Raw genomic sequence first — 241,080 nt, forward strand, 5'->3', positions numbered from 1 at the left:
GCACTCTACATGCCGGCATTGTAGAAAATATGAACTATGTGATATGAAAGAGCTTCGTCATCTTAGAAATTAAAATTACATGACTCTTGAGGTCTCCACTAAATATAGGAGTCTAAATGTTAGGTTCTCACTTTATCAGTAATGTATTTTGAGACAATTTAATTGCAATGAAGTTAATACAGGTTGTTGATGAACTCATCTATATTACATGGATAATGTATTAGAGGTTACCACAATTACATGGATAATGTATTAGAGGTTACCACACCTTATGTATATCATTCAGTTATCTCCCTTACACAAGTCATAACATTTCAAGGAAATAAAATCTCACATTTTCAGTGACTGGTTAAGAAAATAAAGAGAAGATTTGTGAAGTATTATATTAGCCCTCAATCTTGATGCAAATGTAAGTAGAAGCAATTTAATAATTTCTCACAGTAAAGTTTACAAGCTTAAAAACTGATAAGGTATGTTCTGCTTGGATCTGAGATAAGTTTCTCTCTATCTTATGCCAGTTATTTTTAAATTCTTATGTAGAAGAAATATACTTTATATGTATCTATATTATCTAAATTATTCACCCTTTTATATTAGATGGAAATGAACACAGCTTACTTGAAATTTGGGTACCTGTAAGGGATGTTATAGCACAGTTGCCTTTGGGCTGTCCTTGGACCTGTTGGGCCCTGCCCCATATATTTGTCCAAGGTAAGGTCATCAAACTTTCACTTCTCATTTTTCGCATTGCTGATTTTGCCTCCTTTAATTCCTTTATCATAAGCTACCTCTCCCTTTTAGATAAACACTTTCCTCCTGTTTTTAACTCCATTTGATGTGCTATACTTAGTGTTTATATTTGGCATTTTTCTGTATTTTATTCCCCTAATTTCACCCCCAATCCAACATAACCACTTAGAAGCTGTGATTTACTATATTTGGTGACTGATTGGCTTATTGAAACAATTTTATTCACATTACAAAGGAGGAAAGCTTACTATCTGTGTTACAAAGAGGATGGGTAGGTGGACTTTTGTGTGAGGACTGGTGGTTAGTGACCTCTTGTATCTGCAGATAGTGTAAAGTGGTCAAAGCTTATACTTTATAATAAGATTGGGTCATGTCCACCTGTCTCTGATGTTAAGTTCTGCACCTACCAAACAAATATAAATTCCTTTCTTTTAGGTCAATTGTACATACTATTTGGTACATTGACCTTTGACCTAGTTATTACATAATATGACATAATGTGATTTATCCCATATCACCTATGTGAAGTTCAATAAGTGCTGATATGAATAAGATACAACTCATAGTTGAAAGAATTCATTTTATTTCAAAAGATGATTTTGATAATGAAGCAAAAGTATGAAAACAATAGTTCAAACAGCTCAATGAGATTTCTATACACATTCATATAACACATAGCTTAGTACCTCATCAAATTGATTTTCACAAGTGAGACTAAGTATATTTGTTACTTATACAGTCCCGAACTATTTCACAGATTATTGGAAAAATTAAGGTTTGCTATAGGTATAACAGTACCAATTGCGCAAGTCCAGGTAGGCGGAGCTTAAGGTGTATGGAACATTGTATTCAGAATTAAAGAACAACACTAGCTGTGATTGGTGCATTATGTAAGAGTTGTACTTTCTGTTTGGCTTAAAAAAAAGTTGAGCCTCTTGGCAACATGTGAGTTTGTGTTAATTTCTATCTAGATCATATTTTGTATTTTTTATGATTTTTTTAAAATATGGTACACATGGCTGAAAATGTGCTTGTTGTGACTAGATAACTCTTACCCCTGTCTAGTTCCAGTAGAGTTATCTCTCTTAAATGCAATGGAGTACCTGGTTATGTCATTGTCAGATTGACAATCTAGCATTGTTCTATAGGACAGTGTGTGACATGCATGCCCAAGTAGGACAGAAAGTATATGTATTTCACAAAACATTAGCATTGAGGTATATGGAAAAACAATTGGTACCGTGATACCATATAGCAGTGACATTGGCATTATTCACATATAGCAGTGTCAGTATCATTACAGTGCCATTCACATATATAAGCCGCAGTGTCATTACATAGCCATTCACATATGGCAGTGATAGTGGTATCATTTACACACTGCAGTGACATTCACAAATCTCAATGGCAATGGCAGCCTAGTGACATTCACAGATAGCAGTGGCAGTGGCATCTTAGTGCCATTCACAAATATCAATGGCAGTGGAATCTAAGCAACATTCACAGATGGCAGTGGCAGTGGCATCTTAGTGCCATTCACAAATATCAGTGGCAGTGGCATCTTAGCAACATTCACAGATAGCAGTTGCAGTGGCATCTTAGTAACATTCACAAATAGCAATGGCAGTGGAATCTAAGCAACATTCACAGATGGTGGTGGCAGTGGCATATTAGTGCCATTCACTAATATTAGTGGCAGTGGCATCTTAGCAACATTCACAGATAGCAGTGGTAGTGGCATCTTAGTGCCATTCACAAATATCAATGGCAGTGGAATCTAAGCAACATTCACAGATAGCAGTGGCAGTGGCATCTTAGTGCCATTCACAAATAGCAATGGCAGTGGAATCTAAGCAACATTCACAGATGGCAGTGGCAGTGGCATCTTAGTAACATTCACAAATAGCAATGGCAGTGGAATCTAAGCAACATTCACAGATGGCAGTGACAGTGGCATCTTAGTGCCATTCACAAATATCTGTGTCAGTAGCATCTTAGCAACATTCACAGACAGCAGTGGCAGTGGCATTTTAGTGCCATTCACAAATAGCAATGGCAGTGGAATCTAAGCAACATTCACAGATGGCAGTGGCAGTGGCATCTTAGTGCCATTCACAAATATCAGTGGCAGTGGCATCTAAGCAACATTCACAAACAGCAGTGGCAGTGGCAATGGCTCCAAATGAAAATACACTCAGACATGTTTCCAGACAGTAATTTAATTAGAAGTAGATAACAAATATTTAATAAATTACTACTTAAACACAAGCAGTTAAAAAATTAGTTTCTAAAACATCATCTGAAAATTAAAAAGTCTACAACATTTGAAAACATTTTTTTAACACAAATGCTATAAATATACATGAAGCACATGATTCCCACCATGACCTTGATATTTAGTTTTTCAAGCCACAGAGGTCACCGATGTAGCAGATGAGTATCCTCAACTTTAGAACTAAATTATATGGGGTTAACTTGAAAGGAAATAATTATCTTTTGAACTTAAGCTGCAACAAAATCAATAAACAAATTGCTTGTTCTTAGTGGCAGTCAATTAACATTTATACCTATTTATAATTGCTACATTGTAACCTAGGCACTCATATTGACTAAACCTAATTACAGTGTAAAGTTTCTGCTGTGTTCATATGAAGTCATCAGGATAAAATGCAGAGTATAATGTTCAAGAAGAGCACATAAAGCTCAAACTTTGTTTCAAAAATAAAGTAAACATAACGTGTGCTGTGTTGATTACAGATGCAATGAATAAAGTTAATTTATTTTTGTCTTTCTGAGTGTCTTGGTAAATGTATTGATTCTAAATGGAATTATGCTACTTAAATAAATTAATATAAAATCTCTTCCTTGATTCTTCTAGCTGCACTCAAAAATAAAGAGTGGCAAGGTAAAGCAATTGAGCATTGTTATAGTTGTAACATCACAAACACAGTTATCAACATTCTCAAATTTTTCATTCTGTAACTATAATTTTAAATATTTCACAATGACTAAGAATTAGCAATCAGAAGACATATATTGGTAAACCAACACAATGCATAATATTATGAATTATTGCAAGGAAGTCTTGTCATTGGGACTCCAATTTTTAGGACTGGGAAACTTTTTCAAAGGAGTCCTAGAATGCAAATTTCAAAGTCATATGGAGAACCCAGAGTTGTAGTGGCATTATATATTGCTATACAAAGGAAAGAAAGATCTCTGTGAAACCTTTGTGTTCCTTCTGAGTAAATGCAGAAATATTTCCTGATAAAAGTAACTTTCATCAATGGCTATTATATCATAATCTGTGTTATTATTAATAGCATGGTTAGACAAAGCTCGTATGTGAACCTCCTGCATGGGAGGGTTTTTCTCGAGTTTGGGGATGTTTCCTGTCATTCTCTGAAGGCTCCTGATTATGCCAAATTATTGAGAAGAAAAAAAAATTTCCATTTTTTTTTTCACATTTTGGAAGCAATATTATTTATGGTAATATTGCCAATTATTAGGTGACTGTGAACTGGCTTAAGGATGGCTTGACAAAGTAATTACTTTGATTCTGTTGGTGTGGTCAGCTGGCTTCATGGTTTTGAAGTTTGTCAAGATGGATTATACTATGCATGAGCAGAAGTAATTCCAAAAGTATTAAAGGCATTACAGTTGGGTTAGTAAAAAGTTCAGCCGAAATAAATCACGTTTCTTTGAATCTCTTCACAAGGTATGTTCTGCATCAGTGATTAAAGTTGTTGAGATGGATTAGTGTCTATACTGTGTAGGATCAAATGTAAACTGGAATGGATTAAAGATGAAAGTTGATTATAGTTGCATTGCTCAAGTGGTATAAAACTAGATCAGTTTGACTTTGGTCCTTAAAGGTTGTTGAGATGTCTAAGTGTGCCAATGACAAAACACCAGAATGGAAGGAACCTAAATATCACACAAAATTCAAGGATGGTTGGAAATAGGAACTTCACTGATTGTGATCAAAACAGACATGAATATGCAATATTTTTCCTGTAAAGCTGATTTCTAAGTCCATAATTGTTGCAAGAATGACATCATGCAGAAAACCCATTTCATAAAAACATATTGACAGCAACAAATATACCATCACTGAAATCCATATTCATAGAATCTGCATCAGATTTTAAAAGAGTTACACAAAAAGAGACACCATTTTCCAACTTTATAGCCAAACGTTTTCTAGCAGCAAATCAATTTTTCAGTTTAATCAAAATAATGTTCCCTGACTAAAAAAATGAACAAAAAATTGTCATGCAAATGCACCAAAACTATTACATAGTGACTATTTTATTGTTCCTAAGAAATCATAATCATAATTCTATAATAATAATAATAATAATAATAATAATAATAATGATAATAATTTCTTATATAAACTAAATGCCATGAGTAATCGGCAGAATGTGACCACAATTTTTGGGCAAAATATGTGTTTAACTACTGTGAATGACCACACTGCCAAAACTAATATAAAATCACAGACCTTGATTTAATCATGAGTACACATAAATGTATACCTGACTAAAGCACATGTCACTAACTGATAATGCCTGTGATGAATGGGATCTTTGTCATCTTCTATAATACTAGAAAGTGATAATAATTTTCCCAGTGTGATCATCTTTGTTAAAAAGCAGTGATAGTGATGATAATCTGATAGGTATCCAGAATTTTATTATTTGCTATTTCAAATTATTGCAAATTTTAGAAAATTTGAGGGTCTCATAATTCAGTTTTATTATGAAAAGGTATTTAATGACATGGAACCACTATAAGTTTTGTCAGGCTCAACAAACAGTCACTCTGACAAGTATTTTTGTCTGTATGTTCGTCTGTCCACACCAGTATTCATCTCAATGTTAATGTTTATTTTGGGGTTATTTTAAGGCTTAATGATTGGTGGACTCCACAGAAAGAGGTATATGTGGTTCTTAAGAATAAAGTTGGTCTCTTGTTTTTCTTAACTATAAAGAACAATAACAAAACTGAAATAATGTAAGTAACAACTAAATAAAGTGAACATATTTAACGGGTGACATGACCATGATTTTGTAATCTTGGTTTTCAAGAAAAGGAGGGAGGGGGCAGCAGTATCTCAAGCATTTTTATAATGAGGGAACAATATATGCTCTTAGTATTTGCTTTGAAACTTTAAGTTATAGATCTTAACAAAATTTATTCACATAAATTTTAAATCGAATTAAACATCATATATACTTTCCACACAATAACTAAAATACTCCACCTCTTCAGTTACCAAAACTTTGTGGTAAAATATCAAGGTCACTGAGTGGAAGAAGATGTTTCCTGCACAGTAACTCCAGTTCTTTCTACAATTACCAAACTTTTGCACTTTGGGAGTCAATGGTCAAGGTCAATGACTGACAGAAGAAAAATGGTTTCTGGAAAATAAATTGAGTTATCCATTATCTACTGTGACCAAACTTTGTGGATGGCTTGTACTTGGGCAGGGGAAGAAGACTGCAGATTTTATAGTAAAAAATGAAGGTCATAGATACTGAAGGAGGACATATTGTTTTTGCACAATAGCATTATTTCTTCATCACAGACCTTGATCAAACTACATGGACAATATGCACTTGGGGTAAGGAAGAAGCCTATCAAATATGGGGGTTGTTACATTTCTATGGTCTTAAACTATGTTAACAGAAAAAGTGAAAACAAACAAAAAATTGTGAAATTTCAGCAAATAATTTATTTCCTTAAAATACAAAGTGAAAATTTAATAAGAACTTACATTACTGTGAATTAAATCACAAATAGTCCTAAAAGTTTTATTACAAGTCTAAATGTATAAAGTTCCAACTGAATTCCAGTGGTATTCCAAATATATTCCAATATTGAATGTGTTCGCATGCCTGCAGTCTCAAATATATAAATGTACCAGTAGTCTGGATTGTGGCAATGTGCTAAGATTCTTTTGATGTATCACAATAAAATAACCCCAAAATATTCTTTTCTGAATTCACTATAATTCCAGATTAACATTTCTGCCCAAGTATTTTATTGATGGGTGCTCTATATTTCCAGTCAATAATAATTTGAATAAATGTGTGTGTGTACATGTGATCTGGACATTAACATGGCTTCAACAGTTTGAGTCATATTGCTATGATGTCTGCAATGTGGCAATTTATAGTGATATCTAGCACTGTGGCATCATGCTGCAGACATGTGGCATAATGTCTGACCCAGTCACATTATAATGACACCAGGCCAATGAGTCCTAACACTGCTCTTAATGCTGAGCACCAATCATGGCAGCTGCCAGCACCATTTTTTTAAGTCTTCGGTATTACTCAGTCGGGTTCAAACCCATGACCTTCCACATTAAAGGGGAACACTCTAACCACTGCCACAGGAGCGGTATAATTTGAATAAATAATTCCACCCAAATGCAATAATGAACACAACAATCAGATGGATTCTGATAAAGATGTTAATGCAAGAACGAGTAATTTCTATGCCTATTGATTTTGCAATCACACGGTCAAATGTCATGGTTATTGTGGTTCAAAGAAGAATTTGCTTTGCAAAATAACATTTGTTCTAGAGTAAGTTCCTTGACCATACTTTGGATCTGTCTTGCATGTAGGGTAATGAAAAAAATTTAGATTCTGGGAGGCCAGAGTTATCGCAATTCAGACAAGAATGGTTTCTGCTAACTTAAGTTTAGCTCAAGACTAGATGCCTTGACCAGAGATTGAGGTCATTGAGACTTGTAGGCCAATATCTTTTGAATCAACCATGCCTTAGTGTTGCCTACAAAGGGATATTAAACACAGGGCAGGTGAATAATATGCTGGTCATGGTACTCTTGTTGACTCTTCAATATGAGCTCAAGAGTTAAAACCAATTTTGTAAGAATATCTAAACAAAAGTGCAATATTTTACTGATATTTAATTTTTTTGCTGTAGTTTTTATTCATTTCAGAAGTAAAAATATATTTAATGTACATATTCAAAATTGTGGGGTACTTTGATGAAACGTGACTTGTACAGTACAAACACAATTCATATGTTTGTAAGTCTTGAATTACTACATGTATCTGCATATGTTTTTATACAGGTTTGTTAACCAATCTGTTTGTGGGTTTTATGTGTTTCATATGGGTTTTTTTCTCTTGAATACTACAAGTTTTACACATTGTTATCCAATTCTACCATTTTTGTTTTACAATAGTTGGTTATCTGTCGTGTTCTTTGCCATTCTGCCAAGCCATCTTTCATTGTCAAAGAGGAGGTCACATGACATCTTATTAATCTTAATTTTTAATGAAAATGCATTCCATATTTTGGGACATTTTATATCATTAATTTTATTTTGCATTTTATCATCCTATATCATGATGCATATCACATAAGTAAATATTGCAAGTCACCAATGCATTGATATTATTAAACCATATCAAGATATATGTATTGTTAAACCATTTTATCACTTATTCTGGAATTATTACAATTCCTGAATTTACTGAGAGAATTAGAGAGGTGCAAGTATTGCTGCTTGAGAAAGCACTGTGTTAAGATTTAAAGTGTAACATCCATTCCATTGTTGGATGAGATGTATGCCAGTGATGAAATGCAGAGGACAGACAAGATGCTTCTTCTGCCTTTTGTTTGGTAACCATTTTTGTCAGACCCATATTAGTGGGAAAGGGACACATAGCAATGACTTAAACTACATCACCAGCAGCAGAAGGGGTGGGATGGTGTTATTGCATGGGTGATAATTCTTTCAAAATGCTTATCTGTGAACTATCAAAGCATATGACAGAAATTTAAATACCTTAGAAAATAAGTGAGACCCTAATTAAAAATCCAAATTTAGAGAAAGTTGAATTTTAAGGTCAGTCGAGGGACAGCAGACAGACTAGACAAGAATTCACCAAAACGGTGAAGTTCTCTAAGTTCTCTTATTGTATGTTTGCTTCTTTGACTAAATGTCCAATTTGAATAATGCATGTATTCACTGCAATTACAGATCTGTTGAAATACTCTTCAACAAGTTTCAAAAATTTCTTTCACTAAGTTACCTCTTCTATATTTATCCTATAAAAAATAAGTCTACCCTAAAATATAGCTTTCAGACTGTGAACGTTCCAATTTGTGTTATTCTTCTTAAAAGCTCTTTCCTCCCTGAAAAACTGACAGCAGTGTTGTTAATTTTTGCATTTTAACACAGTTGTGTTGATATTCATTTGTTTCTTATCTAGTATGAAAATCAAAACTCACAATGTTGACTTTTCAAATGTATTCTAATTTCAAAGTGCATATTTTTGCTTATTGAACTAATCTGTATGTTTAAATATCTTTTCCAGAAATAAAATTGTCATTATTAAAAATGTTTTTCTTGTGTTATTTAAAACTCTATCCCATTTCTCTTTGCTGCCAGCATTATTATGCAGTAAAACAAGGACATCACTCTTCTGATGGCCTTTCTGGTTGCTTTTCATTATGGGCCTGTCTATACATTGGCATCCATCTGCTATTTGGTTTCCACAAATAATTTTACAATGATAAAAGAATTTCAAGCAAACTTAATACATGTATGCTGTTTTATATTGATGAGACCAAAGACAACTTAATTTGTCGTCTATGAGTGCATGTCCTCCTAGCTTTGGTTTCCAATGTAAAACATTACCATCGGTTCTGAGGTTGTCCTCCTTGCTTTATTTCCAATGATTCTTTCATTTTAACCAAAGATAATATGCAGCTTATATTAATAACACATCAAAGATTTTGATTTCCGGCTGTCTATTTATTATTTGGATGTATTTTGGTATGCAACTTTAAGGTCATGAATCTTTGGATGATTTTTATTTTTAGTTCTATGTCATCATTTAGCGGGCTACAGGATATTTATGCCCACTATATCAACTTTGATCAATGGGCCCACAAATGTGAGACATTTCAGTACACCATATTTTAAGGTAGACAGTATTTAAAAAGTGCAGGTAGATTCAGTAATATTGATAAGTCCATTTGTAACTTATTATACAAGTAGGATGTTTTTGTAGCTATGGTTTATGCTAGGTTAATTTCTAACATTTAAATAAATGTTCTACATGACAGTTAGATTTTACTGTGTGTGTAATTTTTTTAAAATATATATATATATATATATATATATATATATATATATATATATATATATATATATATATATATATATATATATATATATATATATATATATATATATATATACAGAATGTGTGCATTTAAAGAAAAGAGAATGTTTAATGTGTCTTGATTTTTAGTTGGTAGATATATATTTTTAACATTACAATGATTAGTAATTTCCATGTTGTTGCATAAACATTACCCCCCAAAAATAACTATTGTATATAATATACTTGTTGCAGTTCTTTAGATCTTGGTGATGAGAAGTGAGTATTTATTTATAAAAGTTTAATTCCATAATATTTTAAAAGGTTTTCTCCTATTATTGTGATGAAGGGAGGAACAGGAATTATATTAAAATCATCCTCTTTGATCTACACATGCAACATTGGTTATCTGTTTTAGAAAAATCATCCAAAGGACATTTTACAATTTATGAATATGAATCCAATTTTTAAAGAATATTTAATCCAAATGTGTATTTATCTTCAAATTTAGGACATGAAACTTAAATTACCTGTTGAAACTGGTCGATGGAATAAAATTCTGTATGTAGAAAACATGTGCCAAATGTCAGATTTGGGGTGACAATTTCCACTTCTGGAATAATCTATGTGTTTTGTTTTTAGTTTTTCCCTCTCCCTCCCTAACTGTACATGCATCTTCTTTGTGATCTATTTTTCAATGCAGTTTCTAACTGAATACTTCTGCCATTTTAGTGCCCTGCATTTACATTTGAAATGTCGGTATAAGTGATGGGACAATATATGTGTACTTTTCTTGATTGTACACAGAAATATAACCCTTTGCACCAAGAGATCTTGAATAAGTTCTTAAGGTATTCTTGCTACCATTTAGGCCTGTGATATCTTCCTTGTCAATTTCAAAACATTTCTAATGGTTGCATTTTTTTTTCTACACAGATGTAGTTCTAAATAGTGTATATCTATAAAAGTCATTCACTACAATGTTGTTACATCTAATTTTGTGACCATTAATTTCCCCTATAACAAAGAGTCTAAGACAATTTAGTCAAACTATTCAAAATACTCTGAGGAATTCCAGTTAAGAGCACCATTCTCTCTTGAAATAACCCTCTAACTGTCAAGGACATTTTCCTTAGAAAACATTACAGTTGTTTCATGTTCATTTGGAGGAGACATGTGCTGGATGGAATAAAATCCATTAAACCTTTCAGACTGTATGAATAAACAAATTTAGAAGATACAACTTTGTAAAAATATTTTTTAATGAAACTTGACTGTCAAGAATTTACAACTTCCTTTAAATACCACCTGACACAGTGCCAAGAGAGTTATGCATAATTCTTGATAGTCCTGACTCTCCATTTGCACAGTCTTTATTATTAAACATAAATAAATAAAGGCAATTAAATATCTCATGGAAACTTTCTCTCTCTCTCTCTCTCTCTCACTCACACACACACACACACACAGGTCATACTAGGGTATTTGTTGGCTTGGGAACTTACATAGAGATTTTCACCCACAATAGTAGATACATGTTTTGCTGTTTTAACTCTACAAGCTGTTAACCTTTGAAAAGGGTTCACATTTAATATTTTGCAATCAGAATGATGAAGTTAATTCTAAATTGATTAGATCACCAAACTTGTCATTTCGAAGAAAGATATAACTTCTGAAAATCATAATATTTTGGTATTTAATTCATAATTCATTCAATAAAGGAGTTTAAAGCTCTACAATAAATGCAAAATAATGAAATAATTATTCACTGCTTTTGACCCCTTATCATGTATAATTTCTGAAATTTATGTTTGTCAGTAATTAATTTGTTACAATATTTATGTGCATCAATTTAAACTAAAAGATATTTATTCCAGTTTTTATCACTTATCTGGCACCTTAATTGTCCTGGCCAAACCTTGTGTTTTCCATCATGTTTATTTGTTTTATTGTTTTCCAAATCTTTATGTACAAATATTAAATTATTCTTGCTTCCTTTGTTGATAAAATGTTTAATCGTTTGTTTCCGATGACCAGACATTTGTTAAATAATTGAGAAATACTCATGTAATTCTTAGTATGAGACTATTGGTGTATTGCTCCAAAGTTTAATAACGTTCCTTGAATATCAGAGAGGTGTTTGCTGCATGCTATTCAATTTGACCACCATATTTTATAGGGATAAAGTCATTAACATCAACAAAATTTAGAACATCCTGTAACAATTATTTTTCTGCTAATGTTGTTTATACATTCACTAATGTCTGTTAACTTTGCCTGCCCTAATTTTAATATCTAGAAGCCTTAAAATTTTCCCAAACTGATCTTGAAATACTGAATAAAAGCATGAACATGACCCACATCTTTGCAGCCATGTGTATCTCTTTTACCCTTTCTGTATAACTAACCCAAATAAATTTAAGAAATATATTTTGTTCAATTCAATATATGGTCTTAAACTAAGCAATAGAAAGAAGCAAAAGCAGCAAATTTTAACAAAGAATTTATTTCTCTAAGTTACAAACTAAACATTGAAATGGAACTAACAATATTATGAAATAAAATCCCAATTTATCCTAAATGTTTTATCAAAAGTCCAAAAGTATTGAGTGTTCCAAATGAATTCCATGACTGAATGTGCTGACGTACCAATAGTATTAACTAGGTTAATGTACCAACAGCCTTGATGTATCACTTTGATATAATCCAGAATTTATTTCAATGAATTCACAATAATTCCAAACTAGCATTTTAAAAATGTCAATGAGCACTATGTAAGTCCAATGAATATTTGGAATGATGAACAAATAATTCCTACTCACATTAGATGTGAACACAGCAGTAATTAATCACACACTTAAAGGAGGAATGAATATTTTTGTGTACCTCATTCATATATACAAATTTCACATGACCATAGACACAAGAAAATGCCCAGGATGTAGGTAACAAGATTGCTTCCAGAACATTCTAACATTCTAAATAAGACTAGACCTTGAGAGTTCAAATATCAGTTAACAACTTACATATAATTTACAAACATGACAAAAATCAGGTAAACACAAAATGATATCCCCAATCATGGACCTAAATAAAGCAAGTGATATAAATTTAAAAAACCCAATATAAAATAGACGATTATATAATGCTAAGAATAAATGAGTAAAATTTGGCAACAAAAATTATTACTTTTCAAATAAAGGAAGGATTTCTCCTCACCCAAACACCCAGAAGGTTTTGTGTTCTTTAAACTTCTTTGCATGATTTAACTCTAATTTATGATCCAAGTTCAAAGAAAACTCTATTCCTAGTAACTGAAAGGAAGAAGTACACCACTATATTTCAATATGTGCATATATTTTTTCTTTTGAAAGAGTTGTATTTCCTACTCAGATAGCTTTGAATTTTGATGCATTATAAGGTAAACTGGTAGTTGATGCAAAATCTCTTAGAGTTCTGATGGTACATCTAAAAGACTGGACAGTCAGCCAGTAGTATAAAAGCATTGTCACCATACTGACCCAGTTTAATTTGTGTCATGATAGAAACCACCAGTAATACATCTTCTCTTATTGATCTAAATGGATTAAAGCTCTGTTTATGTTATAAAAAAGTATGGAGTTAATGTGTTGCCTTGACATCTTCCTTATAGATGGAAGAATTCTGAAAACTGCTGTTGATGAAGCTGATTGTAGATTTGTAAGAAATGTTCCTAACCACTGATATATAGAATTACCAAAATTAAAAGATTTCAGAGTATTTTTCAAAAGTCTCCATGTGATGGAGAGAAATGTTCTCTCAGAATCATTCAATAAGATCAAGGCAGACTGATTTGTTTCACCGTAGTAGTTCATAAAATCATACAAAATTCTAGTTTTTCATCAATAAGTTGTTTTTGGGGATCACTTATAATATAGAGAAGTAATTTCTGATCAAAGCAAGTGTAACTGAAGACATAAATCTCACAAATGTCATTTGTAGTTGTAATTTAAATTACACAAAAAATTAATCATACAATCACTACTTGAGACATGAATTTGTAAAATGCTACAAACGCAGAACAAAAAATTGAGAGAGAATATAAAAACAAAAAATACCCAGAGATGTAAAAGCTTAAGTACAATTAACAAGCACAGATTGGTGTAAATGTGGAGGAAATGTAAAAATACATGCAAAATGTGGAGAAACCAAAAAACAAATCTCTATGTATTTGCGGTAGAAACATCCATTGCATATATAAAGTATAGGTAAAGAATGTTCAACACATTAAAATTTAATATATGTAGTAGGTAATGTTGGATAATGGAGTACATTTTCAACTGATGAAATGAATTCTATGACAAAGCTGAAACTATTGGCTGAACTCATTTGTTTCTGCAAGACAGTGCTTCAACAACAAAGTTATGCAATCTGCAGCTTAGGAGCACAAGTTGGAAACAAATCATCTGTTTCACAGCTTGTTTTCTACTGTTCATGACTCTGCTAAATAAATAATTATGGAACTATCACAATTTTGCATGAATTTTGACTATGATGCTGTTAGTGATGGAAAATTTTGTTATTGAGTGACACTGTTATGAAATGAGTACTGCTTTTGGATATGACAATATTGTAAAGAAATCATAAGATTCATTTAAACTAGGTAAAAATCATTCTATAAATCTCCATACATCAATTTTTGGTGGTGCTCCATAGTTTCATAAGCACTCTGTAACAAAAATAGCAGAGTGTACTGCAAAGAGCATACAAAGCAGGGAACCAAAATAACCACATCTCAAGGGAGATAATCAGCAACATACCAGTCAGTACAAATTTAAATAACTTCACACCTGATTCTCACGGAATCAGTTTAAAAGGTAACTTGATGCTATGCAAACCAATGGAAAAGGTGAAACAAATATGTCATAGTAAGAGAAATGACATCTTATATCTATTAGACATCAAAAATGGAGATTTTTAATTTATTACATCACTATTAGTTCCGTGAGTTTTCTAATAAAAAAAACTCGCAATGGGGATTGGCTATTCAAAGATGAGAAGGTGATTCTTAATATATCATGAAGATAAATTAGATATTTGATTAAATATACTATTTGTGTAAAAGGGTACAAATACTTTGCTTAAAATCGGTGAATGTGGCAATCTTGTTGATGTAAAAGAAAAATTGTAGAAAAAGAAAGAAACTAACATAACAACGTTAGCTTTTAGTGTTAGACATTTTCAAATTGCAGCCTGAGTGATCATGCAAAAGTACAACTGTAATGAAAGCTTTCATTTCTTCTACATCAAAGACGAAACATCCTGGAAACTTCAATGAAAATGATCTCATCACAGATGAGGTAGAAAGACAAATTATACGTACTCTGAAAAAAAATGTCTTCACTTTTATCAGTTTTGACAAAAAAGGTTGTGTCTTTAACCAGCAAAGATCTCTAATTGGAATGCATTGGAAATAATCCTTAAGAAACCCAACAAAATATGAGATACAAAATATGTTATTCTATAGAGTCTCTAGTGTCAGAAAACTTGATGTCATTTGTTGTGTCACTGTAGAAGTTTCGTATCTTGATATCGATCACAATCAATCAATATCAGTTATTAACTGTCTCGCTCTATCACCATATTTGTTTTTCATGGTTGTAAAATTCATTCCTAAGCAGCTTTGATACCCCTAACACTCTAGATCAACAGTAAATTGGCTTTATTAATTTCGTTCCTTGGTTTTCAGTACTAAGCTATGAACAATGTTTTCATGCTTAATGATAGGTCTTTCTAATATACAACCAAATTAGCATTCATCGCTACAGATTTTTTATTTTTTATTAAGGTACATAATAAATGACCACGACCCGAGTGACCGCACAATGTGACCATAACATTTGGACTTTGTGTCTCAATCTTTGTTCAAGTAGTATTCGTAGTTTCCTTCAGCACATCTATGCAGCATCATGCTAATTCCACCTCGTTGGCCACTCTCAATCATTTGGGGCATATTATAGTATATTAAACATTACAATTCTACACATATCTTTAAATTCGCCACATAAGCTAGTCCTTGTTCATTATTATAGTGAGCAGGATCAAGTTGCAATGACATAATCGTGAAGTAGATCTCTAAATGTCAGAAAGGTAAAAATGTTCCTTGACTGTATGTTCATATTGGTAGTCGTCATTTAATATATCTGAATACTCCTAGATACTTTTCCATTAAATGTATGAATTTATTTAACATACGTGTGAAATTCTGACTGAATTTATTGGGCTGTTTTGATTATCCAAGAGATTTCATCATCATATGTTTTACACCCATGTGGTACCTCATCTTCAGTGACCAGGTGTTCAGAAGGAACATAGTCTATGTTTTAACATCTTTGTGCTTTTAGTTAGTTTTATTAACGCCTTGAGTTTCTTTGTTCTTCCTCGGCATACACTGCCTACATTGTAACATAGTCTCTAGTGTTCAGATTACTTTTCTGGTGTATAAATCTTGTATGTATATAAACTATACAAGACTTATTGCTTATATATATATATATATATATATATATATATATATATATATATATATATATATATATATATATATATATATATATATATACATGTATATCAATCGCACGTTTGCTCAGCCCCAGATCATAAGTTGTGTATAAACTAAAGTATTATTATTACAAGCCATGTTTGATGTCTGAATATTGCCGCAAGCTAGAGTTAATATCTTATGCAAGATACTGTAACCAGAGAGATGACCTGGCATCTTGAAACAGGTGTTAGATCGAGCAACTTCCCACCTATGTGTTACAAGCTTTGTCCTAAGATCAGAGGAACCACAAGGGAATAGGGTGTTTTCTAAATCTGTCTCCATGGGGACAGACAGCAAGAAGTTTGATTGGATCAGGTCAAAGCTAAATCCAATTGTACTGAGACAGAGAGTGTGACAACAATTTCGATCTGAATTATAACTTCTTCCTAGCAAGCGAAAATTTAGTCTCGCTTAGGAAGATTGCTAAGCAATATAGGGTAACTCTGAGAGAGCTACTCATAATTTGGCGGTAAAACTTAGAGAGGGGATTCTAAGGAAAGACAAAGCTTCGTAAAGGTCAGTAAGTTATTTGCTTGATTTTTGCAGAATATTATGGCATTGTAATTATGTGTAGTGTGTATACTTAATTACTAGGATCGTTTAGTACATAGAATTACTTTTGTAGTGTTTAATTTACATGCGTATTTGAGAAATGAGTTTGAGTATTATGTAGAGAATTATGTATATTGTTAGCTTGTGGTCAGAATTAATTTGTCATTTGCTAATAGGTTACTTCGTAGTAAACTAGTGTGCTTATTCATGGGATATGTTAGAATTTACACATGCTTGATTTGTGAATTTGGAAAATGGTTAAGTGTGTAAGATTAGTTAATAAGGATGCATGGATATTTGAATATTTGTGTACTTGTATGAGTTGTAATGTAAAGAAATGTGTCTGATTGCTGTGATATATTGTTTAGTATAATGGGATTAGGAATATATACTGATGGGACACAATTTACTGATGTATGTGGGCGAGGTAATTGATACCGTGCTTTTATTACAATGTTGTTTTACCATACAAGAATGTGGCGTGACGGGGTATTATGTCGTCTCTGTGGTAGGTGTGGGTGGGGAACTCCAATATTTATTTCAATTATTATAGAAGTCCTACCCAGGCTTATATTAGTGAAAGATATATGTAAAGCTCCGAGCCCTAAGCCAGCAATGCCGACGGTTAAATGATTGAATATACACACAAAAAAGTGAAATCGGGATTTTATTCCCCCAAAATTGCTCCAATGCAAATGTGCGTTACTACACGCAATAAAAGAAACAAAATCATAACGACGCTACAAGCTAAGTACGCACACGATTTTCACACAAAACATATGGTTATCTACAGAGCGATATATGTCATTAAGCGCTCTTGCTCATGAAATCGGCGCCTATGTTATCGGTTTCTTTCACGTATCTGATCTGCACCTGGTATTGCTGTAAGAACAGCGACCATCACCTCAAGAATCCATTTGATAATATCGCCTGCGTAAGATAGGTGAGGGTTTGGTGGTCGGTCTCCAATATGAATTTCCGTCCGTATAAATATCGCTCTAACCGTGATATCCCGAACATGATTCCGAGGAATTCACTCTCTTTACGAAATAGTTCTTCTCAGCAGCAGACAGCTTCCGACTGCCGTACGCGACACGACAACCTCCGGATAGCGTGCAGCGTAATCTACGACCATTTAAATATACCGATTTCTTTGTGCCGACCTGGGTTTTATCGGTCAGATCCTTCGCGACGCGTCGAAATGGTTCATCGATAAGGGGTGTACTCCCCAATGGGTTGGGTCGATGACTGATCCATTTTCGGTGCCATTCTCTGACACTTGTCACAGGAGAGCTTAACATCTCCATGTACCCCTGGCTAGTTGAATTCCTTGACAAGACCATCACGAGTCTTGGTAATTACCATGTGTCCTCCCATGAGACCTTCGTGCGCAAGTTTCAACACGAAGTCTTGCTTGAAGTGTTCGTGTCCTTTCCTGGCGTGGCGATACAAGATCCCTGTCTTGTATACGAAATCCACTGCGTCATTCGGAGTTTCTTTCTCCGTTCCATCTTCAGCGCATTTATGCAACTGCATCACGCGTCTTGGTAATTACCATGTGTCCTCCCATGAGACTTTCATGCACAAGTTTCAACACGAAGACTTGCTTGAAGTGTTCGTGTCCTTTCCTGGCGTGGCGATACAAGATCCCTTTCTTGTATACGAAATCCACTGCGTCATTCGGAGTTTCTTTTTCCGTTCCATCTTCAGCGCATTTATGCAACTGCACCAGAGTTGCGTCTTCCTGCTGAAGCATTTCTCAATTCGGCCAGATGTATGTTACTAACCAATGTCGACATAACTTCTATCGGCGTCAGTTTCGTCTGTCGACTCCTGGACCTGGTTTGCACAGCACTCACCGGCGTTGACGTGCAGGTTTCGGGGTTAGATTTTGCCACTGGCTCGCACTCCTTCCTAGCGACACCATTCACCTGGGCCTGCTTGCCCTTGGGACAGTCCGTTGCAAAATTTCACGGGTGCTTGCAGTTGTAGCACGTATGCGGTCCTCGCCGTCCTGTCAGGACCGTTTTCGTGGGTGAGGCCTGTCTTTGTCTATGGGTGTCATACTTACCTGTAGATCCCCTCGACATTTTCGTCGCCCTGACGGTTACGGAGAGCCAGCTCTCCCTCAACCACACGGCGCAACTCAGTGAGTCGGGGTGGGTCCGTACCCCCGAAACCTCCAGTCTTCCAGTGTTCCTGCTCGTATCTCTCCGCCATGCTGACGATCTCTTCGAGAGTCCGGTACTCTCTCTCCGCTAGGAATACTGTCAACTCGAGACGGCAAGTACTCAAGACATGCTAACTGAGTATAACCTCGCGAAACCCGTAGTACGATCGTTCGACTTCTGCCACCTTTATCCACTTCTCAAATAACCATCGAATTCGGGTGAGGAATTGAGAGTGGGTTTCCGTTGCTTTTTCGTCGAGTCCCAAAAAAGGTCGGCGGTACGTTTCGGGGGTCAGCCGATAATGGAAAAGAAGGGCCTTCTTGAGCGCGTTCTATACGTCAGCTTCTTTTGCAGCTAAGTTATGGCAAACTTCGCGATCTGCACCTTGCATAAAGGCTGAGACGTTAATAGCCCAATGTTGCTCGGGAATTTTATGAACGCACGCGAGTTTCTCAAATTGCACTAGTAAATCGTCAATGGACTCTTCTTTGTCATTGAATCGCGGAATATGTATCTGTACCATTCGGTGGTCGATACTCGGTCGTACGCTTCCTCCATAACTCGTACTGGAGTCGTCCCTATCGGTGGTCCTAGCTTCTACCCTTAATTTCTGCATTTCGAGCGTATGAGCGAGCTCTCTTTCTTTTGCGGTCGCTGATTTCTTGGTCCACTCCAGATCCCTCTGTGTCTGTCTGCTGCCGCCAGCTCCTTCTGTGTCTTTCAATCCACTGGTATCTTGGCCAGCTCCAGCTCTTTCTTGGTCTCTCTTTCGGTTGCTTTTTCAGCCATCTTGGCCAGTTCCTTCTGAGCCTGTCTTTCGGCTGATTTATCGGCCCTCCATTCTTTGATTCTCTCCTCTATGAACGCTGCTAGGCGATCTCCCTCGTACCCTAGATCTTCCGAACCCATGGCGCTATACTCTTTAATCATCTGTCTCTCTGTAGCCATTTGATGATGATACTAACAGTAAGTGATCTTTGTCTCGACTTACTAAACAATTAACAGACGTTACCCGTTCCTAACCCAATACTTACCTGTTGACAACTAACTTCGCTCAGGTACGATATTTTGCCCTATATTTGCTTCACAATTACTGCAAGTAACTAAAATCGATCAAGCATGCAAATATCAAAATATAACATACACAAGTTGAAAAATCATAAAAAATTCAAAATACACAGGATGGAAAATATCTCACAACTGTTCACTAATACTTACTAATAAATAATAATTTAGGTCGTAAAGATAATATTTATGTCTAATTCAGATCCCTGACCAAGCGCCCACGATGGCGTGACGTGGTTGTTATGCCGTCACTGTGGTAGGTGAGGGGTGGGGGGCTTTCAATATTTATTTCAATTATTATATATAAGTCCCACCCAGGCTCGATTTTAGTTGGAAGTTAAATTAGAGAAAGATATATGTAAAGCTCCGAGCCCCCAGTCATCAATGCCGACGATTAAATGTATATACAAAAAAGTTAAATTCAACTAATAACAATTTAATGACAATTCAGTAATCAAATGATTAAAATTCCACAAGTACTCTCCTTCCGCTCGACCTTGTGATAGCCTATTGCATCATTTGATTTGTAGTGTGAGATAGTTTTCCACATGTCCTTGTATTCTACTCATCTGTGTATTCTTCTCTCCTATTCCTCCTATTCCTTCTTCTCTTCCTCCCGAGTTTCTCCAAATTCCTTTTCTATAATCTTCCTCCGTTTCCACTTTCTACTCCTTTCCCTCCTCCTCCTCCTCGACCATATACCGACTAGACTTGTCGACTCCGATTGCTCTGCTAGTCTTACTTCCGTCTCCCCTCTTGGGACTCACTGAACTGGAAGTTCTGTTCCCCCAAAAGCTTCCTTTACGAAGCTTTGTCTTTCCTTAGAATCTCCTCTCTAAGTTTCCCGCCAAATTACGAGTGGCTTTCTCGCAGTAACCCTATTTGCTCAGCAATCTTCCAAGGAGAACTAGATTTTCACTTGCTACTTAGAAGTTATAATTCGGATCGAAATTATTACCACACCCTCCGTCTCAGTTCCGATTGGATGTCTCTTTGATATGATCCAATCAAACTTAGCGGAAAATGTCCTTTTCGCTGTCTATCCACGTGGGGACGGATTTAGAACACGTTCCAGTCCTCGCGGATTCCTCTGATCTTTGTAACACAGGGGTGAAAGTCGCTCGATCTAACGCCTATGCCGATTCAAGATGCCGGGTCATCTCTCTGGTCACGGTAGCCTTGCGTAAGAGATTAACTCTAGCCTGCGGCAATGTTCAGACATCAAACATGGCTTGTAATAATAATGCCTTAGTTTACACAAGACTTACGAACTGGCGCTGAGTAAACGTGACAATGAATTTTTGTTGATAATTTTCCGCACAAGGGAAACTGTTATCAGCAACCTGGATTCATCCGCAGGACCAGAGAAACATTGGTTCACATACATGGTGACACACAAATACCTTTATATTTTGACTCGTACTGGCTTGCACCACCACATGAAGTTGCTAATTATTTAACACGAGTTGGTGAATGACAACACATGTTTTATTCAGTGCTGTCGTTGCAAAATCGGCTGGACGGCCTAACTTGGGGATAACTTGTTGCTAAACCGTAGCGTGCACTCGCCCCTTCACCAACCCAACAAACGCTTATTGATTTTACCTGTGTAATCAGAAAGTACTAAATAGTGTACTTTATGCCTATTTACATTTGCGGACGCTCAAACGCGCGACAACGCTGCCATGATGAGGATCAAACCACCAAAACGGATTTGATCAAGTTTACCTGGTTGTTACTGACGTAGACCCCAATGAACTTGTGATTTTCCAAAATTAAAGTGGTAAGCTAAAAAAAAGTGTCAAACGCGGACATTAAAGATTTCGTTAAAAGCTGCGATGCGCTATTGCAAAGAACCTAGCCAAAATCAATAAAATCTGGGAATCAGAGACGCTGGTGTATCGGTTGCCTCTATCAAAGACTACATTGATACAAACACGGTATCGAAAGTTAAAAAGTCAGGCGATAAAATGAGTGGAGACCTTTTCATCAATGGAAACCGAAATTTCACCTGATGCTTGATCCCAATGATGACGACGATGATGATGATGTGACAAAACAACATTCGGTGACATCAAGATGGGAACGCTAAATTGGTGCATAAATACACATAGTTTCCTTTTGGAGGAAGCTTTGAGATATTTACTATAGCAGATGTAAATACTGACGAGTTGCAGCCCAGTGGTGAAATTACACTTGTTGTTGATAGATCCGGATATTATTTCTTTATTGTATACACTTATACTGCCACATGGGGGGGGGGGGGGGCTCTTAATATTCAGTTACTAGAACAAAGGCACTCGTCGGAAACTCCTAATGATGTAGCTACAATCTTAGAATATAGAAGTTCTCCCTCTGTGTCAGATTCAGGGCCGTGCAGAGGCCGAGACACCCGAGCAATTTGCTCGGGGCCCCGCCCCCCCCCCCCCCGAGGGCCCCCATACGCAGTCAAACATGTCAAATTCTGCCGGCCGAAAGCTTGCGGTTTTTTTTTTTTTTTTTTTTTTTTTAAGAGAACCAGTTATAACATGTACTACAGAACGAAGTAACTAATGACAATGTGAGACAGGAAGAGAATAAAAGGAAGTGGGATGACGGGTTGAATCATCCAACTATATAGTTTCTACCGGTAATGCGACTCACTTGACTGACGTGAGTTTTATATGACTTCGTCAGTTCGTCACTTTCTCTTAGTCTGAAACGTCAGTCGTCAGGTATATATTTTGCATGAAAAGGATATGTGAGCGGTGATCTGCCGATGTCTTCCAAATTGAAAACAATTCACGTGTACCGTATTTAAAAACGGAAATATGGAAATACTACTGAGAAATGAGTGCTTTGGTTGAGGATTCAGCAGTACTACAGTAGTACTCAGTAAGTACTGCATTTCAGTACGTTACTTTTCTAGTCGGAAGATATACCCCTGAAGTCGTCAAAGCATTCATAGTACGTGGAAAAAATTGAAATGAAACGCACATATCCATCAGGTGCGTCAGAGCTAAAAAAATCAGCAAAGCAAAGAAACCTTATTTGATGTTGGAATTACGACGACTCCCAGACCTCAGATGCCCCTTCCAGTAGTTCATCAATTCAGAAAGAAGATGACCCTGATATCCAATCTTTTGTTTCAGCAGCTATAGAAAGTTTAGAAGCTGATACCACTGGTCATGACTTAGGAAGTTCAGCAAAAAGCCAAAGTGCATGTGCATCTGTTACTGGTAACAGTGCTGACAGTGACAGTACAAGTGCACCAGCCAGTTTTGAGGACAGTCAAATCACTGAAATATGTGAGTGATAATATTTCTGCAAGGCTAACTGGAGCAGTTTTGTTGCAGCCATTTGATATTGGGGAATTTAAAACTGAAACATTCTTACCCACTCAGCTGGAAAATTTTGTCAAGGCTGTTCACATTTCCTTTCCACTGGAGCTGCCAAAAGATATTGGAAATCACATATTTCCAATGTCTGTTTTGAAAGGTAAATTGCCAAATGGGGAACGATTTTCGCGAGACTGGCTTGTATTTAGCCGAGCAAAGATGGCACGGCACTATTGTGTTTGCCATGTCGATTAATTTCACCTGAAAGTCAGGTTCAACACTTGACTTCATCACTTGCAATTACGTAAGGATAGGGACCTGGAAAGAAATGGAAGAATCTTATCAGTAGTATTCCTGAGCATGAGCAATCAAAGCCCATAAACAGTGCTACATTCAGTGGCGTGAATTAGAAGTTCGAGTGAAGAATGATCTGTCAATTGAATATTTTCTGGATCGCCAAATCCTCACCGAAGCAGCTACATGGAGAAAAATTCTAGAACGAATCTTGGATGTGGTTCTGTTTCTTGGTGAACGTGGATTGGCTTTTCGTGGAAAGTCCGACATTATTGGAGATCCTCATAATGGAAATTTCTTAGGATTGCTAGAACTGATTTCGTATTATGATCAAATTCTCAAGGAACATGTGATGAAAGTTAAACGGTCACAGGAAAAGGGTCAAAGGCTTCAAGTGCATTATCTCTCAAATCGTTCTCAAAATGAATTCATTGGACTTTGTGCTGCTGAAGTTCGGAGACGAATCGTAGAAGAGTGAATCTGCACAGTATTTTTCAATTAAGGTTGATGCCACCCCTGATGTGAGTCATACTGAACAAACTACTTTTGTCATACGATACGTATATGAAGAACTTGGAAAATTTTCCATCAGGTTTTTGATCTTTGTAGATTGTGCAAAAAGACTGGATCTTATATTGCAAGATTAGTCCTGGAGATTTTGAAAACTTTGAAAATTCGCTTTGAGGACTGCCGTGGCCAAGGCTATGACAATGGGGCCAACATGTCATGAAAATACAAAGGTGTTCAAGCAATTTTCCTAAAGAAGAACCCACTTTCTATAATCTCACCATGTGGCTGTCATTCGTTGAATGTGTGTGGACTGAATGAGGCCTCAAGCTGCACAGATGCTGAGACCTTCTTTGGAATTGTTCAAACTGTGTATACCATCTTCTCTGCTAGTCCACAACGCTGGGAAATATTACAAAAGAAGCTGCATGGTGTGTCTCTGTATGGGCAATCTGGGACGCGATGGACTGAGAGACTTGGTAGCATTCGCTCCTTCTCTAATCACTTGTGTGGAATCATTGCCTCTTTGGAAGAAGTTCAGAGCTTGAATCTGACTGCAAAAACACGAACTGATGTGAAAGGTGCCATAAAATATATGAACTCCTTCAAATGTGTTCTCATGGCAGACATTTGGATGAAGGTCCTCACATTAATTGATCGCTGCAACCAGGTCATTCAGGCAAGAAAGGCAACTATTGATGTTGAGGTGAAAAATATTAAGGCATTGATCAGTCACCTAAAATCTGTTCGGGATGACTGGCCAACAATTTTGAAAGAAGCCAAAACAGTGTCAGTGTCTGCAAAAATCAGTTCTGAATTTCCAATCCATCGGAAAGTGAAGCGTAAACATTTTTCTGGAGAACAAGTTGAAGGCGATGAACATATCAAAGATTCAACGGAAATGGATTCAGAAGAAGAGGCAACTTATCGGAGAACTGTTTTTTTTATCATGTTATTGATTCAGTTATTAGTGGATTTACAGTTCGTTTCACAGCCATTCAGAAAATTTTGGCTATATTCTCTGACTTTACTGTACTGGGTATTCTCAAAGAAAAAATGTTTTTTAAAATATAATAATGAACGCGCACAACTCGTGAAAACTCCGGCCAAGAAGTAGATCAATTCTAATAATTTCTTCAAACCGGTTTCAGTGTCTGATTCTCTCTCTCTCTCTCTCTCTTAAAATAGGATAGGTAGTCTGTTGATATAGGTACATGTTAGTGTTTGATATACTGATGCACGATTAATTAGAACATAAATTAACGGTGATCAAGCCAATACAGTTAATTATAGATCTTTACATCATAAACGAAGATGGGCCGTTAGACTTGAAGAATGCATCCAAACGGGCGGGACATTCCGATTACCATAACACACAAGTTAGCATTACCCATCCACCGCCTGTCGGAAAAGTGATACATAAAGTGTAAGCATCGTTGGATCTGCGTTGTAGCAATCGCGCTGCATGAGCGTTGTAGCTGTATCGTTGCACGACGACTTGCACAAAGCACAGTCACAAAGCAATAAATAAAAGTATCCTGTCTGGAAAATTGCTTCGATTCGATTATGTTGAACTTACTGTTCTTTAATGGTAACGATGCAAAATGGCTATGGATCTCGAAATTATTGACGAAAAATGAAAATCCTTTTTAAAGTGGCCAAGTGTACTGAGTGGCTTTTAAACTGAAACCAATTTGTATTGCCAAATTTCATTATTATGAAAAGTAAGGTTCAAAATAGTTCATATTTTTGGCATTCCGTGTAACAATAACCAGGCGTAGCATATTTGTCTTTAAATGAATTGAAGGAACCCTTCCTTAGGCCCATTATTATACTATCTCTAGCTACGATGTCGTAGCCTCAACATGATTTGTTGTGGTTGAGGCTACGAACTGATCCTCATATCATGTAATGGAGCTACACACAAAAAATCACTAAAGTCAGAAAAACGCATAGTGTAGAAATCTACTACACAAGTATAATCATACTGTGAAAGAAGTTTGGCTTAATTTTAATTGTTTAAGCCTTACACGATAAAATAAATTAGCATGGTTACACTAACCTTACAGTATCCGCAATGACAGATAACGTGAGACTCTCGCTGTGACCCCTTTTCTATATAAGGCTTGCCAGACCATATTTGGATATTCTACGCTATGTTATTATCAATCATGTGGCGATTAATAACTTTTGGGTGGAATTTCAAAGTTGCCGATAAACAGTATTTACCTTTAATGCGCAGAATTTCTGACTCAAACCGCGCCATATTTTTACTACGATTTGTTTACGTTTCCAAATAAGGCCCCAATGTCATTATATGGCACACAAAGAAACGAGGCTGAGAACGGAAATAATCATTATTTGAACTAATATGGCGGACGATCTAAACGAAAATATCGGATAAGATAGGTAAACAAGACTTTACAACTATTCCTACAATGATTTGCGATACTTCCGGTATTAAATAAGAGGACTACTCGATTTATTTCATTATATGCAAGGAATATGTTCAAATTATTGATATTAGTCTAAAGAGCGCCGGGTGTGAATCAAGAAGAGTAGTTTTTCGCAGAACTGAAGTCATTGTGAGGAACCTAATATGCTGTATTATTGTCGAGCGCGTTTAGCCACTATGTCTTTGAAATATATTTCTCTTTTCGTTTCTTTTATGGACTTAATAAAATTTCTTATGATATATTCTACTTTCACTCAATACGGTTGAAATATTAATGTCCATCATGAATCCGATTATCAATGAAGTTGAGTAAAACAAGTATTCTAAATTGCTCACAATTTTATTTCTTATAGTAATGTTAAGCGAGAATGTGAATCATGTTCAATTAGAGTATAAAATAAAGATAAAGTTGTACGTGCTATTTCAGGTGGGCACGAGTTGTTCTGGCGTAGCCCTCTTGCGTCTGACGCGGGTCACACGACGAAACAAGTCGTCCACCGGTCATATCACACAGCACGAAAACGGCAACATGAATGTATAACTTAACCCGAGAACAAATCTAATACTTCATATTATTTATATAGCAAATTGAAGTTTGTTCCAGTCATTTAGATACAATTAATCTCTCAAGACTCAATACCGTGGACAAGAATATTCACAAAAATATTAACAATTAGAGATAAAACCTCTTTTCTTAAATAAAAAGGGAATGGAAGTGGTGTTAAAGTTCAACGGTTTATTGGATCTCTGGTCGGTGATTTGGGAAACTGAGAGTGCTTTTGGTAAGAGGAGAAACATTTTTCACCAAGTTGTAAAACCAATTACTCTTTGATTTATACTTTTTTTTCATTACCATTTAAAGTCAGTTTCTCTAATCTGGCTTTTAGTCAGCGGCATAAAAAGTACACGTTTTATTTTCTTCTTAATAAAACACACTGCTGAGTTCGCCTGCATAAATGCATTTACTAAAATTAGTAAAAATTCAATATATAATCTTATACTAATAACAAATATCTAACTTACAGGATACCCCCATCTTTTACATATAAATTTTGGCTAGAAAATAATAACATTAAGAGAGCAGAAGACTTACAAATAAGAGACCTACAACTTCCAGAAATGAAGTTAGTTTGTCTGCTTATTAGTGTACGTCAAGGAATAAGCCAAGGTAGACAATGTTAAACTTTCTACACTGTACAGCAGTAATTGCACACAATCGAAACAGCCGCACACAGTTGTTGCACACAATCGGAACATGCTCACACACCTTTCAACCACATTCGGAATCAGGTCACAATTAATAGTTCCGATTCTATTTTTAGAGCATTTTTCTTGTCTCCTTTTGGTGGTGATACAAGAGTTAGATTTAGGCATTCTTGGTATGGATTTAAAGGCAATTGTTCATTCTTTAGAATATGAGCTTATGGTGTGGTTGTCTGTGTGTGTTTCAGCGACAGCATACATTGTGTAACAAGGTCTTGGCGATGATCCAGTACTGAAATATATGTTCCACTGCACGCTTGCTTGTTTACAGTCCAGCCTTTAAAAAAAAAAAATCCAGGTGAACCTTTGACAAGAACTTTACCGTGATGTCATCTTTGAAGGTATTTTTGATTAACATATGATTTGTATTGCTTGTCACACAGTGGAAAGTTCAGTACTGAGAAACAAATGTAGAGAATATATAGCAAAATTAATTGTGTTCTATGTCCATTCGCAACTTCGAGGTCAGTCCTGTGGATCATACACGAAGCAAGTTGTTTCTCCCAGAAATAACCGAAGTGATCCGAATATAATTTCAGCCATCGGTTCTGCTCTACAGTTTAGTACATTGCATACTTTTTAAAGAAAATATATATTCTTAAAATAACTTTTAATTTCGTTTAAGTGAAAATTGGGTTACACAGAATATAGCTTGGCCTTACTTCAGATGTACATCTCTCTCTCTCTCTCTCTCAAACAAACAAACAAACAAAACAGCCCTGCTAGCTTTATTTGGTCATTTTCACTTCCTGAGCCTAAATGGTAAATTGAAAAAAGAACAAGCCGATAACTATTTTTTACTTAATGTATATTTTATAAATCATTCATTGCAAATTCAGAAGCTAAGCTGGTTTTGTCAATATGACTGAAAAAATTGTTAAAGCTACGTTAAAAATCCGAAACATACCCCCACACACTCTACTATGGAAAAATTAATTTTCCCTATTGAAATAGTTGCTAAAGTTGGTATATTTGGTACTGTAGTCAGGTTCATTTTATCAGCCGTCTGCTCTAGATAGTTTCTGTAATTACCACGGGTAAAAAAAAAGTCAGTGCATAATGTATGCCAACATTCTTTTCGTTGTGCATGTTGCCATTGTAAACAACTTCACCCTATACCTGTGCTTATTTCAGAAGTACATAATAATGAAACAACACATCGGATAGTTCATTTGCCACCGTTGAAGCACGAATGTCTCCTTGTGTGTGTGTATGTGTGTGTGTGTGTCTGTGTGTGTGATGAATATACAGTAAAAGTAATACATTTTGAAATTTTTAATGTTGGTTTATTAAGAAAAAATTTAATACCCGCTCTTGACAGTAATGTATCTACCAAAGATCTTTTTAGCACTGTAGGACTCACGGTACCATAATATACTAATGATAATTGAAGAATGGCTACTAAATTTAAAAGTCCAGTGGTTATGCCTAATTGGTTTGGTTAGACTGTGTTAGGCAATTAAAGTAAAGTGCCTTGCCTAAGGGCACATCACAACTTTCAGTTTGCGAATGGAGACCGATACTACCGTATTGGTGTCTAGCACACCAAGCACTGAGCAACCGCTTTTCTTCTTCTTCTTCTTTTTTTTTTTTTGTTTCTTCTGGATTTGAAATGGTTTGTATAAAAAAAAGTATCGATACAATGATCAGCTTAATAGTTTAAAACTGAAAAAAATTAACAATATTATCTCACTCCTTGAATTTTGTAAATAATAAATGTTTGCACGTTTGGTGCAAAACTACATGTAAATACAGATGTAAAATTTGTTTTAAGTTTTCAAACACATTTATCTTGCTTGTTTTTAATTATCTGAATTTTTTCCCATCCTGTAACATTTTGGTATGAAATGGAGCTAATACGTACCATGTACCATGATTTATCATGTAACATGTATTTTTATGACGAGATCAATCAGAACATCCTAAATCGTTATCGTAAACATTTTGAGAGCAACCTGTTCTAAAGTACGATAGATATTTCCCGTTTATAACAAGAGTAACTAAGGGCAATAACTCTTGAAGTAAATATATAAGGATCTTGTTATGAACATAATAATAATAATAATAATAATAATATGGGGGCGGGTGGGATCGTTAGTCTCATTCCGTCTGAAAAAAATGAGATATATCAGTAGCCCAGATCACCCCATCCTCATATTAAAGTTATGCCACGAATCCCCCTAATCCATTTGTGCTTGTGTATGTATCTCTCTCTCTCTCTCTCTCTATACACACACACACACTCACACTGACAACGAACAGTGCAAAACTAGTATCAAACTATTCTGAGCGCTTTCCACTTTTAATGAGTCTTTTCAAAGGCAAATACAAAACAGAGACAAGACAAACAAATAAAGCAGAAAAACCGTTGTGTTTGCAAAACTTCACATGACTATTTCGACAGGAATGAAACTTTTAAATTTATTATGTTTCAACTTATTTACTTAAGCTTGTTGCGGATGCTGGAAAATATTTATATTGACCTAGAAATCGATGAGCCTAAGCGACATCTCTTTTTTTTTAAAATGTAGATTTATGTAAGCGCAAATTATATCCCGGTTATTTAATTGTTATTATAGTCTAATGGGTTACTAAAAAAATAAATTTAGAGAATTATTTTTTAAAAAATGTGTCAGCTGCAAAAAGGATAATTTGATTTGCACATGGCTGTCTTTTTCTAGTCTTCTTGGTTTAAACCGCTTGGTTTCAATGTTCTAAAGCGGCGTATCCAGTGAAATTCCTTTCCTTTCTTGGTTTCGGAGCTCCAGTGAGCAATTGCAATAAGTGTTATGACATTGAAAGTGTGGCCACTGTAGGAAAAGCATTCTGCATCTGGGCTTCTGAACAGCTTCTTTGTCATCCAATCAGATCTATGAAGAGTCGAAAACGCTCAGGCTCGTTAGATACTAGTTTTGCACTGTTCGTTGTCAGTTTATTGCATTTATCATAATCAATCCCTGACACGCGTGATCCCTTGCTGGACCCAGTGCATATGCAAGAACTGTTATTCGCCATATGATTTGTATAGTAAAATTGTGTATATCCATCCATCAATACTAATACAGGCTTCGGGGCTGATTTATCTGACTGGATGTCATATTTTCCAGCAGGTTTCTGGAAGGAACTGGCCTATATAGTCCAGAAACTTATCTAACTTTTATGTTTTCTTATGTTACAATATAACGTTTCACATTATCCTTAATTCAACACTATTATTCCTGTGTTTAAACTGTCAGGTAAATGTGAACTTCGCACTTGAAATTTTTTGCTAAGCCATTATCGTACAAGCCATTATTGTATCCAACAAGAATTGTGATTGGTTTGATTATTTTATATTTGCTAGATAAAAGCAGACAACGTAAAGTAAACAACTGTTACGTGTTCTACAGCGAGCTCCCGTTTCCAGGGCCGGCGCCAGGCCCGGCCAGACTATCTGGCGCCCTAGGCAAGGTTAGATTCTGGCCCCCCCCCCCCCGAAAATATCAATTTCAATATTTATAAACAATAATTTTTTTTTAAAAAAATGCGCCCAACGAAATCAGCGCCCTAGGCGGCTGCCTAGTTTGCCTATATGGTAGCGACGGCCTTGCCCGTTTCTTCCACTGACTAATTCAACCTTAGTCATTCAGTGTGTCAAGTTCAAGATGAAAGATACCGCTGCCACATGTAGGCGTGTTAATAATAGCCAAGCATTTTCCAGGCTTGTTTCATAAGAGTTCAACCCTTAAGGCTAGTAGTGTAAACTGACTACCTCCTGACCGATGTCGATTAGCATGGCAGTGACCCAACTCTCAAGTACTACAGTTATGGCCAGCCCGACTACAATGGCGGAGTAGGGTGCGGGACTTGAATGGGGCCAAATTATACTGAGTAAATTTGTCGGGGGTGGGGTGTAATCAAAATTATAGTTCGCCTTGAGCTCCCCAGAAACGTGGACCGGCCCTTCCTCCTCTCAATACATATATGGAGTTCTTATATTATTAGATTCAATCATACATTATGGTATTGTTATCTAACTGGAAACCCTTTCTCCCCATAATCTGTGTTTCTGTGTTGTATGTCGCGAAAGCGAGTCTAACTTGTTTGCCTTTCATTTTGCTTTCTGCTTACACATCAGGAATTGTTTCGTAAGTGCAGAGAAGAAACAAAAATCGCTTTCAGAGTTCTATCGTCGGCCAGTTTCGGTATAAAAGAAAATAACTGAGCTAACAAAAACCCAAACAAAGTGTGCAGGCCCTAACTTTAAAAACGAGGCATCTGGCTGGTACCCCCAGTCACCTTCCCCGGTGGAGAGCTTCCAGTTTGATAAACTTAGAACTACTTGTTGCGATGGAATTTATTTAAAATTAAGCCTTCGTTTTTATTTTGAAACGTTATATGCATTATACATGTATAAGAAATTCATATAAATTTTTCAGATTACACAACCCAAAACAAACAAATATGCGTACATCGCTCTCTGGTGTGGTATAGCAGTCACGTGACCTCTGAGTAATCGGCATTCTTCATTTTTTGTCCGCATCATGTTCGATGTAGAAAAGGAATTCACTACACATCAGATCCAGTTTTGCCGCCAAGCATCTTTAATGAAGATAACTTTGCTTTTCGTTGTCAGTATTTGCTTTGTAAGTACATGTATTGAAGTGTAGCCGTAACTGGTAAAGTCTTTGTTGTCAGAAAAACGAAGTATCGGGATATGTAGACCCAGCGGCTGATCGAGTTCATTATGCAAGATCTTGCTGGCGTCACAGGTCCCGGCTTGGCTGACAACCCAGACATCTCTATTTATAACAAGTCCTCAGTGCATTATCATAAATACGAAAAGAAAAAAAGAAAGTGTATAAAGAAAACTTGTATTATATGTTATGTTAACATTTGCGTTTAACCATGAAGATCCGTCATTCGAGTTTAATCTTCGATTGAATGTTTGCTCTGTGCATTGTAAGTCTGTTAGTACACGGTAGGCCATATTTGGTGAAGGAATATGGGATAAACCACAAACCCATGGGAAGCTACTGGCGATCGTTCTTACTCTAGTTGGCCGAGCTGAAACTTAAACTCAGCAGACTGAGATGAAATATACGTGATCTAGAATCGCCAGCGCCTTAGACCACTGGGTCACCAGGGGCTCCCGATTTTCGTTTGAAATAAAAGATTTAAGTACAAATGTAGTATATTTCAGCACATTAAATTTTAAGAAAATGCAGATGAGACAAAATTTGTTTCAAGAGCTAACGCAAATTGTGATTTGGTCTTTGTCCCTGTTAGAACTGGTATCCATGTATTTAGTTTCAGGAATACCTTTATAGAATACTCCTGAAATGTGAACATGTGTACTCATTAATTCGGTAACGAATCAGTCACAAGAAACTATAGTATCCGCAGCTTGTATTGACGTTGAAGATATTTTTGTAAACTTGGGGGAATATCTGACTCTTAATCCATGTGTTATGGGTTTGATACCTGCCCAAGCCAGCCAGGGTCAGCTGCCTATGTGCTCATAGGAATGTTGTTGTGGGGTTTTACACCATTTTTCAGCGCATGATAGGCTGTGCATGGCGGCCAGTATTAATGGTGGAAGAAGAACCACCAACCCTGAGAAGCTACTGCCAAGCTTTCTCACATACCCACATTGGCAGAATCCTAGACTCAAACCCACACAGACAGAGGTGAGATGACAGTGATCTGTAACGGAGAGCCTCTACGGAATGTCATTTGGAACCCATTTCCTGGGCATGATTTTGCCAATGAGATGCTCCAAGGACATTGAAAACAACATTGAGTGCTTTAAATCAAAATGTTTGAGCAATGCGTAAGTTTGTTATGGAAGTATGAATAATTTTTGGGCACAGTTTGGGTTTTTACTCAGTAAAGATGGAAAACAAGACAGATAGGTATAAATTGGTGAATAAGTTCAATATGGTATTTTGCTTTAAATTAATACAGAAATTGGTTCACTGTCACAGTTGATTTTGAACTTTTGTTCTTCAGTCTCCGTTACTGCATGACAATAAGTTTCATTCATGTCTGTTGTTATGTACTCATTAGATTTCACATTTAAATAATACTTTTGAAGCCAGTCTACAAAATTTAAAATAAAAACTTTAATTTTATGTTGTATATTTACATAAAAATTAGTCGTAAACGGCTAAAATCCAAGACCAACAAATTAATAAAAAGTTTCAGGCTGTATGTTGTTTTGCTGGTTGAATGAACTGATGACCTTTTGATTCACCAATCAAATGACAGCATTTAGATTGTGAAAGTGAACAAATGTTATTTGGGACATATTACTGCTGATAAATTACCCAAACACAAAATGTGGTGGCGCTTATCAGTTAGACTTAGAAATGGAAGGTAAATTTTATGACATTAGCTTTTATGGATATCTTTCAGATCTCTGTGAAGTTGAGATCTAGATTTGTTTAGATTCAAGCACATTTGTGCACACATTTTGATGAATGGGCCTCAGTGTGTCACAAATTGAAAAAATAATTGTAGTGAATTTTTAATATTGGTATAATGTTTTTTGATTTAAATCTGTTCATTCCTGCTACTATCCATAAAGAACAATATTAAGTACTTGGAATGTTACCAGATTGGTATCAGTCACATGATAATAATGTGAACTGAAAGATGACCAATCTTACCATGCTCTTGATTATGATATGAACCAAACTTTGAAAAGGAATCGGACCGGAATGAATCATTTCTTTTGTCCAGCCTAAATCATCTGAAAGTAACCTTACTTGTAACTGTATATATCTTTCTGCTCTGAGAGTTGCAGTTTAATTCAACTTTTATTGAATGCATGTTATTGTAGATAGTTGCTCAAAATGTTTGTACATAATGTAATATTGCATGAAGACGTGCATTCCTGTGACAGACATGGACTATTTTCCCAGCATTAGTGACCATTCGATCATCTTGAGCTGGCAACAACCATTTAATTTTGTAAGAAGTGGGGCTAAGATTTGTTGAAAATAATATCTTGTTTTCAAATAGCTTGATAAAAGAATCTAGCTCAGACAGAGAAATGAGTCCAAAGAAATGATTATTTTTTATGTATGAATTGTTACATTTTAGGCTCTTTAAAACAGTATCACGAAAAGAGTGAAGACAACAAGCTTTGTAAAATTTAACAAATAATTTATTTCCCTAGAAAAAAACAAGGTAAAAATAACAAAAAGATCTTAAGGTTCTATGAATAAAATCCACGAATAATCCAAGACTTAAAAAAAAGAGACGTCCCTTAATAAAAAAACCTAATGAAACTGAGTTCGAATCCTGATGAAATCCAAAATGGAAGGCGATGGCGTAAAATTTAACTCAAAATGGTCACAACAAAACACTTTTAAGTGTCAATTGTTTAAAGCCCAACTGAATAAATTCTCCATAGAAAATAGTTATGCACTAATTTAAGACGCAAAATAGATCCCCATATGAGGGTCACATGATCGTGTTTCTAGAATAACAGAAGCTTTTTACATGCCCAACATCATATACTCCCAGTAAGGCCTTGATTAAAACCAATGATTTTACTCTGTGGAAGAATTTTTAAAAAGTTGTTTACTTCAACTCTTACTGATTCTGAATCAAGGTCAGGAAGTAGGTCAGCATTAGATACAAAGTTTCTATTATTAGGTGCTTACGAAAAACTCAGGTGAAACTGAATTTTCTGGAAAATGTAAAGTCTAGTAAACAAAGTTACAGTACAATAGCGTGTAATGGAATATATAAAAAAAATTTTAAAACTAATAAACAATTAAATCATATATAAATCAGATCAGATGGACATAACAGAATCATTAATAAATCAGTACAAAATAGATATACATAGCATTTTATGTTACATGAAAAGCTGAATTGACAATATTTTTTAATTAAGGATGAAAAACTATATCAGTACAGTATTACAAAGTAAGGTTTGACAAATTATATGCAAATCAGCTTTCCCCAAGTTAAGCTGATTGGAAATTTGAACTTGTTCATGCGAGAATTAATCTTGCTCCAAAAATAATATAATATTCCAAAGAAAACAACCAAATAAGTCAGGTATGGTAAAAAATGGGATTGTATTGAACATTTAGATTGTTCAAATAACAGCTTATTTTGCTTTTTTTTAAAAAGAATATTTTTTTATTGGACATTAAAAACTTGTGAATATAATTTAATTAAAATGATATATTTAATAGTACTATAGACAGAAATGTAGATGAGGAACAAGAAGGAAGGGTTTGTTATGACAGCTGATGCATGAAATGCATAGTTAGCAATGAGAGAATGACTTGACCTTAGACTACATCAACAATAATGAAACCTTGACTTGGAAATACGGTGGTTTTTTAAAGATTTATTTTCTCGCACATGAGAACAATTTTAGACGTTAGGTATATATATATCTGTCTGCTGTAATTCCTGTGTAAACAATAGATACATGCTGTTTGTGGATAGATATTTTGGTACATTGATCCCACTTTTAGAGAAATGCACATGGCTGATAATTAGTTGAGTGTTTTTTTTTCCAAGCACATGGAACAGAAATCTTGTGAGTTGCATCATTAACAATATTAACCTAGTCACATTAAAATTGTAGACATGCATCATCACAGTCTTTGAGAAGCTGATTTTTTGGAATTGTCCAGCTTGGCACATTCATTGGAGCAGGAAGTTGGCCATCATAATGATTAGGGAGGTACTTACTGTCTCTGGCTAGTTCAGGACTTGCACATCTGTAGATTGTGTATACTTATAAATATTATGATGATTGAAATGTAACTGATAATTTTGAAATAGAAATATGTATTCCTTTTTTGTATAAACTTTCTTTAAATAATAAGCAATAACATTATCATGTCTGTTTGAGAAAGTGCAAGACTGACCTTAACTGTAGGAAGGTTATAAAGTGTAATGTATAATAAAGAATCAACAGATAAATGAAATTGAGGGCATTTATGCAACAGAAACATGTACATATACATATTGTGACAAGCTTGCAGCGTAGAAAACTTACAGAACATAAAGCATCATGAACTTTATGCAACCTCGTGCTAAGTTTGTTTTTGGTGTTCCCTATGGGCAAGCACCTTGTAGATTTTAGTTTGCCTGAGCAAAATTTGAGGTTGTCTTTTGATTGGGCAAGTGGATTTATTCAGTCCTACAAATTGAAATGAATTTTTGCATGATATATACTAGCTCATGAAAATATATTAAAGGGCCATTGGTCTTATCTCTTTTTTTTTTGATGATTCCAATATTCAAATTAGTTTTGGAAATTGGTAACATCTAAGCTTATCATTCCTAATCACCTACGCCTCATGACTTTTATTCTTGTTGCCATTTATTTTCAGATGTACGTTTATAGTAGATTATAATAAGATTATAAACAAAAATATTACTGGTAGTTATCTAATTTTGTTCTTATTTTGAGAAGTTGCCTTTTTTAAATATTGAAAGTTGATGTTGTTTTGGTATTACATTTTTTGACATTTTATAACAAGTCTTTAATATGAAACATTGGTTTATTCATCCAACGTAGTGTAAATTGGATATGCATGATCAGTTAATTAAAATCGTAATTGGAATAAAGTGCCCTATTAGTTATTTTCACAATGAATTAAAGTTCAGTGCTTTTATGAATAGGAATCTATACCAAGCAGATACACGTCAATAAACTAGAATAATGAACAGTGATAAGAACTATATTCTATTTTCAGTAATGAAAAGGATGAAAGAGAATGTCACAAAAAGCATGATTTGGTTCATTCAGAGTGAAGTAGTCAAAAGGTCATTATTCTTTCTAGATCAAGCATACCTGAGCAAATGAATCTAATGACCAGCTCTTGAATATCAGCAATTCAAGGCACACAATGTGTTTACCATTGCCACTATATACAGTCAATTATCCCAACAGCTGTCGTCTGCCTTCATACCCCACCTCCTATCTTGAAACTTTTTACATGGCACAGTTGCAATCAAGATTATTTAAACAATTTATACCATTTAAATTTAATGCCAATCATTAATATCTTGGCACAAAATTGTACTGTGGGAAAAACTCATTAGCAGCAAGTGCAGTGTTAAAGAAATGCTATTTTTAGGAGATGGCAGAGCCTAGCATACATTGTAAAGTGCATTGGTTGTGATGCAGATGCTTGCACAGGTAACAAAATAAAAGTTGGTAATCTAAACTGTATACACCTTTTAAGGTAAAAATAAAATAAAGGGTATGAAACTAATTTCAAATTTATCTGATTTATAAAAATGCAATATAAGTATACCAGCTTTGTCATTTTTTTAAATAAAAGAAAACATTCTACACTTTCCAGAATAATAGTCTGAATAAAATGTGGCGTTACATTTTTTAAAATTTATGTCTACATGTGTGAGCATCTGCATTTCAACCATACACTTCATTTAGTCCAATGGTTCCCAAAACCTCATGGTCTTATTGAAACACCCCCAAAAATATCACTTGTCATTTTCCTTGAGTTGATTGTATTATATGCTAATTTAATGTCTGATGTGGAGGAAAGTGAAGGGTGATACATTTTGGATAGTTTGTAAAAGCAGTTGGAGAAATGACCCAGATTGTAAACACTGATTTTGGCTTAAGTGGCAACTTGTTAAAGAGCAAGGAGATCATCTTGTCAATATCATGCATGTAATGTTCAGAGAAATGACACTGAACTCTGTGGCTGCCTTATGATGCTACAATTATGTTTCGACAAACTTTTCACGAGGGTATTCGCTCCATCCTATGACAGACTGCAAAAAACCTCAAAATTGCTGTTGGTTTAAAGTTTATATATGCAGTCTTTCCCATTTCATATTACTGTTTGTACGTATTTTGCTTATTTAATTGCAAATAAAATTTTATGCTGTGATAATGAAATGTTGGGCATGCGGTTAATAGGCACACAAGACACTGGTGCTGGTGTTAGATTTTTTTTGTACATTTTACTGTATTTATGTATGCTCTTCTGTATTCAGAATGAAATGAATAGTATTTTTCTGTATTTATTCATTTCTGTTGTGATGTTCAATATGAAAAGAACAATTTAAGATTTCATAATAAAAGTTTGAAAACTTTGATTATTTGTTATGTTTAGTTAGCATGTTATATTGTTTACAATGCACTCACAACCGAAGAAAATTTAGTCATATAATTTACACTATGTGACAATGCTTAATTGAGCTTGTTTTGGATACAGCTTTTACACTCGTGTATACCTTTGTTTTCATTTTTGTTTACCCTGTCACAGATTGGTGCAAGCAGGATACTGTACATTGTTTAGTTTACCCTGTCATGGATTGGGGCAAGCAGGATACTGTACATTGTTTAGTTTACCCTGTCACAGATTGGGCCAAGCAGGATACTGTACATTGTTTAGTTTACCCTGTCATGGATTGGGGCAAGCAGGATACTGTACATTGCTTAGTTTAACCTGTCATGGATTGGGACATGCACAGTACCTTGTATTCTTTACTCTAACATAGATTGGGGCAAGTAAAATACATTGTTTGGCAGTGGATTTGCATATGTTAGATACCTGTTAATCAAGTATTAATTGGGGAGTTGTTATATCAAACTTTAGATGACCTTGATCTTGATTTTGAAGCTATTAGTTTGAATTATCTTGTGTGCAGATTTAGGAACAGATACTTTGCTTTATATATCTGAAGTACTTTGATAAATTCATTTGATGCTTTTTAGGAAGTTACTGTTGCCACAAGACACCTGATTTTTTTTATACTTGTGACCTTTGCATTGTCAGGGTCATATAAAAAGATTGCATGTTCCTTTATTTATTTACTTTTTTTGTTTATCTTAACCTGTGAATAAGGTATTTGTGGAAGCAGCTTTTTTTTTAGAATTTCTCACACTTGGATGAAATTTTGTTTTTACCTGCTTGTATTTAAGGTCAGTATATAACAGTTGTAGTTCCTTATATCAATTTTATATTACCAAGTACACATTTTGTGACACTGTTTGACCAAAATTCAGATTTTCACCAACTTGTCTGAAGTGTGTTCAGGAGTATGTTATAGCCCACCATAAAATGGAGCATATTATGTTCTGTCCATCCATCTTCCTGTTCCCAGTGTCATTTCCATGCAGTAATTCATATATAGTAACCAGACTTTGTGAATGACTTGCACTTGGGGGGAAGGAAGAATCCCTGTGGTTATAAGGGTCATGGTTATGGACTTAATAAAAAGAAAATGATTTTAGAACAAGAGCTTATGTTCTCCTCTATCAGCAGTTTCCAGACATTGTTTATAGCATGAACATGGGCCAAAGACGAAGTATGTTGATTTTGGGGGTGTAAAGGTCAAGGTCACTGTGACTGGAAGAAGACATGGTTTCCTCACAATAGCATTTGTTCTGTGTCACATACCAAGACAAAACATTGTGGTTGGCTTTCATTTGGGGTAATGAATTAAGAAGAAGCAGGTACTGTTTGGGGTCAAAAAGTCAAGACCATGGTCACTGTAACAAAGAATGAAAATGACTTTTGCACAAACATTTAGGATGACTTCCTCATTTTGTAACTTAGAAGCCATTTGATTTTGGTTTGTAAGTTTAAAGGGTAGATTCCCTTTGAAAAAAGAAAAACTTTTTTTATACGTTTATTTTTTTGCATAATAATTTTAGCACCTTGACCAGTTTGGAGGGCTTTTGCTTTAAGTGTGGAAAAAGCCAATTGATTTGAGTCACTGAAGCTAGAAGAAAAATTAGATCCATAGAATAGCTTTTATTCTAGAGTACAAGTTTCTTGGCCAAACTCTGTAGATGGCTTGCACAAAAGCAGTAATTAAATGATAGACTATGATTTGCAATGTCTGATAAGAAAATAATGGTTTCTGCAGCTTGGGTTTATTTCAAGACTGCATACCTTGGCTGAAGGATGATGTCATGGACACCCCATGGTGAGTAATCTTCCAGGTCAAACTATACCATGCTGGTGTTATTATTAGGATTATTAAACACGGAGTGGATGCATCACGTTTAAAGTCCTTCAGTTTAGTGACCTTGCAAGACATTTTAATGATTATTATTATGCAGGGTCAAAGCAGTTTTTACCCATAACAGCATATATCTCTAAATCTTGGCCTGCAGCTCTTTAATAAAGATCCAATACCATTTTCATATCAATTTACAGTTAGGAGGTTCATTTATATGAGATACACCACATACAGAACATAACCATTTGTTGTGTTGTATTTCAAAATGAAAAAAATGAGATCATGCCTGGTATTCTTGAAGATCCATAATTTGAGTGAAATATCATACTCTGATATTGATCTGATAAATAAAAAATTTCTTTCTATTAATCGTCTTTATTACTTTTCTATTTAAACAAGGAAACAGTTTTATGCAAGTAAATATTTTAGAGTTATACAGAAATTTGAGTGCTTGTATTAGGGTTTGAGTATTTTTTAAAGTGCTATACAGAATAGAATAACAGAATTTAGAAAAAAAGTAGATTTGATGGCCAGCAGTATAGGTTCATGTTTTGGAATTCATTGTCCACATGTTTTAGTAATCTATTGGAAGAGGTATTGCATTTGAAATAACATGTTTCAACTGAAATTTTTTGCACTTTAATAAATGTGAAAGCTGTAATTTGATGGGTAAATCAAAAGGTCAACAGAACATGATCTCACATCAGTGTGCATTAGATCTCTATTTTGTCAGAGATTTTTATTTGAATCCAGTTGCCCAGGATTGAAAGTCCATAGTCCAAAACAAAGACATAGATGACAAATCTTTTAAAATTAATATAATAGTATTTGATTTGGGGAAGGACAATTATAGTTCTTATTCTGTGAATAAAAATTATAAACAAATTCTAGCTAACTGAGGTGTATTCTTTTGTTAAATGTACCTGCGGATCAATGCTCAATGTCTATGTTTGTGTGTTATTTGGATTTTTAATGTAGCTTTAACAAAATTCAGTCATATCGCTACAGTGTCTGCAGTTGCCTAATTTATAGCGATGTCCAGCACTGGAGCATCATGCTGCAGATAATATGTAGCATCATGTCCCATCAACATTATCCTGACACCAGACTGGCCAGTCCTAACAGTTACTCTTAAGGATGAGTGCTTAGCAAGGCAGTTGTTAGTACCAGTTTTATAAGTCTTTGGTATGACTCAGCAGGGTTCAAACCTGCAACCTTCCACATCCGAGGTGGGTGATCAGCATTCATTAGAATTGATCTCTTGAGGTAGGGCATTTAGTGTAATTTTTAGTTATTGAAAATGAAAGAAAAAGGGCATTGATCTGGCAGTTTTTATATGAATAAGCATATAACCAGAAGTAAGAGAACACTTATGTTTTATATTATTCAGTAAGTTACTGACAGGTGATCACACAAACAAGAACACAGTTGTCAAGTCTTTAAGGCCCAGGTACACAAAGATAATATTCCTAAACTTTGTCATGAATACATGTATACTATAGTTCTTTAAATATACAGACTGAAATTTAAAAGTTGCATCCGTTTATCCAAGAGAAATAGAGTATTAATAAATCATTATGTTTGTACTAAAAAGATAAACATTACAAAATAAAAAGGTAGGTGAATGACTAATTAATACTTAAAGGTTTACTAGTGTGCTCACACAACTTTTGTTTATATGATAATATTTAATCTTCTAGATGTGATTTTTAAAGGTATTGCGTCAAATACATCATCATTAATGAAAATAATGATCATAAAACCGATTTTTAGCACACAAGGAAAAACGCTTCTAGCCGATTTCGCGCTCGATAATTTCCGTAAGACAAGACAGAAGTGACGTGCTGTAGGGAACTGAATTTCTACTTCTGTTGTTAGTTCAGTAGGTGGTACCATGTGTTAGCCGACCAGTGACATGCGAAATAGTCAGCAATGACCATTTGAAAGACGACAATTTCGATACCGTCTATAAAATGAAAGAGTCAGTTGGTATTACGGCCATCTAATGACCCCTTTCAAATGCTGTACCATGCGTGTTTTCTCACCCGATGACTCAGTCCGTGAACACCAGATCAACGAAAGCCAAGGGTTACGGCAGGACTAACAACCTGTAGACCGTGAGAAGGTTGTACAGAAGCGAGAGCTAGCCAGGGTAAAATATTTATACATCTTTATCTTGCTATAGTATTGGTTGCCAGCCCCACCTTACCACAAATATACTTAGCAAAAGAAAGATAACGGGAGAGAGCGATTTTAGTGGGAGGGTGTTTGCAAACCATAATAGCCCCACCCCTACGCCCAAAATGAATACTGCTTTACCATGACGAGCGTGTGTGTGTGTGTGTGTGTCCCTTGAATTTTAGTTTTATCCACTCCCTCATTATTACCCCCTCCCCGGAAAAAAATAATTTGCATGCCCATGCTAATTTCATGCCTGTTGAGCAAAAATATTAATGACAAAACAAGTTTCTGCTAAAGCCAGAATGTTGTGAATACTTGATGTATTGATTGTGTTTAATTGTAAAGGCTAATTATCCCCCTCCCCTTCGTGTTGAGGCCCTGGGAGTAAATTACCTTGTTTGCCAGAATATATATATATATATATATATATATATATATATATATATATATATATATATACACACACACACAACTGTCAGTAGATGATGGTCTAGGTCAGAGTCAAACCCACAATCCAATGCTTGTGAGTGTGAATACTAATGTCTGTTCAATGTGGAGAGTATAGTATTAATATTCACAATATGTACAGAATCATAGTTGAATTTCTTAATATACTTGAATGCCGATGGTGTAAAGATTTTACCTTATAATGCTATTCTGATTATAAATATATATCTTTATTTAGGTATTGAATGAGAATTTTGAGAACCAGCACCCAGAAGATAATGCACTAGAGAGAACCGAAGACAGTAGATGGTGTGACATATCCTGTGGTGCATTTTGATGTCACAGTGAACTTCCCATTCCATTCCTTCCCTGTTTGCATGGTTTGTATGGCTTCTCAGTTGATATGGATTCCTAAGGCCTCACAAATTGTATCAACATACGAGTCAATAATTAAGTTATGTAATTTTTTATTGCGGAAAAACTACAGTTTATTGGTAATATGTTCAATCCTTAGTTGTGAAAGTAAGCAAAAGGGTTTGGTGCATTTGTCAGCCATTGTTCAGACATGCAAAAGACTTCATGTATGCCTACTGTATCTACTGCAAAGGCAAGAAACACATTTTTCATACTCTTATTATAGGGACTAGATACACCATCATGCAGTATTTCTGTTCAATGTCAGACTGATAGGATACTTTAGAAAAAACAAGCAAACAAAACATAACATTGTATTAACTAAGCTCAGTATTGTTATGTAAGTGTTTGACTCGGTAGACCAAACACTTGTGAACTTGTTATTTAGCAATGATACACTTTAAATCAGAGGTGGGCAAACTTTCCAGTGCAAGTGCCACATACACAAATTTACACCTTGTCGTGGGCTGCATAGTTCATTAAGTGAAATAATTAATATTTGAAATAGCAGGAACAAAAAGTTTTTCTAAATAACATCTAATTAATTTTCAGTTGTTAATATGTTGTTAATATTTGAAAACTTAAACTTCAAAAGAAGCACATTTATTTGATAAACAGAGTAACATAAACAGAGTCAGTGCGAATGATGACTTGTTCCTAGGCCGCATGAAAATCCTTGGCAGGCCGCATGCGGCCCACGGGCTGTAGTTTGCCCACCCCTGCTTTAAATGATACACACATTCATCATCTGTGTGAAAACTATGATGGTCAGAATACATGTCTAAAATTTCACCTACTATACAGATTGTGAAGCAAATGTCCAGCAAGTAAAGAGACGAAGCAAAGGCATTGCAAACTTGCATGTACTTGTCAGCATTCATACATGACACTCGTACAAGAAAATGAGCTTACTTTTTCAATGTTACTTATGCATAAGTCCATTTTTTAAATGTTGGTAAACACATTTAAGCTATGTACAGATTTTGCTCAACACATTTTTTTCCCCTCTTTTCTTCAGAGCAATGAAGTGAAGAGTAGTTATGACATGGAGAAAGCAGGACTTTCTAGAGCCATACCAAACTTCAGTTATGACATGGAGAAAGCAGGACTTTCTAGAGCCATACCAAACTTCAGTTATGAAATGGAGAAAGTAGGATTTTCTAGAGCCATACCAAACTTCAGAACCACAGTATGGAGGAGGACACTACTATTACAGACAGGCATGTGCAGAACAGAAATGGATCAGAGAGAATATGAGAGCCACACACTATTATGTGTGACATAAAGCCAAGTGTATGTAGATATTGAAGTTTTTACTACACTAAATGATACCATTTGATAAAACTCGTCTACAAGCACATATAGTAATATAACAGTTCTTTGTTTAAAGTTATATTAATGTTGGAGTGAACATATCACTAGGAATACAGCCAGCCCCCTCCACCCTGGTTCGGTACACACACACACACACAGAAGGGAGAAACTAACTAAAGAAAAGCAACTCGAACTTGAAAGATTTCAATCAAAAGAAAACTTTTTTTTAGCACAGATTCAGAATCATATATCGCAAAAAAAAATTGTTATTATTATTATCATTATCATTCATTCATTAAACTATGATTTAGATGTATGTTAAATTGAATTCTAATCAAGTCTTGTTTCCAGTTCCATTAATTCTCTTTGGTAAATTGTCAGTATGAATATAGGCAGTGGAAACATTTTTCAGTTTCTTAAATTACTGGGGTGACAATTTCTTTTCTTCAGACGATGTTGAAGATTTGACGGTAGTGCTGAAGGAAATGGTCAGGAAGCCGTGGTCAGTTGATAGACAGCTATTGCCACCTCTATGCAGCCATGTATCTATTATGACTAAAGGAAGTGGTCAGGAAGCCGTAGTCAGTTGATAGACAGCTATTGCCACCTCTATGCATATATGTATCTTTTGTGACTGAAAATAGGATATACAGCAAATTTTTAAACTTGAATAAAGTTATGTTATTTCATGTACCCCAGTTTTCTGTTACTTATTTCATGTTTTCAGAGTCAGTGCCTTTGGCATAAAATTATTTTTTACTACAACCAGTGTTAGAAGCTAATGAACCAAGTGTGAACATGAGCTGACAGCAATATATTTTTAATGTCATAGTATCGAATCTGTTCAAGAAATGAAATTACAGAAGCTTAAAATAATTTTCCTGAGAATGTCCAAGATAATGGATGAATGAGTTTAGCATGATTTATTATCAGAATGAAAGGTTTGGGTAAAAATTCCACACAAGTAAAGTGATAGTACTGATACATTTTGTTAGTAAAGGAAGGATTTAATGAAAAGGAATTTTAAACACAATTTTCACATGTATATGAAGCAATCACTTGTCCCAAAATTGACCGTGATAGTGGTACCATAACTGCTGTAAGAATATTTTGCCTACAAGTTTTCATGTAATCAGACAGGATTTCCTTGCAATTTCCATATTGCTGCTTCCAGGACATATTCACCCAAGCAAACTGTGAAATTTTGGATGATCAATGATACAATCCACTCTGACCTCCTCAGTCTTATTCAAAATCATAATGTTTACAGCATTAACACTTCTTGACTATTTATTTACTACTGCAATTTCCAGTTACATCAATTAATAAGAAGTTTTGCATGTTAAAATTTGATATATATGTATATGTGATGCATGGTTAGACTTGTGTTCTTTCTTTTGTACCACAATAACATAATAATAATCAGCAATGTATTATTATTATTATTTACAAGATTTGTTTCCCCATAAATATGTATACTTCCTTTGTCACTAGTATTATACACCTAGACCAACAGAGAAAATACATGCTTGCTAAACATCTGGATACACCAGTTATATGATTACTTTTTCTCTTTTAATAAAATTCTGAAATGTTAATGTCTGGAGGGTAGTAAACAATCACACCAAAGTACATTTGTGGTCTGCATTTCATGATGGTTTAAAAGAACAAACCTGTCATAAAGTTAATAAAGTATTTATTTCTACACCTCTCACAGTCTGAGTCTTGTGTGTTTAACTTTAAACACCACTTGTTACTGATGAACCACGCCCACATGACAGTCTGCTCTGAAGACATCCAAGTTTTTGCCCAGATTCGTGCCCTTCTCTTTTCATTATGAAATTGAAATAACATTAACAAAAAAATAATAATAATAATTTCCAGAATGATAATAGTAATTACCAGAATGATAACAGTAATTACCAGAATGAACAGCCCAAGTGCTACTTGGCCTCATTATGCCCCATGTTCTCTTTAGGGTCCTTGTCCACATTCTTGTCTCGTTTGGGCTTAAGTTGGTACTGTCTAACCTCAGCAAGCAGAATTTTCTTAAGTTTCATTATATTCTAGGAGTTCACCTTCCTCACACAATGAATATGAGCGTGACAAATTTGACATAAATTCACTTGAATCATCTCTAAATTCAGCCATCACCACATGCGCTAAACTTGAGAGATTTCCTAACAGTATGTCACTTTTGGAAGTCCTATTATCACCAAAGAATACAAATATTTCCAGAGCATTTTCCATAAAACATCAATAAATGCATACATTATCTTTATTTTCTCTGTGAGTTAAAATCATTTTTAATGCACATTTCGGAGTTGTTTAGCGAAAAATGAACATTTTGATACATAATGTGTGGTACACTCTAGTAGACCTTTAAAGTTGAATACTTAACAGCATTTAATTATTAGCTCACCTGGCCTTATCAAATTATATTATGATCTTTTGTCAACTGTTGTTCATCCATCAGTAATGGCTTATTACCACAGTATCCTGTTTTGATCAGATTCAGTATATAGTCTTATGTCGTGAAGATCTATGATGAATTTGATGATGAGTGAGTTCCTTGTGTTAATGAGGTGATTTTGCACCTGAATGTGGTTATTACTTTCAGGACCATATTTCTGATCTGATGTTGTTTAAACTAAATTTGGGGTTATACTGTAAAGAAATTGAGCAAGGTTGATAAAGAGCAATATTCACCATATTAATGAGGTGATCTTGCATTGGCTGGGTCTGTTATCACACTGGAAGGCATATTTCTGACCAGATTTTAATCAAACTTGCAATGTGTGCTTATAATTTAATCTGAGAAGAGCTTGGTTGTTAGATTGGTGCATATTACTTATTTGTTGCATCTGTTTGCCTGAACATTGTTGTCGCTTTGTCACTCTGTACACCATATTTCTGATTCAATTTTTATCAAACTTGGAATGTGGGCTTATGATCTAGGTATCACATGAGTTTAATTATGAGTGAGATACCTGAATTGCATCTGATGGGCTGTGTTTTTTAGCACCATAGAGACTATTTCTTATCTGGTTTTTATCGAACTTGATAAATATATTTAAATTGTTAAGATAAACAATTACAAGCAAGATCAATGTATATTAATATGGTGATCTTACATCCGAGTGATTGATCTTGTGAACACGTAAGGGTATCAGTTTCTGATGATTTTCATTGTATATGGTATGTTAAACTGGAGATTTTGAATCTGATTGCCTGAACTTGTTAGCATTCTTGAAAAGCTGATTTTGATTGAACTTTGTAATATATTTATGTCAAAATAATCATTTGAGCAAGTTCTACACATTTATAGAGATGATCTTGCATCTGATGGACTGTATTATGACTTGGGAGGCTATATTTCTCATTCAATTTTGATTAAACTTGGAATATGGGCTCAACATCTTGGGCTTGATCAGTGAAGAGTGAGATTAATATTGGTTATGATCTTATATTATCAAGATCTCAGATAAGGTTGATAATGAGTGAGATCCAGACATTTTAATAGGCAGTCATGCATCTGATTGGAAACAGTCTGGAGACCCTCTTTTTGATCTAATTTTTATCAAACTTGGAATTTAGTTTTATATGCCCAAGATATCACATGAGTTTGATATTGAGCAACATAAATGTCAGGAGAACTTGCATCAAATTGGGGTAGTATTTTGCACAGTTTGCAAAAAAGCAAAGAAGGTAAAATAGGATCATAAAATCTGTCAATGATCCATTCTGGTTGACCATCAAAACTGTTATAGCCATTTATGTACAGTTAGTATCATTATTCAGCAGTAAATAATGGTTGCTCTGGTGGAAAATTTGGAGATCAAGATGAACTGCTTTCGAACAGGTAAGAAGATTGTACCATTGCCAGCTCAGGAATTGCAGATACTAAAGTTTCCTAGTTTTAGGAAGCTGTTGACAAATTGTGGATGCTGATTCCCTTGAAAAAGAAGAGACCCATTCTCATCAAGACAGAGTAGAATAAACTGGAATGGCCATTGCCAAAGATACTCTGGAAGAAATTGAAAGATCCTGTCTAGGTGTAATCATTGATGAAACATTGAATGTGACAACAGACACAAAAATAAACTGTCCATGTGTGATTCGAAATTGAAAGCCTATAACTCTGTTTATTGGAAACTTAAGTCTTTTATGGAAAAGCAGAAACAATTATAAAGTCTGTGAGTTATATGCATACAGACATATTCCATTGGTAAAAGTTGTCAGACTCTTGTCATATGGCGCAAGTGTTATGACTGGGCGACATACATGCATGGGGGTATGTTTGTATGAAGACAACTCTTTCCACGTTCATGGTGCTGCTCATTGTTTAACACTTGCATCTCAAGATGCATCTAAAACTGTAAACAAAATTGCACTTTACAAGAAAAAACCCAAGTTTACAAGTTTTATCAATATTCGGCAACAAGAAACCAGTGCATAAAGGAACTGCATAATATTTTGAGAGATGAAGACTTGTTAAGCCTTAAGCAGCCTTCTGTGATATGGCTGTCTCTTGTAAGAGCTGTTGAATCTCGGAAAGAAACATGGCCAGTATTTGTTATCAGGCATGAAGAAGAAGCATAGTGACTGAACAATATCATTGCCAAAGGACTTGTGCGAAAAGAACAGATGTTTTCCTTCAGTGCCATCACAAACACGCCAGCTGACATTTGGGGATTATAAACCGACTGAATCAAGTTTTTAAAAAGGAGTCTATCAGTTTGAGTATCATACAACCAATGGTCATTTTGAGTTGTTGAACTGGGCAGCTTGCACAGTATATGTTTCCATCAGATGGTCAATTTGGTGTTGGACTGACAACTGATGGAAAATATAAGGACTTCAAAATGACCTAGTACACCCAAATCAATATCTTTGCTCATGAATAAATGAGAACAGAATTCATTCAGTGTGACTGTGATGGCATTTTAACATGTTTCCCAGAAGGCATCATAGGTATCATTGCAAACATCCATGCTGTGTTGAATATTTCACATTACCCAGATGGAGTAGCTGCATTGTGTGATTACAGCAATGACAACCTTACAGAAGTTACAAATTATTTTTGACAGCAGAGGGTATTGGCAGAGAGGTAGATTCAGCCAGTCAATCTTAATTGAATATTGAATTCAGCAGATGGCAACGACCTTCAAGGGACATGGCCAACTCAGCTTGGATTATTAATGAGAGACATTAGTCAGATACTTTTCTGACAGCTTTCATCAGTTTTCAAAACTTTCAGTTATAGGATTATCAATTCCAGTAAGTTACCTACTGAGCATGTTTTTGGTATTAGCAAAAGAAACTCCTGATACTGTCCAATTGTTCCTTTAATTGCATGTGTGAGCATCGACAGTGAAACATTTACTCACAGATTTGAAAACCCTCATTGATATTCTCTGCCTTAGTTGTGACATAAATGCTTGAATATCAAGATATTTATTTATTTTGGAGTTATTTCATTTTTTTACTATTTGTGCTTTTATTTCTTCTTTTTGAAAGCAAATTATTAACTACCTGTTCTTTTCCTGCTAGACCAACCAGTTTGGATTTTTCAGCACCAGTTGCCCAAATGCTTCCTTCAGATTGTCAGGTCTTGAGCCTTGGGTAATGTCACTAAGACAGAAATTAGGAACTGGAAAAGAATAACTTGAAGATTTCATTGATGTTGTTGAGGATCATGAAAGGATAGTGGACAGGGCTAGATGAATTAAATGGCAATGATTCATGTACGGGATAGCGCACATCGAGAACAAAGTGTAAAGCAACTGTCCAACAGCAGTGTAATGCAAAGGACATGATCAAGCTTTGCTCTCATTTATTTTAGTGTATTAAACTTGAAATGATTCATTTTGTTCATTCAGTTAAATTGTACTTTTCCTCTTTTTTCTTCTGTTCTCAATTTACAGACTTGTTAGAAAATTTACATATACATATATATATATATATATATATATATATATATATATATATATATATATATATATATATATATATAATGTATGTCATTATGGCTCATCGATTTCAAGGTCAATAAAAATATTTTCCAGCATCCGCAACAATTTGAAATAAACCAGTTGAAACATAAATTTAAAGGTTTAATTCCTGTAGAAACAGCCATGTAAAGACTGTAAACACGTTTTTTGTGTTTTATTTGATTGTCTTGTCAGTGTTTTATATTTGCATTTGAAAAAACTTATTAAGAGTCAAAAGTGCTCAGGCTAGTTAGATACTAGTTTGCACTGTTCGTTGTCAGTTTATTGCATATATATATATATATATGTATGTATATATGTATGTATATATATATGTATGTATATACATGCATTTCAGTTAATGGCTTCTTATAATGTCTAGTTGGTACATGTACTAAATAAAAATGGTGTTGATCTGACATTTGATATTGTTACTATAGTCATCTTAAAAATCTTGCTATCTCCTGAATGGATGGTCATATCAAGACAGAGTTTTCACTAAAAGACTTCTTATGATGTCTGGTTGGTCTGAACTAAACTTGGTGCAGATCTAAGTCCAGTTTGGCCATCATGGCAGCCAACTTAAAACTGTTATCACAACTCCACTTGAACAGAAAGTCATATTGAAGTCATATTGAGGTGGGTTTTCACCTGAAGACTTCTTATGATGTCCAGTTGGTCTAAATGATAATGTTGCTGATTTGACTTCCATTATATATGCCACAACAGCCATTTTGAAAATCTTGCTATTGTAATTCCTTCAGAAGTAGAAATATTGTTGTCTCTTATCTGCTTCAAATGGATGGCTATATCAGCATGGATTTTTCTCCAATAGACAAATGACACCTAACTGTTCCTAAATGAAAATAGTGCCAGTTATATGGCTCCCATGACAACTGTCTTAAAAATCTTGTTTTCACTGCTCCCTTTTAATAGATGATTTTTTATATATACAAAGTCCTAAATGAAAATGGTGCCAGTTGTACATCCAAAATATGGCTGCCACAATGAATGTCCTAAAAGTGTCACTACTCCTTCTTAATGGATGATCATTAGAACATGGGAGTTTCACCAAAAGATTTATGATGATGTCTACTTTGTCATAAATGATAATTATGCCAAACTGATGTCTAGCATGACTACCACAACAGCTGATTTGAAAATCACTGAAGAATGTTGGAGATTGTTTCAATACATGACATTTGAAAGGAAGAAGTGGTCTTCTCTTGAACTCTTGGAAATTCTTTTCATACAGTGGAGTGTCAGACCCTTCAATGGACTCTTGTTGGCAGTTGGGAAACAAATCTTGATAATCTAATTGTATTGCTGTGCTCTATAACACCAAACCAAATTAAATGTGCATGAGAAACTGACCCTTGGTAATACATTTAACCAAAGTCAATTAGTGTTTAATTTAGGTTGCATTGCCATGTGTTATGACTCTAATGCCTCACAATGCCAACAAACTTAGGGCACCTGGTGGCTGAATGGTCTAAGGTGCTTGTGTTTACTGATCACTGCCATATCACCTTTGTTCTTGTGGATTCTAGTCTCAGGCTTGACCAATGTGGGGATGTGAGAAAGATTGTAGTAGATTTATGTGGGTTGGTGGTTATTCCCAGGATTTTCCAGGGTTCATCCTCAACCAGATACACTGGCCACCATTTATAGCCCATAATGTGCAGAAAATGGCATTAAGTCCACAAACCATAAAAACTTGCCTTATTCCAGAACTTGACCCCAATCACTAAAACATAATGTTTAGGTCCCTGTAACCTATTTGTGATACATATTTGCATAAGATGCATCGAGATACATACCTGCATGAAATTGTATTTAGCAATGCCAGAGAAACTGACCAAAATGTAAATAACCAAAGTTAAATTTATTTAATTAACATTGACTAGCTTTTGATACATTAAAATTTAGTTAACATTCACCTACCATTGGTACATTATTATTATACTATATACCATTTCAGACACATACACAAACACACACTGACCAACACTATGGACAGTGAAGTGTGGAATTGATGTCATATGACTTGTTTTGAGACAGTGGTGTTTAGCCACCATGATGCATCTACATAGAAAGTTGCATTAGCTGGTGGCTAACACTGCTTGGGAACTGATCTATATGTAAAACTTGAATATATGACAGATGGACATAGGGCACAACAAAACACATTAAAACATGCATAGATTATATGGAAAGGTGAACTTGAAAAATCCTTCTGAACTGTGAGATAGTACTGTACCAATTTGTTATGGCTGTGAGATAAAGAAATGCAAATGATACATTTTGTGAGGAAAAAACAAAAGGATATCATAAGTAATTTGTACACAAAGGTCATATGACTTAACCTAGAAAGTAGTAAATAAAGGAAGTTTTTTTAAACAATTAGAATCGGGAACTATCTATTGGTTGCAGATATTTCTTTTGGCATAATTATTAATTTGAACTGTTCATGTATCTTTTTTTTTTTGCGTGTAGACAAAGTGATAGAAAATTACATACCTTTCAATGCATCTTAACATTTTTTGAACTTGATGGGCAATTACTTGGTTGGGTCATGACCTGCAGCAATGTTCTAGTGTTAAAATTTAACAACCTTTAGTCCTAAGGCTGAATTTTAATGATGGTAGTTGCTCCTGGTGTAATCGAAAAAGAAATAAACTAAACCATGTATAATTGAAAATAAAATTCGCATTTGACTGACAGGGGTCAGAACCATGTACATGGATATTGTTACCTGGAAGAGATGTAGTGAAATTTGGGTGCAGATTGCACAAACTTTGACATAATTCCTGAATCCAATTTTAGTTAGAAAAAAATTACTTTTACTGTTGGAGTAGAACACAGTTTGGTAATTTTATCCAATACTAGACTAATTAGACTTGAGATATTGTACGAATTAAAAACTACTAAATCAATCAGTCAAAATGAAGTAATCTACCGTTCAATTGAATTTGTGTTGCTGGAACAATAAAAGTTAATTTCTTTATTAAAATGTTTTAAGAACCCAGTCATTCTATACATCTGCATACCAGTGTGGTTCATTTTTCCAGGTTGCGTGTGCTGCATACTGGTTCATTCCTTTTGGACCTGTATACAATGCATACCACTGTAGTTCATTTCTCAAGGCTGCATGTTCTGCAAATTGGACTGGTTCATGTTTCTTGGAACTGTAATTACTACAAACCAGTGTCATCGTGGTTAATGTCTCCAGGCTGTATGTGCTGCATACTGGACTAGTTCATTTCTCTTTTACCAGTATATACTGCATACCAGCTAACTGGTCAGGTTCATTCTTTCATAAATGTTCTTCCATAGCTAATACACATGCATCTATATTATAATGTGCCTTCAAGCAGCCATTGTTTGTATATTCATCTGGTTATACATGGGGAGTAATATACTTTCTATTTTACTGTATGCAGACAAAAGCCTGTTACTTGTAAATTATGAAAATTATCCAAGAATCCATTTTTCCATCTTGTTCATGTGGGAATATAAACCATGTCATATATACACTTGCACATAAGTTGGACTCACAGCATAGACCCAGATTTGTTGTTGCATAGTGAACCCTGAACTACTGGTGCATTATGCAGTGTCAGAGAAGGGTCTGTGCTGCTTCCAGTAGAATCTGAATCATATTATGCAGATTTCAGTCATATATCCAGCACTCACTAGTGATTTGGCTGGAGAAAAAAAGTTGTACCAAAGATTAGATGACAAAAGAAATAATACAGTTTTAGTGTGGGTTAATGGTGAATGAAAAATTGAAGGGTAAAAAATATTACAGACAGTACAGTACAAGAAAGAGACAGTTTGCAATATGTCAGAATGCAAAATTGCTTCCTTCACAGAAGAGTACGAGATTTATTGTGGTGCAAGGCTGTTGATCTTTAGCTGTACAGTATAGTACCTCACTATAATGCTACTCATAATGAAATGTGATCTAACCCCACCACATAAAAAAGTATCACATTTTAGCGAGACAACTTCTGGTGAGGGAATACTGTACTAGTTGCAACACTGAATAGGCAATAAATTATTTAGTTGCATGAATCAGTGTTTCCTGATTTATAACACACATTACACTGAATATAGCATAGACCCAGACCTGCTGTAGCATAATGTGCAGGCAGGTTAGGTTTTATGCTCTTCATTCTGCTCAAGATTTTAAGAAAATTGTGTTAACCCTGCTTTGCTTGATTATCATTAAATGGTGGCTCTGGGTGCTTAATAAATGGGGAAGAAAATATATAGTACTCCTTAAATGTAAGGCACCTTAGTATAAGGTTGTCCCATTGATAAGAGTTGGTATCATCAAGAGACCCTTTTCATTGTTTAATACAATTATGTACTAGATACCTCAGTATAAAGTGATCTTACCTACAAGGTGATTCACTTTTATGGCTTCTGTAAGTGGCATTATAAGGGGCCGTTGTGTAAGAAGATAGCATTTTGTTTTGTAGCTTTGAAGCTTTGAAGTATTTGGAACAATGTATGATATTGATCTTTACTGATTTTAGGATAAAGACCGAGTTTTCACTACACCCAAATGAAAATCTGATCATCTCATATATCTCTGTTTGAATAGTCCTTTAAAGTGGTGATAGTCTCTTGGCAGCTCTGTTCCCATTTTCATTAGTGATGTCCTTTAAATATTTCAGATACAGAGGCTGTCACCTATACTGGACATAAACCAGAATGAGGACCTGAAAACATGAGTGAGACGAACACTGCAGTTGGAAAAAATTTTAACATTCCCAAGATAAAAAGACAGGGGAGTAAAGGTTAGCTTGCATGCAGAGCCATAGGATGCTGCTGAATGTGGTTGGATAGTTGAAATTATTTTTATCAGAATTAAAACCAATGTTATTTAATTTCCCACAGGCAAATTTCCTATATTAAACTTGTGTGTGTGTGTGTGTATATATATATATATATATATATATATATATATATATATATATATATATATATATATATATAATGGCAGTCTGCTTTGCAAGGTTGGCAGCCAAGTGCTTTCTGATCAGATAATGGTCTCTCCCAGCTCTAAGCTCTCTCAGCTCTCAACATGCAAATTAAACTTTGATTAGGAAGGTATTGATTACATAATGGAATAACATATGAATTGATTTGCAAACCATTCTCATTTGTAATTTCCCTTCTTGGGTCACACTGTCATCCTCCTCCTCATCATCATTCCTTTTTATTCCCAGTGGAACATAATAGCCTTCACTGCTTTTGTCATGGTCTTGGGCTGTCTGTTTTGCTTCCCTCCAGGACATGCGGATGGTCTTGGGCTGTCTGTTTTGCTTCCCTCCAGGACATGCGGATGGTCTTCAGTTCATAGTCCAGGGTTCTTCTCCAAGTTTTGACTGGTTGTCATCTTCTGTATTTACCTTAAGGGTTCCAGTCCTGACAATATTCTCTGGGATACCATAGTAACTTTGTATTTTCCAGATGTGCTTCTATCCACCATGTCAAATGCTTTCCTGAAGTCTACAAAATTTATGTACAGGGGTGAACGCCATTATGGGGTGTTTTACAGATATTGCATACTTCTGAAAGAGTGAAAGGTGTAAGGTGAAGTTGTTTGCATTTGCAACATGTAAAACATGTAAAAATTGTACATGATCTAAGGAGACAGCTAACCAGAATGGCAGCTGCCATGTGTAAGAAAATAAATCAGCCTGAATGTCTAAATTACATCACCTTTACCAGTTATTAAAATAGGGAAAGTAAATTTTTTTCAGAGAAGGCAATACCAGCTTTTGAAAGTACATTGAATCAGCTCATTTTGTTCTCCTACAATTTGCCTTTGAAAACCAGTAAGTGGAAATGACCAAGTGAAGATAGCAGTTTTTTTATTATATAGGTGTACATCTCAAGTAAGGCCATACTGTATAATCCAAAATTACCCCCATCAATCATACACCAAAATAATGGGAATTTAAAGTTCTTTTAATAATACCTAAGATATACAATTTTTTATTTTTAAAAATAGCCAGGATAACCAGTGAGGAAAACCTGTAAAATTTGTTTTCTGGAAAATTCATACCTTAGGCAAAATATGAAACTGTAGAGCACCACCTATAGGGCCAGTTCTGTGATAATATGGAGTGTTGCTTTCTGGTTTGTACATGACCTACAACCTTAATCCTGCTTGTTATTCGTTAAGTCTGGAAGCTATTGCAGACTTGGTCCTCTCCAAACACATCAGTGTGAGACTCTTGCTCAGTAGGGATAGGAGCTGAATACTCTCCGGTTCTGGCAGTCTCTGAGGTCTACTTTCATGGGAATTCTGACAGTGTAGTCATACCTCCACTCTTGCAGCACCCCTTTTTTGTCCCACATTTCATGTAGAATGTCAACCGAGGTCTCCACTATAAATGCATGATCTGCTTATAAGGTTTCTGGTGTGATGTTGTCCAATTCAGGGGCTTTACCGCTCATGTTGATGCCCAGATCCTCTGTCTCTTTTACGATGGCTGCTTCACAGGTGTGCCCATAAGCAGCTACTGAAATGTTCCTTCCACCTGTCACGGTGTTCTGCTGGTTTGCCCAGAATATTCCTTATCCTTTCTATGCACAGGATTGCTGTATTGGTTTTCCTTCACAACAGTGCTGTTTGATATCATAGAGGGTCCTCATGTCATTTATTTTCACAGCTTTCTCTGAATCTTTAGCAAGTTTCCCCTTACCTTCCCTTGTGCTGCTCTTCTTACTTCCTTATTTTTTGTCTTTTATTCCACCTGAAGACGCTGTATCTTTGTGCTGGGTTTTGTCTGTACAGGTATCTGGTTGATTTCTCATCTGTCTTAAGTCTTCTTGATTGTATCTTCTGAGAGTTAGCTCACCAGCTTCTGTCATCAGAATCCCAGCATCTCCTAGGTTGATTTGGAAGTGCCTCTAACTTGTCCCCGCTTCTTTTTCATGGAGCCATCATCAGGGTCAGTGAGAGCTTAGAATCTTTTGGAGAGGGAAATGTTGAACTCCTGTTGCTTCTTAACAGTCATGAGCTGGTAGGTGTCACAGGCCTACTGACCCTTATGATTTTGCCATAAGTCTCACAGAAATGACCCTTAAGATATTACGTACAGAATAAAAGCACAAATTAAGGAAATATGATTGTTTGTGGTAAAATCAGGATACTGGCTAGTCTGTGTTTGTTTCAGATCCAGGTTTCATATTTGATTTAGTGGAGTTGGTCAGGGAACCAAACTGACTTTATGGGAGTACCTCAGACACTTTAAACAGTACATATTTTGTGATGCAAAATGTCTGCATGATCAAGCAGTGCTTGGCATCCAGCAATCAAAATGTAAGGATGAAAGGGATGATAAACCTCTTAAAAACCTTTGATGGTACAGAAGAATTAAAAAGGAGATATTCAGGTTTTGGGGGTAAAAGTCAAGGAGGGCAAAAGTTGTGTTTAGTGGACACCATGTGTTGATTTGAGTTTGTCACATGGTAGAAAAAATTATTGCTGAAGACATAGCCTACGTGAATTTTTATTTTTTAAGGATTACATCAAGTCAAGAAATATAAAGAATCCATTGAATTCCATAGGGATTTGGATTCCAGTTTGTGAAACTGTACTGGAGGAGATTAAGGTTCATGTAAACAGGACAAACTCTCACGCTGAACACAATGTTTACTGTCGCTGCATCAGTCTTGAATCACACTTCTGAACTTTTAAATGCATGTTTTCTAGCTTGACAGTAGCAGTACATGATAGTTTCTTACACCTTACTGAAAACTGGTCCAACTTGCGGAAGAAAATCAACTGCCTTACTGTCTTGTTAGGGTTGGCAGACCTGGTATCATCATTGGTGGTCCAGTCTTCTTTATGCTGCTGATTCTTATTCCATCACCAGCACATGGTCTAAACCAACATTTACTCCTCCACATTCTCTCACATCCACTATAGTCCTCCTCCATCTGTAGGAGATAGCAAAATAACTGATTTGATATTCTGTCTATGAATCCAGGGATTCCCATGTTACCTTGTGTATCCTATGAATGGGAAATCCACTTGCAGACTGGCTACCACTCCCATCAGATTTCTTTTTGCTTTCTTACTCAATATCAGTTCCACTCCATTTCTGTGGTCATCATTCTCATTGGGAAGTCCTGAGTAGTGGAGATGTCCTGATGCCAGGGTGATTTGGCCTGATGTTGTCCATCAGACCTCACTCAGTCCTAGGATCTCCAACCTATATCTGTCCATGTCTTAGGTACCTTGTGCTGTTCCTCCTGTCTCATACAGTGTTTTCACATTCCACGTCCCACTCCTTGTAACAGTCTTGGTGAGGATAAGATTTGTCGGCACATTACCTTCCTCTTTGATTTGGCTGGTCTGCTTCATGCACTCTCTCATTTCTTTTGATCCAATGAACTTTCTGCTGTGTTTTTTGTAGAATTGCTTCTTTTATGTGATGGGGTATATATCCGCATGCTCACAAACACACACACACACACACACAGTATTGAACAAATTAGAAAATTCTTGATTAATTTCAGGGAGATTAGCAGTTTTTATCCCTTTTTCATTTTGCCAGATTTAAAAATTCCTAGCAGAAATTTGCTCTGATGATCTCGGGGGCATTACATGCATGTACATTGTGTTCAAAACATACTACATGTTTTATGAATTGAAGGAGTGAAAAGAACTTTATTTTTCAGATCATTAATACCATCATTTGTAATTGTTCTGAATAACATTAAAAGGATATTAATGTAGGTAACAGAGCACTGTTTTGTTTCAAAATCTACACAGGTTTGTTAAATTCTTGTGTATGATTAGAGAAAGAAAAAAAATGTAAAATTACCCAGGGCCAGGCTAGCCACATGTTGAGGTCTGTCGCAGAGTGTAGTGATTTTGTTTCTGATAACAACATTTCTTCCATGCTGTTGTTGTAAGGTTTAATGCTATTTTTCAGCACAAGATTGGCTATACATGGCAGCCAGTATAAATGGTGGAGGAAGAACCTGGGAAAACCCTGGAAAGAACCACTGACCCACAAGATGCTACTGGCAAGCTTTCTCACATACCCACATTGGCCAAACCCAAGACTCGAACCCACGCAGACAGAGGTGAGATGGCAATGATCCATAATGGTGAGCACTTCAGACCACTCGCCCACTTGGGGCCCCTCTTCTATGCTGTAAAGTAAGAATGCAAAGAAATTAAATTCTTTTCTGAACAATAAACATACATGCCAGCCATTATGCTTTTGGCGTAATCATTGCACTATTTGTCACTAAATTAGCCTTACATGTAAATGAATTCAGATTACGCGTTCTTGGTATATTCCCCTCCAAAAAGATTAATAATTTGTTTTCTCATTTTTATTAACATCCCATTAATCCCACAGACTCTATTCTAGAAAAGACAGCTTCTATGTAACTACATCATAAGAGTACACTTATCCTTAGACTTACATGCACTTTCCTAACAGTATTATGTTTTATTTATAGCAGCTGTCCTGTTTCCAACATACATGCTGGTTTCTACTTTCAACTTTTGACCTTGGTTTCTATTTATAGCAGCTGTATGGCTTAGGTGTGTGTGTGTGTAACTTTAACAATTTTTCATTTGTATCGCTATGATGTCAGCAGTGACAGTTTATAGCGATGTCTAGCACTGGGGCATCATGCCGCAGACATGTAGCATGATGACCCACCCAGTCACATTATCCTGACACAAGGCAGAACAGTCCTAACATTAACCTCTTAATGCTGAGCGCCAAGTGAGGCAGCTGTTAGTACCATTTTTATAAGTCTTTGATATGACTCGGGTGGGGATTGAACCCACAACCTCCTGCATCCAAGATGGATGCTCTAACCACTAGGCCACTGGAGTGGTTAGCTTAATTAGAAGAGAACAGACTGGTTTTCTTACTTTTAATCTTTGCTAGCAGACTCTTTGTTCTAATTCATATCTGGTACAGAACCATTCTCTAGGTATTTGGCACTAAAAGTCAAGTCAGATTTATTCTAGTTGATGCATGTGTTAGAGCAAAAATATTTTTTAAATAATTTCACTGATGGATTAGGAAAAGAAGAAAAACTGATTCAGAGATGAATACATGAATTTCACAATACAGCGTTCCATTCTAGGGCAGCTTCACACCCCATGCAGGCTGTGTGGAAAGGATTTTTATATTGGTCATGGTGGTAAAACAATGAAACCTTGAATTAGCTGGTTTTACTAACTCCAGTACTAAGGTAACTTTTTTTTTTACAGCAGAACTAAATTGTGGACATGAATTTTATAAATGCAAAGGCTTTATCTACTGAGTTCTTAATAGAATACTGTTTACCCCTTGCGCTAGAAGACTACATTGGTCCTTTGTTCAAATGGATGTTTCCCCAATTCCAAAATTGCAGAAAATATGCATGTGCAAAAACAAAATCTTCTAATATTGTTAGGTGTTTAGCAGAAGATACTTCACTTAAAAGTGCAGAAGCCGTAAAAAATTGGGCTGTTTAGTATTGCAACAGACAGGAGTAGTGATTATGATGACAAAAAGTTGTACCCAGTCTATGTAAGAGAATTTGACAATGAAAAGGGCAAAGTCAGAGTGCACTTCTTTCATTACCAGAATTAACAATAGGTTCTGCTGGAGAAACATTTTTTTATTTGCTTGATCATGCTTTGAATAAATGTAAGTTGGCAGAACTATATAGTTTTTTTTAGCAGATACTGCTTCAGTGAGGACTGGAATTCATAAAGGAGTTGCATTCTATATTCTGAAAAATGTCTCCATCATTGTACATATCAGGTTGTTTCTGTCATATGATGCACCATGCTGCAGGAAAGGTTGCTGATAAATTAGAAGGAGAACTCCTGAAGTATCAAGTTGGCACTCTACCTGACAATGTACTTCATGTGGACAGAGTTGATTTTTTTTCATCTTATTTCCCAACAAAGAGACCCAGTAACTGGAAGATATAAATTTCCTCTTCTTTGTCAGATTATGAAAGGAATATTGGTTCTTTACCATTCTAATGCTGACTGTGAGAGATTGTTCAGTATTATTAACAAAAATAAAACTGAATTTAGATCCAGGCTCTGTAACCCAGCACTTAGTGCCCTACTGGTGTGCAAAACAAGCATAGTCTCAGCTGGTACAAAGTCTTTTGAAACGCAATATTAGTCTGTTGCTTTTTAAAGCTCATAGTGTTATATATGAAAACTGGAAGCAGTAATTGATGTTAAAAGTCCAGAGGGATAAATAAATCCTTTTGTACATATGCTCATTGAATTTTTATCATGTTATATGTGGATTACTCATTTTCTGCTCAGATTACTCTTTTTGTCCACTTGGATTACACCTTTTCTTCGCCAGGGGTTGGCATGTATGAATAAATGGAAAACTTCCTTTCCTCAGGACTAGGTGGAAATCGTTGCTGTCTTTTGGTTTACTTAGGAGCGAGTGGGATGGAGTGTATTTGAAACTTCATGGTGAAGTTTTGGATTTTTTTAATATCCTATTTTTAATTCTGTTGGTCATTTGGAGGATTGCCATGAAACTCTGCAAACACATTCATCCCAAGGTTTAGTCAGTTCTTAATGAAAATGGTGTTGTTTGGACAGCCATTATATCAGTATTACTTCTAAATGGCAGGTCATATTGACATGAGGCATTAATCTTGATTGAAAATGGTGGCAATCTACTATCCAGTATCAGTGCTTTAGTGTGTCAATCTACTATCCAATATCACTGCTTTAGTGTGTCAATCTACTATCCAGTATCACTGCTTTAGTGTGTCAATGTACTATCCAGTATCACTGCTTTAGTGTGTCAATGTACTATCCAATATCACTGCCTTAGTGTGTCAATCTACTATCCAGTATCACTGCTTTATTGTGTCAATGTACTATCCAATATCACTGTTTTAGTGTGTCAATCTACTATCCAATATCACTGCTTTAGTGTGTCAATCTACTATCCAATATCACTGCTTTAGTGTGTCAATCTACTATCCAATATCACTGCTTTAGTGTGTCAATCTACTATCCAATATCACTGCTTTAGTGTGTCAATCTACTATCCAATATCACTGCTTTAGTGTGTCAATCTACTATCCAGTATCACTGCTTTAGTGTGTCAATCACTATCCAATATCACTGCTTTAGTGCCAACTTAAAATTTCCTCCTCTGATAAATGTATGGTGGTACAGTGTATTGACACGGGGTTTTCAGCAAAAGATTTCTGATCAAGTCGTGTTGGTTTTAAATCAAAATGGTGTTCATCTGACATCCAGTATGGCCATGTTGAAAATACTATTCCTTGTAAATTAACATGGGCTTTTGACTAGAAGACTTGTTTTGATGCCTTGTTGGTCCTAAATGAAACTGCTGTCTCTCAGACATCCAACATGGTCATGATGGCTTCCAGTTTGAGAATCACTACTTCGAATAGATAGTCATATTAATATTGCGGTTTGAGTTAAAGACTTGATATCTAGTTTGGTCATAAATGAAAGTGTTACTGATCTGATATCCAGTATGACTGCCTTGATGTCATTTTGAAAATCTTGTCACTGATTCCTTTAAAAAATTGATTATAGTGGCAAGACTTCCAATTATGCATAGTTGGTTGTAAATAAAATTTTGCAGTTGTAAGACTTCTTATTATGTCAAGATGGTTCCAAATGAAAATGATTCTCTCATTAAAAGATGAATGTGTGTGGTTTTGGAACATAAAGGTAAGTGTGAATGTACTGTTATAAAACCTTGTTTATGGAGTATCTGATGTTCATAATGTGGGAACCTCATACGTTTCTATGTTGTGATCAAGGGGATGAGTTTTGTGGATACAGAAATACCCAGGGACATCACCTAGGGCCCCGGTAAAGTTAACATTGGGTCACTGATCGCATGTGGACTCAGATCACAAAAATATTTTTTCTATATAATCTCTACATTTGTTTCTCAATATTGAATTTCCCACTGTTTCCAGATCCTAATAAATCAGATGTTACTCTAAAATACCTTCAATGATGAACCCACAGTGAAATTCCTGTCTTAGGTTATCCATCCTTTTTTTGAGAGGCTGGACTGTATAAGCAAAACAGCATCCAATGGGTCACAGATTTCACTTCCAAGTCATCAGTGAAAGAAAATGTTGGGGAATGGATTATTTGTTCTAAATACATAAATTGATGAGTCACCAGAACTGAGTTGGGGGCCATCCATTTAGTATGTATGCATGGAGGGGGAAGGAGGGTCTACTGATAATGTATGTACACATAGGAACCGGGGAATGTGAAACCTTGATAATAATTTGTCTAATACGTAACCTGTTCGACTGGGTTCAGTCGGCGTTTGAATTTTAGGGGACACTTGACAAACATTTTAAATTTACCCAGCTTATTTCTTTGATGCAGCTAGGCATTCAACGTCAGTGGACTATCTGTGTTATTAAACACGTTAATATTATTAATCTTTGATTGTTTCTGCATGGATTAAATATAGGCCATTCTATAGAATTTGGGTGTGTGTGTGTCAAGCATATGTACACAGGTGGGGTGTGTAAAAAGTATGCATGTATAGATGGGAGAGGGGTCAAGCTTTGCCAGATTTTTGCATATGATCTAAATGGATGGCCCCTTAATGACAGCTACTCATTAGCATGTAGAATTGATTTAAATTTTAGCACTTTATTGCAGACTACTTTTCAGTTGATATATTGAAATTTGCATGCAAATTCTGTTAAAATTATTGAAGCCAGTTTAGATTGGATTTGTGTAAATTGTCTAGTTGCCTAACCATTGGGACAGCACACATACTCGTGGACAATATATGTAGAATGGATGGAATGATGTATTGTTTCACATGCAGCGTGGAATAACATTGGCTAGCAGCCCCATGGCTTTTCAGATAAACATTTTACGTACTGCTAGTGCTACATAGGTAGAGCTTTGGGATGCATGAATTCAGTATTGGGAGATTTATTTGAAACTTGAAACACTGTACAACAGTAAATCCTATCATATTATTGATATGCTGATCTTGTTTCAAATTATATCCCTGTCATTTTCCAGATAATCTTCGAACTGTGACCCCTGATAGTAGAGATGCAAAAGAAGTGGTCAGTGTTGTAGAACATTCATACCTAGATACTGGCTACAGAGGAACATGGCAGTTGAAGTCGATGCAACTGGTTGAGAACAAAGACTTAGAGGAAAATTACAGGTAAAATAAATTACTACTTTATTTAGTACACACATGCCTTTATATGCCATTTGCATTTGCTTATAAGTCGAGTCCAAATATCTGGGTCTGTGCAGTTTGTTAGGAGTGATCAGTAGAACAAACAGCATAGACCTTAGTCTGCAGGTGCATTATGCTATGGCAGATCAGGATCTTTTTTTATGCTTTTGGATTCAACGTTTAAGTGATTACATAAGGTATGCATAATCCTCTTTTTTTGACTAAAATACCCATTAATAAGTCTTGATCCCAGCATGACTCTTGAGAGGGAAGCGGATGCCAAAATGTGCCTAGAACATCACCATTTTCATGGAATACTCCATTGTGCTTACCGGTTGACTCATTACTATTTTGTGGGTTAAAGTAGTCTAAATAAATTTATCATATTTATGTGTGTTTACTTGATTTGACCATATTCAAAGAGAGAATCAACCTCCAAAGTGAAGAGCTCATAATATAGAGTAAGAGTGTCGACTCTTCTGGTATATGCATACATGGAATGGGGACATGTTGCTTTCATATACGATTACCCATTACCCATTGTTTGTCATCCATCCTTAATCTGTCACTAGAGCTTCACTGATCAAAAAGCTGACAGGGTTCCTGTGCCCTCCTGATTTTTAAGGAAAACTATCCTGGAAATTTCCTTGGAAAGTACTATTTTCATAAAATGTCCTGGAATTTGATATTAAACAGCTACACTAAAAGTTTAGTTAGAGAAAATACATTATTTTACCACTGTACTTTGCAGTGAACGATTTTGCAATGATCGTCATCTTACACTGGCTGCCATGGTTTGGTCTGGTAACTAAGTGATTTTTTGCACACGTGCCTTCAACTGCAGTATTGTGTCTTGAATCAGATTAAAGTATCAGACTTCAAGAAATGACTCCCTAAAGTTGCCATTTTCTCCTTAAAATCTCCTAGAAAATAAAAATCATTTTGGCGCAGGAACCCTGACCTGAACAGTCTATGGAATGACCTGTTGCCTCTCTTCTGTTCTCTATCATCCAAGTTTGTTATTGCTGCTCCTCCTAAACTACTTGGAGGATTGCACTGAAATATTACATTCATATTCATCCCAAAGACATCCAGTATGGTCACCACAATGGACATAATGAAAATTTTATAATTATTGCACCTTCTGAATGGATGGTCATATCAGTAAGTTTTTTTATACTAAAACACTGTTGATGCTTACATGGTTTTAAAGAAAAATTACGTTGATCTGCCATTCAGTATGGCCACCTTGGCATCCATTTTGAAAATCATATCATTATTCCTCCTAAGTAAGAATTATTTATCCAGAAACCTGACGTCTTGTTGGTCCTGAATGAAGATAGTGTCACTTGATCATCTTGAAACTTTTGTTATTGCCAGTTCTGAATGGATTGACATATTAACATGGGGTTTTCACTAAAAGGCTTATGATATATAGAGGTCCTAAATGAATATAGTTCCACTCTGACATCCAACATGGCCACCACAGCGGCCTCTTGAAAATCATGCTAACATTACTCCTGCTTGAAAATAATATTGACATAGGGTTTTTACCAGAAGATCTGGGGGCCCCGAGTGGTCTAAAATGCTCACCATTCCAGATCACTGCCATCTCACCTCTATCTGTGTGGGTTCAAGTCTCAGGCTTGGCTGATATGGTTACATGAGAAAGCTTTTCAGTAGCTTCTTGTAGGTTGGTGGTTCTTCCTAAGGTTTCCCAGGGTTTTTCTCCACCAGTTATACTGGCTGCCATGTATAGCCTATCTTGTGCTGGAAAATGACGTTAAACCCCACAATAACAACAACCAGAAGACCTCTTATGATGTCTAGTTGCTTCCTACATGATTAAACTTGTTGATCCACTAAAGCTGGAACAGTGGCCATCTTGAAAATCTTGTTATTGCTACCCAGCCTGAATGGAGGGCTGTATCAGCACGTGGTTTTCACTAAAAGATTTCTTATTGTGTCTGCTTAGTTCTAAATGAACACAGCACTGATATGACGTCCATTATGGCTGGCATGGCAGCCTTGATATTGAGTTGGTCCTAAATGAAAATGGTACCAATCTGACCTCAAATATGGCCATCATAGCAACCCTCTTGAAAATATAGTTATCACTACTTTAACTAATTGGAAAATAATGATAATAATAATAATAATAATAATAATAATAATAATAATAATAATGATAGTAATAATAAAGACTTCATTGAACAAGGGTAATGCTTTTAAGTACAAAATAGAACTAATTTACCTTGAGGCCATCTACATATATGTCATCCTTTACACTTATGGCGTGTTCATTATGCTGTTTTCCACCCATGATGTCTTGTGCTTGTCTGTATATGGATTGCACATTTTTGTTAATTAAAAATTCAAAATAAAGCAATAAAATATTATGTTTGTCATTTAACTGTCATCTAACATCATATAAATTTAAGAATATTCAAAACAAGAAGACTACTGCATAATAATAGTGTAAGAATACATTTGTCCATTGTGTGAACATATGTACTTTCCTCATTTCATATTTGTAGCAGCTGTGTATGACACATTTCCAAGAAAACAGATGGATTTCTTCAATTTACAGTTTGTCTCACAGATTCATTATATTCTGATGGTATATTTAGGTTAGGGAAAGATTATTATTCAGCTGGGAGATAGTATAAGTAGGTGTGATTATGTATTTATATATAGCATTTATATAATGGGTATGATTAGATCCAGAGATCAGAAGTCAAGTTGTTCACAGTGTGAAATGTTACTAGATAAACATATCATGTGTCACTAGCAGTACATTTGTATACTTACAGTATTTTACATGTCTGGCCTTAAGTAAAAATATTTAACACCTGTATATTTACCTGTATTATTATGAAGTGATTAAGTTTTATGACACTTGCTATAAAAAAAATACAACAGTAAAAAATAAGTTGTATGGTTGATACCAGGTTAGATTTTCCATCAAATTATCAACATGATTTGATTATGATGTACCATAAATTTTAAAATAAATCCATTAAAAATGAACACATAATTCGTCAACAGGAAGAAGAAGCAAGATCTGAAAGATGAAGGTAGGCACTCAAGGGACTTGGTTGACCACTATGCCTTCCTACTGTTCCGTGATACCAACATCATCACCAAGGTTGCTAAGAATGGTCTGCTGGTCAGACCCTTGCCGTTCAATGCGTTGGGTGAGTATTAGATATGTCTCAAAAACAATCAGGACACTTGTATACAGATGAGGAAGTAAAGGGAGACAACTAGTATCAATATTTTCCATATATGCAATTCAATATTACATAATAATTACTTAGAGTATTAACAGGATGACATGGTTCATTACACCAAGAAGATCATGAAAGTGTAAATAAATGATATCAATATAAATGTAACTGCATATTTACAGAAAACCTGCTTGATCATTGTTTTCCTTTCATTTTCAAAAGTTTTAGTGTGTGAATCAGAATTTTGTTTCCAGTACTTCGGTGAAAACATTTGGTTTACTCCGACCTTATCCTAAGTTCCCAGCTAGAGCTTATAATCCTAGTTATTTGATTCTAAATAAATTTAGCTTAGAAAATCTATGGAATGTTATGCTTTGAAGTGATACAAATGTCTTGCAAAATGAAGCAGTGCAGGTATACTGTCAGAGTTAAGGGAGTAATGGGACAGATGTAGAGTCAGTCACCTGAGAAAAAAGGTGACTTCTGATTTGTTATTACCTGGGATGCTGTCACCTGATCTAGTGAACAAAAGGTGACATCTGATTGGTTAACATCTAAAGATTTCACCTAACCTGATGTACAAAAGTGACCTCTGATTGGTTAATACCTAATGAAAAGTCCATAAAATGTTGATGATGGATTATTTTAGGGGTGTCAAATTCATTTGCCACGGAGGGCCAGATTTGATGTAAATGTACTTCACTAGGGAAATATGTAACATAAATAAGATAAGCATACAAATTTGACACAAAGAAGAGACCCAGTATGTTTGACACCCCTGGATTATTTCTTTCACTGTTTTCAATTTTTTTGACATCCCCAAAATGCAACAGAACTGAATGAATGCTACTTAGAAATTAAAACTGCCAAGGTTTTCAAATGGGTGGGTGGGATGCTGTGGGGAGGGCCCAGTAATCCTTTAGCTTTCATCTTTTTTTCTTCCCTAGGCATAAACTGTTCAGTTAAGTTCCTGCATTGGCATCTAAGCACATACAAACCCCTAATTAGTTTTAATTTTGATATTGTTCAGATGTATTAACAATTTAATTCAGCTTTAAAAATGTATTTGTATTATAGACAGGGCAATACAAATTTGGTAGCCCATTGCCCAGGACATGCTGATACTAAATCGGACAAGCACCTCAAAGCAATAATTTAATCTTTGGCAGAGTGCAGTTAAAAAATATTTAAAATCCCAATTTCATTTGCCAAGATTTTCTCATCACCTTTTATTTTTTTATAGTACTGTCCTCTTCCAGATTAGCATTTTCCTTTTTTGCCATGTTATTATTAACATGGAGTCTGGAATTCACTCCTATTATGTGCCTATAAGGTATGAGGAAATGTGATTTTCCAAAACACTGGCAAAGGACATATTGGCAGACAAAGAATGACTTTATTATTGAGTTTGGAATAAAATGTTTCACCAAACCATTTAAGTCTGCCAGTGATCAGTGATGTGTGTTTGGGGACAGCTTTCTTCTAAACTGCACATTAGGTAGATTTAGTACATTAGACTGGTAATCAGTTGGTTTGTCCCAGGAAAAAGACAATGATGCTCAATCACCAAAAACATGCAAAAGCATTAAAAACCTGAATAAAAAAGATGTAGCTACATTACATTGTTGTACATTATCTAGTACCTAACAGTAAATAATACAAGTAATTTATACTCATAATTACAAGTGCTGTACTTAGACAGTATTAGAAACATTAGGTGCAAGAAAAATTATGGAAGGTATGGAGTCCAAAAATGGGAAAAGTAAAAGATTGGTAAGGCTGAGTCATGTTTTCCAAAGTCACTTGGCTTGGACAAGCAGTTGAGATAACTTTTTTACAGCCTGAACATAAATAAATCCTGTTTACTGTGCAAATATTTGCCTGTACACAAGGGAGAGTTAGATCCAAAGAGTTGGCATTCATTCCCAAGTGCTGCAACAAACATTTGCACACAGCAGACCACATTTAGTCATCATTCTTGCATAGTCTGTTACAGTTGAATATATCAATATGAATGAAATCTACAAAAATGCAGTTATTTTTTTACACATTTAATCATGTATTCAAGCATATTGTGAAATTCTTTTCTGAGTACAGCTGATATCACAAAAGCAAACACATATACCAGCTTAAACTGGAATAATAATAATGGAAAATGAGGTAATTAACGGTAGAATGATTAATCCTTATATTGATGTATCAATACTTTTTTCATATCGACACATATCAACATAATGGAGAAATTCCAGACTTGTTTCTTACATATGATATAAATACTTTACTTACCGTTTAATAACCTTTTTCACGAGGTGTCTCTATTGCTTCCTGTCATGACTATTTGGATCGAATTTGAAGGCTATGCTTCCGTTGTCATGCTGTGAAATATGATACATTCATTTCTGATTGGTTATAATTGTTTATGTCAAGGGTAAAATTAATCTGCCTATTTTGTAATTTAATGCATTGTTGAATCATTATAATAGTCACATGAGATATTCAGGATGTGATAAATCTACAGACACCTGAGTCACATGACCATAACAGCCTTTTCGAATGTGTAAAGTCACATTTAACTAGTTTCTCAATATTTATGAAACATCCAATTATCCACTGGCTTTTGAAATATCGACAGGGAATAGGGTTGTTTCATTCCATGTGGATTTACAAGCTGTAAACATGGGATTTGATCTATCTTGAAACATGCTGTACATATTGCCAAAAGTCCTTACAGCCATAATTTAGAAAAGGTAACAGTAAAGTTAGTCTAAAACATTTTACAACACACACCAGTGCCACTGGAGGAGTGCCTATCATCATTAATAATAATCTACTCACAGCTAAAATCAATCTGAAAATTGCATCATGGGTAATAATCCTATGTGCGTCCATACAAATAACTATTACACTTTGCACAAAATATCTTTCACCAAACACCCCCCTCAGCATAACACAAAATATCTTTCACTGAACACCCCACTAAAAAATACCAGACCATGGCCAAATCCTGGAGCAGTTATCATTACCTTTTCTTTTACGTAGTGATTTTAAGGGACACAGTTCACTTTAAGGCTGCATAGATGTTAGTGAGAGAAGAAAATTTAGGACTTCATGGAAAAACACAGTCTTTGCCGATTTGGCAAAGAAGTCATATACCTACCTACTTTTGTTATTGCTACTCCATCGAAAGAGTTCTTCTGGTGTCTAGTTGGTTCTAAATGACAATGATGCAAATTGACCTTCAATATGACAACAGTTGTGGTCATCTTGAAATTATTTTATCTATGGTCTATCCCAATTGATGGTTATATCAACACGTTTTCATCAATAGACTTCTTATGGTACCTAGTCAGTCCTAAATGAAAATTGTACATTCAGTATATCCACCATAACAACTGTAATTAAAAACCATTGTCACATCTCTCCCTAAATGAATGGCATGGGGTTTTCATCAAAAGACTTCTAATGATACCCACTTGGTACTAAATAAATGTGGTGCCAATCTGACATCCAGTAAGTTTACCACAGCAGCTGATTTGAAAATCTTGTTATTGCTGAGAAATATCAGATATGGTTTCAACACTCAGCAGTTACAAGAAAGAAAAAAGCTCTTATCTTGAATTCTACGAAGTTCTTTTAACCCAATAGAGTATTAGTCCCTTTGAGAAATGTTTGATATACTTTACCAGATAATGAAAGTATGTCATGGCAATTGAAATATTTGCCTCTTCTTTGCCTTTTACTAAAAAGCATTAACCAGATTATAAATGTCATGTAGTCCTAGGGTTGCTGCAAGGAAAATTCACACATTCTTTCAGTAGAATAAGAAAAGCATTGGTAGAATTTGATTGTGAATGTCTTGAATTAAGAGTCTTTAGAAACAAAAAGGCCCTTAAATTTATTTTGATTTAAACTAAAAAGACATTTGCTTTATTATATAACAGTTTATTTTAACAACTAAAATCATACAATGATGACTAGATGCAATAAGAATCAGCCTTCATGAGGACATGCCATATTACATGTATCAATGACCGTATCACTTAACGATTTAACTTGAAAATTCCATGTCTTATACATGAAATCTTCAGTAAATATTTGAACTTTTTTAGTGTATTTTTAAGAGTGTTGATTAACAATTATAAAGTCGAATGAGTCATTGGAATGTGACATCAGCTGATGCTATAATACTGCACTCTGTTGAAGTACTAAACTGAAGTATGTTACCATACATATCCATATTCATGATGTAAATAACATTTTGGGATATTTTAAGTGCACACAGCCAGACATGTGCCATACAGATCCACTATAGGTACAGTGTAACATTTAGGGATATTTTAAGTGCACACAGCCAGACATGTGCCCATACAGATCCACTATAGGTACAGTGTAACATTTAGGGATATTTTAAGTGCACACAGCCAGACATGTGCCATACAGATCCACTATAGGTACAGTGTAACATTTAGGGATATTTTAAGTGCACACAGCCAGACATGTGCCATACAGATCCACTATAGGTACAGTGACATCTTGTATGATGTGTTGAATGTGAACTTCTGATTCCAAACAGTCTAAAATATAGGGATGTTTACACATGTAACCATGTTAGGATCAATTGTACAAAGTTAAATTCAAATAATCTGTTTGAAATTTTCTGGTGTAATCTTTCGAGTGCCAGTTTACAATTATTATTAGTAATTAATAGACTGGTTTATTAGAATTCCTATAATATCAGCTTAGGCCTCATTGCCATACTACATCAGTCAATATCTGTACAATAAAATGGAATGCATTTTGTGTTCACCTTACATCATTTTGCTGTTTTCTTCTTCCAAGGGTACATATACCTGGGGAAAGTATAATTTATCCCTCTGACCTGTATGTCAAAATCTGACAGTTTAAAATGATTTTGTAGAAAACTTGAGTAGGTTCTGCTATAAAGTATTCATATCTGTCCTCTCATTAGTATTCATATCTGTCCTTTCATTAGTATTCATATCTGTACCCTCATTAGGTTCCATATAACTATGTTTATAAACAATTACTGACATCAATTCAAGTTACTTAGGAAATCACCCCATCATAAACACATAAATGAGCTGCATGCACCCATAATATATAGTGTGAATGACTCCAAAACTACAATTTCATTTAGAAATCTGTTTTCATGTATTTTAAATAAAGGTCTCATTTTGACATTCAAAGATTTTTTTCTGATTAAATTTGACAAGTATCCATCATTGCAGCTTGTATATGGTGTAGGAATGTATGCATGCTGATACTATTTAATATCATTCCCACTAAAAATTATATATGTGCAGTTTTGGAAGAAAAAATGTAAATTTAATTTTTAATTTCATTATTTTTTAAGGACAATATACACAACATATTAAAATTTAATGTGTCTATCATTATAATAATAAACATTTGATGCCAATTTAAACTTTAATCAATACTGCACTGACAGGACCCAGAACACACTTAATTTTTACTATATATTCTCTATATTTGTTTATCAGTACTGAACCTTCCACTGTGTGACAATTGATATAAATCATATTAATCTAAAATATCTTCAGAGATGACTTCATGGCAAAGTTCTTGTCATAAGTTCACTGACATTTCTTTGAGTTAGTGGACTGTAAACAAAGCAATGTGCAATGGAACACATATTTCACTTCTGGATCAATACCAAGGCCTTGTTAGTAACTGTGCACTGATGCCAAAACACAGAAACAACCACACCATACGCTCATAAAGCTCATATTCTAAAGAATAAACAATTACCTTTAAATCTGTGCCAAGAATGCCTAAATCTAACTCATGTATCACTACTAAGAGGAGACAGAAAACAAATGCTCTATAAATAGACTCAGACTACATTCATGGGTACTGAACTGGAACTAATAATTGTGATCTGATTCCACACACACACTCCCCCACCCACCTACCCCACATCTCACCCCCCTCACACATAGTGCAATCGATCCTGTGTGAGAAGAGTTGTCTGAAGCACACAACTTTATTGATTACTGCCATCCCTTGGTTTCAAGTCTTGGGTTCAGCCAGTGTTGGTTTGTGAGAAAGCTTGCCAGTGGCATCCCATGGTTTGGTGGTGTTTACTAGGGTTTTTCAGGGTTCTTCCTCCACCAGTTATATTGGCCATATTATATTAGCCTTTCTTGTGCTGAAAAATGGCATTGAACTCCAATAAAACGAAAATCAAGTGCAACCAAATGAGCAAGATACTAAAAAATTAACTTGTGCTTGTTCATTGTTTTGACTTATAAGAATGTAACAGATGTAATCATTCAATGAGTTTTAAAAAAATGGAAGCAATCACCGATACCTTTATTTGTTATATTTGCTTTCACCCATCAATCTGGCTGCATCCAGGATCTAAAACCTTTACTGTTATATACCCATCCTCTTGAAATATTTTACCAAGTATGATAACCCTCTCTAAATCGATGTAGATGTAGTTCAACTTACAAGAAGGAATCACATTACATATGAGTGTGGCCTTTGACCCCTAGCCCATCTACTCCTGTTGGGTGCATTCAGGGTCTGTAACTTTTCATTTTCACACATCCTTCAACAACTTTGTACTAAATATGATCAATATCTCTAAATAGATGAAGATGAGAGTTCAGATTGTCAGGATTAAGGATAATGTGAATAACAGAAGGATGAACACATGCAGACACCAAATTATTTGTGGATAGATGTGATCTATCACAATATATACATACAAGTACTGATACAAAGTAAAACTTCCCACATAAGACTACCAGTTAGACTGGGGTAAACATGGTCTTAAGACAACCAGTTAGACTGGGGTAAACATGGTCTTAAGACAACCAGTTAGACTGGGGTAAACATGGTCTTAAGACAACCAGTTAGGCTGGGGTAAAGATGATCTTCGGACCAATAGTTACACTGAGGTAAAGGTGGTCTTCCAACAACCAGTTAGACTGGGGTTTAATATGGTCTTCAGACAACCAATTAAATGGGTTAACATGGTCTTTGATAGGAGTTAGTCTGATTCCTTCAGAGGAAATGAGTTTGCTTTAGTAAACGGAGATGACCAAACATACTGTAAAATATCGATAATAAATGTAGACACTTAGTTTTGAAATTAGTTGTCATAATTACATTTACTTTGTTTTCATATGCACTTATTGTCAGTGAAATTATGATTCAGTTTGTTGAAATGTTTGATTACTTTGCTTAGGTGGCGCTCTACAGTTTCGTATTTTGCATAGGGTTGGGATTTTAAAGAAAAAGAATTTCCCCAGCTTTCCTCACTGGTTATAATGGCTATTTAAAAAAGACCTTGTATAGCTTAGGTGCAATTCAAAGAACCTTTAATTCCCTTTATTTTGGTGTATGATTGATTGGTGTAATATGGGTTATAGAGTATACAGTTTGGCCTTACTCCAGGTGTGCACCTTTAAAAAATGTGCTAGCTCCACTTGGTCATTTTCACTTCCTGAACTTCAGAGGTAAATTGTATAAAAAAGAGTGGATAACCTTTTATACATTTTATATATTTGGTAATTCATTCATTGCACTTTAGAAGCTGGTATTGTCTAGTCTGGCAAAATTCATTTTCCCTATTTTAATAGCTTCTATGGATAGTGTACTTTAGACTAATTCAGGCTGAGTTTTTTTAGTACAAGGGAGCAGTCATTTTAGTTACCAGTGTGCTTAGATCATGTACAATTTTCAAAAGTAACAATATTCAAAGAAATATGCACATTACATTAATTTGGCATAGAGGTATGCCAACATTCTCTCCATTGTGCATGTTTTAAATGCAAACAACTTCACCAGATGACTGTTAGCCATATGGTTGTATTGGTGGATGAATGTTAGCCAGATGGATGTATGGGTGGATGAATGTTAGCCAGATGGATGTATGGGTGGATGAATGTTAGCCAGATGGATGTATGGGTGGAGGAATATTAGTCAGATGGATGTTTGGGTGGATGAATGTTAGCCAGATGGATGTTTGGGTGGATGAATATTAGCCTTATGGATGTTTGGGTGGATGAATGTTAGCCAGATGGATGTATGGGTGGATGAATATTAGTCAGATGGATGTATGGGTGGATGAATATTAGCCATATGGATGTTTGGGTGGATGAATATTAGCCATATGGATGTATGGGTGGATGAATGTTAGCCAGATGGATGTTTGGGTGGATGAATATTAGCCATATGGATGTTTGGGTGGATGAATATTAGCCATATGGATGTATGGGTGGATGAATGTTAGCCAGATGGATGTATGGGTGGAGGAATATTAGTCAGATGGATGTTTGGGTGGATGAATGTTAGCCAGATGGATGTTTGGGTGGATGAATATTAGCCATATGGATGTTTGGGTGGATGAGTATTAGCCATATGGATGTATGGGTGGATGAATATTAGCAAGATGGATGGGTGGATGAATATTAGCCATATGGATGTATGGATGGATGATTATTATCCAGATGGATGTATGGGTGGATGAATGTTAGCCATATGGATGTATGGGTGGATGAATGTTAGCCATATGGATGTATGGGTGGATGAATGTTAGCCATATGGATGTATGGGTGGATGAATGTTAGCCATATGGATGTATGGGTGGATGAATATTAGCCATATGGATGTATGGGTGGATGAATGTTAGCCAGATGGATGTATGGGTGGAGGAATATTAGTCAGATGGATGTTTGGGTGGATGAATGTTAGCCAGATGGATGTTTGGGTGGATGAATATTAGCCATATGGATGTTTGGGTGGATGAATATTAGCCATATGAATGTATGCATGGATGAATGTTAGCCATATGGATGTATGGGTGGATGAATGTTAGCCATATGGATGTATGGGTGGATGAATGTTAGCCAGATGGATGTATGGGTGGATGAATGTTAGCCAGATGGATGTATGGGTGGATGAATGTTAGCCATATGGATGTATGGGTGTATGAATGTTAGCCAGATGGATGTATGGGTGGATGAATGTTAGCCAGATGGATGTTTGGGTGGATGAATATTAGCCATATGGATGTATGGGTGGATGAATATTAGCCAGATGGATGTTTGGGTGGATGAATGTTAGCCATATGGATGTATGGGTGGATGAATGTTAGCCATATGGATGTATGGGTGGATGAATATTAGCCAGATGGATGTATGGGTGGATGAATGTTGGCCAGATGGATGTATGGGTGGATGAATGTTAGCCAGATGGATGTATGGGTGGATGAATGTTAGCCAGATGGTTGTATGGGTGGATGAATGTTAGCCAGATGGATGTATGGGTGGATGAATATTAGCCAGATGGATGTATGGGTGGATGAATGTTAGCCAGATGGATGTATGGGTGGATGAATACTAGCCAGATGGATGTATGGGTGGATGAATGTTAGCCAGATGGATGTATGGGTGGATGAATACTAGCCAGATGGATGTTTTGGTGGATGAATGTTAGCCAGATGGATGTATGGGTGGATGAATGTTAGCCATATGTATGTATGGGTGGATGAATATTAGCCAGATGGATATTTGGGTGGATGAATATTAGCCACATGGACAGATATCTTACTCATCACTTTGTTGTTAGCACACAATTTGTTTGGATTGACTTATGGTCCAATACTATTTGCTTCATTCTCCTCCTTGAATGTAAGGAGCATATAGTGCTACCCTTGACCTTCTGTCTTTCTGCTTGTTGTGCATTTATGTCCATTTTCTGGCACAGTTGTGGATAATTTGTGTGCCATTAACATATTTGAAGTTTTAGGTTGATTATTCATAAAATGTTGAACTCCTTAGCATAATTATAAATTTCATAATAATTTGTATGTAATAACACCTTACATTGAAAAGAAATATTAAAAATCTTTGTAGTAAAGAAAATGGGCACAGTTGCGTCTTGATGAATTTCATTCAGGAAGTGTAGCAGAACTGCTGTATACATTATGACACAATTTGACCCATTTAATATGAACTTTGTTAAAATTTTAATGTTGACATGTTTTAACAAGTTTATTACTGTACATTTAGTAAAAAATTTATTGGAGAGATTCTCTATTTACTCATACTATTTTTATTCAAGAAAATAATGTTTTCTATTTTTTTCCAAGCAGAGTATCTTGAAAAATAAACAACACCTGTTAATCAAATTGCCCATGATACTATGAAATAATTTTCTGTGTCTCCTGAATTACATGTCATCCGGGTTTGGCATTTATTTGCATTTGTTATCCTGACTCATTTGGAGTACTGTCTGGCAACTCAGTATACATCATATTAATGATGACTCTTCTGTCAGACACATTTTCATCCATCGTTTCCCTTTCATAGTAGTTTGAAAATGGTTGCCATGTTATGTTGGATTCAACAGTTGGAATAGATCTTTCCTGGTGGACTGGTTCCTTAGGAATACAACACTCACAGACACAGCAATCACAGGTTGGACACACTTTGTCAAGACCCTTATCACAGCAAGGAATGCAGAAGGTGTATTCCAAGCATCTTTCACAGGCAGACTTGTCGTCTGGTTTGTTTGTACGTGTCTCACAACAGTCATGAGGGCAAGAGCTGCAAAGTATGGGGCAACATGCTGCCCCAAACAGTTCACAAAAACATCTACAGATGCAGTCAAAGAGTTCCATCTGAACTTTTGTTGCTTAAAGATTCATAAAAGTTTATTTACCTTCTGTTGCAGTCTGTTTGCATTGAAGACTTCTTGTTTCCCATCTCAGCTATTATGTTTTTCAGGCTATATTTTCGCAACCCCATGAAGCACACTACATGATTAATTTTAGTTGTGAAATACTGTTGAAAATTTGTCCAGCAATTTAGTTCAACTTTTACATGCTGTTTTATTTTTTTACATTTTCAAAGAGCAGATAAAACATCTCATTTTCCATATCAAAACAACATTGCAGAATTTTCTTGTATGTGAGATGCACTTGCAATTCTGTCTAAATTGATTTCTCTATCTCCTAATGCAAACTTGGTTTCTTCATCTTTTCTTACCAACTCTTAATGTTTCTTCATTTCATTGATCTTTCTACTATCTAAATATTCCTTATTGGTATTTCAACCTTTCCATCTGGAGATTCAAACTTTCAAATGTATATATTTTTTATAACTATGGCATTTATTTGATCTTCCATTTGCCACATGTTTAAATAGAGATTTTATCATTTCTTCTTCACTAAACTTCTCTGTGGTCTGTGGATGTTTGAGACACAATGCCTCACATTATCATTGCTTCTGTTGGACCAGTTTATCTGCACTTTGCCTCACCAAAAACAGAAGCTACATCTATGAGAGGTCGATTCAAATCCCGACTTGATTCAGCACTAAACACAGAAGTTAGATGTAGGAAAGGTATTTTTGGATATGGACTTGATTTATATAATACTATCCTCTTTGTACCTTGGCTTATAATCTCACATTACCTTTCAAAATTCAACTGATATATCACATAGATTCAAATGCTATCTCGTAAATTCAGATCTCTTAAATTCGGATGTTATCTCACATAAATTTTAAATGTTATTTCACATAATTGTTATTTCACATAAATGTTATTTCACATAAGCCTCTGCATAACAATATATCATTGGGAATCTCATCATATCTGTATTAATCTTCCCTCCAGATATAAACAATCTTTCCTCAGTCCTGAAATCTAGATTAGATTACATTCTGTATTTCTTCAAATGTATCTGTCTCCATCTTGGTTTGTTTTGACTATTTTATAACTAATTCTTAACTGTTCTTCTCTGTCAGTTAATTTTGATGAAAGTTGCTGTCAGTCCACAGCAAACACTTACTGTTAATATTCTTGATCTCCAAAATGCATCACGTGTCAAACCCTTGGTTGTAAACTACAGTTAAAGTTTTTTATATCCCAGTTCAGTCTCTTTATCAGCACTTCACTGTCTTAACGGTATCGATCTCTAGTGAATATCCATGTTTTGGTATTGTCCAGCTTTTAGGCAGAGCTGGCATTGAGTCTGTCTCACATAAGTTTACATAAGCTATATATATATATATATATACTCTTAAAATGAAATCCAAGTGAACAGTTATATTGATGAAACTGCTCCATAGCAGGATATTCTGTCACTGAAACCTTTTGTCGTTATCATTAGAAATCAGTGAAACAATCTGAAGTGTTTTGTTATTGACCTTATATACTGTATGTACTCATTTCTAAGTCAAGTCCAATTGCAAACAACATAGACTTTTGTTCTGCCATTGCATAAGGTGCCAAAAGATCAGGATCTGTGTTATTTGTTAAAACTGATTATTCCCAACAGACTGCTTAGACCCAGATCTGCTAGCACTTTATGCAATGGCAGATCTTGATTTATGCAGTTTGCTTTGGTCTTGTAAGTGGGTATATACGATAAACAATGTCCTGTACAAATATGCTGTGCCTCTAAATCTTGAAGTGGTTTGCATCATTCGGAAAGGCAAAGGGTATACTGATATCAGCTAGCACTTTAATGGACACTGTTCATTCTCATTTGGATTGCCTTGCCTGCGAAGCATAGGGAACATGTATTTTTTTAAATAGTGATGTTGATGCTATTGTTGTTGTTAGGATTAGTTGTCATCATTAATTTTTTTGTATAGCTCCTTTTCCATGGCATTGTTGCATGTTAAGTTATGAAACTTGATGGATCCATTTATTTTAACTACTGGTAAAAGTAGGTTACATTAACCCTAATTTATTGTTCTAGTTTCTGAAGTATGCAACGGTGGAGCAGGTGAAACATAACCAATATGGAATTCTTGTACACAGTTCATATTGATTCCAATTGTTTCTCAGTATAGCATTAGCATTTAAAGTTAACAATATTTTTTATTATTTTTTTGGCCAGAATTGAAAAATCCCCAACCACTTTTATCTATGGTGTTCCATATTTGCTTGTGAACGTAACAAACTTGGAAAGACCATGGTAGCCAATCCAAGCTGGAAATCAAACCCTTCAGGTCAAATGGTGTCAGTCTAACATCCAGTCTTAAAAATATTGCTATTAATACTACAGTTCATGAATGGATGATCATTTTAACCTGAGTTTTTACTAAACAAATTCTTACGATGTCTAGGTAGTCCAGTGGCCATCTTGAAATTCATAACGCTACTTCTAGATGGCTGGTCATATCAACATATTCACCAAAGACTTCTTTTGATGTCTGTTGGTACTAAATAAAAGTGGTGTCAATCTAATATCAAAATAAGGCCACCATGATATCCATCTTGAAAATCTTGTTACTGCTACTCCCCCAAAACAGAAAGTTGTATCATCCTAAGGTTTCCACCAGAAGACTTTTTATGATGTCTTATTGGACCTAAAATAAAAAAGGTGTCAAACTGATATCTAAATATGTCCCTTATCAATTATCAGATGTGAAAATCTTGATAAAATATCAAAGATGGTTTAAAAACTCTGCAGTTAAAAGGAAGAAATTATCTTGAATTCTTTTAAATCAGTAGAGCATCACTTTCTTTATGGGACTCATGTTGATGGATAGCCTTGAAATTTGGTAAATGTTATGGTCATCATCTGAAGATGCACAAATTGCCAAATCACTCTTTTATTGCCGTTTTTGTTAGAGTTATTTCCCTTTTTGATTTACTGCTGAATGCAGTATATTATAGAATCTTGTGTGCATAATTAGTCTTGCAGATATCAGTGGATTGCAATGACATTTGGGAGGTGTAATGACCATTATCTGAAGGAGCACATTTGAATACATTTCTAAACTTGTGCAATTTTTGTGAGACTTAACTGCTTATTTCTTTGTGGAGCTTTCCATAGTGTTTAACAGTTTTGCGTTGGTTTGGTGATTTATGGCAAGTAGGTTATGTAGTGCCAAGACAGTTGGAGTAAGGATCCATGGTAGCAAACTTAGGCAGATCTAATGGTAGGATTTGAACCAGTAGGGTATTGGATCTGTCATAAAGTTGAGCCATGTAATACCTAACAAGAGTTGGTGAGTGGTGGACAGAGACCCAGTTAAAGTGAAAGAGACCCGGCTGCTTGTCCTTGAAAAGGGAAGCCAGCATTGTCTGATGGAGGCTCATTCATAAGGTCATTGTCACTTGATCAGTTACCAGTCTTCAAGTACCAGTCACTAATTAGTAGAGTACCATCAGTAGTGAGGAAATGTGGATCGTGGATCAGGTTGATGGCCTACCTGCATCATTCTGTTCTCTCATTTCCATTGAGGATAGGGAATCCGTGTATACCCATCTAACTAAACAAGGGAATTTGATCGGCAATGCCCCCTTCCTTTCTTCCATTTCAATTTATATGGGATGTGGTAACGTCCTTCCAAGGAAGCGAATCTTCCTTCCCATTAATGGCATATTGGATGCCAATTCCTTCTCCTTGGAGCAGTTTAGATGTGGCAGGTCACAGGCCTACATCTTCTGCTCATGTTGAACCAAACATGATAAAAAGGGGTTGCTGGGTTTTAATCAAACAGGAACTGGCTGAGATAATCACTCCTTCCATCTTCAGATCTCCTTCCTCCCACCTGTTGGTGTAGGAAGAGATCTTTCGATAAAGCAGTAAATAAAGTTTACCATCTTCTCCCCTCTTTCTCCCCTCCACAAGGTTTGTGTCCCATGTCTTTGAATATAAAGGACAAGGATTTCCTCACTGGTGTGGACAGAGCCTTTTGGCTACTTCACAGTCATGGAGAGAGTTCACTCTCCTGCTTGGCCCCTTAAGACCCACGCCCCCATTAGGATGCTGGAGTGTCACAAGTGTGTGTTATGATGGGGACCTGGGGTCACCTTATAGTCAAGATACTGTAGGCACTGGAGCTTTAAGCTCATACAATAGTAACCATAGTAACCATAGCCTTACATGGGGAATACTCATTTTGGTAGCCTCCGTCAGAGAAATCTTGTCCCCAGCTGCAGTGCAGCATTTTTGGGAGATGATTGCCAAAACTATGAAGCTTACTTTGTAAATACCCATGGTACTATCAGTGGATCTAATCCACCTCTGCAGAGACATTGCACTGGATGGGTCCTGCAAAGTAAAAATCTTCTTAGAGCTGCTTCATTAGAGATTGAGACAATTTTCAGAGATCTCATTTCATCTATAGCATCTCAGAACCAGAGGGACCAGCAGCAACTGGTCCCTTGCAGCCACCCCTGGAGGTAATGGTCTGGCTTAATGTTAGATTTGGGTCCTTTTGATACAAAACTTTAAAAGGAAATATACCAGCTTTGATTCCAGTAGCATCCTCCTCTTGCAAGGACCCACATTCTTTTCCACCCATCAAAACAGGTTCAATTATGGAAAGAGATGCACAGAAAGGCACAGAAAAGAAGGGTCAAATGACCATTCTCCAGCTTTCTACTTCCAGATTTTAATGGTTTTCAAAAAAGGCATAAAGTTTCAGTTCATCATTGATCTTTCTATCCAAGCAGATTTCTTGAGGAGTATCCATTCAATACTAGTGTCTCAGTCAGGAAGTGCCATAAGGTCCCAACTAGGCAACCTCCATTGACCTTCAGGATACATAGCTGCACATCCTGACATTTCCGACTCACAGGATATACCTCTGGTTTTGCCGGGACCAGGAGGTTTTCCAATTTTGAATTCTGCTATTTGGCCTTGCCTCCATTCCTTGAGCTTTTACTAGGATGATGTTAGTAGTTTCCTCCCATCTTAGGGCTCCTGGGGATCCCCATCCTCCAGTATTGTGATAACTGGTTGATGCACAATGGCACCAGAGACCTCCTCTTGCAATGTCTGTCCCTCTGCTGGTCCACAGTGACCAAGCTAGGATTCATTCCGAACCTTGAGAAATCAGAGCTAATCCCTTCTCAGGATTTTGGTTTGAAATAACTACCCAGAGAAGCAGTGCTTTTCTAATACTTGGAAACTATTTGCTAACTATCATAGTCACTGTTTACTAATACAGAAAAACCTTGTTAACAGTCTCTTTAAAAAAAAAACCCAAAAAACATTCATCAAAATTTAATAACATTTGACAGAAGATCTAGCTTTGATTATGTTACTTTTGTATATACCATGGTGTTTTTGAACATACCACAATACGTACCATAATTTACCACAATTAAAAACAAATCAGTGCTCCCCCTGTTGAAAATCAAATGGTCATTTCATTATAATAGCTGAATTTGCATATATTCAGTGTTGTTTAAGTTGTAATCTAAAAACTGTAACTAAAGTGGGATGATGTATGCTTACACTATAGCTGACATCCTGTGAAATACATTGCTCTGATCTTATGATAAAAATAGGAAGTGTTGATACTGAAACCTACAGTTTACTAGCTACATTATCAATATACATGTAGTTGGAAAGGAAATTTTGATTGGTTGTTGTTGTTGTTGTTGTAGGGTTTAACCCCATTTTTTCAGCACATGATAGCTATACATGGCAGCCAGTATTAATGGTATAGGAAGAACCACCAACCCTCGAGAAGCAACTGGCAAGCTTTCTCACATACCCACATTGGCCGAATCTGAGACTCGAACTTTGATTGGGATGCCAACACCATGGCCAGATATTAATTTGAGATGGTCAGTAAACATAAAGTATGCTTACTCAACAAATGAGAAAATATTTAATGGACTTGAGACATTATGTAAACTTCAAACAAGAACTGTTCTCCTGAAAATCTTAATTTGACATTATTACAAAGGAATACATATAATTAACACATTATTATACTCTAGTGAATGATACATTTTATTTGCTTTTTGAATCCAAATTTTTCCCAAAATTTGGATTTGGCTCAAATATGTTTGTTCAGCATGTTGAAATATACATATACCGGTAATTGTATTTGTAATATTCAAATTAATTTGTGGCAAATAAATCTGTTTCCCCCCCCCCCCAGTTTGTTTACAATTATTTTGTCATGCAAAGTGAAAACATGATATTCGTATCATTAATTTCATAAAAGATTAATCAAGGATTTCTGTATATTTCTTACTGATGGAAACTACTGAAGTACCAGTACTGTAAAGTTTGACATATGACCAGCAGAAAATAATACTGCATTAACCTGGTATACTGGTAATACCACACACCTCCACTATTCATTAAATGAATTCTTCACATAAAACTATCAACAGATTTAACCAGTCCTGACAGAGGGTATTAATGCATTAAGGTCTCGAGACTATACAAATGATGACAAAGTCATAAAAATCTATTTCCTCCCAATCTGAAGCACCCCCACCACCGCAGCCCCACAGTAATAATAATCAAAGGTCATTATAAGGTCATGTCATCAAATGTAAGACTGAATTTTGGGTATATTGATCTAATGTAGAAGAATGTTTCCTTTCACCCTTAGTTCAGAAGCAAGTTTTATTTTTTATATTATCTGTTACAGGAGATAGCAAGCTTGGTCTGTACGTTTGTCGTAATGCAGATGTACAATTCCGCCTTGCAGACAGCTGGAATATACCATTCTGTGTCCTTATTGTGTTCAAGGTGAGAATTTATATTTATGTTTTTAAGAACAGGTCTGAAAATTGGTCTATTTCTCCATGAGTCCATATTTTGTTGACCTGTAGGATTATGTTAGAATTTAAAGTTTTGAATGTTTGCAAGTGACTATTGAGGATTTTGGTTGTCCAGAATGTAAAACACCCGAGTTAATTTGACAAGACAGAACCATGTACTCTGCTGCACATAAGAGAGATAACTCTGCTGGATCTAGACACTCAGGGATAAGTGGAATTCATTCACAACAGATGCCTATCCAATGATATGTGTATCACATTTTAAAAATAATCACAAAAAATATTAATCATTTTCTAGATATGAATAAGCTTAATCTAACATGTCGCCAAGAGACTCAATTTTTTTTTAGCCTGACAAAAACCACATTCAATATAATGTACTTGTTACATTTGGTTTTGTTGTTTATTTCTGAATATAATGTTCCCAGCACATTAATCTCACCCACCAGGCTTGCACAGTTGGTACTGTTTATACCTGCACTGTGCAGGTTAACCACACCCCAAGTCCCCCTAAAATAGTACTGAACATTTCTCAGCTTGCACATGGAGTAAGGAAGAAGCCTATGGATTTGGGGTTTGAAAAATTAAAGTTAAAAATCCAGGTCACTTTGACTGAAAGAAGAAAAATAGTTTCTGCATAGTAGCAATAATTGTACATGACAGACCTAGACCAAACATTGTGAATGGCTTATTGTTCATTTGGTGGTCAAAAGATCCGAGGTCAAAGGTGAGAAAAAATTGAACAATTTAGATTCATGTGACTTGCTAAAGGACAGCAGGCATGAAAAGATTCTAACTTGATGCCTCCTCATCTTTTAAAGTAGCAAAAGATAGACCCTTTGCCTCTCTGTAGTTAATCAGTTTGAAAAAAGTGCAAAATAAGCCCTTGTTCTTCTCCTCAGAATTTCTGTATTTTTGTATTTGAGGGATTTTAATCTCCTCAGTGTCTTTGGTACAGTATCCATTCTCTTGTACCAAATATACCTATGTATTACTGTTAATAGTAACATAGTTATTAACAAAATATAGATTCATTGGTCTCTTGGATCAGTTCTATATGTCATGGGAGGCATTTGTTTTTATTTAACTGATTAGATATTTTAGTGGTTATTTCTCCCTTGGGTATTATTCCACTGATGGTAATAATTGAAACAGTATATCTGTATGTACTTGCATTTTATGGCACATCAGCACATTAGTGGCTATGCAATGCCAATTAAAGGTTAAATTTGAAAAATGTTAAAATTAATTGCACAATTTTTTTTTGAAGATAAACCCTTCCAAATGTAAACATAAGGAACAACTAAATAAAATATAAACATGTAAAGATGTTAAAATTCTGTGAAATAAAAGACAAAGGAAACACATATAGTCTTGAAATAGCAATAGAATATGCTTTTAAAGTAAAACCAGAATAATTCTTCAGATAATTTTTCAAATGTTAATACAAATTCTGTAATTACATGTTTCACTGAATCCATATAAGACATTTCAGTGGAGCCATAAAAGTTTACAATGTTATTAGTGGGTTTACCTTTTACAGAGATATGCTGTGATACATTCTGTGTCATAATGAGCCATGTTTACATCAGAAACTTTTATTTAATGTTGTATGATTCAGCTGATATTTATAATTCTCAGAGTATGAATGAAATAAATACAGGGAATGAGAACTAAAATGGAATGAGAAATAAAGTAATGTAGTATCACTAATTTTAGTAGGGTACCAATTTTAATTGATTTCATTGTTGCCTGGAACCGCAAATGTAAAGACCCAACAATTTTCTTTTTAGCCACATGTGAAAAAGAAGCCCCTCCCTTTTCTTTTCTTTCCTAGAGATCAACAATGCTATTTGATAAGACATCATTATTTATGTAACCTGGTTAGCAGTATTAGCTTTAACTGTTGTCTGTTTCATTTTAGCAGTTAAAGAAAAAAGATTTATAATGCATTTTATATTATTTCATGGCAGATATATCTAAATGGTATGTGTATCTTACATCTGTAACGGCCACTCACTGCCTTAATTCAGTATTTTGTAATATAAAGAAAAAGGAGAAAAAACAGTTAAGATGCCCAAACATTGTTACTTCTGAAAATGATGGGAAAATAGGAATTTATACTTTAACTCTTTAACTACTGGTGCCAGTGTATAGCTTGCTAATGTGCCCGGCTATACCTAGCTGCTGGGGTAACTACTGCAGCCTACTGTATCTGATTTGTGGGCTGACTACCAGAGTCTAATGCTGCTGCAGCCAAATGAGAACTTTTTAGCTGATGATGTGGGGATATGGGCTAATTGTTTCAGTTATTTTCTGTATAATAAACTGATTTATTGACTAAAACCAAGCATAAAAAAATGCTATAATTACCTTATGTCTGTTTGATTCCTGTATCCTTCTAACATCCACAATATTGATATAAAATCCATGAATATACAACACAAAAGTTTGTAAACCCTAAAATTTATATGTCAGTCTTTTATAGGAAGTTATTGGTCAAATATATATATGTAATTACAAAAATGTTTAACTAATCACTATGTTCTACTGTTTCCCAAGTATTTCCTTATGGTATGTAATGAAACAGTTGTGTTTTATGTCAAATTCATCTTCAGAAAACCCTGAAAATTCGGAACCTGAATCACTCTCGTAAGCAGATGCCATTGTTGCCACTGTAAACTTCAAAAACATGTATTAACAAAATAGCGCTTTAACATTGCAAAAAATCCCCAGATTTAGTAAGAACCAATCATTTTTTAACTCTATTTTGATTGGTTGAATGTTATTTTCCCTCCAAATATTGACCAGTAAGACTGATTGTAACATGAATATACAGTGCAGACCTATATGTCATGGGGGTACAGAATGCAAATCAACGCCTGCGTACGTACCAGTCACGAGGACCAGTACTGGATTTCTTAAGCAGCTGATGAATCAGTCACTCTCGAGGCAACTCATATTTATGTGGTAGATATATCTGGCATCAGTAGTTAAAGAGTTAAATGAAAATTGGATTGATTACTTATTCAGATTCATTCTCATGCTGACTGCTTCGATGGCCTAGTTGTTAGAGCATCCGCCTCGGATGCAGGAGGTCACATGGGTATGAACCCCGGCTGAGTCATACCAAAGACTTATAAAATTTAAAATTGAAGTGATTCTTATTTGTTTTCTTAGTTGTTTTGTTCTTTTGTATTCTTTATGAGATATTTGTTGAGGTCAATACATGAAATTCACTAACTAGAAATACGACAAACAAAACCACAAATTTAAGTGCCAGTGAAAATTTTTTCTATCTTTATCAAAACTGCACAAAAGAGAGTGATTCTACGATAGTTTTCATTCCAGTAAATGGGATTTGTAACTCAACTGCATTATATAAAGGTAGTTTTATTCATTGGAGCTCAATGCCAAGAGTACTTTTTCTGTAATAATGGGAATAAAAAGGTTCCATTTCGGACACAAAATTTGCTTTTCCATGGAAGAAATGTACATCACTCCCTCAGTAAAGGCCCCTTCAATATAAGTTTCTTTCCTGGTTATAGTAATTTATTTCACTATAAAGCAGTTTGACGATAATATGGTATCCATGGATAGTGTTGTAATGAGAGTGTACCATATTTACACACACACACACACACACACACACACATGCATGCATGTGCACACACACACACTGTATTGTAGGAGTGATTTTCATTGGGATACACATCAATTAAAGTATTCAATTCAGTGAAACTGTATGGTGCATTCAGATGAACTTGAATGAAAAATACCATAGCAGGTTTTCTGAACAAACAATAAAAAAAATTTGTAATAATTGTGTTTTGATTTATTATTTCAGAAGTATTTCCATATTGTGTTACCTTTTTCTGTGAATGTGATTTTCCTTGTATTTCTATCAGGTTATTCTGGGAAGGTGCAAGTCTTTGTTGCTTCATCCTTTTACAGAGAATTGTGAAATTGTTGAGCCAACCCCAAACTTTGACTGCCATGTCTCCCAAGTCATTGCAAAACCAAATGATCCAATCAGCATCCAGTTGGCAAGGTCACAGGTAAGTTTTTTTGTAAAGCCTGCATTGGCTCAGGATGTTACATGGGTACAATTATACCAATAAAATGTAAAGGCTGGAAGTTGCATTGTATTAGTCTTCCTTGTAATATTGTTCAAAAATTTTTAAGCTGTCCTCTTATGGCTAGAGATGAATAAAATCCTTCATATGAATTGGTGTAGAAAAGAAATATTTCACCTGAGGGTCAGAATTTTGCATCAGACATGAGGCCATGCAAAGCATAGGATGCAAAATCCTGTTGAACACCACTGTATAATGAATAATTATTATCTTTCTTACATTCCTGGTTGCAAAGCATATGTTATAAACAAAATGGTACCCAGTCGTTATAGTTGAGCCGACAAAAACAAAATGGGATCAGGCAGTATACATAAAATAGACAGGGAAAAATATATGTTAAAAAGTTTACATTGTTAGAGCATGGAATGTTTGGTTTGCATCAGAAATTTGGTCTTAGTTTAGAAAAATTGTTCAAGTACAGATCAGATAAGTACTGAAATTAAAGTAAAAGAATAATAGCAGACAGTCATAGCATCATGTATATAATGATGTCATACCAATTAAAAGTCATTGTATCATGTATATGACAATGTCATACCAATTAAAAGTCATAGCACCATGTATATGACAATGTCATACCAATTAAAAGTCATAGCACCATGTATATGACAATGTCATACCAATTAAAAGTCATAGCATCATGTACATGACGATGTCATACCAATTAAAAGTCATTGCATCATGTATATGATGATGTCATACCAATTAAAAGTCATTGCATCATGTATATGATGATGTCATACCAATTGAAAGTCATTGCATCATGTATATGACAATGTCATACCAATTAAAAGTCATAGCACCATGTATATGACAATGTCATACCAATTAAAAGTCATAGCACCATGTATATGACAATGTCATGCCATTGAAAGTCATAGCATCATGTATATGATGATGTCATACCAATTAAAAGTCATTGCATCATGTATATGAGGATGTCATACCAATTAAAAGTCATTGCATCATGTATATGATGATGTCATACCAATTAAAAGTCATAGCATCATGTATATGATAATGTCATACAAATTAAAAGTAGATGTGGTAAACATGCAGTTGAAATTAATGTTTATATGTCATGTGATCTAAAATGACAGTCATGTGATGAAAATATTGAGACATTTTTTACTAGTATTAAACAGTAGAAAACAAAATTGTTAATATATTGGAATTTTGAGAAATGATGCATAGTATCTTACTAAATCAGCACAGTATATTCGATGTGACACTAATGCATCCAACACAGTTGATTCAATGTGACACTAATGCATCCAACACAGTCGATTCAATGTGACACTAATGCATCCAACACAGTCGATTCGATGTGACACTAATGCATCCAACACAGTCGATTCAGTGTGACACTAATACATCCAACACAGTCGATTCGATGTGACACTAATGCATCCAACAGTCTATTTGATGTGACATTAATGCATCCAACACAGTTAATTCAGTGACACTAATGCATCCAACACAGTCGATTCGATGTGACACTACTGCATCCAACATAGTTGATTCGATGTTACACTAATGCATCCAACACAGTCGATTGAGTATGACACTATTGCATCCAACACAGTTCAGTGTGACACTAATGCATCCAACAGTCGATTCGATGTGACACTAATGCATCCAACACAGTCGATTCAGTGTGACACTAATGCATCAAACACAGTCGATTCAGTATGACACTAATGCATCTAACACAGTCGATTCAGTATGACACTAATGCATCCAACACAGTTGATTCAGTATGACACTAATGCATCTAACACAGTCAATTCAGTATGACACTAATGCATCTAACACAGTCGATTCAGTGTGACACTAATGCATCTAACACAGTTGATTCGATGTGACACTAATGCATCCAACACAGTCAATTCAGTGTGACACTATTGCATCCAACACAGTCGATTCAGTATGACACTAATGCATCTAACACAGTATATTTGATGTGATACTAATGCATCCAACACAGTCGATTCAGTGTGACACTAATGCATCCAACACAGTCGATTCAGTATGACACTAATGCATCCAACACAGTCAATTCAGTATGACACTAATGCATCCAACACAGTCGATTCGATGTGACACTAATGCATCCAACACAGTCGATTCAGTGTGACACTAATGCATCCAACACAGTCGATTCAGTGTGACACTAATGCATCCAACACAGTCGATTCAGTGTGACACTAATGCATCAAACACAGTCGATTCATTATGACACTAATGCATCTAACACAGTATATTTGATGTGATACTAATGCATCCAACACAGTCGATTCAATGTGACACTAATGCATCTAACACAGTCGATTCAGTGTGACACTAATGCATCCAACACAGTCGATTCAGTGTGACACTAATGCATCCAACACAGTCGATTCAGTATGACACTAATGCATCTAACACAGTATATTTGATGTGATACTAATGAATCTAACACAGTCGATTCATTGTGACACTAATGCATCCAACACAGTCGATTCAGTGTGACACTAATGCATCCAACACAGTCGATTCATTATGACACTAATGCATCTAACGCAGTATATTCGATGTGACCCTAATGCATCCATCACAGTCAATTCATTGTGACACTAATGCATCCAACACAGTTGATTCGATGTGACACTAATGCATCCAAGACAGTCGATTCAATGTGACACTAATGCATCCAACACAGTATATTCGATGTGAGACTAATGCATCCAACACAGTCGATTCAGTGTGACACTAATGCATCCAATACAGTCGATTCAGTATGACACTAATGCATCTAACACAGTATATTTGATGTGATACTAATGCATCCAACACAGTCGATTCAGTATGACACTAATGCATCCAACACAGTTGATTCAGTGTGACACTAATGCATCCAACACAGTCGATTCAGTGTGACACTAATGCATCCAACACAGTCGATTCAGTATGACACTAATGCATCTAACACAGTATATTTGATGTAATACTAATGCATCCAACACAGTTGATTCGATGTGACACTAATGCATCCAACACAGTTGATTCGATGTGACACTAATGCATCCAAGACAGTCGATTCAGTGTGACACTAATGCATCCAACACAGTCGATTCAGTGTGACACTAATGCATCCAACACAGTCGATTCAGTATGACACTAATGCATCTAACACAGTATATTTGATGTAATACTAATGCATCCAACACAGTTGATTCGATGTGACACTAATGCATCCAAGACAGTCGATTCAATGTGACACTAATGCATCCAACACAGTCGATTTGATGTGACAATAATGCATCCAACATAACCAGTACAAAACACTTATGTGCTTTATGTTTGCATACAAATGAAATTATGTGTCCCCATAATGTCTTTGTCCATTGTCCTGGAAGTGTTTCTGTTTAAACTTGGGGGAGGGGAAGGAGTTTGTTTTATATGACTTGAGATTACAAGCATTTCTATAATGTTCCATCTGCTACATCGTTCAGTACTGCTGTTGATGGAATGAAGAAATTAATAATATCTTTATTTTGTGGTTTGCACAAAGACCATGAATATCCATTGAAGGGGTTACATTATTTGTCTCCCACAGAGTCATACAGGAGACAAATAATGTAACCCATTGACTGGGATTTTCTTGTCTCAGTGCAAACCCAAACATGGGTTATTTTTCTGTCTCAATTTCTTTCTTTCAGATAAAACATCCCTTTATTTTTGCAGTATAGTTTAGCGCAATCAATACAAAGTGTTAATCAGTACTATCATTTCATAACCTTTTTCTATAGGTCATTTTGTCTTAAAATGTTTTACAAATATCTGCATAATTATATTAGTAGAATCATGCTGTAACTGCCACTTTTTCAAAAAATGTACACTTTAGCATAAATTTTCATGTTGAGTATGTTGGACCAAGAATATTGCAAGTCACATGTTGTTTTGTAAACACAGTGCATTAATATATGTTAATAAAGGTAGTTCCTTAACCAGTCAATTCAGTGTACACAAGTTCTATGAAAATAACAGCAAAAAACATTTTAAAATAGGTATAGAAAATTTACTTTCTTTATGAGGATAACTTGTAAAGTGGTTTACAATGATGACTTTCAACTTTTTAAAAATTAGTTCCCAAAATTGGCTGTGTAATGACATGAACACTGAGATAACTGGGCTAAGACAACCCAATTGAGATAAGGAAAGTTAGCAGTCAGATAGATTTTTATGTTGCATGCATGAGAATCATCGAGCCACACTTAGTATAATACTATGTGTGGCAAAAGGTATCTTAAGATTAATGGAGCCACACCTACCATATATACTTGCTTATAAGTTGGCCTTTTTTACTTAAAAAATTATTAATGCATATACCCCATCTTATAAGGAAGATAAAAAAATTTAAAAGTCAGACCTTACTCCCTTTGCTTGTAAAGGGAAACTTGAGTTGTTTTCTCAATTCACAATGTTTTGATAGAGATGTTAATTTGATAATTACGACCTTAATCCGTTAGCATGTAAAAACAGCACTGCTTTGTTTCCCCAGTGGACAATTTGCAGCACTATTGTTGGATTTCTCTGCTCATGATGGGAGAAATGATTGCTGCAGCCATATGAAGTTTTAAAACAAGAAAAGAGATTATGCTTAGTTGAGAAATCTATCCAGGAGCCATTGACAAGCATGGGATTTGGAGCTACAGTTTTAGTTGCCTTTGCTGCATATGAGTACACTTTTGAACTTTTAAAATGCACGTTTTCCAAGTCAACTGTTGCAGTTTATAGTACCTCATTACATCTTAATGAACTTTGGCCTAACTGGAATATATTGACAGCCTTACTAGGAGGTCTGGTTAGGGTTTGAAAGTGTGCCGTCAACTTAAGGTTGGAAATTGGTGTTAGAGGTTTAGGTATTTTGGTAGGCTGAGTTTTGCACAAAGTATCTGGCAGCAGGTGGATTTCTTTCAACTAGAACAACAGTTTGTGGCTATTCCTTATTGTCAGGCTTTTAATTTTTCTAAAATGGCTGTTGGTTTTGGTTTGTGGTGCAAAAAAAACAAAACTAATAGAGAGAGGGGAAATATGCCATGAGCCAAGCATGGAATGAGCAGACGGCAATAAACTGTCAATTTTTAAAGTGGACAAGTCATTATTTAAAAAAAGAATTTTTTATTATCTACAGTACTGACCTAAGACCCAGAAACTAGGTATAGTAAACTAAATTCAGAAATTAAAGATACATCTGTTTTGTTCTTTTCAGATCTATCTGTATGAATACAATGAAGACTGTGTGCCCACTAAGAGCCCCAGACAATGTCTACCCTATGCTATATTGACATACGAGAAGAAAGAGGGAACTGAAACCTCAGTTGAAGGACAGTCCTATCTCAGAGTCAATCCCTCTTTAAAACCAGGTTATACAGGCTCTAGAACTGTAAGAACTGCCTTTCCTAGTGAGGCCCCAGAAAGGGGAATGACCAGGTCCGGTCCTGTCAGAAACCTTTCTTCTGGAATACCACCTCCATCACCAGAGGGTCCGTATCCACAAAGGGGACTATACTCTACACAGGAGGGATCACCCATGATGCAGCCAATAACAAAATTGAATGAGGTAACAATAATGATAATAATCCAGAATGACAGTGACAAGGAAAGAAATTTTATCATTTGCATGCACAGCTGGGAAAACCTCAATAGCTTCAACAAATTGATAATAAAGAAAACATTTGAGTAATTATGGAACATCCAGACTTTATCTTCATGTAGCCTTTTATTTACAGAGTTGTCAAGAATGCATGATTTTATCTTGTATGTGCAAGGGAACACTTCAGTGCAGAAACACTTTTGTGCTAGTTGGGCTTGGGACAAAGTTTTTGTGGTTCTAGTTTTTCTCATCTTTGGATATTTTTATTACAAATGATTTTGTGGGAAATTGATCAATTAATTGGTTCACTTTAGGCTTCATTAAAGCATTAAAGTCATCTCTGGGACTCATATATATATATATATATATATATATATATATATATATATATATATATATATATATATATATATATATATATATATATATATATATATATAGCTGTGGAAAAGGCAAAACTGTCCTTTGTTCCCAGGTAACATCTATACACAGGTTCACATTTTAAAATGGGTTTTCAACAAATTGTATACACCAGATATCATTATCATTATCTCCAGATTGTTTTATGTGCACTATTCAAGAAAATCATAAAATATGCATATCAGATGTTCTGCCCAAAATGTGTGGTAAACATAAAATTACTGTTTTCTGCTGACTTTAATCCATCCTATAAATTAAATCATCAATGATTTAAGATAATCACCTATCTAAGATTGTTTTGTACACCATGACAGGACGCTAAAACAGAGAACTGACTATTTGGTTAGCCTGCCTGTACAAGTTGAACAGGTGCTTGACTAGTCAGGGTCAAAAGTCAGTTGGCTTATGTGGAAAACCTGTGATGACTAGGAAATCAAAAGAAGCTGTTTATATTGTTCTTTATGATCCATGAACCAAAATGTCACAGACAACGTTTAGATATTGAATGACCCCTAACCCTAATATAAAGGGATGTAACTCATATCTCTTCTCCAAGACATATATTTTTCTTCCAAGAAAGCTTTAATTCTTAGGTATATAGATGAATACATACAACTATACTTGTTAAACTGGAGCATGAGGCAACTTTCGTTACTGGTGTGATAACATTCCCACCATCCAGCAAACAAATTGCTTCCACCCCTACCCAAATGATAAAAACTGCTTTGCTTTCAGATATTACATTGACACATTTGAGTTACACTGTCAACATGTTTGGAGTACTATGAGTATAAGTGAGATAAGAAATGTATGCACATCAGTCCACATTGCTATTTTTTTATATGAACAAATTCTTCCTCTTGAACCAAACATTAGTTTGCATAGACTGAGTGGTCACTGCAGGTACATGTCAATGACACTTACAGCATGGAGAAATACCTGGTCTTCTGTGGAAGGTAGATGACTGTTACATCTAGAATATTTATATAGGAAATTTATTTAGGGGCAATTAGAATGGCTGTTGTGAACAGGTGACCGTGATATATGTATGATTATAATTGTTCATTGTTTGGTTGAGCAAACCAATAAAATAATAAGTTGTGAAACTCCATAATTAATTGTGTGTAAAGGGAGACAACTTCTTTTTAGCTGCATGCAAAACACAAAAGTTTGTAAAACTCCTGTCTAAATGGTAAGCTAAATAGCACTTCCAATCCACTAAAGTTGATCTGAATTATTTATTCCCTTCATAACTTACAAATATAAAACCATACCATATTTCATAGGTGCAAACTTTCATAATTAGGAACATATAGTCATGATGACGTGATTAAGCTTTAAAATTGTTGAGTAAATTTATTTAAACAAATTTTGATATTTTGTTTCAGTTTAAATATAAAATCCTTTGTAGTATTTGTAAATAATGACAAGAAAACCATGTCCTTTTATACTTTAAATTATAGACACATATGAATGAAAGGGGGATTGCAACAGTATTTCAGTTACATTAGATTTATAAGCCATAAAATGTTGCTTTCATTTAACAAAGTTATAGAACAAAAATAACACAACACAGTTTTTTAAAAATGCAATATTTTTATCAAGTTAAAGTATACATGTCATTAAAAGAGGTTACTTATGTACATTTGTTAGCATTTTGAACTCTTGAGCAAAGATATAACTGTAAAACAAACAAAAGTAAAAGTTGCTCTTCGTAGCCAATTTGGTGAAAGTGGAACTGATTATCAGTTATGAAATTCTGACCGATTCCCATCACTAGTGACTATCCTAAACTCTAACTGCAGGTGAAAACTGTTTACTACTACCTTAATGTTCCAATCAAAATTTAAAAAAATATTTTAAAACTCTCTTGTTTTTATATATATTAACAGTTGTCATTAGAGCTATATGTGATTGAATAGTTTTCATTTGATAGTGTATAAACATCTGTAGGTAACAGCAGAATCCACTCATTGGTGGACAGTACTTTACAGGATGAACAATATTTTGGGTAAAATGCATTTCTTTAACATGTACAAGATGAGAAATTCAGTTTTAGATAAGATTTTAAATGCAGTTTGAGTTTTAATGTATGAAAATCTTTAAAGAGGTATAAATAGTGTTGCATGTAGGATCCCAAGGGCAGGGGACACCGTGTCTCAGAATCTCCAAATTTAGTTAATATATGACATTTTAAAGGAACAAAGGAAAACAGTAGTACATACTGTGCTAAAGTTGTACCAAAAAAATTAGTCAATCTAATTTGCTAACTATGAACTGTACTTTCTGATTTCCTTGGACACTTACATTGTAGCAGTAAACATTGTATCATGTGCCCAAATATCTCGGGGAAAACATTAGCTTGTTCATTTATATGGCTCACCTGAAATGAGCTGTACCATGGAATTTTGATGATGTTCAGTCAGTATCTAACAACATTTATTGTAATTTTAAAACTAATTTTATTTTCAAAAATTATAAACCATGAATTAAATGACAAATTGTGTATTTGCATCAATTTTGTCACATTTGTTATTAATTCAGCCTCAAAATAACTTGAATCTTTCTTGCCATCAGTTTGACTTTAACCTCGAAAACATGTTACGCTAGCAGCGCCAAATATTGGCCAACTACCACAAAGTTTGAATGTTTTCATTGCCAGATGCATTGTCTTGTTTGCCATCTTAAAGTTTTTATCCTCTTTAGGGACCTTGGCCATAGCTAGTGCCAAGAAAGACAACTTAGTGTTATCATCTTTGTAAACCATTGCCATTACTAGTGCCAAGAAAGACATCGTAGTTTTTATCATCTTTATGGACCATGGCCATAGCTTGTGCCAAGAAAGGCATTTTATTTTTTTTATCATCTTTAGGGACCATGGCCATTGCTTGTTCCAAGAAAGACATCTTAGTTTTTATCATCTTTATGGACCATGGCCATAGCTTGTGCCAAGAAAGGCATTTTTTATTTTATCATCTTTAGGGACTATGGCCATTGCTTGTGCCAAGAAAGACATCTTATTTCTTATCCTCTTTATGGACCATGGCCATTGCTTTGTGCCAAGAAAGACATCTTATTTTTTATCCTCTTTAGGGACCATGGCCATTGCTTTGTGCCAAGAAAGACATCTTATTTTTTATCCTCTTTAGGGACCATGGCCATTGCTTTGTGCCAAGAAAGACATCTTTTTTTTTGTCATTTTTTATGGACCATGGCCATTGCTTTGTGCCAAGAAAGACATATTATTTTTTGTCATTTTAGGGACCATGGCCATTGCTTTGTGCCAAGAAAGACATCTTATTTTTTGTCATTTTTAGGGACCATGGCCATTGCTTTGTGCCAAGAAAGACATCTTATTTTTTGTCATTTTTAGGGACCATGGCCATTGCTTTGTGCCAAGAAAGATATCTTATTTTTTGTCATTTTTAGGGACCACATTGCTTTGTGTCAAGAAAGACATCTTATTTTTTGTCATTTTTAGGGACCATGGCCATTGCTTTGTGCCAAGAAAGACATCTTATTTTTATCCTCTTTAGGGACCATGGCCATTGCTTAGTGCCAAGAAAGACATCTTATTTTTTATCATTTTTAGGATCCCTGGCCATTGCTTGTGCCAAGAAAGACATCATATTTGTTATCCTCTTCAGGGACCATGGCCATTGCTTTGTGCCAAGAAAGACATCTTAGTTTTTATCCTCTTTATGGACAATGGCCATTGCTTGTGCCAAGAAAGGCATCTTACAGTTTTAATCATCTTTAGGGACCTTAGTATTTGCTCATGCCAAGAGTGACATATATGAACATCCACTAAAGAAAGGTTGTAGGTGTATTTTTTTATTTCTTTTCCTGCCAAAAATGCATGACTAGGCGGGCACAGTGTAAATAGAAAACATAGTTGAGAAAACTGCAGGAAACACATGATGCAGCACACATTAAAGTTTATTAATCTTTTTGTAGAAATAAAATTTGGGAATCATTTCATAGGAATAAAGTTTGGAGATCTCATAGGAATAAAGTTTGGAGATCTCATAGGAATAAAGTTTGAGAATTTTTTTCATAGGAATAGAATTTTGGACTTTTCTTATAGGAAATAAGTTTGGGAATACTTTCATAGGAATAAAGTTTGGGAATCTTCTCAGGCATAAAGTTTAGGAATCTTCTTGGAATAAAATTTGGTAATCTTTTTGTAGGAATAAAGTTTGGAAATCTCATAGGAATAAAGTTTGAGAATTTTTCTCATAGGAAAAATATTTGTGACTTTTTCATAGTAATAAAGTTTGGGAATACATTCATAGGAATAAAGTTTGGCAATCTTCTCAGGCATAAAGTTTTGGGAATCTTGTAGGAATAAAATTTTGGGAATCTTTTTTATAGGAATAAAGTTTGGAAATCTTCTCATAGGAATAAAGTTTGAGAATTTTTCTCATAGGAAAATTTTTTTGACTTTTCTCATAGGAATAAAGTTTGGGAATCCTCTCAGGAGTAAAGTTTGAGAAATTTCTCATATGGATAAAGTTTGAGAACTTTCTCATATGGATAAAGTTTGAGAATCTTCCCAGGAATAAAGTTTGAGAATCTTCTGTTAGGAATAAATTTTGGGAATCCTTTCATAGAAACAAAGTTTGGGTATCTTCTCATAGGAATAAAGTTTGGAAATTCTTTCAAATGAAGAAAGTTTGGGAATGTACTCCAGAATAAAGTTTGAGAATTTTCTTTAAAGAATAACAATGAGAATATTCTTGTAGCAATACAATTTCAGAATCATATGGAAATAAAGCTTGAGAATCTTCTCATAGGAATAAAGTTTCAGAATCTCATTGAGTACTGTTTTCTGTAATTCAGGCATGGTAACTTGCAAAGCAACGGAGAAGGTTTTTGTTTCAGTTTCAACTTTGCATTTTATGTGCATCACTTTCAAAACAGTACAGAAAAAAAGCCTTTAAATTACATTTTTTGTTAATCTGCCTTTTATGCTTATTTGAAAAATGAATTTGAAATTCATTTTTAATAGCTACAAAAGTTTCAGTTCAAAAATGTTTTCTTGTTTTTGATCTAAACCTAGAAGACCTTGGCCTTTGTATTAAAAATGAAAAATAGTTGTTGCAAGTGAGTGTAATTGAAGGAATAAGAATATATATTTCTGTTAACTTCCTGAATAAAATTTGACCAAACCTGACACAGGTATCCCAGCATGAATTCCTTTAAGGACTTGAGGTACTAATTCAGTTCCATAGTACACCTATGCAGATGCCATGATATTGAAAATTCAGTAACTTTAAATTTCTGAGTGCTAACGATTAAACCTATATTTATCTGTATAGATGAAACCTGGATGTCGGCTTCTGTGTAGAAAATGGATATGAGCCATGAATTTTCCGGACCTGCATGTACATGTGCTTTCATTTCTGCACCAAAGAGTCAGGTGCTAATTTCAGTAATGGGTGTTCCAAACTCAGTACTGTTAAAGGACTGAAATTCCATCAGTAAATCATTGTCTCTAGTTTTTCATTTACAACTTGGATAAGCTCTCAAAAGGTTCTTTTCCGTACAAAAAAAAAAGTATCAACCAATCCTGGCCAGCCAAACCTATAAATATTTGATATTATGTTCACCCATGTGCACGCTGGTTCCCATTTTTCCATCGAATGAGTACTGTGTTTCCTTAATATTTGTACAGTAATGCTGATGGTCAGTTTTAGTAAAACTGAAAAAATCTCAGAAACATTTCTTCTCCAAAACTACTGAATAGAATTTGACCAAGCTTGACAGAAAGCATTGAATAGAATTTCTGCAAAATTTTACAAAGATTTCCATTTAGAGGACTTATATATTTATAAAAAATTGTACAGCTGTTGCTGATCCAGTGTCAAATATGACCATTACTAAAACTAGAAGAACCTTTAAATGACTTAATCACAAAAACCTATCAACCAAAATTGACTGAAATTGAAACAAACTATCCTTATATAGAATGCTTTTAGTTTTATATAAATGATGCTGATCCACCACCAAATATGGCCACTTCTGTTAAACATACACATTTTAAAACAACTTATTCAGAAATATTACTTTTCAGAATTTGAGCAAACTTTACAGAAAGTATTATGGTGTAATGTGCTTTCTCACATTTTTACAAATGATGACAATCTATTGTGCAGTTACTGTAAATTTAAAAAAAAAAAACTGTAAGCAGCTATTTTATGAAAACTTCTTAGCAGTAAATAATCCAGTTTTGAAAGAAAATAATCCAGTTTTGAAAGAAAATAATCCAGTTTTGACAGAAGATATTCAGGTAATAAGGGTTTTGTACAAATGATACTGTTTTTTCAAATATGGCTGCCATTACTAAAAAATGGAAGAGCCTTTAAACAGGTTTAATACTACACAACAGAAGTTGACCAGGTTTTGCAAAAAGCTTATGAAAAAAACTGGCTGTTGAATTTGTACAGATGATGCCAATCTGCCATCAAATGACTGCATTTACTAAAAATACTAAAATCTTTAATAGCTTTTTTTTAAAAACTTAATAGACTTTGATCAAATTTGACAAAATTTGTGTCCTAGCTTAAATGTCTTTCAGATTTATATAAATAAAGCTATTCTGCTTTCAGATATGGCTGCCATTGCTAAAGTAGAAAACATGTAGCATACTGGCATATGGACCTTTCAGTATTGGAAAAATAATATTGGAACTTAAGAAACCTTGAAATAATTGTTTTCATAAAATATTGTTAGGGGCCTCAAGTGGCCGAGTGGTCTAAAGCACTCTCCATTACTGATCACTGCCATCTCACCTCTGTCTGCACCGGTTTGAGTCTGGGATTCAGCCAGTGTGGGTGTGTGAGAAAGCTTGCCAGTAGCTTCTTGTGGGTCGGTGGTTCTTTCCAGGGTTTACCCGGGTTCTTCCTCCACTATTAACACTGGCCGCCATGTATAGCCTATCGTGTGCTGAAAAATGTCATTAATCCCCACAACAACAACAAAATATTGTTAATTTATTTATTTTCTGGGGATCAGTTTTTGTGGTTTTGTGAAAAATTACATTGTTGCAGTACTTAATTGGTTGTTTCTGCAGAAGAATCATTCTTCATTGTGTTTATATTTTAATTTGTGGTTGGTAGCAACCATGAAATTCATGCAGATTGGTACTCTAGGAAAATTGTGAATTTACAGTATGCATGCAACAGCAATAGAAGAAATTTGAACAGAATATTTGGCTAATTGCTGCTGCATGTGGCTGTTACGCAGATATCAGCAATGTTAATGATCCCAGGCCCACATGGGCCTAATATTTAGATTAAGCTCAGTGTTATAAAGCTTATAACTTTAACCTAAATCAAAGGTGGGCTCAATAAAAAGGAATCTTGATATGGTTAATTTCTCCAGGCATTGTGTCTGAAAGGTCAAATTTAAAACATAATTTATACATGTATACAAAACTTAATTGTGAGTGGATTGTTATCAGTTGGAAGTACATGTACTTTGAAATTTATGTTATTCATGCAGTTTCTTGATGACGTTCTAAATGTTTATAACACACAAAAATGTTTCAGGTTTCTGTTAGAATTTTCCACTGAAGTATGATAGTTCATTGTTGCAGAGCAGTCTCAGTTTTTCTGTGATCATCAATAGACTAAACAATTTGCATGCATAAATTAAATAATGCATTTTATTTAGAAGAAAATTTAAACTGAATGTTCAGTTAAATGCTGTGTTAATAGTATCTGAGTATACCATCAGGTTAAAAAAACATTGAGAATTATCAGGCCTAAATAAAATGCATTGGGAATTGGAGGCATAAATAAAATCATTTGGAATTTGAGACCTACAGAAAATTGCATTGGGAATTTGAGGCCTACAGAAAATTGCATTGGAATTTGAGGCTTAAATAAAATGCATTGGGAATTTGAGGCCTACAGAAAATGCATTGTGGATTTGAGGCCTGAATAAAATGTATTGAGAATTTGCGACCTGAATAAAATGCATTGGGAATTTGAGGCCTTGTAAGAAATAATCCCTCTAAGTAACATTTTACAATCCATTAACTCAGTATACTTACCTTTTGTAGATCCCAGTATCACCAGTGGATCCTCGGCTGGAACCAAGGTGGCCATCAGGTGAAAAGTATCCATTTGGACATCCACCATTTATACATTCCCCATTCCAACATGATCCATTACAGAGTCCATTCCAGCTGCAGCCTCCTCCTCCTCATCCACCAGAAACCACTGGAGCAAACAGAGATCCACGTCTGAACAAGGATCCAAGAGTTAGAGCAAGGGAGATGAACAATCTAGATTGTAGCTTTACTCCTTCCTCAGGATATGATGTTAATAAGTCAGGTCCACTTAAAGCAAGTGACTACTTCTCCTCAGTTCCAAATTCAGAGCCATTTTTGAGTCCTGGGTTGGGTTATGATACTCTTATACATGGTGGATTTCCACATGCTGGAGGTGAGGCATATGGTTCACACACATATATGCATCCGATGATCACAGGACCACCGACTAGTCATGCACCATATCAATATCAGCAAAATTATAATCCAACAGTAATGGCTACTGGTCCACCAGGCAGTGTCAATGTTTTTTCTGTTTCAGTGGAGGGCAATAAAATCTCATCAGATTCATATCCTATCATGGGTTTTGGAGTGGAAACTAAGTCGTCAGTCATAGATATGAAAGAAGACAAGACTCAGACAAAGCGGAGGATTTCTTTAAAAGAATATAAAGCAGTATCACGGAAGAGGTCGGATGGGTCCAAAGAGGACATGGATCAAATTAAAGAAGTGTCTTTAAATCAAAGCTTTCAGGAGTCAGCTGACAGAGTGAAGAGCCCTTCATGTAAACCTTCTCCAACAGTACTGAAGACAATACAAAGTACAAACACAGAAGTTAAAATTGACGCTACCTCACCAACAAGATACTTGCAGACCATGGAAGAACTCAACAAGACCCCAAGTAAAAGAGATGGCATTGTTGAAGTTACTTCACCAACAACAACATACCTGCAGAATCTGGAGGAGATAAGTAAAAAAATTCGTGACCTGGAAAATTCACTTGGCACAGGCTTTGAGGATTTGGATCCTCAGTCGTCACAAGACATGTCCCTCATTCTCAATAGTGATCTGATGGAGTCTGTTGCGGAAGAAAGCACTTTGATTGAATCCCCAACGAAGGTTGATGTTCTAGAGTTTCCTGTTAAGCCAGATAGTTCCACCACACATTCGCTCTTAAAAGTCAGTGGGGTCACTCAGGGTGTGGCACCAATCAATGTTTCATCTCTGCCACATGTAGATAATACAGTCGTATGTGACATGGATATCTCTCAGAGTGAAGATGAGACAGAGTGTCCTCAGAAAGTTGATTCTCTTCATTTGGAACAAAGAACAACTCATGTAGACTATTTAGCTGATAGCCAATGTCATTGGAGGCATGCAAATATAGAATCAAATGCTGAGTCTGAGAACAAACCTTGTGCTAGTGAAGAAAACTATTATGAGACATTTTCAACTCACACTAGCATTGAAAAGAAACAGTCACAAGTTGCTATCACTACTGCACAACAATCAACCCTGGGCAGAAGTGTTGAATACTCAATGTCTTCTCGAACAAAAATCAGTACAGCAGGTTCTTTATCAAATGGAACAAAAACGGACTTGATAACGTTGCAGAATTCCATGTTCAGTGACAAGAGGCAAAGAAAGACAGATAACAGCTCTTCATGTGCATTTGGTGCAGAATCAAAGTTTTCAGTTTCAGAAAATGATGGTGAGAGAAGAACAAGTGAAAAGCCTCTGGATCCATCTCTTCTTAACAAAATTGCTAATTCTTACAAAATCTCAAGCACTGTAGTAACCAATTCTGCTGTTGCAGATCTTAGTGAACAGTCAGATTATTTTCCTAGAAAATCTCATTCTTATACTTTGGCAGATTATGATGTTATGAACTCTCTCACTTCAAAAGGTGAAGAAAGCAAGTCAGACACACAACTTTTTGATGCCTATAACATGCATATTAGAGAAAAATCTGCAGAGAAAGAAATGGAACCAGCATCATCTCAGCTCAGAGACCCAAAGATCACAAGTGGACATGTGGAGGATACGGACTTGAGAAAGTCTTCTGCATCATTTGGAAGTAGAAATATATTTGGAGACATTGATTCAAGGTGCAAAAATGAACTTGGTGATATCGATTTCAGACAGTTGCAAAGACCTCCAAAGCAAGGTATGGCATATAGTAGTTCTGGTACCCCAAGCAGACAACAAAACTACTGGCCTGCAGGTCAGACTGAATCACATTATGGAAGAACAGGGCAAGGTCATCCTAATGATACAGGAAATTATGAAACTTTTAAAAAAAACTCAAGATATGAACTATATAACAAGAACCAATCAGAATATAATTTGTATCTTCAGGACCAGCCAGCTTCCATGACAGCTAAATATAATTCTGATACTGGGTCAGAATACAAGCATAAGGCAGAGTTAGACATTGAAAATGCCAGTCATAAACTGGAAAGCTACAATCTTTCAAAAAATAGTGAAATACCAGGACCAAGCTCTACAAATGAGGAAACAAAATTTGAAACTGAAGGAAACCAGGAAAGTAATCCTGCAACTAGTCTCACTAATGTTCATCAGATTTTAAAGACTGTCAAGTTTGACCTGCCCAATTTAAAAGAGATTCTTGCTAATGTTCAAATGCTTCCAACAGAATCAGAGAATTCTGACACAAATGAGGAGCAAAATAAAATTGAGGATTCCAAATTAACTGCCTGTCCAGAGAAAAATATTGCTTTCAATGAAAATGGTACAAAAGACATTGAGAAAGGACCAAGCGATGATCATGTAGCATTTAGTGGTGCCAGCATTTTATCAGATGATACAAACGGGAGACAGATAATTCCACTAAAGAAAGATATACATGAAGATTTGAAGAAGGAGAAACTAGAAACAGATATAGACATGAAACCAGTCACTGGCATATGTATGAAGGAGGAAGATAACCAAGAACCATCAGCAAACTCTACAATCATACAAAGTTTTTCTGAGCATCCAGAATTTTATGTTCAAAAGGCAACTGTACACATGCCTACTACATTGGGACTAACTGATGTAGTTTCAGATATCATTATACCCAAGTCAGAACCAAAGCAATCCAAGGTACAGAAATATCGGCAGGAGGAAAATGGGAGCCCCATTCCACCAGAATGGAAGGAAGATTCAGTAATGCAAAACAAGGTATTGGAACAGGATTCAGAACTGGGCATAAGTTACATTTCCTGTGAAGGCTCATTAGTATATGATACAGACACTTTTTTGGATGAAGAATCGCCACTCAAGCAGGTGGTGCCTGGACTTGACCTGCTGTTCAAGAGTAGACAAGATGCTTTGAAAGAAAATGAGAATAAGGTTTGTGCCCAAGTTTTGTTATTGCTCACTGATATTTTTGGAGCCAACAGGTGAAAGGTCATGATGATGAAGTTAGATAAATTGTATTATTTTGAGATATTATTAGATTTTAGTCATAGAATATGTCAGGCCTTGAACAGTTTTCAAATTGCTGCTTATTCCTCAAGACAGGAAGAGAGTGTTTTTGGAAGAAGAAAAAATCGCATGTTTGTCAACTCACTACTCATTAGGTCAGTGAAATTTTTTTATTTTTTTTAGCCCTTTATGTTTGTTTCAGGATTTTTGCCACATATTTCATAAATGCCAACTAAGTTGTTCCTTTGCTTTTTATGTGCCATATATGTGGAGGGGACATGGAGCATTTTCCAGGTAAGTCCATCATGTCATATCCAGTAACATGTCAGTCATCATGTCATATCAATTAACAAGTCAAATCTTGTATTTACCCATGTTAGTCCATACCATAATGTTATGTCAAGCAAATTGTCATTCATCATGTCAAATCAAGTGACATTTCACATCTTGTATTTACCCATGTTAGTCTGAACAGTAATGTTGAGTAACATTGATCACCTCTAATATTAACCCATGTTAGCCTGTCCCATCATGTCATGCCATGTAACATCTATTACATCTAGTGTTTTCCCAACTCATTCCCTCCCTTTGTGTCATGCCATGTAACATCTATCACATCTAGTGTTTTCCCAACTCATTCCCTCCCTTTGTGTCATGCCATGTAACATCTATTACATCTAGTGTTTTCCCAACTCATTCCCTCTCTTTGTGTCGTGCAGTGTAACATCTATTACATTTAGTTTTTTCTCAACTCATTCCCTCCCTTTGTGTCATGCAATGTAGCATCTATCACATCTAGTGTTTTCCCAGCTCATTCCCTCCCTTTGTGTCATGTCAAGTAATATCTATTGCATCTAGTGTTTTCCCAACTCATTCCCTCCCTTTGTGTCATGCCATGTAACATCTATTACATCTAGTGTTTTCCCAACTCATTTCCTCTCTTTGTATCGTGCAATGTAACATCTATTACATCTAGTGTTTTCCCAACTCATTCCCTCCCTTTGTGTCATGCAATGTAGCATCTATCACATCTAGTGTTTTCCCAACTCATTCCCTCCCTTTGTGTCATGTCAAGTAACATCTATTGTATCTAGTGTTTTCCCAACTCATTCCCTCCCATTGTGTCATGCAGTGTAACATCTATTGCATCTAGTGTTTTCCCAACTCATTCCCTTCCTTTGTGTCATGCCATGTAACATCTGTCACATCTAGTGTTTTCCCAGCTCATTCCCTCTCTTTGTGTCATGCCATGTAACATCTGTCACATCTAGTGTTTTCCCAACTCATTCCCTCCCTTTGTGTCATGCCATGTAACATCTGTCACATCTAGTGTTTTCCCAACTCATTCCCTCTCTTTGTGTCATGCCATGTAACATTTGTCACATCTAGTGTTTTCCCAACTCATTCCCTCCCTTTGTGTCATGCAATGTAACATCTATTGCATCTAGTGTTTTCCCAGCTCATTCCCTCCCGTTGTGTCATGTCAAGTAACATCTGTCACATCTAGTATTTTCCAAAGTCATTTATTTTATCTGATTGGAACAGGCATCATTGTTGTATAAATAAATATCTAGTAATATATTTTAACTTGCATTGACAATTGCTAGTTATGGATATATTTATATAGGACAGTAATTACTGTCAAAGATCTCGGAAACAATTACGCGTATTTGGACACAATTTTTTTATCTGGGATGCAGAAAATCACTGATGCGGGAGTCCTCCGTACACATGTAAAAGGTGTGCGTAAAAATTCAAAGACTTGCCAGTCCTGCCTCAGCCTCCTGCTTTGTGGGAAAATGTGTTAATCATTTACAATGACAGAAATCAGTGACTGAAAGATCCCTTGATACATACATGTTGCCATTTTATAAGAGTACATAAAAAAGAACATGATGCAATAGCTGAGCAGCAAGTTCAAAGGCTTTGACTGGCGGCCGGGTGGGAAAATGTACTGATATTTACAGTGATTGAATTCGGAGGCAGAAAGACCCAGAGATGTTCATGTGGTCATTTATAGAAGTACATCAAATAAACAACTTTAACTTTCATTATTGTGTTCAGTTCCGAATGTAGCGGAATAAGCAGTGCACGTGACCTCAGAATCAAGACATGTTGAGACTTAGACAAAATGCCATTCGTAAGTGGGTGACAAGTTGCCTAAAAATGTAAACTTCGCCATCTTCTGTTAGGAAAGTGAAAATGACTTCTCCCTGTGATTATTTAAGAGGTACATTGACTGACCATACCATATTTTGTTTAAATGCCCCTTGCCGTAGCCCGGTTAGTTCAGGTGTTGTAGCGAAATGTATTTATCAAGGCATCAGTAGCTAGGCCTAGTTTTTATATCAATTAAGTTGACAAACAAACTCTTGCCCATTCACAAGCATTATGTTTTGATAGCTGATCATTAACCCTTTTCCGAGTAAAGTAGCAACTATCAATTTCCTGCATGCTATCCTTTAATGATGAAACATACAAACTTGTGTTTTAAGATCAGAATTGGTGATCTGGATATATATTAACTGCCTCTTACACACTATTTCGTCATAAAATTAGTTTGAAACTGTAAGTGAACCAGTAGGCCTAACGAGAAATAATGGCGGACTTTGCTAAGTCTGGGATGTACCAGATTATTAGATTGTCTGTTTTCTTAAATCATCGGGCAAATATATTCAGAAAAAATATACAAATCATTGAAACCAAAACCTATGTATTATTTTATTAAAGATTTAACTTTAAAATGCAAATTATGTAGGTCAGAAACGTATGGGACAATGCTATGTTGTGGAATACGCGAGATGCACTTTAAGGTCTAAGCTGTTTTCTGACTTAACACATTTCTGTGAAACTACGGGGGAAAAGAGCAACTCAGATACTATTTATCTGCCTAAAATTGCTACAAGTACGTATACAGATAAATAAACCATAAATTTGTGATCCTGTCAATGGACTGTTGTAACGAAGCTATGTTATAGTGAGTGATTACATTACGAAAACCTCTCCATCTAAAAATAGATGCACTCACGTCTTAGTTGATTCTGTAGGAAAGAAGGGACTGCAACTTTTGATGGTGGGACTCCTATTTTTACCAAAATGGGAGTCTTGGACTCCTAGTTTTAAAATCCTAGCGAGACCTCTGACTATGCAAATAAGATAATATTATGGATGTAATTATAGAGGATAGTAATTACAATGCAAATAAGATAATAATAATAATAATAGTGAGGACTTTGTATAGCGCCTAATCTTTAGAAGCTCTGAGTGCTTTACAACATTAGACAAAACCTATAACATAAAAAAACATATGATGATATGATTAAAAAAAACAAATACCATGAAATTAGAAAACATAAAAGACATGCTGAAAATATTTAAGGTAGGAAACATTATTAGGTCTTTATGTTTGTTCTTGCAGTCGAAATAAGTGAGTTTTAAGAGATCTCTTGAATGGGATCACTATGTCTTTGTGTCTCAGTTCGGTGGGCAATTCATTCCAGGTTGCTGGGTCCAGGTATGCAAAAGAACGTCCATATGACTTCATTTTCATAGTGTGAATAATGAGTATATGATTGTCAGAAGAGGAGTGTAGGTATCTTGCTGGTGTGTACACATGGGTGAGATCGGATAGGTATGTTGGACTGGAGTCCGTCAGTGAAACATAGCACAGGGAACAAATTTTGTGTTTGATTCTGGATTGAATGGATAGCCAGTATAGGGTACAGAGCAGCGGGGAGGTGTGCTCTGATCGTGGTACTCTAAGTATGATCCAAGCAGCTGTGTTTTGAACTTTTTGAAGTTTCTGGAGTAGATATTGAGATGAACCAGACAGAATTGAGTTACAATAGTCCAGTCTTGAAAGAACTAATGAACACACAAGTGTTTTAGTGGCATAAACTGAAAGATATTTGCGAATGGAGCTGATGTGTCTCAGCTCAAGATATGCAGCCTTGCATATGTTCATGATATGTTGGTGCAGTCTGGGAGTACTGTCCAGAGTAACACCTAGGTTTTGTACTGATTGTGTGAATTTAATGTTGGTGCTGCTGATATTTATTGTTTGAGGTAAAGTATGTGAATAAGAAAGTCTTTGTGTTGTGATCAGAATGGCCTCAGTTTTAACATCATTCATCTGCAGTATGTTACATGTCATCCATGATTTCACATCAGAAATGCACCTCTACACCTTGGATGGTAGCATCAACTTCAGTTGGGTGGCTAGATTTGTATAATTGCATGTCATCAGTGTACTATTGGTGAGACACTGGATGATGATCTATGACACTTGAGAGCAGCTGAGTGTATAGAATGAAGAGAACAGGTCCAAGAACAGACAGGCTGGAGTGTATTCCATTTGCAGATACAATTTGTGTCCTGTTGACCAAGTAGGACTTGAACCACAGTAAGGCTGTATCATGAATGCCAAACACATGCTGGAGACGGCGAAGTAGTATGTCATGGTCTGTTGTGTCAAATGCTGCAGACAAATCAAGAAGGGTGAGGACTGGAATCTTTCTGCTATCCAAAGCAAAGAGAATGTCATTAACTACTTTTAGAAGAGTAGTTTATGGATGTAATTATAGAGAACAGTAATTACGATGCAAATAAGATAATATTATGCAATTCATTTCTGCCAAAAAATGTGTAGCTGTTTCCCATTTAGAAATAAATGCATGATATTTTTATCCCTTACCAGAAAGGCAGTGGGATATCAAAATAGAATGTGACAGTATATCAGTCCTTCCATCCCTCTGTCCATCTTGATGTCCTTTAATCCATCTGTTCATCTTGAGTGTGCAACTAATTTCAGTTTTTGACAGATTGATTGGATGCTTGTTGCTATCATGAGTATGTCAAAGTCATTTGTTATGCTGTTGCTATCATGAACATGTCAGAGTCATTTTTTATGCTGTTGCTTACACATCATGTCAAAGTTATTCAATCTTGGAGTTTTAGAGTGGATGCTGTGACGATGTTTTTATAAATTTTGTGATTTTCATTGTTGTGAATGCACAAGGCAGATTGAAGTTCATTGGAGGTGGGGAACAAAATGGAACAAATTTGCTCGATGTTAGCAATTATGTTATTGCCTATTTAAATAGTCACTATATATTAACTGTTCATATAAGCTATTGTCTATATAATCATTATATTGTCCTCAGACAACTTTTGTTGCATTTTAACTCACTAAGCCCTGGAGATTTTTTGTCATTTTTGCCTGAAATACAAGTAGAAAGCACATTTTTGGGGCTGCTTCTAAATACATCTCCAAAAAGTGATTTCCGCTTGGCCTGGTGCATAGTTGTGTTAGAAATGTTGTTTTTCATTGGCTGTTTTGCTCGTACATGTGCAGAAAGGTACAAGTTGGAGTTCTTTTTTTTTTTTTTTGCTTAATGACCCATAAATTTTGTGTCCTGGCCACCTTTTACTTGAAATCCCCAACTTAGCCTACTTTTTGCAAAGGTTCACCTGTCTGTGTGCAGTTCAGACTGGTCTGCCTTAGAACTGTGGCCAAAAAGTCTAAAATCCAGACACAAACTCCAATTCCAATAACAGGCAAATTTTTTGTGTAAAAAAAATTGGGTCTCACAAAAAAAATTTTTCACCACTGTATTTTGTAATGTGACTAGAAAGTCCAGATTATTTGGTGTCTTTGTAGAGCTACATATGTCTACTTTTCTGTAATACCACCCATTCACCCATTATGGTGTGGCTTAAATGATTTTGATGCTTCAGAGCTTGGAAGTAGGGTACTATCTCCTGACACACAAACGTGGCACCAGGGGTTAATGAATTTTTGGGAAATAAGGCTATCATCTCTTTCTTCAATATGGAAATATGTTATGAACTTGTAAAGTCGTGAGGAAGAAACTATGTATTCTACAATGCTTGCACATTCATTAGCTATGCATGTTAAATCGCCATCAAGATCATCTTGCAGCCTGCCATTTAAAGTGTGTATTCCAAATGTACAACACATTTGTACAAATGATTAACTGAACTTCTTATATCTCTCAGTCTTTGCTTTTTCTTGATAGTGAAATGAATCACTTTCATGCAGTACATTAGCAAAATCAAATTCTAAGTTATCATCAGCAATGAAGTTTAAGAAATCCTTAATTCTTGCATTCAGATTGCCTGCCAAAAGCAATAGCGCATCTGGAAAAAATGATCTTCCTCTCACTATGTATGATTCAAACAACTGAATACCATCTTTCTCTTAACTTTGATCATATACAGGAGCTCCTGAAGAAATGTACTCAGAACATAGAATTTTATCTTTAACAGTATGGCAGACACTGCAGTCAAAATGTATAATCACACAGGTATCTAATTCATTAAATATGCTTCTCACATCACCCGATATCAGTAACTTAACTTTAACAAAAACAGAGACACCACCACTGTTTCTACCCTGAGCAGAATGCTTTGTTCTTATACTAGCAAAATGTTTATTCATTCAAAATTTTATCAAATTCATCCTTACAACAGATTCTCTCCCATGTTTCACACAAGCCCAAAATGTTGTATTTAGAACAGTAATGAAGAAAACTAAATTACTGCTGATATTTCACAAGACCTTCAGTGTTCAATTATAAAAGATTGATGTTTGCTACAGTCAGCATCCTATCAATATTTATCCCTCTCAAAAGAATTAACCTGTGAATGGAGATGTTGCATGTATGTTATTGTGAGTGAACTGGTTGACCACTGAGACCTGTTCCATGCCCCCTGGCCTCACACTTGCCCTCTGCCAGGTGCAAGAAAGTCAATATGATGTCCAGTATGGTTACAGAAGTAGTCATCTTGAAAATATTGTTATTTCTATTAACAACTACTTCTGAATGGATGGTCATATCATTATGGGATTTTTACTAAACAATTTTTTATGATGTCTGGTTGGTCCTAATGGTTCCATTCAGATAGTCATTATGTCTGCTGCAGTGGCCATCTTGAAAATCTCATGACTGAACATGGGGGTTCAACTGAAAGAATTTTGATGATGTCTAGATGGTTGTAAATGAAAATGGTGCCAATACAACTTATAATATGACTGCCTCCCGCATCCTGAAAATCTTAACACTGCTTATAGATGGCTGGTCATGTCGACTGGTCTTTGACCAGAAAGATGTCTTTGATGTCTTATGACTCTAGTTGGAACTGAAACTAAATGATGCCAGTCTGATATCAGATATGGCCACAAAGGCATCCATCTTGAAAATCTTGTTATTGTTGCTTCTCTGAAATGGAAAGTCATATCAGCAGTGGGTTTCCACCAAGAGACTTCTTATGATGCCTTGTTGGTCCGAAATGAAGATGGTATGAAGTTCACATCAAATATGTTACCACAGCAGCTAGTTTGAAAATCTTTTTATTGCTGAAGAATATGAAAAATGGTGTTGACACTCCACATTTGAAAGAGAAAAATGATCTACTCTTCAATTCCTGGAAATTCTTTTCACCAAGTAGAAGCAGGGGAGGGGGGAGTCCAACTATTCTTAATTATGTAATACTTAATCTGCTATTATTGCAGAGATTCCCTTCTTCTGTAGTTTCTATCCAAGTCGGAAGAGGAAGACATTCTGTATGTTGGCTGTATCTATGGAATCAGACTGGGATCAGGCTCTTTACAACTTGTGACCTACAATTATCAAAAGAAGATCTCTAACTTAACCACTAACCTCTTAATGCAGAGCACCAAGTGAGGCAGCTGCTTGTACCATTTTTATAGTCCTAGGTATGACTCAGCTGGGGTTTGAACCCATGACCTCCTTCATCCAAGGCGGATGCTCAAACCACTTAGGCCACCGAAACAGTCCTGAGAGAATAACAAGTTTTTGTACAGTAACATTGATTCTTCATCACAGACCCAAAGTAAACTCTATTGATGACCATCAGTTAGTGTAAGAAAGAAACCAATTGATTTTGATGTCACAAGGTTAAGAGGCCAAGGTCACAGTAACCTAAGAAAAATGGTTTCAGCTCGCAATTTTCAGTTCTTATCCATATACCTTCACCAAAGTTTGTGGATGACTTACGTGTTGGGTAAGAAATAAACCTATTAATTTTCAGTTCAGATGGTCAAAGGTCAAGGTCACTGACTGAAAATTGCTTTTGCATAATAACTTTACTTCTAGACCACATGCTTTAACTAAAATTTGTGAAGGGTTTGCACTTAAGGTATGGAAGAGGTCTAATTTGGTTCAAATGGTCAGAGGTTGGATCATTTTGCCACAAAGGAAAAAGTGATTTTGCACAGTAATTTTAACCAAATGTGGTCAGTGGCATGCACTTAAGCTAGTAAAGAAGCCTGTAGATTCTGAGGTTTAAAGTTCAGAGATTATGGTCATTATAAGTTTAATAAGAAAATAATGTTTTCTGCACCATAAGATTTGTTTGAGAACACATAAGTTAGTTCTGTTGGTCACAAAACACCATAGTCAGTCATACCCTTCAACTGCCAAGCTAGGTGACTGTTGATCATGGAGTGGGTGTGCCATTCATTGTAATCTTGTTCTGTTCTATCGTTTTTCTTGTTACTTCAGCACAATAACCAATAATGTGTTACATGTGCCATTAAAAAGAAGGAAATCAAAGAATTTTATCAGTCTGTTTGCACTCCATCATCAAAATAATCTTAATTTCACATTGTGTATTGCAAATTTATGTTTGAGTTACTATGCAGCAATGTCATTACATCTATCCAAACAGCTCATGGCTTGCTTAGAAAATTGAATGTTGTCTCATTTTCATGGAGGGTGATAAGGCTTTCCTCTTGGCACTGAGTTTATCTGCATTCGCTTGGTTGGCTTCATTTTTAGCTGGCAGTAATAATTTTGTTTGTTCAACATTTTATTCCAGATAATCAGTAAGAAGTTTGGAAGCATGAAAGAACATATGGAGCAGACAAATGACACTCCCAAGATGAACACGAATTTGATGAGTTCTCAAGGCAGCTCCGAGTGTAAACCATCCACAGCTGTTGATTGTAGAATTATAGCTGATGCATCTGTTACTGACTCTCAGCTGCTGTCTTCACTTGGGGATGAAATTTTGAAACATGACAAAAAGACCCCTAAAAAACCGAAAAAGATAAACAAAGATATGATGGGATACCGCACACGAAAAAGACGTCGAAAGAAAAGAGCACCGTATGGCACAGACGTCAAATCAGAGACCAGCAGTATTGTCAGCAGCCTTGGTGATGAGGATTTTGGAGAAGATTCTGACATGGAAGATGAGTCTGTGAGTAAATTTTCTGATAAAATTCTCAAGAAAGTGACCCCACAAGGCACCATATCCTATAGTAAAGGGTTGACATTGAAGGATCTTGGTGTGCAGAATTGGTCAGAGTGTCTGTTGGATCCGAAGTTCCAGCCCAAAGTTGTTCTCAGATCAACCCGTTTAAAAGATATGACTGGTCCGTCCACACGAGTCCCATCATCTGAGGTATAAAGATGTAGACATTCGTAATGTAGTCAGGGCAGGTTCTCAGCAGACGAAATCGTTTCAGTTGATTTTGTTGGTTTATTTTTAGGTTTTATTTAGGTTTGAGAAAGACAAAGAAGGTAATAGAACTAAAATATCTAAATTTCATAAAAGATATTAAATGGTATAGGAAATGGAGGTTTAACAGTCCCGCTTTTTTAGGCATAGCAAACCATAATTTTAATAAATCTACAAATATAATGAGATTTCCAGCTGTAAATTGATCATATACAGTTGGAGACATTGGAGTTGTGATGTTATTACTACTCCTTTGAAAGTGACACTCGTCTTATAAGCGAGTATGTACAGTACTTGGCAGGTATACTGAAGTTTTTATAGGTTTTAACTCCAATTAATACTTTGAAAATGCTGGTAAAATAAGTATTTAAGAAAACATCTGACCAGACAACCATGTTACGTGCCAAAATCTATAAATGTGTTATATAAATGACATTCAACTCTGATGGTGTTACCATGGTATCTTGGATTCATACTGCCAGGGTCTGTTCTAAAACTGAAAATAGGAAGAAGGGATTCACCCCTCAGTTTGAAATAAAAGGGGAATATTTTCTGAATTTTTAAGGAGTTGAAGAAATAAAGGTTGGGCTTGAAAATATGCTTGATTTTAGTGCATTTTGTTGATTTTTGGGTGAAATTTTTAAAATAGAAATTAACACGCATGTTGCAATCATGCCTCCTTTTAATGCCTTTGAAAATTTCATTTTTAAAAAATCTTTTAGTGTTCCATTAATTTATTCCTGGTTTGTGATATAGTCACACCATAGCATCCACGTTTTTCAGATTCAAGTTACCTTTGCAAGCATCACTTAATTAAATATAAATCTGTATTATGGCTACACTGGTTTACTGACCAGCTAATAAGAAAGGTGAAAAAATATTAATTTACTATTTTTGTGTCAGTGCATGTGTGTGTGTGTTTAATTCTGTTTTGTGTACCTTGTAATTCAAAATAAATATCAGTTAATATTTATAATTCTCTTAAAAGATTGAAATAATTACAGGTATTTGTACTAGGTTGTAGACCCCCTTAAAGTCAGATTGTTTTCATCTTTCAAGCATGCCTTCATTATAATATATTAGAAGAACACTGATTTGATTTTAAAAATAAAGTCGGAAGCTTGTAGGTGCGATATTTATGCTAATTTTATGATAAATATTGCAGAATACTTTATTAAAGTGTTATGACACTTTCTTTACAACCTAAAATGTAGAATGGATGGTAGGGGGCTGATTGACACAATATAATGCATGAAATAAATAGTTTGTAGGTCTTAAGTTTCTGCAAAATATATTTCAAGCAAGCATGAGACATGACTAAATAACATAATATTTTGAATGAAAATTTTAAATATCAAGCTATTTTATTTAGGTTAAAATATTTGTGTGGCTACAGATGTACCATCTATACTTGCTTATAAGTCAAGTCCAACTGCTACTGCACAGATTCAGATCTGCCATTGCATAATATGCCACCAGATCTAGGTCTGTGTAGTTTGTTAGGGGTAATCAGTACAACAAGCAACAGAGACCCTCATCTGAAAATGTATTATGCTACTTTTGATCATCATCTTTGTTGTTTGCAGTTTGACTTGTCTAATAAGCAAGTACCTATGGTAATATATCTTCTAGATGTGGCATTTGTGAATATCAAATCATATATGAAAGAAAAGTTTCAAGTGGATAAAGTTCTTGGATCTTTGGTAATAGGTACCAATTATGGTTCCCTAATCAATTTTAAGGCCAGTTTTCAGCATTTTCCTATCATAACACTACCACTGTGCGCATTATACCATATATACTCACTTATAAGTCATGTTCAATTGCAAATTACAAAGATCATGATCTGACATTGCATAATGCGTCTGTCGATTAGGGTCTATGTTGTTTGTTCTACTGATTACTTCTAACAACCTGCACAAACCCAGATTATATTATTATGATGGTATATCGGGGTCTGTATAGTTTGCAGTTGGACTTGACTTATAAGTGAGTACATATGGTGGCAAAGAATGTCTGACTTGCCAAGTATTGTTGATGTAGAGTACTCCATAGAGCAAGTAGCATGTTTAATGCTGATTGGTCACTTCAGTAGCCTTGTCAATCAACAGCTTTCCAAGGGTCAGTTATATATACATGATTTAAAATGAGTGCCTTTCTACCATTAGTTTACTTGATTTATTGTTCGCTGAAATACAGACAGTGAAAACCCCAAAATACACAATGGCAGATCAGGATCTTTGCTGCTGGGCAGCATATAATTTAAAACAACAGCATAGACCCTGATCTGTCTGACTCGGTATTGTTCATGGTAGGATGTTATCTTTATATACATAAATTCAGTTTTTTGTCAGTTCTCCAACTCTAAATTTGTTTATCACAGGTAGAACAACATTGGCACCTTTTACTACTCAAGCATTTTTTAAAGTAAAAGGGCAGGTGTTTGTGATAAATGGCATGCTTCTTCAGATGCAGCATGGCATATCATCCTTTAAAGTAAAACTATATAATAGTTCATACAGGTTTTAGCTGCACTGGTCATACACGAGAAGATCTCATGTAAAGTTCTGTTATTCATAAGTCTTGTTCATCATCTGATATGTCTCTGTTTGCACAAGTTTTTTCACTTCTCCTAATAAAACTACTTGGGAGATTACTGCAAATCTTTACGCACATATTCATCCCAAGGTCTAGTTGGTCCTAAATGAAAATGGTGCTGCTTAGACATCCAAAATGGCCACCATGGCAGCCATATTGAAAAACTTGTTTTCAGTACTTTTGGAGTATTGATGATGTTACTGACATCATTGATCACTAAAACACTTCTTATATGACAACTGAATAGGTTGCTTCCTTGCTCTGATCCGATGTTCAGTATGGTCACCACAATGAAAATGTTATTGATCTGATGTTCAATATGGTCACCACAATGAAAATGTTCTTGATCCGATGTTCAATATGGTCAGCACAATGAAAATGTTCTTGATCCGATGTTCAGTATGGTCACCACAATGAAAATGTTATTGATCTGATGTTCAATATGGTCACCACAATGAAAATGTTCTTGATCCGATGTTCAATATGGTCAGCACAATGAAAATGTTCTTGATCCGATGTTCAATATGGTCACCACAATGAAAATGTTCTTGATCCAATGTCACCACAGCAGTCATCTTGAAAATGTTGCTATTGTTACTTCTTCTGTATAGTTGGTCAAATCATAATGTGGTTTTCACTTCTCATGATATCTAATTTGATTTTTCCTAGATGAAAATTGTGCCAATTTATCAAATATGGCTGCTCTCTTGAAAATCGTGTAGTTGCTACTCTTGAATTAAAAGTCACATTGATACGGGATTTTCACCGAAAGACTTTCAATAATATCTAATTGGTACTTGATGAATAAGGTATCTGTCTGACATCCAGTATGGCCACAATGACAGACATGTTGAAAATCTTGTTAATGCTACTCCTGAAAGGAAAGGCATATCAACATGTTCTTTTAACAAGAAGACAAATTATGATCCCTTTTGGTGCTGTATAAAAGTTAAAAGGTTATGTGATCTGGAGAGGAGTAGATGGGGGAAAGACTTCAATGGAAAAGAGAAGCACTGGGAGCCTCTCTGTTTTGATCAAGATGTAGCACTGTGAGTCACCTTAAAAAAGGATAGGAAATTAATAGAGACTTATTGGAGAAAAAAAATGAAAAAACTTGGATGAAAACATGCATTTCCTTTTTCAATCTTTTACTCTGTTCATTTATACTTTCTTTTAAATCTAACCTGCTTGTAGTTCTATAGCTATGCAAAGAACACTGTCATGGTATTGCTTGTATATAACATGTACCCATACATGTACAGGTATACCAAGATTTTACTGCATAATGTACCAGTAGGTTTGGGTCAACTCTTGCCTGCAATCAAAAGTAGATCGAACAACATGGACCTGATCTGTCAACAAATTATGCAAATCTACGTTAGTATTGTTTGCATTTGGCTGTGCATTGTAAAAACATACAAGTATAAATATAGTACTCCCTCACTATAAGGTGATTCCTTTTATAAGGCAGATATGGTCATGGATCCAAATTATTTAATAGTAACATGCATCAGTATAAGGTGACCTTGCCTCTAAGGTAGTCCATTTTGTGGCTCATGATCACCATTATATTGAGGGAGTACTATGTGGTATATTTATGCTGGAGTTGACCTTGAATTGACCTTCATTACTTGAATGGTCATAGGTCTCTGTATGTAGCTGTAGAGCTCTCCTCTCTAAAGCTTCAGGCTCACCCTAATCATTATTTTTTTGAATGAAGATGGTTTAAATAAGAAAAATTAGATATGTACAATATGAAATGTGAAAAAAGTTGAATCTGTTACAAATCTCAAGAGACCTGTGAAAAGTATCCTTTAAAGGGATAATGTATACATAGATATTTCATGGTTCCAACTTCATTTTGCTACTTTTTCATTTCATAATATTTGCAAAAAGTCAGTTTTCAGTAAAAATGAATTTAATTTAAGTGATTATTACATGGTATTTAATTTTAGGCATATACATGTATTACAAAACTTCTGAAAAAAATGTTAAATATGAAATTTAATCAAAGAAAAGTTGGTATTTTAAACCCATAATGATTTTTATGTAAGGCATTATCAAAGGAAAACTTAGCTTATGGACACTTTTTGGTACTGACATTATCTTTTTGTCTGTTTCCAACACAGAGGGTATTTAAATGCAAAGATAAACTAATATTAATTAGATTTATAGGAGAAATACTATAAATAAATAAAAAAAAATTATAAATTTATCAGTCTTTTTTAATGAATTACAGTTATTTTAGTTATAAAATTTATATGTGTATTGGCTAGAATGAAAATGATCTCCTAAAATAAGATGTATTCTATGTATAGACTTCTTACAAGATTTAAAGAAATTAATTACTTTTCTAATCTTATTTCATCAAAATCAATTGAACAAGTTTTCCTCTGTTTGAGAACCACTCTTTGGTTTGCACGGTATAGTTTTCTGCATGATTCATAACTCTCACTTCATATTTTGCATGTTGTGGACTGGATTTCATCTGTAGACAGTGCTTCTGTGATCATGAATGTTGTTGGTTTCAATAATTTGCACAAGCCTAATAGCATTGTCCTTGTAGAGGCCTTGTTATGTCATACTTGCCAATACCATACCCCTCATGGATTAGTTATGCCAACCTTGCCAATACCATACCCCTCATGGATTAGTTATGCCATACTTGCCAATACCATACCCCTCATGGATTAGTTATGCCAACCTTGCCAATACCATACCCCTCATGGATTAGTTATGCCAACCTTGCCAATACCATACCCCTCATGGATTAGTTATGCCAACCTTGCCAATACCATACCCCTCATGGATTAGTTATGCCAACCTTGCCAGTACCATACCCCTCATGGATTGGTTATGCCATACTTGCCAATACCATACCCCTCATGGATTGGTTATGCCATCCTTGCTAAAAATCATACCCATCATGGATTGGTTATGCCATACTTGCCAATACCATACCATAATAGTAGATTGTTTATGCCATACTTGGCCAATACTATATTCATTGTAGTGAACTGTTTTTGCCATACTTGTGAATACCACCATATCCCTTGTAGTGGATTTATTGTGTCATACTTGCCAACACCATCCCTCTTGTAGTGGATTGATTATACCATACTTGCCAATACCATACCCCTTGATTTTGCCTTACTTGGCAATACCACACCTTTTGTAGCTGATTGGCTGTGACATTCTTTTTCGAACCATACCTTGTGCAGTGGACTGTTTATGATGGTATCTTATCTCATGAAGTGGACTGATTATGCCATACTTGCATATCCATAACCCTTATAGTGAACTGTTCATGCTAGTTGTGTACCCTTTGTAGTGGACTGGTTATCTCATACTTGTACCCCTAATAGTGGACTGGTTATGCCAGTACCATACCCAGTTCGTAGTGGATTATTGATATAATACTTGCCAGTACCCCAGATTTAGTGTTGAACCTCTAGAATTTTGTACACAATGTCACACCCCCTTGATGGTATTGAAAACCTTTAAACAAACATTCTGTATGGTTTTTCAGACAAGCAGAAATACTTAAATTGCAGCTTCAGGCATATTATATTGTTCAGCTGCCTGTCTCTTCAGAAACCCCAGAAACAGGGCCTTAATTAATTTTGTACCCTCTGTCCTGCAGTAATGTTGGCAGTTACGTTGCATGTGTTATGCCATTCTTCTATCTTTTTTTGTTAATTGTACAAACTGTATTGTTTTTGTTTCATGCATGAACTTAGTATATTTCTCATTTGGAAACACTGTACATTGTTTAGTATAACCATTGTAAATTTTCTTGTTGTTCCCAGTTGGTAGAAATTTCATTGCCTTAGTTTCCCTACTTTAATATATTCAGTCTAGTCCTAATCTTGGTATGTAGTAGTAGGCCAGTTTTTATTAACATCATCGGTGTTTGCGGTACACATGCTAGTACAGAAAATTTACGCATATGATTATGCTATACTTGCCTAAATGCATATCAAGCAAATAAAATGTTCGTTTTTTTTTTAGCAGTGGTTGCAGTTGTGTTAATACTGATATATGCTATTGTGATAGGCTATATTATCAATGCTTTGAATTTGTATCTGCTTACACCAGTTAACAATATTATTTAATATGATGTTTGGTAAGTCCTTATCAGCATAGTGTAATGTTGTTATTGAATAGGATGTACAAATAGGCACATATTCCACTGACCATGGATAGATGAGAAGAAATGTGGTCTAAACAGTGCTGTTGATATAGTACTCTCTCATTATAATGCAGTTCGTAGAAGTCATATAATATGCTGCCTTATAGTGAGACTATCTTATAATGAGGTATATAACACATTACTCCCTTATTATAATGCCATCCATAAGTTATGGAGTATACTGGCTTATAGTGAAACTGTCTTATAATGAGATACATGATGAGTACTTCCTCATTATAATGCCATCCATAAGTTATAGAGTATACTGCCTTATAGTGAGACTATGTTATAATGAAGTACATACTGAAATAATCCCTTATAATGCCATCCATAAGTTATAGAGTATACTGCCTTATAGTGAGACTATGTTATAATGAAGTACATGCTGAAATAATCCCTTATAATGCCATCCATAAGTTATAGAATATACTGCCTTATAGTGAGACTATGTTATAATGAAGTACATACTGAAATAATCCCTCATTATAATGCCATCCATAAGAGTCATAGAGTATACTGCCTTATAGTGAGACTACCTTACAATGATATACATTACACACACAATTCTACTATTACATAATGAAATGGACTCATGACAATACCTAAGTGTTATAATCGAAAGCTTTATAGTGAGGGAGTGCTGTCTGAAATATAAAAGCACATCAGTAAATAAGTAGGATATCTTACTTTTAAGGTGGTTTAAAAGTGAAATGATGAAAGACCACATATTCATGTGTTTAACACTCCACTTCTAATCTATCATGACATTACGAGCATGCAGATTCAAGGGTACACTGTTTGCTATAAGAGTGCTTGAGATTAGCTAATACCAGTATTTTCGTTGATAGATTTGTTCATATGGTAATTTTGGAGTATTAAGCCAGATATGCATCAAGCAGAAAGTTACCATTCTATTTATGATGGAGAAGCATGTAGATGAAAAGTTTTGTGCTACTAAAGTATGTAGATGTAAAGTTAGTGCTGCTAAATAGCATTTTATAGTCAGTGCGAAGTTTTACAATGGCATTCCTTCGCCATATTTGTTGTGTTATCATTGATAGACTGGTTCTATGCAGATTGTTGGTCTGAAGCCATACTTTGAATTCTTTTATGTAGTGAAAGAAAAGTAAGGAACCAGTCAGTTTTATTTGGGAAAATGCCAATACACTGTATTAGCTGATCTCAAGTGTATTATAATTATTGTTTCAAGGGAACAGCATTGATTTGACAGTGTAAAATGCCAATACTCTTGAATTAATTAATCTCAAGTGTATTGTAATTATTGTTTCAAGGGAACAGCATTGATTTGACAGTGTAAAATGCCAGTACACTGTATTAATTAATCTCAAGTGTATTATAATTATTGTTTCAAGGGAACAGCATTGATTTGGCAGTGTAAAATGTCAATACACTATATTAGCTGATCTCAAATGTGTTATAATTATTGTTTCAAGGGAACAGCATTGATTTGGCAGCATAAAATGTCAATACACTATATTAGCTGATCTCAAGTGTATTATAATTATTGTTTCAAGGGAACAGCATTGATTTGACAGTGTAAAATGTCAATACACTATATTAATTACTCTCAAGTGTATTATAATTATTGTTTCAAGGGAACAGCATTGATTTGGCAGCGTAAAATGTCAATACACTGTATTAACTAATCTCAAGTGTATTATAATTATTGCTTAAAGGGATCAGCTTTGATCTGACATTTTATGTAACAGCCGATATGCGTCAACACCATTTGCATATGTGTAAGGTAGTTGCATTGATGTTGCAATACAAATCATTCTGGGAAAACAGACACTTTTATTTATGACAGTAAATTTAAAAAATATTACTTCCAATGTTTTTCCTGGTATGTCTGATAAAATTAAGAACATTTTTTGTCATACTAGTAAGCACGAGTGACATTTAGGTGTAACTTTCTTGAGGGTGCTGACGTTGTTGTTGTGGTTTTCTATTAGATATGATAAAGTTTCAGCGTGTAATTGAAATGTAATTAGTGCTAGTCCCAGTTTCAAGGTGAAAGTTCATCCTCCAGTTAGTAGTTGGAGGTCCAGAACAAAAACAACACAGTCCTAGTCTCATGCCTGTCAGTTCAGTACATTCAGAACATCATCCTTTCTTTGGACTTCTGCTACATGTCTGCGGCATGATGCCCCAGTGCTAGACATCACTATAAACTGTCACACTGCCACATGTCTGCGGCCTGATGCCCCAGTGCTAGGCATCACTATAAACTGTCACGCCGCAGACATTGTAGCGATATGACTGAAAAATTGTTAAAGCTACGTTAAAAATCCAAATCACACACATACACATTTCTTTGGACTTCACCGCACTGGAAAGTGATAACATATCAAGATTTGCACAAAATTCAAGTGTCTTTTGCTATGATTTAAATCATTCAAATTCAGTTTTATGTTGAACTTTTCTCTCTAGTTGTTGCATTTATTTTTATTTGTGTCCCACTTTAACATTTTCTTGAATCTTGTTTGATATTTTGCATATGCAAGTAAGCAGTGCTTCCAGAAATTTATCCCATTTGTCAGGGTAGGTGTTACCCCTATAATTTTTTTGGGGGTCACTTGTTTGTTTAGTTTATTTTTCTTCAGCCTTTTGGCATGCCACAAGATGTTAGCAAATGTGGTCATACAAGGTCTTCATGGAACACACACCCTACCTAAGAGCGATCAAAGGCATTATGTTGTAATAAGAAATCATGAACAATCTGATTCCAGGAAGTATCAGAGACACTTCCTGCTGTTGAGAAGTCACTGACAAGCCAATCCCAAGAGATATCAGTGTCACTTCCTGATCTAAGGAAGTAACCAGTTCATCGATCATGGCAGGATCAGAGGCACTTTCCAGCACAAAAAAGTTGACAGCTTGCCAGTCCTGGGAGGATCAAGGCCACTAGCTGGTTTAAGGAACTCTGACACATCTGAGTAAGTTCCTCCTTTTTGGGGGCATAAGGGAAGTGTGGTCTTCATCTGCTCATCAAAGTGGTCAAGATTGTCAATCAAGTCAAGTTCCCTGGATGAGGACTCTTTTCATCGTTTATTGTTACTAGGTGCAGGGCACTGAGTCAAGACACCAATTGCCAGATACTAAGAACTGGGCACTAGTCATTGGGCAAGAGATATCTATCACCTGTCACCAAGCGCCAAGTCTGGGCACTGGGGAAAAATGAATGGTCAGTTCTAGTGGACTAATGAGTTCAAGGATGACCTAATTGCATCAGTACCCCCATATCTGGTGTTTCCATGTTTCATTCTACACTGGGTAGGTGATGGAAGATGAAGTATGGAGTGAAGAGAGGATATAAACTTTCTCCAAATAATGCCAGTTTCTTATACAAAATGTACCAGCCAGAAATGCTAGGTTGAACATGAAATGACCATGGATGGAGAGACTTCAGCTGAAGTTGATGAACACCACACCGTCAAAGCCAGTTCTCTAATCTCACAAAATTTCCTTGTACAGTAGTATCATTTTTTACAACTACAAACTGCAGTTTGTACTTTAGTTGCCAAAACAGCGCATGTACCCATTTAAGAAACAGGTTAGATCTTGTTAGGCTTAACCAGCTAATGCTCATTCAGTTAGAATGGGATGAATCAAAGTCCCTTGGTTATAGGAAAGCTATCAGCTACAGGAGGGAAGGAAAGAAAGGATACTATTTATCCAGAAATCCCATTAAATGATAAGCTTGGAAAAATTAACATTTTGATGAAGAAACTGCTCCACACATACACACACTGTGGTACTCTCCACATGGTGGGGGTGGCTGAGAGGCAGTTCTCCTTTTCTTGTAAATTCCTGGATGCAACACTCAACATAACATGTGCCTTAGTTACCATAATTTCACATGTTGACCTTTCTTCATTGGTCTCTTTCAACATTTTGAGAGGAGTCTTTGTTTACAGCTGCAGTACAGAGACTTCTGTAGACTGTAGCCGAAACTGGAAGATACTGTTGCTATCAGTGGCACTGCAAACTGAGCTATTCCAAAAGCTTAGGTATTCCACCTGATATACTTGTAAGGTCTTGCTGGCTGACAGCAAAGATCTATTGAGGATGGCACTGCTGGACTCAGATTCTTTAATCCCTACATTGGCCTCTCAAAATCTAAGGGTTTAACAACACTAATCACTGTCCATGGTTTGGGGCCTAGCTAAGCTAGCAAAGAAACACCTTCAACCTGAGAGGTGTATGGGTCTTCTGCCTAAACACTTTAAGCAGGCATCTCAGCAGGATCATCAGACTTCTTTACTCCTCACTCCTCATTCACTAAATGGAACAGCTCATATATCCAAGGCAGGAAGCCTATGGACTCCTCCACTCTATCATAGCTATTAAGTGGTCAGCCTTAAGGATTCTCTTCCTTTTCTGCTAAATCACCTCTTCCCAACATCCCAGTTAGTGTCAGACTGGACCGCTTAGCAAGGGCATGGTCGAACCTAATGTATGATGGAAGGGTCCTCTCCAAATTGATGACTTTTCTTCTGGAATCTTCCACCTCTGTCAACAATCCCTATTTGTTTTCACCATACTAATCTGGAATCTTTAAGTTAGAAGGCATGTCTCCATCTGTGTAAGGATGTGGTAGAAAGGGTATCAAATACAAAAAGTACAGATTTTATTTTATTCCCAGATCTTCATGGCAGCTAAAGAATGGTGAAAATTTGGTCATATTGTTAATCTTTCCCATTGAACAAGTTTGTATGGAAAGAGCATATCAAGTTGGAGATGTCAGTTTTCATAGGCCTCCAGGATGCTGTCCCACAGGAATTCCTGCAATTCTGCTTGGACCGAGTGATTTTTCAATGTTGGGCTTTTCTGTTAGACCTTGCTTCCTCAGAGTCTTTAGCAAGGTGATGGGAGTAATAGCCGTTCACTTTTTGTCATTGGTGTTTGATCTGCCTCTGTTTGACCACAGTTATGCATTTTTTAAATTTTTTTTCTACAATAGTACAATATTGTTCACGTTAACATCTTTAAGGGCTATAAAGCAGTCCCCAATAATACTCATGACTTATGGGTAACATCATCTACTCAACCCTTATCTCTCAGAACTTGGCAGGTATTTTGAGTTGCAGAAACCAGTCTCTCACTCTTTGATGCCTACTGGAATCTTTCACGACTGTGTTGTTTGGTTGTTATCATATTTTCCTTGGGAACCTTTGAGTGAGGCTTCTTTCAAGAAGCTGACTGTAAAAACAGTCTTCCTGCTTTCTTTAGAGAAGGAGTAAAATTACGTTTTATCGGTGGAACAGGATTGCCTTCATTTCAGTGGCAACCATGATTCAGTCTTACTCCTGTGCCAGCTTTCTAAATGAGAGTTGGCTGACTTTGGAGGTTCCTGAATCAGTTCATATCCCAAGGCTCAGTCATTTGTGCTTGGGATGATGGAAGTAAACTTTTTAGAATGGTGATAGTTTTAAATTACTGTTTGGCTAAATTAAAGGGAAAGGTTAAGGTCAGAAATGTCTCTTTTTTTTCTGGTGGATTAGTTTGACTGTAAAAGAGCATATTAATTTAATACTGAAAGCAATCTTTCCTTCATGAAACTCAAAGCTTGTCACATTTGAGCTGTTGCTGCATCTTAGGCCTTTTGGCAATCTCACTCCATTTTCTCTTCATTCTACCTTTATTCAGTGGTGCACCAGAGCAAAGGCAGTTATACAGTAGGCACGACAGTGTCAGCACAGCAAGTTGTGAACAAGCTGTCTTCCGGTCTGCAGCAACATCCTATTGGAACAAATAGTATATTCTTTCTGATAGCTATTGTTAGGTCATCATCTCCCTCCCACCTCAGTTACAAAAAATTCAGAATAGTATAATAGTAGGGAATGTATAACTGCCATTAAAATGTAATTTTGGCAGACAAAACTAGCTTTAGTTATGTAATACTTTTACCTGCCATTATTGCCAAATCCCCTCCTCCCTCTGTGCTCTTATGTCCATTAGTCTTGGTAACATCAAAGAATAACAATATTCCAAATGATAACAATTACTGAAGCATTGTACTGAGATTGTGTTACTTTTGTTTTAAGTGGATAAGGAATTTTAGCCATGGATTGGGATCTTGCACCAGAAAAGGAGATAGCTATGTAATAATAGCAAGTAAGTATTCCATAATTAAGATTGTTTTTACCCTCCCCCAATTACATTTTCCTTTTATAATGTTTCCATAATTCAAAAATAATTCCCTGACAATTCTTTGCTCACAGAATACCGTGAAACGTGATGTCCAAGAAGTTCATTTTAGTTTATGTTCTTAATATGAAATTGTTACAAGTCATATTCATTTCAGACATAATAAAGTATTGCCATACTTGACAAGGCAATGATTGTCAATCTTTTTTGACTGTGTCCTTAACAAATATTTTTTCTGAGCCTCACAGCTCTGTTTTCACATTTGTTAGTTTTGCCACCCTCCCCCAAAAAATCCTGGTGACCCTCCGTGACCTTCCAGAATGTCCTTGTGAACCTGATTTGGGTTGTGACCCAGGGGTTGGGAACCACTGTGGTAAGTGCGAGTTCTTTGTTTGGTTTGTGATCACTCTTGATCTGTTCTGTTCACATGTTAATGTGCCTTGTAAATTCCTTTGTAGAAGTATGCTGTGGTTCACTATATTTTAGTATTTTTTAATGTTAGCACTTTACTGCTGTGCAGAATCTAATTTTTACTAGTTTTCATATTCTTAAAAGAAAATAGTATCAGAAATCATTTCCTGGGTAAGTAGGTGTTATGTACTTTTAAGTTGAAAATCGTCACTTTTGAGAATTTACATTATATTGGCTTTTATGATCTCATACAAATGTATAATTTGCATACAGTTGTAGCGAGGGTAGGCATGGACCACCCTCCCCCCCCCCCCCCCCGATTTCACCTCTAAACTTGTTTTGACCTACATCCGTACATTTTAATAAATGACCACTTCTTGTTTCCACCATCCCCCAAATAATTCTGCAGGCACCCCTGAGGGTAGGTACAATAAAGATCAGTTTTAGCCCAAAAATATGTACTCTCTATAAAGACGAGAAGAGTGGCCAAGTGGTCTAAAGCGCTGTCTGTTACGGATCACTGCCATCTCACCTCTGTCTGCGTGGGTTCGAGTCTCGGATTCTGCCAATGTGACTATGTGAGAGCTTGCCAGTAGCTTCTCGAGGGTTGGTGGTTCTTTCCGGGGATTTCCTGGATTCTTCCTCCACCATTAATACTGGCTGCCATGTATAGCCTATTGTGTGCTGAAAGATGGTGTTAAACCCTACAACAACAACAATAAAGACTTGAAGATGAGCTTTGTGCAGAATGATTCAAATTTTGCTGAAAATTCACGCGACACAGACAATAAAGGTTCGTTTTTAGCCCAATAACAAGCATCTGAGTTGGCTTTTTTAATACAAAAATGAGATTACATTGATTCAGTGATGTCAGATATTCATATTTGTTTTCTGCACCCATTATTAAAAATTTTAATTTGCACAGCATTTTCATTGCCCATGAATAGGAAGGTATATGGTTTTTTAAAATTTGTTTATGATACACCCCCACCCACCTTCTTGTGAGGATGTATGTAGTAATCATCATCTCTTTTCCCATCTGGGACTCATTAGCACAACTAGTCCTGGAGATTTTATATGTCCACCATTCAGTTAGATATATAATGTTTTGACTTGTCTGTCTGTTTTTCCATTAACATTTCATATTCTGCACAATAACATCATTTCTACAGCACATCCTTCCACCAATCGCTCCAGTGGCCTAGTGGTTAGAGCATCTACCTTGGATGCATGTGGTTGTGGGTTCAATCCCCAGCTGAGTCATACCAAAGACTTACAAAAATGGTGCCAACCGCTGCCTCGCTTGGCGCGCAGCATTAAGAGGTTAGCGTTAGGACTGGTCGGCCTGGTGTCAGGATAATATGACTGTGGCATGATGCCCCAGTGCTAGACATCACCTAAACTGCCACACTGCAGATATCGTAGCGATATGACTGAAAAATTGTTAAAGCTACGTTAAAAATCCAAATCACACACACACACACATCCTTCCGCCAAACTTTATGAATAGTAGCACATAACCTAGACCCAACTTAGTGAATGGCTTGATACAAGTGACACGAGTTTTCCATGATCTACAGTTATCAGACTTTTTGAATAGTTTGCACAGTGAAACAAGAAAAATGATTACCACACATCATGCTCTTCATCATCTTCAGTTACCATACTTTTTTGATTCTTGAATTTGGCTTATGGAAGAACCCTGTTAATTTAGGGCTCAAAAGGTGTAAGGTCAGGGTCACTGTGACTGAAAGAAGAAAATGTTTTCTGCAGAATAATTTTACTTCTCCATCATCCATGGTAAACAAATCTTGCGGATGGCTTGCACTTGAGTTGCAGAAAAACTGGATTGATTCTGATGGTAACAGGTCAAAGGTCAATGTTACTGTGACTGAAAGAATAAAAATGGTTTCTGAACAATAACATCATTTTACATGACATATTTCAAAGAAACCATGTATCATGGGGTAGGGGTGGTATGAAAGAGAGACAGTTATATTTACTTGTGTTAATTGCTCTCCATTCCATATTTGATGACCTGTTGTAGCAAATGATTTGTACCACTACTTCTAATAAACTACATTTAGGATTGACAGGAAACTTTGTGCACACATTCATCCAAAGGTTTAGATGGTCATAAATGAAAATGGTGAAGTCCTGGCATCCAGTATGACTAACTGGGTGGCCATTTTAAAAATCTTATTGCTACATGTACTTCACCTGAACAGATGTCATATTCATGGGGTTTTCACTAAAAGACCTTTTATGATAACTTGTTGGTTCCAGATGAAAATCTTGTTCATCTGACAACCAATATGGCTTCCATGCCTTGTCATCTTGAAAATTGTGTTGTTACTGCTCATCTAAGTGAATTGTCATATTGGCATTTTCACCTAAAGACTTTTTATGATGTCTAGTTGGTCCTGAACAAAAATTTTGCCAAAGGGACTTCCAATAACACTTCCTAAAATTTCTAATTGGTTCTAAATGAAAATAGTGCTATGTATAACTTTCACATTTCAAGTGAAATGATGCCAATCTTCATTTAATATGGCCACTATTACCAAAACGTAGAAAAACCTTTAAACAACTTCATTTCAGAAATAGAGTTTGACCAAACTTAACAGAAAGCATCCTAGTATGGACTCCTTTCAAGTCTGTTCATATATGATGCCGATTTGCTGTTAATATTTCTCTTGTTACTAAAAACCAAGAAACCTTTACTTTTCCAAAACTGCTGAATAGATTTCGACCAATCTTCGTAGATAGTATCTGGGCAAGGAGACCTTACTCATTTTTACAACTCAAGCTGTTCTGCCATAAAATTTGGTTGCCATTACTGAATTAGACATAAATACTTTCTTCACACAAAGCATTCAACAGATGTTGACCAGATTTGACAGAAAGCATACTGGCACAAATATTGTTTCTGAGCCTCACAACTCTGTTTTCACGTTTGTTAGTTTTGCATTTATACTGGCTGCCATGCATTGTGCTGAAAAATGGCATTAAACCCAATAATAACAACAACTAAATGACTCCTTTTCAAAAGCTGATAAACAAATATTGACCAAAATTGCAGAAAGTATCATGGCATTCAGATTTAAACTTGCTTAAATAACGCCTATCTGCCATAAAGTATAACCACGCCTACCAAATATAGACAAACATAAACCAACTTCTTTGATTTCACTCAGCAGGAATTGGCCAGGTTTGACAAAGCAGCCTGGCATGTAAGTCTTTCAGATTTGTTCAAATAATGCCAGGCTACCATTAGATGTGGCTAACATGAAAAAAAATGGAAATAAACTTTAAACAATTATTTTTGCAAAGATTTCACCAAAATTTAATCAAAGTTTACTGGAAACATGGTATAAATGGCTATCTGTTTCGCATAAATTATGTCAATCAGCCAACAAATATGGCCACCATTACTAAAAACCGAAAACCTTGTGATATCCTTTCAAAAAATGCTCCACAGAATTTGACAAAATCTGGCATGTAAGTCTTTAAATTTTGTTAAATGCTGCTGATCTACTATCAGATAAGACTGTTGTTACTAAAAACAGAAAAACCTTTAAATGACATCTTAAAACTGCTCACCAGAGTTTAATTAAATTCAGCAGAAAGTCTCCAGGTATTGATTGCTTTAAATTATATGCTAATGAGTCAGATCTACGATCAGATATGGCCACCATTACAAAATATAACAAAACCTTAAAATCTGGTCAGATGAATCTGATGGAGAGCACCCTGGCATGGAGCTGCAATCACATATGGCTGTCGTTAACAAAAGTATAAAATTCTTTCAATGGCTTCATCTCAAACACCACTCAGCAAAATCAGAACAAATTTGATGGAAACCATCCTGGCTAAGAGGCCTTGTCAATTCATGCAAATGATACCTATCCACCATTAAATATGACTGCCACGACTAAATAATTAAAAAAGAAACTGACTTGTTAGAAAATGTTCAGCAAAACAGATGGAGTTCATTAACCTTTAAATCTGGCCACTATATGGGTGGGGAGGAAAAAGAAGTTCCATTATAAGCATGACATCCAGTAATTCTCAACATTCTCTCTCTCTACCTCAATGTTGATTACATGAATGGTTGTCATGGAAATCTTTTCAAGCTGTTTCCATGGGTGGAAATTGTTAGAGATGTATATATGGGAAGAAATATCAATATTTGTGTGGAATTTTTCATGTGCTGAATAAATTAATATTGTAAGCATCATAAAATGTGTGAATAACAAAACATTAGTTTTCCTTAGATAACAAATTTTTAAAAATAAAAATTGTCAAAATGTCTAAATAATACACGCATTAATGCTTGAATTACAAATCAGCCCAGAATTCATTTGTGGAGAAATAACCATTGTAATAGCTGAAAATTAATAACACCAATGTAAGAAACACAAATCTGCATTCATAATGAGTTACACATGATGTATATTAAATGATTTTTTTTTAAGCTAGTAAAACTGCATTGGTTCACAATACTTTTCATTGCATATTCATGGCTTGTTTAGTAAAATCTATATTGGAATTACTTCAATGGAATGGTACATCATAAAAAGGGAGAAATCACCAGTAAATGACAGAGTTCAGATACACATTGCTGAAATATGCTAGACAGAATACAACTATGTCAAAAGCATTATGATACCTTTACAAAATTATCTGCAAAAGTTCGAAAATTGAAGTTAATAGCATTAATACATCACCAGTTAAATTTACATTGCTATCTATTTTCCTGGCATAAGTGTCCACCCTATTCCCTCCTCATATTAATAGTTGGATGTCTAGAACAAAAACAACAGTCTCAGGTTGATGACCTTTTCCTTTCACTTTGTATGTTAAAGCCTGTCTTTGGGCCAAAATTTTGCACATTTTTGTTTTGGCAGTTTCTTTCACCAGTGCCACAAGAATTTGGAGAGAGCAAAGAAGTGCTTTGAGGGACACACACACAACCTGACTGGCATGCATTAAATGTGAGAGCATTGACAGATGTCCTTTTTGCACTATATTGATAGATGTCACTCATACGAAAGCAGGAAGAATGAATATTCTTCTTCATAGATGGACCCACCCACCCCATTCCAGGACTATGGATGGAGGATTTGTTTGTTTGTTTTTACGGGTTTTAACAGCACTTTTGACACCTTATCATGCCAAGGAAATGGAAGCCATGTTCCTTTCCCAAGGTCACACTGAAGCAGCCAACCCAGGCTGGCCTGGGCAAGTATTGAACCCATGATTCTTGGATTACATGTCTGATACTCAGCCAACTGGGTTACTGTAGCTCCCTGGAGAGAGGTGGTTGGCCTGTGGAGTTACTCCCTCTCTTGCGAAGTCCCCATTTCCCCAGTATCACAGTAGGTGCCTTACTGGGTCACTTTTTATAGGCCTAATTTGACCTAATTAATGATGCTTATGTCCTTTCCACAATTAGAGAGGGTTACCAACTTTGCTTCAGGGAACCTCTAGCTCTTATCATCAAACCTCATTTATTTTCACTTTGTCAGTTGGGAACCCGTAATTGAGGGGTTTACACCTATCTAAGAAAGGATCAGTGGGGAGGGTGTGAAACCATAAAAGCCTAGGATTCTGTTCCCAGATCTTCCTGATTTTAAAAAGGGGGAAAATTGCACCTTATCATGGATGTTTCCCATTAAATAAATATATTCAGGAAGAGCATTTAAAAATGGAGATGGCAGTCTCAGGAACACCCTCAGGCTGAATGATAGGGCAGTCTTTGTAGACCTTGAGGATGCTTACCTGTTCATCCCCCTCTTTCCATCTCTCGCAGCAAGAGTGGTTGAGACATTTCATTGTTTGCTCACCTCCACATCTGTCCCCTGAAGACCCTGATGATGCAGTGGATGTAGATCTCCATGGAAGACTTCATCAAAACATGTCCAGTTTCTATCTGCCTGCAAACTGGAGACCTCACAGAGACCACCTTTCAGCTTAGATTCCAAATTTCATCATCTGCTCCATCAGTAAAATCCAGAATATTAATATTGCTACAGAGCCTCTACATCCTGTATAATGATGCCTCGGATTCAGATTGGAGTTAGACTCTTCGGGTATTATGGTCCCAAAGGACTCATCCCTGCATTTCAGCAACCTAGAAATGCATGTTGTTTTCTAGCAATTCAGGAGTACATTGATTACATGAGACACAGCAGTGTTATGTTCATCCCAGACAACTCCTCTTTGCCAGCCCAGATTTCTGACCAAAAACGAGCTAGCTTCAGTAGCTTCTGAAGCAGTTCAGATCCAATGTCTTGGTTACATATGGGATGATCCACGTAAGACTTCTTCATTGAGTCACACGTTTATGTTTTTGCTGGCTAAATCTGAAGTGAAAATGAATGTCTTTCTTCCTCACAGAGGTTCCTCTGATATTTCTACAGTCTCCATTGGTAGGTGGATTAGCTTCACAAGAAAGAGAGCCTATCAGTCTCTGAGAGAGATCTTTCAGGTATGAGAACTAAAACCCATGAGGTTTGAGCTAATGCTCCATCATGGGTCTTTGGATGCTATCAAGAAAGCTGCTTTTTGACAGGCTCATTTCACTTTTTCATCATTCTACTTCTGTCCAATTACATACCAGAGTGAGGGCATTTATGCATTTAGCCCAGTTGTGTCAGGAAGTTTAATGCAAGTATTCTTTGAGTTGGCATTAGCATCCAAGTGGAAACACATCAGCTATGTATCAACTTTGAAATCCATCAGCCTTCCTCATACTAATAGCAGGCGTTATATTCCTGCTATTAAAATGTAGATTTGTGGTAAAACTAATTTCAGTTATGTAATATTTACCTGCTGTTATTATTGGATTTTCTCTTCCCTCTCCATTGTGATGTCTTTAAGTCTAGGTCCAAGTCGCAGAAGGATGATGCAAACAACAAAGATCTTGATCTTAGCATCATGTGCCTGCAGATCAAGTTCTATCTTGTTTATTCTCCAGATTACTCCTGACAAACTGCATAGACTCAGATCTGATGGCACATAATGCACTGGCAGATTTGGGTCTATGCAGTTTGCAGTTGGACTCATCTTATCAGTGAATATATATGGTATTGTGAATGATGGAAGTGGCTATGGCATTGGACTTTGTTGATTCAGTTTTAAACCTCCATTGTTAATTGGAGGAGGGAATTTTCATCTTAGACTGGAGTTTAGCACCAAGATAAGAGATAGCTATGTAATAATAGCAGGTAAATATTGCACAGTTAAATTTAGTTTACCATCCCCGATTGTTTTTCTAGGGAGTTCTTGCCTGGATAAAGGAACCTGAATAATGTTTCATTTGGGATTAAGTTTGCCTTTGAGCTGTAACTCGTGATTGTAACCCAAATTTCTTTTCACAGAGTATGTGTCCTTCATAACGAATGCATGTCTGCAAAAAATTTGGTCAAACTGTATATAAAAATGTTATAGCTATTTCTATTTCTAAATGTCTGAATTTGAGAGGTGTCCAAAAATCATAACTCTTTCACAGATTGTCACCACATGAGAATTGTACATACCAAATTTGGTGAATTTCCACCCAGCAGTTTAGGAGAAGAAATGGTTATGGATAGACATGGTTAAGTGGACAGATTGATGGACACACAAACATGGAGGGTATAACAGTATCCACAATCTATTGTTAAAAAGTGGGGAATAAAAAAGAAAAATTAATCAAACAATCAATTTTGCCTACTAATAGCTCTATGACTCTTCAAGTATTAAACAGTCATACATTGTTGATTCCACTGTTTTGCTGTGCCATCAAAAGGGTATTAATGTACTCATGCCCTGCCGTCTGCTCACACAGGTGAGAAAATGCAAGTATGTAAATCAATTGGAAGACAATTTAAATGTGAAATTGTACCCTGTTTTAGGATTCTTTCTGTTGTTACCTGCATGCACACAACACACTCATGCATGCACTACACATGCATTATTTTCCTCTTCTTCATCCTTTTTCTCCTCCTCATCATCAATATCATCATCACTACCACCAACACCAAAACATTATGTTGCCATCTGTTTGGTTGAATTGTATTTGTCTATTTGATTTATTTTGAAAACTTCATAAAGAAATTATTACATTTGACTTTATTTTTAAAAAAATCATAATAATTATTTAATTTGACTGTTTATTGATAAAAGAAATTTATAAATAATTTATTAAATTTAACTGTTTATTTTGAAAATTGATAAACAAAATATTTATTTTGCATTGTTTATTTTGAACATTCATAAAGAAATTATTTAACTTTATTTTGAAAAATGATCAAAGAACTTATTTAATTTCACGTCAAGAATATCTTAACCCTTATAGTTTCTTTTATTATTTCAACATGACTTGGGTTTTAAGAGATAATTAAAAATGAATAAATTGACAACCATTGTGATTTAAGATATTTTACCATTTATTTCTTTAGTGAGAAGAGTAAAGAAAAATTACCAGTATGTTTTATTTCATTTGATAAATATTTAACAAAAGAATTAAAAAAGAAAAACTGTTTTCTGGTTATTAGTCAAATGTCTGTCATGTAAAAAATAGTTTTACATTTGGCATTTTGTTGGTTATAGCCATGGATGTTTTATATAAAAAAGATGCTTTTAATAACTAATTGTACGCACATGGCAACAGTAAACATAAAACTTTCATACAGTGCAAGTAACTGATCGTACATTTATGACTGTATAGCTTAGTGAGTTCTGGGATTGAGATTGTCTGGAATGAATGTATAAGTAAATAATTAAGAGGGATATTAGGTCTTCCGGTTATAGATCAAAAGAAATGATTGTCTTTTACCCACTCATCCACTAGCATGAGTTTGTTATTGCTAATCTCCTAAACTACTTAGAGGATTGCCATGAAACTTTATACACACACACATTGTCTGTTTTGTCCTAAATGAAAATAGTGCTGCATGGACATCCAGATGGTCTGTTTTGTCCTAAATGAAAATAGTGCTGCATGGACATCCAGATGACCACCATAGTGGCCATCTTGAAAATGTTATTACTATTACTGCTGAATGGATGACTTCGTATGCTGCCAGACTGGTCCTAAATGAAAATTGTACCACTCAGGCATCCAGTATGACCGCCATAGTGGCTGGGCTTAAAGATGTTATTGTTACTCCTCCTTAATTGGTGCTTTATCAGCATTGGGTGTTCTCTGAAAGTCTTTATGCTGTTGAGCTGGTCCTAAATAGAAATGGTGCCAATCTGATCTCCAATGGCCACCATAGTGACCATCTTAACATTTTTATTGTTACTACTCTTACATGGATGGTCATATCAGCATGAGGTTTTCACTGAAGACTTCATATGATGTTTAGTTCTAAATAAAAATGGTGCTGATAAATTAAAACGATGCCAATCTGACATCCAATATGGCCACCATCCAGTGGCCATCTTGAAAAACTTATATTTTACTCCTTCTAAATGGATGGTCATCTCAACATGAAGTGTTCACGGAAAGACTCTACATGATGTCTGCTTGGTCCTAAGTGAAAATGGTGCCAATGTGAAGTCTGCTATGGCTGCCACAGTGGCATTCTTGAAAATCTTGTTATCAGTAGTACTCCTGAATGGACAGTCATATTAACATGGTCTTTTCACCTAAAGACTTCTTGTGATATCTATTTAGTCCTAATTCCTAAGTGAAAATGGTGCCATTGTGAAGTCTACTATGGCTGTCACAGTGACAGTCTTGAAAATCTTGTTATCAGTAGTACTCCTGGATGGACAGTCATATTAACATGGTCTTTTCACCTAAAGACTTCTTGTGATATCGATTTAGTCCTAATTCCTAAGTGAAAATGGTGCCAATGTGATGTCTAATATGGCTGCCTCTGTGGCCAGCTTCAAAATCTTGTTATCATTACTACTTCAGAGTAAATAATTATCATTACTACTTATATATATATATATATATATATATATATATATATATATATATATATATATATATATATATATATATATATATATATATATATATATATATATATATATATATATATATACTTATCATCTGTATGGCATTTTCATTATAAGACTTCTTAGAATGTTTTGTTGATCCTAGATTAAAATGTTATTGATATGGTGTCCAGTATGTGACCATCTAGAAAATCTCGTTTTCACTTAGTTGGAATGAAAAGTCGTTTTGACATGGGGTTTTCATCAGAGGAGTTCATTTGGTTCTGTCTTGGTCATTAATGAAAATGACTAGCCTTAAATATGGTCACCATATTGGCTTTCTTGAAGATATTTATATGAATGCTTCTCCAAAATGGATGGCATACCAGTATGGGGTTATCACCGATAGATTTTTTATGTAGTCTTAAATGAAAATGGTGCCAGTCATGCATCCAGTATCTGCCACGATGACCATCTTAAAATCATTGTTGTCACTAATCCCACTAAATGGATGATCATTAGGGTTTTTACTTAGAGACCTTGAATGATGTCTGTTTTGTCCTAAATGAAAATAGTGCCAAGATGGTATTTGATATGTGCACCACAGCAGGGGGCCCCAGGTGGTCTAAAGCGCTGACCGTTATGGATCACTGCCATCTCACCTCTGTCTGCTTGGGTTTTAGTCTCGAGTTTGACCAGTGTGGGTATGTGAGAAAGCTTGCCAGTAGCTTCTCATGGGTCATTGGTTCTTTCCAGGGTTTTCCCAGGTGCTTCCTCCACCATTTATACTGGCCTCCATGTATAGCCTATCTTTGCTGAAAAATGGCATTAATCCCTATAACAAGTACCACAGCAGCTAGTTTTTAAAATTTATTATATCTGAGGAATATCAGAGATGGTATTAACACTCAGCTGTTTAAAAGAACTGATTTTTACATACATCTCTACATATGTAACCATCTTTCTTTTCTGTTTTTATGTGGCACAGTAAAACAAATAGGTTATTCAGTACTGAGGCAATTTGAGGAAAATCCCTTGCCCAATGACTCATACCATGGTAGCTGACCCAGGCTGGTCCAGTGGTAGAGTTCGAACCCACACCCTTTTGGTCACGTGTCAGGCATCCTAGCTACTGAGTCACTATGGTTCTCACAGAGGTAACTCGTGGAAGTACCAATGTATTGAAGCAAGATACATCGAAGTCACAAGTGTATTTTGCGGGAGCAGAATTGTCATGTTGTGAAGACTGCAAAAAGAAAAGTGTTATATTTCATGGTGTTCAGCTGGAGCAGAATGATATTCAAGTATTTAATTGTTGATGGATATTTCATATTTTGTGAAAATATGAAATTGTTTGTTGCATGAGGACCACTTGAAATTTTAGAATGTACATTACATAGTCCAGTGTGACATCATGAGTTCATGCATATGGCATATTGAACACTTTGGAAATATTGATTGTAATTTTTTTTTATTTTCCAATGCTGAATCTTTTTTCTTTTCTTCCAACTTTTCTTTTTACTAAGATATCATAAGTTTTGAAATTTTATAAAATTTTGGGCCATTATGACCATATGATGTGGTCTCATTAGTCAAACAAAAGCATTAGATATGCAAACATATTATCACTTAAATGTTGAGTCCAACTGCAAATTGTACAGACCCAGATCTGCCATTGCATAATGTGCCAGCAGATCTGGGTCTGTGCAGTTTGTTAGGAGTAATCAGTTGAATAAACATCACAGACCCTGATCTGATCACAGACCCTGATCTGCAGGTACATTATGCTATGGCTGTTTAGGATCTTTTTCATTTCCAGTTTGACTAAACTTACGAGTGAGTACTTACAGTGTACAGTTAAACAATAAGTTCTTGATAATACCATCATAGTTAGCAGAGAGTTAAATTGAGGTGGTGTTTAGGAGATTAGATTGTGCTATTTCCATTAGCAACACACAGCTACATAATTTGGTATTTTTTCTTCTCAAAACTGTAACAGTAAAATAGTTAATCACGGCATTCAGAGTTATTTGAGTGCATCTTCCATAGTACTACATTTACACTAGCTCCACCATATATACATGCTTATAAGTCAAACTGCAAGCTGCACATAATGTGATGGCAGATCTGGGTCTGTTTAGTTTGTTAGTAGTAATCAGTAGAACAAACAACATAGACCCTATTCTGCAGGTGCATCATGCTACAACAGATCAGGATCCTTGTTGTTTTACAATTTGACTCAACTTATAAGCGAATATATAAGTATGTCATCAGAGAGTACCAGTAACAGAGCTTATCACTAGACTGCTGGACTAGTTTAACAAAAATTGTCTATAACATTTTGGCTTTAGTACCTTCAAAATTTCACCTTAGGTACCAATTTTAATACCATATGCCCTTGAATGGTTTTTGAAAAGCCCTCAGCTGATTTTGTTAAAATTTGTTACAGGAATTTTTTGCATCAAGGTCTTTAAGTTTTGTACAAAGGATATAAAGTATCATCTAATATGGCTATAATTGATATTAAGAATACATTATTGACAAAGAAGCTCATTGAACAGTATGGAGCAAATTTGAGATAGTTGGGAATGTAATTTTCCAATTCTGGTTGCCAGGTGAGTGATCTTTGCTCCCATGCATCTCCTGTTCCTTCCTAATGTAGAGTCCCATACTGTGTTGGCAAGTCTTCTTATTTTATAAGATGTAAAAAAAAAATCTTCTTTATTGAGAAACTTCATCATTTTGTTCCTGTTTGTTAAAATTGTTATACTGACACACAGACACACACTCTCATATATATATATATATATATATATATATATATATATATATATATATATATATATATATATATATATATATATACACATATGTATGTGTGTATGTATATGTATATATATATATATATATATATATATATATATATATATAATCAAACCTTCATCCATTTCAGGATGGTGAAGAAAATCATATGGAAGATACTAAAGTACAAGAGGAAGTCAAGACTGCAGATGTTGAAATTAGAGTAGAGACAGGTGAAGGTAAAAATAAAGAGACAAATGACCATTCCAGTGTTCAAGAACACCAGAGAGAAGTGGAAGAACTTAATATAGATGAAGTGAATCCCATGCCTGTTGACAAAGTCATTGAAGTCAAAGAACAGATGAATAAAACAAGGAAAAACATTGTGATTAAAATCTTGAAGTCATCTGTAGGGAGAAAGTCAGATACTCAAAAAAATCCTGAACCTGGTGAAAAAAGTAATGCTTCAGTCATTTCCACCTCTCATCCAAGCAGTGTTACTCCAGTTACCTCTGCTTCACAGTCAGCAACTTCAATCTTCACACAAACAGAGCAGATTCCAACAATTCAGGGCAGGACCATTGTTTCTTCTGCCAAAGGTTCAGCCATTCCATCTCTTGCAAATTCTTCCCAATATGTACCAAGGACAATGACTTGGACATCCAGCATGGAAGAAACTGGCAATACCTTTGGAGACAACATCTCTCAAAATCAAGGAAATACCAATATGGGATTAATGCCCACACCATTTCCTTTTCCTCCAGTCTCTGGAGGATCTAGACAAGTCTTTCCTCCATTTATGCCACCTGTGTCATTGCCTGGAAATATGCAGGCTTTGGTAGGAGCCATGACACAGGCAGCCCTAACACATTTCCAGTCACCACAGAGATTTGCTCCAGTTCCCTTAAACCAATCAGCCATGTTCTTCCAGAGACCCCAGCTTTTAGTAGGAGCACCCCTTTCACATCTGACTAGACCTAACCATTGTGGTCCCCCACCATTGACAATTCCACCCATTTCCCACCCTCAAATAATGAGTCAGAGGCCTCCAGGGATTCATGATGTGAACATAAGACTCCCACCACCAGGCTTTGTTGTTCCTCCACCACAGAGAGGCATATCTCCAGTTGGTGCTCAAAGAATTTTACAAGGTCCTCCTCCTGTTTTGAGTGGTGGCTTTCGCCAGTCATCCATAGTCACCAGCAACATTCAGACAGCTGGAATAAATTCATCAGTTTCAGGAAACAAAGGCCCTGCATACATGAGCCAGATGGTTGGAACCAACATTCCTCCTGGAAAACCAATTCATGCACTTGGATCAGAAACAAATGTACAGACTAATTTGCCAAAAAGTCAACAAAATTTTGGAAATCAACAACAGGGCATGCCATTAAGTTCAAACAGACTTGAAACTGCTTCAGTCAATAGTCAGACATCTGTTGGAAATCCTATTTATACTATTGGCAGAGGGAATCATGGGAAGGGTCATCAAAGTACAGCACTTATTAATATTCCTTTAGAAAACAGTTCTTCCATCATTGCATTGGACAAGACCAAATCAGATGGAAAGACTTTTCACACAAAAGGCAGCGGGACACCACTGAAAATGATTGAATCTCAAGATAAAGTAGGAAAGCCAATACAAACATTCTCAGAACATGTAATTGGCAAACCAATTCAGACAGTTGGAGTAAAGTCTTTGGAAAAACCAGGACAGGTGCAGACCCCAGAAATGCAGATCCAAACTTACAAAAGATCTGTAGATTCTGGTTCCTTTGGCTCAAAGGATGTGAGACTAGAAAATTCAGACTCTTCAGCCAAAGAACATCCCATAGATCAGCTCGATCCACAGAAGGAGAAGCAAGATTTGTCCATTAGGTCACATCCACTAGATGAACTGGAAATAAAACCAGAGCGATCCATCAAAGAGCACCCACTGGATGTGCTCAATTCCAACAGCGGTAAGTCATTAGATAAAAATCCAAAAGAACACCCTCTAGATACATTGGATCCTAAAATAAATTCTAAATCAGATAACAAAGGAAAAGAACATCCACTTGATCAGTTGACAAAGAGTGATGTTAGACAAGTTGTTTATGACAAGAAAAGATCTGCAGATGTAATAGAATGGTTTGCAGAGAAATTTGCTCCATCAAAAAAGAGACCTTCTGAAAAGGAATCCTATACTTCTGAGGAAAGTGATAACGAATCATCACGTCATTCTTTTTCTGAAAGTCATAAAAGACAGTCTGTATCAGACTTGGATGGTTCAGAGAGAAAGAAGAAGAGGGACTTGTTTTTCTCTAGCTTTATAAATGCTTTTAAAAGTAAAGAAGATGGGAGCAATGAACTTGACCAGGAATCTATCTCATCCTTAGCAGAAAAGAAGAATGAGCTGATGAGAGAACTGGCAAATCTTGGAACAGATAGTTCTGGACCTAGTGAGGTGGAGGACAAAAGTGAATCTCCAGTGTTACCTGCAGACAGAAATATAAGGGACAGCATTAAAAGAACATATAGTGATATTGAATCTGATACAGATCTGGAAGAGGGAGAGGTTATAGAAAATACTGATCGGCGCATTGTGCATGTAAGGAATGATGGACCAAAGATTTCACTTGCCAAAAGAAGCACAGCAGAGAGCATGAAGGTTTCAATGGATAGGAGTGAGAATGTCTCAAATAGAGTGAAATCAGATCCCATTGTTCAGCAAAAAAACATTTCTTCTCTTCATGAAAAAAACAGAGTTGGCCGGTTATCACATGTAAAGGAAGTGGCCACTGACTGGAGTTCCATGCTCATGACACCTGAAGAACATCTAGAAGTTGTGAAAGGGAGGAATTCTAATCGAGTGGTAAAGGATAGTGGGGAATACAGTAGGTACTCAAATACCAGACCCAAACCAAGAACACATTATGACAAAAGTCCTGTGCTTGACATGGATACAAGTCAGTCTGGTTATGAAAACAGGGACCTGAATCTTACAGCTGATGGAAAGGCTTCTGCAGCATCTACTATACATCCTACTGTAGATATAAATTTTAACAATTCAAATTCAGAACTTCCCATCAGTCAGGAGGCACTTGGTAATGAGGAATCTGTACTTTCCAAATCTGCAGAATTGATAAGCAAGAAAAGAGAGAAAATTATTGCATCAAGTCAAGTGAAAACATTGGAAGAGTGGCTTAAGGTGGAATTTGATCTTGATAATGTGCAGCATCTAGCTAAATTTATTCCCTTTCCTTTAGACACATCATTTCCTGCAATATCAAAGGTAAAAAGACGCAAACTCAAGCAGCGAGTGCGTTCCATTTTAGAATTGAAAGGGAATGAAGTAATCAAGACAGCATCCAATCCCCAAGTCCAGATGAATTCTGCAGGCATGCAAATTCAGTCACAGTCCCTATTTTCCCGGCCAGAAGTATCTGGTTCTCAAATCCAAAAGGAGTTGAAGATTGTGAAAAAGGCTCTTGATGAAGTAAAAAATCTGAATTCTGTTGCCAACTGGCAGCAGTCACATGCTGTCAAGACAGGAGAATCTTTGCGATTACAGTCAGCTTTAGTCGTTGTTGAATTGGACATGAAAAATATGTTGCAAAGGACATGTTTCTATGGATACCCACATCGAAAGATTCCGAGTGAAGTTCTACTTGACTCCGAAAAATCCAGTTTTAAATCAGACGAAGAAGTGTTCTTGATTCTGATTTCACCAATATCTTCAAAGTCTTTCAGTAAATTAGTTGGTCTAAAACATAAAATTGAATCCATGTTGAGGCTGAAAGCCAATCCAGTTAATTCAAGTACTGAACGACAGAAATCCATTATGGCCGACATAAAAAAGTTACACAATCAGCGTCAGAATATAATGAGGCCTTTCACAGGTTATCTAAACAAGAAGCGGCAACAAAAGCTTGAGGAACAGTTGGAGAAGTACCAACTGGTGCATGAGTATTTGAAGAAGCAATCCAGTCCAGTACCAGATTCTCAGTTGAAGTACTTAAAGACCACAATGGAAGATATAAAAGACCACCTGACCATGGTAAAGCAATATCAGGTAATAGATGATTCATTATTTTGTCAGTGTATTACAGTTTTTGAGATTAATAAAGACAGTTCTTTGTAAACGTCTCCCTTCGAAAAGTAATGATGCATGCTAATGTTGAATCACACATAATTATCAAAGCTGAAGATTTCAGAAGCTGTTGATGAGGGGTATTAACTAAATGTGGACAATTTTCTTAACAGTTTTGATCTCTGTCCTGCAAGTTGGGCAGGAATTTATTTGATGGAGGACAAAATGAATAACTTAGAGAAGTTTTCTCTGTCTCTGTCAAACGGGGCTATGGTATAGGGTTGTTGGAGATGCTACAAACACTAGTTTACTTTGAAGTTGATTTTCTTCTTTGATATTATTTGATGATACTGTACATCTGTTTCTTGAAGTGCTGGAAAACATGCTCAGTGTTGGAGTGTACATTACTATCAGCTCTAAAACAAGTGCCATGCTAAACAGTTTGTGGTGAAATTATTGTACATGAGGTTATTGAAATGATGTTGTGTTGTAATGCAACTTTTAATCATTACATAACTAGCTGTTTTGCTCTTGCAAATGCAGCTTGACTATCTTGTGATCATCAGTCCATTCATGCGTCTTTACATCCATATATACTTCCATCCATGCAGGACTAGCATGCTAACCAGATCGTGCAGAGTTTATTTAATGCAGACAACAGAAATTTGACATTCATTTCTTAGTGCAGGTGTATCATTTTTCGCAGATCAGGGTTTAAATAAATCGGTAACATAGACATTAGCAAATTAAATATGGTGGACATGTTTATATGCATAGGTTGATTTTATAATCAGGTTTTTGAGGTCAGTAAATGGAATTTGCAGGTTTTATCAATGTTTTGGATGTTTTGGACATTTTTTAAGCAAGGGCATAGCCATTTCCAAAACACTAATCAATCTTGTTTAATTTTGAATTTCAGGTTCTTGAAGATTCTTCAAAGAAGGAGACAACAGAAACAACAAAGACTGAAATAACTGTAACGTTTGGAGCTTCTGAATTTTTTCCTCAAACATAGACCTTGATTACTCAATGCTGAGTTGGCATTTTATTGGAATAGAGGAAAGCCATAACTAGAATGAACATAGAAGTCACTATTTATGATCAACCACTCTTTATGCAGTTTTTGTATGATGGGATGTATCATGATATGATGCTGTCTGTTCATATGTCTGTATGTGCATATGTCCAAATCCATGTTTCCTATTTCATTTCCACAAAATAACTTCCATATTTTTTACCATCTGCCTAAATCACATTTTGTAAATAGCTTGCATTTAGGGTAAGGAAAAGAAACTATCAATTTATGGGTCAAAAGGTCAATGGTCAGTACAAATGGTGGAAGAAAAGTGGTTTCTGCACAAAAGCATTACTTCTGTGTCACAAACCTGTACCAATCTTTTCGGACAGCTTGCACTTGGATAAGAAAGAAACCTGTAAATGGTGGGGTCTGAAGGTCAGGGTTCCTGTGACTCAAAGAAGAAAACGTTTTTTTGCATAATAACATTGCTTCTATATCGCAGACCTGGACCAAACATTGTGGATGGCTTGCAGTTGGGATTGGCAAAAAAGCTTATTGATTTTGGTGTCAGAGGTCTTAGTCACTGACTGAAGGAAGAAAAATGGTTTTTGAAGTATAACTTGAGTTCTAAAATGTGCCCCTCCCCCATATTTTGTGTACAGTCAAGCATGCCCCACTAGTGCCTACCTTGAATCCTACCCACACAATATTTTTTACCATCCATCAGGATCAAATTTTGTAAATCGCTAGTAAGGGAAAAAAGCTGTCAATTTGGGAGTCAAAAAGTCAATGGTCAGTGTGACTGATGAAAGAAAAATGGTTTTTGCAAAACATCATGACTTCTACATCGCAGATTGGCTGAGCTTGTTAAAATAATGGAGTCCTCAATTCAGACTCAGACTTTATTATCAAGATCTTTGACAAAATTGATGCTTAACACGATAAAGTCTTCTTAATGAAGAAATTTATATAGAAAGCATCATGCTGAATAGGATTTCTTGGCCAGCTACTATTGATTTTGGATTTATATAGAAAGCATCATGCTGAATAGGATTTCTAGGCCAACTACTACTGCATTTGGATTTATATAGAAAGCATCATGCTGAAAATGATTTCTTGGCCAACTACTATTGCATTTGGATTTATATAGAAAGCATCATGCTGGATATGATTTCTTGGCCAACTACTATTGCTTTTGGATTTATATAGAAAGCATCATGCTGGATATGATTTCTTGGCCAACTACTATTGCATTTGGATTTATAATAGAAAGCATCATGCTGAATATGATTTCTTGGTCAACTACTATTGCATTTGGATTTTGGCATGAGCACTTGGGCCTCTTGAAAAAATGTAGCTTTTTATTTTACTCACTATGAAAAATAGTCTTGTGAACTAACACTTATAAACTTGAGAAAATTATTTTAATTGATCCTTTAGAACTTATACTTCATTTATCCACTTTTATCAAGGTTAGAAGTGAACCTAAAACATTTTTTAAAAAAATAATAATTTCAAAACCCTTAAAATACTTAAATTAACCCTTTACCTCATGCAAGCGTCTTTGGACACCTCTACTCCATTTGCATGGAAGCGCCTTTTGACACCTCTACTCATTTCGCATGGAAGCGCCTTTTGATGCCTCCTGTAAACATCAGCCATTTTGAACTGGTTTGTGTAGCGCCACCTTCGGAGAAAACCCCCCTATTAGATACTACCTTCATTTCTGATCACGTGGTTGTATTTATGCACAGGTCGATATCTGCTATTTAAAGTAACTGGGTCGTAATCTCCACTCTCCAAAATGGCGGTCACGGATTTCATTCAGTACATACGAAGTTTTCACAATTCGAATCACAGCCATGAAAGATTCAATAACTATGGTAGAGGCTTTGATATTGATGTAGGCAGCAATTAGTTTTTATAAATTATCAAATTCAGATGACTTAGTGATGTAGACGCAGACGAAAACCTTGTAAATTTCGAGTATCGGAAATGGCAGCTACAATTGGTCACGCGGCCTCACTGACATGACGGTGAACGAGTTCTCTCTCGATTTTAAAGCACATAAAAAATTCTTCCATGAAAAATAATTACACAACTGTAAGAATCAGACTTTACTCTTAAATTTTTCCACATAAATAAGATGTGTACCAAAAATGTAAAATGGTTAAAATTGCTGTTAAACGTAACATACACTACATTGCTTAACAGTTCACAGGCAGGATTTCATTCAGTACTTATGAAGTTTTCATGATTAGAATCACAACTATGAAAGATTCAATAACTTAGGTAAAGGCTCTGATATTTATATAGGCAGCAGTTAGTTTTTATTGATTATCAAATTCAGATGACTTAGTGATATGGGCGCAGACGAAAAACATAAATTTCGAGTATGGGAAATGGCAGCTACAGTTGGTCACGCGGCCTCACTGACATGACGGTGAACGAGTTCTCTCTCGATTTTAAAGCACATAAAAAAATTCTTCCATGAAAAATAATTACACAGCTATAACAATCGGACTTTACTCTTAAATTTTTCCACATATAATAGATGTGTACCAAAAATGTAAAATGGTTAAAACTGCTGTTAAACGTAACATACACTACATTGCTTAACAGTTCACGTGCGGGCCTATGCGTATGCTGTCGACTAGGTAACAGGTGTTCTCTTTATAGCGCGCTGCACTTTGTCATTATGCTCTATGAGGTAAAGGGTTAAAAGAAAGTAAAAACCTAAAAATTGGAAACAATAATGCATTTTTAGAAACAGTTTTTCATTAGGATAGCCTTGTCATCAAAAAAGCATGGAATTGTTTTTATAGCACTTGTGGATATTTGTTTTTTGTTTTTTAAGTTTCACTTTAGAAACAAAATCAGATCATAATTAGTATATACTCACCATGGAGATAATCTTGTAACTAGTTTGTGTCTTAAACCATCCAAAAATTTTAAAAACTTGAAAAAAAATGAAAATGACCCTCAAATTGTAAAACTTAATTTCACTTCTAACCCTGTTTAATTGTGGTGTCATCACTATCGGGCTTGAAAGATCTTTGAAGTTCCATATATATTACAATAGTGGTTGTTTACCTGGACTACTGGCAATAACAGGTGAACAATCACAATACAGTGTGATCACAGTTTACGCAATCTCAATTTATGCGATTTCAAAATAATGTTAGATTGGGAAAAATGTTAGAAAGATCACTACTATTGAGATAACTCTATCATACAAATAGATTGTGCCACCGTCGCAGGCAAACATTGCCCACAATGCCCAGCTCTTATACCCCCACCATTCTGTTTATTATGGCCTCAGTGCTGCATGTGTATGTACAATTACAAATTGTTTGTTACAATTTTGGAACATTACTTGTGATGGCATCTGAAAGACGTGAAAGTGATAGTCCAAAGATACCAAGGAAGGCTATTTCTTTAGAGGTTAAACTTGAAGTAGTGGAAAGGTATGAAGCTGGTCAGATTGCTGCCAAAATAAAGCATGCTTTGAACCTTAGTGAAAGTACATGTAGAACAATACGTGACAGTGTGGAAAAAAATAAAAGCAACTGTGAAAGCTTGAACCTCCCTTTCAAACCAGAAAAGTTGCTATACCTGTCCCAACATAATTGAAAGGATGGAAAGAATGTTGACAACGTGACTTGATGAACACTACTGTTCAATGCAGTTTTCATTTTTTAGTTATACGTACATATGTTCTATTGATTAAAATTTATAATTTCATGTTTTTATTTTATGTTAACTTTGTTTTAAGTTCGTTTCCCTATGCTTTTTATGAAAACCTTTTTTCCCTATGCTTTTTATGAAAACCTTTATTTTTTTTTACTTTAATCTACTTTGCAGAAGCATTGCCTAATTTTATCATACTGAATTTATATGGAGAAAATGATCTCAATTTATGCGAATCTCAAATTATGCATGTGCTTCAAAAACGTAACTCTCACGTAAATTGCGATCACACTGTATACAAAACATTATATACATGGATGTGACAAACATACAGCAACACAACCACTGATGAGTGCTTGGCCAAGTCAATTATTGGTTGGCACATCAACACATCATTGGTTATATTGATGTTACTGGAGTAAAGTGTCTTGCATAAGACTTGCCGTGTAGAATAATCTGCACATAAGGCTCATAAAAAGGGGAAATTTGGATGCACAGTGGGTGACTGTACTGATTGTGTCTCTTTCCAAAGCTCTGTCAGATTTCTGCTTGTTTTGCCTTTTTTTTCCCCTTTTTTCAGAGCATTCTGTATGCCACTTCTGTCTTTTGTGTAGCTCACAATAATATGTGGTTAGGGCAGGATTTGAACCCACATTCGTCTTATTTCAAGTCCAACCACTCAGTTATTTCGCTTTTAAGAGCAACCGGTCTCTCGCTTGGGGTTCAGAGTAGACACTTGAGCAGACCAATATACTAAGCATTGCATCTGCTAAACGTTACTATTGATTATGTAGGATGGAGTGGCCCAACATCTTCAACACCGTGGGCCACATGGACCAAAAAATGCAAAGTTCATGGGCCATGCATGATATATATTACTGTAATTAGTTATACTGTAATTATAAAACTGACCTTTTTGTATGAGCACAAACCACCATAAAAATGACCTGCAGGTCTAATTGGACCACTCTGATGTAGGAAATATGATACTTGCAAAAATTCTTTGATTCTTAAGAAAATTATCTTTAAAAAAAACTTACATCAGTATAAGGAGAACATTACAGAATATCAGTGCCAGTAATTTTCTCAGCATGACTTTTTTGTTTTTTATATTGTTTTAAAGTTTGGTTGATCAAACTGCCAGTGTGTACTCTACACAAAAGTGAATTTATGACAACTGTGGTATATAATAGAGTGCAAGAGACTGTGTGGCAAATAGTCTGTATGATGGGTCATATCTTCACTGAGAAATTGAAATAAACAAAGTTATGCTGGTGTATATTTGTTAGTTGAATGGAATAATGTCAGTGATTCTTTGCTAGTCTACTTTCTTTTGTTAACTTGTCCATTGCTTTCCAAGGTGTGAGGGTGTTGCCAGTAGTAATTTTATTATTGTATGTGAATGCATTTAAGATATTAGTGCAATAATTACAGTTCAGTAGTCAAATAAGTGCTTTAGTAGTAATTCAATTCCTTATTTGTAAAGATATTTCATTTTTGTGTACATGTACTTCATTTGATAAACACTTGTTAACATTTTTGACAAGCATGTTCAATTGTCAAGTGAATTATTTCTTTCATCATTGCAGAAGATTCTTTTCCTCACTTGTATCTTACCATATATACTCATTGTAAGACAAGTCCAACTGCAAACTGCACAGACCCAGATCTGTTGTCACATAATGCTCCGGCAGATCTGCATCCATGCAGTCTGTTAGGAGTAAATCAGTTGAACAAACAAACATAGACCCTGATCTGCAGGCGAATTATGCTACGACAGATCAGGATCTTTGTTGTTTGCAGATGACTCAACTTATAAGTATATACGGTAATTCTGTCATGTTATACTGGGAAGCTTGTTATCAGTAATTACTCAAAAAAATGTTCATAAAAACTAACCACATTTACAAAAGATATCATTATGCTTATTATTGTTATTTACAGTACATGCACCATGCTGTTTTTTGGGTTGTTTTTTTTTCTTCTTGTAATCCTATGGTTGAATTCATTATACTGTACATTACAGACCAATATTTGGTCTATGTGTTTTGACTTGTGTAATATATGTTTCATGCTATCACAGTTTTGTAAACCACTTGTTTTGCATAGCAGGTCTTCAAAATATAGTCACTGTCATTGTTATGGACTATTTGTATTTTGTAGTCATTTCTTCATCAAATATTGATGACATGTACTGGTTCCTTTTTAATCGGCACAAAAGGATTAATAAGGCTTGCTTTTCAGACTTCAGTAATGTTCTGTATCTTTTCTGCGAGTTCCTTCCTTTCATTTCCCACTACTCGTCCATTTTCTTTTGTCCATGGATCATCAGATTTTGTGCCGACTTTAAAATGACGTCAGGCATGGCTTTGTAGAGTAGTAAGTCATTAACCATTTTATCTTCTGGGTGAGCATGGTGATATGAGCCGAAAGATTTTAATTCGAAGAAAAATGTTGTGTTGCTGTTATGATTGAAAAACATGGTAACCTTGTCTATCCGTATGTCCAATGCTATTTTGTGAACTTACTTTATGTCTTTGATAGGGAACAAAAATAAAATCTGTCTAGAAGGACCCAAACCCATGCCAGCTTAAAACAGAAATGGTTGTTGCTTAATGTACATTAGGCCATTGCATAACGTTTGGTTTGATCACAGAGACCAGTATGTGAAAATGGTCATTGGTAGTCCAAACAGGCTTGATGGTGTTGTCAGAGTTTACTGGTTTCCAAACGCCTCAATAACTGACTTGTGATACTACCTAGCATTGTTAGAGTTCAGTAGAGCATCGTGTATCCAAACCTTGATTATTGGTATTTGAGGTTCCAAAGAATCAATGCCATGGCTCTATATGTCCCTAAAATAAACTGGATGATCCAAATTTCTGAGTGTCTGAACAAGTAGCATGCCCTTCAGCAACTTGTACAATGAAAGTACTGTATATCAGCATCAGCAGTTTGCCTTAATGTGGCGCAATCAAAATACGAGTCAGTTCTATTGTTTTTAAAGGGGTGATTTAGTAAATTCATTAGAATTGTCTATTACAGCTGACCTGACTGTAAGGCCAAGGAAACTTATGGTGTTATCTTTCATCATTTCAGTCCCAGTCAGCAATAGCTATGTTCAGCTACTTCCCAGAAACCACTCAGTTGAGATCGGCAACAAGGCCTATCTTTCCCACAATTGTGAAGTCACACAAACTTCATTCTTGCATATGTCATGTGATGACACATTTTATTCAACTAAAAGAGGATGAAACAAACGGAATGAACACTATAATACACACATTAGAAAAGCAGAAAACAGATAATAAGTTTAAATAATGATTAACAAAAGACAGTGAGGGCATTTTCGACTAGATTGTTATACCAGCCAGTTTATTGATCGTGTCTGTCAGGATGGTTGACATCACTGCTAAAGGTTTGTGTTTAACCATGTTTTTATCAAATTGAAAAATGCTGGGCTTAAATCAGGTTTGGCAGGCATCATCATTAATGGAGAATGAGAAATGGCAGGCAAGACTGTCACCGAGTGAAGTTCTCTTGAATGTGTGTACTTTCTAACTGCACTACCTGATGTCCTGTTAATGTAAAAAGATCATAAAACTTTTTTGATACTAGCTTCTAACAAATGTGGAGGCAAATGCGCATTTGTTTTCGTGACTGTTGGCACGAATCACTTTGTCAAGAGGATGAGATTGAAAGGAGACTGCTGAATAATAATAATAATAATAATGAGGACTTTATATAGTACCTAATCTTTAGAAACTCTAAGTGCTTTACAAAATTGGACAACACGTAAGGACATGATTACAGTAAACAAACACCATGAAATTAGAAAACAGAAAACATGCTGAAAATATTTAAGGTAAGGAAACATTATTAGGTCTTTAAGTCTGTTCTTGCAATCGAAATAGATGAGTTTTAAGAGTGCTCTTGAATGAGATCACAGTGTCTTTGTGTCTAAATTCAGTGTGCCATTTGTTCCACATTGCTGGGCCCAGGGATGCAAAAGAACATTGTCCATATGACTTAATTTTCATAGTGGAAATAATGAGAATACAAGTGTCAGAAGAGGAGTGTAAGTATCTTGCTGGTGTGTACACATGGGTGAGGTTGGATACGTATGTTGGACTGGAGCCCGTTAGTGAAACATAGCACAGAGAACAAATTTTGTGTTTGATTCTGGATCGAATGGATAGCCAGTATAGGGTACAGAGTGGGGGGAGGGGGTATGTGATGATCGTGGTATTCTAAGGATGATCTGATCTGAGCAGGTGTGTTTTGAACTTTTTGAAGTTTCTGGAGTAGATATTGAGATGAACCAGACAGAACTGAGTTATAATAGTCCAGTCTTGAAAGTACTAAAGAACACACAAGTATTTTAGTGGCATCAAGTGAATGATAATTGCAAATGTAGCTGATGTGTCTCAGCTCAAGATATGTAGCCTTGCATATGTTCATGACATGTTGGTGCAGTGAGAGTACTGTCGAGAGTAATACCTAGGTTTCATACTGACTGTGTGAATTTAATGTTGGTGTTGCTGATATTTATTGTTTGAAGTAAAGGATGTGAATGAGAAAGTCTTTTTGTTTTAATCAGAATGGCTTCAGTTTTATCATCATTCATCTGCAGCTTGTTACATGTCTTCCATGATTTCATATCGGAAATGCACCTCTCTAGTCCTTGGATGGTAGCGTCAACTTCAGTTGGGTGGCTAGATTTGTATATTTGGGTGTCATCAGTGTACAATTGGTGAGACACGAGATGATGATTGATGACACTTGAGAGCGGCTGAGTGTATAGAACGAAGAGAACAGGTCCCTGTGGAACACCACAGCATAGATCAACTGGGCTGGAGTGTATTCCATTTACGGACACAATTTGTGTCCTGTTGACCAAGTAGGACTTGAATCACAGTAAGGCTGTATCATGAATGCCAAATACATGCAGGAGATGGTGAAGTAATATATCATGGTTTATTGTGTCAAATGCTGCAGACAAATCAAGGAGGGTGAGGACTGTAATCTTTCCACTATCCAAAGCAGAGAGAATGACATTAACTACTTTCAGAAGAGTAGTTTCAATGCTGTGGCAAGGGCGATATGCAGACTGTACATTGATAAAAAGACTGTTTGAATTCAGATGAGATACAAGCTGGGATAGAGCAGCTTTTTCTAAAATTTTTTTACATGAATGGGAGATTAGAAACTGGGCAGTAGTAGTTCTTTATATAGTTATGGTTGAGTGTTGGTTTCTTCGGCAGAGGCTTTACAATGGCAGTTTTGAAAAATGATGGGAATTTCCCGAATGAGAGAGAGAGGTGTTAATAACATCAGTAAGTGAAGACATTATTGGATCTAAGCACACAGGCAGCAGTTGTATCAGAATTGGATCAAGTTCACATGACTTTCGTGCACTCTTCATCAGGATTCTACGTACGAAATCCATAGAGACAGGTTCAAATGCTGCTAATGGTTGCCGCTGGAATTATGTATTGCAACTATATGGGGACGACGAGTCAATTGAAATTGTGTTGTCAAGCTTATCTCTAATGGTTTGTACTTTGTCATGGAAGAAATTTGCAAACAGATCCATGTCACCTGGAGAGAAGGTAGTTGGAAGTGGTGTACATTTGTTCGTTGACATCAGCTTGTTAGTGATCTCGAAGAGCTCTTAGCAGCTGGAACTATCCATGATCTTAGTACTGGGCTGATTTCGTTGCATGGAATCTATTTGTGACATTTTTCTTAGGCTTCATAGATTTGCTTATGAATAGTGAGCCTGGTGGAAAGTCAAAGCCTCTCAGCTTTATGGCGGTCTCTTTTAGCAGTGCGAAGCTGGTCCCTAACACTGCTATACCACAGAGAACACTTTTGAATTGATACTCTGCACTTGGTTACTGGGGCATGTTTGTCAAGCAATAAACACAGGCAGTTATCAAGTTGTTCTGCTGTAGGAGGTAACCCATTTGTTCGGTTTTACATGGATGTCCTGCATTAGTTGGGTTCTATTTATCTTACGGAGGTTTCTTTTAGCAGCAGATAAAGGTGGGTTAGGGACTAAAACGACAAGATGGCATATAATGCAGAGCTAATCTGATGCAAGTTCATGGAACACCAGAGAGGACCGTAGAATATTATCATCAGATCTATGAAGAACCCAGTCTAAAATGTGACCATGTTTATGGGTGGGTTGGTTAACTGAGGTTGAAAACATTAATGGAATCTAGGAGTTTTGATGTATTTGAGTTTCCAGGACAGTTAAAGTGAAAGTTGAAATCTCCAAGAATAACCAGGTTGCCACCTGTCGAATTTCGATAGTCCAGGAGATTCGGAAACTGCTCCAAAAAGACAGATTCAGTCAGCTTGTTTTATTCTACTAGGAGGAGGGTGGTAGAGGCAGAAAAAATGGACTACCTTTGTTCCAGTGTGAGTTTGGTTTGAACTAGTTCAAAAGATGTGTGGTGGAAATCGAAGGTTGTAGTGTAGTTAAGACGGTTGATCATGGAGTTCCGTGCAATGACAGCAATTCCATTACCGCGAGTGTGGTGGGAGAATGACTTGATGGAGTACCTGGTGGGTGTTAGATCCGTGCACTTGGGCTCATTGTCTGATGATTTTAGCTATTTCCAAATAATCCTAAATGTCTTATCACAAGTCCAAAAACTAAAGAATGTTCTGAATGAAATCCAATAGGCTTGAATGTCCTGATGTACCAACAGTTTTGAATGTCCTATGTAGCAATAGTTGTGTGTTCGCGATAACCCCAGAGTAATATGCTAGTCCAAATGTAACTGAGTACTTTCTAAATTCCAATAAATCGTGTAAATAATTCCTCTCAAATTATATCTCAGCACAACTGTAAATGATCCCACAAACCAGTCTTAAACGATAATGAATTATTTTTCTCAAGTCCCCAATGTATACAAATTTCACTTGACCTAAGACTCAAGAATGTTCTGGAATTCCAATGGAAAATTCTACTAACTCATAAACAATGTTAGGCATTGTTTACTACTTACAGTCATGACAAAAGTCAAATATGCAATATATATATATATATATATATATATATATATATATATCCACAACCCTCAATCACGGACAAAAGTCAAATCACAATATAAATCCAATGCATTAGAGAACGGTATTCGAAGAAATCAGTCTTAGTATAACATTCAGTTAGCAATGGTTAAAACGTTTATGCCATTTCGGATGCAATTGTTTCCTGTTTCAATTGAATTGGTACAAACTGGATGTAAATTTGATCATACAAGTCCAAAGGTAGATTCTGAATGCACTCTTCTGAGCTATCTATTTACAGAAATTTTTTTTAAAATGAATATTCACAGGTTTGCCAAATGGAATCTGCTGGTAAATCATATCGAAAAAAAGCAGTCATCTCGCCACACACGACACGTCGCAAATAAGTATCTTTCTGAGGCAATACTTCTTCTAAAAGATTGTTTTTATTCCTGTAAGTCATTAACCTTTTCCTGGACTTTGTCCCATGGAATTCTGAATATCACTGCATAATTAAAGGTAGAAGTAATGACATCCACAGTCTTGCAACATTTTGGTTTGTAGTTGGTTAGTGTCTGAAATAGTTATTTGGTTTATTACATTCAGATAGTATACCAGTGGATAAACGTCTGTAGTTTAAAGGATGCAGTTGGTTGTGTTTCAATTGAATTTTGGCAAGTTAACTGTAAATGCTATCTCGTAGCTTGAAAGGTAAACTAGAAATCGTCTCCACTTTTAAAGTTTCCAACATGATGATTGTATTTGCATGGCCCGAAGGAAGGCAGTAACAGCAATGAAACCATCTCGAATGTCCCAGGAAAGCTGCATCTTTATACTCCGATTTGTTAAGTTTCACAACAGAACTGAGACACTTGACCTACGTAGACAAATCCTACTCCTGCTAAAGAGTTTGGACTGGGCCCTTCCATATAGTGAGACAATTTCCATTTGAACGTCTGAAATTGACTTTTAAAATTGCATTAGCCAGGCAAAGCTAGGTGAAATGTGTAATCTTAATTTGCTTTACAATTCTCGATGAAGTTGTTTTGGTACTTTGTGAATGTTTGGATGAGACCCATAAATGCACGCAAACGACGTCACTACTAGAGCGGTATGGTCGTGCTGCATCATTTATGTCGCAGGGTACTGCATAACTCTGGTCGAGAGGTACACCATTGCAGTCGAGTTCATTTGAGTTGGTAGAGGGTCCATCACATTTTTTCTGTGTTGAACTCGTCATCCTCTGTCTCCGATTACAGTGATTTTGAAGAAACAAATTCTGGAGAACGGTACCTGTGAGGTGACTTCGTGTGATCGAGAAGTCGCGTTCATTCGTTGCAGACGATCTGATTGATATACAAAGATCTAAGTAGTATACAGGGATACCCTAGGGACAAGGGGACGTTCATGTTAAATTAGGGGGTTGTACCCTGGGGACTATGTAAATTTAACATGGGAGAAAAAGTTTGTACCCTAGGGACAATGGGAATTTAACATGGGGAATAGATCGTGGGACTGTCTAGGGACAATGGGAAATTTAACATGGGGAATAGATCGTGGGACTGTCTAGGGACTAGGGGGAAATGGAACAGGGTCGGGACCCTATTTTAATAGGGTTCCGACCTGAAGGGTCTATGGAAATGGAACAGGCGAAAATTGAAACAGGAAGGGTCTCAATTTTTTTATTTTTAAAAAAAAAAAGGGGGTAGGCAATGAAAGTCAAGGTCTTTTCGAGAGATAGGAGTGGCCCTGAAAAGGGCCTTTGGTTTTCTTCTTCTTCTAATTTCTTCTATTTCTCCACCAGCTTCTTAGTTTCTGTCCTACACTTTTTCTATTCTTTTCTTTCTTTTCTTCCTCCTTTTTCTTCTTTTTCTCTTCTTTCTGCTTCTCCTCCTCTTCTTTCTTCCTCTTCTCATTTTCTTCTTCCTTTTCAATTTTTTCGTTCCATGCTCTCATCCTTATCCTTTCCTCTTCATCTTCCTTCTCCTCCTTTATTTCTTTCAACAGATCACTGATGATTTCCTTTAGTTTTCTTAAATTGTTGATCTCCATCTTCACTCGATGGGGACTATAAGAATAGTGATCCTCGTTTAGGTTAACTAACATTTGCTCCATCATGCCCAAATTGTCCAGGACGTCTTGCAATTTTTTCATTTTATCAAGGTGGTTCGAAGCCATCTTCTTTTTTATTCTTTGTAGAATGGTGCGAACGACGAACGTTGTGGGTTCTTATACGAAAAGTGCGGACGTGAAGGAAAACATCCCCTAAGACAAATCTTATATTACCTAGATCATGACCAAACGACGCGCGGACGTGAAGGAAAACATCCCCTACTTTTCTCTTCTCATATTATCTACTATCCACATACGTGAAGCAGCAATAAACAAACCCAAAATCTACTATCCACACACGCAAAGCATTAAAATGAAACCCAAATCTACTATCCACACAAACCAACTTAAACGCTTACAAAACCCAATAATCTACTATCCACACAAACGTACGTGAGTGCTTACAAACACAAACACATACACTCACACTAGGAAAAAGAGTCAGTGTTTATATTCACACTACTCTACATACACACATTGGCAAATTGATTATTTCTTTTCTAAAGGTTTGGGTAGCCCTGGAAAGGGCTGTTTGTTTTGAACTCCAGGGCACCTGGTTAATGATGGCACCTTCCAGGCCTGGCACCACACACATATCTTCTACTCCAATCTCCTTTCACTCTTCTTTTGCGTGGGAGCGCAGAGGGAGGATGATTGGCTTCAGCACCCCAATCCTCTGTCTCTGGTATATTTGTAAGTCATCCTCTCTCCTATTTTCTTTTCCTCCTTTTCCCTCTGTCTTCTCTCCTCCTCTTCCTTCTTTATCCTTCCCTCTTCGACTATGGCCTCTGCAGCCAGCTCATTCACTATACGCCTGGCATATTCCAGGTGCATCTTGAGTTCTAGAAGCTTTACAATTCTTGTATTCATTGTCTTGCTGTTAACAGGTCGACGATGGGTAGCCCAACTGACGATTCGTTTTCAATTTATACTAAAAGCGCGGACGTGAAGGAAAACATCCCCTTTAACAAAACTTATATTACCTAGATCATGACCAAACAACGCGCGGACCTAAAAGAAACACTCACTTTTTTATACTACCCATCACTATTCTAAACAAAATTTATTTTAAAAAATAATATACTATCCACATACGTAAAGCAGTCAAATCAAACCCAAATCTACTATACCCACACTTCAAACAACAAAAAACATTATCATAACCTACTATCCACATAAACGTACGTGAGCGCTTACAATGACACACACACACACACACACACACGCACATTTTTGACTAAGAAAAACACAATTCATGTGCTTATACACGCACTTCTATGTTTTAACTTATTATAGGCAATCGATTGTTATTTCTTTTCTAGAGATTGGGGTAGCCCTGAAAAGGACTTTTTTTGTGTGCGAAATTGAAGCTAGGGCTATCTTTTATATTCTAAGAATGCGACGTCCTCTGACGATAGGCTTTCTGACGATAGGTCCGCTTCTTCGGAAAGAGAAGAAGAACTCTTTGGTGTCGATACGACAAGCGACAAAGCGTCTGTCAGGTTCAGGTTGCTGCTGCTGCTGTTGCTGTTGCTGCTCTCTCTGCTGTTTCTGAAGTCTGTACTTCTCTGTCCATTCTTCTTTCTCCCTGTTCATTTCTTCTCTGAAGAGCTCTTCTGTCAGGTCTTCAGTAACTTTTAACTTTCTCACATTCTCTATCTCTTCTGGCTGCGGTATCAGACTGTGTCTGACCCTATGCAAATTCACGTAGGCTTCGTTTAGCTTAGCTAGTCTGGAGCACATCTTCGTAGGAGGATGAGTCGACAATGGATGGTTAGACTGTTGTTGTTGTTGAGTTGAAATATAGTGGTGTGCGATCGCATTGAGCATGTACCACTGGTTTATGATGCCACAGGCACCTATTTGATTACTCCTGGGGGAAGGAATGGTGCCACTTCCTCCAGGCATGTATGTGTTCACAGAACACTAATTGATTGGGCGGTCAGGTCGAGGTACTTTTGTGTACATATCGATCTGATTGTAAGGTCTATGTTTTTGTTTTTGTTTGAGTGGGATTGGACCCAGCACGCACTGTTATTCATTTGCATTGATTAGTGACTAGTGGGATTGGACCCAATCTAGTTCGTTTTTTGATTTATGATTCGTGCACTGCACGCATGGGTTTTGGTGTCTGTCCGTGGTAAAGGGTGAAAGTGGTCAGGCTCGGGCAGTGTTGACTTGCAACAGGTTAGTAGGGTTTTTACGATCCGGGATATTTTGTTCTAAAATTCCGTCTTTGAATTTTGTATAATAAAACTCTGTGCTGTTTTTAAGAGAGATAGAGCCTATTGAGGTTGATGTTAGCTACTAGGTGACAGCATTTTGGTCGATTGGTTTTGCAGCCTTGTGCTGCTGGCCCTGGATGGAGTTGGTGTTTTTTCCATCTTATTGAATAATTGTTTTGGGTCCTATTTTTCTAGCTGTGATTTTTGGTTGCAGCCTTGTGCTGCTGGCCCTGATAGTCATTGGGTTTTTTGACTACCTTATGCATGTGATTTTTGGGTTGTTATTCTATATTGTTGTTATATTTGCAGCACTGTGCCGCCGGGCCTGATAGTCGTTGGTTTTTTTCGACTACCTCATATGTGTAAGTTTGGGGTCTTAATAAGGGGATCCCTGATGGTCTATTCTTGCGACCACCTTATACGTTCTATTTTGGGATTATAAGGTTATATCTAGGTTTGTCTTAGCTGTCACCTATGTATAGAAGACAGAGTTTTGTAGCTGTTAGTTTAGGGTGTTAAAAGAGTAGTATGTCAAGAGAAGTGGAGAAGGGTCGTTATTGTCACCACCTACCCCCTGTATATTTCTTCCTGGTATTTGGACTAGTTACTTATTTATAGTTGGTGTTTTTTAATTTACGCTCATTATTTGTATAGTTTTATCAGTCAATGGGCTTGTTTTGTTGATAATTGTTTCTATAAATTTGAGTTTTTTCTACTGCTCAGAAATTGGCACTTATTTCATGAGCGTATGTATTTTGTAATACTTTTGGCTAGATTCGGATTAGATTTCCTCGGCTACCCAGTGGGTTCCTGGGAGATGACTGTCGTCCGTGTTGATCACATAAGCTAGATGGTCTTGAGGTTTGCGATGAGGGAGTTCTATCTTTAGCACAGACGACAGGATTCCAAGAAGCCGTGTACGAGCTGTGGTTCAAAAGGTAATAAAGTTCCCAGGTATCCATGTTTTTTCTTCTTCACAGGTAATAATAAGTGATCAATTCGATCCTGACTTTTTGCTTGAAAATGTCTGACAAATAACCGTTTCTTCGCTTCGTCTCCCCACGCTGATTCAGGAGAGCTTCGATGCGATGGATCTCTTGAGTGGTTAATGGTGGACAAGAATGTTCACGCAAGTCTTTATACCACTGATGCAGCACGACTTCGTCCGAGATGAGACTCCAAGCTTCGTCCAGATACTCGTCCAATTTTTCTTCTTGACTCAGCATCAGGCATTTATCGTGTTGAATTTGACTGGGATGATCGTTTTGACATCCATAGCAATCTTTCTTGATCAATTCCGTAATTTTTTCGACCAAGTGTTTGGCAAAACAGGAGACTAAATGGGCTTCTTGTTCTGGCCATCTCGACTTCATCATGATAACTTCTTCTTCCACAGTCTCCTCACATTCCATGTCTAAAGTTTCTCCACTAGGTAAAGAGGGATAACAGTCTTCCATGGCTTCTAATAGTCTAGAATGACTTCTCTCAAACTGTTGATTTCTATGTTATTGTCGAATTCTGCATACAGGATGACGTTCACCGTCTCTGTTAGATTTGAAGCAAACTGAAGTTCCAGACGAATCTGACCCGATTTGATAGGGTGGAAATGTCCCTCGTCGCTGCCTTGGTCTGGAGTGAAAACAAAAGCCCACAAAGTGTAGCCTCCTGCATAATCGTCGTACGAAATACCGTGACTGGTGTTGGTTCCTAACTGACCGGTAGCTTCGTACAGGGACAAGTACGATCTCAAATAATTCTTCGCGGCACCAAATTTAGGTTCGAAAGGTCGGGTACACAAGGTCTTGCCATCGCGACTGACTTCAATCTTGGACACATTGTAGGGTTGAAAGTGGAAAAGGTTTTCATTGTAGGCTCCGTTGAAAGCTGCATTGCTTACGATACCAACGATTAAACGCTTGGGTAACTGTCCTTGGAACAGATGATCTTCGATCATAGATCGCTGTCCAGTGGGAATGGTGAACGTTTTCACTTCTACGCGTCGTATCGGATACTTGGCGGTCGTTCTGCTCAACGTGTGACTGATGTCGTTTCCCACTTTAGGTAACACTTCCACACGATGCACGTTGAGTTTGGCTTCTTCGATTTTGGTTTTGTAAGTGGAACCAGCAGCAGCCATCAAATGGAAAGCGGCACTGCTACGATTCAGTCTCAAGCGGACATCCACTCCGTTGAGCAAATACTTCTCTTGCAGCCACATGTCCAAATGCAAACGATCCATCAGTTCTAAACTACGACTTAGTGCAATATTCTTTCGTCGTTCTACAAATCCCGTTGTATTTTGATCATCCTCAGCAACTGTAATGCTGTTGAACTTAGTCGCTTTGTCAGGTTTCCATACCACGCAAGCGTTCAGATGAGTGTTCTTGGCTTCTTTTCCGTACGTCAAGAGATTTTCCAGGTACGCTCGGTAAGGGTAAGTATCCATGCTGCTGCTGACCAGTTTGTTATTCAAGTACAAGTCCACTTCGCTGAACAAGGAATGCATGAAATTATTGACGGGAGCTACTACATCATCGTTGTCTATGGGACCGTTGTCCGCTTCGGTTACTTTGACTTTCAAGCACAGGTAACTGCTATTCAGATCGATGTAATCTTCGGGTTGTCCTTTGATTTCAAACTCGATGGGAGCGGAATCCGTCAAAGAGGAGACGGGATGAAATTCCACCCACTGGGATTCTTGCATGGTCATCATGGTGGGGGGCATGGCAAACAGATCCAGTTCCGACTTGGAACAAGCGCAAGACTCTCGGTCCATCATTTTTTTCTCTTTCTCAATAATCGAAAACGTCTAAGTCTCAAACGGTTCTTCTTTTCTTTGTCATTCTAGCTTTAGAAGTGTGAAGTTCTTTAGGTAATGATTCAATATCGTTTTTGAAATGAATTTTAAATACTGGTCTCGGTGATGTCCAACATTTGACTCCTAGCCAATCTGGTTTCTTCTTCTTCAACGACATGATAAGTTACTTCAATGTCTCGGTCCCACTAAGGGTAAGTAATGACAATTCGGTGACCATCGAGCATGTTCTAGGTAGGCCGAATCTTGTGGTTCCCAGTGGTGAAGTGACACACCGCAACTGAAGCACATGACTTTATCCCCTTCGCCCAAGTAGAAAAATCCGGCTCTGGCTAATTCTTCGGGGGTCGGTCCTCCCAGATACTTAGGCCATTTTCCTTTGAACGATTGAAGACGATTTTCAATGTCGCAGTATTCCGACAAACGTACAGGAAACCAATATTCGTCTTTCACAGGTTCGTTTCGATGAGGGTTGGGTGACATGGACAAGAGTTTGCTCAGGGCTGGATGACATCCGTAGGGAGGTAGACGTGAAGGTGGACATCCACCTTTAAAACGAAACCCAGTAAAGTGTCCAAGAGGACGAGCGGCATCGCTTTCGCATCCCTCAGGTTTGACACGCACAGCATCACTTTCCATGATAGGGGTAGTGACACTAAAGTTCCCATGATGCATTACGGCATCGCTAAGGTCACAGCGTACAGCATCGTTCCCATCGCAAAGCTCACAATCGCATTCCACTTCAGAAGCCCCAAACTTGAATTGTGCCTGTCTGAACTTGTTTTGTGTTTCTCTGAAAGTATTCATCTTGTTCGCTTGGTCTTGGTAGTCACAATGAACTATCGATCGTAGCCATAGCCCCTTTTTATACTAGTCGCAATGCAGTCTCAAGCTTGTACATCGTTCCTTTTTTATGTCTAGTTTTGGAAGGTACCGTCTCTAAGGTGCCGTCATAATTGTACCGTAGTGTAATGGGTGGAAAGGCCATAGAAAGGTAAGGACAGTGCGGAGACCATCGAGTATGTTCCAGAATAGCGGAATCTTTATAAATACATAGATCCATTTGTAACTTCAGTCCACAAGCGAAACACTGTACTTCGTATCCCAATCCTGACTCAGGTCCCAAGTAGACAAATCCTGTTCTAGCTAAAACATGCGAAGAAGGTAATCCTTCCCTATCCGTAGGCCATTTTTGAAACGTGTCCAATCGACGGGCACAATCACAATAGTCAGGTAAGAAGACTGGAAAATGGTAGGGTTTGAACTTGGAGTTCTCATCGGGTTTCTCACTCGATTCTTTTTGTGGCGAAGTCATGCTTCTGGTGAGTGGCTATCCACTTACAACCAATGTTTTATACCGACATGTCCATACGGTAAAGTGAAGTGATTGGGAAGTCGCACTCACTTCTGGTACACGATTTGATAGACTTTTTCCATGGGTCGACTGACGATGTGGTGAGTGGGTAAACGTACAATCTTGTTCGGTTGATAAGTGGTCACTTTAAAGTGGTCATCTTTTCCAGAGTGTAAGGCTTCTTTCAATATGCCAAAGTTCACCACTCGACTGGTACGATAATTCAGAGTCAATCCTTTCACTTTAAACTTCGTGTGCACTTCTCCTTGTTTGTCCCGGTATTCGTAGCCGTAATTTTTGGGACCGCCACTGACGAAACTTAGAATCTTGTCGTCGGGGTGCTCGTCTGTCCAGGCTCCTAAACGGTCTCCTTCGATGTCAGGGTGCTGTTGACTCGGGTGATCGATGTAAATGCAACTGTCCGTGTCAAAGTACAGGACACGTTCCCCTAACAGTTCTAAAGTTTCGTACAGTTTTAAGCGAGCATGAGCTGTCACGTAAGCCACAATGATGACATTTCAAGAGGGGTCGTCTTGTACAAAGTCCAGATCTTCTTCGTAATTGACCAAGATCAAATTCTCGCGAACGACGTCCACGTGTTTCATGAATTTGGTTTTGTCGTGAATCATCTGGAAGTAGCGGGAAGGTTCTGTCAAATATTCCGTCTTGGGTAAACACGATCGTTGTGCCATTTTTCCCCACAAGCAATTTAACATCACTTTGGCAAACGATCGCCTGCCTTCGTTTTTCTCGATATGATCTAAAGTGATGCCTTCTTGTGCCCAGTATTTCTCTTTGAATTGTATTTGGTCTTCGGGAGTGTGACACCAGGACGGATAGCCACTGGTTTCTTCCTTCAGTTTCAAAAAGGCATCCACGTAGTCTGCGAAAATGCCTTTCTGCGTGGGGTCACCCTTGTGGTATTGTTGTGTCTTGGGAAAGTGGCAAATTTCGTACACTTCTAACAGTTGGTATCCCATGTCCATAGCTTTGAACAATTCTACGCTGACCCACGTCCCCGTCAAGGCCCGTTCTTCCTGGGTGTGATGACAAGGCTGATCTTGGTTGCACGTTTCGGCACAAGTATGGCACAAAGGAAACACATCAGTTTGCCTTGGCAATGATGAGGTAAGACAGGATGGTATAGGTTCGTGGGAGGCAAAACTTTGCACTTGATCAAGCCTTCGTATTGTCGAATGTTTTTCAGGTCGATGTGTTCCGTTAGCAATTGTGGGTGTCCTGCAGGAAAGTGACAACATTTGCACACGTAGGGATACAGCGAACACACGTCCAAGTATTTGATTTCTTCTTCTTTCTCTTCGTCAGCTTGGTACAGCAAACAGGTGGCACTGGTCCTTCCTCCGTACAAACTATCCCTCGGGTTCAGGGGGTCCATGAACTGGTAACTTTCTACGAGGCGTTTAAACTCGGGATCGGTTTTCAAACGGTGATCGTATTCGTGTTCCTACATTTCCACCACTTGGTATCCTTGCTGTTCTAACTTTAGGCGTCGCTGACAAGTGTCCTGGTACAAGTCTTCCATGGTTCGTTGTAAAAACTGATTTTTAGTGCCATGGTCAGGGTAACAGACGGGACATCCATGAAATAAGCAGCCGTTAAACTCGTACACGATCTTGGGGTTTTCTAAGTCCCAGCCATCGACCGAATGCGTTCCAATGGTCTTTTCGCCCCCTCCGTTGCGGGCATGCTGAATCCATTTGTCTTCCTTGTCGCACAAGTAATGTAACCAGCGTAGGGCTTTGACTGAGTATTGACGTTTGACATAGTTGGTCGTTTGAGGACTGATGACAGCCACGGTGTTTTCAGACATGAATCGTTGTCGGTACACTAAGGAACAATGGTGCAAGCTTCTTTCAAAGGATCGACCCCTCCGTGTTCCATGAACAGTTCTCGAAATTTTCCACAGCATCGCCGTAAAATGTCCACGTCGGAACGACAATACTTTAGCATTTCTTCCTGAAAGTCGAAAGGGTCTGAGGTGTGAGCCTGCTACCAAGCGTAGAAAGCTTTTCGTTGTTCGGTACGCATGTTGTCGGGGTCGTAATAGTGAGCCTCAGGCAAATGGGGTAGAACGGCGTGTTGATTGGCTTCCGTACTGAAAAAGTGTGGAAAGTACCCTTTAGCCATTTCTGTCATTCCAAACGTTTTAGGCATTCGACTCAAAGGCATGGCTAAGTAGCTCATCGAATCTTTAAACTGCACTTGTTCCACTTGCATGAAAATGATTTTGGCTCCGTTCAAAGTCACTTTAGGACGCTCGGTGCCATGTTCCGTATAGTATCTCAAAAGAAACTGTCCATCGTGTCCAGAGAAATTGTGAACCATCACCGTGGCATGGCGATGACAATCTCCGTAACGTTCGATGTCCTTTTGGCTCCACGTCTTGTCGATGGGGCCTAAGACCCATCGGGCGAAATCGGTTAGCGTGTTCGGTCCTCGAAAGATTTTTTCACGCCCTCCAGGAATCTTGCTGCAGTGAGGGAAATAACTAAAGATAGGTTCTTGAATGCACTTCTCGCACGCTCGATGAGCCACGCAGAAACTAGGAATGTGAATACCGGTCTCTTGCATGTATTCGAAATCGAAAAAGATGAAATTGCCTTTCTTCTTCTTGTGACCATCCTCTTTCTCTTGTTGGGGTTGGTATTTTTGCATGTAGCATTGGTGTTCCAAGTCCACGAATCGGTGAAAAATGTGACTTTTTCTTTCCTCGATATACGTGTGCCTTGGTACTGTTGGTACATAGACCTTGTCCACACGTAGGGCGCAATCTCAGCTGTTGACAAGCATATTTCTTCTGTGAACCTTGCGTCTTCAGATGTTGTTGGTAACAGGCAGGGCTGACAAACGTGCGCAGACAAGCTGGACAATGCACTGGTTCTTGCCCTTCGCTCAGACAGGGTGGAGAGGCCAAACATCCTGAGCATTTCGATCCGCAACGTTTGTGTTGCTCTCGATTATTATAACCATAGTCACATTTCTCACAGTAATAACCGTATCCCAGGAATGAGGTGATACTGGTAATGGTATCGAAATGGTCATCGTGATGATAGAGGTGAATGTCTTTTCCGTCTTTAAAGTCTTGACCTCGAAACAACAGAGGCCCACGCATTTCTTAAGGGTGCACTTTCAAGGTGTAGCGTGGAGCTAGGATATCTTGCAATTTTTGCATCTCAGGAATGCTACAGGGTTTGTCTTTGGGCAAGTCGGCTTGTTGCAACAGGAGTTCTGCTTCGTTTCGTTGTTTGGCTCGGTCCGATTTTCGAATGTTCTCCCAGGCTCTTTTCCATTCTACCGTGTCGTTTTTGTTGGCATAGATTCGTCCCACCACGATAGCCCTGGCTAAACACATCTGGTCTTGAGGGTTGTTAATTCGGACGAAACTTGTTTTGGTGCTGCGAAGCTCGTCCACCAATAACATCTTTTTGCGTCCAGTCCCTTGAGGAGGAGAGACGTGGGTCATATCCAGTGTGGCTTTTCCATCGGTGATGTCAAACTGGTCATTGGATTGTTGTACGTGTTGAATTTTGTCCATGATTTTGGAAGCGGTCAATTCTGCAGGGCTGCTAAACTCGATCCAAACAGGGGATTTCAAACCGTCGTGTTGTATGGAAAGTCTCAAGCGATCGTCTTCTTTGGGTTGACATTGTCGCTTGAGTGTGGTGAGCAAAGAATCCCACATTTCGGTGATGAACCCTTCTACTTTCTCTAACGGTACTTCGGACTTGAAATCTTTAAACTTCACCGTGTATTTGTAAGCCGTGGTTCTACATTTTCTAGAGGGACGCTTTTCCGTCTCTCGAATGTCATAGTACTTTTCAGGGTTGACTAAGGGTGGTGAACTTTGTTTAGAGGGTTTGGATTCTGGTTCACTCATGTCCTCTTCAAAATCACTGGCATGAATTTGTGCCAAGACTTCAGCCCTGGTAAGAGGCGATAGATCACGTTTCTGCCTCTTACTTTCTTCTTCTTTCTTTTAAAATGAATTAGATCGTTTCATCTTAATAGCAAAAGGTCAAATGACGAAAGTTTAAACACCATGGACTAATTTATAGTCATAGCAGACCAGCGTATATAAAAGGGTGTGTGTCTTGTCCTTTCACTATTCATTTCACTCTCAAACCGAGCACAACGATGGAAGAGACTACCCAGATCGAACGTTTCATCAGAGCTTTGCGAGGGGTCATCCGAAAATTCTCTTCAGACCAGCCGAGGGACTACTCACCTTCCTTTCGAGATAAAAGTGAAGATACTTGCTATATCTGTCAGAAGAAAGGGCATTGGTCTTCAGAAAATCCAGACAGTCAAAAACGAAAAAAAAGGGGCTAGAAAAAACAAAAGTCAAGATACCTGTTATTATTGTCAAGAAAAAGGACATTGGTCTCCAGATTGCCCAAAAAAGAAACAAGAGGAGTCAGAAGAAGAGAGGGATTCTTCAGAGAAAGAGGAAGAAGAAGAGGAAGAAAACACACAGGTGAAGAAAAAGAAACAGGAGAAGAAAAGAAGAAGGGAAGAAACTGAGGAAGAAGAGGAAGAAAAGACTGTGACGGTGAAGAAATTCAAAAAACAGAGAGAGTGAAAAAATGAGACAGAAGAAGTTTATGAACTTTTTAAAGTGCTCTGTTGTGAATTGTGAATTGGATTGTAAATATTTATAAAAGAATAAATTAGGTATAAAAAGGTAAGTGTCTTTGGGTTTTGATTTTAAAATAAGAACCTACACTCACACACTCATACACACGTACTATAGGGGTAAAATGTTTTTTTTTTTAGTTTGAATGGATGTTGGCAATTGAAAGTCTATCTCTTTTCGATAGACGTGGGTGGCCCTGAAAAGGGCCTTTTTCTTGGTGTAGGGGTGAGTTTAAGCAATCAACTTTAACTGCCTTAAGCCTTTTCCACGGCCAAGCCCTACTTCTGGACTGCGTACTGTTGATGCTGATGATTTGGTTGAAATCACTAAGGGTGGCACGGTAGGCTTAGTCACAGGGTTGGAGTGTTTAGCTCGGAAAGGTCGTATTCTCTTCGGTCATAATAAAGAAGTCTAATACATTTGTTTCAGACTTCTTAACTCCACTAAAATGTCTAACAGTACCGTGACCGTTTGATTTTCACACCCTTGTTTCTTTGCTGCTGCTTCTTGTTGTTGTTGTTTTTTTTTTCTTACCTCTTCTTTTTGCTGCTGTTGCTGTAGGAGAAAAGCTTGTTCCGCTTTCTTTTGCTGTTGTATAAATTTCTCCAATTCTTCTTTCTGTCTCTGTCTAAAATTCTCCACGTGCGGTAATGAAGGAGAAGGTGACGAAGGTTCCGGAACAAATTCTTGCGAGGTAAGAAAATACACAAAATCCCAGTTCACCTCTTCTGAAAGTAAGTCCAGGTTCCCTTAGGTAGTCTCCACAGCTGGTGCACCCCAATTTATCATTTTCTGAGTTTCCGTCATGTTGAAAAAACTGTCGCATGAATTGACTGCGCACAGGCGCTAGCGAATCTATATAGACCACGTGACGTCACAGACTGCTCTCTTCCGATATGATGTGGGCTGACTGAATTTTGTAACGCGTGTTTGGATTGGTCAACGAACTCAATCCGTTTCAATCCTTACTCTCCCTATAAATAAGCGCAGTTCACTGCATTCCTTCACCTGTTCTCGGCACCCCCAAGATGTGGACCGACGTACAATCTTCCACGCTTGTGTCTTCGATGATGTTCCGGACGGACATACCAATGTATGTCCGATCCAACTGGACAGTTGTCCATAGGACAGACACCAGCCTATGGATACGTAGGATCTATGTAGAACGTCAAGGATGCCTCAAAAGAGTGTTAATCTATGGTCCTACAGTTAGGCGCAGCCTAAGGACAAGAAGATGTCACAGATGCCCTTTATGTTAAGGTTATATTAACATAAACCCAAAAGCCCTTTTCAGGGCCACTCCTATCTCTCGAAAAGATCTTGACTTTCATTGCCTACCCCAAATTTTTTTAAAATTTTTTTTTAAAAAATAATAAAAAAATAGAGACCCTCCCTGTTTCAATTTTCGCCTGTTCCATTTCCATAGACCCATCAGGTCGGGACCCTATTAAAATAGGGTCCCGACCCTGTTCCATTTCCCCCTAGTCCCTAGACAGTCCCACGATCTATTCCCCATGTTAAATTTCCCATTGTCCCTAGACAGTCCCACAATCTATTCCCCATGTTAAATTCCCATTGTCCCTAAGGTACAAACGTTTTTCTCCCATGTTAAATTTACATAGTCCCCAGGGTACAACCCCCTAATTTAACATGAACGTCCCCTTGTCCCTAGGGTATCCCTATATACTACTGATCTGCTATAGTGATATTGACAAATGTACCATATTCTGAGGTTCTGATGTGGCGACGCACAAAACTAGAAAACTTGAAATTTGACCACGCGAGGAACGATAGTTCAGTGTCAATCCATTTACTTTACTGTCACGATTCTGTTCTTAAACTAAGTAACAAAAAAAGAGCAAAGGTCTTGTAAAATTCAACAAATAATTTATTTCTCAAGAATACAAAGTGGAAATGTACAAAGTAACCTACATTATTGTGAATGAAGTCCCAAATAGTCCTAAAAGTTTCAGTATTACGATTATATGGTCTTACACTAAGCAAAAGAGCGAAAAACAAAAAGTTTTGTAAAATTCAACAAATAAAGTACGTCCCAAATTTTTTGTGACGGCTCTATGGTCTTAAATTAAATAAGAGGGTGAAAACGAAAATTTTTTGTAAAATTCAACAAATAATTTATTTCTCTAGTAGGCAAGGTGGAAATTTAAAACAGAACTTACAGTATTGTAAATTAAATCCCGATCGGTCCTAAACGTTTTATCACAAGTCCAAATTTATAAAGTTCCAACTGAATTTCGTTTTTATTCCAAGTAAGTTCCAATATTGAAAGTGTTGACATGCCTGTAGTATCGGACATACTAATGTGCCAGTAACCTGGATTGTGGCGATGTGCTACGAACCTTTTGTTGTATCTAAGAAATATAATCCAAAAAATTTCTTGTCTGAATTCACTATAATAAAATAAATAATGTTTCTATTCAAGAATATTGCTGATGAGCACTTTCCAGTGAATAGTAATTTGAATAAATAATTCCAACAAAATTAAATACTGAACACAACAATAAGACTGAATCTGTTAATGCAAAAATTATTAATTTCTCAAGTAAACAACATTATATAAAAAATATAAGACAATAGTATATCCAGGATGAGTTTCAAAAGCCTATTTCTGCAAAATTCGAAGTAGTCAACAAGATAAAATCTGTTACTAAAATTATTAAAGAAAACATGGTAAACAGGTAGACCAGGTGTATGGGTAATTCCAATGTCCAAGACTCAGAATATGATAAAATTGTTTACATTAATAATTATTGGAATATTTAGTCCACACTCACAGAGAAAATTTTAGCTATGTATTATTTTGTTTACAAAATCAATGGTCCTGGTCACGTACATAGTAAACTTGATTTTGGACAAAGTCAAGTCCAAAATATAAATGTATGTAAAATATAATCATTAAGAAAAGCCAACAAATAATACAAATGAATTATACATAACGTTACATTTGGTATGAAGTTATCCTTATTTGGTGTCGGCAATGGTAGCCGTCAGTTTGAAGTCCACCAATGCAAAACATAAAAGGGTGTCTTTGGGATTGATGCTCATCGATCCAAGCTCCTAAATGTTGGTCATCGATAGATTACGACTCTATGATCCTTAAGTAGCAGAAAGAAGTAAAACCAACAAGTTTTGTAAAACTTTACAAAATAATTTCATTGTCAAAGTTAAAAATGAAAATGTGAGAGGAACATAAAGTATTATGAAATGAATCCCAAATAATCCTGAAAGAGCTATAATAAATTCTAAAAGAATGAGCAGCTCATAAACTTAAGAACTGGAAATATACTGGTCCGACAAGAATCGTGACATTGCCAAAATGGCGTAATCCAGAACACCTTTGAATAATTCACAATAGTTTTAGAATAATATTATAGTCTCAGAAAAAATAGCAGTAAATATTTACAATGAACAGTCCAAAGAAATGTTTTTCCTCTCGACTAATATCTAAGTACAACATGAAACACGTCTGCAGACTTGATGTTGCGACAGAAACACAATAAAAAATACTAACTCCAAAAATAGGAATGAATATGATCGCTCATTTCTCTCCTTATGTACGCCTTCTATTACGACTATATTTCACAACATGCCCCCAGTAGATCATGCTACTAAATGAACATATCGAAAGACCTATGCATGTGACCTAGCACATCCAATGGGAAATTACTTAATTATTCTAGAACGAACCCAAAGTCGTCAACAAGTCTTATTATTATGGTTATGATTAGTAATTGTCAATACATATGTAAGCATCCATTTATTGATCCTGTGTAAATTTATGCTCTTGATATTTCTAAAACAGACCTTATTCACGTAGGCAAAATCTAACTAAAGATACTCACTACAATGTACAGCCATGAATAAAAGTTGTATTTAAAACTTAGATAAAATCATGTACCCATATTCGCTAGCCAAATTTCCGATATGATAAAGATATGTACACCTTGGCGGATCAAGCAGATATTTTGTCGTTTTGTCCTAGCGACGTGTTTATATTTCATGAGTTGCCTCCCTTGGTATGTAATGGCAAGTAATCAACTGCGTGTAACAGCGGTGCATTGTACATCTGCAAAAAACTGGTGGAGGCAATTGACTTCAAAAGAACAATTTGTAAACTCAACATCGAAGGTATGACTGCGTACCAAAGAGAAGCAATTAGAAGTGTTTTGAGTAATATGTACTTGCACAAACACGAACCGGCAGTGTAAAAATTGCTTATTTATGAGCCCATTCAAGCAGTGTGCTCCCCATGTCAAAACCTTGTTTAGCTAAGATGTCATGTACCAGGAATTACAAAAAGTATAAATATACATAACAGATGTGTAGGTGATACTTTTCATGATCATACAATTATTGGTTTCAAAATAAATGACCCTGTCTTCCAAGACAATAAATTTTAAACGGGCTTTGACTGTCACGTATTCAGCAATGATGACATTACTTAACTCATCATCGTTATGCACAAAGATGAAATCTTTACATATGATTTTCGTGCGTTAAATGGGTTTTCTTTTATCGTGGATGAATTGTGCGATGACGATGATCGGTAGAAGGCAAGCGCTTTGATAAATACTAATAACAGCATAAAACTTTCAATGCGAAAATATTTTGATTTTTTTACGAAGCTGTGTATGCTTAATTCAGGGCCGCACATATGATTCGTGGGCCCTAGGAAAATTATTCAGTAGGCCTCTGTGAATTACCCCCCCCCCCCCAAAAAAATACCCCACCCATAAACCCCTCAAAACAAAACAATAATCTCGTATGCGATGGGACATGTATGTATGTATGTATGTATGTTATGTATGTATGTATGTATGTGAACCAGGACTTGTGTCGTGTACCGATGTACGTGTTTGTCACGAGTGAGTGATCGAGTGAGTGATCGATCGCGGTGCAAGATTCTCGTGCTCCAAGAGTATTAAAATCTATTTCCCGCCAAACTAACAAAAGCTTCTGGCATGCTTACGCTAGTTCTTGAGACGGACAACACCTCGAGCAGTACGAGTTGTGAAGATAAAGAGCACTTGTCTTTCACGCAAATATGTGATAACTTGATCACGCAAGTGAAAGACCAGGGGTTGAATATAATTTGGAAAAATTATACCCTTCGAGTCTGGTAAGGAATCATTTATATTTTTCTGAGATAAAATTATAAATGTGGGTGAGTGGTTTGTGTATTGTCTTTGTGTCGGTTATATTCTGTATTGTATTTGTCTTGTATTCTAAGTATGCGTTTTGTATTGTTTTAGGTTTATTTCGTACCATTTCATCTCGTAACAAATCCCACAATCGACAAGCATGTGCTATCATTTCAACCCGAAATAAAAGACAGCTCACATCTGGCGCCCACCGTGGGACGTGGGATGGAGAGAAGATCGTATTTGACGAGTAATCCAGACCGAAGGGCCGCTACCAAGGGATCCCGAAAAGGACTCCGCATTGGGAAGTGTCAGCATACTGGAGGTCGCTGACGCGCGCTTCCATGTGATTTAGTGTTTTTTTCTGGTTCCGAACAGGAAACTTGTGTACATACATTTTACGTTCGTAGTGTTTCTCTGGAGATGAAAACCGACTCTGATGACAGTAGGATGACGTCACGATTAAAGTCGAGACAGTTATCTTCACAGCTGTGTATATATAGGACGCGGAGTATGCGTGTTTCGTGTTATGTGTTATTTTTTTTTAAAGCTAGTGTTATTGTTTTCAAAGGAAGAACCCTTGGATTTGGAAATGCTGTAAGTGTTTTTTTCCATCAGTTTTTATTGGCTTATCCAATATATCATTTGTCGTTTCCACATAAGTCATGCCGTTGCGATCATCGCTAACATTGCACGAACAGTCTTTTGGTTTAGTTCAACACGTGATAGCATCACGGTTTGACCCACTTGTTAGATGCGTCATAGAAATCAGTCAAATCGAGGTTAAGGTCATTGTTATGAATTTGTCCCGTTGACATATTGGCTTTAACACGCGAAGGTATAATCTTTAGCAAATGCAAAGACTGGCTTGTTACCCAAATATAATTCTGTGTTAATTCAGTGGACATTGCAATTACATTTTATAGCAATTACCGTGAATATGCATGTTTACTTTCTGTTTACATTATTGATAGAAAGTGTATCAGTTTAATTCATTGCGAAATGTACAGGGTGGTGTGAATTATAATTAGATTATCTGACCACCACATATTCGATGGTTGTATAGATCACTGCGTGAGATGTTGTTGACTTGACAAGACGGTTCTCTGACCTCCTTATCTAACATACCACTATGCTTTAATCCACACTTACGAAAATTGTCAGCACTTCAATGCCCAAATGAAAGTGGCAGAAAGCTAGGTGATAGTTCTGTTTACATTTATGTTTTGTGTTATATATGTATACACCATTATGTGTTATATGTATAAGCTTGCACCTGATATTTTCAGGCGTGCCAGACTGTTTCTAGAGAGCTATTTAGAATTACCAGCATATTTCGATACATAAAGCAATTTTGAAGTGATAATGATATCTACTTTAAAGAAGACGTAGGCCTTTATTAATTTTTTTTTGCGTTGGTAAATAGTTTTTTCCCCTGAATCATGGTTATACAACCCATCACGGTCGTACGATTTGTTTGCAGTGGTTGGATATACGCGCGAATTTTTTTAGGGCTCTTTCATGATGGCTACAAGTAAAAACACCATGATAGATAAGGAAATGATACAGGCATTGAATGCCAGCGGGTATGTGATAATGCCAGAGGGCGCCCCACTTAAACCCATTGTAACACCATCCAAATATGAAATATCCGTCAGCAGCAGAGAGACTGGGCCCACCAACTATTTCGTCCAACAGGACCATCTATTGAAAACTTTTCTGATAGAAGGTCTTATTTCACAAAAATAAACCCTTCTATTCAGAAACTATGATGACTAAATCCTCTTTTCTGGCTAGAAGGGTTATTTCGACAAAGATAACTCACTATAAAAAATATTTCTTCCGGGGTGGTGTCGACGAAAACGTTGAGGGCCCAGTCTCTCTGCTGCTAGCTATGTAAATATTTTAGGATTTCTAGTTAAAAATTGTATCTAACCCAACTCGATACCGTGTCCGAGGATCATGTAAATTTATCGTTACAAATCCGTGTGGTTTTCTGAATTTATTGATGTCCATGTCACTGCCGCACCAAGTCCGATGAATATTTTGTAACGTATGTGCGTCAACGCCATTAAATACCGCGAGAATGTTACAGTTATCTCTGATCACTTTCGGAATTTGTGTATACCGTTGAGCTACATAAATCACATCGGTGTTTTTATGCCTGCCGCGGGAAAATATCCTGGCAGGGTTTGATTGTTTGTCCAACATGATATCATCGTACACGACTAAATTATTAATACTCCCATCGATGTCATCGATACTCGGTGCTTCATTGATATCAGTTATAAATAACATCTTCGTGAAAATCACTTTGATTTTCCATTATCGATTTTGCACTTTCGTTAGAATCTTTTAACACCTGATAACACCGCTGATCGTCAACAGACGGGGCTATCAAATATAATTTATCCCACTTCATCCACTTCATTATTAAATTAAGTAACAACTGTGTCTTACCCGACCCAGATGGACCTATAATAATCATTCGGATTAAATTTGGTAGCACTGAGTTATGTTTGATTGGCTCTCGTCGCTTTGTCGCGGAAAAGTCAGTGATCTCCATTAGATATATCATAAAATAAATATGAATTTATATTGTGTGAAATGTCGAGCACATACCCCAACTACAGATACAACAACAATTACAACAAAAAATAATCGACAAGCGCTCACGGGCAAGTGTGAACGATGCGGTATAAAAAAATTTAGATTTATTAAAAAAAAAAAGGAGGTGACATCGCAGCCAAGTTAGGAAAATTACCAGGAGCTCCGTGGGCTAAATACCCAGGAGAAAAACATCTTCCAGGATATAATTACTGTGGTCCAGGAACCCGACTTGATGCTCAGGATCAACCAAAACCAGGTGAATATCCGATAAACGCTATTGATAGCGCGTGTCATGCTCATGATGTAGCTTACCGAAGCAAGGATTTGCAACAGCGCCATATCGCGGACGTGAAATTAATTCACGCGTTAAATGCCATCCCTGATAAATCTTTCAAGGAGAGGTTAGCGTCCTGCTTAGTAAAATCCGCAATGAAATCTAAACTTGTATTAGGCGCTGGGTAATTAATAGAAATGCAATCATTTCCAATGGAGTCGATTTATTATTCCCCAAGCGGATACTGAAGAGGTAACACAGCAATTAGTAAACTTGCCAGTGCAGCAAAAGTTACGGCGGTTACTGCCAAAAATTGGTTATCCCGACAGGCAATATGGCAAATTTATCTACCGCGCCCTAATCAAATTATCTTCGCGCATTTCGATGTTAGTGTGCCAAATGAGGTTCATCAAGCTGATATATTATTTCTGCCACATGATATTATCCGAAGACGCACATACAAGTACGCGTTAACCATAGTTGATGTTGCCAGTAGATACAAAGATGCGGAACCGTTAACAACTAAAACAGCATCTGAGGTTGCTTCTGCGTTTGAAAGAATTTATCGGCGAGGACCTCTGCGATGGCCAAATTTATTACAAGTTGATCCTGGCAAAGAATTTCAAGGTGCAGTATCATCGTTGATGAAACAACATAACGTCACCATACGACGAGGACACACTGAAATTCACCGTGATCAGGCAATTGTTGAGCGATTCAATAGAACTCTTGCTGAGCGGTTATTTGGATGTCAATACGCGAAGGAATTTATTCAGGATACGAGATCGCGCGAATGGGTTGCAAGATTACCAAGCGTGATAACTGCGCTAAACAATGAAATAACTCGAACAACCAACATGAAACCTTCCATCGCGATCACGAAAAAAAATATACCACTACAACGAAAGAAAGAAAAACAGCAAATACTGGGTAATGTTACTGTAAGATATTTATGTGAACCAGGTGAACTTGAAGGTGGTAAACGAAGAGCGACTGATCCCATTTGGAGTGTTACCACACATAAGATATCCACCGTGACAAGATCCACTGGCAGACCAGCAATCTATAGATTAGATTCAACTGCTCCTCAACGTGGATTCATCCGTGAGCAACTTCAGGTAATTCCCGAGGACACACAATTGCCGCCAAAATCACTGAAGTGACTTAACTAGCGCTGACACCCCGACGTCGATTACACTCAAGACAGGTCAACATGACATTATCACGTGTATGACCGCGACTGTTATCTTTTCTATCTACGGTAAATTGTCTTGAATTTTTATTCGAATACTGCCATAGCATTATACAATTACAACTCGCACAGTGATTATTCTGCTGTTTCAGCACACTGATAAAATCAGCGTCAAGATCAAAGTCGCGATTATTTTTTTTGTCACTCTGTTTGTAACCGGCGAGTTTTTTTCTTATTATATCACCATCGCTGTTGTTTTCATTGTTTTTATCAGCGTTTGAATGAAAATCCGAAGGATTTTTCAAGACAATTCTTCGCAGTTGAGATATTCTTCTGACTCTGGACACCACTAGGTAAACTAAGTTCGACCATTCGATTCGATCATCAACGATCCAGACAGTTGTATCAGAGATAGTCAGTCCTTGAGAACAATGAATGGTCATAGCGTATCCTAGCGTCCACGGAGATTTATTCATCGCTAGTGCAACCTCGACAGCATCGATGTCAACTAACACAATATCATTCAATACTAAATTCTGTTTCTCTGTCTTTCCTGGAATATCAACATCTATATTTTGTAACCGCGTATCAGTTGGTCTATAACATAAAGGCGTTGGCAGCATTGGAAACTTTTTTTTTTGTAACTGAAATAGCTGTTGTTGAAGTGTGTCTCTGACTATCTTTCTACTTACCACTATCAAATCGTCTGGTTTCCACACGTGTAAAAAGTCGTTCATCGAAGTTTCAGGAATCATCTCGCGTATAATTTCACATTGAATTTTATTCGGTTGTAGCCTGATTAGTGTTTTAAATTCTTTCAGTGTTGCATCAAGTGCTCGGTAATCATCAGACACTTCTTCGTAATAATCAACAAAATTCCTCAGCCAATCATGCGGAGATGCGCCGACAAACGGAGGTGGTTGACCGTGATCGCCGCACATAATCACTGCAGTATTTTTCGTTAACAGCCATTCAAGAAATCGTTTTAACGTATCTAACGGCACAGTGTCTACCTCATCCCACATTATTATATCATTGATATATTTTGTTCCCATTCGATCTGACGTCCACACACCGCCGCTGTATTTGAAAAAGCTGTGATAAGTACAAGAATTGACTCCTCGCTGTTTCATCTCCCTGGCAAGCCTGTGTGTAGGTGTTAGCACAATCATATCCGATTTTTTAAATAATTCAATCGCTCGAGTTGTTTTACCAGACCCTCCCGGCCCGTTTAAATAAACAATTTTATGTCTGGTGATTGGATCATACACAGACGGTGCGGAAGATATTTATGGCATTGTTGATTTATAATAATCATCCTCGATTGCAACATCAGCGGATTCACAATACTCGTGCAACATCTCGGCTTTTATTCTCCACGAACCCCATTCATCTCCGCCGCAGAATTTCATTATATCGGTCAGTGATTCTGAATATTTCTTGTCGATGTAAAATGAATCCGTGGCAACTCTGACTGCCATACCAGTATGGTATGGGTCAGGAAATCGATTTACCATCGATAACAAATTTATAGAAACATAAGCCAGCATTGAAGATCTCAAATGTGTGTATTGAGGCGATTCTCCGTCGATATAACTTACAATTGTGCCCAACTTTTTCCCGTCGGACAAGAACACATCCTCCCTGTTACAAAATATGTCTCTGGCAACCGCGTCGGCGATTATAAAATCCAATTCAGCTTCATCGATAATCAACCGCGAGTGATGCATTTTATGATCAAATGCTGCACCCTGAGTAAATTTACCGATTATTCTTCGTCCAAGATCTTTCGCTGTGCTTTCACTGTTTTTGAGTTTAATCTTGAGAATTTCAGGAGCTCCTTCTCGGATAGCATCAAGAGGAGTTTCTGGACGTGCTTGTGTCCATTCTTCGATAACTTCTTCGAGGGTAACACGCTCGGGTGCTGGTAACCAAACTGAGGTCTGCGGTTGATAACATATAATTGCTTCGCTGACGGTCAACGACAACAGCATGCCGCTGTCAAGCATATATCGCAATAACACTATTGGTACCCAGCGCTTTTCGACGAAGTGTCTGCCAAACCAAACATAACAAATCTGATGAAGTCCCGTGGCGAACACAAACGAAGTCACACGAGCAAATCCTGTCAAATCAGCGTCGGGTAAAACGCCGTTTACGGCGACTCGTGTCATCGAGTTCGTGGGATGTCCGAATCGCGCAAAGTATTCGCGGCACTCGCCGTTCCCGAGAAAGCTTCCTGGGTAGCAGGCAATCATATCCACGGAAATCATATCCCGGTAGTCATATCGGTTATTCCACAACCCGCCATGACCATACTCGACACAACTTAATTGTATATCCGAGAGAAACTGACTTCGGGTTGGTCTCCACGAATTTCTTTCTCTGGCGGCGTGAGCGGCAACACTTGGAACTGTAAAACAATTAACCAATAATTGCTCTTCGCTAGCATTTCTCATATACGTTTTTGCGAGTTTTTTTCATTTCCTGGTGCAACGATTCTGTTCTGTATAATTCTCCGTTGGGTTTCACAAATTGATCATAGTCGCCATCTTCAGAGCTCCTAAATAACCACACTGACACAGGGTCGGTTTTACTCAGCGCGTAAATAACCTCGTATATGTTTCCAGAATAAAACTTGACAACACGGTCTCGTGGAAATATTGTAACTGCATCAGTCCACGCGTGCGAATTATGATCAATAATTTCAATCGATTTTCCTGACTTTTTATAATGCTTTGAACTGTATAATATTTCCCCGGTTAGTGTTTTTACTGTTATTGAGCATTTTAATTTACTTGATAGCACAGCAACATCATTGATTGTTGCCCCGGTATCTTTAACCGATTCAGTCCACGCTGTTATTTTTTTACGTCGCAGGTCGGTTAAACCATTCCCTCGTTTTGCGTTTTTAAAATGTTCCATTACTCGCTCGGCTACGCAATTTAACACCGTCGAAGTTTTCATCGGGGTGAGTTTATCAATTTTTGTTTTTTTTTACAGGATATATTCCATAAATGACTGCGGTTACAGGATACGATCGAGCGTAATATGGTATATCAATCCCGGTCAGCATTCCTGGTTTGGAGTCGCTACTTAACAGAGCGGTCTTTCCGTTAGCAAGAACAGGGTCAAGTTTATCACGGATAATCCACGTATCGGAGTCTGTTTGCACAATAAATTTTATTCTGAAAAAGTATTTCTTTTTACGTTGATGAAAATCAATATAATCAATAATTGTTTTTGCTCGGGCATCAGTCATTGTAGCATCGATGATGACCTCATCACCGAAGAAGAGTTCGTCAATGATATTGACTGAGTCAACGTCGCGGATAATTTTAAATGACGACCATACATGAGAGGCGCCGTCGTCGCGAAATTCTTTTTTACCCTCGTTGATAATATTAAACAGATCAGTTAGATGCCGTCGTCGTGGATCCGGGTTTAGCCTGTGAAGATCGAATCTCCCGGCGCCAACTGCGGATAATTTCGAAAACACTGTCATTTTATATTTAAGACAAATATTTAAATAAGAAAATATTATATATACAATGAACAACTGCAAGTGGTTAAAAGTTGGATCTGTAACAGTCTGTGGTAAGCCCTGCAGAAAGGAATTCTGCGGTGAACACATACAGAGCATCACACGAGGAAGCACAGGACCTATTCCCTGCCTGCGATGTGGCATTGGTGTCAGGGGTAAAACACAATTATGAGCGGGGTGCGGGGGGAAACGATACCGTGAACTCAAGCGATATTACAATAAAAAAAATAACGGAGACGCGTTAAAATCCGAGAGTGATTATATAACTAGGTTTTCAGACAAATTATAAATTAGACAAATATATTATCATATAAATGAATCAAGAATTTGTCCCACATCCCACAATCAAGAAGTACGAAGCATCTCGCGAGGGAGTAGTGAGACACTGTAGGCGGAAAAAGCCAGTTGGTGTTGTTAATAATACTGGTTATCTCCATTTTGGGGTTTCTGGAGGTAAAAACTATTATAATCACAGGATCGTGTTCGAGTGTTTCTTTGGGATAATCAAAGACGGTCTCGTAATTGATCACATTGATGGACAAAGACTTAATAATAATTTGTCCAATTTAAGAGCTGTGACGCAGAGTGAAAATTGTAGGGCTGGTAATACTGGGGGGGGGGAAGAGAGAGTCTAGGGCAGTTGTTTCCATAAATTTAGGTACGAATGAAAAAATATTTCGCTCAATGTCCACAGCTGGCAAGTATTTCGGTACTTGTGCACCCTCAGTACGAAAAGTCGCAGAAAATGTATATAAATCAGCTCTGGCAAAAAAGTATAATAATCAGAAAATTATATTTCGTTATCACGAGGATTTTCCTAACGGAGATAACTCCGTTAGGCATATCTCATGCAATTAGTCACCTCTCTTTGTACAATAGGTAAATTTATCGAGCGCATTATTACAGGTAACAGCAGACGATTTTCTGCACAAGGAAGTAAATAACGTCCCTTTATTGTCCCCTTGCGCTATCAAGGTGACAGCGCAAGAATGATTTTATCCTTGACAGCATCAAGAATAAACTCGTATTTATCTTTTTTTTTCACAGACAATATCGCTATTTTATTACACTTGTTCGGGTTTATGGTTCATCTGTAGTTTTCACACGATCATATTTAAGTAAGAAAATACGTTTTAAACAAATCACGCTGAGCTATTTCTGAACTTTCAGGTAACAGTCAGTTTATATACAATATCGTCCTGATACCATATTGGGGTTTCGAAACCCAACGAAGTTGCACAACTTTCTCCGTTATCGCCCCGTTCCGGGGTGACCTTTTACCCCAAAACGGGATTGATTTCGGGGGTGGGTATGCGACTTGTTGGATGTAGAATTATAACCCCGCATCGATGTTTGTATCGTCCTAGGATAAGTTATATGTTTGTACCGTCCTAGTGATTGTAAATACAATCGCTGTAAAAATAAACAGTGAGCTCTACTGTCAAAATACGGCTAAAAGAACCGATCACGAGGATGCCGAGAAGCTATGGAAAAGCTCTGTAAGACTGAGATAAAAAAAATCTGAAAAATTAAAAAATTACCTAAACACAATCTCAAGTCTGAAAGGACCTCGTGGAGACCCATAAGCCAATCAGTGGCTACTGTTTATTTTTTTTATTTTAAATATATAAAAATATATATAAATATGAATCGAGAAAATATCAATAATGTGATTGATGCTATTAAAAATTAGAAAAACAAGGATTTAATATATTACTAAATGTTGAAACTATTCTGTCTGATTTTGAATCATTATACGAAGCTAAATGTGCAGGGCGTTATATTCTTCCTGCTCAATATCGATTCATAAAGATGATCCAAAATAATTTGTATAAATCGCTAGCCAGCGTAGCAGAGGCACAAATAAATGAATTTGTTCCACTGTCTCGTGCAATCGAAAAGATCAGGCTGGCACTGGCAGCTGAGTATGAAACAAAGAAGATAATTAATAATCGGGTCAGAAAATTAAAGCATTGTATGTCCGCTGATGAAGTCAAGGATGAAAGCAATGATAGCTTTGTCACGGATGACGAAGTCATTCACGAAAATCCTTAGGATTTTCAGAAGTAAATACCTCACCTTGATTGCATTTTACTTGGAAGTGAAATACTTGGAAGTGAAATCGAAAGTAAAAAAAAGTAATATTTTTTTTACGGTCCAAATTATACAATTGTCCGATTTCGTTGGTTTTCATAGCAAAATAGCAGCGAAAACTGTCAGTGAAAAAAATTATATTATAATAAAATTCTGCAACTGTCCGCGGTTGTTGATTTTCATAGCAAAATACCCCCATGAATCCGTGACTTTGGTCTGTTTTGTTAATTTTTACTAGCAATTGCCCCTATGAATCCGTGACTTTGGTCTGTTTTGTTAATTTTTACTAGCAAATACCCTATCAAAACCAGTGAAATGGACGATTTCGTTGATTTTTACTAGCAAATACCCCTATGAAATCGGGAAAATGGTCAGTGGTAAAAAAAATATGTATAAAGTAAAATATTTTCAAAGGATTTTCACTGCAGTATCTTATCAAGATGATCCCGTGAAATGCACGAGTGAACAACATTGAGGATTTGGTCTGTGTCACAAGTAATCATCGTGATATTGTTTTCGCGGAATTGCTTCAGCTGAATTCTGTCAGTAAAAAATCATCATTGCCGTACTTATCGATGATTATTTTAACAACGCCCGGGAAATGATTTCCGGTAAATATTTTTCGGATGAATTCTTCAAGCGCGCTTTTGTTGTGTATTAAACATTTCACGTGCTGATACATACTATTATTTTCGCGTTCATTTAATATAATTTATTACGACAGTGCTGTCGCTGATGGTGATGTCGCTGACAGTGCTATCATCGTCGTCGTTGTCACTGTCAGCGAAATCACTGTCAGAGAGATCTTCATCATCATCACTAACAACAAAATCACTGTCGTCGGAAACACCTTGTGTTGTTACGCTAGCGTCAGAACTGTCAGTGGAAATGTCGGAGACATTTTCATCTTCATCATCATCATCATACTTCTGGTAATTCGAAGATTTTTTGGACATTATTATGATATGATATCGCTAATTGAAAGTCTTAAGTTCACCAGCAAATTAATACTAAGTCTCGCCACGTAGGTCCAAAAGTCTACCCTGCTGGTCAGTGACTTTAAAATTCATCCTTGTCAGCGTCGGGTTATGACACCGCAGAAATACAGGATTGATTGGCTCTTGCACAATCAAAAATCCAGGTGGTTCTTTGGGGGTAAATGAATACAATATAAACCCTTGCTGGGCTTGATTTGATATTGTTGTGGTTATGCTGTAACTGCCATCGATGACATCACATACAAGATTGACCGCGACGACATCAGTGATATTTACGATCCCCGGAGAAATATGCCGGCCATCGCTCGCTGTGGAATTGTCATGTCTGAGGATAACAGGTTCTGGTAGTGTTCGCTTGTACTGGTCAAGGATATCCGGGAAGTATTCATCGATGATATCAGTGACGTGTTTTCGTAAGATGACCGGGGAAACGTATCCTGGTAATTTAAAATTCGCAAGTTCAGCTTCGGTCAGCGAGTACTTATTTAGAAATATTCGTTTATCGCTGGGTTTACTGTCAATTACTACCTGAATCATTCGCTGGTTATAATATTCCATATCTGCGGCAATCTGATTTAATATCTCAATTCGTTCAATAATTTCTTCACGTGAACCTGTCACCGAGGATACATGTTCTTGGAAGCGTTGCCGTAGATGCGCCAGTTGTGCTCGGTGCGACACATTAATAATTTTTAAAAATTCAGTAATTTCGCTTGGACGAACAATAATTGTCAAACCTTCCCCCGCCCCCCGTCTTGGGTTTAAAATATTCCACTCAATATCGCTGCCATCTTTAGAGGAGGAAATCCAGATACCAACCGCCCGTACACTTTTTAGAACATCCAGTTGTTCTTTGTATAACGGTGTAATTGTGTGATATGACTGCGTGTCAGTTACGTAATTTTTCGGGTGCAGGTGGTATCGGTGGTGTCGGTGGTGGATTTTCAGGCCATCCTAATACTGTTCTGATTGAACTGTTATAAATGTCTACGTGGTAACCCGGTGTTGAGATTTCGATGATCGTGGACAGCGTTGGCTCGTGTGCGGTTATTGATATTTTTGCTTCTTTTCCGGTGATACGCTTCATTTGACGCTGTATTTCTTTGTTGATTTCTTCTATCTGATAAGACCCTGTTGGTAACACAATGACGTTCCAATCCGGAGTACCGTCGGGGTTATTCTGATACGAAAACACAAATGAATTATCTGGCAACTGTCCGTGAAATGATGTCGACCTGATGTTGGGCCAACTGTAATATACTCGTAATTGCGACAACGCGATTTCTTTTACTGGAATTGCAGTTGGAAAATTAATATCGAATTCTGGTTGCGTCGAAGATATTGTTATCATTGATGTTTTTACCGGAGTTGTGTCCGCGGCTATCTCTTGAAGTATCTCCGTCATTATTTATCTTCATCGTTTTCAAATTAAAATTCTTTGTGCGCTCGTAATCGCTGTATGCTGCTGCGATCAGCGTGAATTCGGAGTCGGATATAACTGTATCGTCAAGGCTGGATGATATCAACGAGGACAATTTCGAGTAGGTGCTGTTGGCTGCGTTGTTTAACTTTTCATATTCGTGTAATTTTGTTAGCTCGCACGAGGATATTTTTTTTGCAATTATATTAGCAACTCCTGCAATCGTCGTTGATGCTGAAATTGTGACTGTAATCACAACTGCAGTTGTAATTGCAGTTGTCACTGGCGTCAGCGCTGATAATAGCACACCCGTGGATGCGACTACCGCGGATACCGAATACACTATTGTGTCTAGCACAGTTACACGCCGTTTGTATTTTTTTATCTTTGTTACGCATTTGTCAATAGTGTTTTTCAACGTTGACTGCCATTCGCGTACCTGATCGTATCTATATTGCTGAGCATCTAATGTTGTCGTTGATGCTGATTTCATTTTTATTATTATTTACGTAACCAATTGAGGTGTTTCTGCGACGAATTCCAAACACCACCAGTAAGATGTTGCGGTTAATTTCTTGTCTGCGGCTTCAAGTATAAATATTTCTTCGGTTCCGCTGTTTAGTATTACAGTTACAACCCCGGAAAACCTGTCGGTGGAATGTCTCCAGGGATATGTTGTGAAGATTTCAGATTTAGCGGCGGAAAACACAGACAACCTGTACACGCCAGTGGCTGTTGCTGTATATTTGATAGTATTATTTTGTCGGGACCATGTTGCAAATCCCGATGATACCGTGAATACGATGTTGGTGATATGCCCGGGGGTAACTCCAGTGGGGACTTTAATCAAACTGGTTTTGTTAACGATATCAGGAATACCCGATACGATATCTTGCTGTGTTAGTTTGATCGTGTTAATGTTATTTTCTATTATCTGAATTTGATCTGAAAAACTTTTTTCTGTTCTGACTGCACCTAACCGGGTATTAATCTTGTTGACGTCGCTGGCGTTACCGGTAAGATTTGGTATGATTTCAGAAAGTTTCATGTCGATGACTGGAGGAACCCCAAAGAACTTATCCACGGCCTCATCAGTTTTTGCGAAGTTTCTTCGAAGTCTTGTAAACGCGCCCATGTGAACATCATACTCTGCCCGCAACGTGGTTAGTTTACCGTCAACGGTGTCTACGTATTGTTTGTTTGTGGCATCTTCGGGACCTTCCGGATCTTTTAACACAGTTATTTTGTTACCGTTCATGCTGAGTTCACCTGTCATTGTATCACCGGTCTTTGCTACACGTTCCCGGGCGGCTTTCTGCGCATCATCTCGCAGCATCGCGATTGATATCAACGAATCTCTGATTCTGCCGCTGTCAGTGAATACAACGATGTTGTCCGTGGTAGCTCCAATAACCCTGCGAATTATGTCATTCCACTTAATGTTACTGGTTTTTAGTTTGCCGTGCCTGTCCTGAAAAATAACGACCTCATCTGGGTCTATCCCGGTTAACGTTAAAAGATTATCAATTTCATCTTTGGTCGCATACTTTGATAAATCAATATCTTTTTTTTCTTCCTTGGTTCTGCTTGATCTTCCGTAAATATCTACCATTATTAGTTATGGGGTTGTTTAAATTTGGAAATCACATCTGTGGTGTATTCATGCACGACTTTGTGAGGAGGACTCGCTGATTTTTGAGATCGCATCAAGAACATTTAATACTTCACGGCCGCATATCGGAGGATCGGTTAGTGTTTGTGTTGGTAACGTTGAGTACCAAATATTACCTGACCCTGTCTTTGACAGGGGGATGTTTTTTACGTATCGAAGAAACTCAACTGGCGGTGCTAGACCGTACGAATCGAAATAGATAATTCCACGTGGATCGATCGCGTAAGCAACCCAGTGAGTTCCAGGACCGTTTTTATTATCGAGATTAATAATTCCTGTTTCTAGATTATTCGGTCGTGCTGGTAATTGATCTCGCATAAATACACCTCTGAAATTCTTAATACGTAATTGTTTAACAGCATCAATCAAATCAAAATTGGACATCAGTAGTGAATGGGGCCACCCTAGCCTCAATGGGAATTAGCATTACAGAGACCCCTGGGCCACTCTAGCCTCAATGGAAAATTAACATGGAGAAAAATCGTGGGCCACTCTAGCCTCAAGGGGAATTTAACATGGGAAATAGTCTTGGGCTACTCTAGCCTCAAGGGGAATTGAACATGGAGAAAAAACCCTGGGCCACTCTAGCCTCAAGGGGAATTGAACATGGGATTATTTTTTTTTAAATTTTTTAAAAAAAGGGTAGGCAATTGAAAGGCTATCTCTTTTCGAGAAATATGGCTGACCCTGAAAAGGGCCTTTGGGTTTATGTTAATATTAATATTAACATAGATGGCATCTGTCACATCTTCTTCTTCTTAAACTCCTTCTAACTGCCGGTCCATACACAAGTACCCTCTTGAGACATCCTTGTCTTTCTATGTAAACTCTCCTCATCCATAGACTAGTATCTGTCCTATCAACAACAGTCCACTTGGACCTGACATACATGAGCATGTCCGTCCTAAACATCATGGAAGACACAAGGGTGGATGACTCAACTGTGGTCCACATCTTGAAGCGACGAGAATAGGTGAATCAATGCAGTGAACTGCGCTTATTTATAGGTACAGGAAGGATTGAAACGGATTGAGTTCATTCACCAATCCGAACACGCGTTACAAAATTCAGTCAGCTCGCATCCAATCCGAAGAGAGCAGTCTGTGACGTCACGTGGTCTATATAGATTCGTTAGCGCTTGTGTGCAGTCAATCTATGCGACAGTGATTCAACATGACGGAAACTCAGAAAACGATCCATTGGGGTGCACCAGCAGGGGAGACTGCCCAAGGGAACCCGGACTTACTTTCAGAAGAGGTACATTGGGATTTTGTGGATTTTCTTACCTCGCAAGAATTTGTTCCGGAACCTTCGTTACCTTCTTCATTACCGCAAGTGGATAATTTTAGACAGAGACAGAAAGAAGAATTGGAGAAATTTATACAACGACAAAAGGAAGCGGAACAAGCTTTTCTCCTACAGCAGCAGCAGCAGCAAGAAGAAGAGGTAAGAAAAAAGCAACAGCAACAACAGCAAGAAGAAGTAGCAGCAAAGAAACAAGAGGGTGAAAATCAAACGGTCACGGTACTGTTGGACATTTTAGCGGAGTTAAGAAGTCTGAAACAAATGTATCAGACTTCTTTATCACGACCGAAGAGAATACGACCTTCCCGAGCTAAACACGTCAACCCTGTGACTAAGCCTGCCGTACCACCCTTAGTGATTTCAACTCAATCATCATCATCAACGTTACGCAGTTCAGAAGTAGGCCTTGGCCGTGACAAAGGCTTAAGGCAGTTAAAGTTGATTGGTTAAACTCACCCCTACACCAAAATAAAAAGGCCCTTTTCAGGGCCACCCACATTTCTCGAAAAGAAATACAATTTCAGTTGCCAATAACTCAAAAAAACAAAAACAAATGAACAACCCATTTTACCCTTATAGTACGTGTCTTTGTATGAGTGCGTGAGTGTAGCTTCTTATTTTAAAATCAAAACTCAAAAGACACTTACCTTATATCATTAATGTATTCTTTTATCCATTTTTTACAATCCAATTCACAATTCACAACAGAACACTTTAATTAAAAGTTCATTGACTTCTTCTTTCTCCTTGTTTAGTCTCTCTGTTTTTTTGAATTTCTTCACCATTTTTTCCTCATTTTCTTCCCTTCTTCTTTTCTTCTCCTGTTTCTTTGCTTCTTTTAAATAGAATTGTCTTCTTTCTTCCTCTTCTTCCTCTGAAGAATCCCTCTCTTCTTCCGAAGAATCCCTCTCTTCTTCTGAAGAATCCTTCTTTTCTTCTGACTCCTCTTGTTTCTTTTTTGGGCAATCTGGAGACCAATGTCCTTTTTCTTTACAATAATAACAGGTATCTTGACTTTTGTCTTTTTTAGCCCCTGTTTTTTTTTTCCTTTTTGACGGTCTGGACACTCTGAAGACCAATGCCCTTTCTTCTGACAGATATAGCAAGTATCTTGACTTTTATCTCGAAAGGAAGGAGAGTAGTCCGTCGGCTGGTCTGAAGAGAATTTTCTAATGACCCCTCGCAAAGCTCTGACGAAACATTCCATCTGGGTAGTCTCTTCCATCGTTGTGCTCGGTTTGAGAGTGAAATGAATAGTGAAAGGACAAGACTCACACCCTTTTATATACGCTGGTTTGCCACGACTATAAATTAGTCTATGGTGTTTGAACTTGAGTCATTTGACGTTTTGCACTCAAGATGAAACGATCCTATTCATTCGAGAAGAAAGAAGAAGAAAGTAAGAGGCAGAAACGTGATCTATCGCCTCGTACCAGGGCTGAAATCTTGGCACAAATTCATGCCGGTGATTTTGAAGAGGACATGAGTGAACCAGAATCCGAACCCTCTAAACCAAGTTCACCACCCTTAGTCAACCCTGAAAAGTACTATTCCATTCGAGAGACGGAAAAGCGCTCCTCTAGAAAATTTAGAACCACGGCTTACACCTACACAGTGAAGTTTAAAGATTTCAAGGCCGACGTACCATTGGAGAAAGCAGAAGGGTTTATCACCGAGATGTGGGATTCTTTGCTCACCGCAGTCAAGCGACAATGTCAACCCAAAGAAGACGATCGCTTGACACTATCCATAGACCACGACGGTTTGAAATCCCCTGTTTGGATCGAGTTTAGCAGACCCGCAGAACTAACCCCTTCCAAAGTCATGGACAAGATTCAACACGTACAACAATCTAATGACCAGTTTGACATCACCGATGGTAAAGCCACACTGAAAATGGCCCACGTCTCTCCTTCTCAAGGGACTGTACGCAAAAAGGCCTTATTGGTGGACGACCTTCGCAACACCAAAACAAGTCTCGTCCGAATTAACAACCCTCAAGACCAGATGTGTTTAGCTCGAGCCATCGTGGTGGGACGAACCTATGCCAACAAGAACGACACGGTAGAATGGAAAAGAGCCTGGAAAACTATTCGACAATCGGACCGAGCCAAACAACGAAACGAAGCAGAACTCCTGTTGCAACAAGCTGGTCTGTCCAAAGACACACCCTGTGGCATTCCTGAGATGCAAAAATTGCAAGATGCCCTAGCTCCACGCTACACCTTGAAAGTGCACCTTCAAGAAATGCGCGGACCTCTGTTGTTTCGAGGCCAACATTTTAAGGACGGAAAATACATTCATGTCTATTATCACGATGACCATTTCGATACCATTACCACTATCACCGGATTCCTGGGATACAGATATTACTGTGAGAAATGTGATTATGGTTATAACAATCGAGAGCAACACAAGCATTGTGGATGGAAATGCCCAGGATGTTTGGCCTCTCCACCCTGTCTGAGCGAAGAACCAGTGCCTTGTTCGACTTGTCTGCGCACGTTTGTCAGCCCTACCTGTTACCAACAACATTTGAAAACACAAGGTTCACAGAAGAAATGTGCTTGTCAACTCCTGAGATTGTGCCCTACCTGTGGACAAGGCATACGTACCAATAGTGTCAAGGCACACGTATGTCGAGGAAAGAAAAAATGTCACATTTGTCACCACATCGTGGACTTGGAACACCAATGCTACGTGCAAAAATACCAACCCCCACCAGAGAAAGAGGACGGTCACAAGAAGAAAGGCAATTTCATCTTTTTCGATTTCGAATGCATGCAAGAGACTGGCATTCACATTCCTAATTTCTGCGTGGCTCATCGAGCGTGCGAGAAGTGTATTCAAGAACCTATCTTCAGTCATTGCCCTCACTGCAGCAAGATTCCTGGAGGGCGTGAAAAAATCTTTCGGGGACCGAACACGTTAGCCGATTTTGCCCAATGGGTCTTAGATCCCATCGACAAGACGTGGAGCCAAGAGGACATCGAACGTTACGGAGATTGTCATCGTCATGCCACAGTGATGGCTCACAATTTCTCCGGATACGATGGACAGTTTCTTCTCAGATACTATACGGAACAAGGCACCGAGCGTCCTAAAGTGACTTTGAACGGAGCCAAAATCATTTTCATGCAAGTGGGACAAGTGCAGTTTAAAGATTCGATGAGTTACTTGGCCATGCCTTTGAGCCGAATGCCTAAAACGTTTGGAATGACAGAAATGGCTAAAGGGTACTTTCCACACTTTTTCAATACGGAAGCCAATCAACACGCCGTTCTACCCCATTTACCTGAGGCTCACTATTACGACCCCGACAACATGCGTACCAAACAACGAGAAGCTTTCTACGCTTGGTACCAGGCTCACGCCTCGGACCCTTTCGACTTTCAGGAAGAAATGCTAAAGTATTGTCGTTCCGACGTGGACATTTTACGACGTTGCTGTGGAAAATTTCGAGAACTGTTCATGGAACACGGAGGGGTCGATCCTTTGAAAGAAGCTTGCACCATTGCCAAAGCGTGTTCCTTAGTGTATCGACAACGATTCATGCCTGAAAACACCGTGGCTGTCATCAGCCCTCAAACGACCCAATACCCAACGTCAATACTCGGTCAAAGCCCTACGTTGATTACATTACTTGTGCGACAAGGAAGACAAGTGGATTCAGCATGCCCGCAACGGAGGGGGTGAAAAGACCATCGGAACGTATTCGGTCGATTGCTGGGACTTAGAAAACCCCAAGATCGTGTACGAGTTTAACGGTTGCTTATTTCACGGATGTCCCGTCTGTTACCCTGACCGTGGCACTAAAAATCAGTTTTTGCAACGAACCATGGAAGACTTGTACCAGGACACTTGTCAGCGGCGCCAAAAGTTAGAACAGGAAGGATACCAAGTGGTGGAAATGTGGGAACACGAGTACGATCACCGTATGAAAACCGATCCCGAGTTTAAACACCTCGTGGAAAGTTACCAGTTCATGGACCCGCTGTACCCGAGGGATAGTTTGTACGGAGGAAGGACCAATGCCACCTGTTTGCTGTACCAAGCCGACGAAGAGAAAGAAGAAGAAATCAAATACTTGGACGTGTGTTCGCTGTATCCCTACGTGTGCAAATATTGTCGCTTTCCTGTAGGGCACCCGCAATTGTTAACGGAACACATCGACCTGAAAAACATTATACAATACGAAGGCTTGATCAAGTGTAAAGTTTTGCCTCCCACGAACCTATACCATCCCGTCTTACCTCACCATTGTCAAGGCAAACTGATGTTTCCCTTGTGCCGTGCTTGTGCCGAAACGTGCAACCAAGATCAGCCTTGTCAGCACACCCAGGAAGAACGGGCCTTGACGGGAACCTGGGTCAGCGTAGAATTGTTCAAAGCTCTGGACATGGGATACGAACTGTTAGAAGTGTACGAAATTTGCCACTTTCCCAAGACACAACAGTACCACAAGGGTGACCCTACTCAGAAAGGCATTTTCGCCGACTACGTGGATGCCTTTTTGAAACTGAAACAAGAAGCCAGCGGCTATCCTTCCTGGTGTCACACTCCCGAAGACCAAATACAATTCAAAGAGAAATGCTACGAACAAGAAGGCATCTCTTTAGACCACATCGAAAAAAACGAAGGCAGGCAATCGTTTGCCAAAGTGATGTTAAATTGCTTGTGGGGTAAAATGGCACAACGACCGTGTTTACCCAAGACGGAATATTTGACACAACCTTCCCGCTACTTCCAGATGATTCACGACAAAACCAAATACATGAAACACGTGGACGTCGTTCGAGAGGATTTGATCTTGGTCAATTACGAAGAAGATCTGGACATTGTACAAGACGACCCTTTTCGAAATGTCATCATTGCAGCTTACGTGACAGCTCATGCTCGCTTAAAATTGTACGAAGCTTTAGAACTGTTAGAAGAACGCGTCCTGTACTTTGACACGGTCAGTTGCATTTACGTCCATCACCCGATTCAACATCACCTTGACATCGAAGGAGACCGTTTAGGAGCCTGGACAGACGAGCACCCCGACGACAAGATTCTAAGTTTCGTCAGTGGCGGCCCCAAAAATTACGGCTACGAATACCGGGACGAACAAGGAGAAGTGCACACGACGTGCAAAGTGAAAGGACTGACTCTGAATTATCGTACCAGTCGTGTGGTCAACTTTGGGGTATTGAAAGAAGCCTTGCAATCGGGAGAGGATGGAAACTTTAAAGTGACCACCTGTCAACCGAGCAAGATTGTACGTTTGCCCACTCACCAAATCGTCAGTCGACCCTTGGAAAAAGTCTATCAAATTGTATACCAGAAGCGAGTGCGACTTCCCAATCACTTTACGTTGCCGTACGGTCACGTCGGTATTGGTCTGTATATAAAAAGGAACCCTAGGCAAGATCGATAGTTCATTGTTCATTGAAGTAACTTACCATGTCGTTGACGAAGAAGAAACCAGATTGATTTGGCTTGGACCCAAGAGGTGGCCCAGTATGCACGAGAGTTATTCAAGGAAAAAAGTTACTTTTCAACCCGTGTTAGTGACGGTGCCAGAAGAACCCGTCACCCAGGACGGGACTGTCGTGGGCAGGCCTGAAAGACCCTTTCGGGAGAACACTTGTGTGACCTTACCCCCTACTATAGAACTGGTTAGAACTTTACCCAAAACATGTGGTTGTTGTACAGACACTTGTTTTTATTCCACGTTCATGGTTATCATGAGCCTTTTATTCTTGTACTTAAGCCTTTGGCTTTTATGTTGTTGTTGTTGTTGTTGTTGTTGTTCTAGGGTTTAACGCCATTTTTCAGCACAAGATAGGCTATACATGGCGGCCAGTATAACTGGTGGAGGAAGAACCCTGGAAAACCCAGGGAAGAACCACCGACACACGAGAAGCTACTGGCAGGCTTTCCCACGTACCCACGCTAGCCGAGCCTTGGACTCGAACACACGCAGACAGAGGTGAGATGGCAGTGATCCTGAACGGTGAGCGCTTTAGACCACTCGGCCACTCGGGGCCCCCTTTTATGTATTTTTGTCTTTCGTATTCATGTTTGAAAAAAAACATTCAATAAACGTGTTCTGAAAAAGTATATAAACTCTTGTCTTGTTTGTTTTTCGTGTCACAAGTGACATTTCTCACACAATGGCTACCTCTGCTGTCTCTGCTCCCTCTTCCTCTACTGTCAAAGTCATCGACGAACACTTAGATCGTGCCAGTTGGGAGGCTTTGTATCTTCGCCATCCCTTTAACATGCTCATTGCTGGACCTAGCGGTTCAGGCAAAACCGAATTCGTCAAACGTTTGATCGAACATAAACATCATTTGATCGATCGGCCACCTCAACGGATCGTGTGGTGTTACAAAGAGTGGCAATCGGCGTACAACCTCTTGCGAGAAAGTCAAGGCGATTCCATCGTGTTTGTGGAAGGCATTCCTAAAGAAGACGACGGCATCGTCTCTGACTCCGTCAAACCCATTTGGTCATTTTCGACGACATGTTAGGAGAAGACGAAGAAGAAATTAAATTGTGGTTCACGCGCAAAGGGCATCACAGTAATGCCAGTGTCGTTTACATCACCCAAAATTTGTTTCAACAAAGTAAAGCCCATCGCACCATCAGTCTCAATGCGCATTACGTGGTCTTGTTTAAAAGCCCTCGAGATAAATCGCAAGTGCAAGTCTTAGCCAAACAGTTAGATACGCCTTGGCTGACTCAGGCGTACGACGATGCCACTCAAACGCCACACGCCTATTTACTCGTCGATTTGAAACCTACGACTCCCGAGGATTTGCGATTTCGTACCCACTTGTTTCACCACTGGTGCCAAGACGGAGGGCCTGTCCTGTACACGTCTCCGTCCTCGACTTCATTTCACTCCCTATAAAAAAATCTATAAAAACCTCAGACCCTTTTTCGTCTCTCTCGCACAGTGCGAACATGACGTCCCTTCAGTCGCATCTTCCCGTCAAATTGATTCGTGCCTTGTATAGCATTAGTCGAGAAAAAAATCCACAAACACGAGCTCGTGTCTTAGAAGCTAGTCTCAAAGAAGTCTTACGATGGTTCACGGTGACGGCACGTCAATTACTCCAAGGAATCATTCAGATTCCTCATCAAACCAAACGCTTTTTCGATCGAAACAAAGTCGCTTTGGTCCAACTGGCCGATCCCCGCATCGACACTCAAACCAAAAAACAAATCATTTTGAAACCTGGAGGGAGCGGTACTCTAGGAGGGGTCATCATTCGCTCTCTCTTAAGATGGGATCCTAATGCCCCCAAAGTTATCCCCAAGACAAAAGTCCAACGAAGCCCCAAGAAGAAAGAGACCAGGTCCCCAAGGAGAACTTCTCCAGTGGCAGGACCCTCCTCTTAGCAGACACCACCACCCCGGAAAAAGAAAAGAAGCCCCCAGAAAAAGAAACAGAGAAAAAGTCCCCAGAAAAAGAAAAGTCCACAGAAGAAAACTAGTCGCAAGAGAGGCACTTCGGCCAGGACGCAACCTTACACTCGCAAACCACGATCTGCCACGGCAGTGACTGCGTCTCCGGCATCCTCACGTTTGTCCACTTCTCCGTTGATGACACCAGGAACTGAAGAGTACTTGGAGACGTTGATCACACCAAGAACTTCTCCGTTGATGACCCCCAAAAGAACTTCCCCAGTGGCAGGACCCTCCAATTTAGTGGCAGTGGCTGCTGCTCACAAAGTACCTTCTCCCAAAATCAAAGTCCATGAAAGATCGGGCATGTTACAAAGTTTACTGGATTTGTCCAAGCAAGAACTGGCTCGATTTAGTCCGTTGCGTACCCCTGCACGACGTGTCATGCCTGTCCTCAAACTGATACGACGTCAAGACAATCAGTGGCGACGCGTTCCAGTATAAAAAAGGCCTGTGACCGAGTAGGGTATCAGTGTTTTTTTGGTGCTCCTGAAGACTCAAAGATGTCACCCTCCAGAAAACCCCAAGGAAAGAAAAGGAAAGGACTACCACCACGTTTAGCCAAACATGGGGACGTCTTATCTGTCCTGTCCAAAGCTTCTCCACCCCTACGAAAAAAACTCATTCAAACAGCCTCCAAAGAGGTCATCGATACCGTGTGCGAATGTTGTTTGAACGTTTTGAAAGGCACGATCCCTTTGTCCAAACACCAGAAACAATGCTTAGGCAAACATCGTCACGTTCTTCGCCAAATGGTTCAAAAGAAAATTCCCTTTCGTCAAAAAAGAAGATGTTGGTCCAACGTGGAGGCATTTTGCCTCTCTTGTTAGGCCCCATACTGAAAGGAGTCTTGGGAACCATGTTGGGAGGACTGGTGGGAGCAAGATAAAAAGGCCCTTTAAGTCCCAAGATCTCAGAATCGACCCTTGACAACCCCATGGAAGGACGAAAACTAGCTTTAGTGCCTTACAAACGATGGATGGAATACCATCAGTGGCAAGAACAACGCACCCCGCATTTACCTCCCAATCCCAATTTGAGCGAGATGTCCCAGTTACAACACGAATTGCAGTCCTTGATGGATCGCCAAGATTTGTCCGAAACAGAAAAATCGCAAAAGTACGGTCAACTCTTGCAACGACTGCAACTCTTTCACCAGAAAGCTTTAGACGAAACAGCTCTACCCACTTTGAAAGATTTTAAGACCTTGATGAAAAGTCCAGCACCATCATCATTACCACCACCACCACTACTACCATCCCCAGGGGTCACCAGAGATGCTACCCCATGAAGACCTGAGGAAGAAGAGATGCGAGAAGTGTTTCAAACACCGTCAGCAGCTCCCATTTCGAGTAAGATTGCAGCATCCTTGTTGACCCCGTCCCCCACACCCCAACGAGAAGAAATGAAAGCTTGGGTTAAAAAGATGATGTCCACTCCTCCTTCGACAGAAGTGAAAAAGAAAGAAGGGAAACCAGAAGTGAAAAAAGAAAAGAAAACCAAAGCCATTCCATTGCCACCTCCACCTCCACCACTACCTTCGACTTCTACTCCCGTAGCCCATCGGACACGTAAATCCGTTTCCAAACCACCCTTTCGACCCACCCAAAGTAGCATCACCGAAGAGTGGGTGACTTATTAACAAACGAACAAAATGGAAAAAGTGTTAGCTAGCATTTACTACGATCCCTCGCATCCTGCAGGTTACGCAGGAGTTCAAAAATTGTATCGTGCTGCTAAAACTCGACTGAAAAGTCTCCGTTTACCTCAAGTGCAACGATGGTTACAAGAACAAGCTACCTACACTTTACACAAACCCATTCGACGCAAGTTTGCCAGAAGTCGCACCCGAGTGGAAGGCATCGATCATCAATGGCAAGCCGATTTAGCCGATGTCTCTCATTTGGCCAGCTACAATCGTGGTTACAAATATTTGTTTTGTGTCATCGACGTCTTTTCCAAATTTGCCTGGGTCGTTCCCTTGACTTCCAAATCCAGCAGCGAGTTAGTGCGAGCCCTGCAACGGGTGTTGAAACAAAGCGGTCGTCACCCTCTTCGATGGCAAACGGACAAAGGTACCGAATTTCTGAACCAAGCTTTCCAAAAAGAATTAAAGAAACGTGACATTCATTTTTTTACCACCGAGAATCCCGAAACCAAAAGCCAGCATCGTGGGACGTTTTCAACGCACTTTGAAAGAACGCATGTGGAAATATTTTACGCATCACCACACTCTGAAGTACATCGACATCTTACCACACCTGGTGCAAGCGTACAACCAATCTTACCATCGAAGCATCGGACGTGCCCCGCAAGACGTGACTCCCGAGAACGAAGTGCTGGTGTTTGAGCGCCTGTTTGGTACGTCCCCGACGAGGGCTGTCCCCGAGAAAAGTGGAATGTTGGCCGTAGGAGATTGGGTGCGCATTGGCAAAACCAAACGTACTTTCGACAAAGGTTACTTACCTAACTGGACGACCGAATTGTTTCGCGTCACTGGACGAGTGCATGGCCGTCATCCTGCCGTCTATAAATTGGAAGACATGAACGGAGAAGTGCTCAAAGGAACGTTTTATTTGCCCGAGTTACAACGTGTGACCAAAAAAGAAGACGACGTGTACGACATCGAAAGCATTCTCGAACGCAGAACCCGTAAAGTAGGCAAACGACGTGTCAAAGAAGTCAAAGTACGTTGGAACGGATATCCACCCAGTTTTGATTCTTGGATCGACGCTTCGCAAGTCATCGACTATAAAAAGAAGTGACCATCATGCCTTTTCACATAGCAGACGCAGCTACGTCGACCACTCCTCCCCCTAGTTCTTCTGTGCAAGATTTACAAAAACAACCCTTGTGGGTGTGGTGTGGAGAACGTGTGCCTAAAACGCAAATTGTCTTTTTCTGCCAAATCTTCGTGGTGTATTGTGTCATCGGGGCAGCCATCGCCAATTTGAGTTTGCAACAAGGAGACAACCAATTGTGGACCATTTTATTGAGCAGTTGCATCGGTTACCTGCTTCCTAATCCCTCCCTGAAATTCACCTCGAACGGGAACCCCGGGAACCTTGTGTCCAGTGCCAGTGCCAGTCACCACTTCAACCACAACCAGAACCCCATTTTAGACGGAGACACGCCTCTGACGTCCAGTAACCCCTCGGACAGCCACAGAACTCTGGAATTATGAGTCACCAAAACCAATTTTACTTAACTTTACCCAGTGACAGTTCCATGGAGGTGTTTCCCAAGAACACGTTGTGCTGTTAAACGGCCAAATTACCTCAGGCCATCCAGTTAGATCACGAAGCCCATTGGAAAGTGGCTTTAGTAGAAATGATTCATCCGACCCAAGTCCTCAGTGTCCTTCCCAATCAAAATTTTTTTGATGTGGAAGTTCATGACGAGCAAATGCAACAGTGGATGGATAGCAATGTCAAATATGACAAGAAAACCCGTACACAAAATCAAAAGTACACCACCTATCACTTGTTCATTCCCCCAGGCTATTATTTTAGTGGTCAACATTTGGTCAGCACCATAACCTCCAGGTTTAATGTCGTGTTTCTGAAAGCTTTGGAGCATGTCAACAAAAGTGTCACCATGGAGTACCACAAAGCAGCTCGTCGCTTCTTGATGAAATTTGAACGAAGTAAAATCATGTCCATTTTATTTTGTCCTGAATTGTTTGACATGTTGGGCGGAGACATGGACATGAGAAAGGTCATGCTCAAGAAAAACGAATTACCCATCGTTTACGACAACGAGTCTTTTAGCAAGTTATTTCGTGCCCCGGTAGAACTGAACCAAGGACTGAATTTGATGTTCGTGTATTCCGATGTGGTGGAGTACAACGTGGTGGGACACACCTCCGTACCGTTACTGCGTGTCATTCCTTTCAAAGTGGATTCTGCCACGGACGCTGACGAGGAAGGTGGAAACACTTACCACGTCCACCGCGAATTTGTCCATCCTCACTATTTGCCTGTCAGTAAGTCGTATTTGGACACGGTCAACATTGCTATAAAAGGAGATCTGGGACAAAATATTCCATTCACCAAAGGAAAAGTCACGGTGAAACTCCATTTTCGAAAACGGTTCTCTCACGACTCGTAAGTAAGTCATGTATCCAGTGTACCGAGGGGTTGGTCGACAGCGAGGACACGGCTTAGGAGATATGTTAAAATCGGTCTTTCGTTCGGTGGCCCCAGTGTTGAAACCAATGGTGACACGCGGATTGCACGCCTTGAAAGATACGGCACTGACGCAAGGCAAAGAATTTCTCCAAAATGTCATCATCGACAAACAAAACCCTAAAGAAGCCTTCATGAGGGCAGGCAAAAATGTCTTGCTGCAAACGGGCAAAGACATTTTAGGCCAACGAGAGACACCTATAAATGCCCTGCACGCTACCGAGTCAGGCATTCAGCAAGGACAAGGCAGAAAGAGACGACGAAGAAAACACCCTTTCACCAGACTTCAAGCGAGAAAGGCCAAGAAAAGAAGAACCGTTCGAGACTTATACGTTTTCGATTATTGAGAAAAGAGACAAAAAAAATGATGCACCGAGAATCTTGCGCTTGTTCCAAGACGGAACTGAACCTGTTTGCCATGCCCCGCACGATGATGACGATGCAAGAATCCCAATGGGTGGAATTTCACCCCGTCTCCTCACTGACCGATTCCGCTCCCATCGAGTTTGAAATCAAAGGACAGCCCGAAGATTACATCGATCTGAATAGCAGTTACTTGTACCTGAAAGTCAAAATTCTAGATAAGACTGGAGGTCCTATAGACGATGAAGCAGTAGCTCCCGTCAACAATTTCATGCATTCCTTGTTCAGTGGAGTGGACTTGTACTTGAATAACAAACTGGTCAGTGGCAGCATGGATACTTACCCTTATCGTGCCTACCTGGAAAATCTCTTGACGTACGGAATAGATGCCAAGAACACTCATCTCAATGCCTGTGTGGTATGGGAAGCTGACGAACCTACCAAGTTTGAAATATTGGAAACTGATGAAAAGAAAGACAACAATGATGGATTTGTAGAACGAAGAAAGAGAATCACGGGAGTCGACACAAGTTTAGAACTGATGGATCGTTTGCATTTGGACATGTGGTTGCAAGAAAAGTATTTGCTGAACGGGGTGGATGTCCGCCTGAGACTGAATCGTAGCAGTACTGCTTTCCATTTGATGGCTGATAGTGACGGTTACAAAACCAAAATCCAAGAAGCCAGACTCTAAGTACGCCGTGTGGAAGTGTTACCTAAAGTGGGAAACGACATCTGTCAGACGTTGAGCAGAACGACCGCCAAGTATCCCATACGACGCGTGGAAGTGAAAACCTTCACCATTCCCAAGGGACAGCGATCCATGATCGAAGATCATCTGTTCCAAGGACAGTTACCCAAACGTTTGATCGTTGGTATCGTCGAGAATACAGCCTTCAACGGAGCTGCCGAAAAAAATCCTTTCTACTTTCAACACTTTGGCGTGTCCAAAATCGAAGTCAGTCGCGATGGCAAAACCTTGTGTACCCGACCGTTTGAACCTGACTTTGCCAAGAAGAATTACTTGAGATCGTACTTGTCCTTGTACGAAGCCACTGGACAGTTAGGAACCAATACCAGTCACGGTATTACGTACGAGGATTATGCAGGAGGCTATGCTTTGTGGGCTTTCGATTTCACTCCTGACCAAGGCAGCGACGAGGGACATTTCCACCCTATAAAATCCGGCCAGATTCGTGTGGAAATTCAGTTTAAAGACCGAGACCCTGATGAAACGGTGAACGTCATCCTGTATGCAGAATTCGATAATACGATAGAAATCAATAGTTTGAGAGAAGTTATTCTAGATTACTAGAAACCATGGAAGACTGTTGTCCTTCTTTACCTAGTGGAGAAACTTTGGACATGAAATGTGAGGAGACCCTGGAAAAAGAAGAAGTGATCATGATGAAGTCAAGATGGCCAGAACAAGAAGCCCATTTAGTCTCCTGTTTTGCCAAACACTTGGTGCAAAAATGACGGAATTGATCAAGAAAAATTGTTATGGATGTCAAAACGATCATCCCAGTCAAATTCAACACGATAAATGCGTGATGTTGAGTCAAGAAGAAAAATTGGACGAGTATCTAGACGAGGCTTGGAGTCTCATCTCGGACAAAGACGTGTTGCACCAGTGGTATAAAGACTTGCGTGAACATTCTTGTCCACCATTAACCACTCAAGAGATCCATCGTATCGAAGCTCTCCTGAATCAGAGTGAGGAAACAGAACGAATAACCGTTTATTCGTCAGACATTTTCAAGCAAAAAGTCAGGATCGAATTGACGACTTATTATTATCTGTGAAGAAGAAAACAACACACAAATCAATGGTTACCTGGGAACTTTATTACCTTTTGAACCACAGTTCGTACACGGCTTCTTGGAATCCTGTCGTCTGTGCTAAAGATGAACTCCCTCATCGCAAACCTAAAGACCATCAAGCTTACGTGATCAACACGGACGACAGTCATCTCCCAGGAACCCACTGGGTAGCCGTTTACTTTCCTCAAGAAGGATGTGTGGAATATTTTGATTCGTACGGATTGCCCCCTTTGGAAGACGATATCATCGACTTTATGAGAAGAAATGCTCAGACCACCCGATTCAATAATGTGAAATTACAAGGCACAGATTCCTTGGTGTGTGGACAGTACTGTGTGTATTTTCTGCATCATCGCAGCCTGGGCTATTCCTTAGAACATTTAGTGACTCATTTTGATCCTCGTTCTTCTACTAGAAACGATGTGAAAGTAGATCAATGGTTATATGACCATTATGCTTATCTTATGTCTCAAGCTAGGAAACGTAGTGTCCATCAATGGCCTAATGATTTCCAACAGTAGAAATCACAATTTCATTCACAACGTTGTCAGTCCTGTTTAAAGTAGACTGTAAATTGAGAAAAAATTGTTTGATGTTATAGTGTTGGATTATTGTTAAAAATGTTAGAGTTGTTGTTTAGTGTTAAGTGATTTTTGAATAAAAAATGTTGTGTTTTGAAAAAAAATGCCTTTGTCTTTTGTTTAGCTATAAGAATGTTGGATTGATGCTCTTTCATTTCTTACTATCCCTCCCATAACACTCACTGAACGTTGCGGCTCAAAAACCGTGTGGGGGATGATTTCCTTCACGTCCGCGCTTTGACTTTAAGAACTGGGGTTGTTTCCAGTCTAACCATCCATTGTCGACTCATCCTCCTAAGAAGATGTGTTCCAAACTAGCTAAACTCAACGAAGCCTACGTGAATTTGCATAGGGTCAGACACAGTCTGATACCGAAGCCAGAAGAAATAGAGAATGTGAGAATGTTAAAAATCACTGAAGACCTGATAGAAGAGCTCTTCAGAGAAGAAATGAACAGGGAAAAAGAAGAATGGACAGAGAAGTACAGACTTCAGAGACAGCAGTAACAGCAGCAACAACAACAGCAGCAGCAACCTGAAGCTGACAGAGGCTTTGTCGATTGTCGTATCGACACCAAAGAGTTCTTCTTCTCTTTCCGAAGAAGCAGACCTATCGCCAGAAAGTCTATCCTCAGAGGACATCGCATTCTTAGAAACTAAAAAAGAATGCCATAGCAAACAAAAAAACAGCCCTTTGCATGGCTACCCAATACTCTAGAAAAGAAATAACGATCGATTTGCCAATGTGTGTAGGTAGAGTAGTGTGAAAATAAACACTAACTCTTTATTGATAGTGAGAGTGTATGTGTTTGTGTGTTTGTAAGTGCTCACGTACGTTTTTGTGGATAGTAGATTAATATGATGTTTGGTTTTTTATTTTATTTGGTGTTTGAGGTGTATATTTGGAGTTAGATTGGATTGCTTTGCGTATGTAAATAGTCTATTGAAGTGATTTATAAAAAATTTTAAAATAGTGATGGGTAGCATAAAAAAGTGAGTGAGTGTTTCTTTTAGGTCCGCGCGTTGTTGTTTTTTTGGTCATGATCTAGGTAAGATCAATTTTATGTTTTTAGGGGATGTTTTCCATCACGTCCGCGCTTTCACTATAAATTGAAACTCGTTCGACAGTCTAGCTACCCTTGTTGATTGATCAACACCAAAAATGAACACGAGACTGGAGAAACTGTTGGAACTTCATGTGCATCTGGAATATGCCAGGCGCATATTAAATGAACTGGCCGCGGAAGCCATTGTGGAAGAGGGAAGGATAAAAGAGGAGGAAAGAAGAAACAAAGAAGAGGAGGAGAGAAGATATAAAGAAGAAGAGGAAAGAAGATACAAAGAGGAGGAGAGAAGATACAAAGAAGAGGAGGAGGAAAAGGAGAGAAGAAGAAAAAATTTCAGAATCCCAGAAACCGAAAATTGGGATTCTGAAGCCACATATCCTGCCTCTGCTCTCTCCCCCAAAAAGGTAAAAAGTAACTGGGGGACAAGATGTGTATGTGGCGCCAGGCCTGGAAGGTGCCACCATTAACAAGGTGTCCATGAAGTTCAAAAAAAAAAACAGCCCTTTTCAGGGCTACCCAATACTCTAGAAAAGAAATAACGATCGATTTGCCAATGTGTGTAGGTAGAGTAGTGTAAATATAAACACTAACTCTTTTTTCATTGTGTGAGGGTATGTGTTTGTGTTTGTGTTTGTGTTTGTAACTGCTCACGTAAGTTTGTGTAAATATTAGATTATGGGTTTGTTTATTGTTTCTTAGCGTATGTGGAGAGTATAGTTTTGGTTTTATTATATGAAATGAGAAAGTAGGGGATGTTTTCCTTCACGTCCGCGCGTTGTTTGGTCATGATCTAGGTAAGATCAATTTTATGTTTTTTAGGGGATGTTTTCCATCACGTCCGCGCTTTAAGTATAAGAACCCACAAAGTTTGATGATGGAACCATTCTAAGGAATAACTGAGACAAAATGACTCAAGTATCAGTTCTATTTAATCTATTGAGAGACATCTATTTCTGGATAATGGATGTAGAATATGTTCTAGGAAGAATAGAAGAGGAATGGAGGCATGGAGATATGAAAGACTTTGTAACGAGTCAAGTTCAAGGCCTAAAGACAGCAAGAGATATCATAGCAGGGATGATTGAAGAAGAAGTCAATAAGTCAAGAGGCTTCATCAACCCACCTTACTTCAGAGTGGGAAGTTTGAAGGAAGCACTGGATAATGTCATCAAAGTCAGGTGCTTCCTAGAAAAAATATTGTACTGGACAGAGTGGAGAAATGTAAAATGGGGATTGGAAAAGGTGAAGAAAGGGGAAGATCTGATGAGAAAAGTAATGGAGGAAGAAGTAGAGAAGATTAAAGAGAAATGGAGGGAAGAAAAAAAGATGTGGAAAACAAAAAGAAACAGGCAGAGTTTGAGAGGTTGAATCAGAATTGGATAAAAGTTCAGGAAAAGTTTAGAGCTCTAGGTCATCCTGACTGGATACCAGAAAAGGAGAAAAAGAAGACAGGAATAGTGACAAAAGTGAGAAGATGGTTGAAGAAGTGGAAGTGTTAGAAGAAACCCAAAGGCCCTTTTCAGGGCCAGCCATATTTCTCGAAAAGAGATAGCCTTTCAATTGACTACCCTTTTTTTAAAACATTTTTTTAAAAAAAAAAAAATCCCATGTTCAATTCCCCTTGAGGCTAGAGTGGCCCAGGGTTTTTTCTCCATGTTCAATTCCCCTTGAGGCTAGAGTAGCCCAAGACTATTTCCCATGTTAAATTCCCCTTGAGGCTAGAGTGGCCCACGATTTTTCTCCATGTTAATTTTCCATTGAGGCTAGAGTGGCCCAGGGGTCTCTGTAATGCTAATTCCCATTGAGGTTAGGGTGGCCCCATTCACTACTGACATCGGTGTGAAAACACTTAGAACTTTTTTGGGTACCATGACGCCGGAGTTCCCGGTAGTCTGAGACCTCGGCCCGTTTTTTTTCGATATCCTCGCCCAGTGGCTTTCTTTAATGCCTTTCCAGCAGCGGTTCCAACAGCTCCTAACGCGGCTGCTTTTGCGACTGCGGGAGCAGCAGCAGCTATCAGTGCTGGTATCGCGGCGAGAAGAGGAAATATACCTCCTGTTTTAACCATATCTTTGACCGCGGCCGGAGAGAGATCAAGTCGAACTCCAGTCGTTGCTTGTTTCGCTTTATTGAAATGTTTTTGTTGGGTTTTAGTCAATGACAGTTTGTTTGGACCACCCGCTAGCTGATCGTGTTTTAGTGTTATTGATGTCCCACATGTGCTCGCGTTCTTCGATTGTAATTTCTTCACCTGACCAGGAGTCAGTGTGACATTAACATGACTGTATGACATTTTATTTAATACGATATTGATCTAATTGTTTACAAGTTTTCCACTGGTGCATCAACGAGTATCATTCGGCCGCCAGCACCTTCAAGCAACATTGCTTTATCGGAAAGTATGACCGCGACGGCTCTGTAATTAGCTATAGCTGCTACGTTTCTATTTACGATAGCCTTGAAGTGAATATCAACAACAGACTGTCTGGTTAAATCAAGATGCTCCAGCGAGAAGTAATAGATTGGATAATGAGATGTAAAATCCAACTGTGATATTTGCAAACCAGTGTCGATGTTTAGATCACGCGCTAGATACTTTGTCAATCGTTGATATGCACGTGCAACATGATTGTTAGCAAAATTTAATTGTATATTTTCAGATGGTTCTTGATGCCCGTTTATTCTCAGAGAAACGTCAGTGATACCAAGTTGATCAAATATCATATGCGAATGTGTTTGTGAGTTTACTCGTGCATTATTTTGAAGAGCAATGAAAATATGTCGCGGCGCTGCAACTCCATGCTGTGATGCTATATGCCATGTGAATAAATCATTGACGGTACTTTGAATACTATCTGTGGTTGTTGTAAGCCAAGATAGCAGCGTTTTGCCACCTTGATCCATAAAAGAAAGCAGTCGCTATTCTTCGGCAATTGCGGGAGTCATTACCGGCATCCACAGTGATAGTTTTGTTATTAATACCTTACCAGCATCACCAGCACCAGCACCAGCTTCTCGCCATAGCGCATCATTGTCGTCGCCTTTTCTAACAAGCACGACTGTATGTTTTGCTCCGAAAATTACCTTTCTGACATCCCGGCAAAATCCAAAGATATGAGACAGCGGAATCGCACATGAAAATTTTCTACTATCTTCGCTCAACATTAATTTACGCGCGGCGAAACCCAAATTAAAATTTGCATTAGCACCATGAACCACCGGATTCACATCAGCGTCAGCGTTGGCGGCAAAGTTTCTTGGTCGTCTAATATTGTACTGATCATCGTTAGTATGATTAGAAGTGTCCTTGGCAAACATCATTGATGGACCAGCTGATCTTGTATAATCATCAGAATATCTTGCCAGACCAATTATTGTTGTAGCAACATCGACATCCTTCTGAATTGATTCAATATTTTTTCCATCAATCATGTAGGTAGCACTATCAAACAGCGCCATAATTCCGTTATTGACAAAACCAATTTTAAATGCAGCCGCGTAGTCTGTGTTATCTGTTTTTTTAATTTCGCCTTCTATTTCAATAAATGCTTCAGCAGGCAGGAAATATCTACTGGTTTCCTGAACCTGAAGTTCAATTCGTCCTCGTCTGTTTGATTCTCGTGCGTCATAAGAATAATACTGATAATCACGCACTGATTCATTTTTAAGAACCGGTTCGTCTATGTCGAATGCTGGGTCGGATTCCCGTTTAAACATTTTATTGTAAAAGTTATCGTCTAAAACGAAGACCACTTTCCGCGACCAAACTTGTGTTTATTTGTTCAGGAATTTCGTTGACTAGCGCGGCTAGCTTTTGATTTGCGGCTTGATTTATTACTTTACTGACATCCGCTGGCATATCTGCGGTGGCTGGTAATTTTACCGGCGGAGGTTTTCTGCGTATCAGTCGTGCTAGTCTATCCTTGACTGCCGTGAATGCTTTACCGGCAGCGCTACCAGCAGCGCCAATAGCTTTATCTTTAATAACATCAATGGCTTTCATCGATAATTGTTTTGCGATCGGTATTGCTTTAAGTGCCATTCTCGCAAATAAACCCTTGACGACATCGCCTAATCCGTTTCCATAAGTCATCCTGTATACAGGTACTCGTGAATTTACCACCCTGACCATGACTGGTCTACGATGAGAATTGTGTATTATCATTTATTTAATTGTTATTTCTCTAATCGACGAGTTCATCAATAAGTTCCCGATAGATGTGAGTATCCATGATGCAGCCGCGAAATAATCGCTGACAGATATCAGCCGCTTCATTAATTATTTCCGGTGAGTTATTTCCGGCACGTTTTCCTCCGCTGAGAACTTCCAGCCGTGATACATCATTGATGATATTATCAGGGCAAACAGCTAGACCAGATCCGGTTTTTGGTTGTTGTCTTACAATTCTTGGGGCTAAAACATCTTGCGGTAAACTTTCAGGAGATGTTGTTAAACCAATTATCGGCGACCTAGTTGGCTCGGATTTTTGACGACGTGGACTTTGTTCAGATGCAACCTCATATTCACCTAACGGGACTAGGTCAGTATCTATTATACTCCGCCGTTGTTGTTGTAAAGGTGTAGAAGGTTTCTGCTGGGAGGATTCTAGTTGTTTTACCTGTTCGTTATAAACTATTTTTACTTCTTCAAGGAGACCTCTGTATTCTAAATCATCGTCTCTGGCTTGTTTTTTGTTTTTATATATACGATATATCCATTTAATAAAATTATCATCATTCACGTTTTCAAAACCGGGTTTTAAGATACTAAATTTATTAAACATACCAATTAATATTTTTCTGGGCAATTCTTCTCTTGGAGTATTTTTAATATCTTCAGCAAAACCCTCCCTAAATTTTGCAATCAGTCCAATATTTTCCTTTATTGATTTGGACGCGAGTTCAGTACGAATTTGCCCAATACCTTCAAGTATTTCTTCGCCGACGGGTGGAGGTTGAGCTGCAGCTATATCAGTTGGAAGATCTCGTAAAATCTTTTTTGTTTGTTTGGTTCTTCTAGCAATCTTTTCAGTTTGCTCAGCGGTTTGTTTTAGCGTTGGAAGAATACCTTGTCTTCGTTGTTCTTCTTGTTCTTTTCTTCTCCGCTCCCGTTCCTCCACATCCACCACCTCTTCATAAGTCTTAGGTTCTCCCAGTAAAGCTCGCTCAGTCACCACCGCAGCTTTTTCAGTGGCTGTTGTAACGGGTTTAAATAATTCTTCTGCACCTGTTGCAAATTCAACTTGTGCTAGCTGTCTCGCTTGTAATTTTTGTCTGACACTATCACGAACAGGAAGAAATTTTTTTATTGCTTCTAGTCGCCCTCGAGCTAATCTAGCGGAATGTGCTTCTCCAATGTTGGCCATTATTGTTAACTTAAATTTTTAACTAGAAATCCTAAAATATTTACATAGCTAGCAGCAGAGAGACTGGGCCCTCAACATTTTCGTCGACACCACCCCGGAAGAAATATTTTTTATAGTGAGTTATCTTTGTCGAAATAACCCTTCTAGCCAGAAAAGAGGATTTAGTCATCATAGTTTCTGAATAGAAGGGTTTATTTTTGTGAAATAAGACCTTCTATCAGAAAAGTTTTCGATAGACGGTCCTGTTGGACGAAATAGTTGGTGGGCCCAGTCTCTCTGCTGCTCCGTCTACCCCTTTGTCGCAAAGCACTCCATTTGCAGAAATTGGGAGGGGTTCGCTCATGCGGTTTGGTATTCCGAGTGTGGACATCAAGCCCAAGGTTCAAGTAGGTGCTTCAGCACTACTTGGTGGTTCCCAGGGTACTTCATCCGCAGCCAACGCTACCCCCACCCCAACCACTGCCGCCGTAGTACCAAAGATCCCTTTATTTTCGGGGGATAACCCAACACACAAAAGTGACGTTACATATTATGAATGGCGATTCGAGGTACAATGTATTATACCTGAATATCCCCCAATGATCATGATTCAGGTTCTTAGACTGTCTCGACGGCGCAGGGTGAGACATACCGTTATAGCATTAGGCGAGAAAGTATCCATTGAAACCATATTGAAGCGCCTAGATACTGCCTTTGGAGATACGTCGACTCAAGGCATGATTATGCAAGAGTTTTTCAACAATTTCCAGAGAGAAGGGGAATCGGTGACTACCTTCGGTTGCAGGCTGGAGACGCTTCTCCAGACTGCAATCCAAGTGGGCCATATCAAAGAGGATAAGGATGGCCTCCTCTGACAAGTTTTGATCTTCACTGAGGAGTGAACTCCTCAAGAGCCACAATCGCCATAAGTTCGACTCCATCACTAACTATGACGAGCTACTGCGAGAAATTAGGATGGTCGACAAGCAGTGAACTTGCCAGGGGACGCTGGCCCAATTCCCTCCTCCAAGAAAGAAGACCACCAGCTCATAGTAGAAAGCGGCTACGAGAGATGCAAGGTGGAGAGAGATTTCGACTTTAGGATCCAACAAAGATTAGAATCTCAAATTAGCTCTCTATCTAAACAGCTGCATGAACAGTCGCTACTCCTCAGAGAACTGATTGAAATTAACAAAGGGTGGGATAACAGTAACAAAACAGGCCCAAAGCGACGGCGATAACAATCGATGCCACTATAGCAATAGGGGCCACCACAACTACCGGGGAAATCGGGGAAACGGTAACAGAGATAACGGTAACCGAGGGCGTGACTATGGTAGTGGAGTTTAGCAGTTAAGAGTAACCACCTCTGTAGATGGCCATACGGGGGCCGGTCACCATCCTAAAGGCCAGAATACGCTGTTTCAGCGCTTGGTTGGTTCTTCCAACACTAGTATTGTTTATCAAAACAATGTTCCAATTACGGCCCTTGTTGATAGTGGGTCCATTGTGACTACCCTATCAAATAGTTTTTATTTGTCGCTTGGTGATAAGCCGGTGCTTCACTCTTTTGAATCGCTGAGTCTCAAGGTGACTATAGCAGACGACTCTTTTCTGAGTTATCTGGAATACACTGAGTATCCGATTTTAATGCCGTTTTTATGATTTTGATTTTGTTCCCATTTTAGTTATACCAGATACAGAGATAGTATAGTGGGACGGTATAGGGTCAAAGGGACTTTAATGTTAAAATAGGGTATATCAAATATAGCGTCTATGTAAATTTAACATGGGAGCACAGGATATCAAACATTGGAATATATTTTGGGCTTGTATAGTGTCAAAGGAAATTTAACATTGGAATATATTTTGGGCTTGTATAGCGTCAAGGGGAAATTTAACATGGGAGATGGATATAACACAGACAACAGACTAAACTCTGATACAACAAATTAATTTTTTTTAAAATTTTGTTGAAGGGGTTAGGCATGAAAGTCAATTTCTTTTCGAGACGTATGAATGGCCCTGAAAAGGGCCTTTGGGTTTGTTAACCTTATTCCATGTTAACACAGAGGACATCGCTCAGGTCTTTTTCTTTTCTTCAAACTGTGTCTCAGTTCTGGACCGTAAATCAAAACCCTCTGTAAACAACCTTGTCTTTCTACGTAGATTCTTCTTTTCCACACACTTGTATCCGTCATCTTGACAATGGTCCACGATGATCGGACATACATGGGTAAGTCCATACGGAACAGCATTGAAGAGACTAGAGTAGAGGATTCCACGTTGTTCCACATCTTGGTGACGAGAACAGGTGAAGGAATGCAGCGAACTGCGGTTATTTATAGGGGAAGGGAGGATCGAAACGGATTGAGTTCATTGACCAATCCAAACACGCGTTACAAAATTCAGTCACCCCACGTCCAACCCGAAGAGAGCAGTCTGTGACGTCACATTCCCTATATAGAGGCGATAGCGTCTGTACGCAGTCAATCCATACGACAGTTTTCAATCATGACGGAAACTCAGGAGACAATGAATTGGGGTGCACCGGCGGTGGCAACGAAAAGCAATGGAATAGCATCGACTAGCCAAGTGAACCCGGACTGACTTCCAGAAGTGGAATTGTTCGAAGCTCTGGACATGGGATACCAATTGTTAGAAGTGTACGAAATTTGTCACTTTCCCAAGATACAACAATACCACAAGGGTGACCCAACTCAGAAAGGCATTTTCGCAGACTACGTGGATGCCTTTTGAAACTGAAACAAGAAGCCAGTGGCTATCCGTCCTGGTGTCACACTTCCGAAGACCAAAATACATTCAAAGAGAAATACTGGGTACAAGAAGGTATCACTTTAGACCACATCGAGAAAAACGAAGGCAGGCCATCGTTTGCCAAAGTGATGTTAAATTGCTTGTGGGGCAAAATGGCACAACGACCGTGTTTACCCAAGACGGAATATTTGACAGAACCTTCTCTCTACTTCCAGATGATTCACGACAAAACCAAATACATGAAACACGTGGACGTCGTTCGCGAGGATTTGATCTTAGTCAATTACGAAGAAGATCTGGACTTTGTAGAAGCCGACGAATTTGGAAATGTCATCATTGCAGCTTACGTGACAGCTCATGCTCGCTTAAAATTGTACGAAGCTTTAGAACTGTTTGGGGAACGCGTCCTGTACTTTGACAGTTGTATTCACATCGAGTGCCCAGGTCAACATCACCCTAACATCGAAGGAGACCGTTTAGGAGCCTGGAAAGACGAGCACCACGACGAGAAGATTCTAAGTTTCGTTAGTGGCGGTCCCAAAAATTACTGCTACGAATACCGGGACAAACAAGGAGAAGTGCACACCGAGTGTAAAGTGAAAAGATTGACTCTGAATTATCGTACCAGTCGAGTGGTGAACTTTGGCGTATTGAAAGAAGCCTTGCAGTCTGGAGAAGATGAAAACTTTAAATTGACCACACGTGAACCGAACAAGATTGTACGTTACCCACTCACGAAATCGTCAATCGACCCTTGGAAAAATCTATGAAATTGTGTACCAGAAGCGAGTGCGACTTCCCAATCACTTCACTTTGCCGTATGGACATGTCGGTATTGGTCTGTATATAAAAAGGGACAATGTCCAAGATCGATAGTTCATTGTGACTACCAAGACCAAGCGAACAAGATGAATACTTTCAGAGAAACACAAAATAAGTTCAGACAGGCACAATTCAAATTTGGGGCCTCTGAAGTGGAGTGCGATGCTGAGCCTTGCGATGTGAGCGATGCTGTACGCTGTGACCTCAGTGATGCAGTAAAGCATCATGGGAACTTTGTTCTCACTACTACTACTACTGCCCCTATCATGGAAAGTGATGCTGTACGTGTCAAACCTGATGGATGCAAAAGCGATGCTGCTTCTTGTTGTGGACACTTTACTGGGTTTCATGGTGTATATGGATGTCAACCTTCACGTCTACCACCCTACGGATATCATTCAGCCCTGAGCAAACTCCTATCGATGTCACCCTACCCTCATCGAGAACCTGTGAAAGACGAATATTCGTTCCCTGTGCGATTGTCTGAATACTCCGACTCTGAAAATCGTCTTCACTCGTTCAAAGGAAAATGGCCTAAGTATCTGGGAGGACCAACCCCTGAAGAATTAGCCAGAGCCGGATTTTTCTACTTGGGCGAAGGGGATAAAGTCAAGTGCTTCAGTTGCGGTGTGTCACTTCACCACTGGGAACCACAAGATTCGGCCTACCTGGAACATGCTCGATGGTCACCGAATTGTCATTACTTGCCCTTAGTAGGACCGAGTCATTGAAGTAACCTACCATGTCGTTGAAGAAACCCCATTTCAAAAATGATATTGAATCATTACCAAACGAACTGCAAGAGAAGATCTACAAGTAAGTTTGGCAGGAACTTGCTAGAGTGAAATCTCAATGGGCGACTGTAGAACTTTTGTGTCGAGAAATTCACAAGAGGAAAGTGAAAAAAGTTAACAAATGTGTTAGATTTCTCTGGATCAAGGGTGCGTTCATCCTATTATACCGTTTTAGACCGTTTACATCAAAAGATTTCAGTGACATTCTTGGACCCTACCCTGAATGGCAGTGGCCAGAAATTACTCACTATGGTGATTACTTTTGTTCTAGGAGAAGATTGTAAATTCAATCATACTGACTGACCTATTCATGGATACTTTACAAGAGAACATTCGTGCTTTGCCTGTGGAGTTGAGAGAACGCATTTACCGAGAACTGGTCAAAATACAAGTCAAACGTAAAGAACCATTGCATCTGTTACGTCACCGGTGTTTGAAGCACTGGTACCTGAATGCTATAAGAGGACTGATTCATGAGAAAGTGTTTCATTGGACAGACCTTCATCAACTACCTTTTGGTTCAAAGGATTGGTTTGTTATTGATGATTATATTTGCAACCAGGTAGACTTACTGCAACAAACTTCAGAGGAAGAAGAGTTAATGGAATACCAACATCTTTTACAGAATGTCACCTTAGTGGAAGAGAAAACTTCTGAACGATCTGTAAAGTGTGAGTTAGTGACTAAACGATTTAAATTTGCTACTGGAGTAAAACCATCTCTGACTAGGCAGTACACTTATTGTCTCCGATAAAAAAAGTTTTAGTATGACCTATTCATGGATACTTTGCAAGAGAACATTCGTGGTTTGCCTGTGGAATTGAGAGAACGCATTTACCGAGAACTGGTCAAAATACAAGTCAAACGTAAAGAACAATTGCATCCGTTACGTCACCGGTGTTTCAACCACTGGTACCTGAATGCTATAAGAGGACTGATTCATGAGAAAATGTTCCAGTGGTCAGACCTTGTTCAACACTTCGAGGTCACAAATGATCAACATATTCATGATTATTGTTACTACGAGATTCACCTACTGCAATGAATTGAGGAAGAAGAGTTGAAGGATTACCAACATCTTTTATGCAATATCTGCCTAGTGGAAGAGGAAACTTCTGAACGAACTCTGGACTGTAGGCTAGTGTTTGAAAGATTTAGATTTCCTACTGGAGAACGAATATCTCTGGGCAGAAAGTACATTTATTGCTTCCGACAAAAAGAGGGTATAAAACAGGTTGCCATGCCAAAGCTTTTATCAAAAGTGATTCAACAGATTCCGTGGAAGGAACCCAATGACCATATTCAAACCGTGGATGATTACCAACACTTAGTACGAGAACTGTATCCGTTGAATTTGGGTCGACGTGTGGTGTGTGTCTTAGTGACTTGTTTTCTGGGATTTCGTTTACCAGCCGATTCCTTGTGGACTCTTTACGAACAGTACTTACCACCCGAATGGCCTTAAATGTTCACGAGAGACTCATTTTGCTCAAAGCCTTGCTTTTTCATCTGGATACTTCTCAACCTCTACGGGAAAAAAAGATTCGTCAACTTTTAGCCACCGAAGACGTGTATGACGATGTGTGTGTAGCTTGTGACTTAAACCCCCATTGGACAGATGTACGTGACTGGAACAAAATGGGGGTTTGAGGCTTGAACTCAAGAAGTGGCCCAGTATGCTCGAGAGTTGTGATCCTTCCTTTCAACGTCCAAAGAAAAAGTCACTTTTCAACCTGTGTTGGTGACAGTACCAGAAGAAACCGTCACCGAGGACAGGACTGTCATGGACATTCCTGAAAGACCCTTTCGGGAGGACAGTTGTGTGACATTACCCCTTGTTGAACTTGTCAGAACACTACCCAAAGCATGTTGTACAGAGACTTGTTTCTATTCCACTTTGATCGTTTTCATGTGCAGTTTATCGTTTGATCGAACATAAACATCATTTGATCGATCGTCCACCTCAACGAATCGTGTGGTGTTACAAATAGTCTCAATCGGCGTACAGCCTCTTGCGAGAAAGTCGAGGCGATTCCATCGTGTTTGTGGAAGGCATTCCTAACGAAGACGACGGAATCGTGTCTGACTCCCGTCAAACCCATTTGGTCATTTTCGACGACATGTTAGGAGAAGACGAAGAAGAAATTAAACTTTGGTTTACGCGCAAAGGGCATCATCGTAATGCCAGTGTCATTTACATCACTCAAAATTTGTTTCAACACAGTAAAAAGCCCATCGCACCATCAGTCTCAATGTTCATTACGTGATCTTGTTTAAAAGCCCTCGAGATAAATCGCAAGTGCAAGTCTTAGCCAAACAGTCAGGAACACTTTGGCTCACTCAGGCATACGACGATGACACTCAAACTCCACACGCCTATTTACTCGTCGATTTGAAACCCACTACCCCCGATTATTTGCGATTTCGTACCCAATTGTTTCACCACTGGTCCAAGACGGATGGCCTGTCCTGTACACGTCTCCGTCCTCGACTTAACCCCCCCAAAAAAAATCTATATAAACCTCGGACACTTTTCGTCTGTCTCACACAGTCTCAACATGACGTCCCTTCAGTCTAATCTTCCCGTCAAATTGATTCGTGCCTTGTATGGCATCAGTCGCGAAAAAAAAAATCCACAAATACGTTCTCGTGTCTTAGAAGCCAGTCTTAGAGAAGTCTTACGATGGTCTACGGTAACAGCACGTCAATTACTGCAAGGTATCATTCAGATTCCTCATCAAACCAAACGCTTTTTTGATCGAAACAAAGTAGCTTTGACCCAACTGGCCGATCCCCGCATTGACACTCAAACCAAAAAGCAAATCATTTTGAAACCTGGAGGGAGTGGTACTCTAGGAGGTGTCATCATTCGCTCCCTCTTAAGATGGGATCCTAATGCTCCCAAACTTCTACCCAAGAAAAAAGCCAAACGAAGCCCCAAGAAGAAAAAGAGCAACGGTGTCAAGACCAGGTCACAACCCCGGAAAAAGAAAAGTCCTCCGAAAAAGAAAAGTCCACAGAAAACTAGTCGCAAGAGAGGGACTTCAGCTAGGACGCGACCTTACATTCGCAAACCACGGCCTGCAACGACGGTGACCGCGTCTCCGGTAGCCTCAGGTTCATCCACTTCTCCGTTGATGACACCATGGAAGCCCGTGTCTCCAAGAACTTCTCCAGTGGCGGGACCCTCCTCTTTAGTGGCAGTGGTAGCTACTCACAAAGTACCTGCTCCCAAAATCAAAGTCCAAGAGAGATCGGGCATGTTACAGAGTTTACAGGATTTATCCAAGCAAGAACTGGCTCGATTTAGTCCGTTGCGAACCCCTGCACGACGTGTGTTGCCTGTCCTCAAGTTGATACAACGTAAAGACAATCAGTAGCGACGCATTCCAGTATAAAAAAGGCCTGCGACAAAATTAGGGGTATCAGTGAACTCCCAAAAGATGTCACCTCAAAGAAGTGCACGCTGTCACTATTGTCATTCTCCTGTCCAAAAAACAAAGAGACAAAGACAGGCCCGTCATCCGACAAAGCGCTTAACCAAGCATCGACGTTACCCTAAGAAAAGATACAGTCGTTTAAAGAAAAAGAGGAGTCACCAAAGGGGAGGATTCCTTGGCGATTTTGGAAAACACATTGTCACCTTTATGACAAAGCGATAGTCAAAAAAAAAAGATAAAAGGGCGCGTGCTTAGACATTGACGTTAGTGCATTTTTTGGTGAATGTCCCGGAACCAACAAGCAAAGATGTCACCCCCCAGAAAACATCCCTTTTCTAAACCCCAAGGAAAGGAAAGGACTGCCTCCTCGTTTAGTCAAACATGGGGACATGTTATCTGTCCTGTCCATATCTTCTCCACCCATGCGGAAAAATAATTATTCAAACGGCCTCCAAAGATGTCATCGATACCGTGTGCGAATGTTGTTTGAACGTTTTGAAAGGCACGATTCCTTTGTCCAAACACCAGAAACAATGCTTAGGCAAACATCGTCACGTTCTTCGCCAAATGGTTATAAAAAAAAATCCCCATTCGTCAAAAGAAGATGTTGCTCCAACGTGGAGGAATTTTACCCCTCTTGTTAGACCCTTTGCTGAAAGGAGTCTTGGGAAACATGTTGGGAGGACTCGTGGGAGCAAGATAAAAAGACCCTCTGAAGTCCGAAGATCTCAGACGTAACCCTTGACATCGAATGGAAGGATGAAAACTAACTTTAGTGCCTTAGAAACGATGGCTGGAATACCATTGATGGCAAGAACAACGAACCCCGCATTTGCCTCCCAGTCCCAATTTGACCGAGATGTCCCAGTTACAACACGAATTGCGGTCCTTGATGGATCGCAAAGATTTGTCCGAAACAGAAAAATCGCAAAAGTACGGGCAACTCTAGCAACGACTGCAACTTTTTCACCAGAAAGCTTCAGACGAAACAGCTCTACCCACTCTGAAAGATTTTAAGACCTTGATGAAAAGTCCAGCACCACCATCACCACTACCACTGCCAGTAACCAAGACAGAAAAAGGAGAAGAAGAGAGGTTTTCAAACTCCGCCAGAAAAAGTACGCAAGTTAACAACACCACATACCTCCAGAATTGGATGGATTAAAAAGATGATGGCCACCCATTCTTCATCATAAGAGAAAAAGAAGGTGAAGACAGAAGTGAAACAAGAACTGATATCCCCTGTTCAAACATCCTCCTCCTCGACACCTATCGCTGGTCGGACATGCAAAGCATTACAAAACAAGAAAATACCCCACGAGAAAAAGAGTAGCATCCTCAAAGAGTGGGTGCCTTATTAACAAAAATAAAATAAATGGAAAAGGTGTTAGCTAGCATTTACTACGATCCATCCCATCCTGCAGGTTACGCTGGAGTTCAAAAATTGTATCGTGCTGCCAATTCTCGACTGAAATGTCTCCGTTTACCTCAAGTGCAACGATGGTTACAAGAACAAGCTATCTACACTTCACACAAACCCATTCGACGCAAGGTTTCCAGAAGTCGCACCCAAGTGGATGGCATCGGTCATCAATATCAAGCCGATTTAGCCGATGTCTCTCATTTGGCCACAAATATTTGTTTTGTGTCATCGATGTCTTTTCCAAATTTGCCTGGGTCGTGCCATTGACTTCCAAATCGAGCAGCGAGTTAGTGCGAGCCCTGCAACGGGTGTTGAAACAAAGCGGTCGTCACCCTCTTCGATGGCAAACGGACAAAGGTACTGAATTTCTGAACCAGGCTTTCCAAAACGAACTAAAGAAACGTGACATCCATTTTTTTTACCACCGAGAATCCTGAAACCAAAGCCAGCATCGTGGAACGTTTTCAACGCACTTTGAAAGAACGCATGTGGAAATATTTTACGCATCATCACACTCTGAAGTACATCGACATCTTACCGCACCTGGTGCAAGCGTACAATCAATCTTACCATCGAAGCATTGGACGTGCCCCGCAAGAGGTGACTCCCGAGAACGAAGTGCTGGTTTCTGATCGCCTGTTTGGTACGTCCCCGACGGGGGCTGTCCCCAAGAAAAGTGGAGTGTTGGCCGTTGAAGATTGGGTGCGCATTGGCAAAACCAAACGAACTTTCGACAAAGGTTACTTACCTAACTGGACCACCAAATTGTTTCGTGTCAATGGACGAGTGCATGGTCGTGATCCTGCCGTCTATAAATTGGAAGACATGAACGGAGAAGTGTTAAAAGGAACGTTTTACTTACCCGAGTTACAACGTGTCACCAAAAAAGAAGACGTGTACGACATCGAAAGCATTCTCGAACGCAGAACCCGTAAAGTAGGCAAACGACGTGTCAAAGAAGTCAAAGTACGTTGGAAAGGATATCCACCAATTTTTGATTCTTGGATCCACGCTTCGCAAGTCATAGACAATAACAAGAAGTGACCATCATGCCCTTTCACACAGCTTCAGCTACTGCTACCACTTCACCCAGTTCTTCTCTGCAAAATTTACAGAAACAACCCTTGTGGGTGTGGTGTGGAGAACGTGTGCCTAAAACGCAAATCGTCTTTTTCTGCAAAATCTTTGTGGTGTATTGTGGCATCGGTGCAGCCATCGCCAATCTGAGTTTGCAACAAGGAGACAAACAATTGTGGACAATTTTATTGAGCAGTTGCATCGGTTACCTTCTTCCAAATCCCTCCCTGAAATTCACCTCGAACGGGAACAACGGGAATCTTGTGTCCAGTGCCAGTGCCAGTCTCCACTCCAACAACAACCCCATTTTGGGCGGAGACAATCCTCTGATTTCCAGTAACCCCTCGGACAGTCACAGAACTCTGGAATTATGAGCCACCACAACCAATTTTACTTAACCTTACCCAGTGACAGTTCCATGGAGGTGTTTCTCAATAACACTTTGTGCTGTTACACGGCCAAATTACCTCAGGCCATCGAATTAGATCACGAAGCCCATTGGGAAGTGGCTTTAGTGGAAATGATTCACCCGACCCAAGTCCTCAATGTCCTTCCCAATCAAATTTTTTTTTCAGTGGAAGTTCTTGACGAGCTAACGCAACAGTACTTGAATACCCATGTAAAATATGATAAGATAACTCAGAAACTCAAAAGTAGACCTATCACTTGATCATTCCCTCAGGCTATTATTTTAGTGGTCAACATTTGGTGAGCACCATTGCTTCCAGGTTTAATGTCGTGTTTCTTAAAGCTTTGGAGAGTGTCAGAAAAAGTGTCACCCTTCAGTACCATAAAGTAGCTCGTCGCTTCCTAATGAAATTTCATGAGGGGCTCAAAGTGTTGTCCTTTTTATATTGTCCTGAATTGTTTGACATGTTGGGCGGGGACATGGAGATAAGGATGAAAAGGATGAAGAAAAACGAATTACCAGTCATTTCCGACAACGATTATTTTGCGTTTCCCAGTAGAACTGAACCAATGACTGAATTTGAGTTTTGTGTACTCCGATGTGGTTGAGCACAACGTGGTGGGACACACCTCCGTACCGTTACTGCGTGTCATTCCTTTCAAAGTGGATTCTGCCACGAACGCTGACGAGGAAGGTGGAAACACTTATCACGTTCACCGCGAATTAGTACATCCTCACTATTTACCCGTCAGCAAGTCTTATTTGGACACTGTCAACATTGCTATAAAAGGAGATCTGGGACAAAATATTCCGTTCACCAAAGGGAAAGTCACGGTGAAACTCCATTTTCGAAAACGGTTCTCTAACGACTCGTAAGTCATGTATCCAGTGTACCGAGGCGTTGCCCGACAGCGAGGACACGGTTTAAGAGATATGCTAAAATCAGCCTTTCGTTCGCTGGCCCCCGTGTTGAAACCGATGGTGACACGAGGATTGTACGCCTTGAAAGATGCGGCATTGACACACGGTAAAGAATTTCTCCAAAATGTCATCATTGACAAACAAAGCCCTAAAGAAGCCTTCTTGAGAGCAGGTAAAAATGTCTTGTTGCAAACGGCCAAAGACATTTTAGGCCGACGAGAAACACCTATAAATGCCCTGCACGCTACCGAGTCAGGCATTCCTGCTTCCCTGACGCCACAAAAAGGACAAGGCAGAAAGAGACGACGAAGAAAACACTCCTTCACAAGACTTCACACTTCTAAAGCTAGAAAGACAAAGAAGAGAAGAACGGTTTGAGACTTGGATGTTTTTGATTATTAAATTATTGAGAAACAGAAAAACGATGCACCGAGAGTCTTGCGCTTGTTCCAAGTCGGAACTGGATCTGTTTGCCATGATGACGATACAAGAATCCCAATGGGTCGAATTTCACCCCGTCTCCTCTTTGACGGATTCAGCTTCCATTGAGTTTGATATCAAAGGTCAGCCCGAAGATTACATCGATCTGAATAGCAGTTACCTGTACTTGAAAGTCAAAGTGATAAAAACGGACAACACTAATCCCGCAGACGTTGCTAGAGTAGCTCCTGTCAACAATTTCATGCATTCCTTGTTCAGCGAAGTGGACTTATACTTGAATAACAAACTGGTCAGCAGCAGCATGGATACGTACCCTTTTCGACCGTACCTAGAAAATCTCTTGACGTACGGACAAGAAGCCAAGAATACTCATCTGGATGCTTGCGTGGTATGGAAACCTGACACAGCGGGTGAGAACACGTTTAACAACACAGCCCTGACAGAAGATGGATCGTTTGCATTTGGACATGTGGTTACAAGAAAAGTATTTGCTGAACGGTGTGGATATTCGCCTGAGACTGAATCGTAGCGGTGCCGTTTTCCATTTGATGGCCAATGCTAACGAGTACAAAACCATTATCCAAGAAGCCAGGATCTACGTGCGTCGTGTGGAAGCGTTGCCAAAAGTGGGAAACGACATCAGTCTCACTTTGAGCAGGACGACCGCCAAGTATCCGATACGTCGTGTGGAAGTGAAAACCTTTTTCACCATTCCCACTGGACAGCGATCCATGATCGAAGATCATCTGTTCCAAGGACAGCTACCCAAACGTTTGATTATTGGTATCGTCAAGAATTCAGCCTTCAACGGAGCCTACAATGAAAATCCTTTCCAGTTTCAACATTACAATGTGTCCAAGATTGAAGTCAGTCGCGATGGCAAGACCTTGTGTACCCGACCTTTCGAACCTAAGTTTGGTAACGAAAAGAATTACTTGAGGTCATACTTGTCCCTGTACAAAGCCACCGGACAGTTAGTAACCAACACCAGTCACGGTATTTCGTACGAGGATTATACACGAGGCTACACTTTGTGGGGTTTTGATTTCCTCCACACCAAGGCAGCGACGAGGGACATTTCCACCCTATAAAATCCGGCCAGATTCGTGTGGAACTTCAGTTTGCACACCCACCTGCAGACCACGCGGTAAACGTCATCCTGTATGCATTATTTGACAATACGATGGAAATCAACAGTTTGAGAGAAGTCATTCTAGACTATTAGAAGCCATGGAGGAGTGTTATCCCTCTTTACCTAGTGGAGAAACTTTGGACATTGAATGTGAGGAGACTATGAAAGGAGAATCCCAAGACAAAGACGAAGAAGTCATATTGGTGAAGTTCCGATGGCCAGAACAAGAAGCACATTTAGTCGGATGTTTTGCTACAGTCCTGGGAAATAAAATTAAGGAATTGATCAAGAAAGATTGCTATGGATGTCACAACGACCATCCCAGTCAAATTCAATACGATAAATGTCTGAAGTTGAGTCAAGAAGAAAAATTGGACGAGTATCAGGACGAAGCTTGGGGACTCATCTCGGAAGAAGTCGTGTTGGATGAGTGGTATAAATGCTTGCATAAATATTTTTGTCCTCCATTAACGCCTCTGGAGATCCGTCGCATCGAAACTCTCTTGGACAAGGGTACGAAGTCGGAGCTAATACCCTTTTACTTGTCAGACATTTTCAAGCAAAACGTCAGGATCGAATTGATCACTTATTATCACCTGAGAAGAAACCAAAAAGAAGAAAAGGAAAAAAAAACTCCACAAAACATGGATACCTGGGAACTTTATTATCTTTTGAACCACCGTTCGTATACTGCTTCTTGGAATCCTGTCGTATGTGCTAAAGATGAACTCCCTCATCGCAAACCTCGAGACCATCAAGCTTATGTGATCAACACGGACGACAGTCATCTCCCAGGAACCCACTGGGCAGCCGTCTACTTTCCTCAAGAAGGATGTGTGGAATATTTTGATTCGTATGGATTGCCCATACGATATCATTGACTTTATGAGAAGAAATGCTCAGACCACACGATTCAGTAATTTGAAATTACAAGGCACAGATTCATTGGTGTGTGGACAATATTGTGTGTATTTTCTGCATCATCGCAGCCTGGGATATTGTTTAGAACATTTAGTGACTTATTTTGATCGTCATTCTTCTAGAAACGATGAGAAAGTAGATCGATGGTTATGTGACCATTATGCTTATTTTTTGTCTTTAGATAGCAAACGAAGTGTACATCAATGGCCCAATGACTTCCAACAGTGGAAATCACAATTTCATTCACAACGTTGTCAGCCATGTCTAAAAAGATAGGTAGTAGAAAAAAATGTTTGTTAGTTGAATTGAATGGTTAATGTTGAAAAAATTTGTTACTTGTTAGTGATGAGTTATTTGAATAAAAAATGTTGTGTTTTGAAAAGAAAATGCCTTTGTCATATGTTTTGCTATGGGTATCATGATTTCATGCTCCTTGACTTCTCTCTATCCCTCACATGACACTAGTTTAGCGTTCCGACTCGAAAACCGTGTAGGGATGTTTTCTTTCACGTCCGCGCTTTGACCATATAAATGGGGCAGTCACCAGTCTGACCATCCATTGTCGACTCATCCTCCTACGAAGATGTACTCAAGACTAGCTAAGCTGAACGAAGCCTACGTGAATTTGCATCGTGTCAGACAAAGTCTGATACCGAAGCCAGAAGAGATAGAGAATGTCAGAATGTTAAAAGTCACTGAAGACCTGATAGAAGAGCTCTTCAGAGAAGAAATTAACAGGGAGAAAGAAGAATGGACAGAGAAGTACAGACTTCAGAAACAGCAGAGAGAACAGAGAGAGCAGCAGCAGCAACCTGAACCTGACAGAGGCTTTGTCGATTGTCGTGTCGACACCAAAGAGTTCTCCTTCTCTTTCCGAAGAAGCAAACCTTATCCTGTGAGAAAGCCTGTCGTCAGAGGAGGTCGCAATTTAGAACCTAAAAGATTGCCATAGCTCCTCGTTAACACAAAAAAAACTTTTCAGGGCTACCCCATACTCTAGAAAAGAAATAACAATCCATTGCCTATGATAGGTTAGAAAAAAAGAGAAGTGAGTACATGAATTCTTTATATTGGTTAGAAAGTGAGTGTATGAGCATTTTCTTTAAGTGGTTAATGAATTTTTTTTTAAAATAGTGATGGGTATTAAAAAAGTGAGTATTTCTTTTAGGTCGGCGCGTTTTTTGGTAATTATCTAGGTAATATAAGTTTTGAGTCTTAGGGGATGTTTTCCTTCACGTCCGTGCTTTTCATATAAATACGGAAACGCTCGGCAGTCTGGCTACCCTTGTTGATCGATGAAGAAGGAAAAAATGAGCAGTAGACTCAAAAAGTTGATCGAACTTCAGATGCACCTGGAATATGCCAGGCAGCTCCTGAATGAGCTGACCCAAGAAGCCTTAGAAGAAAGAGAAAGAATAGAAAAAGAAGAAGAGGAAAAGAAAAAGAAAGTGGAAGAGGAACAGAAAAGACCAATCTTGTCTCACCGGATCATGAGGCAGACCAAAGAAGTCAAGCCTATGGAGATGACACCGCCCCAGCAGCAAACACCACAGTTACTACCAGCACCAAGACCCATGGAATTGGAGAGGCAAAGACAAGAGTGGGAGCCTTAGCGCTTACAACATCCACGGATGATTAATAGACAAAGGAGACAACAAATTTTCACTATCCCTCAAACGGACAACTGGGATAATGAAGCTACTCAAACTCCATCTGCACTTACAACCACAAGAATAAATTGGGAAAATGACTGGAGCCGTAGACGTGTCTGTGGTGCTCGGGCTGGGAGATGTCATCATTAGCCAGGTGAATCTGAAGTTAGAAAAAACAGCCCTTTTCAGGGCTAGCCAAAACTCTAGAAAAGACAAACTAATAATCAATTTGCCAATATGTGAATGTGGAGTAGTGTGAAAATAAACACTAACTCCTTTCTTGGTGTGTGTGTGTGTGTGTGTGTGTGTGTGTGTCTTTGTAAGTGCTAAAGTAAGTTTGTGTGGATGGTAGATTATTGGCTTTTGTAAGTGCTCACGTACGTTTTATGTGGATAGCAGATTATGGTTATGTTTTTTGCTGCTTCCCGTGTGTGGATAGTAGATTTGGGTTATGTTTTTGCTACTTCACGTGTGTGGATAGTAGATTATGGTTGTGTATTTTGTCGCTTACCGTGTGTGGATAGTAGATTTGGGTTTGTTTTTAGCTGCTTCCCGTGTGTGGATAGTAGATTATGGTTATGTTTTTGCTGTCTCATTACGTTAGTGTGGATAGTAGATAATATAAGAAGTGAAAAGAGGGGATATTTTCCTTCACGTCCGTGCTTTTCATTGAAGAACTCGTAGCGTTCGTCGTTCGCGCCATTCTACGGAATAACGACAAGAAAGATGGTGGCTGCGACGGAGTTGTTGAATAATTTAATAGGTGTCTATTATTGGATATTGGATGTTACATATGTAATGGAAAAGACAGAGAAAGAATGGAAGATAAAAGAGTGTCTGGACTATGCTAATAGTCTAAAGGTAGCTAAAGAGGTAGTAAAAGGAATGATGGAAGAGGAGGAAAAGAGATTGAAAGGATTGATTGACCCACCTTATGTGAGAGTGGGAAGTTTAACGGAAGCACTTGAGAATGTCATCCAAGTCAGTTGCTTCCTAGAAAACATTGTATTGGACGGAGTGGCGTCACGTAAAATGGGGGGTTGGACCAGCTGACGAAAGCTGAACAACTTATGAGAACAGTGCTATCCCAAGAGGTAAATAACATCAAAGAAAAGTGGACAAAGGAGAGGAAACAAAGAGAAAACCTCAAGATAAAATAAAAATTTGAGCAACTGAACAAGAACTGGATCAAGATCCAACAGAAATTCAGAGCGATGGGTCATCCTGACTGGATGCCAGAGACGGAAAAGAAGGAGAAGAAGAAAGGAATAGTGGGAAAGATAAGGGGATGGCTAAAGAAGTGGAGGAAATAGAAAAAGAAGAAGAAGAAACCAAAGGCCCTTTGCAGAGCCATTCATACGTCTCGAAAAGAAATTGACTTTCATGCCTAACCCCTTCAACAAAAAATTTTTTAAAATTAATTTGTTGTATCAGAGTTTAGTCTGTTGTCTGTTGTCTGTGTTATATCCATCTCTCATGTTAAATTTCCCTTGACGCTATACAAGCCCAAAATATATTCCACTGTTAACTTCCCTTGACGCTATATTTGATATCTTGTGCTCCCATGTTAAATTTACATAGACGCTATATTTGATATACCCTATTTTAACATTAAAGTCCCCTTGACGCTATACCGTCCCACTATTCTACTTACGGAGTCCAGCCGTACATGCCCTGTCGTTACTGGAACAAATGTCATTCGTTTGTGTATGGATTACGTGATCGATAATCCTACCAGAGAGAATTCCAGATATATGGAAAATTGCTATTGATAGCATTGAGTATAAGTCATTTACAGGAAGATCTACCAATAAGCATGCCATCAACGTTATGCCGTATGAAACCATTACTATCAATGTCAGTGCCCGCAGTGTTGATGCTCATATAGCAGAAGCGGTTACAGAGAAATTGGGAAACTCTAAACAGGTTACGGTCTGAACAAGGGTGATCATGGTTGATCAAAAGTGGTCATATTCAAAGGTTCAGGGTTGACTTTGCAATATGTCTGCCAAATGTGCGACAGTAAGACCCAAATCGGATATGTCTTATAAGTGAAGTCAAAGTTGTTGACAACGTAGCCTCTGACTTTACTCCCGACATGTCCAAAGACAGTGGACATTCTCCTCTGGAAGATTTGAATGTTAAGATAGATATCGAAAATCTGACCCCAGAGCAACTGAATACTCAGGTAAGTATTGGGCAAATGGGATTGCAGATTTTCAAAGGGACCCACAGAGTTGGGGAAAACTGGTCTCATCAAACAGAAGAGTGCTTGATGACGAAGCCATACAGGAGAATATTCCTGGGGATGTATGAAGAGGTGCGTCATCATATTAGGGAAATGTTAGATGCTGGTGCAATCAGGGAATCTGACGGTCCTTACTCTAATGTTGTTAGTCCTTAAACGTGATAAGACTACGTTTCTGTATCCAGGTGCCCTATAGTAGCTGAGGGGTCTAGAGCGCCCACCGTTCCGAATCACTGACATCTCACCTCTGCGTGTGTTCGAGTCTCGGGCTCTGCTAACGTGGGTATGTGAGAAAGCCTGCCAGTAGCTTCTCGTGGGTTGGTGGTTCCTCCTTTGGTTTCCCACGGTTCTTCCTCCACCAGTTATACTGGCCGCCATGTATAGCCTATCTTTGCTGAAAAATGGCGTTAAACCCTACGACAACAACGTTTCTGTATAAACTACAGGACCCTCATTGCAAAGACCTGGAAGGATGTTTATATGCTTCCAAGGTTTGATACTGTCGATGTTTTGCAAGGGGTCAAGTTCTTCTCCAAGCTGGACCTAAGGTAAGCCTATTGGGAAGTTGAGATGGAAGAACACAAGTAAAATACAACTTTCTCATTTGGGTCCACTCTGCTTTAATGAGGCGAACCGCACTAGTTTGGTCTGTGCAAGGCTGGGGATACTTGTTGTCGTCTTATGGAGAAACGGATGGGAGGAATGAACCTCAAAGAGTGTTTCTTTTTTATAGATGATATTCTCATTTTCTTCAGGACGTTCGACGAACACATGGAACGTTTAGAGGCAGCGTTTGCATGCTTAAATCAGCACGGTCTTAAGTTGAAACCCTCTAAATGAGAGTTGTTCATGTCCTCAGCATGTATCTGGGTCATGTTATAACTGAGGGAGATATAAAGACCTACTCGGAGAAAACCTCTTGACGATTAGGACTTGGCAAAAACCTAAACATTAAGGAGCTACATCAGTTTTTAGGGTTCGGAGGGTACTATCGCCGCTTCGTGGAGAGATTCTCGCAGATAGCACAACCAATAAACGCTCTGTCAGATGGCCATGGCACGACCAAGGCGTCTCGAAAGAATAAGTCCAAAAATAAGCAGCTTCTTGGACATTGGGGAACTGCCCAAGAAACCACCTTTAAAAGTCTTATAGACAACTTGTGACCTCTACCCTATCTTAGCATTTCCCGACTACACTAAACCTTTATCGTGCATACGGATGCTAGTGGCTCTGGTTAAGGAGCGTTCCTATATCAAGAGCAAGAGGATGTGAAAATAGTAATTGCCCACGCGATTCGTGGATTGAGACCCAGTGAACGACGCTTTCGAGCTCACAGGCTCGAATTTTTGGCTTTGAAATGGGCCGTGATATATTCCACGACTATCTATCAGGTTCTTCCTTTGAGGTGATCACAGAATGCAACCCGTTTAACATACGTCCTTTCGACGGCTAAACTTGATGCTACAGGGCATAGATGGAGTGCGGATCAAGCAAACTACAAATTTTGCATCAGGTATAGAGCTGGCAAAAAAAAGCTGACGCATACGTTTACCACAAATGTTCCCAGACGTGGTGGACGCCATTTGCCGTGTAGCCACTGTCTCGGTACCCTTGATTGGGAGTATTTCGGATGATCCAGCTCCTCATTCGGTCGATGAGGTGTTTCCGTCTAAACATTATAATAACATTAAGTGGGACAGGGATTAGTTGACTGATAAGGCTCTAGCGAAAATTACTGACCTCAAGAGTAAGGGTTTTCGGCCCAGGGAGGATGGTTTCCGGAGACAAAAGACGTCTGTGCAGAAATTTCTCCGTGAATGAAACCGCCTTGTAGTTGAAAACGGCATTCTCTTCAGGGCCACTTCTATTGATGGTCAATCGATCAGACATCTCGTGATCCCAGATTCATACCGAAGCTTAGCCTTGAAAGGTATCCACAACGATATGGACCATCAAGGCAAGGAGAAGACACTCTGGTTAGCTAGGCAAAAGTTTTATTGGCCGGGTCTGGAGAAGGACGTAAATTGCAAGGTGCAGCCTTGCGAACGGTGCATACGCAGAAAGACTCTGGTTAGGACAATGGCCAAATTGACCCAAATTCACACCACCCGCCCAACGGAGCTCGTCTGCACAAACTTTTTGTCTCTTTAACGATCTAAGGGAGGGTTTGAAAATATGTGATAACTGATCATTTCACCAGGTGTGTATGACCGTTCTTTTCCACAACCTGATGGCTCAGACTACCGCTAAAGCCAATTATGAGCATTTCTTTCGATATTAGTTTCCCGGAAAGGCTTCACAGCGATCAATGACGTATTTTCGAGGGTGGAGTTATAAAGGAGTTATGCTAATTAGCGAACATACAGAAGTCTCGCTTCTCCCAGTTTCACCCACAGGGGAATGGTGCCTGCGAACGTTTCAATGGAACGCTCTTAAAAATGCTAGGGACATTGGAGGAAGAGCAAAAACAAGATTAGAAATCTTACATTGCTCCAATTGTCCGTGCATAGAATGCTACTAAGAATGATTCCACCAAATTCTCGCCCCATTTTTTTTAAAGTCTGAGTGGCACCCCGACTTTCAGTCGGCGTATATCTGGCACTACACCAGACAGTGGCAAGGCTGCTGGAGTGCCTCGCACGTACGCAGCAAACTGAAACACCGCCTCAGATTTGTTTACACGGCCGCGGAGAGGGAGTCTAGCAATAGCCATGACGAGAACAAGGCCCAGTACGGTAAGGTCAAAGAGTCCAAACTTGAAGTAAGGGACCGAGTCATGGTTGGACTGAAAGGGAAACAGAAATTAGCCGTCAAGTGGTCCAATGATGTATATCAGTTGATATCAATCCCCAGTGTAGGTATACCCGTGTTCAAGGTAAGGAGGGTCGAGGGTTCGAAATACACGCGCACATTGCATGGTAATATGCTTTCGCCCTTTGACTACCTTCCTGGTGATCCAGTCCCCATAAAACGGGTTCAAAAACCAGGTGTACCAAAGACTACCCCTTTGGAGTCGAGCCCTGATCATTCGAACTCCGACTCTGACCGGTATGTTATACCACAAAGATGACCCGGTTGGGCCAGGAAGGATAATGTTCAATTCCGTGAACACTTTACACGAACTGCCCCTGATAGTAGATCACCATCTATTACACTGGACAACAAATTTTTACAAAAGTCATGTTACTGAAATAAAATTAGTCAATTCTTATCAATTTTTATGTGCTGAACACGAATATGACAGTCAAATTGCAAAATTGGCTCTAGTTTTTTTGTAATCTGCAAGAAATTAATGTTTACATAACGAAATGCATTCCAATAGTAAAAGGTCAACTGTAATAGCCTACCTATAAAAAATCAAGTCATTGACTACATCTTAGATTTCTTCGCCTGTCTCTTGTATAGCTGTTCGGGAGCATCTCTGAGGAGTGTCCAGCAGTAGTCAGCCAGCATTGTAGTGGACCATTTTCCCTGGTATCTTTGTTCCATTGTTGCGATATCTTGATGAAAACGTTCGCCGTGTTCATCACTAACAATACCACAGTTGCTAGGAAAGAAATCCAAATGGGAATGAAGGAAGTGAATCTTTAGAGACCTATTGCAGCCAAGTTTCTTATACTTCATCAACATGTCTTCTACTAGTTCCTTATAGTTTTCTGCCCTAACATTTCCGAGGAAGTTTGTAGAAACTAGGCGAAAAGCATTCCATGCTTGTTTCGCGTCACCTTCCAGCAAGTTGTTGAACCGGTCATCTTTGAAAAGCTCTCGAATCTGAGGACCCACAAAATCTCCCTCTTTAATCTTTGCTTCGCTGAGTCGAGGGAATTTTTCATGCAGGTATCGGAATGCTGGCAAAGTCCGGTCAATGGCTTTCACGAAGTTCTTCATCAAACCTAGTTTGATGTGAAGGGGTGGTAGCAAGATTTTCTGAGCCTCAACCAGAGCTGGGTGTTGGATATTCTTCTCTCCAATGGCTACATTCTGCCTGTGAGTCCATTCCTTCCTCATGTAGTGCATTTCCCTTGCTCGGCTATCCCACTCGCATAAGAAACACATGTATTTTTTATATCCTTGCTGCAGTCCCATTAAAAGGGCAACTACCTTCAAATCACCACAGAGGTGCCAGCTGTACTTGTTATACTCAATGGAATTCAGTAGCTGCCTTAAGTTATCGTATGTCTCTTTCATGTGGACAGCATACGCTACTGGAATAGATGGAAGAATGTTTCCATTGTGCAAAAGCACAGCCTTGAGACTCAGTTTCGAAGAGTCCACAAATAGTCTCCATTCTTGTGGGTCATGAGTGATTTTTAAAGCATTCATGAGGCCCTCAATATCGGAACAGAATATCAGATTACTTTCCTTTCTGAAGAAAGGCTCCAATTGCTGGTGGCGCTTTCGATATGCAGTAATTGTGACATCTTCTTCTAGAAGATTCCATTGTTGGAGTCTTGATCCTAGCAATTCTGCCTTGTTCTTTGATAAGTCCAAATCACGAATCAGGTCATTTAGTTCTTCCTGTGTTATTCTGTGTGGGGTTGATGATGCACCACAGTGAAAATCTGGATCACTGCATGCTGATGGACCAGGAGAAGAACAGGTCGACTCACCTTTGTCTTCGTCAGATGAATCAAGAGAATATTCTGCTGGAGGTTCTGGAATAGGAAGTCCCTCACCATGTGGAACTGGTCTCAATGCAGACGGAATGTTTGGGTAGACTATTCTCGACTTCTTTCGCTTCGTTATTCCGCCGGAAAGAGGAGGAACCAAGCAGAAGTAACAGTCATTTAGGTGGTTGCTTGGCTCTCTCCACACCATTGGGACTGCAAACGGCATTGATGACCTTTTGCAATTCAACCACTGTGAAAGCTGTGTTGTACATGTAGCACAGCATATATGCGGAGTCCAAGGCTTGTCTTGGTCACCAACCTTGCATCCGAAGTAAAGATGATATGCCTTCTTCACTTGAGAATTGATACTTTTCTTCTGGTTGGCAAATGTCACTTCCCCACAAATATAGCAAAAATTGTCCGCGGTATTAACACACTTTCGAGGCATTACTGTTCTTTATTGTACGTAAATGGATAAAATAATAAGTTTTATGTAACAGTAGCTTGAACTGTCTCGCACAACGTCTAAAATATTTTAAATGCTGAACCTATCTGATTGGGCTTTATATAGTACACTGCTTACGTCAGCTTCAGCAGCCGCCTGGCATTAGTATAATAGGCCTACACATGTATAGTACACTGCTGACGTCAACTTACTTCAGCAGCCGCATGGCATTAGTATTGCATTGCATCAGAAAATGATGCAATCAACTGTGGATGATGTGAGCATGATGGTATTATGCAATGTTACATCATTATTCCGGATGTTGCTGCAGTCCTACTGGAGAAATTTACACAGTGAAACATAGAAAATGAGGTATATGAATATCTTCAAAACGAGAGCCAATACAAATTTTTCACGGTTATATTCGTGTTCGGCACACCAAAATACTACAGATTAGGGCCTTTTCAAGTCAGTAATGATTTCACTGTTGACCAGTGTTATCGATCCCCATATTAGCCAGCCTCTTGAAAGCGTGAACTTTAAACCAGTAGGTCTAGGCAATATGGCAGTAGGTTAAGCGAACCCACGAGTCATTTTTCTGCTCCCTCTCACGTCTCACATGAGAGTACTCAGTTCGGTCCCCCAGCGATATCTGCCGAAAGGTCAGTTCGAAGCCCGACTATATTAAATGGAGACCCGGACCGCCAGTCTGTGAGGATGATCCTAAGCCCACCGGCGGAACAGGTGCCACAGAAAGACTCGGGCCAGCCACCGCTGAGGCGTTCAACCCGAGACCGAAAACCGCCCGACCGGCTAGGCCAGTGGGTGTATTCGCAAACGGTTTACTACGTGAGTGTTACTGAGGTTACTGAGATCTATCTATAGATTTCAGGCCTTTTTTTTTTTTTTTTTTTTTTGCCAGAAGCGATGCAGAAGAGCCACTTTAATGTAAATTAAATACAGCAAGGGTATTTGAGTACTACACTTCAATTATTATTTTAAATGATTAGTTGTAATCCCAATTTCAGGGTTTTATGTATTGTCTGCAGGGAGAGTAAACTTGTTAAGCTCTGTATTTGTAATCATTTCACAAGTATGATTAAGTTTGTTTTTCTTAAAAAGACTTGAAGGATAGTTCCAAACGATTGTTTTTGTACTTTTTACGCGGCAAGCACAAATTTGCTACATGTCAGGAGACATTTACCCGTAGGGAGGGAGTATGTGACCCAGGACTTGTGTCGTGTACCAATGTACGTGTTTGTCCTGAGTGAGCGAGTGAGTGATCGATCGCGGTGCATGATTCCGGTGCTTCACGAGTATTAAAATCTATTTCCCGCCAAACTGACAAAAGCTTCTGGCATTCCCGCTCTAGTTCTTGAGAAAGACACCTTGAGCAGTACGAGTTGTGAAGATAAAGAGCACTTGTCTTTCACGTAGATATGTGATAACTTGATCACGCAAATGAAAGACCAGGGATTGAATATAATTTGGAAAAATTATACCCTTCGAGTCTGGTAAGGTATCATTGTTATTTTTCGGTGATAAAATTATAAATGTCATTGGGTGGGTTGTGTATTGTATTTGTGTCGGCTATATTCTGTATTGTATTTGTATTGTATTCTAAGTATGCGTTTTGTATTGTTTTAGGTTTATTTCGTACCATTTCATCTCGTAATAAATCCCACAATCGACAAGCGAGTGTTATCATTTCAACCCGAAATAACACACACACACACACACACACACACACACACACACACACACATATACGAGTGCTTAGATCCAGTATTGCCTTCACTAACCGATGTTATTAATACCTCTTTCTCATCAGGGAAATTCCCATCATTTTTCAAAACTGCCATTGTAAAGCTTCTGCTGAAGAAACCAACGCTAAACCGTAACGATTTAAAGAACTACCGCCCAGTTTCTAATCTCCCATTCATTTAAAAAATTTAGAAAAAGTTGTTCTATCCCAGCTTGTATCTCATCTGAATTCAAACAGTCTTTTTAGCAATGTACAATCTGCATACCGCCTTTGCCACAGTACTGAAACTACTCTTCTAAAAGTAGTTAATGACATTCTCTCTGCTTTGGATAGCGGAAAGATTACAGTCCTCACCCTCCTTGATTTGTCTGCAGCATTTGACACAATAGACCATGATATATTACTTCACCGTCTCCAGTATGTATTTGGCATTCATGATACAGCCTTAATGTGGTTCAAGTCCTACTTGGTCAACAGGACACAAATTGTGTCTGCAAATGGAATACACTCCAGCCCAGTTGATCTATGTTGTGGTGTTCCACAGGGGTCTGTTCTTGGATCTGTTCTCTTCATTCTATACACTCAGCCGCTCTCAGGTGTCATAGATCATCATCCAGTGTCTCACCAAATGTACGCTGATGACACACAAATATACAAATCTAGCCACCCAGTTGTTGTTGATGCTACCATCCAAGGTGTAGAGAGGTGCATTTCTGATGTGAAATCATGGATGACATGTAACCAGTTGCAGATGAATGATGATAAAACTGAGGCCATTCTGAGTACAACACAAAGACTTTATCTCATTCACATCCTTTACCTCAAACAATAAATATCAGCAACACCAACATTAAATTCCCACAATCAGTACGAAATCTAGGTGTTACTCTGGACAGTACTCTCATATTGCACCAACATGTCGTGAACATATGCAAGGCAGCATATCTTGAGCTGAGACGCATCAGCTCCATTCGCAAATATCTTTCAGTTGATGCCACTAAAACACTTGTGTGTTCATTGGTACTTTCAAGACTGGACTATTGTCACTCAATTATGTCTGGTTCATCTCAATATCTACTCCAAAAACTTCAAAAAGTTCAAAACACAGCTGCTCGGATCATACTTAGAGTACCACGATCAGAGTACACCTCCCCGCTGCTCTGTACCCTACACTGGCTATCCATTCGATCCAGAATCAAACACAAAATTTGTTCTTTGTGCTACGTTTCACCGACGGACTCTAGTCCAACATACCTATCCGACCTCACCCATGTGTACACACCAGCAAGATAATTACGCTCCTCTTCTGACAATCGTATACTCATTATTCCCACTATGAAAACAAAGTCATATGGACAGCGTACTTTTTCATGCCAGGGCCCAGCAACGTGGAATGAATTGCCCATTGAACTTAGACACAAAGACAGTGATCACATTCAAGAGTGCTATCAAAACTCACTTATTTCAACTGCAAGAACAAACTTAAAGACCTAATAATGTTTCCTACCTTAAATATTCTCAGCATGTGTTTTTCTCTGTTTTCTAATTTCATGGTGTTTGTGTTTGTAATCATATCATTATCTTTTTTATGTTATAGGTGTTGTCTAATGTTGTAAAGCGCTTAGAGCTTCTTAAGATTAGGCGCTATACAAAGTCCTCATTATTATATATATATATATATATATATATATATATATATATATATATATATATATATATATATATATATATATATATATATATGCACATGGGGGTGGTGGTGGGCTGATTTCACCTCTAATCACATCTTTGGGCTGCATACGGAAAACTTCATAGCCGACCACTCCCGTCCCAGAAAATAATTCTGCGGGCACTCCTGCAATCTTACACAGTATAACAAAGCACGTGGTTGTAAAGGTTCACTAATTTTTGTGCAACTTTTAAGTCTAACCTGTTTTAATTTTCTGTCGAACACAGGCTGTATTGGCTCTGGCTGTACATGTAACAAACTAGAGTAAATGTATAGTCACGTATCCATTAAACGGAATTTGATTTTTTTTCCCTCACGCATCCATCGATTACATCTAACGGACAACGAGAAAAATGTTCACTCTGGCTGATGGATAAAGAGAATAAGCTGATAAACACACACACACACACACAGAGTTTTATCGGAGTTATTCCTTGCTTATCCATAATTGGAATCAGTATGTATCCGAACTGCTGCTTTTTCCTTAAGGACAGTTGTAACACCACCATGAATGTGAAAGGATAATGTATGATTACCCTTGTCCGTCAGTTCGGAAATGGCAGATTATCAAAAGCGAAAACAATCGCACGCACGCACACGCACATTTTTTTCGATACCATTCAAAGTATTTTTGCACATAGCTTGCCTATAA

General features: G+C 37.8%; 1 protein-coding gene and 3 long non-coding RNA genes across 6 annotated transcripts; 2 read left to right on the forward strand and 2 right to left on the reverse strand.

Annotated features, from left to right (window-relative positions):
- Positions 1–27,173: 27,173 nt before the first annotated feature.
- On the reverse strand, positions 27,174–32,703 carry LOC149802642 (uncharacterized). Its single transcript, XR_016420082.1, has 2 exons — positions 32,567–32,703; positions 27,174–28,392 (listed from the first exon to the last, which is right to left on the reverse strand). It is a non-coding gene; the product is annotated as an uncharacterized LOC149802642 (long non-coding RNA).
- LOC149802643 (uncharacterized) lies at positions 32,576–154,691 on the forward strand. 2 transcript variants are annotated; one of them, XM_089951959.1, is made up of 11 exons: positions 32,576–32,740; positions 56,119–56,241; positions 65,514–65,664; positions 68,731–68,879; positions 86,330–86,430; positions 90,371–90,520; positions 95,853–96,203; positions 104,725–108,069; positions 117,007–117,594; positions 143,916–147,818; positions 148,756–154,691. In XM_089951959.1, exons 2-11 carry the CDS (start codon positions 56,172–56,174, stop codon positions 148,849–148,851), a joined length of 8,904 nt encoding a protein of 2,967 aa, XP_089808085.1. In that variant the 5' UTR covers positions 32,576–32,740; positions 56,119–56,171; the 3' UTR covers positions 148,852–154,691. The 2 variants fall into 2 exon arrangements, with proteins under 2 accessions (XP_089808085.1, XP_089808086.1); XM_089951960.1 differs by having other exon boundaries at positions 117,007–117,390.
- Positions 45,891–81,045, reverse strand: LOC149802644 (uncharacterized). Of its 2 annotated transcripts, XR_016420080.1 has the most exons (5): positions 75,265–81,045; positions 71,199–71,287; positions 60,289–60,622; positions 50,976–51,093; positions 45,891–46,074 (listed from the first exon to the last, which is right to left on the reverse strand). It is a non-coding gene; the product is annotated as an uncharacterized LOC149802644 (long non-coding RNA). The 2 variants fall into 2 exon arrangements; XR_016420081.1 differs by lacking the exon at positions 60,289–60,622.
- Positions 154,692–177,741: 23,050 nt separating the features above from the next.
- LOC149802645 (uncharacterized) lies at positions 177,742–185,123 on the forward strand. The gene is made up of 3 exons (XR_016419926.1): positions 177,742–177,867; positions 178,001–178,486; positions 184,969–185,123. It is a non-coding gene; the product is annotated as an uncharacterized LOC149802645 (long non-coding RNA).
- The last annotated feature ends 55,957 nt before the right edge of the window (positions 185,124–241,080 follow it).

The sequence above is a fragment of the Sinohyriopsis cumingii genome, chromosome 3 (assembly GCF_028554795.1).
Source record: "Sinohyriopsis cumingii isolate HCF-2022 chromosome 3, ASM2855479v2, whole genome shotgun sequence".
In the NCBI taxonomy this organism is placed as follows: Eukaryota; Metazoa; Mollusca; class Bivalvia; order Unionida; family Unionidae; genus Sinohyriopsis; species Sinohyriopsis cumingii.

Bases quoted from the DNA above. Each gene is read 5' to 3' on its own strand.
- LOC149802643 (XM_089951959.1), top strand. From the start codon at position 56,172: ATGAGTGAGACGAACACTGCAGTTGGAAAAAATTTTAACATTCCCAAG. The intron at 90,521-95,852 runs GTAAGTTTTTTT...TGTTCTTTTCAG, and splicing joins TCCAGTTGGCAAGGTCACAG to ATCTATCTGTATGAATACAA. The intron at 96,204-104,724 runs GTAACAATAATG...TACCTTTTGTAG, and splicing joins CAATAACAAAATTGAATGAG to ATCCCAGTATCACCAGTGGA.